Below are 255,135 nucleotides of genomic sequence, written 5' to 3' on the forward strand. Positions count from 1 at the left end.
GAGAGAAGTCCTCCGGATGTGCCTAAAATATAACTTTTACTTCAAATATTAAAATATATTAATTCTAATAGGTGTATGATATTAATGTTGCCGATATTAAAATGATGAAAAAATATGTTAAATGCAAATAAAATAAAATAATAAATAAATCAAAAGATATTGGTAAATAAAACCAGTATAATTCTTTATTATTACTGTTTTCTCCCTTAGACTAGGGAAGGAGGATAACGGCCATCTACTAGAGACCCTCCCTGGTTTGTAGGGCAATCCCCGATGTGTCCAGAAGCCGGGTCACCACCCGAGGATGCCAAAGGTTCATCTAGTGACTATGAGGTTCTGTTAGGAATCCCCAGTTCGCTAGAGTTCCCACTACAGCCAATTATGGGAGTGTGCTGGAATAGCACCATAGACTCATGCATATATAATAATATTTTGGGCCAACCTCCAGATGTTAAGATAATGAAAATAAATGTATAAATAAATAAATCATAATTTTAAAGTATAAAAATAATGAGAAATAAATGAAATAGAAAAAGAATAATGAAATCAAAAGAACTTATAGTTAATACATTTGGGTTTATTGAATATCCACTCTGGGTCTCTTCTCTCACTATTGACCATGTCGCCATCTGTATGTACTTCAATATATTTATAAAAACATAAGAATATTACATAAAAATTATATGAGCAGTCGCACAGGTGTCTTCCACTTTGAGGTTCTGGAAACTAAAGAAATGATAAGAAAAGAAAAAGAAAAAAAGGGAAAAATTAGTACAAATCAATGGTAATAATATTAAACAATAATCATATCCATATTCATAATAATGCAGATCTAAATTGTGTCAAGGAAGTCCCAGCTGAGGTTGTATAATTTTATCAACAGATGTAATAGTTGAAAATTGTCAAGAGTATAGGAGGTATGCTCACCATTCTTATTATATTATATTGAAGTCAACATTGAGACCAATAGGACGAAGTGTGTTTAACTGATGAATCCACCAGAATTCCCTCTGTTTTAACCTTGCCAGCCTATCGCCACCCCTGTTGGGCTTGGGAACAAATTCTAGTGCCATAAATTTTAAATCTTTATCAGTGTGCCCTACTTCTGTGTAGTGCTTTGAAACAGGAAGATCCATCCTGTGCTTACGGATGCTGTATCTATGATTGTTGATGCGCACCTTGAGACTGCACGTGGTTTGACCCACGTAAAGCAGTCCACATGGGCACACCAACACATAGACCACCCAACCGGAATCGCACGTCAGGAACTGTCTCAACCGGTATTTTTTCTGTGTTGTGGGATGAGTAAACTCATTGCCCTTCAACATTGAGGGGCAGTTGATACACGTGAGGCAAGGAAAGGAACCTTTTCTTTGGGACCCTAGGAAAGTTTGATGACTAATTTTCTGTGAAGGAACCTCTGTTTTTACTAGTTTGTCTCTTAAGTTATATGATCGTCTATACGACATCAGAGGGTTCATTCGTCGTATAGACGATCATATAACTTAAGAGACAAACTAGTAAAAACAGAGGTTCCTTCACAGAAAATTAGTCATCAAACTTTCCTAGGGTCCCAAAGAAAAGGTTCCTTTCCTTGCCTCACGTGTATCAACTGCCCCTCAATGTTGAAGGGCAATGAGTTTACTCATCCCACAACACAGAAAAAATACCGGTTGAGACAGTTCCTGACGTGCGATTCCGGTTGGGTGGTCTATGTGTTGGTGTGCCCATGTGGACTGCTTTACGTGGGTCAAACCACGTGCAGTCTCAAGGTGCGCATCAACAATCATAGATACAGCATCCGTAAGCACAGGATGGATCTTCCTGTTTCAAAGCACTACACAGAAGTAGGGCACACTGATAAAGATTTAAAATTTATGGCACTAGAATTTGTTCCCAAGCCCAACAGGGGTGGCGATAGGCTGGCAAGGTTAAAACAGAGGGAATTCTGGTGGATTCATCAGTTAAACACACTTCGTCCTATTGGTCTCAATGTTGACTTCAATATAATATAATAAGAATGGTGAGCATACCTCCTATACTCTTGACAATTTTCAACTATTACATCTGTTGATAAAATTATACAACCTCAGCTGGGACTTCCTTGACACAATTTAGATCTGCATTATTATGAATATGGATATGATTATTGTTTAATATTATTACCATTGATTTGTACTAATTTTTCCCTTTTTTTCTTTTTCTTTTCTTATCATTTCTTTAGTTTCCAGAACCTCAAAGTGGAAGACACCTGTGCGACTGCTCATATAATTTTTATGTAATATTCTTATGTTTTTATAAATATATTGAAGTACATACAGATGGCGACATGGTCAATAGTGAGAGAAGAGACCCAGAGTGGATATTCAATAAACCCAAATGTATTAACTATAAGTTCTTTTGATTTCATTATTCTTTTTCTATTTCATTTATTTCTCATTATTTTTATACTTTAAAATTATGATTTATTTATTTATACATTTATTTTCATTATCTTAACATCTGGAGGTTGGCCCAAAATATTATTATATATGCATGAGTCTATGGTGCTATTCCAGCACACTCCCATAATTGGCTGTAGTGGGAACTCTAGCGAACTGGGGATTCCTAACAGAACCTCATAGTCACTAGATGAACCTTTGGCATCCTCGGGTGGTGACCCGGCTTCTGGACACATCCGGGATTGCCCTACAAACCAGGGAGGGTCTCTAGTAGATGGCCGTTATCCTCCTTCCCTAGTCTAAGGGAGAAAACAGTAATAATAAAGAATTATACTGGTTTTATTTACCAATATCTTTTGATTTATTTATTATTTTATTTTATTTGCATTTAACATATTTTTTCATCATTTTTATCATTTTTTACTTTTTTTCTCATTTTATATATTTTTTATTTTTTATTTATTTTTCTATTTTTTATTTTTTATTTTTTTATTTTTTTATTTTTATTTCTTTATTTTTTATTTATTATTTATCTATACTTTATTTCTATTTTTGTTTATCTACATTTCATTTCATTCTCTTCATCTATGCAAAATTTCATTACTCTACACTTTGGGATTTATTGTGCACCATTCTTTGGTTGCTGTTCACACACTAGTCCATTCTCCATCTGATCTATACGCTCACCACGGACGTAAGTCCAAGCGTCTGTGGGCTCCATGACTACAGCATCACGTGATCGCTGTTAGTCATGTGACATGTTTTTCTGACCGGAACTTAGCTGCTCGCAATAGGAGACGCCGAAAACGGCGTCCCATGCTGCGGGCGCCATGCTGCTATGTTCAGGAGCATCTCACAGGTATCTCCACTTACTATCATAGTATATATTATTTAATATTGTCTTCAGCTGCAGTTATCAATAGATAATTATATGTATTATGATATTTTCAAGCATGTTTTTAATTTATTGCACATTTTTATGTAATGCACTGTACACGATATGAATGTACACTTTTGATACTGTTTATACTATCTGTAATGCAATGCATTTTTTGCACTTATGCACTTTATTTTGTTAATTGTTTATATTGATCATGATGTTGATTGTACACATATGTTTGGGTATATATACCCCATACTTGAGTTGTGTCACTAAGCTTGAAAATGGTCCTATGGTAGGACAGAAACGTTGCTGCTATGTGAGCCAATAAATCACCACTTTTTTTCACGTCATTAAGGAGTGCTGCGCTTTTTCTACGTTTATACTACATGGACTTTGATCGGGTCTGGGGCGCTGGCACCCGCTGCTATATTGGATAAGTAGTGCTGCAGATTTTCTTCATTGATATATATATATATATATATATATATATATATATATATATATATATATATAAAGTTTTTTCCTGGAATACCCCTTTAAGGCTTGCATGCCCATTTTCTGCGTGTCTTTAGGGCATACATTGTGCCTAAATATGGTAACTAATACTAAATTGTTCCTGTGGTGGTATCTGTAGGGGAGATGGCAGCAGATGTCGCCCCTGATAGGAACAATTGATCAGGTGCGAGATTTGTAGCTGATCATCTCATCACTGGAGCAACTATTTTTGGAGAAAATACACATCTCATCCAGCATAGTTAAAGGGGTTCTCCAGCCCTAATACATATTATCCCCTATCCAAAGGATAGGGGATAAGATGACTGATCATGGGGGTCCTGCCACTGGGGACCCCTGCAATCTGCTCTCCGCAGCACTGGAGGCTCCGAGTGTGAAGCGTGACAACCACGGGGCCGGAGTATCGTGATGCAATGACTCCGCCCCCGCGTGATGTCACGTCCCCTCAATGCACGTCTATGGGAGGGGGCGTGACGGCCATCACGCCCCCTCCCATAGACTTGCATTGAGGGGGCGGGGCGTGATGTCACACGGGGGCAGAGTCGTGTTGGCACACCACTCCAGCCCCGAGGACGTCACGCTTCTCACTCGGAGCCTCCAGCACTGCGGAGATAGGGGATAAGATGTATTGGGGCCAGAGTACCCCTTTAAAGGAGTAGTCTTGTGCAAAAAAAACATTTCCCCTATTTGCAGCATAGGGGATAAGTTTTAGATCGCGGGAGGTCTGAGCGCTGGGGCCCCCCATTATCTCCTGTATTGAGCCCTGACTCTCCCCTGGAGAGGCACGTCATGCCCCCCACCACGCCCCCTCCGCATTTCTCTATGGTAGAGCCAAAGATAGCGGAATATATGCTGACTATATAGCCGATATATTTGGAGGGGGTATGGGGACCCCCTGCTTCAGACGGGGATTGTGATGCACCACTTCAGGAGAGAGCCGGGGCTCCATACAGGAGATTGCGGAGGAAGGGGGGAGTGGTCAGCTCTCGAACCCCCCCCCCACGATCTAAAATGGGATTGGGTATACGTTTTTTTGCAGGAGACTACTCCTTTAAAAGGGATTACACAGTTAAGAAAACCCCCAATCTGTGGATAAGAAATATTTACTGAGGGTACATTCACACGTGCAGGATCTGCTGCATATTTTTGCTGCATATTTAGTGCAGCTGATTGTGCTACCCATTAAAGGGGTACTCCGGTTGAAAACTATTTTTTTCATCTCAACAGGCTTCAGAAAGTTCTACAGATTTGTAAATTACTTCTATAAAAAAAAAAAATCTTAATCCTTCCAGTACTTATCAGCTGCTGTATGCTCCAGAGGAAGTTGTGTAGTTCTTTCCAGTCTGACCACAGTGCTCTCTGCTGACACCTCTGTCCATGTCAGGAACTGTCCAGAGTAGGAGCAAATCCCCATAGCAAACCTCTCCTGCTCCGGATAGTTCCGGACACGGACAGACGTGGCAGCAGAGAGCACTGTGGTCAGACAGAAAAGATCTACACAACTTCCTTTAGAGCATACAGCAGCTAAGTACTGGAAGGATTAAGATTTTAATATAGAAGTAATTTACAAATCTGTAAAACTTTCTGGCACCAGTTGAGTTAAAAGAAAAAAAATTCCACCGAAATACCCCTTTAACCCCTTAAGGACTCAGCCCATTTGGACCTTAAGGACTCTTAAGGATTTTTACGCTTTAGTTTTTTCCTCCTCCCCTTCAAAAAAAATCATAACTCTTTTATATTTTCATCCACAGACTAGTATGAGGGCTTGTTTTTTGCGCGACCAGTTGTCCGTTGTAATGCCATCATTCACTTTACCATAAAATGTATGGCGCAACCAAAAAAATACTATTTGTGTGGGGAAATGAAAAAGAAAACCGCAATTTAGCAAATTTTGGAAGGTTTCGTTTTCACGCCGTTCAATTTACGGTAAAAATGACATGTGTTTTTTTATTCTGTGGGTCAATACGATTAAAATGATACCCATGATTATATACTTTTCTATTACTGTTGTGCTTAAAAAAATCGCAAACTTTTTAACCAAATTAGTACGTTTAAAATCCCCCTATTTTGAAGACCTATAACTTTTTCCTTTATCCGTATAAGCGGCGGTATGAGGGCTCATTTTTTTGCGCCGTGATCTTTACTTTTTATTAATACCATATTTGCTTATACAAAACTTTTATTTAATTTTTTTTGGAATAAAATGTTATAAAAAAGCAGCTATTTTGGACTTTTTTTTTTTACGTTCACACTGTTCACCGTACGGGATCATTTACATTTTATTTTAATAGTACGGATATTTACGCACGCGGCGATACCAAATATGTATATAAAATAATTTTTTTACACTTTTTGGGGGTAAAATAGGAAAAATGGGACAATTTAAGTTTTTATTGGGGGAGGGGGTTTTTCACATTTTTTAAAACTTTTTTTAAAACTTTTTTTTACTTTTATTTTTACACTCTTATAGTCCCCATAGGGGACTATTTATAGCAACCATTCGATTGCTAATCCTGTTCAGTGCTATGTACAGGACACAGCACTGATCAGCGTTATCGGTCATCTTCTGCTCTGGTCTGTGGGAAGGCAGGTCAGAGCAGAAGACTCCCGGAAGGCAGATCAGAGCAGAAGACTCCCGGAAGGCAGCGGAGCCAGGTGAGGGGACCTCCGTCTGCCGTGCAGGACGATCGGATTGCCACGGCAGCGCTGCGGGTGATCTGATCATCCTGTTAAGTGATCACGATGCTGCAGATGCCGTGATCTGTATTGATCATGGCATCTGAGGGGTTAATGGCGGACATCTGCGGGATCGCAGGTGTCCGCCATTACCGGCGGGTCCCTGGCTGCGACCCACAGCCAGGACCTGCTGCGCATGATGCCGGCAGCGCTCCGATGCCCGCGGTTATGCTCAGGACGTAAATGTACGTCCTGGTGCGTTAAGTACCACATCATCAGGACGTACATTTACGTCCTGCGTCGTTAAGGGGTTAAAGGGGTATTCCAGGAAAAAACTTTTTTATATATATATATATCAACTGGCTCCAGAAAGTTAAAAAGATTTGTAAATTATTTCTATTAAAAAATCTTAATCCTTTCAGTACCTATGAGCTTCTGAAGTTAAGGTTGTTCTTTTCTGTCTAAGTGCTCTCTGATGACAGGTGTCTCGGGAACCACCCAGTTTAGAAGCAAATCCCCATAGCAAACCTCTTCTAAACTGGGCGGTTCCCGAGACACGTGTCATCAGAGAGCACTTAGACAGAAAAGAACAACCTTAACTTCAGAAGCTCATAAGTACTGAAAGGATTAAGATTTTTTAATAGAAGTCATTTACAAATCTAAATGTAAATCAAAAATGTATACTAACAACCTGTTAGTTTTTGATATTATGCTGAGAAGCAATCAGATCATTATACAAGATTGTAGATGTGCACCATGTCTGTTTTCTACCCGAATTCACACTGTGTTTTCTATCCCCTCCTTTTTTTTTGTTTGAACATGTTGTCTGCACTCTTCCCCACCCCCTCAGCCCAACCCTATATAAGCAGTAGTTAGCTACACATGGGCCATTTCTTTCCTAGCAGCCTCCCAGTCTGACTGGGAGAGCAGGGTAAGTGTGCTGTTACACCTTGTTCACACTGGTGTGGTGCTGTGCGGCGTCTGTTGCTGCTGTGGCGCCGTGTCTGCGGGGGGGTGCGGCCCATAGACTGGTTTGAGTGGCATTGGGGCCGCTCTGCCGGTGGGTCGTTCCCCCCTGTGGGCATTGGTGTTGCGGCGGTGGTGGTCGCCGCTCGGTGCTGCGCCATTTTATGCTAGGGACATTAGGGACCCACTCTAAATAGGTGGCCTTGACGTGGCGAGTGGGCTTGTACTTTTTGATCAAAAATGTATACTAACAACCTGTTAGTTTTTGATATTATGCTGAGAAGCAATCAGATCATTATACAAGATTGTAGATGTGCGACCATGTCTGTCTTCTACCTGAATTCACATTTACAAATCTGTTTAACTTTCTGGAGCCAGTTGATATATATATAAAAAAAAAGTTTTTCCTGGAATACCCCTTTAAGGACCAGTCATTACATTTCCCTCTTCTTCACATTCCTTAACTCCCCTATAAAAACATCGCCGCCCGACCTTTTCTAATTTGCTGATCACAGCAAGTGTTTTAATCTCTGCTAAACTGCTTTAGGGGATGTGCATTAAATTCCTAAAAAGAGCTCACCACAATGAAATGTTATGTACAACCAGATTTATACAATGTCTTTTAACCATTTCCCTGATTCAAATGCTGAAAATTCACCCTAAATTTTTCTAAAGAATAAAAATAAAATAAAATGCATTGTGCAGTTAAAGGGGTACTCCACTGGAAAACATTTATTTATTAATTTTATTTTTTAAATCAACTGGTGCCAGAAAGTTAAACAGATTTGTAAATTACTTCTATTTAAAAATCTTAACCCTTCCAGTACTTATCAGCTGCTGAATGCTCCAGAGGAAATTCTTTTTCTTTTTGAATTTCCCTTCTGTCTGACCACAGTGCTCTCTGCTGACTCCTCTGTCCATTTTAGGAACTGTCCAGAGCAGGAGAAGTTTGCTATGGGGATTTTCTCCTACTCTGGACAGTTCCTAAAATGGACAGAGGTGTCAGCAGAGAGCGTTGTGGTCAGACAGAATGGAAATTCTAAGAAATTAACTTCCTGTGGAACATACAGCAGCTAATAAGTGCTGGAAGGATTAAGATGTTTTAATAGAAGTCATTTACAAATCTGTTTAACTTTCTGGCACCAGTTGATTTAAAAGAAAAATGTTTTACAGTGGAGTTGCTGTTTAACTCCTTAACGACGCAGGACGTATATTTACATCCTGCGCCGCTTCCCGCGTTATGAAGCGGGATCGCGCCGCGATCCCGCATCATATCGCGTTGGTCCTGGCGCTCATCAATGGCCGGGACCCGCGGCTAATACCACACATCGCCGATCGCGGCGATGTGCGGTATTAACCCTTTAGAAGCGGCGGTCAAAGCTAACCGTCGCTTCTAAAGTGAAAGTGAAAGTGACCCGGATGCTCAGTCGGGCTGTTCGGGACCGCCGCGGTGAAATCGCGGCGTCCCGAACAGCTGACAGGACACCGGGAGGGCCCTTACCTGCCTCCTCGGTGTCCGATCGGCGAATGACTGCTCCGTGCCTGAGATCCAGGCAGGAGCAGTCAAGGGCCGATAACACTGATCACAGGCATGTTAATACCCCCTGCCCCTAAACTAATGTCTTCTCTCCCCCACCCGCACTTTTCTCTCAGCTCACAATAAATCTTCTCTCCCCTGACCGCCCCATCCCCTCTTCCTGCCGTCTCACTATTCTCTGCACCTGCCTGCCAGACAGTTAAATTATACTTTACCATGTCATTGGTCTGGTGACAGGAAGTTTCAAACCCATAGGTAATCTCCACAGCCTGAGGGTAACACGATCAGAAAATGTACCCTAAGTCCAGGGGTCAAGTCCTAGGAAAAAAGTGTGGGAACTCACCCAAGATTTCCACTCAAGGGCAGGTCCTGCAGGACTTCTGCTAATGGGAATGGTGTTCCTGCTGTGGAAAAAGTGCAGGAACTATCTATGGGACTTAAGCCCTGCCTAAGTCTCATAGATTTATTGGACGAATAAATCTAGCTTAAAATGAAGCAAATTTGCTTATAATTTTGATGAAAAAAATGTCCTATCATTTTGGATGCACATCTTCTATGTAAATATATGTGTCGTCATGGTTACAGACTACCAACCAACCCTGCGTAGTCTGAACCCTACAATCATGTTTCACTTCCTTCCCTCTATTTCTGGTCTGCTGTCTGTAGGTTATCAAGGAAAGGGTGTAAGTCTAGGTCCTAGGAAGTATTTTAGTCTGTATTCGGTTCAGACCACACAAGGTTTGTTTGTAGTCTGTAACCATGGAGACACATAGAAGCGCATGGAAGCTCGGCATACAACGCATTAGGACATTTTAATCGAGACCATTTACAAAATGACATTTACATTTTTTACATTTTGCAAAATTGGATACGAAGATGAACTCCTCAGATCACCAAACTTATTATCAGAGTTTACAGATCATTGGACATTATAAGTTAAAGGGGTACTCTGGTGAAAACCTTTTTTCTTTTAAATCAACTGGTGGCAGAAAGTTAAACATATTTGTAAATTACTTCTATTAAAAAATCTTAATCCTTCCAGTACTTATTAGCTGCTGACTGCTACAGAGGAAATTCCTTTCTTTTTGGAACACTGATGACATCACGAGCACAGTGCTCTCTGCTGACATCTCTGTCCATTCTAGCAACCATGCATATCAGATTTATGTTAAGGGCAGCATGGTGGCTCAGTGGTAAGCAATGCTGCCTTGCAGTGCTGGGGACTTGGGTTCAAATCCCACTAAGGACAACAATAAATAAAGTGTTATTATTATTATTATTATTATAATAACGTCAGCAGAGAGAACTGTGCTCGTAATGTCATCAGAGAGCATTCCAAAAAGAAAATAATTTCCTCTGTAGTATTCAGCAGCTAATAAGTACAGGAAGTATTAAGATTTTTTAATAGAAGTAATTTACTAATATGTTTAACTTTCTGCCACCAGTTGATTTAAAAGAAAAAAGGTTTTCACCGGAGTACCCCTTCAACCCAGCATGACACAGGGAGATTGGTTATTAGAGTCTCCAATTGTTTAACCCCTTAAGGACCAAGGACGTACCGGTACGTCCTTGGTCCTGCTCTTCTGATATAACGCGGGGTTACACAGTAACCCCGCGTCATATCATGGCGGGCCCGGCGTCATAGTGAAGCCGGGACCCGCCTCTAATAGCGCGCAGCGCCGATCGCGGCGCCGCGCGCTATTAACCCTTTAGCCGCGCGCTCAAAGCTGAGCCGCGCGGCTAAAAGTGAAAGTGAAAGTTGCCGGCTAGCTCAGTCGGGCTGTTCGGGATAGCCGCGGCTAATCGCGGCATCCCGAACAGCTGACAGGACAGCGGGAGGGCCCCTTCCTGCCTCCTCGCTGTCCGATCGCCGAATGACTGCTCAGTGCCTGAGATCCAGGCATGAGCAGTCATCCGGCAGAATCGTTGATCACTGGTTTCTTATGAGAAACCAGTGATCAGCATAGAAGATCAGTGTGTGCAGTGTTATAGGTCCCTATGGGATAACAATGATCAGTGTGTGCAGTGTTATAGGGCCCTATGGAATAACAATGATCAGTGTGTGCAGTGTTATAGGTCCCTATGGGACCTATAACACTGCAAAAAAAAAGTGAAAAAAAAAAGTGAATAAACATCATTTAACTCCTCCCCTATTAAAAGTTTGAATCACCCCCCTTTTCCAATAAAAAAAAAAACACAGTGTAAATAAAAATAAAAATAAACATATATGGTATCACCGCGTGCGGAAATGTCCGAATTATAAAAATATATAATTAATTAAACCGCTCGGTCAATGGCGTGCGCGCAAAAAAATTCCAAAGTCCAAAATAGTGCATTTTTGGTCACTTTTTATATCATTTAAAAATGAATAAAAAGTGATCAATAAGTCCTATCAATGCAAAAATGGTACCGTTAAAAACTTCAGATCACGGCGCAAAAAATGAGCCCTCATACCGCCCCATACACGGAAAAATAAAAAAGATATAGGGGTCAGAAGATGACAATTTTAAACGTATTAATTTTCCTGCATGTAGTTATGATTTTTTCCAGAAGTCCGACAAAATCAAACCTATATAAGTAGGGAATCATTTTAATCATATGGACCTACAGAATACATATCAGGTGTCATTTTTACCGAAAAATGTACCACGTAGAAACGGAAGCCCCCAAAAGTTACAAAACAGCGTTTTTTTTTCAATTTTGTCGCACAATGATTTTTTTTCCCGCTTCACCATAGATTTTTGGGCAAAATGACTAATGTCATTGGTGGCGCAAAAAATAAGCCATCATATGGATTTTTAGGTGTAAATTTGAAAGAGTTATGATTTTTTAAAGGCAAGGAGCAAAAAACGAAAATGCAAAAACGGAAAAACCTCCGGTCCTTAAGGGGTTAAAGGGGTACTCCAGCGTTCTGAACAAAATGGCCAGAGGCCATGATTGTGACATCACGACCACACCATAGTGACGTCATGCCACTCCCCCTCCATTCATGTCTATGGGAGGGGGCGTGTCGACCGACACGCCCCCTCCCATAGACATGAATGGAGGGGGTGTGGAATGATGTCACGAAGGGGGACTGTCTGTGACTTCAGGACCACTGCCGCAGGCATTTGTTTAGCATACCGGGTACTGCGGTAGATCACGGGGGGCCCCCAGCAGCGGGACCCTTGCGATCAGACATCTTATCCCCTATCTTTTCGATAGGGGATAAGATGTCTGGCAGCGAAGTACCCCTTTCATCCCTTCTTCCATCAGTGTTTTTTTTTTTGGCAAGTTTGTATCTCTCCACCTTCTAAGAGCCATATACAGAATCATATAAAGGCTTGTGTTTTGCGGGACCAATTGCACTTTTCAAAAGGAACGCTTCCATTTACCATAAAATATACTCTAAAAACAGATATATATATATATATATATATATATATATATATATATAATATAATATAATATAATATGTGGTGACTAGATGGTGCAGGTAATAGTGTAGGGTATTTTGTTAATAACCCTATGTTGTCGTAACGCCAGGATGCGGTTTCCTTAGGGTAATGGTCCTACCGCCAACCGTCCCAGAAACGGTAGGGAGAAATAGTTCAATGTCCACAGCAGATATTGATGAAAACCGGAATAAACTTTACTGCATATTTTATGCAACTGCAGGAAACAGAACAGACTTTGTATAGAGGACCGTAGTTCAGGTTCCTCACAGGTTTGCATGGGACTTCTTAGATATCAATGAGCTTTGATTTCTAGCCACTGTGCTACTGGTTTGAAGATAATTGAGTTGCAGCAGTCACACAGGATTTTAGTAGTTTTGAGCTGGATAACTCGCGGTTTAGTGGCTGCGGAAGATAAGGCTTCAGGCCTAGCTTGAATTGATGATTTGCTATGGGAGTAGAGCTGCTTGATAGTCCTGAACTAAGAGAGAGAATTCAGTGGCAGCAGCCCCTTATATATCAAGGGGGCGGGACAAAGCTCATTGGATAGCCAAACCTGTCAGTCCTGACCTCTGGAACTCTGGGTATATCACATGACCCAAAGGTCCTTAAACCATAGCATAACATTAAATCCTATATACACACTAGAACACCAATTTTATACATAAATAGTAAACTTTATTGAGAACATCATTTAATAAAAACAGTTAAAAGGGACGGTATAGCCAGACAAAAAGGAGTTGGTAAGGCAGGTAGTATATTGTTGGTTAGTATAACATAGCATAACATAAATCAAAGGCACATGACCTCTAAGGTATCCTAGATTAGTTATATATATATATATATATATATATATATATATATATATACATTAAATATTACAATATTAAGAGGCGACTAGGGGTTAGCCCTTCAGGAGAGACCATTAGCATGGAGGGACTCTGGCTGAGGGGACTCCAGACAAAAGGGACAGGACATGTCCTGCACCGGGACACCACATATATTCTTGAAATGCCATATTCTGACCCCTATAACTTTTTTTTTTGTTTATGGAGTTGTACGATGGCTCATTTCCTTGTTGAGTGATTTGAAGGATTTTTTTTTGTACCATTTTTGGGTTGTTGTGACTTTTCCTGGAAGTGATGTGACCAAAAATTTGTAATTCACGCATTGTTTTATAAGGTCAGAAGGATTTTTACTTGGCTATTCCAAAATGTTAACTTTATTCTTCTTTTACCATTCTTGGGTGGAATGACTTTGGTACTTAGGGTCATTAACCTGCTGCATGACCCATATTCTTTCAAGACGTCCTGACATTTTCTTTCAGAATTTGCTAGTATAATTCAGAATTCAAATTTTTTATCATTTTAATTTTTTTTATTATTTTTATTTATTTATTTTTTATCTTTCTCTATATATTTTTTCTTTTATTTTCATTTTTTCTTTTATTTTGGAATTTATTTATTTATTGAATTAATAATTTTTTTGTATATATTTTTTTCTCTCCTAGGTTCTTTTTCTACTTTTTGATAAAGGGAGGGGAAACTTTAAGACATAGTTGTAAGTTGAGTATGCCAGAAAAGGGGAAGTATAACAATTTTGTAGTGTTTAATGGGTGATACAAGGTCAGACAGGGCACTAAACCTAAATTTGGGGATTGTAAGGGGGGGGGGGGGGTTGGGGGATTTATATGTGTGATGTGAGATGTTTATATGTAAATTTTTTCATATTGAGCTTAAATAAAAATTTAAATAAATCAGAATTCATAGTTTTATCATTGATAGAAATTTCAGATCCAGCAAAACAGGCCCAATCCATGTTTCACAGTTGCTATAAGATATTATCTTCATTTTGCTTTCATCTGTCCCTAAAACATTGTTCCTATCGCCCCTCTGATTTGTCCACATGACCTTTAAAAAACTGCAGATGGGCAACAATGTTCTTTTAGAGGAGCAGTGGCTTTCTCCTCAAATCCTGCCATGCACACCATTGTGGTTTAGATTCCTTCTGATGGTGGGCTCATGAACATTAACTAATGCTAGAAAGGTCTTTAGTTGCATAGTAGTTATCTTTAGTTTCTTTGTGACCTCTTGGACTATTTAACATCTTGCTATTGGCTTAATATTTCTTGGCCGACTACTCATGGTGATGGTAACAATGGTCTTGAATATCCTCTGTTTGTAAATAATCTGTCTGTGGGATGGTGGAGTCCACACTCATAATGGGGTATTCCGGCCAAAGACATCTTATCCCCTATCCAAGGGATAGGGGATAAGATGTCTGATGGGGGTCCAGCCGCTGGGACCCCCCGCGATCTCCGTGCAGCGCCCGCATTCTATGCCGGGCTGCTGCTCCAGTCTCGGAAACCTCTGTGTTTCCTGGACTGGAGCCGTGACGTCACGCTAAGCCCCCTAAATTCATGTCTATGGGAGGACATCCCATAGACATGAATGGAGGGGGCGTGGTCGTGACTTCACGTCTTGAGTCCCGGAAAAACAGAAGTTTCCAAGACTGGAGCAGCAGCCTGGCATAGAATGCGGGTGCTGCACGGAGATCGCGGGGATCCTTTGGCTAGGGGATAAGATGCCACTTACAAATATGTGATATTTTTAATTTTCTGCAATAATCCATATATATCCAAATATACTAAAAAGAGAGGTTTCAGTATAAGACTAGGAATGTGTTTTATCAATGTAATTCTTTATTTCTTTTTCTTGAATAGGTGTCTCAAGTGTCCATCTCCTTAAAGCCCTTCTTTTCCCAGCCGCCGCGGTCAGCCCTTCATCCTAGTGAAACTTGCTCAGGGGGCCACTCGAGTGCGTGTCCTTCTCTAGGACCATCACCTGAACCTCAGGGGCAAGGCTTGTTTACATGATTGCCAGGTCCTATCTGGAATGGACTGGTGCCAAGTGAAATCTGAATACCCAATGTGAGAACGATGACAGAAACCTTGCGTTCGGAGCACAACACCTATTGTGAAACCTTGTTATCATATCCCATCATTTCCGGAGTCTTTACAAATTTTCCAAAATTGTCCATTGCTGTTTTTTTTTTTTTTTTTCTAGGGACAATGTGACGCCCACCGTGAGTGACAACCTTTTTGAGAGGGTTGACACTCTTCTAAAACACTCTCTTCTCTGTGATCCTCCCTCAGGGGACTCGTCAATTTCAGTATTAGTTTTTTGGTTTGCACCTGGGTCGACCATCTGTTATCTTCAATGACATCACACTGTCAGTAGGGGGCGATAATACCTAAATTCATCTACAGATAATATAAATTCCATTAAAGAAGAACTAGGCAGCACTCACCGGTACAGTGTAAAAACAATGGGCCATATTCAAAACTCTTCGCATCAAAAATTTAGCATTTTGCTCCAAAATTTTGGAGCAAAAAAGTTTACATCAGACATTCAAAGTGTCTTACATGAGAATTATCCAAGGTTTATACCAGTCACACCAGTTTTCCAAAAGTGGGCACGGCTATGTAAATTTCATGTATTACATGATATTTTCAAAGGGGTGAGAGTTCATTTTACATAAAAAATATTCACACCAGCTTTTTGCTAGTGTAAAAATCACAGAAATGGTTGAAGTTTTTTTGTTTTTGAATTTTTTTCTTTAGTTTTTTTTTGTTGGGAAAAAAGTGTTATTTAATCATTTATTGAAAAATAAATAATTATTATTAGAAAATGTTATTTAACCCCTTGGGGACTCAGGGTTTTATCCATTTTTGCACTTTCGTTTTGCACTCCCTTCGTTCACACGGCCGTCTAGACCCATCCCTTTCTTCTCCCGTCAAAAATAAAAACGGACTTAAAAAAAAAAAAAAATCCGATAACAGATGCAAACGGATGTTATCCGCTTGTATCCTTTAGGATCCGTTATTGTTCAGTTAATAAACCAAAAAAAAAAAAAATTTTTTTTTTGTCCTCAGCATGCTCAGAAGTAAAAACAGATCAAAAAGCGGATTGAAAAAAATGGATGCAAACAGATGACATTAAAGCCTCATCCGTTTTCCATAGACTTCAGTGTTAAATTTACTATATCCGTTTTTTCTTCCGTTTTTTATTTTATTTTTTTTTTACGGGAGAAAAAATACTGCATGCACCGTCTTTCCTCCCGTAAAAAACGGAAATTAGCACAGACGGGTGCAAACGGATGTGAAAGGATTGTAAAAAAAATCCCATTGACATCAATGGGATTATTTTACAACTGTTTGTAATCCATTTACAAGCAGCAACAACGGAACCTAAACGGGAAAAAAAAAACGGGGTCAGACGGCCGTGTGAACGCACCCTTAGTTGCACACGTGACTTTTTGTGCGCCCGGAGTAGGCACAAAAGGCTCTAAATACCTTGATAAATGTTCCCCTATGTGGATATAAAACATACTAAGGACACTACTTAGAGATTGAAGAAGAACAGGCTAGGGCTGGGCGGTATGACCAAATCTGCGTATCACGGTATTTTTGTAACTTTCGGCGGTTCCACGGTATGTAACGGTATTTCCTCCCCCCCCCCAAATTAATTATCAGCCCAGCGCTGCGCTATTCTGCCCCCCCCGAACAAAAATTTATTATCAGCCCAACGCTGCCCCCATCGGGGTAAATACTCACATGTCCCCCGTTGCCCTCCTCGTGCTGTTTGTTGCCGCAGCCGGCGCAGACACAAGTTAAACAAAATAAACTCATGCATGTTCCGACGTCGGCCTTACGCTAGGGACGGGAACGTCGGACAGCCGTCAGCCTATCACCGGTCACAGCGATGTTCCGCCTCGGCCGCTGATAGGCTGAGCCCACTGTCATGTACGAAGCTCTGGGCGGCTTCTTACATGACAGTGGGCTCAGCCTATCAGCGACCGAGGCGGAACATCGCTGCGGCCGGTGATAGGCTGGCGGCTCTCCGACGTTCCATTCACTAGGAAGCAGATGAGGCCGGTACCGGACCAACGGGAGGTGAGTTAAAGTTTATTTTGTTTATTTTTTGCAGCCCGGTCATAGGGATACCGCACAGTATAGAGCAGTGGTCTTGAACCTGCCGAACTCCAGATGTTGCAAAACTACAACTCCCAGCATGCACGGACAGCCAACGGCTGTCCAGGCATGCTGAGAGTTGTAGTTTTGTAACATCTGGAGGTCGGCAGGTTGAAGACCACTGGTATAGAGTGTCAGCGCCGGCGGCCGCAACAAACATGAGGATGAGGAGGGCAGCGCATGCGGGTGACATATCAGTATTTACCCCGATGGGGACAGCGCTGGGCTGATAATTAATTGGGGGGCAGAACAGCGCTCGCGGGTGACTTGTGATTAGTTCCCCGATGTGGGGACAGCGCAGCGCTGGGCTCATTCATTCATTCCCGAGGGGGAGGGGCCCAACCGGTATTGCGGTATGGGTTAAAATTCCTATCGTGCAGCACAAAAATGTCGGTATTCGGTAAGAACCGGTATACCGCCCAGCCCTAGAACAGGCTGCAAAACAGGTAGACAGAGCATTCATGAGCCGGCACAAATCCGTGCCATAAATAAGGGCATCTGGTGCTCTGTGCCCAAACTTCTGTAGAGCTTTCCTAGGAATTTCCTATTTTCAGATACCACTAACGCTACATGTTTATGGGACGCATCAAAAAGGGATTAGGAAACAGCATTTTTTTTTTAAACTAGAAACAGCACCACCCCTGTCTATAGGCTGTTTCAGGTATTGCAACTGGGCCCCTTTCAATAGAAGCTGCAATACTAGACTCAGCCTTGCAGAGAATGGAGGCGCTATTTCCGAAAGAGCTCCACATAGTTCATCTGTCACATTGTTTACAGCCATCCACCTCAGACTGGGATATGAGAACAAGGTTAATCATTTTTGGGGTACACAAAGATGGAAGCCGTTCATTGTGAATGCTCTGATGGTAACACACAATGTTGGAGGGGGGGGGGGATGCGAAATTGTGAGGGGTCGGGGGGGGAATTCAGGACCAGGATTGTGAACTTGAACACACAACAAATGATAACCTCTGTTTGTATATGTTTATTAATAAAGAATTCATTGTTTCTGAATATGTCGGCCTCATCTAAGATCTTCACTGCATAGTTCAGGGATATACCCACCCAAAATCTTACAAAGACAATGAGCCCCAAATTATATTTAGTATTTAGGTTATTCAGAATTAGAAAAAACATATCTTCTTTTATTTCCAAAGACAGCGCCACCCTTGTCCTCAGGTTGTGTGGTATTACAACTCAGCTCCTTTTACTTAAAGGGGCTATCCAGCCAAATACTTCTTATCCCCTATCCAAAGGATAGGGGATAAGATGTCTGATCACGGGGGGGGTCTATTTCCGGGACTGGAGATGTGACATAACGCCACCTCATTATGTCAGGTCACGCCCCCTCCCATAGACATGAATGGAGGGGGTGTGGCGTTACAGCCTGTCGCCAGTCCCGGAAACAAAGACGAAGCCCCGAATAAATTGCGGGTGCTGTTCTTTGGCCGGATAACCCCTTTAAATGGAACTCATCTGCAATACCAAATAGATTTTCGCACAAATTTCACGTGAAAAAAAAAACGTAAATTCCACTGCTGAGTTTTTACGCGAGGATTCTTCTCCTATTCCTCAGTGTGAACGCATGGAGGACAATGGAAAAAATTGAGAATGAAAAAAAAAACGGGGCTAAATAGTTCTAGGGCCTTCAGCAGCACAGAGCATTTCAGTAGAGGAGTGTGTTGACCTTGTAGGAGGCAGTGACCTGTTTCCTTAAAGGGGTACTCCGCCCCTAGACATCGTATTCCCTATCCAAAGCATAGGGGATAAGATGTCTGATGGCGGATCTCTGTGCAGCACCCGTCATTCGTTTAAAATGCTGTGTGTGCGGGCAGCGGGTTCGTGATGTCACTGCCACGCCCCTTGGGATGCTACACCACACCCCCTCAATGAAAGTCTATGGGAGGGGGCATGGTATGATGTCACTTGGGGGTGTGGCCGTGATGTCACGACCCCGCCGCCTGCTCAAAGTGTTCAAAACAAAATGTTCCGAACGGTGGGGCAGCGGAGTACTCTTTTAAAGAGTACCGTTCATCAAAAAAACTTTTGATATATTATAGATTAATGTATGCAGAATCACTTTCCAATAGCATGTTATTAAAAAATATGCTTCTTTCTATTTAATTTTCCACTTTGAAAAAATGACCACTAGGGGTCTCCCTATCAGTCTTTTTTTTTTATAGATTTCAGACTCATGCTGGAGTCCTAAATCTCAGACTGCAGCCGGGACACAGACAAACTCCTGGCAGGGAGCAGTGCTGAGTTTGTCTGTGTCCCGGCTGCAGTTTGAGATTTAGGACTCCAGCATGAGTCTGAAATCTATAAAAAAAGGACTGGTAGGGAGACCCCTAGTGGTCATTTTTTCAAAATGGAAAATTAAATAGAAAGAAGCATATTTTTTAATAACATGCTATTGGAAAGTTATTCTGCATACATTAATCCATAATATATCAAACGTTTTTTTTTTTTTAATGAAAGGTACCGTACCCTTTAAATATGTGGGAGGTCGTAGTGAGGACGGGGCTGCAAGTGACAGAAGAGGGGGGTCACGATGTGAGGAAAGGAATAGAGGCAAGTGAGAGGCCCAGACTGAGAATTACATAGTGAAGGGAGTAGGGTACCAAGCAGCACAGAGTATTTCAGGAGAAGTGTGCTGATCATATAGAGGAGACGGGGATCAATTCACTCAAATGATAATATTAGTGATTATGGGGCTGTATGTATGTTGGGTAGTGATATAATTGTGATCTTGTGGGATCAGTGTTATACCCACACAGTGATATTGCCGCTGTGGTAACCCTAGTGACTCTCTGCTGCCCCCCCCCCCCCCCCCCCCTCAGCTTACTGGTAGTGATGTAGTCAAATCCCATTTAAAGGGGTACTCCCCTGGAAAACTTTTTATTTTTATTTTATTAAATCAACTGGTGCCAGAAAGTTAAACAGATTTGTAAATTCGACAGAAATAGCAGACACGAGATCCAGCTCACCGTGCAGTTGTTTCCTTGCCTGGACTGTGCTATGGCAGGCACACAAAGCAGAACAGCAATAAAAAGAAATGTCCAGCGAAGGAATATTGCGCCAAAAAAAGGGTTCTTCTTTATTGAATTAAAAGCCAGCATACAGGAACACAAATGGACAATGTGACGCGTTTCAGGTGTCGTAGTGCACCCTTAGTCGTACATATTAAAAGTGAATTTATCACACATATATATATATATATATCTGTAGGGAGGCGTGGGATCAGCCCGCATCCAGGTTATCCGGATGAAGTTCGATCCGACGTCTTAACCCTTCACAAGTAAAAGCCTTTATATTGCTGTGTGGTCAATAGTAACCAGAAAAGATAGTTATATATATAATCCTCAAAGAAAACAAAAGAGAAAAGAAGCATACACAGCAAAATGAATATCGATGTGTGTAATGGCTGAATGAATTAACAAATACCCCCTAGAGGGTCTACGGGCACTTATATATTAAACAACATATAAACAACAACCTTGTGGATATATGTCCCCTCAGGGAAACCCTGAATAGAGACCCTCTACGGTCTAAAACTTAGCTTTTAATAATTCCAAATTAAGATTAAAGGTGCTCAAAAATTTCCACTAGGTGGCAATATGTGCTTAAAATTACAGTCCCTATTAATAATGTTTTTTAGTGCATTCTCTGCAGGATGATCTTGATCACGGAGCTCAGTTTGCAGCGCTCTGCTCTGACACCGTCTACAGACATAGTGTCACTGCGCACCGTGATCCATCCATTTTATAACAATGGGACTGAGCCAAAATCTCCTCCTCTGGCTCAACGTTTCGCTAGTTGGACCTAGCTTTTTCAAGAGTATGAGGTACTATACATAGCACTGCACAGTATTAGCAATCAACTGATTGCAATGAATAGTCCCTTATGGGGACATAAAAAGTCTAAAAAAAAAGTAAGAAAATGTAAAATAAAAAAGTAAAAAAATGAGAAAAATCCCCTCCCCCAATAAAAAAGTAAAACGTCCGTTTTTCCCATTTTACCCCCGAAAAAGCGTAAAAAAATAATTAATACACATATTTGGTATCGCCGCATGCGTAAAAGTGTCTGAACTATTAAAATATATTGTTAATCTTCCCATACGGTGAACGGCGTAAATGTAAAAAAAAATTTAAAAAAAGTCCAAAATTGCTGCTTTTTTGTCACATTTTATTCCCAAAAAAATTAATAAAAAATTAATAAAAAGTAAAACCTAAGCAAAAGTGATACTGATAAAAACTAAAGATCATGGCGCAAAAAATTAGCCTCATATCGCCCCATATACGGAAAAATGAGAAAGTTATAGGCAGTCAAAATAGGGCAATTTCAAACATACTAATTTTGTTAAAATGGTTTGAGATTTTTTTTAAGCGGTACAATTATAGAAAAGCATATAACATGGGTCTCATTTTAATCGTATTGACCCACAGAATAAAGAAAACATGTCATTTTTACCGGAAAGTGTACAGCGTGAAAACAAAACCTTCCAAAATTTGCTAAATTGCGGTTTTCTTTTCAATTTTCCCACATAAATAATATTTGTTTGGTTGCGCCGTACATTTTATGGTAAAATAAGTGATGTCATTACAAAGTACAATTGGTGACGCAAAAAACAAGCCCTCATATGGGTCTGTGGATGGAAATATAAGAGAGTTATGATTTTTAGAAGGCGAGGAGGAAAAAACGAAAATGCAAAAATAAAATTGGTCTGGTCCTTAAGGGGTTAATGACTTTGTAGAGGCTGTATGTAAATATCATCATTTTGGGGGGTGCACACATTACATTAGATGCATTCTACATTTTCAGTCTCATTGAATAAAGATTGAAAATTGTTTCCCTGGAAGTGCATGGGGTTTCATTTAGTCCCAGACCGCAGTAACATTCCATGAAACCTTAAGACAGTGTTCACATGTTGCAGTAGTGCGCCACAAGGGCAACAAAAATGCATGATTAGTGCCTCAGTGGCACAGATACAATTTTGGAAGCTCAAATTGGCTCCTATGGCCCGCACGGACCCATCGTTGTAAGTAGAGATGAGCGAACTTACAGTAAATTCGATTCGTCACGAACTTCTCGGCTCGGCAGTTGATGACTTTTCCTGCGTAAATTAGTTCAGCTTTCCGGTGCTCCGGTGGGCTGGAAAAGGTGGATACAGTCCTAGGAGACTCTTTCCTAGGAATGTATCCACCTTTTATAGCCCACCGGAGCACCTGAAGGCTGAACTAATTTACGCAGGAAAAGTCATCAACTGCCGAGCCGAGAAGTTCGTGACGAATCGAATTTACTGTGAGTTCGCTCATCTCTAGTTGTAAGCTAGTGGATACGTCCAGGTCATTTCCGAGGGCCTCAGACTTTGGACTCAGACTGTAAACCAGTGTTTCCCAAGCTGGAAGCCTCCAGCTGTTGCTGTTGCCATTCGGCTGTCTGGGCATGCTGGGAGTTGTATTTTAGCAACAGCTGGAGGCACCTTGTTTGGAAAACACTGTTTACCAACCAGACTATGGGCAGAGCTACACAATTGTACAAAAAGCTTCTAAAAGCAAAAGCCGCAATGAAATGTCTCTAAACACCAACAAAACCGCCACATAAAAAGGGTAAAACCAAGGATAAGTTAAAGGGGTATTCCAGGCAAAAACTTTATTTATATATATATATATCAACTGGCTCCGGAAAGTTAAACAGATTTGTAAATTACTTCAATTAAAAAATCTTAATCCTTCCAATAGTTATTAGCTTCTGAAGTTTTCTGTCTAACTGCTCAATGATGATGTCACGTCCCGGGAGCTGTGCATGATGGGAGAATATCCCCATAGGAACTGCACAGCTCCCGGGACGTGAGTCATCAGAGAGCAGTTAGACAGAAAACAGCAACTCAACTTCAGAAGCTAATAACTATTGGAAGGATTAAGATTTTTTAATAGAAGTCATTTACAAATCTGTTTAACTTTCCGGAGCCAGTTGATATATATAAAAAAGTTTTGGCCTGGAATACCCCTTTAAACAGATTTGTAAATTACTGCTATATAAAAAATCCTTTCAGTACTTATCAGCTGCTGTGTGCTCCACAGGAAGTTGTGTAATTCTTTTCTGTCTGACCACAGAGCTCTCTGCTGCCACCTCTGTCCATGTCAGGAACTGTCCGGAGCAGGATGGGGGAGCTTTATCAAAACCTGTGCAGAAAAGGAGTGGTGCAGTTGCCCATAGCAACCAATCAGATCGCTTTTTTCAATTTTCACAGGCCTCTTTAAAAATAAAAGAAGTGAGCTGAATTGTTGCTATTGGAAACTGCACCACTCCTTTTCTGCACAGGTTTTGATAAATCTTCCCCATTGTGGGTGGGGGGGAGAGATTTATCCTGGGTTTTACCCTTTTTAAGTTGGGGGGTTTTGTTGGTGTTTAGAGACATTTCATTGCGACTTTTGCTTTTAGAAGCTTTTTGTACAATTGTGTAGCTCTGCCCATAGTCTGGTTGGTAAACAGTGTTTTCCAACCCAGGTGCCTCCAGCTGTTGCTAAAATACAAACTCCCAGGTTTACACACAAGTTTACTATGGGGATTTGGACAGTTCCTGATGTGGACAGAGGTGTCAGCAGAGAGCACTGTGGTCAGACTGGAAAGAACTACACAACCTCTGGAGCATAAAGCAGCTGATAAGTACTGGAAGGATTAAGATTTTTTAATAGAAGTCATTTGCAAATCTGTTTAACTTTCTGGATCCAGTTGATTTGAAAAAAATTTTCCCTCCAGAATACCCCTTTAGGGTGCATTACCACGTGGCGTATTTTGCTGCGTATTTTCTGCGTATTTGGTGCTGCGTATTTTCCTACTCATTGACTTCAACAGGGAAAATAAAATACGCAGCAGCAAATACGCAGCAAATACGCCGTGTGGGAACGTAACCTAAGGGTGCATTCCCACAGGGCGTATACGCAGCGTATTTGACGCTGCGCAAAATTTATGGCAGCAGCGGGAAATACGCTGCGTATTCCTCGCTCTCTATACACACAGGGCTTTCCGGCGGCAGCCCTATGCGTGTAGTGAGTTTTGGAGGTGGGGCCGTGTGCTGGCGTGTCTGTGACGCGCGGCTCCGCCTCCAAAAGGCTGGGTTCACACCACGTTTTTCAAATACGGTAACCGTATACGATTTTCCGCAAAAAAAGTATACGACCGTATCCGAAACCGTATGCATAGAGAATGCATTGTAAACCGTATTCCAAATGTTGTGTACGGTTGCATCCGTTTTGCCTCGGATACGGTTTTGCCGATTTTTCAACCGTAGGCAAAAACGCTGTCGACCGCGTTTTTGCCTCCGGTTGGAAAACCGTATGCGAACCGTATGTGGTTCTTTTAACATTGTTGTGTATGAGAACCGTACACAGAATTTCAGAATACGGTTGCACACGGTTTTTCTAATCCGTTTTTGGAGTTGACACATGCGCAGATTGGAATTTCAATAGAACAACAGTAACTTTATTAAATTGCTGGAAAACTAATTCCAACAAAATAGCAAAACCGTTGGCAAAAACTGATGCGAACGGATAGAACCGTACGGGGAAAAACCGTATATGTTTTAATTTGGAGTCATACGGTTGTATACGGTATTTGCCATACGTTTTTTAGCGGAAAACCGTATACGGTAACCGTATTCGAAAAACGTGGTGTAAACCCAGCCTAAGATTAAGATCATCCTTTATTTATAGACTAGTGTTTTCCCAAACCCAGGTGCCTCCAGCAGTTGCAAAACTACAATTCCCAGCATGCCCCGACAGCCGAAGGCTGTCGGGGCATGCTGGGAATTGTAGTTTTGCAACAGCTGGAGGCACAATGGTTGAGAAAAAAAAAAAAACAACTGCAGGTTTTGGAACTTTAAAAATAGTGGGGACTTTATCATTTGCGTCTTTGGTATGGCCAATATTTACGCGCAACAAATTTATCAAGAATCCACGCAAAATTTTTTTTTTCTCATAGATTTCATTGCCAGTTCATCGTTGATGTGAAAAATTGCAAACCGATGAGGAGGGAAAAGAAACAAAAACGAAAAAACATTTTTTTTTTTTTTTTTTTAAAACAACACAAAATTTGAGGATTTTTTCCAAAAATTGCAAAATTGCGCCTGGATATCATACTGCATTCTGATATACTAATATGAATGCGCTGCCCTAAGTGGTAATTCCCATCTTGCAGTTATATGACGGATGTGGCAAAAAAGGAACGCAACGTTTTCTTTTTCTGTTTTTGGTGATTTTTACCAAAACCTGCATTTAAGGGGTTAATGGAAAGAGGGGGGGGATATTCAGCTGTATTTCGGCTCAGGATCAGAGATGAGGTCAATGGATCAAGTCCTCTCCATTCATCCTAATCAGCAGAATAATGGAGGATATGAAGCTCAGCTGGGCGGACAGAGCCCAGAGGACCAGACGCACGGGTGGCGGCGACACGGTAAACATGGACGCCTATTTTCTGCTTCTCAAAGAGTTAAAGTTAAAGTGTAGGACGAGCAATCGCTATGTGCGCTGTGGACTGGCGGAGTTTTTGGGGACCGTCATATTAATTGTAAGTAAAGATGTGTTCTGATGTATAGGGGGGGGGAATTTAGTATGGGGTGGTGTAGGTGAATGATTTTTTTTTTTTTTTTTTTTTTTTACAACCCAGGTGCCTCCAGCTGTTGCAAAACTACAACTCCCAGCATGCCCGGACAGCCGAAGGCTGTCCGGGCATGCTGGGAGTTGTAGTTTAGCAACAGCTGGAGGCACACTGGTTGGGAAACACTGTTTACCAACCAGACTATGGCAGAGCTACACAATCGTACAAAAAGCTTCTATTAGAGATGAGCGAACTTACAGTAAATTCGATTCGTCACGAACTTCTCAGCTCGGCGGTTGCTGACTTTTCCTGCATAAATTAGTTCAGCTTTCCAATGCTCCGGTGGGCTGGAAAAGATGGATACAGTCCTAGGAGACTCTTTCCTAGGACTGTATCCACCTTTTCCAGCCCACCGGAGCACCGGAAAGCTGAACTAATTTATGCAGGAAAAGTCAACAACCGCTGAGAAGTTCGTGACGAATCGAATTTACTGTAAGTTCGCTCATCTCTAGCTTCTATAGCAAAAGTCGCAATGAAATGTCCCTAAACTCCAACAAAACCCCCACGAAAAAAAAGGGTAAAACCCATGATAAACCTGTGCAGAGGAAAAGTTGACCAGTTGCCCATAGCAACCAATCAGATTGCTGCTTTCATTTTCATAAAGGCCTCTGAAAAATGAAAGCAGTGATCTGATTGGTTGCTATGGGCAACTAGCTAACTTTTTTACCCTGTTTTTGTGGTGGTGTTTTGTCACGGTTGATGTTCAGAGACCTTTTATTGCGACTTTTTTGCTTTTAGATGCTTATTCTACAATTGCGTAGCTATGCCAATTCATCATGTTCGATTTGACGCACAATTTGCTGCAAATCTAACCAGACCTGGTGGGGGGGGGGGGGGGTTGTTTTTATTTTATTTTAGTTTTAAAATTATTATTTATTTTATTTTTTTTGGAAAAAAAAAAAATAAAAAAAAAAACTCCACAAATGCCGCACTGGGATTTCTTCTGGTGGGAAAAAAGCGGTGGCCAGGTGTTAGCTGAAAAATAGGGATCTATGAAGTGCCAAGTCCACTTGGGACTTTTATTCCTTTTTGTTTTTTTTTCCATTTATATTTGGTATTTTTCTGGGGTTTTGGGCTCAGTGGCAGTATTTCCAAAATCGTTGCATGTTTTGGACTTTTTTTATTTATTTTTTCTTCGATAGTCTATGGGAGTAAAAAAAAAGACGGTTTGTTTAGCACTAGTGAGTTTTTTTGTTTTTGTGTTTATTAGTGTTTTTCTTAGGGTGCTTTCACACCACGTTTTGTACTTACGGTTCCCCAATACGGCTGAGAGGAAGGGGGGGGGCGGGGCTCAACCGTGTTTTTGCCTACGGTCGGGAAACCGCATACGGCCAAAAACGCAGCCAACCGGAGGCTGCGGTTCACTCCGGTCGGCTCATAGACATGCATTAAATACGGTTCCCGAATACGGCTGAGTGCGGGCGCCGCGATTAAGCCCCGCCCCCCTCCTCCCAGCCGTATTGGGGAACCGTAAGTACAAAACGTGGTGTATTTTTTTCCCCCCCTATTTCTTCAATAGAAATTCGTAAAAGGGGTACTCTGCAGCTAGAGATGTTATCTCCTCTCCAAAGGATAGCAGATAACATGACTGATCGTGGGGGTCCGGCCTTTGGGGACCCGCTCGATCTCTGCTGTGGCAGCCCAGTTATCCAATGCACAGAACGAAATGAATGGTGAACTGGCTGTCAACGACCAAAAACATAAATAAAAAAAATTACCCCCATATACATTATGATATATGTAAATAGAAATATAACAAGTACAATTAGCCCAACTTACAGCCTGTCCATGGCATCCGACTCCACGAGGATTGTACCGGAGCGTATGAATGATGTCATCCTCTACCTCATGCCGTACGCAATAACCTATCATTTTTCTTTTTCTTTCCCCTCTCAGCTATTTGGCTGTGGGTCTGTGGCACAGATGGAGTTAAGCGGTTTTGCCAAAGCCCAGTTTCTAAGCGTTAATATGGCATTTGGCTTTGCGGTCACTGCTGGCGCCTATGTCTGTGCTGGAGTCTCAGGTGAGGGAGAGAATGTGTTTTATACCTTATATATAGAATGGGGCATGAGTCACTGTATACATACATACATTACATTACTTATCCTGTACTGATCCTGATTATATCCTGTATTATACTCCAGAGCTGTACTCACTACTCTGCTGGAGAGGTCACTATGTACATACATTACATTACTTATCCTGTACTGATCCTGAGTTATATCCTGTATTATACTCCAGAGCTGTACTCACTATTCTGCTGGTGAGATCACTGTGTACATACATTACATTACTTATCCTGTACTGATCCTGAGTTATATCCTGTATTATACTCCAGAGCTGCACTCACTATTCTGCTGGTGAGGTCACTGTGTACATTCATTACTTATCCTGTACTGATCCTGAGTTACATCCTGTAACTCTTTTTTTATTATAAAAATACAAAACATAAAACAAAAACAAGCTTAACCAGCTATAACAAACATAACAAAAATAAAATTACAAAAACAAACTCTGCCTAACCGGCCAGCCCAAATTTACAAAAAATACACTTTTTCCCCATACCAAAATAACTCACACCAAACACGCATACCAAAAAAAAAAAAAAATGTAGCACAACTTGGCTATAACTCAAAAATTATCCTTACTCAGGGGAGAAAGAAAGAAAAAAAGAAGAAAATTGCTCAGCAAAACTCGCTACAAAATAAAACTCTGCCTCCCAGCCAGAGATCCACAGGTGAAAGAAGGGCAAAGAAAAGCAGTGCGGAGATGCGGCCGGAGAGAGGGCCCAAAGAGCCCAGCCGCACGGCCCGCGAAGCACGCCCAGCGCGGCAAGGAGCCGAGGATGGCCAGAGAGGATCTGCGCACGGCCCAGAATCTGGCGAGCGCTGGACCCAAAAAAGAGCAAGCCAGAACCGAAGAGAAGGATAACACTGCCGAAAAACAAGACCGTGAAGCCGGAGGGGAGCAGAGACACCGGAGGGGAGCGGCCCCCTCAAGGAGAAAAAGATAAAAAATAAAATATAATTAATGAATACACAAACATGTACATACACATATGACACCACTTTACTACTGGCCCGACTGCCACTATACACTATACAATATAAATACAAAACACAATATATACAAAAATCACAGAAAATATACAAAAATATAATAAATACACTACAGAAAACAACAGAAACCACCTACACTAAAACTGTCCCCTCACCCACACCACCCCTCCTGTACATGGGTCAGAGTCCATACCGTCCATACAGTTCTCAAAGTCCAGTCCTTAACTGACCCATGTCATGTCCCCAAAACACCACAAAAACACAACCCACAAATACACCCTCCCCACCTAACACTCCTCCCAACCAACTTATATACAAACTTATACAATCTTAACCACAGCCCCCTTTAGGCCCAAGTTTGGTTGCCTGTAAGCCCTTCATACCATGTCAACTGAAAACAAAACAAAAAGCTAATGTGCACATGCATCAGCCCACCACCAGGGAGAAGGATGGCAGACCTGATACATAAATCATTTTATACTCTTTCCCTAACTCCCCCTACAATTATCCCTAATTCTATCCCTACAATAAATCTGACCCTGCCCTCACCCTATCTCTACCCCTATACCACTGCCCATAACCAAAATAAAAGGTACTCTGCCCAAAAGGTTTAGTACCTAGGGCACATGAAATGAGAAACCTCTCCACAGGAGAGAAGCCCTACTGGTACCAAGACTGCCATACTCCAAAGACCTGATCTTCCCGAGGTCACCAGTGATGTTCCTACAGACCTCCACCTCGGAGAGGATTTTCTATTGGGTCGACACTAAGCACCGTGCGTTCCACGTGTAGTACCTAACCACTAAACTGACTAAGAATAAAGTGCCCCGATCTCGGCCACCCAGGTTCCTGAATGCCCCATAATCCCACTCCGGATAGGTAAGGCCGGCAAGTTGACTCCAGCCGATGGAAGCGCCCACCCTGTTATAGACCCCTATGTTAAAGGGACAATGAAGCAGGAAGTGGTCCATGCTTTCCAGTGTGTCCCCGCACTCTTCTCTGGGACATCCCCGGTCATCAGAGCTCCTGCACTTCAGATTGTCCCTTACACATAGCTTCCCCTGAAAGCAGCACCAGGCCAAGTCCCAAAACTTCTGGGGGATCCTTTTCATGTTTAAAAGATACAACCCCACTCTCAGATCCCGACCTGGGCAGTCCCTGAGCGTCAGAGGCTTCTGGAAGTGGGTCAACAGAACTGGTTTGTCAAGGAGACGCCTTGACTGTGTCCTGATCTCCCAGACCCCACCGACGTATCGCCTTCAGAGTTGGGGTGGCGTAAGCCGGAAGATATCCATGGGGTGTACGGAGGTCCTTCACTTGCCCTCCTGTCTCCCATTCCTGGAAGAAAGGCCGAAACCATTCCCTGCAGGAGAGTACCCACGGAGAAGCCCTCTCTTTCCAGAGGTTTTGCAATGTTGGCTTTCAAGAAGGTGTTCGTTAAGAACATCACAGGGTTTACCATAGATAAACCCCCTAGTCTCCTCGTGTGGTACGTAACCTCCCTCTTGACTAGGTTCATCCTGTTCCCCCATAACAGTTGGAAAAACAGGCTGTAGACCCTAGTGTAGTAAGCCTCTGGCAAGATACATACACTGCCCAGATAGATAAACAAGGGGAGCAGGTACGATTTGATCAGGTGTACCCTTTCCCTGAGGGTCATAGACCAACCCTTCCACTGGTTCACCCTCTGAGTGGCATCCTGGAGCTTACCATCCCAGTTTTTGGTGGGATAATCATCCTGGCCGAATGTGATGCCCAGAATTTTTGCTGACTCTTGGAGCCCTGGATGGGTGTCGGGGAGATCAAATGTGAGATCTCCCCCTCCCAGCCAGAGACTTTCACACTTATCCCGATTGATCTTGGACCCGGATGCCTCAGAGTAGCGGGCCACCTCTGACATCACCGTGAGGAGACGAAAATAGTGACATCATCAGCGTACGCCACCACTCTCTGGGCGACACCCGGCTCCGCCAGAGTCATCCCGACTCCCGCCATCGGCCCACAATCTACCCTCCGGACGAAGGGATCGATTGCGAACACTTATAACAGCGGGCTCAAAGGACAACCCTGACGGACTCCGGATCCCACCACAAAAGAGCGGCCAGACCACCCGTTCACCAGCGGGGAACTCTCTGCCCCTGCATATAAGGTGACAAGCCAATTCACAAAAGTACTCGGTAAGCCATATCTCAGGAGGACGGACCAGAGGTACTCGTGGTTCACCCAATCAAATGCTTTGGCCTGATCCAAGGACAGCATGTACCCCTTCCAGAGACCCGCACTACTCTGCTCCACTGCCTCCCTGACACTGAGGACAGCACTTAAGGTGCTTCGGCCTGGAACAGAGCAGTGGTGGGCCCCCGAAAGGAGCCGGGGTGCAAAACTTCACCAACCGATTAAACAGTATCTTGGCCAGAAGCTTCCTGTCCGTATTGAGAAGAGCTATGGGCCTCCAATTCTCAATCCGGCTAGGATCTTTACCCTTTGACAGAAGAATCAGGGCTGACCTCCTCATTGACTTCAGCAGAGTGCCCGAGGAGAGACACTCATTGAATACCTCAGTCAAGAGGGGAGCTAAAGACTCCTTAAAGGTCCTGTACCACTCGGATGTTAAGCCATCCGGACCTGGCGACTTCTTGGGGGCGAGCCCCTCGATCGCCAGTCTCACTTCCTCTTCCCTGATTTCTTCTGCCAAAACATCAAGAGAGGTGTCTACCCCTGGCTCAGGAATAGTTTCAGCCAGGAAAGCCGACATCCCGTCTCGATCTAGATCCTTCCTTCCCAAGAGGTGAGAGTAGAAGGATCTGACGACCTCCAGGATACCCGATCTGGACCGATTCAGAGATCCCATACCATCAATCAGTCCTGAGACCACTTTACTACTCACTGACATCTTACAGTTCCTGTAAGGGTCGGGTGAGCGGTACCTCCCGTAATCCCTCTCAAAAACCAAAGATGCGTGTCTATCGTACTGACACCTCATCAGCAAGGACTTCACTCTGGAGATATCCTCCCGGCTACCTCCAGTCGAGACAAGGAGCTCGAGTTTCCTCCTCAGACCCTGATACAGGCGGTACCTATTCAGGGACCTGAGGCTCGAGAGCTGGCGGAAGAAGCCCGCAACCCACCACTCTGACTAAATACTACAAAGGTCCAGTAAAGGTACCTGACTCGAAGAAAATCCTCAAAGGACTGTCTTATCTCCGCTTCCTCCAGGAGGGACGAATTCAGCTTCCTATAACAGTTACCCATCCGGGGGGTCTCTGAAACATTCAAGGAAAACAAAATCATATATTGATCGGAGAATTCCACCTCAACCATGGACACTGCGGAAGAGACGGCTTCCTCCTTTAAATAAAACCTGTCTATCCTAGACCTGCAGCTACCTCGATGATAGGTGAAACCCCAGTTGGCCTGAGGGGCTCCTGATGTGGGCGTCCTCTAGGCGAGCTTCCCTAACTATATTATTGAGGGCCACGCTATCGTAAGCCAGCGGACCATTGGAACCTCTCCTATCTTGGGACCTCGTGACATTATTGAAGTCCCCTCCATGGGTGAGTGCCGCCATCATGGGTGATTGAGTTAGACGGCCTCACCTTTATTTTTTCTTCCCCTTCTTCTTCGTGCCCTCATCCCCAAAAGAAGAAGAAGAAAGGGCAGGACCGCTTTTAACTCTTTCTTTTTTTTTTTTTTGGTCTCGCTCTGGTCCATATGGTCCCCGTCTCCGTCCGACCCCGGTCTAGCCCTGCCCTCTGAGGAAGGTGCCTCAAAAGGACAGGGCCCCCCCCCCCCCCCCAGAGGCTCTTTCCCCCTAGGCACCTCCTCCTCACCTTCTCCCTCCAAGGAGGGGGAGGAGATGTTATCAAGGACTAGGTACCGGTTTGATAGGTCAACCAGAGGGGGGGCAGTCAGGCTTCCGTTTTGGACCCGGCCCGCAGTACGAGGGAGAGAGGGCTTGGACCTCTTCTTTCGCCCTTTCCTTTTGCCCTTGTCTGTCTTTTTGGCCTTCTCTTTTTTTTTTTTTTCAACTGTATATTTTTATTGAAAGAACATCATTGAAAATACATACAACAGCACAAGCAGGGAAAGTGAACCCCGCCACTCAGGTAAACAACAGACATGGAACGCATAAAGTGTACAAAATCCAAGACTGAGTCAAACAGGGGGAGCATTGGAAAAAATCCCAACTCCAGTTACCATATGTAACGCTTACGTAAAGAGAAAGAGGGGGTAGGAGGGGGGGGGGGTGGACAGGAGAAACCAACAAACACTGAACCGACAGACCACAATCAGGAAGGGAAAGACAAGACAGAGAGAAAGCAGGGAAGGACAAGGAAAGGGAGTACTGACAAGAAATCCCAAAGGAGGGTCACAAACTAAGGGGGTTGCCTATCCGTGAATCTATCCCAGGGGTCCCACACTGACAGGCTGGGACAGTGTTGCTCAAAGAGGCTGTGAGGGATTCAAGGGACCTAACTTCCCGTATCCTAGCCATTAAATCTTCATCAGATGGAGGGAGAGTCGGCTTCCAATACTTTGCTATAAGGGTTTTAACAGCTAAAACAATATGTAAAAACAACCTAAACGGTTTCTTAGAGAGAGATCGGACAGAGAGTTGCAGTAGGAAGACCAGCGGATCCAGCGGGACCATTACCCCCAGCACCTCCCGAGCTAGACGCTGAACCCTGCCCCAATATGGATGGATGAGCGGACAAGACCAGAAAATATGGTATGTGTCGCCCAGACCAACCCCACATCTCCAGCACTGAGGAGGAATATCAGGATTCAGCCTATTCAGCAGGGCTGGAGTATGATACCACCGCATTAGCATTTTGTACTGCGTTTCCTTGTAAGCAGTACAAATTGAAGCCCTAGCAGCCCGACTCCAGATCACCCTCCACTGAGGAATGGTGATGACAGTCTGAAGAGCCGTCTCCCAATAGGTCATATATTTGTGAGAAGGGGGGACACCATCAGGAGGGGAGATCAAGAAAGAGTAGATACTAGAAAGGAGTCCCCTCGTCTGGGGCCCGCCCCTGCACAGCCTCTCAAAGCAGGTAGGTAAGGACACAGACAAAGAGCCCCTAGCGGAGGACAGATAATGACGAAGCTGTACATAGCGGGTCAATTCAGAGGAGGGGAGAGTCCAACGGGAAACCAGCTGGTCAAAGGGTAGGAGGGAACAGGCTACAGGGTCAACCACATCCGCCCAGCAGAAAAGGTTACGGGAGCCCCATTCCCTGACCATCAGGGAAGTCAATCCGGGGGGGAAATCCGGGTGATAAAGGAATGACCGTAGAGGGGGAAAAAGAGGAAAGAAGCCCGAAGCGTCGAGAACAATAAGTCCACACGTAACGAGTGAAGGACATGGGGCCTAGCAGGGGGCCTGCCGGAGTCGGGAGAGGGAAAGTCCACAGGAGAGAGTTCGGGTGGGTCGGCGCTAGCCACAACTTCTCCACCTCCATCCACTTGCTATAAGCATGGTAGGTGGACCAGGATGCCAGGTGTCGCAGATGAGCCGCCCAGTAATATTTGGTCACATCTGGAACCCCAAGACCCCCCTGATACCGGCTCGCCATCATAACCGACATAGACAATCTGTGCCGTTTAGCGTCCCAAATGAACCGAAAAATGGCCGTTTGAAAAGAGCGCAACACCGCTAGCGGGACCCGTACAGGTAGTGACTCAAAGTAGTAGAGTAGTTTAGGGAGGACAGTCATCTTAACCGCCGCAATACGTCCAAAAAACGATATATATTGGGAACGCCATTTCTCCATCATAGCACGCAGCTCACGGAACAGAGGGGGAAAATTAGCAGAGTAGAGGGAGGCATAAGTAGGAGTAAGATAGACCCCTAAGTATTTGATAGCAGACTGAGACCAACGGAAAGAATAGTTCGATCTAAGGAGAGAGACCATAGGAGACGATAGATTGAGAGGCATAGCCTCTGATTTGGAGAGATTGACCTTATAACCGGAAACCCGTCCATAATCATGTAAGAGTTTGTACAGAGAGGGCAAAGAGAGAAGAGGGTTAATGAAAGTAAGTAAGACATCATCAGCGAAAAGGCAGATCTTAAATTCCCTACCGTGAAGAGCCACCCCAGAGATATCCGGGTCCCCCCGGATCAAGGCCGCAAGCGGTTCGATACATAAAGCAAAAATCAGGGGGTACAACGGACATCCCTGCCTAGTTCCATTGTAGAGAGGGAAAGGAGTAGAGGAGGCAGAGGGAAGTTTGAGAGAGGCAGTGGGAGAGGAATACAAGCCCCGCAGTGCAGAGAGGAAGTTCCCAGAGATCCCAAATTTCTGAAGCGTAGCAAACATAAACGGCCAACCTAGTCTATCAAAAGCCTTCTCCGCATATAAACTCAATAGCAAGGCCTGTCCGGACCCCCGATTGACCACATCTATCAGATCCAGGACCCTCCTAGTGTTATCACCCCCCTGGCGTCCGGGGATAAACCCCACCTGATCTTTATGAATAAGGGTGGGCAAAAAACTACACAGGCGAGTCGCCAGAACCTTAGAAAACAGCTTAAGATCAGAGTTCAGGAGGGCTATGGGCCTGTAGCTGGAGCAACCATGGGGGTCCTTTCCCGGTTTCGGGATCAATGTGATGAGAGAATGTAGGAAGGTCCGCGGAATGCCCTCCCCATGAAGAAAGGAGTTGAACAGAGGAACCAGTTTAGGCAAAAGAATAGTAGAGAAAGTTTTATAATACAGATAGGTAAAGCCATCGGGACCCGGAGAGCGCCCCGCTGGGAGGGACTTAAGGATCTCCGCAAGCTCCTCCTGTGTGATAGGGGCATTCAGAACCTCTCGATCACCGTCCGAGAGAGCCGGAAGGCTACACCTGGAGAGAAAAGAGTCAAGGGCCACATTGCGATCCCCGGGGTCCGAGGGCAGTTGAGAAGGAAGAGAATACAGTTTAGAGTAATAGTCCTGAAAGAGTCGTGAGATAGAGACAGGGTGGTAATGAAGAGTCCCCGCTGAATCCTTCAATGCAGAGGGTGTCTGCGAAACCGCCCGGTCCCGAAGGCGCCTAGCCAGCATAGTATGGGCTTTATTACCTTTTTCATAAAAGCGCTGTTTGGCATAAAGCAATTGCCGCTCCACTTTATGGAGGGCCAGTTCACCCAGCTGAGACCGTGCAGCTACCAAGCGCCTCAGGACCGGGAGGGAAGGAGCAACTTGAAGTCGAGCCTCCAGGTCGGAGATCAGAGCCCTGAGTTCCCGGGAACGAGCCAAACAATCACGTTTCTGTCTGGAGCCCAAAGCAATGCAATGTCCTCTAATAACGGCCTTATGGGCTTCCCACAAGACGGCTTGGGAAGAGACAGAACCCTCATTAGTAGTAAAATAATCAGTAATGCATTGGTGGATCGACTCACGGGAAGGAAGGGACTTCAGTAGGGAATCATTAAGACGCCAGTGACATCTGCGGACAGAAGAGGAAAACGGAGAAAAGTGAACCAGAATAGGGCTATGGTCAGACCAGGAAATAGGCTCTAGTGAGGCAGAGGTGAGCATACGGACCATGGGAAGATTCCCCAAAAAATAGTCGATACGAGTATGGAGTTTATGGGGGTGAGAGTAAAAAGAAAAGGAGCGGTCAGAGGGGTGGTCAATGCGCCATAGGTCAAAAAGTGCAGCTGAGCGAATCAATCAACGAAAAAGTGTGGAGAGGCGTACCTGCGAAGCAGGTGGTGGGGACCCAGCGAGCGAGTGACGGTCAACCCTTGGGGAAAAAACTAAATTAAAATCCCCACCCAACAACCAGGCCGAGGGAGCACATTTATGAAGACGAGTGAAGACCCGCTTAAGGAAGGGTAATTGGGAGGAATTCGGGGCATAGACATTACAGAGGAGCAGCTGTTTATCCCCCAGGGTCCCTTGTACAATAAGAAACCTGCCCAAGGGGTCGGCATATGAGGAGGTGACCTGTAAGGGACATGTTCTAGATATTAATATAGCCACTCCAGCAACCCTTCTATCAGCGGAGGCAAGAAAAGCTTGAGGGTACAGGTGATGAAGGAATTGAAAAGTGCCCGTCTTATCGAAGTGTGTCTCCTGAAGGTATACAATATCAGCTTTAAGGGCTACCAGCTCCCTCTGCAGCAAACGCCGCTTTGTGGGGGTATTGAGACCCTTGACATTCAAAGAGACTCACTTAGCCATAAGAGTAGATAGAAGGAAAAAATCAAGTGCTGTGTACAGTACTCACTCAGCCTATCAAGGGCGCTCAGGAAGGTCCCCCGAAAAACAGCAGTCCGCAGCGGTAAGCTAGACTTCCTAGGAGGGAAAGAGGAAAAAAAAGAAGCCAGACTACCAGGATAAGGAAATAAAGGAGAGAACACAGAGAGACAAAGGGAAAAACCAGACGGAAACACCAGGGAAAGGGGACACAACAAAGAGAACCAAGAAATAACCACTGGAACATTAGCCAGTGTGGAGGCCAAAATGGGGAAACAAAAGAGCAATAAACAGCACCATCTCACCGTTTGCCATAGCCTCAAGGGGGGGGGGAGGTGGAAGAACGCAACGAGAGCGATACCGCTCAGATAGACCAGCATCCCGCCTAGGGGCCAGGCAAATGAGAGAGAGTCCACCCTCAGCACAATCCCGAGGGGTAGATCATGGAAACATCAGGAACCTAAAATGCAAAAGTTAGTCACATATCAGCATAAAAACAGAGTATCAAATAGAAGATCCGACTCCACAGCAACACCCGGACCATAGGCATCAGCAAGCGGGAGGTAGTCCAATCAAGGAGGATCCGGACCAGCCTTCTGCAAGCCAGAGGTTGAGGCAATGCGATCAGACCGGTGATGCTTCCCCCGCACAGGCTGCCACACCGGAGGCAGAGATGGGGGAGGAGGGATCAGTCCCCAATCCGTGAGAGGAGGGACCAGGAGGTCTAAGGTTGAGCAAAAGTCCTGCAAGTCCAGAAACGTACGTAGAACAGCAGAGCGTCCATCCCGCCTGGCCTGCAGAGCAAATTGAAAAGACCATCTGTAAGGGATCTGTGCAGCACGTAGGGAGGACAGGAGGGGTTGTAGCATCCTTCTCTTGCGGAGGGTGATCCAGGAAAGATCTTGAAAGAGCTGTATAGGGGCTCCATCAAGTTGAAATTCCGGAGGGAGCGCGACTTAGCCATTATGCGTTCCTTCAATTGGAAATCCGCCAGACAACAGATGACATCTCGTGGTGGGCCATTGGCGGGGCGGGGGCGCAGGGCCCGGTGAGCCCGATCCAATTTGATCTTGTGGGATGGCGGCTCACCCAGTATCATGTTAAAGATGGCCTCTAGAGTGATGTGCAGATCTTCGGCCTGCGGAGCTTCCGGAAGGCCACGGACCCGTATATTGTTACGCCTTCCCCTATTGTCCAAGTCCTCCACATGCGAATGTAGATCGTTAAGAAAATCAGTCTGGGCAGACAGGGTACCCTGGAGTTTAGAGATGTAGGATCTGGTAGAATCGTGGGCCCCCTCAATATCATCCACTCTATTGGAGACATGCTGGAGATCTTTACGCATATCAGCGATTTCCGCTCTGCAGGCATCCCTAACCTCAGCAACAAGAGCCCGGAAGTCCTCCTTAGACGGCAAATGAGAGAGCAGCTGGCTGAAATCCATGGAGAGAGGGGCAGAGGCAGGGACCCCCGAGCAATCTAGATCAAAATCAGGGCCATCTTCCCAGGTCGGTTGACCAGATTTACCAGACTGGCCCCTAGGGGACCCTGAGGCTGAGGAGGGGCCCGGCTGGGATAACATCCCAGGGGAACCCCCAGTGCGTCCTGGGGCAGTCATAGTCCTTTGAGACTTTGGAGGAGTCTCAGCAAGGGCCACAGCAAGGGCAGGGGGCCAATCACACCCCTCAGAGGTAAGGGCCGGGTGGGCAGCAGGCACAGTAGGGGAGATTACAGGGGACCCACAAACCTCCAACAGGGGACCATCAGGAGCAGGAGGGACCCCTAAATCCACGGGTTCCAGGGCAGCAGGAGGGAGGTCCAGCACAGGGACTAGCCCAGGGCCAAAGTCCAGTTCCCCCAGAGCACAGTCCGGCACCCCTCCCCCTCCAGATACAGCACAGGCAGCAGCAGAGGCAGCAGTGGGACCAGGAATGGGGGACTGCAGCAGTTGGGCCTGCAGACCCTTAATCCCAAGGCCAGCGGTGGACGGGGCCGGGGAGGGACAGGAGGGATTCACAAGGCTCACCCCAGGGTCCGTGAAGGCAGCAGGAGGATCACTTTGACTGTCCGAGCCGGTCGCCGGGTCGCGGGATCCAGCAGCGGCTCCCACTGAGCGGGACCGCAGTTGGCGGGGAGGCCGGAGTTGACGAGGAGTGCTGGCGAAGATAGCGCCTAATCCCTCCCGACAAAGTTTGGCAGGCAAGTCCGGGGGCCGGGGTCTGTCTGCGGCATCTGGTTCCCCTGGGCATCAGAAAGAGGGTGGATGTAGGCTAATGTAGCGAATAGTACGGCCACGAGGCGCGGAGATCAGAGACTAAGCGGCCATCTTCGGTCGCGGCAAGCCACGCCCCCTCTTTTTGGCCTTCTCTACACTCTCCTCATCCACACTTTCATAGTGGGAGGAATCGGAAGAGTCGGCCATATTGCCTTCTTCTTCGCCCAGTCTCCTGATCTCCTCATCCAGCACGTCCTCCTCCAGGGCTTCAGTAATTTCAGGGCCAGCTTCAGGAGCAGGGGCCGGAGCTACCCCCGTCACTTGGGCACTCTCCAGCTCCCTACTCCTCCTCCGATTCTCTTCCCGCCTTAGTTTGGCGGGGCCCTTCCTCCTCACTAGCCCTGGTGCGCCCCCATCCCTGCTCGTACCCTCTCCAGCTGAGGCAACTTCACAGCTCTCCCCAGCCGGAGCGGCCACCGCACGGGCGAAGGCACTAGGACAACGGCTAAAAGGGTGCCCGAGGACACCACACAGATGGCAGCGGATCTGCCTACAGGATGTGGCCAGATGACCCACCCCACCACACAAAGCACAGACCTGTACAGTACAGGCTGCGCTAAAATTGGTGGGGCTACCGCACCTGTGACAGACCTTAGGCTGCCCCTGGTAGAAGACCTGGATCCTGTCACTTCCAAGGAAGGCGGCTGACTGAATGTGGGCAACCGTACTCCCTGAACGCCTGAGTTTGACGGAAAACGTCCAGGCCCCGGACCAGATCCCGTGCTCGTCAAAGTTTTTCTTGGGCATGTCCGTCACATCCCCATACCGACCGAGCCAGGTCATGATGTCGTAACAAGAAAGTGACTCGTTACGGGTCAAAACGGTCACCTTCTTGACTGAGTTCTGACGGGAAATTTACCTTTATGGCAAAATCCCGCCAGACGGGCTCGTTCTTCGCCACCTCGTAGTTTGACCAGAAGAGTTCGAGACCCTCTGGCCGAACGAAACTGACGTCAATCTCGGACGTACCGTAGGGGTGGATCAGGGCAAAGATGTCACTCGCCCTGAATTCCATCTGGAGGAGCTCAACCACTTTAGCGCGAGGTGGGCACGCATCCTCACCCCTCCAAATCAGACGGACCACATTCCTGCGGTTATTGTCCTGCCCGGTTGTCGGGAGGGACCAGACCACCTCCCCATTCTGCTCTTGGAAAGCCCCCAAACCGTGCCTCTCTATCCAGAAAGACAGGTCGACCTCACCCCTTCCCTCTACCTGGATTGACCTGTCTCCCCTACGCAGAGCCTCCAGGAGGCGCTGTTGCAAGTAACCCCCGGGGCCGGACTGAGACGGGGACCCCCTGGACCCCCGGCAGCGACATTAGCATAGCTCCTAGGAGCAGTCACTGCCGGGGGGCAGCCGGGCCAGACCCAGAACCACCATTCACACCACCACTCACATCATCCTTTTTTCCATCTATACCACTACTCCCACCAACATTCACTCCACTGACACTCCTCATCCACAACACTACTACACTCAGCATTCTCACTCATACCCTGCCTAACTGATTCTGGGCTGGCTGGGAATTATAGTACTGCTGGCTTTACTAAAATCTTTTTTCCCGGCTTGGCTGCTGATGCTGCTGACAATGGCTCCTCCTCCTGACTGGGCAATTATGCCTCCTGAGTCTGGGGCTGCCCCCCCCCCCCTCACAGGGTAGTGCCCCGCAGTGCCCGCAGAACAAACTGTACTCGGGGGACCGCCCCCCCCGAGCACACGGACTCGACGCTCTCTGGAGCCCGGACACATCCCCCCCCCCCTCACAGGGGAGTGCCCCGCGGCGCCAGTAGTGCCCACAGTACTCGGGGAACCCCCCCCCCCGAGCACACGGCAGCGTAACTTGCCTCTGACACTTGGACACGCCCCCTGCCACCCTGGGGCGGTCCTGCAGTGCCAGAGCTGCCCGGCGTGAGCCCATCCTGCCCTTCCCTACCAACAGGATGGGTGGGCTTCACAACTATTGCGCCCTTAGCTTTTCCTGACGTCATACTGTACTCCCCATGCTGGCCCGGCTCCACCACAGGAACGGGGTCTGGCAGTTTGGGGGAGCCCGCAGCCTGAACCAGCTTTGCAGTTGGCCCAGACTGCTGGAAAGGGACAAATACATATTGCACCGTCTCCTTGGTCTTTTGCTTCTTGGCCTTCTGCTTTACCACCACATCCTCACAATCATAGTCGCCAAAGGTGAAATTCTGGAGGTGGGCTGGTTACTCTTGCATCATAATCGCCCTCAATAGACGCCCAGCCTCACCCTCCATGTCATCCTCCTCGCTCTCACTTGGTGGTAGTGCCACCTGTCCACCTCAATGTAGCTGTCCTGGGTCTGGGTGTCACAGGGAGTAGCTACAACTTCCGCACATTGTGCACTTTCCTCCATCACATCTTCACCACCATCCTCACTATCTTCGCCGCCGCTACTCTCCCCATCATCCACCTCCACCTTACCTGGGGATTTCATGGCGGCAAACCGATCGCTGTTGATCAGCTTCTCCTTAAAGAGACCGCTCCCCTCCAGTATCTCCGCTCTCCTCGCCTCCAGCTTCACAATCTCGCCTTTCAGCGCTGTTATCCTTTTCTTTAGTTCTGGCTTGCTCTTTCTGGATCCGGCGCTCATCAGACTCTGGGCCGCACGCAGATCCTCTCTGACCATCCTCAGCTCCCCGCCGCACTGCTCATACTCCACAAACCTTGCGGCCATGCGGGAGCAGTACGTGGAGCTGGACTCGCCGGGCCCACTCTTCGACCACATCTCCACACTGTTTCTCCGTGCCCCTTTTCCACCAGTGGATCTCTGGCTGGCACCCGTGCCAGATCTTCTCCCGGCTGGAACAATGGCTGTCGAAGTTTTCACTCCACTCCCCGCCAGCCTAGAACGGAAAGTGGAGCCATGAGGCTCCATTGCAGGAGGCTCTTCCCCAGGAATCTGCCACCTTCCAGGGAAAGAAGGTGGAAAAAATCAGCCTCTCTCCACTTGAAGTCTGGAGTCTCAGGAGCTCAGCAACAGACACACCTAGTGACCACACCCTCCAGAGCTGTACTCACTATTCTGCTGGTGGGGTCACTGTGTACCTACATTACATTACTTATCCTGTACTGATCCTGAGTTATATCCTGTATTATACTCCAGAGCTGTACTCACTATTCTGCTGGTGAGGTCACTGTGTACATACATTACATTACTTATCCTGTACTGATCCTGAGTTATATCCTGTATTAAACCCCAGAGCTATACTCACTATTCTGCTGGTGAGGTCACTGTGTACCTACATTACATTACTTATCCTGTACTGATCCTGAGTTATATCCTGTATTAAACCCCAGAGCTGTACTCACTATTCTGCTGGTGAGGTCACTGTGTACCTACATTACATTACTTATCCTGTACTGATCCTGAGTTATATCCTGTATTATACTCCAGAGCTGTACTCACTATTCTGCTGCATAATTAGTAGTGCTTCTTGATATTTGCTTTGTACTAGACCTATGATTGTTGCTTATTATCTATAATATTTAGGTATTTTTTTATGTTATAGGTGCCCACCTGAACCCAGCTGTGTCCCTCTCCATGTTCCTCCTCCAGAAGATGACGGGGAGGCTGATGCTTGTCTACTGTTTGGCACAATTCCTTGGCTCTTTTATTGGCGCTGTGCTGGTGTTTGCGCTGTATTTTGGTATGTAATCTTGCTGGGAGGAGGGAGTATCGGCAGTAGGACACTGTATCCAGAGGGTCACTTAAAGGAAAACTTTCTCTTCGGTCAACGCCCCCCCCGCACTAACCAGCGGTACTGGCTGGTAGTTTCATGCTGACCGTACCCGGGTCCGCCGCGCCGTTCGGCAGTAATCTTCTATTTTCCCTATATGCTAATGAAGTGCTAATTGGCACTCTGACGTCAGTGCCGCTGGCCGCAGCGCTGCCCAGCTCATCAATATTCCTTTCCTCTCTCTTCATTACAGAAAAGGGAGAGGTGGGCGGCACTGCGGCCAGCGGCACTGACGTCAGAGTGCCAATTAGCACCTCTTTGGCATATAGCGAAAATAGAAGATTACGGCCGAACGGCACGGTGGATCAGGGCACGGTAAGCATCAAACTGATCAGCGCCCCCGCACTACCAGCCAGTATTGCTAGTTAGTGCGGGGGGAGAAAGCTGACAGTTTTCTTTTAAAGGGGTATTCCAGTGGAAAACTTTTTTTTATTTTATTTTTTATTTATTTTTTTTCTCCTTACTGAGGCCAGAAAGTTAAACAGACTTGTAAATTATTTCTATATATATAATATATATTCTTATTCCTTCCAGTACTTATCAGCTGCTGTATACTACAGAGGAAATTTTCTTTTTTGGATTTCTTTTCTGTCATGACCACAGTGCTATCTGACACCTCTGTTCATGTCAGAAACTGTCCAGAGCAGGAGAAAATCCCTATAGCAAACATATGCTGCTATGGACAGTGATGTCAGCAGAGAGCACTCTGCTCGTGACAGAAAATAACTTTCTCTGTAGTATTCAGCAGCTAAGTAGTACTGGAAGGATTAAGATTTTTTAATAGAAGTAATTTACAAATCTGTTTAACTTTCTGGCACCAGTTGATTAAAAAATAAAAATAAAAAATAAAAATTTCACAGGAGTGCCCACATTTTTTTTTTTTTTTTTTTTTTTTTACAACCCCTTTAGGGTTTCTACCAGGGAAACATGAAGCCCCCAAACAGAAATGGAGCACAGCTCAACTAAAATTTACCCCATGTCCCATAATGCTTTGCTAAGACCTTCTTTCCTGTTTATCTTCTATGTGTATTCCAGACGCCCTTCATGTGTACAGTGGGGGCAACTGGACGGTATATGGACCACAGGCCACCGCTGGGATATTTGCCTCCTATCCCTCAGAACATCTGAGTGCGATTAATGGATTCACAGATCAGGTAACGGAAGATCATGCCGGGACATACGTTTTGTATGTAGACAATTCAGATCTGGGTCAGCTGACTCCGTGACCTACGGGATGACATCTATCAGATCCATCCTAGCAGCTCGCAGACCCCTCCCAGCTCTATCTGTATACTGCTGCTATATCTATGGAATCTAGTAGTTATACATAATCAGGATATATAGTAGTTAATATATACATGATTGGGGTGCCGCAGCGTAGATCACGGGGGTCCCCAGGGGCAGGACCCCCACGATCTATGCTGCAGCACACCAGTCATGATTTATTATACACCTCCCCGAGAGGCTTTGTTTGTGAGAAAAAAAAATTGTGCCAAAATTGCTACATGTGCAAACAGTCTGAAGACAATAGGGTAAATACTTTTGTCACGTCTCCGTATTTCTCTATAAAAGTGCACTTTAAATAAGTAACGTCTTAGGCTCCTGGAGTCTCACCAGGGAATTAAGTTGGTCTAATTAGGTGAATTACAGTGATGGGACTTCATCCTCCTCTCTCTGCAAAACCAGAGGATTCATACACTGCTCAAAAAATAAAGGGAACACTAAGATAACTCATCCTAGATCTGAATGAATGAACTAATCGTGTGAAATAATTTCGTCTTTACATAGTTGAACAACAAAATCACACAAAAATATCAATGGAAATCAAATGTATCAACCCATGGAGGTCTGGATATGGAGTCACACTCAAAATCACAGGGGAAAACCACAGTACAGGCTGATCCAACTTTATGTAATGTCCTTAATACAAGTCACAATGAGGCTCAGTAGTGTGTGTGGCCTCCACGTGCCCGTATGACCTCCCTACAACGCCTGGGCATGATCCTGATGAGGTGGGGGATGGTCTCCTGAGGGATGTCCTCCGAGACCTGGACTAATGCATACGCCAACTCCTGGACAGTCTGAGGTGGATGGAGCGAGACATGATGTCCCAGATGTGCTCAATCGGATTCAGGTCTGGGGAACGGGCGGCCAGTCCATAGCATCAATGTCTTCTTCCTGCAGGAACTGCTGACACACTCCAGCCACATGAGGTCTAGCATTGTATTGTATTAGGAGGAACCCAGGGCCAACCGCACCAGCATATGGTCTCACAAGGGGTCTGAGGATCTCATCTCGGTACCTAATGGCAGTCAGGCTTCCTCTGGCAAGCATATGGAGGGCTGTGCAGCCCCCCAAAGAAATGCCACCGCATCGGTCATGCTGGAGGATGTTGCAGGCAGCAGAACGTTGTCCACGTCGTCTCCAGACTGTCATGTGCTCAGTGTGAACCTGCTTTCATCTGTGACGAGCACAGGGCGCCAGTGGCGAATTTGCCAATCTTAGTGTTCTCTGACAAATGCCGAATGTCCTGCAAGGTGTTGGGCTATAAGCACAACCCCCACCTGTGGACGTCGGGCCCTCATACCACCCTCATGGAGTCTGTTTCTGACCGTTTGAGTGGACACATGCACATTTGTGGCCTGCTAGAGGTCATTTTGCAGGGCTCTGGCAGTGCTTCTTGCACAAAAGCTCTCATTGATGTGCCATCCTGGATGAGCTGCACTACCTGAGCCACTTGTGTGGGTTGTAGACTCAGTCTCATGCTACCACTAGAGTGAAAGCACTGCCAGCATTCAAAAGTGACCAAAATATCAGCCAGGAAGCATAGGAACTGAGAAGTGGTCTGTGGTCACCACCTGCAGAACCACTCCTTTATTGGGGGTGTCTTGCTAATTGCCTATAATTTCCACCTGTTGTCTGTTCCATTTGCACAACAGCATGTAAAATTGATTGTCAATCAGTGTTGCTTCCTGAGTGGACGGTTTGATGTCACAGAAGTGTCATTGACTTGGAGTTACATTGTGTTTGTTTTAAGTGTTTTTATTTTTATTTTTTTTTTTTTTGAGCAGTGTAGAAATGTAGGTAGCCTTAGGAAATCAATCTCTGTTACGAAACAGAAATCCTTATTGATGAAAACCCACTCCTGCAACATCAGCTAGAACAGGTAAGCATGAGGCATACACAAGAACCTCTACATTATTCTCTAACCTCTGCTGCACAATATAAGAAATTTTTTTTTGTGATGACTGCAAGATTGGGGGGGGGGGCTGTAATTTTCATCATGGGTTATACCTCAACTATGAGAGACATAGGGGGAGATTTAGCAAAACCGGTCTAGAGGAAAAGTTGCCCATAGCAACCAATCAGATCGCTTCTTTAATTTTTAACAAGGCCTCTGCAAAATGAAAGAAGCAATCTGATTGGTTGCTATGGGTAACTGGGCAACATTTCTCTGGACAGGTTTTTATAAATCTTCCCCCATAATGAGAAAAAAAAATCCATAACATTTGTCTGATTTTTAAAGAATTTATTTGCAAATTATGGTGGAAGATTTAACCCCTTAAGGACTGAGCCCTTTTTCGCAATTCTGACCACCGTCGATTTACGAATTAATAACGCGAAAACGCTTTTACCAAATATTCTGATATTGTTTTTTTCGTGACATATTCTACTTTATGTTGGTGGCAAATTTTCGGCGTTACTTGCATCCTTTTTTTGGTGGAAAATCCCAAAATTTCAGGAAAATTTTGAAAGTGTTGCATTTTTCTAACTTTGAAGCTCTCTCCATGTAAGGAAAATGGATATTCCAACTAAATTTTATTTTTCTTCACAAATACAATATGTCTTCTATATGTTGGCATCATATGGACATACTTTTGCTTTTTGAAAAAATTAGAGGGCTTCAAAGTAGAGGAGCAATTTTCAAAAATGTCATGAAAATTGCTAAATCTGAAGGGACAGATGTTACAGAACTACAACTCCCAGCATGCCTGGGCAGTCTAGGCATGCTGAGAGTTGTAGTTTGGCAACATCTGGAGGGCTACCGTTTGGGCACCACTGTAACAGTGGTCTCCAGCCTTTGGCTGTCTGGGAATGCTGGGAGTTGGTGTATGGCCTTCCTAGTGGTTGCCACAGTAAAGATCACTTTACTGTGTGGGGTGGGGGAATTGAAAGTGAAAGTAGTTTCCCTACTTCCCCCTCGACATCCAGTGGTGGGCAGAATGGGGGGGGGGGGGTTGCCATGGTACTGTCCTGCTCTGCCATTGGTCAGAATCAGTTCTGACCATGGGCAGGGGATAGGAGGAGATCGCAGCACTGTGACCTCACTCCTAGCCCTCAGGATGATCGGGGCTGTCCCTGACAGCTCCGATCATCGCTATTTTCCGGGTGATCGGGTCACCAGAGACCCGATCAGCCCGGCATAGCAGAAAATTGCATGTCTGAATTGACATGTGATTTTTTGCGATCGTCGACATGGGGGTGTCTCAGGACCCCCGCCCCCCCCCCTGGGTGATGTGTTGGGATGCCTGCTGAATGATTTCAGCATGCATTTCGGTCCGGTCCCCAACCCGGGATTCCGGAATTCCCACGGGCGTATGCATACGCCCCAAGAGTATCCTTAAGGACTCGGGAAGCAGGGCGTATGCATATGCCTGGCGTCCTGAGCAGGTTAAGTATTTCGTCAATAACAAAAGTTCATCTCAAGACTTAGTCATTGCCAACAAAGGGTATATAACAGAGGTCAAATGTTTTCTAAAAATCTTCACAAGGTTTTCACACACTGTCGCTGGTATTTTGGCCCATTCCTCCATGCAGATCTCCTCTAGAGTAGTGATGTTTTGGGGCTGTTGCTGGGCAACATGGACATTCAACTCCCTCCAAAGGTTTTCTATGGGGTTGAGATCTGGAGACTGGCTAGGCCCCTCCAGGACCTTGAAATGCTTCTTACAAAGCCACTTCTTTGTTGCCCGGGCGGTGTGCTTGGGATCATTGTCATGCTGAAAGACCCAGCCACGTTTCATCTTCAATGCCCTTGCTGATGGAAGGAGGTTTTCATTCAAAATCTCACGAAACATGGCCCCATTCATTCTTTCCTTTTACATGGATCAGTCGTCCTGGTCCCTCTGCTGAAAAAACAGCCCAAAAGGGTGATGTTTCCACCCCCATGCTTCACAGTAGGTATGGTGTTCTTTGGATGCATAACAGCATTCTTTCTCCTCCAAACATGACAAATTGAGTTTTTACCAAAAAGTTCTACTTTGGTTTCATCTGACCATATGACATTCTCACAATACTCTTCTGGATCATCCAAATGCTCTCTAGCAAACTTCAGACGGACCTGGACATGTACTGGCTTAAGCAGGGGGACACGTCTGGCACTGCATGATTTGAGTCCCTGGCAACCTAGTGTGTTACTGTTGGTAGCCTTTGTTATTTTGGTCCCAGCTCTCTGCAGGTCATTCACTAGGTGTACCCCCCGTGTGGTTCTGGAATTATTGCTCACCATTAGAGATGAGCGAACTTACAGTAAATTCGATTCGTCACGAACTTCTCAGCTCGGCAGTTGATGACTTTTCCTGCATAAATTAGTTCAGCTTTCCGGTGCTCCGCTGGGCTGGAAAAGGTGGATACATTCCTAGGAAAGAGTCTCCTAGGACTGTATCCATCTTTTCCAGCCCACGGGAGCACCTGAAAGCTGAACTAATTTATGCAGGATAAGTCCTCAACTGCCGAATCGAATTTACTGTAAGTTCGCTCATCTCTAAATGTGATTATAAAATATATATATATTTATTATATAATTGTGTTTTTTTTTGTTTTTTTTTAAATATTTATTTCACACACCGTCATATACACAGTGGGGAAAAAGTATTTAGTTAGACAGCAATTGTGCAAGTTCTCCCACTTAGATGAGAGAGGCCTGTAATACCTCATCTATGGAAAAAATAAATAAAATATATATATACACACACACAGTGTGTGTGTGTGTATGTATGTATGTATGTGTGTATATATGTATATATATATATATATGTATATATATATATGTATATATATATAATATAATATATAATATATAATATATAATATATAATATATAATATATAATAATATAATATATAATAATATAATATATAATAATATAATATATAATAATATAATATATAATAATATAATAATATATTATAATATATAATATATTATAATATATAATATATTATAATATATAATATATTATAATATATAATATATTATAATATATAATATATAATATATTATAATATATAATATATTATAATATATAATATATTATAATATATTATAATATAATATATAAATTTTAATTTGTCCCAACCAGGGTGCCTCCAGCTGTTGCAAAAAAAAACTCTCGGAGTGCTTGTTGGCATCCATTGGTTGTCCGGCCATGCTGGGAGTTGTAGTTTTGCCTTAGGGACAGCAGGATAGATGCCAAGGCAATAGCACATACCCATTAATCTTTATTTTGCTGCTCTCTGCACCCATGACTCCCATATGTTGTTCCTCAGGTGATTGCCACCGCTGCCCTGATGATCTGCATTCTGGCCATCATCGATGAGGACAACAACGCAGCCCCCCGGGGTCTTCAGCCATTTATCATTGGACTAGTAGTTCTACTAGTTGGCCTTTCTATGGGATTTAACTGTGGATACCCCATTAATCCAGCCCGGGACCTGGCACCTCGAATCTTCACAGCGTTAGCCGGCTGGGGCCTAGAAGTCTTCAGGTAATGTCTAGTCCCCACGGTTCTATATCTTCATGTCTACATTGGGTGCACTTACTGCTACTGAGAATATCTACAGTGCGTTCGGAAAGTTTTCAGACCCTCTCACATTTTGTTCTGTTGCTCCTTTTGTTTCCCATTCTCCTGCCCCCAATCCCCCATAATGACCAAGGGATTACCGAAGGCTACTAACCTCTACTGATCTATTCAGAAGGAAAAACAATAATCTCACAGTGACATAAGTATTCATACCCTTTACTCAACTTAGGTGAAGCCTCTCTTGGCAGCCATAACAGCCTCGGGTCTTCTTGAAGATGAGGTGACAAGGTTTACACACCTGGATTTGGGGATTGTCTGCTCTGTCAGGATGGATGGGGTCTGTTGGTTGAAGCCATTTTCGAGTCTCTACAGAGATGTGTGAGGCAGATAGTTCAATATTGGTTTGATCAGACCAGAGAGTCTTGTTTCTCACAATCTGAGACTCCAGGTGGATTTTACGTGTCTCCAAGGCTATCTTTACATGTCAGAATTTCCCGATGAAGATGCGGAACTCCAGCCAAATGATGCGGACGAGGAATTCTGCATCTTTCTGCATATAATCCTACAAAACAACATCCGCAAAATCCAGTAATTGCTACCCGATTTAAGTGTACATCCTACAAAGAAAATGGTAGACTTCAATATTGTACAATATAGACATAATCTTTATTGAGAACACATACAATATATAAAATACACAGAACACCACAGGATGACAAACTCACAGGTAAATGGTGGAGTATACTGGGCGGGGAAAACAATAGAGCAAGGGGGACCACAGGGACTTAGTGCAAAAAATATCCATGCAAGTCAAAGTGCAAAGTGCAAGATCACAGTATTATACAGCCTGGATAAAGTGCTAAAGTAGCTGCCATACAGAAGTAGTGCATTCATTTCAAGCTGTTATACGGATGTCTAATTGCACATGCCCTTATTCCCCCTTACAAGGCTCTCAATGTAGCCTGAACAGTAATAAAAAGACCAGAAGCCATGTATACAGAGTGCAAGTCCCACCAGTTCCACAGATTACCTGTGAGCATACAGAACGCTCCCCTCCCCTATCTTTCTGCATATGTGCGGAATTCATGCGTAAATTCTGTGTGAATTCTCCCTACACAGAAAATGGTGCTTTTGTTTTGTTTCGTGTGGAATCCGCATCAATTCCGCATTTGGGTGGAGGAAGAGAAAAAAAAAAGCCCCATTGACTTCCATGGCATTCCGCATGAATTTAGGGCAGGACCTTTTTTTTTTTATGCGGAAAGCAGAATTTCCGCAGTGGAAAGACTGATGTGGAAACTCTACTGTGTGAATGGGACAGCGGAATCCCATTGTAGTGTATTGGCTCCAAATTTATGCAGAAATTAGATGCGGAATTTCCATTGTGTGCACATAGCCTAAGGGTATGTTCAGACGAGGGGATCCACATAGTATTTTACGCTACAGATCCGCCACGGAAGGACCCCTACAGTGTGTCTCAGATGTGCCTGCTCGGAGCGGCAAATGGCAATACGTATTAGCCATCATGCCCCCTCCCATAGACATGAATGGAGGGGGCGTGATGTAATGTCACGAACATGGAAGCTCCAAGCTTCCATGTTCCAGCCGCTGGCGGCCCGGAGATTGTGGGAGTCCCCAGCGGCAGGACCCCATGATCTACACTGGCACCCCAGTCATTAGATGGGGGGGGGGGGGTCCCAGATGCTGATCTCCGGTGTACAGCGCAAACTCATGCCCCCTGTCAGGCCCAAGGCCTGATTATTAAAATCCTATATGTGTATTATAAATTATATCTGTGTATGAACTAAGACATGGGTGAGGGGTCATTCAGACTGTGTTTTGTGTATTGCATTTTATTGGAGGTCTGGCTGTCTTGGGATCTCCTTTTGAAGTCGTGCACTCTGGTCCCATCATATAATCAAACAGAGAAGGGGCCAGGAAGAGAGAAGACCCCCTGGTTGGACCAGAGGGGAGGGGGGAATGGAGTCTCCCTCCCAAGAAAGTAGATATGTTATTTTAAAACAATGCTAGACTCAAAGCTGGGCCACAAGCTGACAAGACCATCCTAAGAACAGCTGAAACTCAATCTCTTGGAACTGCTATACCATCATGCTGTAAGAACTTCATCTTTTGTTTTCTGAACTTGACTTGCAAAACTCTTTTATATATTTTTGTAACTGTATGTCATTTGTTCCTGCATGTATATGTATGTGTGTGTATATGTATATATATAAATCACGGTGATACCTTTTATCAGATTATTTAATTTATCAGCTCTGGTCTTTGATCTCTAAATATATGAGCTCACCTTTCTGAAGGCAGCTCTGGTGGAAACACGTTTATTTAAGGGTTAATTTGGTGACTTGCTGGGACTAGTAGTGGATACCCAGAGGTCTGGCGGCTTTAACCCTTGCACCATCACACTCTCTAGCGTCTTAGCTGGACCGATAGGGTGTGATCGTGACAACTGGTGGCAGCGGTGGGATATATTTAGAGATTTTTAGTGCTTGCTGGATTTTACCTGTAAGGAAATCTTAGCACTAAAAAAGAAATTGCATACATATTCTTGTGTGTAAATTCCAAAGACAGAGCTGGTTTAAAAGACATGCAAAAAGAGTGCAAGACAGTTCTGTCCTCCCCATCTCCTGTTTTACCTCCTCTGTCTGATCTTGGAAATATGGAGGCATATTGGAAGCAGTCCAAGCCTGCACTGGAGCTAATGTGCCAAGAAAAGGACATCCCTACTGCAGGAAAGAACAAGGAACAACTTATTGCTGATCTTGTGGAGTATGATGCCGGTGCAGAAGAGCTGAGTGACATGAGACAAAGTCCTACAGCTGGAACTGCCATCCAAGGACTGATATCTCCTGGGGAATACAACATTACTCCCCATCAGGACAGTACTCCACATGAGGCCTTGGACTCTTATATGCGGACTGCCTTACAACACCTTGGGAATGTGGATGCCAATATGAAACTCCAACTGCTTCTCCAGTACCAAACTTCTGAGAGAGAGGCACAGATATGAGCCGCAGAAAGAGAGGCCCAGGCACAAGCCGCAGAAAGAGGCACGAGCCACAGAGAGAGGCGGCAGAAAGAGAGGCCCAGCGAAGGCATGAACTGGAGGTTCTGAGGCTGAGAGGGGATGCTTTATCCACACGGAGTGATGTGCAGGATCAAGGAGACCACAAACCCTGCTTGGAACATTTCCCCATGTTGGAGAAAGATGGTGATCTGGATGTGTTCCTGAGGGGATTTGAAAAGGTTTGCCGGCATTTCCATCTACCTAAGGAACAGTGGGGACGATATCTAACCCCACAGTTGCAAGGGAAAGCTCTGGATGTGTTTGCTTCGCTTCCCTCTGAGAGTGACCAGGACTATGAGGCAATAAAATCTGCCCCGCTAAAAAGTTTTAATCGGACTCCAGAGGCTTATCGGAAAAGATTTAGGACTTTTCAACAAAGCGCCACAGAAAGCTGCACTGAACATGCAGGTCAGCTAAGGACTGCATTCAGGCAATGGACTGGGGGCCTAAAAGTCACTACCTATGAGGCCCTGGAGGACTTGATGGTCCTGGATCAGTTTCTCCAAACACGGAGCTTTGAAGCCAGAGAGTGGATTTTGGACCGCAAGCCCAAGGAAGCCATGGAAGCAGCAGAACTAGGAGATGACTTTGCCAACAACCGGGCGCCAGCAGCAAAGCGTGGATCTGCACAAGCCGGAGCAAGTACCTGGAGGGGAGCCCCACAACCACAAAGCACCACCAGGTCAGCCGGGAAATTCTTGCCATCATTCCCAAAAGCAACAGGAGCCACATTGGGTCAGGGGGACACCCGCAACAGATGCAACAATATTGGGCACCTGAGTGCCAGTTGTCCCACCAGTAGCTGGAGGACACACAGCTGTTCTTCTGGTGTCTGGAGCGGTGGAGAAAAGAGCGGATAACCTGCAGAGTGTAACTGTGGGTGAACGGGTGACAGTGGGTTTGCGAGATTCTGGAGCCTCCTTTACCTTGGTGCAGCCTGAAGTGGTGGATACAGAGGACATCATCCTTGGAAGAACCATGGCTTTAAAAGGAATTGGAGGTGTGCAGCCTGCTGTGCCCATGGCCCGTGTACCTGGATTGGGGTACAGGCAAAGGTTTGCGGGAGGTGGGAGTCTCCTGAGGACATCCCTGTTAATGTTCTGCTGGGGAATGATTTGGGTCGGATGCTCTGTCATTATGCTCCAGAGGACACTACCTGCACACCGGATGGGCTAGGAGAGAGCCCTGTTCATTCTGAGGTACTGTGCGAGACTTTGGGAGACATTGTTTAATGTGGTAACTGGGAGGGGGTGCAGGGGATTGATTGTTTACCTGTGACTGGACCAGTAATGTTTTCCAAAAGTGGAATGGGGTGTATTGTAAAATGTGGTGACAATGCATTGCCAATGCCAAAACCTAGTGGAGATGGGCTAGGGGGAGGGGTTGGTGTGCCCCTGGTGACATTTAAGGATGAGGGACCAGCAGTGAGTGATATGTCCCAATCCTGTGAGCCTAAGGAGAAGGAGGGAAGGAGTGATAGCCCTGTGTATGATGCCTGTATTATGTTTGGAACTGAGGGGAAGGTAAACCCCAGGGAGGCATACCAATGGTGGCAGTGGTAACACATCAGCAGCGTGCCAGGGCTGCAGCTTTAAAAGGAAGGGAGGATGGTGATGCAAGGGGCAAGCTGTGTGACTTGCAAGCCCCAGCAGAGGAAGGTGGAGATGCTAGTTCACCTGGGGGAAATGTGCTCCCTGATACCACGAGATGGGGCGAGGGAAATGAGCATTTCCGGGAAGCTCTGCGCAGTGACCCTTCCCTTGAAGGGTTGAGACAACGTGCTGAACATACAGGTGTTGACACAGATGGGCATCGGGTATATTGGGAAAATATCTTGTACTGGGAGTCCCTTTCCAAAGGCATGCTAGGGGCCCAGGAGAGAGAGGCAGCTAGTGGTTCCTAGGCAGTACAGGAAAGAGCTGCTGAGGTTAGCCCATGAGACCCCCCCCCCTGGCAGGACATTTGGGAGTGGCCAAGACAAAGTCCAGGTTGGCACACAATTTCTATTGGCCAGGTATGGGTACTGCTGTTGCAAATTACTGTAGATCCCGTCATGTCTGCCAAAGAGTGGGTAAGTCTGAGGATGTAACTCGTGTTCCCCTAGTGCCCGTACCAGTCATATCTGTACCTTTTGAATGAGTGGCAGTGGATATTGTGGGGCCTCTGGCTATACCCAGCAGCGCAGGGAAACAATGTATTCTTACTGTGGTGGATTATGCAACTAGGTACCCTGAGGCTGTTGCCTTATCCTCTGTCCGAGCAGATAAGGTGGCAGATGCTCTGATCAGTATATTCTGCAGGGTGGGGTTCCCCAAAGAAATGCTCACTGATCAGGGCACCCAGTTCATGTCCAATCTCATGCAAAGTCTCTGTAAAAAGGTGAATGTACAGCACTTGGTAGCAAGCCCATACCACCCCCAAACAAATGGTCTTTGTGAGAGGTTCAATGGGACCTTGAAACAAATGCTAAAAACCTTTTGTAGAATCTGAGGGCAGAGACTGGGAAAAGTATTTACCCCATCTGTTATTTGCTTACAGGGAGGTACCCCAAGAGTCTACAGGTTTCTCGCCCTTTGAATTATTGTATGGTCGCAAAGTGCAGGGACCCCTAGATTTAGTAAGAGGGGAATGGGAAGGGGGGCTACATGCCCCTGTGACTTCTGTGGTGGAGTATGTTCTGAGATTCAGGGACAGGATGCAGACATTGACTGGGCTGGTACATGACAACCTCACAGCAGCACAGTCCAGGCGGAAGTACTGGTATGATCGCAATGCAAGGGACCGGGTCTATGAAGTGGGACAGAAGGTAATGGTCCTAAACCCCATCAGGCAGAATAAGTTGCAGGCCGCCTGGGAGGGTACCTTCCCCATTCTGCAGCGCCTAGAACCCACCACATATGTAGTTGCTCTTGATGAGAAAGGTCAGAAGCAGAGAGTGTACCACATTAATATGCTAAAGGCATACTATGACCCTGAGGAGGTGGTACTCGGTGTATGCAGTACACAAGAGGAAGGGCTGGGTAGTGATCCCCTACTGGACCTAGTGGAGGAAGCTAAGAGCCAGGGATCCCTTCAGGATGTGGAGATCAATCCACAGCTCTCAGAGGAAAGAAAGGCAGCTAAGTCTGGTACTAGGCTGCTTCAGTGCCACCTTTACTGGGAAGCCAGGGCGATCTACTCTAGCCACCCATCATGTTGATACGGGGGACCAGCCACCGCTAAGACAGGTAGCCTACCGGGTATCCCCAGAGGTAAAACCCATATACACAAGGAGATTGAGGACATCTTGAAGTTAGGGGTAATTAAGAAGTCAAAAAGCCCTTGGGCCTCCCCAGTAATTCTGGTGCCTAAAAAAGACAAATCTACTAGGTTCTGTGTGGATTACAGAAGGTTAAATGCTGTCACTACCTTTGATGCATACCCTATGCCCAGAATAGATGAATTACTTGATCAGCTAGCAGGTTCCCAATATGTGACTATCATGGATTTAAGCAGAGGGTACTGGCAGATCCCTATGACCCCAGAGGCCCAGGAGCGGTCAGCCTTTATCACTCCCTTTTGGGTTGTTTGAGTGCTGTGTCATGCCTTTTGGGATGAAAAATGCCCCAGCCACTTTCCAACGACTGGTTGATCAGCTGCTAGAGGGCCACAGAGAATACGCCGTGGCATACTTAGATGATATTGCCATATTCAGTAACACCTGGGAGGAGCACCTGAGTCACCTGGGCAAGGTGGTGTAGCAAACAGCTGAGGTAGGGCTTACCATAAAACCAGAAAAGTGTCAAGTTGGCATGACAGAAGTGCAGTATCTGGGGCATAGGGTAGGAGGAGGGTCCCTATGCCCTGAGCCCAGTAAGGTGGAGTCTATTATGGCCTGGCCAATTCCTAAGACCAAAAAGCAGGTCATGTCCTTTTTGGGGACCGCAGGGTATTATCGTAGATTTGTCCCAGATTATAGTAAGATAGCAAAACCTCTCACAGACTTGACAAAAAAAGGTGTCCAAGCAAATTACCTGGACTGAGGATTGTGATAAGTCCTTCATTGCCCTCAAGACTGCACTGTCCAACTCTCCGGTCCTCCAGGCCCCAGATTTCAGTAGGAGGTTTGTGGTACAAACAGATGCTTCCAATTTTGGGCTGGGGGCTGTTCTTAGCCAAGTAAACTCCAATGGAGAAGAACACCCCATTCTCTACCTGAGTAGGAAGCTATTGCCTAGGGAAGTGGCCTATGCGGTCATAGAGAAGGAATGTCTAGCTGTGGTCTGGGCTTTGCAAAAATTACAGCCATACCTGTATGGCAGGGATTTTACTGTCATAACTGATCACAACCCTCTACATTGGTTGGACAGAGTGTCCGGTAACAATGGCAAACTGCTTCGCTGGAGTCTCATCCTCCAACAATATAATTTCACTGTCCAACACAGGAAAGGAAGCCTGCATCAAAATGCAGATGGATTATCTCGTCAGGGGGAAATAGACTGTTAATGGAGACAGATCTATCAGCCTGGAAAGGCAAGATCTCTCTGTCCCCATCTTAAGGGGGAGGTGTCAGGCCCAAGGCCTGATTATTAAAATCCTATATGTGTATTATAAATTATATCTGTGTATGAACTAAGACATGGGTGAGGGGTCATTCAGACTGTGTTTTGTGTATTGCATTTTATTAGAGGTCTGGCTGTCTTGGGATCTCCTTTTGAAGTCGTGCACTCTGGTCCCATCATATAATCAAACAGAGAAGGGGCCAGGAAGAGAGAAGACCCCCTGGTTGGACCAGAGGGGAGGGGGGAATGGAGTCTCCCTCCCAAGAAAACAGATGTTATTTTAAAACAATGCTAGACTCAAAGTTGGTTGTTAAAAGCCCTGCAGAGTGTGAAGCCGGCCTAAGGGCGCGTTCCTAAAGTTACAAGTTCCCTGGGGTCGATCTGATATCTTTGAATGATTTGTCTTCCAGGGCTGGTGACCATTGGTGGTGGGTGCCGGTCCTGGGCCCCATGATTGGAGCAGTTATTGGGACTATCCTTTATGAGCTGCTCATTGGGATCCATCATCCGTCTGCCCAGCAGAAGGAAGAACATGAAGATGATGAAGAGCATCACCCCCCTGAGTATGAGTTGGTTCACTCAACAGCATAGGCTGTAGGAGATCAGCAGGGTTCTTGTTTTACTACAGAGGGAGCTGTCGTGTTGTCTTCGCTACCCTCTATTTTGTACTAGAGGTGTGTGGTGTTGCTGTTGTTTCTCCTGTATATAAACTGAAACTTAGAATTTTTATACATAGAATTTTTACTGTGAAATCCTGTTCAAGTTGACAAAAAATGTCAATTGAGTTAAAAACATTTTTGCCTTCAGGAAATGAATTAGATTTTTGTACAGTGTATTTTGTTGTTTTTCATTAAAGGTAACATAAAACCTGTAGAGATGTGCATTTTAATTTAGAAAACATAATCCACAATTCGATCCAGTTTTGTGGAAGTGCCTATTTAAAGAGGTATTCCGCTGCCCCAGCGATCAGAACATTTTTCCGAACGCTTGGAGCGGGGGTTGTGATGTCACGGCCATGCCCTCTCATTGCAAGTCTAGGAGGTGGGGGGGGGGCGCATGGCGGCCGCCATGCCCCCTCCCATAGACTTGCATTGAGGGGGTGTGGCACTGGCCCTAACCCTCTAATCGAATGCCGGGGGTGCTGCATACAAATCGTGGGGCTCCCATCTGCGGGATCTACACGATCAGACATCTTATCCCCTATCCTTTGGATAAGGGATAAGATGTCTAGGGGTGGAGTACCCCTTTAATGCTGGCACAGAACATAAGCCTGAGGGTGCACACAGGACCTGCTTTGAACCCCATTCAATGCAATGAGCCAACTAGAGTCAGCCAGTGCCTCCTATCAGGTCATTTTTGGTCTGTATCCGTTTTTTTCAGCCCAGTCAAATATGGATCTTGTGGGGATACTTATGTCCAAATCGTGGTGTGCACAAACTGCAAGACACATGCTTCAGTTTGGTGGTCATAAGGGCACTTAAAGGGGTACTCCGACTTGGGGGGGGGAATTAAATGCTGCACAGGCATATAGCATTAATACTTCTATTACCGATTCTGTCGTTCCACCCTGCCTACTCCCCTCCTGCCAGTTCCTTGCCCAACATTGCTCTACATGGCCGGTCCGTAGAACCTGTAGTGTTCATTCCCTGTCTGCTCTTCTGCCTGTGGCATTGATCAGCACAAGGCAGCATGCTGTAACCAAATCTTATTCAGCCACTCCTCCTGTGACAGAATGATTTGTAGTCTTTGTAAAGGAGGAGGAGCTGGGCAGCTGCTTAGACAACGCCACACTAGCAATGAAAGGACTACACAACTTCCTGTCCAGTGTGAATGAAGCAAAAACATGCTAAATCTAGGACAATTTGTGATGACACTATGGGGGAGACTTATCAATACCTGTGCAGAGTAAAAGTTGCCCATAGCAACCAATCAGATTGCTTTCTTTTTGCAAAGGTCTTGTTAAAAATAAAAGCAATCTGGATGCCATCGGCAACACTTCCTCTGTACAGGTTTTGATAAATCTTCCCCTATGTTGGTAATTTTATATCTTGGGGGAATAGTTCTTCTTTTTTAAAGAACAATACCATCAGATATCAGTTTGCACCTGCCAGGTATGGAACAACCCCCATACTTTCTGAAAGGCCATTTTGAATGTTTTTAAGTGGTTGAGGGGAAAAAAAGGGAAAACTTTTCAAAATCTGCAGATTAACTTTTCTGATTGCTCTACATGAAATACACATGTAGAGCCGTCTAAGGAGGGTTTTAGATTGCATTTTGGTAATGCAAAATAAGGTTCGCTTAGTGGAAATGCATGATAAACTAAGGCTATTTTGGAGTTTAGTCACAGACCCTCATTTACAATTTGAGTTCAGGGAAATGCATTTTCTTAGAGTACTTGCTATCAAAGACAAAACTTTGTTAATTTGTTTTCCCTTTAGTCTCCTCAGCAGCACAATATGGGGTGCTACCGCCCCTGTGAGCTAATAGGATAGGGGATTTTTTAATTAAATCAAAAATACCTATAGGTGCCCCCCCCCCCCCCTTTTGCCTATATAACTGTCTGCTACACAACAGGTCAGTGAGTAAATTTTCAAGTAACAAAAAAAAGGTAAATATAAGGGAGGGAAGCTTGTGCTGTTGAGGAGACTAAGAACAAATAAACAAATACAATTTTGTCTTCCCTGTTGTCCCTCAGCAGCACAATATGGGGATTTAGTAGAGTGCAGAATTCAGAATATTTCTAGCGAAAACAGTTTCACTAGATAGAAATGTGTCAACTCTTTAGTGCTTTAGAAAGGTCAATGGTATATTCCAAGTTGCAGAATGGCAAATATGTTCCAAAGGGACAGAATTACGTTCAGCCCCAAAGGTTGAAGTAGACCTTGTGGAATGTGCTCTAGTGAACTCTGGTGCAGTCAAACCCTTAGAAGTGTAACAAAGATTAATACACTCACAAATCCACCGGGAAATAGGTTTTAATGCTTTAGAACCCTTCTTTGGACCATGATGTAAAATAAGGTTTTGAGACTTTTGATCTCTGATTTAGTTCTATCCAAATAGATTCTTAAATATTCTACCAAATCTAGGGAAGCAAAATCCTTCTGAGAAGATCCAGAAAACTGTGGAAGAGAAATTACGTGATTTAATGTTTGCAATGGAAGCAACTTTAGGCATAAAAGATGGAAGGAATATTAGAAGGTCTTTCCCAGGTAAGAAGGTGGTATAAGGTTCAACTGAAGCCAAAGCCGGTAGTTCACTAACCCTCTTGGCAGTAGTAACAGCCAACAATAAAACCAGTTTAGGAGTGAGGAATCTAAGTTCCACTTCCTCTAAGGGTTGAGCATAAAGTTGTTGCAGGACTAACGCCAAATCCCATGAGGCAACAGGTTTCACAGATCTTGGACGAATTCTGGTGATGGCTTTAAAGGGGTTTTCCGGTGCTTATACATCTTATCTCCTATCCAAAGAATAGGGGATAAGATGCCTGATCGCGGGAGTCCCGGAGTCCCCGTGATCATGCACACCGCACCCCGTTTGTAATCAGTGCCTGGAGCGTGTTCGCTCCAGGACTGATTACCGGCGACCACAGGGCGGACCGCAGGTGTGACGTCACGCTCCGCCCCTCAATGCAAGCCGACAGGAGGGGGGGTGATAGCTATCACGCTCCCTCCCGTAGGCTTGCATTGAGGGGCGGAGCGTGACGTCACACCTGCGGTCGATCATAATCAGACCCGGAGTGAACATACTCCGGGTCTGATTACAAACGGGGTGCCACGTGCATGATCACGGGCGTCCCCAGCTGCGGGACTCCCGCGATCAGGCATCTTATCCCCTATCCTTTGGGTACTCCCCTTTTAATAAAGGATTTGACTACCGACTCTTGAGTGAGGTGTCTGAAGGAACGCTGATAAGCCTAACTGTACCTTGATAGAGTTGGGTGAAAGGCCTTTGTCAAATCCCTCCTGTAGGAATTCCAGAATTTATGAAACAGAAAGGAGAGGAGGGGGTCAATATTCTTGACCCCACTCTTCTTCCTAATTCTGGCATAAGTCCTGTTAGTCACCTCACTCCTAGAGTGAGATGGCGTTGGAAGTATGTCGTCGAAAACCCTCTAGCTTTCAAAAAGGACCTATCAACCTCCATGCTGTCAGATTGAATGTTCTGAGGTTGTGGTAGAGCTGAATGCCCCGAGACACCAATGTATGCCAGCTTGAATCTCAAAGGAATTGTCATAGCATCTATCCCAGAAGGATTGTCTGCCAGATAAAGGGAGCAGACACTTTCTAACTTGCCATTGGCTCTTGTAGCCATCAGGTCTATTTCTGGAAGACCCCAGAGATCCACAAGCTGAAGGAATATCTCCTGGTCCAGCATCCATTCTCCAGGAACTGTAAGATCTCTGCTCAGGCGATCCGCAATGACATTGTGAACTAGAATTCACAGAAGTAGATAAATAATATTATAATGTACCAGTCAAATTGTAAATCACAGAAAACATTAAAACTTTACTTTTAATAAATCACTCTAAAATATATAGACCATCAAAAACCACATATAACAATTCTGGTGTTGTACCCAAATATCGTACATCCAACCAGAAAGGACAATTTCGGTTATACCTTGGTCATACAGACCACTTTTCGCTGCACTGCAACTATGATAAGTTGACCTATTGCAGACTTACAAACAGAAAAAGCAACAACACAGTCCCCGGGTCCGGCAGCAGTATTAAGGTAAATACAGATCGTAGGATCAATGTAAACAAATTGTCCTAAAATAAAGGATGGGTATAAGGGTGGGGTAGGTACGGGTGGGACCTGGGGGTAGCATGGGCTAGATGTAGAGTGCCCCTATGGCTATCCTGACCCTAGGTGATCACCCTGCTCTAGGCCTCAACCTAGGCGGAGTGTACGCCCTGATAAGGGCGGCCCCGCTCCGGAACCTGCCCTGATGAACCCTAGAGACCCTATTTAGGAGACAATTGGGAAAGTGGCTCACTGTCTCACTGGGGTGCCCTATCTGACTTGGTGGACAGGGAGGTTACCCTAACTTATGGTAGAAGATGTTATATAGCAAGTAGTGTCCCACTGAGTTGTTCATGTAAATTTCCCAATGTGTATGACTCAAATTGTAGAGCACTGGACTATGTACCAGTATTTGTGTCTGTCAAGATAACACAGGTTTAAATGGTAGTATTCTGATGCACTGTGACACAGACAGTTGAGGCTAAGATATAACAAAGATATCTAATCGCTGTGAAAACAGACACACAAATATCTACCTGTCATAGCCATGGCAGGTAAAAAATGGCAACACTGCTCCAAAATCACTGTTCTCAACATAGAGCTAGAATGCTTAGTTACTTTAAACAACCACAGCAGACATTTATGGCAACCTCTGGTTGTCATAGGCGACCAAAATGATATACAAATCAACATGGATTTCTATTAGATGACTTTTGAAACCCCATAAATCCAAATGTAAAGTCATACACAACACAGATTAACCGCTGTAAATATGCACAAGAGAAGGACCAGTGGGATACTTATCAAGGCTGCTAGAGGACCGGAGGACTGCAGTCCCTACGCGTTTCACCCCCTCAGTTCTTCAGGGGACAGATAGAGGGGCGATATGGAGTAAATGGACAATCCCATGATGGCGGATGGAGAGCAGTAAGGTGAAAAACCGCTGGTGGCCATGTTGTCCTGTGCCTCCCTGGGATTTAAGTAGTGATGCCAGATCCTCCCCTAACCATACTAAGTCCAATCAAACTGCTGTCTGAAAAAGTTGGACTCACCTGATAGGTCCGTATCAGCAAATGTATTGTACTCCGGAAGCGGCGTCAGACGCCGAAGTCCCGCTGCTATGGAGCACGAGATGCCGGAAGTAAACAGACAGCACGTGTATGTGCGCATCAGATGACCGGGACGAGATGCCGGAAGTAAACAGACAGCACGTGTATGTGCGCATCAGATGACCGGGATCCTTGCGTCATGTGATGCATGACGTGGGACACAACTCCCATAGTGGGCAGGTATATTGAATGCGGTCTGATGAGACAGGTAAAGATAGAAGTGCGCGTGCTCCATACACGGTTCTAATGTCAATTATAAATATGGACCTGTTGTTGATAGAACTAAAGATGCAACAATGTAGGTCCTCATTGGTGGTTCATAGTCGTATGAGTAACCACCTTAAATGAATAAATGGACAAAAATGGGGATAAGGGGGATATAGAGGTGCTGGCTCGCAGAGTAGACACAGTTTCACTTTATCAAAAATAGGACTCCCTCCCTACTACTTCTCAAATAGTCCAGCCTATATTCATAGGCAGACCATAGATAGGTCCATTGGTTCCGATTTGCACCAACCGACATTCTACAATAAAAAGGTTATACGAACATTTATACATAATGTAGGATGGACCAAAGTTATGTCCATCATCTATGTAAAAAAAAAAAATGGCACCATTTTGTGCCAATGGGCATGGAATTTATGGAAACTCGTGATCCAATGGTACTTAGGCATTATCTGTGACAATGCCTATTAGGGCTCACCTATGCCATAGAATCTAGGATTAAGATAGACTGTTTACAGAACTGACCTATTAAATATAAGACGTGAAGGATAGAATCTCATTTAAACCCGATGGGGCAGTGGATCTAAATTTATAGATCCAAAAAATTTCTTTCTGGAGTAGGCGACGATCCAAATCCCCTCCTCTTGGAGAGGGACGCACTATTTCCAGAGCTGAAAAGGAACAGGTTTTTGGATTCCCACCATGTACTTCATGAACATGTCGTGCAATTGGGGTGTCCCGTTGATGGGAGATATCGTTAATATGTTCGCAAACTCTGCGACGAAACTCCCTTGTGGTTTTCCCAATGTAGTCCTTCGGGCATCCACATTGGCATAGGTAAACTACCCCCTTTGTACGACAGTTCACGAAATCCCTCAAAAAGAATTCTTCACCGGTGACTGAGCTGATGTTACTTTTAGTTTTTCTCATGAATTCACACGCTTTACAGCCACTACATCTAAAATTTCCCAGTATACGGCGATTCAGCCATGTTCCCTGGGGAGTAGGCCTAGTGTAGTGGCTGTGCATGAGGCGGTCCCCAAGGCTACGTCCCCTTCTGTATGTTAACAAGGGGCGGTCAAACACCACCCTGTCTAGTAGCGGGTCCGCTTGTAAGATTGACCAATGTTTATTAAGTATATTCAAGATAGATGACCTTCCTACATCAAATGTCCCTATGATTCGGGTCGCCCCAATTTTTGGTTTGGGTGGATTTGGTGTTAATAATTCCATTCGTTCCCTATCCTGGGCATGTTGGAAAGCTTTTCTCAGGACATCCATCGGGTATCCCCGTTGGAGGAAGCGATCTCTCAATTTATTGGCCTCCCTATAGAAGTCCTGATCAGAGGAACAATTGCGTTTCACCCTTAAATACTGGCCTTTTGGAATGCCCTTCTTTAAGGCCGGAGGATGAAAGCTGGACCAGTGTAGTAAGCTATTGGTTGCTGTGGGCTTGCGGAATAAACTGGTAGAGAGACCTCCCTCAGGGTTTTTGAAGACCCGAATATCCAAGAATGACAGAGTGTGTTCATTCATTTCATGAGTGAAGCTATGACCAAGGTATAACCAAAATTGTCCTTTCTGGTTGGATGTACGATATTTGGGTACAACACCAGAATTGTTATATGTGGTTTTTGATGGTCTATATATTTTAGAGTGATTTATTAAAAGTAAAGTTTTAATGTTTTCTGTGATTGACATTGTGAACTATCTTTATGTGGGCAGCAGATAACAACTTGAGTATTCTGGACTCTGCCCAACGGAAGATCTTCTTGAAGTTGTGTAACAGATCTTGTTCCTCCCTGTTTGTTTATATGATAAACTGCTGCCATGTTGTCTGTTCTCACCTTGACAGCTTCTCCCATGAGGAGAGGGGAGAAATTAAGGAGCGCATAGATTGCTCTCAGTTCCTTGATATTGAAAGAAAGTAGTAGTTCTTTTGGACTCCATTTCCCAGCCGCTTTCCTCCCTAGAAGATGAGCACCCCATCTGGACCATGAGGTGTCTGTTATTAAGACTAACCTACGCGGTTCTAGAAGGGACATCCTGTCCCCGGGTACCGCACACCACTTCAGGGACCTGCGAAATGAGGGAGAGAGTCCAGGGAGGAAATCTTCCTGTCCCAGGATTGCAGGACTTCTGCTTGTAGGGGTCTCTCATGCCACAGTGTCCATGGGACTGCTTCTGCTGAGGATGATAGGAGAGCTAAAAATCTCATGAGTGTCCTCAGGGATACCCTGTGAGGGGTCAGAAGGAATTGATATCCCTTGGCTATCCTTTTCTTTTCTTGCAGGAGATAGATAAATTCTCACATTGTGAGAATCTAGGCAGAACCCCAGAAAAGTTCTTGCCTTGTCAGGAATTAAATGGGACTTTTCCATATTTACCACCCATCCGAGCTTCTGAAGTAAGTCTGGAGTCAGACTGGTGTGGAGATGGAGTTCTTTCCGGGATCTGGCTAGAATTAGCCAATCGTCTAGGTATGGTATAATTCTGATCCCTTGTACTCCGAGTACCACCATAATGGATGACACTACTTATGTGAAAACAAACGGGGCAGTCATGATCCCTAAAGGAAGGACTCGAAATCGGAGATGATGAAGAACTCCTTTGATCTAGACTGCAATGCGGAGGAACTTTCTGTGGTACTGGAAAATAGGTATGTGACAATATGCGTCCTTGAGATCTAAGGACACCATATAGTCGTCTTTCAGAAGGATTGACTTCACAGATTTTATTTGTTTCCATCCGGAATTTTTTCTTTAAAATAAATGTTTAGGTATCTGAGGTCTATTATTAGTCTCCACTTCCCTCCCGGCCTGAGAACAAGAAACACAGGAAAATATACTCCGTTGCCTCTCTTGTGCAGAGGAACTGTTTCTACTGCAGCAATGGTGATGAGATCCAGAATTGACTGCTCCAATAAGTCCTGTTTTGGGGGCTTGAGGATGGAAGATATAAGGAACCTTTCTGGAAGATGGGAAACAAAATTGATTGCATAACCTCTTTTTACAATGTCTAGGACCCACTTGTTTATGAGACTTTGACAAGCTGGGAGAAAAGACTGGAGACTACCGCCAACAGGCATGCTGTCCGAGTCAGAAGTCTGGCTTCTTGGCACCTCTGGCTCTAGAGGATCATCTTCTAGCAGATCCTGACCCTCTACCTCATCCAGAGTTTCTGTTTTGTCTGGATCTCTGTGGAGAACGGTCACGCCTCTGTTGATTATAGCGGCTTCGAAAGCATCTATTGAATAAGGGAAGACTCTTCCCTTTCTTGTCGGAGAGATCCTCCATAATTGTATCCAGTTCATCTCCAAATAATTTCCCCAGTATATATTCTAAGTTGCATAAAGTGTACTTAGAAGAGTTTTCACCAGGCCAAGGTTTAAGCCATAGAGCCCTTCTAGCAGCAGAAGAGAAGGACATGTTACGGGTGGACATTTTAACCTGCTGGCAATTGGCATCATAATGTAGTCCATACCTAGATTTATATATTTGAAGGACTTCAAGATATCCTCCCTACTGACACCAGAGTGTCAGGCAGGCTTTCATGGAGTTAATAACCTCAAAAGAGGCACATCCTACAGTACTCTGACTAGCGGTTGTAGTATAGGACCGCTTCAGGGCAACCTCAGTACGGCGGTTCACAGGATTCTTTAAGTTAGATCAGTCATCTGAAGGTACAATAGTCCTTTTAGACAAATTTGCAAAGGCAAAGTCCACTTTAGGATGGTTAATCCAATCCTTAGACTTGGATGGGTCCAGGGGAAAAAGAGTTTTAAAACGCCTGCTCAAGACTGGAGCTTTTTCTGGATTTATCCATTCCGACTTCATAAGCTCCAGGAACGTATCATCCACCGAGAAAACCCTAGGTCCTCTCGAGGTGGAAGGAGCTTCCCCCTGTTTATCTCCCTGTAAACTCTGTCTGCACAGCTCTAATAAACTTAGGAAATTTATCCACAGGAAAATTAATCTTTCCCTGAATCTCTTCCTCCTCAGAAGAGGATGATTTAGTTTCATCCACTACACTAAATTCCTCATCAGAGTGGATTATAGTGGCTTCACTCCATCTAGATTTTTTTCTAGCGGGAGGGGCAACAGCTGGGGAATCCTTTTAGTTCTTTAATGGATCCAAAAACGAATTCCTTAACCCATACAAACATATCCTGCATGGATGGCTCCTGATTAGGCGGAAGTCTGGGACAACATGAGGGGCAAATAGAGTATTCATATCCATCTGGGAGAGGAGTTTTACAAGATGTACACTCAACGTGTCTGAGACTTTCTACGAGACTCTCTGCGTCTTCCAGAGTTGCCAGACTCCATAGATGACATCTAAAAAAAATCAATAGCAAGTGTAAGAAAATAAGGAGGAAGAGCAGGAACTCTAGAAAAAAAAAAACGTACACTACTGGATAGCAAGACAGTGTAAAAAACACAAGAAATACTGGAATGCAGCTAAGCTCAGAGAGACTGAGTAGAGCAAGAGGAGGGTTTAAATAAGGCACACTGGCGCCAAAAAAAAGTGAGAAAGCTAACTAAACAAAAGATTTTTAGAATAATAGATTATTAACTAAATTAAACATTATGTATGTCGAGAAAACGCAGGGAACCTCCTTTTGGTTCCCTGCAGCTGCCCCCAGAAATCTTTTCTCGGCCATCCGAGAACTTCCGGTGAGGTCACCGGAAGTGACACACGCGACGCAAATGCTAGGGATTGCGGCCCAACGGGCTTCACCAAAATGGCGCTGTACAAAGGAGCTGCCTGCAGACCGGAACAGGACAACCAGGTAACCTAAAAGAAAAAATGAGAGAAGGATTAAGGGGACAGCCTGACGTGCACGCTCACATCAGGACCGAAAATAAAAACTCACCATCCTGTTGTTTAGCGGGTGGTTATCTAGGCAAGGGGGAGGCGTATCATACCTTTCTTCTTGCTCACATAGTGCAATCTGCCAGCAGGAGAAAGTGGGCGTTTCCCAGCAGGCACGACATCACTGAAGCCTGCTGGGGGACCACTTCCGCCCTCACATCTTTGCAGTGCTGTGAAGAATAGGAGACCTCAGGCTCTGTGCAGCTGTCAATCAAGCTCAGTGCAGTGAAACACTTGCTGAGTTTGGTCTCCTGCCAGGCCTGGAGGAGACCAGACTCACTGTATTAATTGCAGCAGGTACAAGAACAGAGCCACCTGGTGGCCTATCTTTCTATTACATTTTAAACATTTATATTGATAATTTTTCAAAGCAGGTGAATGGGAAAGTGTCTGGTAATTACACAAGAAACACTATATTAAAAGTTTTATTTGGTGGCAGGTACTCTTTAACATTGTGCACTAAAATTTCCTTTTTTCTTCCTAGGAACGTTTCCAATAATTTACCTGAAATATAGACGTGGCCTTATTTTATTTTTTAAACAATCCAAGTCATTTACAACATTTCCCTCTCTGTGATCTTTCACTTATATAAGAAGTCAAATAAATTAAATCCTCTTCTGTTGGTCATTTGGGAGCACTTTGGTGCATGTTTAATGCGCTGACATCTGCCAATCACATTCAAGAATATGAGGGGAAATTTAAAATAAAATCATGATTTATTGGTAAATGAGAGGGGCCAGGATGACCCATTTAAAGTCTTGTGTATTTAGTGCAGTTGTATTACCACCACAAACAATACAAATTTGCATCAAATTTTCAAAAGTGGTGCCTGGAGCCATGAAAATCTGGCGCACGCTGCCACGCGCCCTCCTAAAGACTTGCATTGAGGGGGCGTGGTCAGAGTACCTCTTTAATGCTCTGCCATATGCCTATGATGTTATTGGTGCTATGCGTACACAGCCTACCGAGAAACCAGTATAGTCAGAGCACTAATCTGAAGCGAGGGAGGAGGGTAAGGCCGCGTTCACACGACGGAAATTCTGCCTATCTGCATGAATTCCGCATCCGCATTGATTTTAGGCCTAATTCAGCTTTTTTTTTTTTTAAACATTTGCTCCGTTCACAGACATCTTATCCCCTATCCAAAGGATAGGGAATAAGATGTCTGATCGCGGGGTCCCAGTCTTCCGTGCTGCACCCGGCATACTAAACAGTGTGTTTACAATGCAGGGTTTGGGCGGTGGGAAATGTAAGATCAAGCCACGCCCCCTCATGATGTCACCACCCCCCACCCCCCATTCATGTCTATGGGAGGGGGACATGAATAGAGACATCACATCTCCGGCCGCCCAAACCCAGTGTACTAAACATACCCCCTCGATCAGACATCTTATCCCCGTGGGCGGAGTACCCCTTTAATGGATCATGAATTTACAATTGACCCAAAAAAGTTTTTTTTTATTTTTATTTTTTATAATTAATGTGAAAAATTAAGAATGTACAAGCTTTTGTGATTAAAAAAGAAAATACACAAATAAAACAAAACTATTTAATTGACGATAGAATACATTTTACGTTAAAAGAGTGGCGAAAATTCTTTGAGTTCACAGAGTAGCTAAGTCCATGTTTAGTGGCATCAGGTAAATTATATTTATATAATTGAATTTATTTATTTATTTTTAATTGGGTTATAAATCTCGCAGTATAATAGTTTTATCACAATCTTTTTACTGAGATCCAGTTTCGGTTGCCCAACAACGTTAACTACCAGCAGAAACTATAGCAATACTTGAACGTGACCTTATGCAGTGTTTCCCAACCAGGGTGCCTCCAGCTGTTGCAAAACTACAACTCCCAGCATGCCCTGTCCGGGCATGCTGGGAGTTGCAGTTTTGCAACAGCTGGAGGCATTCTGGTTGAAAAACACTGCCTTATACAGTACTGACAGATGTTACCCTGCAGTTACAGGTTACATCTGGGTTACTGATCACTCCTCATCTGATTCCTGGAAGATTTCCTGTAACTTGTGCGATGAAACATCGGAGCAGGTGAATCCCTGAGAAATGTAAAGAGCTGCAAAAGAAGAGGCTACAGGTTAAAGGGGTACTCCGGAGGGAAAATAAACAACAACGTTTTCAAATCAACTGGTGCCAGAAAGTTATACAGATCTGTAAATTACTTCTATGTAAAAAATCTTAATCAGCTGCTGTATGCTCCAGAGGAAGTTGTGTAGTTCTTTCCAGTCTGACCACAGTGCTCTCTCCTTCCACCTCTGTCCAGAGCAGGTTAGATTTGCTATGGGGATTTGCTTCTATCACGGACAGTTCCTGACATGGACAGAGGTGTCAGCAGAGAGCACTGTGGTCAGACTAGAAAGAACTACACAACTTGCTCTGGAGCATACAGCAGCTGATAAGTACTGGAAGGATTAAGATTTTAAATAGAAGTAATTTACAAATCTGTATAACATTCTGGCATATCCAAGTTGTCCACCATTACTTTACCTGACTACGAAGGGCTGGGGGAAGCAGCCCAGTGTCTGAGACTTGATGAAGTCCTGAATCTGCACAAACTGAGTGAGCAAGACAGCGGGCCGGGATCTGTCCATCTTTGTCATTACTATCTGCAGAAACCAAATGTGTACTATTAAAAAAGGTATAGTCCAGGTTAAACAAAGAAAACATCACTTTGTTAAACCCCTTCCTTCCTCTCAACCCATCCTCCCCATCGGCCACGAGGAAAAAAAAAAAAAAAACACAAACATAATATACCGTATTTTTCGCCCTATAGGACGCACCGGCGTATAAGACGCACCCAATTTATAGGTGCAAAATCTCAAAAAATAAAGATTTTGAACCCAATAGTGGTCTTCAACCTGCGGACCTCCAGATGTTGCAAAACTACAACTCCCAGCGTGCCCGGACAGCCGTTGGCTGTCCGGGCATGCTGGGTGTTGTAGTTTTGCAACATCTGGAGGTCCGCAGATTGAAGACCACTGCACAGGAGGTAATACTCACGTGTCCCCGCCGCTCCGGACCCGTCACCGCTGCCCTGGATGTCGCTCCATCGCTGTCCCCGTCGCTCCGGAACGTCTCTGCTGCCGGCCGGGTATCCTCGCTCTCCGTCGCCGCCATCACGTCGTTACGCACGCCGACGCACGCACGCGACAACGTGATGACGAGGAAGGAGAGCGCCGGCCATACAGGGGATCCCTGAACGGAGAAGATAGCGAGGAGGCAGGTAAGGTCCCTCCCGGTGTCTCGTAAGCACTAACCCGGCTATTCTGTCGGGCTGTTCGGGACCGCCGCGGTGAAATCGACTGAACAGCCGGGTTAGTGTCACTTTCCCTTCAGACGCGGCAGTCAGCTTTGATCGCCGCATCTGAAGGGTTAATACAGGGCATCACCGCGATCGGTGATGTCCTGTATTAGCCGCGGGTCCCGGCCGTTGATGACCGCAGGGACCGCCGCGATAGGGGTGTATTCGCCGTATAAGACGCACCGACTTTTCCCCCCCAGTTTTGGGGAAGAAAAAGTGCGTCTTATACGGCGAAAAATACAGTACTACCCAATATTCTACTTTAACGCCTTAACAACGCAAGATGTATATTTACGTCCTGCGCCAGCTCAGGCGGTATAACGCGGTGACCCCGCGTCATATCGGGTCGGTCCCGGCAGCCATCAACGGCCAGGACCCTCGGCTAATACAGGATATCACCGATCGCAGTAATGCCCTGTATTAACCCTTCAGACTCGGCGATCAAAGTTGACAGCCGCGTCTGAAGTGGAACTGAAAGTTTACAGGACACCGGGAGGATCCCTACCTGCCTCCTCGGTGTCTGATCAGCGAATGACTTCTCCGTGCCTGAGATCCAGGCAGGAGCAGTCAAGCGCCGATAACACTGATCAATGGCATGTTAATACATGCCAGTGATCAGTGTAAAAGATCAGTGTATGTAATGTTATAGGCTCCTATGGGAGCTATAACATTGCAAAAAAAAAAGTGAGAAAAAGTGTTAAGATCATTTAACCCCTTCCTTAATAAAAGTTTGAATCACCCCCCTTTTCCCATAAAAAAAGTGTAAATCTAAATAATGTGGTATCACCGCGTGCGTAAATGTACAAACTAAGAAATATATCATTAATTAAACCGCACGGTCAATGGCGTACACGCAAAAAAATTCCAAAGTCCAAAATAGCGTATTTTTGGTCACTTTTTATACCATAAAAAAAATAAATGAATAAAAAGTGATCAAAAAAAGTCCGATCAAAACAAAAATGGTACCCATAAAGACTTCAGATAACGGCGCAAAAAATGAGCCCTCATACCGCCTCGTAAACGCGAAAAAATAAAGTTATAGGGGTCAGAAGATGACAATTTTAAACGTATACATTTTCCTGCATGTAGTTATGATTTTTTACAGAAGTCCGACAAAATCAAACCTATATAAGTACGGGATCATTTTAACCGTATGGACCTACAGAATAATGATAAGGTGTAATTTTAACCAACAAATGCACTGCGTAGAAACAGAAGCCCCCAAAATTTACAAAATGACGTTTTCTCTTCAATTTTGTCGCACAATGAATTTTTTTCCGTTTTGCCGTTGATTTTTGGGTACAATGACTGATGTCACTGCAAAGTAGAATTGGTGACACAAAAAATAAGCATCATATGGATTTTTAGGTGGAAAATTTAAAGGGTTAAGATTTTTAAAAGGTAAGGAGGAAAAAACGAAAGTGCAAAAACTCAAAAACCGCTGAGTCCTTAAGGGGCTAATTCCCTCTTTCCCATTCTTTCTGCACTTTCTCCATCCCCTTTTTACCATTATACCAAATTAATTCATAGGCTTTAATTTTTTCCACCAGCTTTTGCCAACTTTGTATCTTCGGGGGGAATGGTGAGAAACTCTTAATATTATAATCCTACCAAGACACAGCAGTTTCATTATGACATTTCTGTACCCTATTCCCAGTATTTCTTTGCTGTTAATGGACAATCTATTCCATACAGTCTTTGAATATACTCTAATCCAATACTCCTTCACTTCCTGACATCCCCATAACAAATGTATTATCCCAGCTTCTTCATAATCACAACTTTGGGCATTTTGAGTCAAGTTTATATCCCATTTTATACAGCGCTAACAGTGAAAAATGCAATCTATGTGCTATCTTATAGGGGTACTCCGCTGCTCAGCATTTGGAACAAACTGTTCAGAAAGCTGGAGCCGGGAGCTCGTGACGTCATAACCCCGCCCCCCGTGCCGTCACGCACCGCCCCCTCAATGCAAGTCTATGGGAGGGGGCGTGACGGCTGTCACGCCCCCTCCCATAGTATTGCATTGAGGGGGCGGGGCATGACGTCATGAGGGGGGGTGGGGCTATGACATCACAAACTCCTGGCGTCAGCTCCAGCGTTGTTCCAAACCCTGAGCATCGGAGTACCCCTTTAAATAAAGAAATCTTGTGGTTATAACTAATTACTACTTTATTCATATCAATCCACATCTCTTTCCATTCCACTTCAGAAATATCTCCTAATTCCCTTATCCATTTTTTCCCTATTTTTCGGTGACTTTTGTGCACGAGTGCTCTTAATCAGTTTTTTTTTATAAATTTTTCCTATAGTGAGTTTTTCTATATTTAAATTACTTATATACTCAATTATTTCATGTGTGACCATTTCCCATCTAGGATTATTAGGATCTTTCCCAAATTTATTACCCAACTTATATTGTGACTGTAATTCTTCCCAAGTAATTAGTGTCTTATTATTTACTATCTGTTCTACTCTATTTATCCCTTTACTCCTGAAATTTACAAAGTCCTTACACTTCTAAAATTCTAAAAAAATACACTGCTAAAAAAAAAAATAAAGGGAACACTGAAACAACACAATGTAACTCCAAGTCAATGACACTTCTGGGAAATCACACTGTCCACTCAGGAAGAACACTGATTGACAATCAATTTCACATGGAACAGACAACAGGTGGAAATTATAGGCAATTAGCAAGACACCCCCAATAAAGGAGTGGTTCTGCAGGTGGTGACCACAGACCACTTCTCAGTTCCTATGCTTCTTGGCTGATGTTTTGGTCACTTTTGAATGCTGGCGGTGCTTTCGCTCTAGTGGTAGCATGAGACGGAGTCTATAACCCACACAAGTGGCTCAGGTAGTGCAGCTCATCCAGGATGGCACATCAATGCGAGCTGTGGAAAGAAGGTCTGCTGTGTCTGTCAACGTAGTGTCCAGAGCATGGAGGCGCTACCAGGAGACAGGCCAGTACATCAGGAGATGTGAAGGAGGCCGTAGGAGGGCAACAACCCAGCAGCAGGACCGCTACCTTCGCCTATGTGCAAGGAGGAGCAGGAGGAGCACTGCCAGAGCCCTGCAAAATGACCTCCAGAAGGCCACAGACGTGCATGTGTCCACTCAAACGGTGACAAACAGACTCCATGAGGGTGGTATGAGTGCCCGACGTCCACAGGTGGGGGTGGTGCTTACAGCCCAACACTGTGCAAGATGTTTGGCATTTGCCAGTGAACACCAAGATTGGCAAATTCACCACTGGCGCCCTGTGCTCTTCACAGATGAAAGCAGGTTCACACAGAGCACATGTGACAGACGTGAGAGAGTCTGGAGACGCCGTGGAGAACGTTCTGCTGCCTGCAACATGCTCCAGAATGACCAATTTGGCAGTGGGTCAGTAATGGTGTGGGGGGGCATTTCTTTGGGGGGCTGCACAGCCCTCCATGTGCTTGCCAGACATAGCCTGACTGCCATTAGGTACCGAGATGAGATCCTCAGACCCCTTGTGAGACCATATGCTGGTGCGGTTGGCCCTGGGTTCCTCCTAATACAAGACAATGCTAGACCTCATGTGGCTGGAGTGTGTCAGCAGTTCCTGCAGGAGGAAGGCATTGATGCTATGGACTGGCCGCCCATTCCCCAGACCTGAATCCGATTGAGCACATCTGGGACGTCTCGCTCCATCCACCACAGACTGTCCAGGAGTTGGCGGATGCTTTAGTCCAGGTCTGGGAGGACATCCCTCAGGAGACCATCCTCCACCTCATCAGGAGCATGCCCAGGCGTTGTAGGGAGGTCATACGGGCACGTGGAGGCCACACACACTACTGAGCCTCATTGGGACTTGTTTTAAGGACATTACATAAAGTTGGATCAGCCTGTAGTGGGGTTTTCCACTGTGATTTTGAGTGTGACTCCATATCCAGACCTCCATGGGTTCATACATTTGATTTCCATTGATAATTTTTGTGTGATTTTGTTGTCAGCGAATTCAACTATGTAAAGAGGAAAGTATTTCATACGATTAGTTCATTCATTCAGATCTAGGATGTGTTATCTTAGTGTTCCCTTTATTTTTTTGAGCAGTGTATTTATTACCCCAAAAGAGTTGTGAAGCAAAAGCTACCCTTTACCTGTAGAATTTTCCTCATAAATCCCCAGTTTTTATCCAACATTTTCTAAAAAGGGAGGCTACCCCCCCTCCCCCAATCTCCTTTTTTCCCTGCTTCAAGTGTGTCAAGTAGAGATGAACGAACTTACAGTAAATTCGATTAGTCAAGAACTTCTCGGCTCGGCAGTTGATGACTTTTCCAGCATAAATTAGTTCAGCTTTCAGGTGCTCCCCTGGGCTGGAAAAGGTGGATACATTCCTAGGAGACTCTTTCCTAGGAATGTATCCACCTTTTCCAGCCCACCGGAGCAGCTGAAAGCTGAACTCATTTACGCAGGATAAGTCATCAACTGCCGAGCCGAGAAGTTTGTGACTAATCGAATTTACTGTAAGTTCGCTCATCTCTAGTATCCATCTTTTCCAGCCCACCGGAACTCCTGAAAGCTGAACTAATTTATGCAGGATAAGTCATCAACTGCCGAGCCGAGAAGTTCGTGACGAATCGAATTTACTGTAAGTTCGCTCATCTCTAGTCACAAACTTCTCGGCTCGGCGTTTGCTGACTTTATCCTGCATAAATTAGTTCAGCTTTCAGGTGCTCCGGTGGGCTGGAAAAGGTGGATACAGTACTAGGAAAGAGCACCTGAAAGCTGAACAAATTTATGCAGGCTAAAGTAAGCAAACGCTGAGCAGAGAAGTTCGTGACGAATCGAATTTACTGTAAGTTCGCTCATCTCTAGTGTCAAGGACAGAAATCTGATCTCCCTCTCTTCCAAACTTCTCCCATAATGTTTTAATTATCCCTTCTCTCTGTCCTATTAACATTAATATTGAAGCTAGATAATAAATTCAGGATTTAGGGATTCCCAATCCTCCTTCTGCTATTGGTGCATTTAGGTATCTCAGTTTAATTTTCACATGTGCCCTCCCCCATTTCAAATCATTAATCTTTCTTTCCATTTCTTTGAAGTATTTATCTGGGATCCAAATCGGTGCCGTTCTTAGATAATGTAGGATCAATGGCAGTAATACTCCCTTCACTAATGTAATCCTATCCCCCATTGTCAATGGTCATTTTAACCACACCTTTCTCTTACCTTTAACCTTTTGAATACTCGGTTTAATATTTTAAAGTAGAATACTCTGCTACATTTGCTGATATCTTTATTCCAAGATAGTCTATATCCCTTACCACCTTTAAACCCCCCCATACTGTTCACCTCTGTTCCAATCGGGAGAATAGCTGATTTTTCTCAGTTTATGTTAAATCCGGAATGCCTTCCCAATTCTTTAAAGGGGTACTCCGCTGCTTAGCGTTTGGAACAAAATGTTCCGAATGCTTAGAGCAGGCGCCGGGAGCTTGTGATGTCCTAGCCCCGCCCCTCATTATGTCCCGCCCTGCCCCCTCAATGCAAGTCTACGGGAGGGGGCGTGATGACTGTCACGCCCCCTCCCATAGACTTGCATTGAGGGGGCGGGAGATGACATCATGAGGGGTGGGGCTATGATGTCCCAAGCTCACAGTGTCGGCTCTTAGCATTCAGAACATTCTGTTCCAAACGCTGAGCAGCGGAGTACCCCTTTAATGATACCAATAGCCCCATTTATTTTACATACCAGATCTTTTATAAAAAGTAGTACATCGTCTGCATACATCAGTGATTTCTCTTGTGTTCCATTAAAGGGGTACTCCGGTGGGGAAAAAAAATATATATATATATATTTTTTTTTTAATCAACTGGTGCCAGAAAATTAAACAGATTTGTAAATTACTTCTATTAAAAAATCTTAATCCTTCCAGTACTTATTAGCTGCTGAATACTACAGAGGAAAATCTTTTCTTTTTGGAACACAGAGCTCTCTGCTGACATCATGACCACAGTGCTCTCTGCTGACACCTCTGTCCATTTTAGGAACTGTCCAGAGTAGGAGAAAATCCCCATCGCAAACCTATGCTGCTCTGGACAGTTCCTAAAAATGGACAGAAATGTCAGCAGGGAGCTCTGTGTTCCAAAAAGAAAAGATTTTCCTCTGTAATATTCAGAAGCTAATAAGTACAGGAAGGGTTAAGATTTTTTTTTTTTAATAAAAGTAATTTATTAATCTGTTTAACTTTCTGGCACCAGTTGATTAAAAACAAAACAAAAAAAATGGAGTACCCCTTTAATACCAAGACCCTGAAATCCTTCATCAGACTTTATCTTAATCGACAAAGGTTCCAAAAACAGGGCGAGCAGTATGGGGGAAAGCGGGCAGCCTTGCCTGGTGCCTCTGTTTATATTAATCCTGGCCGTTGGTTTGGAGTACATATTTCCAGTCCATGAGATAAGGGAAGGTCCTATATCCATACCCACTCTGGATTATTATTTGGCATAAGCTTTGACTGGTAACGGACGGAAACTTACTACATAAGGGATTCCGGACTCTTCGCACATCTCCACCGCAATTAAATCTGCTTTCTGAATGCCGATTGACCCGTCCACTAGCAAAAACGTCCTTTTCAGGCTGGAAGATACAAAAGTAACAAATGTACTGCGTCTCTGCATCTAGATCCGCAGACGCCACTGAAGGGCCCGTCGTCTACGGTCGCGCACAACGTACTTGCGTCTCTCCTGGACGTAGCCTTCCACCATTTCCATAAAGTCCTCGGGGGCTTTATAGCCGTAGCCCGGCATGTCTACCAAGGTGAAGGCCTTGCCAACTTTGAAAAAGTTCATTTTTTTGGTGTGGCCCTTTAAAAAAAAAAAAAAAATTGAGGAATGATACTAAAAAAGAATTAAATAAATAAAACATTTAAATATGTAATTTTAAAGAACATCAGACACTGACAGTCGTCAGGTCAATCTAATTTCTACAGACAAATCTGATATCTGAATCGGCACTGTACTGGTTCTCAAATGTCCCTGATACCCATCACAATACCTGCAGGCCATAAAAAAAAAAAAAAAGGGACCTGCCACGCAAAGAAACTACGTAATTTTATTGTGCTGCAGGTCCTGCACCACTCCGGAAAAAGGAGCAAAGGAAAAGGTCCTGCACCACTAAAAAAGCGGAGGGGAGGTGAATGGGATTTTTATTTTATTTTGGCTGGGACTTATTGGGGGGAAACCACTTAATGGGGACATCTACCTAAAAGGGAAGGATTCCCTACCTACTAGTGCTTCTACCTTATAGGGGGAATTCCCTAACTACTAGGGGCTTCTACCTAACAGGAGGGTATTTACTACAGACTGGGGGCTTTTAGCTAATAGGAAGGGACTCCCTACCTACTGGGCACTTCTGCCCGATAGGTAGAAGTGCCCAGTATGTAATCCCCCTACCAGGCTGAAGTGCCCAGTAGGTAAGGAGTCCCTTCCTATTAGCTAAAAGCCCCCAGTTGGTAGTAAACACCCTCCTGTTAGGTTGAAGCCCCTAGTAGTTAGGGAATCCCCCCTATCAGGCAGAAGCTCCTAGTAGGTAGGGAGTCCCTTCCTATTAGATATAAGACCCAGTAGGTAGTAAATACCCTCTGGTTAGGTTAAAGCCCCCAGTAGGTAGGGAATCCCCCCACTCATCAGGTAGAAGCACCCAGTAGGTAGAGAATCCACCCTATCAGGTAGAAGCACTAGTAGGTAAGAAATTCCTCTCCTATTAGGTAGAAGTGCCCAGTATGTAATCCCCCCCTAATAGGTGGGAATCCCTACCTTATGGGTGCTTCTACCTAATAGGAGAGGAATTCCCTACCTACTAGTGCTTCTACCTCATAGGGTGGATTCTCTACCTACCGGGCACTTCTACCTGATGGGGGTGGGGGGGGGGATTCCCTACCTACTGGGGGCTTTAACATAACCGGAGGGTATTTACTACCTACTGGGTCTTTTATAGGAAGGGACTCCCTACCTACTAGGAGCTTCTGCCTGACGGGGAAGATTCCCTACCTACTGGGTGCTTCTACCTGATGGGGGGGGGGGGGGAATTCCCTACCTACTGGGTGCTTCTACCTGATGGGGGGGGGGGATTCCCTACCTACTGGGTGCTTCTACCTGATGGGGGGGGGGATTCCCTACCTACTGGGTGCTTCTACCTGATGGGCGGGGGGGGGGGGATTCCCTACCTACTGGGTGCTTCTACCTGATAGGAGGATTCCCTACCTACTGGGGGCTTCTACCTAATAGGAGAGGGATTACATAACTACTGGGGCATATCTTAATTAGGAGTGTCAGTAAGGGTCTAAGGCTTTACAAAGTCTTGAGCCCCCTTTGCTGTCACATGGCATAAAGTAATTGTAACTGGAATTACAACATATTTCCTATATAACCCAATGGCCTGTCTGTGTAATGCATGGATATACTGGGTCCTCCAGAGCACAAACTGCACTTTGTAGCAGCTCTCCTCTTCGGATTATAGATTAACCTCCTCTACTTATTAACATCTCTTTAACAGAGCATGAAGATGGTTTTTCTTAACCAACAGGTCCATGACTGTTGATAAATATGGTGGGTTCTGGCAACGAAGATCATGTACACAACCCAAGGATTGGACACCATCACAGAGCAGATAGGAAGAGAGTAACAAGATGGCCGCTTATCCAGTCCGTACCATAATGGATGCACAGACTTACTGGAGTTTTGGAGATTCTCACTTCAATTCCTGGAACCAAAGCAAACAGGGCCTTGATGAGAGATGATTTCCCCACATTACTCCTCCCTATGAAGCAGACCTGTAGAGACACAACATGTGATCAATGTTAAAGGGTAGCTCCCACCATCCTTTTTTTTTTTATGTCCCTGCCTATTGCCCATCTATCCCTAACCCCTTCCCTGCCTTATTTTAATTTTTTAAACTATGGTGGAAATGCCTTTTTGTCTACCTGGTAGTGTGCTCACTTACCAGGCAGACTTCCCCAGCAGGCGCGATATCACTGATGCCTGCTGGGGCCGACACTTCCACCCTTAGTTCATCTACACAGGGTGCCTCCAGCTGTTTCACCACTACAACTCCCAGCTTGCCCTGACAACTATTGGCTGTCAGGGCATGCTGGGAGTTGTAGTGGGGAAACAACTGGAGGCATACTGTACATGTGAAAACAATAACTTTGCTATTGGCCGCGGCGCTACCACCCCCCCCCCCCCACCCGAAATACATTACATGGCCGCGGTGCTACCCCCCCCCCCCCCCTCTCCTCAAAGCAATACATTTCATTCCCCTACCCACACACGAAACACGTACCGATGGCCAGTCCGTCCTGAGGCAGTAGCGGGAGGCGGGGCCGGCATGTGAGGCCTGGGAGCCAATGCGCTCTCTCCCGCCTGTCTGATTGACAGGCAGGGAGCGAGCGCAGCCTGAATGAATTCGGACCGATTGCCCTGCCGGTATTGGTCTGAATTCAGGCGTGACGTCACGCCAGACTGCAGCCGGCCACTAGGAGGGAGACCCCTAGTGGCCATTTTTCAACATTAAAATAAAGTGTTTTATTTAAAAAAAAATGTATTAAAGTATATTAGAAATATGTTGTAGTACATCAGTACTACAACATATAAAAAAAAAAAAGTTCATGACAGTGCCCATTTAACCCCTTTGCAGCAATTTTTCTTTTTTTTTCCCTCCTCGCCTTTTAAGTTTCTCAATTCCGCTGTTCACCGTGTGGGATCATAAACATTATATTTGAATAGTTTGGACATTTCCATGTGCGGCAATAACAAATATGTTTGTTTGGTTTATTTTACAAGTTTTGCTTTTTAAAATGGGAAAAGATGGGTGATTTTATTTTTTATTCGGGGAGGGGCTTTTATATATTATTTAAAAAAAAATAATTATATATATATATGCCGTGATCGGCATTGATCACGCCATCTAAATCAATGGCAGACATCAGCGTGATCACAGCTGGTACTCACCCGCTATGAAGTGAATGCAGCTAGTATTCACCCGCTATGAAGTGAGCACAGCTCCTGTGCTCGCTTCATAGTTAGTAAACACGCCACAACGTAAATGTACGCCGCTGTGCTATGAGGTCAAGACCACAGCATGGTATATTTACGTTGCAGTTCCTTTAGGGGTTAAGAGCATTGATTGCTTTTTGAGGCAGCATACAATCAAAAGGAGAAGAGGAGGAGATTAAAGGGGTTATCCAGGAAAAAACTTTTTTTTTTTTTATATCAACTGGCTGCAGAAAGTTAAACAGATTTATAAATTAGGGTAGAAAACAGACATGGCGCACATCTACAATCTTGTATAATGATCTGATTGCTTCTCAGCATAATATCAAAAACTAACAGGTTGTTAGTATACATTTTTTGTTTGAACATGTGCTGCACTCTTCCCCACCCCCTCAGCCCAAACCTATATAAGTAGTAATTAGCTTCATAAGGGCCATTTCATTCCTAGTAGCCTCCCAGTCTGACTGGGAGAGCAGGGTAAGTGAGCCATTACACCTTGTTCACACTGGTGTGGTGCTGTGGTGTCCGTTGCTGTCGTGGTGCTGTGTCTGCAGGCGGGTGCGGCCCATGGACTGGTTTGAGAGGCATTGGGGCCGCTCTGCCAGTGGGTCGCTCCCCCCACCCGTGGACGCTGGTGTTGCGGCGGTGGTGGTCGCCGCCCGGTGCTGCGCCATTTTATGCTGGGGACGTTAGGGACCCACTCTAAATAGGTGGCCTTGACGTGGCGAGTGGGCTTGTACTTTTTGATCAAAAACGTATACTAACAACCTGTTAGTTTTTGATATTATGCTGAGAAGCAATCAGATCATTATACAAGATTGTAGATGTGCGACCATGTCTGTCTTCTACCTGAATTCACACTGAGATTTGTAAATTACTTCTATTAAAAAAATCTTAATCCTTTCAATAATTATCAGCTGCTGAAGTTGAGTTGTTGTTTTCTGTCTGACAACAGTGCTCTCTGCTGACATCTTTGCTTGTCTCAGGAACTGAACAGAGTAGAAGATTTGCTATGGGGATTTGCTTCTAAACTGGGTGTTTCCCGAGACAGGTCTCATCAGAGAGCAGTTAGACAGAAAAGAACAACTCAACTTTAGCAGCTCATAAGTACTGAAAGGATTAAGATTTTTTTATAGCAGTAATTTACAAATCAGTTTAACTTTCTGGAGCCAGTTGATTATGTGTATATATATTATATATATATAAAGTTTTTTCCTGGATAACCCCTTTAAAGGGGTACTCCGCTGCTTGTTCCGAATGCTGGAGCAGGGAGCTTGTTCTGTCATAGCCCCGCCCCCTTACGACAGCACGCTCGCCCCCTCAATGTAAGTCTATCGCCACGCCCCCTCCCATAGACTTGCATTGAGGGGGCGGGGCTATGATGTCACAAGCTCCCAGCGCCGACTCCAGCATTTGGAACAGTTTGTTCCAAACGCTGAGCAGCGGAGTAGCCCTTTAAGGGTATGTTCAATCGGTGGATTTTTTGTAGAAATTTCTTCGGGAAAATTTCCATGCTGATATTCCACAATAGTGGGCAAAGTGGGCACCGGCAGAACATGTTGGCGTTATGACCGATCGGAAATTCTCTTTCTCCATAGACTGCAATTCATTTACAGGCGGATTCCGTAGCGAGACTTGACATGTCAATTCTTTCTTTGGGGGGGGGGGGGGCCTGAATCAGAATGTCCCCCACTGATGTTTCCACCGCAAAAATTCCAAAGTGTGCACGGTGCAGCAGAATCCCGATGAGAATAATTGGGCTCTCTTGCAATGGAATTTGTGAGCCGAGTTTTTCCGCCAGCAAAAGTGACTAACCTCTGGTTGCTGCAGCTCCGGTGCATGATCCAACCTGACGGCCGATGTGAAGTAATCGATCACGTGTTTTCCGGCCGGCCTAAACAACCTTTCGGCCTCAGCTATTTCCTCTAAGGTGGGATCGAAGAGTCTAAAGTTGGTCTTGTCAACGTCGGAGCTCAGCAGCTTCTCCATGTCCTTCACAGGGAAGACAATGCTGCCACGTCTTTTCTCCTGCAGCTTCATCACTTCCTGGATAGAAGCTAAACTTGCAGCGTTCCGGTGCAGCCGCCATACTGGAAAACGAGTGTGAAGTAGAGAGGTGATGCCAAATATGGTCTTCATTTCATCAGGAAACAGTCTGAAATAAAGGAAAAAACAGTGTCAGGGTAAGGTCTGAGGGTGGACAATAAAATGGCTAAAAATCCCTTTTCTCTGACCTTAGGGTACGATCACACTAGGGCTGCAAGACTGACCTGTAAAGCAATCACAACACAATATTGTCCATGTGCGATTAGTGCGACCGCACCTGTGCAGGTGGCGAATTGCTTTGATTGTCTTCTTATACATTAAAGGGGTACTCCGGTGTAAAACTTTTTTTTTTTTTTTATCAACTGGTGCCAGAAAGTTAAACAGATTTGTAAATTACTTCTATTAAAAAATCTTAATCCTTCCAATAGTTATTAGCTTCTGAAGTTTTCTGTCTAACTGCTCAATGATGATGTCACGTCCCGGGAGCTGTGCATGATGGGAGAATATCCCCATAGGAGCTGGACAGCTCCCGGGACGTGACTCATCAGAGAGCAGTTAGACAGAAATCAACAACTCAACTTCAGAAGCTAATAACTATTGGAAGGATTAAGATTTTTTTATAGAAGTAATTTACAAATCTGTTTAACTTTACGGAGCCAGTTGATATATATAAAAAAAGTTTTGGCCTGGAATACCCCTTTAATCCTTCCAGTACTTATTAGCTGCTGAAAACTACAGAGGAAATTCATTTCTTTTTGGAACACAGAGCTCTCTGCTGACATCATGACCACAGTGCTCTCTGCTGACATCTCTGTCCATTTTAAGAACTGTCCAGAGTAGGAGAAAATCCTTATAGCAAACCTATGCTGCGCTGTACAGTTCCTAAAATGGACAGAGATGTCAGCAGAGAGCACTGTGTTCGTGATGTCAGCAGAGAGCTCTGTGTTCCAAAAAGAATAGAATTTCCTCTGTAGTATTCAGCAGCTAATAAGTACTGGAATGATTAAGATTTATTTATTTTTAATAGAAGTAATTTACAAATCTGTTTAACTTTCTGGCACCAGTTGATTTAAAAAAATAAAAATAAAAGTTTTCCACCAGAGTACCCCTTTAATTTTGGTGGCCCACATCTAACTCCTGTGTATGGCCGCCTTTTTCTACCTCCCACCAGACCCCTGTGTGTGCGTCATATGGTGCTGGGGCACCAGGGAAAAAAAAAAAAGCCTGATGCTTACCTAGCCCCGGTCCGCCGTTCATATCTACTAGACCTAGGGAATCACGGATCCTCGCTAGAGTGTGCTGGATCTTCTAGCGCCAACACAGCTAGGGAGTTATAGACGACTTGCATTTACCTTTAGGGGCTCTTCTTTTATAACTACTAGACCCTAGACCTGTGGTCCCCAAACTGTGGACCTCAAGCTGTTGCAAAAAACTACAACTCTCAGTGTGCTCCAACCCATCATGACAACGGTAGGCCCTTGTCCTAAGAGTGAATGGAACATCATGATGTATGATACGTATAAGATTTCTGACGTTAGCCGAGTGCTGCACTTGTCTTTCTTTGGAAGTACCATAGAGAGAGTGATGAAGGTGACAGCGGAGATTATAGACAGCTGCTCCATTTTCTCGGAGGGACAAGGGACACCTATTTTTGTAGTTTAGTTGAATAGCCATTGATCATATACTTAAAGGGGTACTCCGCCGCTCAACGTTTGGGACAAACTGTTTCGAACGCTGGAGCCGGCAGCTCGTCGTGATGTCATAGCCCCACCCACTCAATGCAAGTCTATGGGAGGGGGCGTGACAGCAGTCACACCCCCTCCCATAGACTTGTATTGATGGGGGGGGGGGGCAGGTCTGACCACTGGGATCCCCATTGTCCACCGAATGCATAGGGTGTAGTGCACACGAGTGGACAGCGTTCCATTCATTCTCTATAAGGCTTCTGGACATTGCCAAGCACAGTGCTCCATTCATTCGGGGGAACAATTTCCTCCATTTTCAGAATCGGTGGATTTATACCAATACCAATAAATCTTTTATCTACTACGATATTGCTCCGAGACTTAATCATCTGTCTGGAAATGGCATCTCTTCTTGTACGCCGCATTTGGATTCTTTACACCGCTCTGGTCGCCGGCTATCGACACTTTCAGGTGAGTATTGTTTCAGAAGCACCGTCCAACCATCTGGTAGTGGTCTCCAAACGGTGGACATCCACCTGCAGTAAAACTACAGCTCCCAGCATGCCCGGACAGTCAACGGCTGGAGACCACTGATCTAATTCCAGTCATTCTGTAAAACAGCGGGCGCCGACGGAACATGCTGGCACTATGACCGCTCAGAAATGCGCAGTCTCCATAGACAACAATGCATTTCTCAGTGTAGAAAGGGCTGAGATGTCATTTCTTTTCGGAGAGGCTGAAATTTGTTTTGTTTCCACTGATAACAAGGAGAGGGGTACAACTACTGCAAAGGGAAACAACCAGTTGCCTATAGCAACCAATCACGTTACTGCTTTCATTTCCCGAAGCTTGAAAATGATTGGTTGATACTGAAAATGAAAGCTGCACTTTGATTGGTTTGTATGTCATGTGATTTAGACCATGCTAAGAGTGCACCATGTGGTTCATCCAGTGGCTAACGACTAACTACGTCTCCAGGGTAACAATCATGTGACCTATTTGTACCGTCGTGCTCTCCATCATACATCCCCGTACACGTGACTTACTTACACAGTACTACAGCTTTACTTGCCTTCCCCGAACCGCGTCCTGAGATACTGCATTTCAGGTCACATTGCCAATTTGCCATTGCCTCTGAGTGCTAATAAAGTTATTCCAAACGGCACTGAGACTTCCGCTACACGCTGTTGCGTTCAGAGCCTCGATGTGGAGGAGGTTTTTAACCAATCAATAGGCGCTTGACAATTAACCTCATCTCATTGGCTGTTCTGTGGTGACGTTAACTTACTACTAGCCAATAGCTTCACAGAGAGGTAAACACTAGAGCGCGCACAGATCTTTTACTAGATGTCTCCGTCTCCGGCGCCATGTGTGAAGCGTTAACTTTTGATCATTTGTAACGGCAATTGGTCTCCGTAAACATGGCTGCGTGCCTCGCATAATGGGGACAGTGTTGTATTAAATTGAGGCGCGCAGTTTGCCTTGTGACAGTGGAGCTGGTGATGTGGACGACGATAACATGCGACGGCTGACTGTGTGGAAGGAATGAAGTGACAGCCCGGGCTGTATGTGAGCGGAATAGACTGAAACAGCTGTCAGGGATTCCAGGAAGTGATACGGTGTAATCTATTACTGCACAGGTTGGCTGAGACTTGTAGTGCTGACTGACACTATGCTGAGACTTGTAGTGCTGACAGGGAATGCTGAGACTTGTACTGACAGGGAATGCGGAGACTTGTAGTACTGACAGGGAAGGCTGAGACTTGTACTGACAGGGAATGCTGAGACTTGTAGTACTGACGGAATGCTGAGACTTGTAGTGCTGACAGGGAATGCTGAGACTTGTACTGACAGGGAAGGCTGAGACTTGTAGTACTGACAGGGAATGCTGAGACTTGCAGTATTGATAGGGAATGCTGAGACTTGTAGTGCTGACTGACAGAATGCTGAGACTTGCAGTGTTGACAGGGAATGCTGAGACTTGCAGTGTTGACAGGGAATGCTGAGACTTGCAGTGTTGACAGGGAATGCTGAGACTTGCAGTGTTGACAGGGAATGCTGAGACTTGCAGTGTTGACAGGGAATGCTGAGACTTGCAGTGTTGACAGGGAATGCTGAGACTTGCAGTGTTGACAGGGAATGCTGAGACTTGCAGTGTTGACAGGGAATGCTGAGACTTGCAGTGTTGACAGGGAATGCTGAGACTTGCAGTGTTGACAGGGAATGCTGAGACTTGCAGTATTGACAGGGAATGCTGAGACTTGTAGTACTGACAGGGAATGCTGAGACTTGTAGTACTGACAGGGAATGCTGAGACTTGTAGTACTGACAGGGAATGCTGAGACTTGCAGTATTGACAGGGAATGCTGAGACTTGTAGTGCTGACTGACAGGGATTGCTGAGACCTGTAGTGCTGACCGACAGAATGCTGAGACTTGTAGTACTGACTGACAGAATGCTGAGACTTGCAGTATTGACAGGGAATGCTTAGACTTGTAGTGCTGACTGACAGGGAATGCTGAGACTTGTAGTACTGACAGGGAATGCTGAGACTTGTAGTACTGACAGGGAATGCTGAGACTTGTAGTACTGACAGGGAATGCTGAGACTTGTAGTACTGACAGGGAATGCTGAGACTTGTAGTACTGACAGGGAATGCTGAGACTTGCAGTATTGACAGGGAATGCTGAGACTTGTAGTGCTGACTGACAGGGATTGCTGAGACCTGTAGTGCTGACCGACAGAATGCTGAGACTTGTAGTACTGACTGACAGAATGCTGAGACTTGCAGTATTGACAGGGAATGCTTAGACTTGTAGTGCTGACTGACAGGGAATGCTGAGACTTGTAGTACTGACTGACAATGCTAAGACTTGCGGTACTAATAGGGAATGCTGAGACATGTAGTGCTTACTGGCAGAATGCTGAGACTTGTAGTACTGACTGATAGGGATTGCTGAGAATTGTAGTACTGACTGACAGGGATTGCTGAGAATTGTAGTACTGACTGACAGGGAATGCTGAGACTTGTAGTACTGACAGAGAATGCTGAGACTTGTAGTACTGACAGGGAATGCTGAGACTTGTAGTATTGACAGGGAATGCTGAGACTTGTAGTACTGACTGACAGGGAATGCTGAGACTTATAGTACTGACAGAGAATGCTGAGACTTGTAGTACTGACAGGGAATGCTGAGACTTGTAGTATTGACAGGGAATGCTGAGACTTGTAGTACTGACTGACAGGGATTGCTGAGACTTGTAGTAGTGACTGACAGGGAATGCTGAGACTTGTACTGAGAGGGAATGCTGAGACTTGTAGTACTGACAGGGAATGCTGAGACTTGTACTGACAGGGAATGCTGAGACTTGTACTGACAGGGAATGCTGAGACTTGTAGTATGGACTTATGCAAATGCTGATACCTGTAGTACTGGAAAAAATGCTAAAATTAGCAGGGTGCAGATTGGTAAGAAAGGATGAGCCCAGTAAGGCTTCTATCACCACCGTCATGTTCCTGCATTTTGACATCTGTTTTTCTGCTGAAAAAGGTCCTGAAAAAATAGACAAAATATCTGAACATAACGGATGATAACGAATGACCAATGTCTGTTATTTTAACGAGCATCCTGTCCAAATAATGGAAATGTTCCGTCCGTTATAGTCCGTTATTTTATTTCCATGTTCTGAACATGCGCAGTACAAATGACGGATCATAACGGACGTTAAAATAACGGGCGCTAACGGATGTCAATTGTGAACATCCGTCACCCATAGACTTCAATGTTACAATTCTAATGGCCGTTATTCCACCGTTATTTTCGACGGGACAAAAATTACTGCATGCACCAAAAATAAGGGACGTTAGGACATAACTGGTGCTGTAGAATGGTCAAACAATTCCATTGACATGAATGGGATATTTTGACGGCCGTATTAGGGACTTTCAGATGGGAGATCATGACGGGAGTTTTTGCGGGGTGACAACGGTCGTGTGGAAGGGGCCTAATACAGTGGTCCCTTAAAGGGGTACTCCGGTGGAAACTAGAGATGAGCGAACTTACAGTAAATTCGATTCATCACGAACTTCTCGGCTCGGCAGTTGATGACTTATCCTGCATAAATTAGTTCAGCTTTCCGGTGCTCCGGTGGACTGGAAAAGGTGGATACAGTCCTAGGAGACTCTTTCCTAGGAATGTATCCACCTTTTCCAGCCCACCGGAGCACTGGAAAGCTGAACTAATTTATGCAGGAAAAGTCATCAACTGCCGAGCCGAGAAGTTCGTGACGAATCAAATTTGCTGTAAGTTCGCTCATCTCTAGTGGAAATCTTTTTTTTTTTATTTATTATTTATTTATTTATTTTTTAAATCAACTGGTGCCAGAAAGTTAAACAGATTTTAAATTACTTCTATTAAAAAAAATCTTAATCCTTCCAGTACTTATTAGCTGCTGAATACTACAGAGGAAATTATTTTCTTTTTGGAACACAGAGCTCTCTGCTGAATCATGAGCACAGTGCTCTCTGCTGACATCTCTGTCCATTTTAGGAACTGTCCAGAGCAGCATAGGTTTGCTATGGGGATTTTCTCCTTCTCTGGACAGTTCTTAAAATGGACAGAGATGTCAGCAGAGAGCACTGTGCTTGTGATGTCAGCAGAGAGCTCCGTGTTCCAAAAAGAAAATAATTTCCTCTGTAGTGTTCAGCAGCTAATAAGTACTGGAAGGATTAAGATTTTTTAAATAGAAGTAATTTTCAAATCTGTTTAACTTTCTGGCACTAGTTGATTTAAAAAAATAAATTAAAAAAAGTTTTCCACCGGAGTACCCCTTTAAGTTACAATATGAATCGGTTCCAGGACAACCATTGTATGTTGAAACCATTGTATGCTGAGACCAGAACTCTATGGAAACCTGGTAATTGGTTCTGAAGCCCCAAAATGTCATCCAAAAATAGGAAAAAGTGAGGATAAAAGAGAAATAAGTAGATAACTAATATAGACAAAGCAAATCCTTATATATAAAAGTAATAAAGATCTGCTGGGAGCTGTAATCACTGTCTATGTCAGTGTTTCCCAACCGGGGTGCCTCCAGCTGTTGCAAAACTACAACTCCCAGCATGCCCGGACAGCCAACGGCTGTCCGGGCATGCTGGGAGTTGTAGTTTTGTAACAGCTGGAGGCACCCTGGTTGGGAAACAGTGGTTTATGTAGAGGACAGGAGCTTCTTCAGGGTCCTATACAGTACACACAGTGTCCCAAATGGAGCCGCCCTTACTTGGTGTCCAAAGGAGCAGCTAAGGTTAGGTTCACACCAGGTTTTGCAATACAGTTCCTGTATCAGGTTTTTGATTAAAAAAACAAAACAGATTCCTCAAAACCGGACTAAACTGTATGAAAACGTGTGTACAAATTTTTATCCGTATACGGGTTGAAAAATGATGTCCGGTTGCATCCGTTTTTTAAGAAAAAAAAATTGTATACGTTTTTAACTTTTCACTCCATTATGAATAAAGTTTCACTTGTTTGATTGAAATTCCAAGAAAAAAAAAAACTGTTCAAAGTCAAAAACCGTATGGTGAAAACCGGATGGAACGGTACGCACATACAGTTCTGTACAGTTCCCATTGACTCCCATGTTAAAAAAATAAATAAATAAAATAAAAACTTATACGGTTTTTCACCCGGACCAAAAACCGTGGTAGGCTGTGGTTTTCTGTCCGGGGGGGAAAAAAAAAAAAAGGAAAAAACGTATGGTTTGAAAAACTTAGACAACCGAATACATTATGGTGCACACTATTTTGAATGGGAAGTCTACGGGCGCGGTTTTCTGTATGGTTGCATAAGTTTTTTTTTTTTTTTTTTTTTTTTTTTTATGAAACCGTATAGCAGAATTGTGGTGTGAACCCACCCTAACCCTGGCACAGGTAAGGAGTAGTACAGAACTTGTAGTTCCTCCCTGTACTGTAGGGGGCGATACCAGACAGCAGTCAGTGCATACACTTCAGTAATACAGGTAAAGAGTACAGAACTTGTGTATCCTCCCTGTACTGTAGGGGGCGATACCAGACAGCAGTCAGTGCATACACTTCAGTAATATAGGTAAAGAGTACAGAACATGTAATACCTCCCTGTACTGTAGGGGGCGATACCAGACACCAGTCAGAGCATACACTTCAGTAATACAGGTAAAGAGTACAGAACATGTAATACCTCCCTGTACTGTAGGGGGCGCTACCAGACAGCAGTCAGTGCATGTACTTCAGTAATACAGGTAAAGAGTACAGAACATGTAATACCTCCCTGTACTGTAGGGGGCACTACCAGACACCAGTCAGTGCATACACTTCAGTAATACAGGTAAAGAGTAGTACAGAACATGTAATACCTCCCTGTACTGTAGGGGGCACTACCAGACACCAGTCAGTGCATACACTTCAGTAATACAGGTAAAGAGTAGTACAGAACCTATAAAACCTCCCTGTACTGTAGAGGGCGACACCAGACATCAGTAAGTGCATACACTTCAGTAATACAGGTGATTTACCAGTAAAATGCCCATTCTGATTGGTCAGTTCCTCCAGTTGTGACATGTCTTACAGATCTGGACTGTCTGTACATTGTATGTTGAGTCCGGTTTCAAGTTACAATGTTCCAGAAAAAAACATTGTATGTTGAAACTATTGTAAGTTGAGGGATCACTGTACATATGAGAGACCACACTGAGACTTGTAGTGTAAACAGGAATACTGAGCCTTGTAGTTCCCCAGTCTATAGACATTCAGCGGAGCAGTAACCATTTGTGTGCTGTAGTACTTTACTGTAGTTGTTCTCTTCTCCTGTACGTTCAGTGTCTCCTATTAATTCCTACAGTAATACTGAAGTAGATGACCGGCCATGTAAAGGAGGAGCCCGAGCTGACCTGATCCCAGGTGATTCCCCCCCCTGCCCAGCGGATCTATCGCCATATTGTGAGGGGTTACATGATCAGCCACCATGAGCTTCCTCATAGACTCCATCTTCATGGTCATCTCTCAGGTGAGGGGCAGGTACTGACCACCTGTTAAAGGGGTACTCCACCCCAGACATCTTAAAGGAGTACTCCAGTGGAAAAGTTTTTTTTTTTTTTTAATCAACTGGTGCCGGAAAGTTAAACAGATTTGTAAATTATTTCTATTAAAAAATCTTTACCCTTTCAGTACTTTCTAGCTGCTGTATGCACCTCTGTCCGTGTCAGGAACTGTCCAGAGCAGCATAGGTTTGCAATGAGGATTTTCTCCTGCTTAGGACAGTTCCTGACACAGACAGAGGTGTCAGCAGAGAGCACTGTTGAGAAGACAAAAAAGAAATTCAAAAAGAAAAGAATTTCCTCTGTAGCATACAGCTGCTTAAAAGGACTGGAAGGGTTAAAGATTTTTTTACAGAAAGTAATTTACAAACTGTTTAACTTTCTGGCACCCGTTCATTTAAAAAAAAAAAAGTTTTCCACCGGAGTACCCCTTTAAAGGAGTAGACCAGTGGTGAACAACTTATCCCCTATCCTAAGGATAGGGGATAAGTTTGAGATCGCGGGGGGTCCGACCGCTGGGGCCCCCTGCGATCTCCTGTACGGGGCCGCGACAGCCCGCGGGAAGGGGGCGTGTCGACCTCAGCACGAAGCGGCGGCCGACACGCCCCCTCAATACAACTCTATGGCAGAGCCGAAGCGCTGCCTTCGGCAATCTCCGGCTCTGCCATAGAGATGTATTGAGGGGGCGTGTCGGCCGCCGCTTCGTGCGGGGGTCGACACCCGCTATCTGGGCGGAGAGCCTGGCCCCCGTACAGAGAGATCTCAAGGGGCCCCATCGGTCGGACCCCCCGCGATCTCAAACTTATCCCCTATCCTTAGGATAGGGGATAAGTTTTTCACCACTGGACTACTTCTTTAAGCGGGGATTGTCCGCAGAGGAAAACTTCTTAAAGGGGTACTCCACCAGAAAACATCTTATCCCCTATCCAAACCATAGGGGTTAAGATGTCTAATCGCGGGGTTCCCGATGCTGTGATTGCGGGGATTCCGTAAGCTAAAAGGGCAGGGAGGAGGGTCCCATTACCTGCCTCCTGCTGCCGCTATATCAGTGGATTACCGATCACAATATCTACCTATGGAGACTTAAAAAGTCAAAAAAAATAAAAATAAATTAAATAATAATAATTATAAGTGTCTATAACTATATAGAACACCGTCCTCTAATAAAAAATGTTATTACCCTTATTTTCCCATTTAACAAAAAAAAGAAAAAAATAATACATATTTGGTATCACGGCGTGCGTAAATATCAAAACTATTAAAATATAATGTTTAGGATCCTGCATGGTAAATGGCGTAAACGTAAAAAAATCTCAAACACCAAAAATACTGATTTTTAATCACATCATGAAAAAAATGGTACCAACAACAACTACAGATCACGGCACAAAAATGAGCCTCATACATCCCTGTATACGGAAAAATAAAAAAGTTATAGGGGTCAGAAAAGGAAAATTTTTTTGCATATGAATTTTGTAAAAAAAAAGTTTTTTTTTTTGTTTTTTTTTATAGTACAGTAATAGAAAACCTATATAAATCGGGTATTGCTTTAATCACATTGAAGAATAGAGATACTGTATCATTTTTACCATAAAGTGCACTTGGTAACCCCCCCACCCCAAATTGTAGGTTTTCTTATAAATTTCTACCTGCAAATATAATTTTTGGTCACTTAAAAAGAACAAGCCTCCTATGGGTCTATAGGTGAAAAAAAATTAGAGTTATGGGGGGAATTTGTCAAGCTGTGCTAACGTACAGGACTTACATACACTGTTTTCCATGGTGTAAGTGTTTCTTATGTGTGACACATTTATTATACTATCACAGAGGGTTGATAAATTTGTCTCACATAAGCAAAAACCAAGAAATGACATCAGAACACCACTTTGTAACACCACCTCTTCTCTTCTGTGACTTTTCTGCTGTAAAGCCACATTTGTGACAAATGTGCAATATATATGCATTTATTTTATTTTAACCACTTTTTTCTCATTTTTTGTATGTTTCCCCCCCCCCCCTCGTTTTAGTTCCTTGTATTCAGTACTACTTCGGACTAAGGTGACCAGCATTTTTTTTTTGTTTAATATTAATGAAATGGTTAACGAGGGCTTGTGGAGGAGTGTTTTTGGAATACATTTTTTTTTTTGTTTTCTTATCAGGCTTAGTAGTGGAAGCTGTCTTATAGACGAAATCCAGTACTAAGCCGGGCTTAGCGTTAGCCACAAAAACAGCTAGCACTAACCTCCAATTATAACCCTGGTACCCACCACCACAGGGGTGCCGGGAAGAGCCGGTACCAAAGGGCCCGGAGCATAAAAACGGCGCTCCTGGGCCTAGGCGATAACAGGCTGGCATTATTTAGGCTGGATATATATAGGAAAAAAAGTGAGACAGGAAATAGCGCAACTATGTGCGGTTAATCCTCAAGAGTGTGGGGTAAATGGTGTGCTGTAGTGGGGTACGCTCACCTTATTGTGTTGTACTCCGGGTACGACACCATTAAGCGCATACAGCCAGACTGGTATGTGGCTTACTGGAGCTGGGGTGCTGCCGACATCAATCCCGTCCTTCGGGGCAGTATAGAGGATCAGACATACGAATGCTGTGATCACAGCAGAAAAAGATGTCCTTGCGGCGCTCCTCCCATGGAATAAATTAATAGTAACCGTAGGCATGGAAGATGCTCTTCATACGTCCACAGAAAACATTATTTAGGCTGGGGAGGGCCAGTAACAATGGTCCTCGCCCATCCTGGTAACATCAGGCTGTTGCTGCTTGGTTGGTATCAAGCTGAGTATGAAAATATGGGGAACCACACACCTTTTTTGCATAAATAATTAAATAATAATAAAAAATTTATACCAACCAAGCAGCAACAGCCTGACATAACCAGGGTGGGCTAGGACCATGGTTACTGGCCCTCCCCAGCCAAAATAACGCCAGCCTGTTACCGCCTAGGCCCAGGAGCGCTGTTTTTGACGCTCCGGGCCTGTTGGTACCGGCTCTTCCCGATGCACCTGTGGTGGTGGGTACCGGGGTAATAATTGGGGGGTTAGCGCTAGCTGTTTTTGTGGCTAATGCTAAGCCCGGCTTAGTAATGGAATCCATCTATTAGACACCTTCCACTAATAAGCCTGTTAAGAAAAATAAATAAATAAAAAACACGTTTATTTAAAAAAAAAACACTCCCCCACAAGCTTTAGTTAACCATTTTATTAATATTAAACAAAAAAAACGCTGGTCATTGACGTAATCCACCAATTGCGAAGAAGTTCTCCGCATACACGGATCTGAAATTAGAAGAAAAAAACACAAAAAATATGTTAATACGTTTATGGTGCCTCCAGCAGTTGTTAAACTACAATCCCCATCCCATGACGGGAGTTGTAATTTAGCAACAGCGAGCCTCCATTTTAGCAACAGCTGGGGGCACCCTGTTCCTAAACTACAACTCCCATCATGGGAGTTGTAGTTTAGCAACAGCCAGGGAACCATGGATATAATACTACAGCACAGTCATTTCATATTCCCCTCCTGGAGCTGTGATTGGCCGAGGGGTCTCGGCCAACCACAGCTTCAGGAGGGAAATATGAAACTGCAGTGCCGTAGTATTATATTCCTGTGAACCGGCCGGGGAGTGGAGCGCTTGTCACCTGCCCGTACCACACAACTACAACTCCTAGCATGTCCTGACTGTATGCTCCCCTGAAACTACGCCACTGTCGTTTTATATATCCCTCCTGAGACCCCTCGGCCAATCACAGCTCCAGGCGGGGAATATGAAACTACAATGCCGTAGTATTATATTTATGGTTACTGGCCCCGCTGCCCCCCCACATACACCCACCGTTCGCAGTATGCCACCACCATGCTCCCCCCCCCCCAATATACCACCCGCTGCCCAGCCACATTTAACTTCCGCCAGCTAGCTAATGAAAGACTACAACTCCCAGCATGCCCTCACTGTATGGGCATGCTGGGAATTGTAGTCTTACAACAGCGGGTGGGGGGTGGTATATGTGGGTTGCCAGTGATAGATGCGGGTGATGGATGCGGGCGTGCAGCGGGTGTGAGGTGCGGGCGGGACTTTTACGGGAATTTTTCTAACCCAAATTTTTTTGGTGTAGATTTGCAACTTTATAGGTCGCTTGCAACTTTTTTTAACAAAAGTTGCAGTTAGTTAATCCCTGTCTACAGCAAAGTAAAAGACAGATCTCGTGTAAAACAGCTGAGTTGTGTGAAATTGTGCAGCTGGCGTACCACTAAAAGTCGCACAAAAGTTGCACAAATATACACCAAAAATCATGAAATTCCTTGAAAAAATTCCCCCTGTGGATTTTAAAAGTAGAGGAGGAAAACCCAAAAACGCAAAAATGAAAATTGGCCTGGTCCTTAACCTCTTAAGGACCAAGGACGTATGAGTCTGTCCTTGGTCCCGCTCCCGTGATATAACACGGGGTCCCGCGGTGACCCCACATCATATCACGGCGGTCCCGGCATCATAGTGAAGCCGGGACCCGCCTCTAATAGCGCGCGGAACTGACCGCGGTGCCGCGCGCTATTAACCCTTTAGCCGCGCACTCAAAGCTGAGCCACACGGCTAAAAGTGAAAGTAAAAAGTGCTGGTTAGCTCAGGGAGCTGTTCGGGATCGCCGCGGTCTCTTACCTTCCTTCCTGCAGTCCGATCGCCGATTGAATGCTTCAAGCCTGAGATCCAGCCTTGAGCAATCAATCGCCGAAACCACTGATCAATGCATCTCTATGGAGATGCATTGAACACTGTTAAAGATCAGTAAATGCAATGTTATAGCCCCCTATGGGGGCTATAATATTGCAAAAGAAAAGTGTAAAAAAATCATTAACCCTTTCAATTATAACTTCCCCTAATAAAAGTTTGAATCACCCGGCATTTCCAATACCGTAAAAAAAAAAAAACAGTGTAAATAAAAACAAAAATAAACATATGTGGTATCACCGCATGCGGAAATGTCCGATTTAAAAAAAATATACCGCTAATTAAACCGCACGGTCAATGGCGTACGCGCAAAAAAATTCCAAAGTCCAAAATAGCGTATTTTTGGTCACTTTTTATATCATGAAAAGATGAATAAAAAGCGATCAAAAAAGTCCTATCAATTCAATGCAAAAATGGTACCGACAAAAACTTCAGATCACGGCGCAAAAAATGAGCCCTCATAGCGCCCTGAACACGGAAAAATGAATAAGTTATATTGGTCAGAAGATGACAATTTTAAACGTATACATTTTCCTGCATGTAGTTATGATTATTTTCTGAAGCAATACAAAATCAAACCTATATAAGTAGGGAATCATTTTTACCGTATGGACCTGCAGAATAAAGATAAGGTGTCATTTTTACCGAAAAATGCACTGCGTAGAAACGGAAGCCCCCAAAAGTTACAAAACGGCGTTTTTTTTTTTCAATTTTGTCGCACAATGATTTTTTTTTCCGTTTCACCGTCGATTTTTGGGCAAAATGACTGACGTCATTACAAAGTAGAATTGGTGGCGCAGAAAATAAGCCATCATATGGATTTTTAGGTGCAAAATTGAAAGAGTTATGATTTTTAAAGGCAAGGAGCAAAAAACGAAAATGCAAAAACGGAAAAACCCCCGATCCTTAAGGGGTTAAGGGGTTAAAGGGGGGCTCCGCCCCTAGACATCGTAACCCCTAACCAAAGGATAGGGGATAAGATGTCTGATCGCGGGGGTCACCACGATCTCTCTTGCAGCACCCACGTTCACCAGCTGCACGGAGCAAAGAACACTCCGTGGCTGATGATGGGCAATACAGGGGCCGGAGTATCATGACATTGTGGCCCCGCCCCCTTCTGACATCATGCCCCACCCCCTTAATGCAAGCCTTTGGGAGGGGGTGTGGCGGTCCCTTTGGCAGCGGCATCTAAAGGGACCTTTAACCAGTCCCTGGTGGTCTAGTGGGGCAAATCATATACTCGCAGCACAATCGATCTGTATCTGATTGAGCCTGGAGCATTGATCTGTATGAGGAATCTAATGATTCATCCTAAAAGTCTCCTAAGGGACTAATAAAGTGTAAAAGAAACATTTTTTAATAAAAGTTCAAAAACACACATTAAAGGGGTAGTCCAGTGGTGAAAAACTTATCCCCTATCCTAAGGATAGGGGATAAGTTTGAGATCGCAGGGGGGTCCGACCGCTGGGGCCCCCTGTGATCTCTCTGTACGGGGGCCAGGCTCTCCGGCCAGATAGCGGGTGTCGACCCCCGCACGAAGCGGCGGCTGACACGCCCCCTCAATACATCTCTATAGCAGAGCCGGAGACTGCCGAAGGCAGCGCTTCGGCTCTGCCGTAGAGTTGTATTGAGGGGGCGTGTCGGCCGCCGCTTCGTGCGGAGGTCGACACGCCATCTTCCCGCGGGCTGTCGGGGCCCCGTACAGGAGATCGCAGGGACCCCCCCCCCCCTAACAGGAGATCGCAGGGACTAGGTCACCACTGGACTACTCCTTTAACCCCTTCCATATTAAAAATTCACATCACTTCCTCCTCCTCCCAATTTTCATACAAAAAACATTTAAACATAATAAAAATAAACATATTTGGTATTTTGCGCGTGCGTAATTGTCCCAACTATTAAAATATAACATTATATATCCCATATGGTCAATAGTGTTAACATAAAAAAATACCAATCCTGAAAATATTAAGTAAAAAGCGATCAAAAAGTCTGATCATAACCAAAATTGTACCGATTTTAAACAGCAGATTACAGCGCAAAAATTGCCCTCGTACAGCCTGGTATACAGAAAAATAAAAATGTTATCGGGGTGAAAAAAATGTAATAAAAAAAAAAAAAGTTTTAAATTAGTTAAACATGACAGAAATTAAACACATTTGGTATTGCTGTAATCAGGGCGACCTAAAATATCAAAATACCATGTATGCTACCTGTCCATTTTAGGAACTGTCCAGAGTAGGAGAAAATCCCCATAGCAAACATATGTTGCTCTGGACAGTTCCTAAAATGGACAGAGATGTCAGCAGAGAGCACTGTGCTCGTGATGTCAGCAGAGAGCTCTGTGTTCCAAAAAGAAAAACCTTTCCTCTGTAGTATTCAGCAGCTAATAAGTCCTGGAAGGATTAAGATTTTTTTTAATAGAAGTTATTTACAAATCTGTTTAACTTTCTGGCACCAGTTGATTTAAAAATAAATAAATAAAAAAAAAAGTTTTCCACCGGGGGACTCCGGGCCCCAAGACATCACGGGGCTCCAGCCGCTGGGGACTCCGCAATCTAGCATGCAGCACCCACCTGTAAGTACTGCCGGAAGCGCTGGAGGTTTCTCAGTCTTTTGCCTCCCGACCACGGGGACGGAATATCGCGACGTCACGACTCCGCCTCCATGTGACACCACGCCCCGCCCCCTCAATGCAAGTCTATGGAAGGGGGCGTGACGCTGTCACGCCCCCTTCCATAGACTTGCATTGAGGGAGCGGGACGTGACGTCATGAGGGGGCGGGGCTATGACTTATTATTTTTTTTATTGGGTTTCCACACCCCTGATAATACAAAAAAAAGGGGGAAAAAAATCACACACATCCCTATGCCAGCCGGTCAGTGTTTTTGTGCAAAAAATAATTTTAGCTCAAGTGATAAATTCAGCGCTACATCTCCTAACCACGCCCCCTGGAAGAGCACAAAAATGTAAAATCCCAAAGCAAAAAACATTAAAAAAAATATCCCAAAGTGAGATGATTTCAGTGCAAGTCAATATGCTAAAGAAAAAATAATAAATCTAAAAATAAATCTATTATAAATAATAATAATAAAAAATAAAAAAAAGATAAATTTGTATGTCTCTTCTCAGCTGCTGTTCTTTGGCTTTGGATGGCTGTTCTTCATGCGTCAGCTCTTTAAAGATTATGAGGTAAGTGCTCTGAAACATTGTAACGAAGGGAGTTATGTGCATTTCGCTGCTTTTAGTGACCTAATGAAAGCACTGCAGTTTTTTTTTTTTTTTTTGCCCATATCCTGTACTTTCACCATCACTATTCCTACAGCAGTATCTGTTTTATTCTAGCACAGCTGCATCCATGTAGTTTACTACTGTAAATGGGTGATGTGATCACCAGTCTAACTCACAGAAAATCACAGTGTTTAAAGGGCTACTCCGCCGGAAAACATCTTATCCCCTATCCAAATGATAGGGGATAAGATGTCTAATTGCGGGGGGTCCCGCCGCTGGGACCCCTGCGATCTCCGTCACAGCACCCCAGTCATCCGGTGCATGGAGCGAACTCCGCTCTGTGCCGGATTACTGATGATCAAAGCCGCCATGCCCCCTCCCATAAAAATTAATGGAGGGGGCGTGACGTGACTTCACGAACCCGGAAGCTTCAAGCGTCCATGTTCTGGACTCCTCCGCTGCTGGCCGGGAGATCACTGGGTCCCTACTGGCGGGACCCCCATGATCAGACATCTTATCCCTTTTCCTTTGGATAGGGGATAAGATGTTTTCCGGTTGAGTACCTGTTTAAAGGGGTATTTTTTATTTATTTATATATATATATATATATATATATATATATATATATCAACTGGCTCCAGAAAAAAATCTTAATCCTTCCAATAATTATCAGCTGCTGAAGTTGAGTTGTTCTTTTCAGTCTGTCAGCTCTCTGCTGACATCTCTGCTTGTCTCGGGAACTGCACAGAGTAGAAGAGGTTTGCTATGGGGATTTGCTTCTACTCTGGACAGTTCCCGAGACAGGTGTCATCAGAGAGGACTTAGACAGAAAAGAACAACTCAACTTCAGCAGCTCATAAGCACTGAAAGGATTAAGATTTTTAATAGAAGTAATTTACAAAATCTGTTTTAACTTTCTGGAGCCAGTTGATATAAATAAAAAAATTTTTTCCTGGATAACCCCTTAAATGTCTTAGAGAAGGTGATCAATCCTGGGTCAGCTGACTTCCTGTGAACTACAGGATGACATCATCACCTATCAGATAGCTCCCAGACCCCTCCCAGCTCTGTCTGTATACTGCTGCATCTTTATGGTATAAGGATTTATAGTAGTTATATACCTCTCCTCCAGCTCTATCTGTATACTGCTGCTATCTCTGTGGTATCAGGATATATAATAGTTATAGGTCAAATCACTTTTTTACTTTAAATAAGAAAATGCATCATACTGTATGTATTGTGAACTGACACCAACCCGCTTATGAGTCTCAGTAGTTTAGGCTTCGGGTTGCTGGAGTCCAGGCAGGTAATTAGGTTGCTCTTATTTGGTGAACAGCATTGATGAGACTCCACCCCCACTCTTTTTGCAAAGCCAGAGGATTCATGTGAAATACAGGCAGCAGTAGGAAATCATTTCTGTTATGAATTAGGAATTTGTATGGCTGAAAACCCCTTGCCTGCCACATGAGCTAAAACTGGTAAGCACAGGGCATAAACAAGAATCTATACATTATTCTGTAATAATAGCTACACTTTACAATACAAGCCAAAATAAAATAAATTCCTGGAGTGCTCCTTTAAAGGGGTACCATGGTGAATTTTTTTTTTGTTTTTTTTTTTAAATCAACTGGTACCAGAAAGTTATACAGATTTGTAAATTACTTCTATTTAAAAATCTTAATCCTTCCAGTACTTATCAGCTGCTGTACACTATAGAGAAAATTCTTTTATTTTTGATTTTCTTTTCCGTCTGACCACAGTGCTCTCTGCTGACACCTCTGTCCGTGTCAGGAACTGTCCAGAGCAGGAGAGGTTTGCTATGGGGATTTGCTCCTACTCTGGACAGTTCCTGAGACAGACAGAGGTGTCAGCAGAGAGCACTGTGGTCAGATTGGAAAGAACTACACAACTTCCCATGGAGCATACAGCAGCTGATAAATACTGGAAGGATTAAGATTTTTTTAATAGAAGTAATTTACAAATCTGTTTAACTTTCTGGCACCATTTGATTAAAAAAAACATTTTAAAATGTTTTTTTCACCGGAGTACCCCTTTAATAAACTTTTAATAAAGTTGTGGATCTGACCCGTCACTTAGTTGTTTTTACCTCCCAAAGATATACGGTAACTAGATTACTGGTGAGTTAAAGGGGCACTCCGGTGGAATTTATTTATATATTTATTTTAAATCAACTGGTGCCAGAAAGTTAAACAAATTTGTAAATCACTTCTATTAAAAAATCTTAATCCTTCCACTACTTATTAGCTGCTGAATACTACAGAGGAAATGATTTTCTTTTTGGAACACAGTGCTCTCTGCTGACATCTCTGTCCATTTTAGGAACTATCCAGAGTAGGAGAAAATCCCCATAGAAAACATATGCTGCTCTGGACAGTTCCTAAAATGGACCGAGATGTCAGCAGAGAGCACTGTGCTCGTGATGTCAGCAGAGAGCTCTGTGTTCCAAAAAGAAAAGAATTTCCTCTGTAGTATTCAGCAACTAATAAGTACTTGAAGGATTAAGATTTTTTAATAGAAGTAATTTACAAATCTGTTTAACTTTCTGGCACCAGTTGATTTAAAAAGAAGAGAAAAAAAAAAGTTTTTCACCCGAGTACCCCTTTAATTAGTGACTTTAACGGAGGAATATAAAATCTTGCCTTGTTCCTGACATGTTACAGTCTGTGTCTATATAACGGTGATCACATGGGTCTCATCATGTGACCTAACACCAGGATTTTGTTCTCCTCAGGTGCGGCAGTATGTCGTCCAGGTCGTCTTCTCGGTGACCTTCGCCTTCTCCTGTACCATGTTTGAACTCATCATTTTTGAGATCCTGGGCCTACTCAATAGCAGGTGACTATATATACAGCAGTGGTCTCAAACCAGGGTGCCTCCAGATGTTTCAAAACTACAACTCCCAGCATGCCCGGACAGCCAACGGCTGTCCGGGCATGCTGGGAGTTGTAGTTTTGCAACATCAAGTATATCTGTAATATACTTTTTTTATTTGACTTCTCGCCATATGTTATTTTTTTTAAACTGTGTAAGGCTGCATTCACATCCCGTTTTTGCAATACGGTTCCCGTCTCCGGTTTCAGTGAAGAAAAACGTATGGAACCGTATTGCAAACCGTATGTATAGACATTTCATAGAAAACCGTATGCCAACCGTAGCATCAGGTTGTGTACGTTTTGCATCATTCACGGTTTTATCAGTTTTTTTTCCCCGTACACAAAACCGTAGTCTACTACGGTTTTATGTCCGGGTGAAAAACTGGACACAACCTGTGTACGTTTAAAAAAAAAAAAAAAAAATGGTGGTCGAAATGGTGGTCTGTGCGTACCGTTCCATCCGGTTTGCACAATACGGTTTTGCAGTTTGTACATGCGCAGTGCATGCTGAAAGTTCTTCCCACAAATAGAACAAGAAGAACTTTATTTAATTAAAGGGGTACTCCGCCCCTAGACATCTTATCCCCTATCCAAAGGATAGGGGATAAGATGTCAGATCGCCACGGTGCCGCTGCTGGGGACCACAGGGATCGGCGCTACGGCACTGCACTATCATTACAGCACAGAGCGAGTTCGCTCTGCACGTAATGACGGGCAATACAGAGGCCGGAGCATCGTTACGTCACGGCTCCTCCCCTTGTGATGTCACGGCCCACCCCCGTCAATACAAGTCTATGGGAGGGGGCGCGGCGGTCGTCACGCCCCCTGCCATAGACTTGCTTTAAGGGGACGGCCCGTGATGTCATGAGGGGCGGAGCCATGACATCACGCTGCTCCGTCCCCTGTATCGCCCGTCATTACGCACAGAGCGAACTCGCTCTGTGCAGTAATGATAGCGGGGTGCCGCAGCGGCGATCCCCGGGGTCCCCAGCAGCGGGACTGCGGTGATGTGACATCTTATCCCCTATCCTTTGGATAGGGGATAAGATGTCTAGGGGCGGAGTACCCCTTTAAGGACAAACATAAAACTGCATCTGTTTTTTTTCTTCAAAAAACGTCTTAAACTGTATGCAACCGGACATCCGTTTTCAAACCGTACAGAGGTCTATACAGTTGTACACAGTTGTATACGGTTCGGTCCGGTTTTGAGATATACGTTTTGTTTTTTTACAAAAAACCTGATACGGGAACCATATTGCAAAAACGAGATGTGAACCCAGCCCAAGGCTGGATTCACACCACGTTTTTGCAATACAGTTCCCATATACGTTTTCAATTTGAAAACCGTACGGAACCGTATTGAAAACCGTACGGAACCGTATTGAAAACCGTACGGAACCGTATTGAAAACCGTACGGAACCGTATTGAAAACCGTACGGAACCGTATTGAAAACCGTACGGAACCGTATTGAAAACAGTACGGAACCGTATTGAAAACAGTACGGAACCGTATTGAAAACAGTACGGAACCGTATTGAAAACAGTACGGAACCGTATTGAAAACCGTACGGAACCGTATTGAAAACCGTACGGAACCGTATTGAAAACCGTACGGAACCGTATTGAAAACCGTACGGAACCGTATTGAAAACCGTACGGAACCGTATTGAAAACCGTACGGAACCGTATTGAAAACCGTACGGAACCGTATTGAAAACCGTACGGAACCGTATTGAAAACCGTACGGAACCGTATTGAAAACCGTACGGAACCGTATTGAAAACCGTACGGAACCGTATTGAAAACCGTACGGAACCGTATTGAAAACCGTACGGAACCGTATTGAAAACCGTACGGAACCGTATTGAAAACCGTACGGAACCGTATTGAAAACAGTACGGAACCGTATTGAAAACAGTACGGAACCGTATTGAAAACAGTACGGAACCGTATTGAAAACCGTACGGAACCGTATTGAAAACCGTACGGAACCGTATTGAAAACCGTACGGAACCGTATTGAAAACCGTACGGAACCGTATTGAAAACCGTACGGAACCGTATTGAAAACCGTACGGAACCGTATTGAAAACCGTATGCATTGACTCTCCATTGTAAACCGTATGCCGAAACGCTTTTGGATACGGGTCTATTATTTTATTTTGTCGGTAACAGGTGTGAACCTCGTGAAATCCCCGGAGCAAGCTCTACTAAAAGCTCCAATCCCGAATGTCTCAAAGGGAATACGCAAACTTATTTCCTTCTATTATCTTTCTAGCCGCTAAGATAGCCATACGACTAATTGGGAATCAAGTTCTATTCAATTTCAGCTGATACGCCCCAAGTTAAATTGGATAATGCCTAATGACAAATTGACGAGCCTTTTAAATGATTCCCAACAGTCGTTTGAGGCTACCTGGCAACCTTGGGTGGACTATCTGGCTAATCCTTCTGTCTCTGTTCTTTTCTCCTCTTACCTTCCTTTCTTTTTCTCCTCCCCTGTTTCGTTCCTTGTGCTGTTTCCCCTTGTGTGTCTGACTTTGTATTGTTTAAAACCCGGTGTCACCGGGCTAATTTGTCTGATCATATACTGGTTGATTCAGGTAGCTTTGGCTCCTTCCAAAGGCTTATCTTGTGTCTCTTGTTCAAGCGGAGGAACCTTCATAGGAATCCCTTAAAGGGGTACTCCGCTCCTAGACATCTTATCCCCTATCCAAAGGATAGGGGATAAGATATCAGATCGCCGGGGTCCTGCTGCTGGGGACCCCGGGGATCGCTGCTGCGGCACCCCCCCTATCATTACTGCGCAGAGCGAGTTCGCTCTGCAGGTAATGACGGGCAGTACAGGGGCCGGAGCATCATTACCTCACGGCTCCGCCCCTCTTGACGTCACGGCCCGCCCCTTTCAATACAAGTCTATGGGAGGGGGCACGGCGGTCGTCACGCCCCCTGCCATAGACTTGCATTAAGGGGACGGGCCGTGATGTCATGAGGGGCGGAGCCATAACGTCACGCTGCTCCGGCCCCTGTATCGCCCGTCATTACGCTCAGAGCGAACTCGCTCTGTGCAGTAATGATGGCGGGGTGCCGCAGCGGGGATCCCGGGGTCCCCAGCAGCAGGACCCCGGCGATCTGACATCTTATCCCCTATCCTTTAGATAGGGGATAAGATGCCAGGGGCGGAGTACCCCTTTAATGGGAAGCCACAACTGATTTGTGACTTTGGGATCCGAACCTATCGGACTTATGCCTAATATATTGCTAATTACTTGTTGCAGTTTATAATTCTTTACAGTTGGCATAATGTGTACTGCTGACGTTATACGTTTTGTATGCTTATTCATTTTTGATCACCTTAATAATATTAAAAACATTAAAACAGAAAACCGTATGCCAAAAGATGCATCCGGTTGTGTCCGTTTTGCATCCTGTACAGTTTTGTAAGTTTTTTTTTCCCGTACCCAAAACCACGGTTTTTGTTCCGGGTGAAAAACTGTATTGAAATGTATACGTTTTTTTTTAACATGGGAGTCAATGGAAACCGTACAGAACTGTATGTGCGGACGGTCCCATCCGGTTTTCACCATACGGTTTTTGACTTTGCACAGTTTCTTTCTTGGAATTTCAATCAAACAAGTGAAACTTTATTCATAATGGAGTGAAATGTTAAAAATGTATAAGTTTTTTTTCTTAAAAAGGGTTGCAAAAAAAGAACGCCCTGTGCCTGGTCCCAGTAAATAATGCGGGGTCACGCCGTGTGCCGCGTATTATTAACCCTTTCGATGCAGCGTTCAAAGTTGATCACCGCATCTAAAGTGAAAGTGAAAGCTTCCCGGCAGCTCAGTAGAGCTGATCGCGACCATCGCGGTGAAATCGCAATGTCCCGATCAGCTAGAACGCGAGCGGAGGGTCTGTTACCTGCCTCCGTCGCGTCCGATCTGCGATTGATTGCTCCAAACTTGATAACCAGGCTTGAGCAATCGACCGCCAATAACACTGATCTTTGCCATGTCAATGCACGGCAATGATCAGTGTATGAGATCGGTGTGTGCAGTGTAATAGCCACTATTGGGAGCTATAACTGCAGGAAATAAAGTGTGAAATAAAGTTAATAAAGATCATTTAACCCCTTCCCTAATAAAAGTAAGGATCACCCCCCTTTTCCCATTTAAAAAAAAAACTGTGTAAATAAACATATATGGTATCGCCGCGTGCGGAAATGTCCGAACTATAAAAATGTCATTAAACCACATGGTCAATGGCGTATGCGCAAAAAATTCAAAAATAGCGTATTTTTGGTCACTTTTTATATCATGAAAAAATGAATAAAAAGCAATCAAAAAGTCTGATCAATATAAAAATGGTACCGATAAAAATCACGGCGCAAAAAATAAGCCCTAATACCGCCCCATACGTGGAAAAATAAAAAAGTTATAGGGGTCAGAAGATGACAATTTTAAACGTATACGTTTTCCTGCATGTAGTTATGATTTTTTACAGAAGTGCGACAAAATCATATCTATATAAGTAGGGGATCATTTTAATCGTATGGACCTACAGAATGATAAGGTGTCATTTTTACCGAAATATGCACTGTGTAGAAACGGAAGCCCCCAAAAGTTACAAAATGGCATTTTTTTTCTTCAATTTTATCACACAATGAATTCTTTTCTGTTTCGCCGTGGATATTTTGGTAAAATGACCGATTTCACTGCAAAGTAGAATTGGTGACGCAAAAAAAAAAAAGCCATAATATGGAATTTTAGGTGCAAAATTGAAAGTGTTATGATTTTTAGAAGTGAGGAGGAAAAAATTAAAATGCAAAAACGGAAAAACCCTACGTCCTTAAGGGGTTAAATCGTATACGGATTAAAATTTGTATACAGATTTTGATACAGTTCAGTCCGGTTTTGAGGAATCCGTTTTCATCACAAACCTGATAGGGGAAGTGTGGTGTGAACCCGGCCTAATATAGAGGTAATAATAGTCTTTCCTGTCTTCCAGCTCTCGGTATTTCCACTGGAAGCTAAACCTTTGCGTCATCCTGCTGGTCCTCGTCTTCGTGGTTCCGTTTTACATTGGATACTTCGTGGTGAGCAACATTCGACTGTGTGAGTACGAAGCGAGCAGGGCCCTTGCGTGTTGTCTAGCTGTGGCGGTAGTCACAACCTGTGGCTTGCAGCATTACACAACCTCCAACATACAGTTTTACTCTTGCAGTATTACTTCATATCCGCGTCGCAGGTTCCAGAAAACGGAGCCAGACGCTCTGTCGTACAAGGCACACGACAGATCCCGACAGATCCCATGGACTTTAAGAGGGGATTTGAATGGACAAGTATACTGCATGCAGCAGTTATACACTTCCCTTTCAGCTCTATCTGTATACTGCTGCTGCTGTCTCTATGGGATCAGTATATAAAGTAGTTACACATCCCCTCCCAGCTATATCTGTATACTGCTGCTGTCTCTATGGGATCATAGTGTTTGTGTGTGTGTGTGTATATATATATATATATATATATATATATATATATATATATATATATATATAGTAGATCTACACCTCCACGCTAGCTCTATCTTTGTACTGCTGCTATATCTATGGCATCAGGAAGGATATATAATAGTTATACACCTACCCTCCAGCTCTGTCTGTATACTGCTGCTGCTGTCTCTATGGGATCAGTATATATATATATATATATATATATAGTTCTACACTGCCACGCTATCTCTATCTGTATACTGCTGCTGCAGTCTCTATGGGAACAGTATGTATATGTGTGTATATATATTGTAGTTCTACACCGCCACGCTCTCTCTATCTGTATTCTATTGCTGCTATCTCTATGGGATCAGGATATATAGTAGTTATACATCTACCCTCCAGCTCTATCTGTATACTGCTGCTATCTCTATGGGGTCAGGATATATAGTAGTTATACACCTCCCCTCCAGTTATATCTGTATACTGCTGCTATCGCTATGGGATCTGTGTATATATATATATATATATATATATATATATATATAGTAGTTATACACCTCCCTGCAGCTTATCTGTATACTGCTGCTGCTATATCTGAGATCTGGATATATAATAGTTATACACCTCCCCTCCAGCTCTATCTGTATACTGCTGCTGTTATCTCTATAAGATCATGAAATATAATAGTTATACACATTCCCTAAGGCTGTGTTCACACTGCACATATTTTGATTTATTTTTCCTTCTCTTCTTGCTGTGGTTTTGTGGAAATCACTGTAAAAAAAAAAAATTTGTGGAAAATCCTGTAAAAACGTGTGAAAAAATGCAGTAAAAGTTCAATGTGTGACCACAGCCTAAAGGCTTCAAATCTTCAAACACCTCAGTTGTGATTATTGGTAAAATCACATTCTCCTTAAAGGGGTAGTCCAGTGGTGAAAAACTTATCCCCTATCCTAAGGATAGGGGATAAGTTTGAGATCGCGGGGGTCCGACCGCTGGGGCCCCCTGCGATCTCTCTGTACGGGGCCCCGGCTCTCCGCCGAGATAGCGGGTGTCGACCCCCGCACGAGGCGGCGGCCGACACGCCCCCTCAATACATCTCTATGGCAGAGCCGGAGATTGCCGAAGGCAGCGCTTCAGCTCTGCCATAGAGTTGTATTGAGGGGGCGTGTCGGCCGCCGCCTCGTGCGGAGGTCGACACGCCCCCTTCCAGCGGGCTGTCGGGGCTCCGTACAGGAGATCGCGGGGGGCCCCAGGGGTCGGACCCCCCGCGATCTGCAACTTATCCCCTATCCTTAGGATAGGGGATAAGTTGCTCACCACTGAATCCCCACTGGACTACTCCTTTAAGGTAATATTTGTCTATAAAACTCCCTTCGGTTAGGTGTATGCATCAAAACTACGCACAGTGCGAACTGATCCTAACTCACTTATCAGTCTAATCAGTTCACGCGGGTGACCTCCAGCACCAGCAGCCTCATTAGATGACCAGGTGCAGTGATCAGACTCCACACTCTTTCTCTGCAAAGTCAGAGGATTCATTGGAAATGTAGGCGGCGTTAGGAAATCATTTTTAGTATAGAATGAAATTGCAATCAATGTTGCTGCCAAAGCCGTGCTTGCCACATTAACTAAAACGGGTAAGCACAAGAACCTCTACCTTTATTATGTAATAAGAGCCTATGTTGCACAATATAAGTGAATATATGTATATATTAATGTGCTTCTTTAATAATGTTTCTTCTCTCTGCCCAGTGCACCGGCAGAGGCTGCTGTTCGCCTGTGTGGTGTGGCTTACCTTTATGTATTTCTTTTGGAAGCTGGGAGATCCCTTTCCTATACTGAGCCCAAAACATGGTGAGTCCAGTGATCTGAGAGACACAGGAGAGAGAAACCCACCAATAAATCTAATAAAAAGAAGTATCTTTACTGTACACTTATCCTTTTTTTTATCTTGTAAAATTCCTTTCTGTTTTAATGGGGATTTTCTAAGGGATATTAAAGGGGTACTCCGCTGCACAGCGTTTGGAACGAACTGTTCCAAACGCTGGAGCCGGTGCAGGAAGCTCGTGATGTCATAGCCATGCCCCCTCGTGATGTCACACCCCGCCCCCCTCAATGCAAGTCTATGGGAGGGGGCGTGGCGTCCGTCACGCCCCCTCCCATAGACTTGCATTGAGGGGGCGGGGCGTGACGACATGAAGGGGCGGGGCTATGACGTCACAAGCTCCCGGCTCCAGCGTTCGGTACAGTTTGTGCCAAACGCTGGGCAGCGGAGTACCCCTTTTAAGTGCAAATTACATATAAAAAGCTGTAATATGCTCCTCTGGCTTCTCTCTGTCTTTTCATGAACAAAAATCTCTCTTCTTGCAGGAATACTTTCCATCGAGCAGCTGATCAGTCGGGTGGGAGTCATCGGGGTGACCCTAATGGCTTTGCTATCTGGATTTGGTGCCGTGAATTGTCCGTACACATACATGTCCTACTTCTTAAGGTTAGTAGTAGAGATGAGCGAACTTACAGTAAATTCGATTCGTCACGAACTTCTCGGCTCAGCAGTTGATGACTTATCCAGCATAAATTAGTTCAGCTTTCCGGTGCTCCAATGGGCTGGAAAAGGTGGATACATTCCTAGGAAAGAGTCTCCTAGGACTGTATCCACCTTTTCCAGCTCACCGGAGCACCTGAAAGCTGAACTAATTTACGCAGGATAAGTCATCAACTGCCGAGCCGAGAAGTTCGTGACGAATCGAATTTACTGTAAGTTCGCTCATCTCTAGTTAGTAGACGTTCTACTGTAGTGACTTCTGCTTTGTATATAAACATTTATATTAGCATATGTATATTTTATTTATATTATATTCATATGAATTAATTATTATTTTGTATTAATATTAATGATCATACAAATTAATAATACATTATTAATACAAAATAGAAATAAGAATACAAAATGAAAATATTAATAATAATAAAATAATATTCATAATAATACAAAATGATATTAATAATAATACAAAATGATATTCATAATAATAATAATATTAATAATGATTTCTTGTGCTTTCCAGGAATGTGACAGAAACTGATATCCAAGCACTGGAGAGGAGATTACTACAGACTATGGATATGATAGTCAGTAAGAAAAAGAGGTAATGCTGAGAAAATTCCATTAGAGGGCGACAACATCCTGTCTTATCCCACTATGCTTAGTCGGAGGTGTAAACGCTATAATCAGCCGGCTAAATATTCTCTGCATTAATGCAATATTTTGTGTACAGGGATCGAATTATCAACATTATTAATTACTACCAATGGTAGCATCAATAATAATTATTTGTTTAAAATGTAAAGTTTAGAATTTCATAAATATCTCTATGATAGAGCATGTTGCATATCTATCTATCTCATATCTGTCTATATCATATCTATCTCTCATATCTATCTATCTATCTCATATCTATCTCATATCTATCTCTCATATCTATCTATCTATCTCATATCTATCTCTCATATCTATCTATCTATCTCATATCTATCTATCTCATATCTGTCTATATCATATCTATCTCTCATATCTATCTATCTATCTATCTCATATCTATCTATCTCATATCTGTCTATATCATATCTATCTATCTATCTATCTATCTCATATCTATCTATCTCATATCTGTCTATATCATATCTATCTCATATCTATCTATCTATCTCATATCTATCTCTCATATCTATCTATCTATCTCATATCTATCTCATATCTGTCTATATCATATCTCTCTCTCACATCTATCTATCTCATATTTATCTCTCATATCTATCTATCTCATATCATATCTATCTATCTCATATCTTTCTCATATTTATCTATCATATCTATATATCTATCTATCTCATATCTATCTCATATCTATCTCATATCTATCTCATATCTATCTCATATCTATCTATCTCATATCTATCTATCTCATATCTATCTATCTATCTCATATCCATCTATCTATCTATCTATCTATCTATCTCATATCCATCTATCTATCTCATATCTATCTATCTATCTATCTCATATCTATCTATCTATCTATCTCATATCCATCTATCTATCTCATATCTATCTATCTCATATCTATCTATCTATCTATCTCATATCTATCTATCTATCTCATATCCATCTATCTATCTCATATCTATCTATCTCATATCTATCTCATATCTATCTATCTCATATCTATCTATCTCATATCTATCTATCTCATATCTATCTCATATCTATCTATCTCATATCTATCTATCTCATATCTATCTATCTCATATCTATCTATCTATCTCATATCCATCTATCTATCTATCTATCTCATATCTATCTATCTATCTCATATCTATCTATCTCATATCTATCTATCTATTATCTCATATCTATCTATCTCATATCTATCTATCTCATATCTATCTATCTCATATCTATCTATCTATCTCATATCTATCTATCTATCTATCTCATATCTATCTATCTATCTATCTCATATCTATCCATCTCATATCTATCTCATATCCATCTATCTATCTCATATCTACCTGTCTTATATGTATCTGTTTAGCTACTTATATACATGTAAACTCAATGTGTGTGTATATATGTGTATATATATATGTTCCAGCATAACTTCCTAATGGCTGGAGATTTTTCAATACAACTTGGTGCACACGTTACTTATCAGCCAACTTAAAGTATAGTAGAGTTAAATTAACCCTAACTCACCCCTATTGACAAGGGTAGGGGGTTTTCTCTGCAGATCCATGCCAGTCTATGGGACTTCCAGTACATCTCCTGTTAGCTTTACTCTTGGGCTGCTGAGATTGTCCGGGATTATCTGTGTTTATTATACGTGACCTCTCATATCTGTTCTTTCATGGTAGTAGTTCCAAGGATCATCGGGGGAGGGGACAATTTAAGAAAAGTTATAAATTGATGTGGCGTCCGCCCAATAATATCATCATTATTGTTTTATTTTAGCGCCACTTATCACCCCGAATCCCGTAAACTGTGGATAAATCATTCCTTAATCTGCGTCTGACATCATTAATAGTAATAGCCGTCATATAGGTGTCAGTAACCGTGTACGCGCTGCTTGTGAACGGCTTCTTATACATAGCGCCCAGAACAAGGAGTTAGGATCGCCGCCATATTAACAGCGTCCTCTGGAGACGCATCCCACTAATTACCACTCTTTAGTGCTTTATTATGGGGGTATAGGGCGACATTATCAAGGCTTGGCCATTATTAATGTCCTAGTTCTTGTTTCTCACACAATGACCTGTTAATAATTACGGATTTTCTCATATTCGTATCTGTTATTAGGAAGACTGGGTGAAATCCAATATGGCTGCCAGCCCTGTGCCTTGTTATGCAGTGATATCATGGCGTTTTTGATCTATTAGATTAACGCTTTGATGACCCCCAATCCTTACATCAATATTTTCCAAACTGTGCGCCTCCAGCTGTTGCAAAACTACAACTCCCAGCACGCCCAGACAGCCTTCGGCCGTCATGTAAGCACGGCCTTTAAAGGTGTACTACCCTGGAAAACTTTTTTTTTTTTTTTAATCAACTGGTTCCAGAAAGTTAAACAGATTTGTAAATTACTTCTATTAAAAAAAAAATCTTAATCCTTCCAGCTGCTGTATGCCCCACAGGAAGTTCTTTTCTTTTTGAATTTCCTTTCTGTCTGACCACAGTGCTCTCTGCTGACACCTCTGTCCATTTTAGGAACTGTCCAGAGCAGGAGAGGTTTGCTATGGGGATTTGCTCCTCCTCTGGACAGTTCCTGACATGGACAGAAGTGTCAGCAGAGAGCACCGTGGTCAGACAGAAAGGAAATTCAAAAAAGAAAAGAACTTCCTGTGGAGCATACAGCAGCTGATAAATACAGGAAGGATTAAGATTTTTAAATAGAAGTAATTTACAAATCTGTTTAACTTTTTGGCACCAGTTGATTTAAATAAAAAAAAAAATAAAAAAAATAAAGTTATCCACCGGAGTACCCCTTTAACTGGGCTATATTGTGTACAGAAATAAACCTGTAAACGCTGCAATCCCCTTTTTCTCATAATTTTAGTCGGTCTGAGAGCAGCATCCGTTTTTATCCTACATTAGCGTGTACTTTTTTTTTTTCATTTACAGGTGTATTAAACGTATACGTTAACTGAAATTAAAACGCAGTGTGAATGCGGCGTAAGGCGGCTGTTTATTTTATTTATTAATTTTTTTCGGTTTAGTTTACAATGTCAAACCTACAGTCCTATATGAGGGAGGCGGCAGGATTATGTAGAGTAGAATACGTCCTCTCCTATAACTATGGATGATATTGGGGGAGATTTATCAAAACCTGTGCAGAGGAGAAGTTGCCCAGTTGCCCATAGCAACCAATCAGATCGCTGCTTTCGTTTTTAACAAGGCCTCTGCAAAGTGAAAGCAGCGATCTGATTGGTTGCTATGGGCAACTCAGCAACTTTTCCTCTGCACAGATTTTGATAAATCTCCCCCATTATTCTTACCTGCAGGATAGCCATGGTCCGGAGGAATATGTTCCAGCGAGGAGAAGTGCACAACAGACCGACCGGATTCTGGGGGATGATCAAGAGCGTGACGTCATCGGCTCCTGGCAGCGAAAGTATCTTTTATGATCGCTGAGAAACTTGAAAGGGAAAGTCTACTCTGGAATATCCTCACAGATAAGGCTCCTTTCACCCTATAAAATACATTTGTTTTAAAGATCCATTTAATGTTCCGTTATGAAAAGTGCTGAAAAACGTATCCCCTATCCTAAAGATAGGGGATACGTTTCAGATTGTGGGGGTCCGACTGCCGGAGCCCCCCCCCGCGATCTCCTGTATGGGGCCCCGGCTCGCTGGCCAGATAGCGGGTGTCGACCACCGCACGAAGCGACGGCCGACATGCCCCCTCAATACTGCGCCATGGCAGAGCTGGAGATGGCCGAAGGCAGCGCTTCGGCTCTGCCATAGAGTTGTATTGAGGGGGCGTGTCAGCCGTCGCTTCGTGCGGTGGTCAACACGCCCCCTTCCCACGGGCTGCCTGGGCCCCGTACAGGAGATCGCGGGGGACCCCCAGCAATCTGAAATATACTCCTAATCCTTATGGTATGGGGAAAAGTTTTTCAGCACTGGATATCTCCTTTAAAGGGGTACTCCGGTGGAAAACCTTATTTTTTATAATTTTTTTTTTTTTTTTTTATCAACTGGTGCCAGAAAGTTAAACAGATTTGTAAATTACTTCTATTAAAAAATCTTTATCCTTCTAGTACTTATTAGCTGCTGTATGCAACAAAGTTCTTTTTTTTTTTGGATTTCTTTTTTTTTTTGGATTTCTTTTTTTTATCTTTCCACTGTGCTCTCTGCTGACACCTCGGTCCGTATCAGGATCTGTCCAGAACAGGAGCAAATCTTCATAGCAAACCTATGCTGCTCTGGACAGTTCCTGATACGGACAGAGGTGTCAGCAGAGAGCACTGTGGACAGATTTAAAAAAAAAAGAAATGCAAAAAGTAAGGAACTTTCTCTGTAATATACAGCCGCTAATAAGTACTGGAAGGATAAAGATTTTTTAATAGAAGTAATTTACAAATCTGTTTAAATTTCTGGCACCAGTTCATTTAAAATAAAAAAAAATGTTTTTCACCGGAGTACCCCTTTAAAATTGTCCGTTTAGAAAATCCCATTATAGTCTATGGGATTTTTACATTACCTGTTTTAACCCGTCATAGCCCGTTATTAAAGGGGTACTCCGGTGAAAACCTTTTTTCTTTTGAATCAACTGGTGGCAGAAAGTTAAACATATTTGTAAATTACTTCTATTAAAAAATCTTAATCCTTCCAGTACTTATTAGCTGCTGAATGTTATTGAGGAAATTCTTTTCTTTTTGGAACACTGATGACATCACAAGCACAGTGCTCACTGATGACATCTCTGTCCATTTTAGCAACCGTGCATAGCAGATATATGCTAAGGGCAGCATGGTGGCTCAGTGGTTAGCTCTGCTGCCTTGCAGTTCTGGGACTTGGGTTCAAATCCCTCTAAGGACAACAATAAATAAAGCATTATTATTATAATAATGTCAGCAGAGAGAACTGTGCTCGTGATGTCATCAGAGAGCATTCCAAAAAGAAAAGAATTTCCTCTGTAGCAGCTAATAAGTACAGGAAGGATTAAGATTTTTTTAATAAGTAATTTACAAATATGTTTAACTTTCTGCCACCAGTTGATTTAAAAGAAAAAAAGTTTTCACTGGTGTACCCCTTTAATAACGGACGTTTATTTTGTGACGGGAGAAAGAACGGAAGAAATAGTGCATGTACTAATTCTCCCATTACTATCGCCTGTCACAAAATAACGTCCGTTATTAATAACGGGCTATGAAGGGTTAAAACGGGTAATGTAAAAATCCCATAGACTATAATGGGATCTTGTAACGGCCGATTTTAAAGGTTTTCATAACGGAACATTAAACGGATCTTTAAAAACGGATGAATGTATAGTGTAAAAGGGGCTATATATATATATATATATATATATATATATATATATATATATATATATATATAATATAATATAGTTTCTGGAGAGCGCGGAGCCCTGTACTTGCCTATAGTCAGCAGTCCATTAGAGAATGCAGCAGCAGTGACCACCACTGCATTCTCGGGACCCCGATTATTTAAGATCGCAAAGGGACCTATTGGTGGTTGGACCCCCGCAATCACACACTTATCCTCTATCCCAGTGTTTCCCAACCAGGGTGCCTCCAGCTGTTGCAAAACTACAACTCCCAGCATGCCCGGACAGCCTTTGGCTGTCCGGCCATGCTGGGAGTTGTAGTTTTGCAACAGCTGGAGACACCCTGATTGGGAAACACCGCTCTATCCTGTAAATATAGGGGAATTTTTAATCAACTGGTGCCAGAAAGTTAAACGGATTTGTAAATTACTACTATTAAAAAACCTTAATCCTTCCTGTACTTATCGGCTGCCGTATGCTCCACAGGAAGCTCTTTTCTTTTTGAACTTCCTTTCTGTCTGACCACAGTGCTCTCTGCTGACACCTCTGTCCATGCCAGGAATTGTCCGGAACAGGGGAGGTTTCTTATGGGGATTTGCTCCTACTCTGGACAGTTCCTAAAGTGGACAGAGGTGTCAGCAGAGAGCCCTATGGTCGGACAGAAAGGAAATCCCAAAAGAAAAGAACTTCCTCTGTAGTATGCTGCCGCTAATAAGTACTGGAAGGATTAAGATTTTTTTTTTTTAATAGAAGTAATTTACAAATCTGTTTAACTTTCGGGCACCAGTTGATTAAAAAAAAATAAAAAAAAGTTTGCCTCCGGAGTACCCCTTTGAAGAAGCAAGAAGAAACATTTATTTCTTATATAGGCTATTAATAGAGGATAATAGGTGCATACCTGTTTTAGCTTATGTGGCAGGCATGGGTTTGCAGCTATACTAATTCCAATTTTGTCACTGAAATGATTTCCTAATGCTGTCTACTTTCCCATTTTATCTTTTGATTTTGCAGACAGAGAGGGGGTGGAGTCTCATCACTGCAATTCACCAACCTTATCACCTGCTAGACTTCAGCATTATTTGCATTATTCACATCATTAGCAGTATTGATACATTTTCCTATTCAGAGTGCGTTTTTTTTTTTGTTGTTGTTTTTTTTCTTTTTTTCTGAGAAATATTACCATGTTGAGACCTATAATCACAATTAATGTTTTTTATGACCATTTGAAGTCTTAAACAGATTTGTAAATTACTTCTATGGAAAAAAAATTGTTTAATCCTACCAGTACTTATCAGCTGCTGAAGTTGAGTTGTTCTTTTCTGTCTGACCACAGTGCACTCTGCTGACACCTCTGTCTGTCTCAGGAACTGTCCAGAGCAGGAGAGGTTTTCTATGGGGATTTGCTTCTACTCTGGATAGTTCCTGAGACAGACAGAAGTGTCAGCAGAGAGCACTGTGGTCAGACAGAAAGGAACAACTCAACTTCAGCAGCTGATAAGTACTGGAAGGATTAAGATATATTTTTTTAATAGAAGTAATTTACAAATCTGTTTTAACTTTCTGGAGCCAGTTGTTATGAAAAAAAAAATGTTATTTTTTTTACTGGAATACCCCTTTTAAGCAATATGATTTTCTGTGAATCAGACTGGTGATCACATGACCCAGTGACAGTAATAAAACGTATGGATGCAGGCATGCTAGAATAAAGCATAAGGCATATTTAAGCAATAGATGTTTGATATCGCAGCAGAAGAAATACGAATGACCTGTTTATGTATGGAGTGATTATGTTTTTCGCTATGAGAAATGGGTGACGGGGGAGATCGCCTATTTGGCTATGTCTTTGCTTCCTTCACTCCTATCAGACCTGTCTCTTATCCAGCAGGAGGTGGATGCCCTGGAAGAATTGAGTCGCCAGCTGTTTCTAGAGACCGTGGACCTTCATGCTACTAAGGTAAGATCCTGTCTACAGAGATTAAAGGGGTACTCCACTGGCAGCATTCTGAACATTCAGTTCTGAACTCTGTGCGCACTCCTCAATGCATGTCTATGGGAGGGGGCGTGGCGTTGAGGGGCCTGGAGTGACATCACAAGGGGGCGTGGCTGACCACCACAGGGCGTGCAGAGTTCGAAACTAAACGCTGACCAGTGGAGTACCACTTTAAAGGAGTACTCTAGTATATGAAAACATATCCCCTTTCCTAAGGTTTCCGACCACTGGGGCCCCCTGCAGTCTCCCGTACACGGCCCTTGGCGAAATAGCCCGCTTCGACCAGCAAATGACCCTGCGGCCGACACGCCCCCTCTTATAGACTTGCATTGAGGGGGCATGGCATGATGTCACAAGGGGCGTGGCCGTGATGTCACGACCCCCTCCGCCCACTCCTAGCGTTCGGAACAAAATGTTCCGAACGCTGGGGCATCGGAGTACCCCTTTAACGGGGTACTCTGCTGCTCAGTGTTTGGAACAAACTGTTCTGAATGCTGGAGCTGGCGCTTGTGACATCATAGCCCCGCCCCCTCATTCCAAGTCTATGCCGTCACGCCCCCTCCCATAGACTTGCATTGAGGGGGTTAGGCATGACACCATTAAGGGGTGTGGCTATGACATCACAAGCTCCCGGCTCCAGCGTTCAGAACAGTTTGTTCCAAACGCTGGGGCAGCGGAGTAACCCGTTAAAGGGGTTCTCTGGCGCTAAGACATCTTATCCCCTATCCAAAGGATAGGCGATAAGATTCCTGATCGTGGGGGTCCCGCTGCTGGGGACCCCCGTGAGCTTCCACGCCGCACCCCATTAGAATCAGTCCTCGGAGCGTGTTCGCTCCGGGTCTTATTACTGGCGATCACGGGGACGGAGCATAGTGACGTCACGGCTCCGCCCCGTGTGACATCACGCTCCGCCCCCTCAGTGCAAGCCTATGGGAGGGGGCGAAACAGCTGTCACGCCCCTCCAATAGAGGGGCCGTGACATCATTATGCTCCGTCCTCGTGGTCGAGATGGACTCAGCCTGTGGACCTCCAGCGGTTCCGGAAGCCGCTAAAGGTGGGTGCTGCATGGTAGATCCCGGGGGTCCCCAGCAGCGGGACCCCGGCGATATAACATCTTATCCCCTATCCTTTGGATAGAGGATAAGATGTCTAGGGGCGGAGTACTCCTTTAAGGGTTATATAAACCGTGCTTGATGTTTATCATGGGTTCATCTGTCTGTATCTTGTATTGGAGAAGACATTGTCATGTAGTGTTTGTATCTTTTTGTGTTGTATCTTTTTGTGTTGTATCTTTTTGTGTTGATCCTGTATGTCCGTCTGTTCTCTCCTCTTCAGGAACGTATCGAATACTCAAAAACCTTCCAGGGAAAATACTTCAACTTCTTGGGCTACTTTTTCTCCATATACTGTGTGTGGAAAATCTTTATGGTAAGATACGCTGTATTTTAGGGAAGTCAATGTTACCTATGAGGCCCCTTTCACACTACAGGTACCATCCTGCTTTTTTACTGCCGTTACTTTACAATAACGGATGAAAAAAAACGGATGCAATAACTGATAATAACGGATGAAAACTGATGACCATTATCCGTTAGTTTTAATGGTTTTTCTTCTTAAAAATCCTGATGTTGTTCATCCTTTATCACCCGTTATTACCATTTTTTAATCTGATTTTTAACCCTTTTTTGTAAAACTGTACTGAGCATGCTCAGTACAAAAAAAGGATGTTAAAAAAACCTGACAAAAACTGATGAGATAATGAATGTTTTTTTTGAACATCCGTTTCCCATAGACTTAAATTTAAGGCCACTTTCACACTATAAAAATTCATCCGTAATGAACGTCCGTCATAAAAATGGGATTTTTACATTATCCGTTTTAACCCGTCATAGCCCGTTATTAATAACGGCCGTTATTTTGTGATGGGCGATAGTAACAGGAGAAATAGTACATGCACTATTTCTTCCGTTCATTCGCCCGTCACAAAATAACGGGCTATAACGGGTTAAAACGGTTAATGTAAAAATCCCATAGACTATAATGGGATTTTTCGAACGGCAGTTCATGGCCGATTTTCAAGATTTTTATGACGGATGTTCATTACGGATGAATTTTTTAAGTGTGAAAGGGGCCTAAAATTTAAATTTTTTTTTTTTTATGCATGCACCATCTTTTTTGCCGGCAAAAATAATTGGCATTAGTAAAAAAACGGACATGCCTGATGCAAAAAGGATGTTTAAAAAATCCCATTGACATGAATGGGATTTTTTGACGGCCGTTTTCAGGACTTTTTGCCTGTAGTAATAATGGAGTTTTTTTTTTTTACAGGATGATACCTGTAGTGTGAAAGGGGTCTGACTTGTGTCAACGTCTCAGGAGAATTAGGGAAATTAAAGCGTAGCTGTCATTATAAAAACTTATGACATGTCCTAGCGTTTATTCTAGTGATTGGTCGGGGTCTAAACACTCAGACCCCGACCAATCAGTAGAAAAGAACACTTCTCTCCCCTTGCTCTTTGTGTCTATGTGAGTGAGACGGTTCCATAGATTGACATTGTGAGATCGTCCTGATCATGTGACCCAGCTGTCACGCCCCCTCCCATAGACTTGCACTGAGGGGGCGGGGCTATGATGTCATGAGCTCCCGCCTCCAGAGTTCGGAACAGTTTGTTCCAAAGGCTGAGTAGCGGAGTACCCCTTTAAAGCATAGCTGTCATTATAAAAACTTTTGACATGTCCTAGCATTTATTCTAGTGATTGGTCGGGGTCTGAACACTCAGACCCCGACCAATCAGTAGAAAAGAACACTTCTCTCCCCTTGCTCTTTGTGTCTATGTAAGTGAGACGGTTCCATAGATTGACATTGTGAGGCCGTCCTGATCACATGACCCAGATCCAGGAGAGAACACGCTAAGCGCTAATTTTTACGGATCAGTTGCGGGCTGAACACTCAAACCCCGAACGATGAAAACGTATGGTATGTCCCCCGTGCCCTGATTTTATGTTGCTAACACAGTGTTTCCCAACCAGGGTGCCTCCTGCTGTTTCAAAACTACAACTCCAGGCATGCTGGGAGTTGTAGTTTTGATTTTGAAACAGCTGGAGGCACATTAGTTAGGAAACCTTGGCAAAGGGCGTAAATGTGTATAGGGTACAGGAGATTTATTTCCATATGTTCTGTCTGACAACAGTGCTCTCTGCTGACATCTCTGCTTGTCTCGGGAACTGCACAGAGTAGAAGAGGTTTGCTATGGGGATTTGCTTCTAAACTGGGCGGTTCCCGAGACAGGTGTCATCAGAGAATTAATACAAGTAATTTACAAATCTGTTTAACTTTCTGGAGCCAGTTGATATATATAAAAAAGTTTTTTTTTTCCTGGAATACCCCTTTTAATATTTCTACAATAAGGGTACATTCACACTGAGCGCATATGCAGCGTGGCCTCCGAACCTTATTGCCGACTCAGCGGTGCGGCGGTGAAAAACCCTGTGTGTCTGCTCCTAGCGCATACACAGCATATTTCCCTACTGGCCATTGTGACCCAACCATTACTGTACCCAGATGAATGATGCCTTGGTCACATGGTGCTTCCTTCCAATTGTTGCAGGAGAAGTCCCTAGTCCAGTGCTTCCCAACCGGGGTGCCTCCATCTGTTGCGAAACTACAACTCCCAGCAGGCCCGGACAGCCGCTGGCTGTCCGGGCATGCTGGGAGTTGTAGTTTCGCAACAGCTGGAGGCACCCTGGTTGGGAAACACTGCCCTAATCTAACCTTCCTCTCCCACACACGCTTGTATGCTTAGTGCTAAGAGGTCCAATCTCATAGACCAGCCAGATCTGGTGGTGGTTATTTCTTTTAGGGCACGTTCCCACGTATTTTGCTGCGTATTTGCTGCTGCGCATACGCAGCAGCAAAATACGGCATGTTATAACGTGCCCTTAAAGGGGTACTCCGGTGGAGAACTTTTTATTTTTATTTTTTAAATCAACTGGTGCCAGAAAGTTAAACAGATTTGTAAATGACTTCTATTAAAAAAAAAAAATCTTTACCCTTCCAGTACTTTTTAGCAGCTGTATGCTACAGAGGAAATTCTTTTCTTTTTGAATTTCTTTTTTTTTTGTCTTATCCACACTGCTCTCTGCTGACACCTCTGTCCGTGTCAGGAACTGTCCAGGTTTGCTATGGGGATTTTCTCCTGCTCTGGACAGTTCCTTATACGGGCATCAGGTGTCAGCAGAGAGCACTGTGGACAAGACAGAAAAATAGAAATTCAAAAAGAAAAGAATTTCCTCTGTAGCATACAGCTGCTAAAAAGTACTGGGAGGGTAAAGATTTTTTAATAGAAGTAATTTCCATATCTGTTTTACTTTCTGGCACCAGTTGATTTAAAAAAAAAAAATATATAGATTTTCCACCCCTTTAATCCCCCCCCCCCTCCCTTCTTATTTCTTTCCAGGCCACAATCAACATCGTCTTTGATCGAGTCGGTAAGACGGACCCAGTCACTAGAGGGATTGAGATCACTGTGAATTACCTGGGCATACAATTCGATGTAAGGAGGACATGCTGACTATATAAAGGCTCTGACAGATGGGGATGTATAAATATAGTGGAGTGATATTGGTGTCGGGATATTGCTGATTCATACGATTATACATATACGTTTCTAATACATGTCTGTATACTGCTGCTGCTATCTTTATGGGATCAGGATATATAATAGTTATACCCCTCCCCTCCAGCTCTATCCAGGCCCGTCGCAAGAGGACAGGCAAACCAAGTAATTGCTTGGGGCCCCAGCTGGCCGGGGGCCCCGAAGCAGAGCCGGTGTTTGCCTGTCCTCCAGTTTGGCAGGCAGCTCGGCCTGCCGGGCCTGCAGTGCGAGAGCCTGCCTGGAGCGGGAGCCAGAGACTGAAGTCGCTGCCTCCGGCTCCTTTTTGTGCCCCGCCCCGGCTCACCTTCGGTCCGGACTTCGTATGTTCGCACGTCACGCTGAGTCCCAGGGCATCCTAACGCCGGCCCTAGAGCGTGACATGACGTGTCACGTGACTGTGCGCGGCGTGCAGCGTTAGTTACATCTCAGCGACTCTGACAGTGAGTACCCCTAACTACTTGCCTACTGGGTCTGGGGGGAGGGGTTTAATCTGGGGTACTACCTGCCTACTGGGGGGGAGGGGGTTAATCTGGGGTACTACCTGCCTACTGGGGGGTGGGAGGGGGTTAATCTGGGGTACTACCTGCCTACTGGGGGGGGGGAGGGGGTTAATCTGGGGTACTACCTGCCTACTGGGGGGTGGGAGGGGGTTAATCTGGGGTACTACCTGCCTACTGGGGGGGGGGAGGGGGTTAATCTAGGGGTACTACATTGTATCCAATATATAATAAACTTTTGCAAAAAACACCACTGTACCACACAATATGTATGGTACAGTGGTGTTTTTTGCAAATTTTCATTTGTTGAAAATGTTCAAATCACAAAAAAATTTACAAATAAATAAATAAAAACAGCCAACATGCCGTCAAAATTAAACCCATGATTATTGGTCAAATCACTTTTTTTCTCATGACAATATTTCTCCCAAAACTGCACCTAATGTGAACTGATGTCAGAACTTTTTCTCTCTGAAGGTGAAGTTCTGGTCCCAGCACATTTCCTTCATCCTAGTGGGGATCATCATCGTCACCTCCATCAGGGGACTACTCATCACCCTCACTAAGGTAATTTATATTTCTTATGGACAGAAGTACCTGCATACAAGACACCGGTATATCTGCAGCCCACCGAGACATTGGCAACGGACATGTGTATTAAAGGGGTACTCCGTTGCTCAGCGTTTGGAACAAACTATTCATAACGCTGGAGCCAATGCCAGGAGCTTGTGACGACATAGCCCCGCCCCCTCATGATGTCCCGCCCTGCCCCCTCAATGCAAGTCTATGGGAGGGGGCGTGACGACAGTCACGCCCCCTCCCATAGACTTGCATTGAGGGGGCGGGGCATGATATCATGAGGGGGCGGGGCTATGACGCCTTGAGCTCCCGACTCCAGCGTTCGGAACAGGGGTACTTCGGTGGAAAACTTTTTTTTTTTTTTTTTTTATCAACTGGTGCCAGAAAGTTAAACAGACTTGTAAATGACTTCTATTAAAAAATCTTAATCCTTCCAGTTCTTATTAGCTGCTGAATACTACAGTGGAAATTATTTTCTTTTTGGAACACAGAGCTCTCTGCTGACATCACGAGCACAGTGCTCTCTGCTGACACCTCTGTCCATTTTAGGAACTGTCCAGAGCAGTATATGTTTGCTATGGGGATTTTCTCCTACTCTGGACAGTTCTTAAAATGGACAGAGATGTCAGCAGAGAGCACTGTGCTCGTGATGTCAGCAGAGAGCTCTCTGTTCCAAAAAAGCTAAGAATTTCTTCTGTAGTATTCAGCGGCTAATAAGTACTGGAAGGATTAAGATTTTTCAATAGAAGTAATTTACAAATCTGTTTAACTTTCTGGCACCAGTTGACTTAAAAAATAAGAATAAGGTAGAATAGACTGTGCACTCTGCAGCGAGATGCCTCACTTCCTGCCCGAACGTACGTTTTCGCCCTTTGCTTCATCAGGGGGCGTTAAACGGGTACTTCGTTGAAAAACTATTTTTTTTTTAAATCAACTGGTGCCAGAACGTTACTCAGATTTGTAAATTACTTCTATTTAAAAATCTTAACCCTTACAGTACTTATCAGCTGCTGTATGCTACAGAGGAAGTTCTTTTCTTTTTGGATTTCTTTTCTGTCTGACCACAGTGCTCTCTGCTGACACCTCTGTCCGTGTCAGGAACTGTCCAGAGCAGGATGGGGATTTGCTCCTGCTCTTGACAGTTCCTGAGACAGACAGAGGTGTCAGCAGAGAGCACTGTGGTCAGACAGAAAAGAACTTCCTCTGTAGTATACAGCAGCTGATAAGTACTGGAAGGATTAAGATTTTTAAATAGGATTAATTTACAAACCTGTTTAACTTTCTGACACCAGTTGAATAAAAAAAAAAATAAAAAAAAAAAAAAGTTTCTCACCGGAGTACCCCTTTAATATTTTAATATTGTGTGTATTTTTATGTATGTTTAATAAAGATGGTTTGACTTTTTGAAGTATCATTATTTCTTGTGACCTGATTTTTGGTGAGTAGTATTGGGTGGCCCCTTGTATACATATTGTACGTAGCCGCGGAATTGTTTGGTGATCACTTGAAGGGCTATGTTCCTTTTCAGGTTCTGTCGTATTTAGTTTTAGGGTTCTGAAATAAAAGGTTAGACTAGTGGTCCCCAACTGTGGCCCTCCAGATGTCGCAAAACTTCAACACCAGGGCTGGGCTGTTGCAAGGATTTTTGCCACCCTAGGCAAAAGCTAATTTTGATGCCCTCTTGACTCCGCCCATTGGCCCGCCCTTTGACACGCCCCATGCTGGCTGAACAAATGGTTTGGATGCTGATTGTAACTTTCTTGTGACAGGCACTGCGGCACCCCCCCAACAAGAAGGCGCTCTAGGCGGCTGCCTATTTTGCCTATAGGCAGAGCCGGCCCTGACTTCGGGCATGCTGGGAGTTGAAGTTTTGCAACATCTAGAGGGCCACAGTTTGAGACCACTGGTTTAGTGTCCTTAGGAGCGGTATACAGCTATGTACACATTGCTGCGTCAATAGTTATCAGCTATTCATATATGTATATATGTATGTATGGATATATATATATATATATATATATATATATATATATATATATATATAAACTATTATTTTTATTTATAGATATATATATATATATTTTTTTTATATATTTTATATATATATATATATATATATATATATATATATATATATATATATATATATATATATATATAATCTCTTCGAGTGCAGAGGATCAACAATCTATAATGATTAAATGGATCTCTGGTTCCTTCGAGATTAGGAAATCGTTCCAAATCATTTGTACTGCTGAATTATTAGAGGATTGTGAACAGCGAGGGCCCTTTAAAATGTTGTAATAGACGGTAACATTCTGCTGGTGATGCCGCTTATCTCAGGAAATCTGTATAGCTGGACTGTGGGGACACAATCTGTTCTTTCCATGGCGTCAGACATTATCGCTCATAGATTAATACAGGAGTCTGTGGGACTGAGTTATCTGTGGGACTGACGCCTGTTTAATGTCCAGAAAGGCCTCATTCTACTCCCACGTAGATTTCTGTATATTTTAGAATTGTATTACATGAGATATTGTGATGACTTATGTGACATATTTTCCTTTGCAGTTCTTTTACGCCATCTCCAGCAGCAAATCTTCTAACGTGATTGTTCTTCTCTTAGCGCAGATTATGGTGAGTAAACTGAGAGACTATAATATATAATATAATAGAGGTTCTGTATTTTCCCACTTATAAGCGAAAAAGAAATAAAAAAGAGGCAGCAAATTATGATCACTTTTAATGCCCACAGGGCAGGACTGCCCACCTCAAGTGCCCACGGGGTGGGGCTGCCCACCTCAAGTGCCCACGGGGTGGGGCTGCCCACCTCAAGTGCCCACGGGGTGGGGCTGCCCACCTCAAGTGCCCACGGGGTGGGGCTGCCCACCTCAAGTGCCCACGGGGTGGGGCTGCCCACCTCAAGTGCCCACGGGGTGGGGCTGCCCACCTCAAGTGCCCACGGGGTGGGGCCGATCACCTCAAGTGCCCACGGGGTGGGGCCGATCACCTCAAGTGCCCACGGGGTGGGGCCGATCACCTCAAGTGCCCACGGGGTGGGGCCGATCACCTCAAGTGCCCACGGGGTGGGGCCGATCACCTCAAGTGCCCACGGGGTGGGGCCGATCACCTCAAGTGCCCACGGGGTGGGGCCGATCACCTCAAGTGCCCACGGGGTGGGGCCGATCACCTCAAGTGCCCACGGGGTGGGGCCGATCACCTCAAGTGCCCACGGGGTGGGGCCGATCACATCAAGGGCCAACAGGCAAACAGAAGTTCACAAATCTAGTAATGTATTTAAAGGTTCCTTTAACCCATCCAGTGGGTTTCTTTTAATACAATGTAAAAAATTAAGTGCTATAATCACATCCATAATGGCCCAAACTATATCATTATCAAGCTATTTAATCTACATGATGGATGATGTAAAAAAAAACAAACAACTAAACAGTAAAACAACATTGCCATCTCTTGTTCTTCTTGGCTACTACAAAAACAAAATAAAAAAAGTCATATGTACCCCAAAATGGCACCGATTAAAGAAGATCTGCAGCCATAGACACTTATCCCCTATACGCAGGATAGGGGATAATTGATCAGTGGGAGTCCAATTGCTGGGACCCCCGGTGATCTCCTGTACCCGCCCCCTCCATGTATCTCTATGGGAGAGGTGGAAATGCAGCGTTCGTGCTCAATGAGGGCGACGACACAGAGCCGGGTCCCCGTACAGATCGCGGGGGATTCGGATAGGAGATTAGTGTCTACGGCTGCACTACTCCTTTAGTATGTCAACTTAGCCTACAGGGGAAAAAAAACTATTTCCTCATTAATGGAGCTGGATAAAAAGTTTTATAGTTTCCAGAATATGGAGACCCAGAAAGTCCATATCTTGAAGGGATATCACTTATAATTGTGCATTAACCTTTTAAGGATCAAACGTTTTTCAGTTTTTGCACTTTCGTTTTTCCTCCTTACATTTTAAAAATCCTAACCCTTTGATATTGTTGCACTTCTGGAAAAACTCATAACTACATGCAGGAAAATTTATACGTTTAAAATTGTCCTCTTCTGACCCCTATAACTTTTTTATTTTTCCATGAATGGGCCGGTATGAGGATTCATTTTTTGCGCCATGATCTGAAGTTTTTATCGGTACCATTTTTGTTTTGATCTGACTTTTTGATCGCCTTTTATTCATTTTTTTTATGGTATAAAAAGTGACCAAAATACGCAATTTTGGACTTTGGAATTTTCTTTGCAAGAACGCCATTCACCGTGCGGTTTAATTAACAATATATTTTTTATAGTTCAAACATTTACGCACACGGCGATACCACATATGTGTGTTTTTATTTTTATTTACACTTTTTTTATTTTTTTAAATGGGGAAAAGGGGGGGGGGGTGATTCAGATTTTTATTAGAGAAGGGGTTAAATCACATTTATTAACTTTTAGTTTTACTGTTTTTTTATGCAGTGTTATAGCCTCCTCTAGGGGCTATAACGTTTTATACACTGATTGCAGACACTGGTCAATGCCTTGCCATTGGAATGCATTGATCAGTGTTTTCTGCGCTTGATTGCTCAAGCCTGGATTTCAGGCTTGGAGCAATCAAACGCCCATTGGACAGCCGGGAAGAAGGTAAGGAACCTCCTGCTGTTCTCTCAGCTCTTCGGGACGCCGCAATTTCACCCGAACAGCTCCGCTGAGCTAGCCTGTATGGATTTCTCTCATTTTAGATGCTGCGATCAACTTTGATCGCGGCGTCTAAAGGGTTAATACTGGGCATCAGCTCAATCGGCGATGTCAGGTATTAGACGGGGGTCCCGGTTGCTGATACGAAGATACGAAGCGCGCTCAGCTTCTGAGCGCGTTTCACAGATCGGGGGGAGGCGGCCACGGATAAATATATGTCCGTGGTCGTTAAGGGGTTAAAACACATTGCAGTCATGCTTTTGGCCTCATAGTACAGTGGGGAGGTTGCTTTGTACCCCTCTACTGCCGCTCTGTTATACTCCGCGCTCCAGACCTGTCCTGTACTTTGTCTTTTTTCTGTTAATGATTGACAAGCGGTGGAGCGTTCAGTTACCTATAAGGTGCGTTCTCTAATGGACAGATTACCCATGTGCTGGTTTATATTCCATCATGTTTACAGGATAAGTTATTGACAGTATGAACTGTATCTTTATGACGTGCAATTGTAAGGGGCCAGGACTTCAGACCTGCGAGGATTAGCAGTGCTTGGTCATGTGATTGCAGTCGCCAATACAGCGCCATTTGTGCCTATGTGGTCGTTTGCGGTACTGCATCTCAATTGCTGTTTTATTGGGTACCCCTGCCCCTAGACATCTTGTTCCTTATCCAATGGATAGGGGATAAGATGTCTGATCATGGGGGTCCCACTGCTGGGGAGGCGGCATCCGTAACACCGAAGCTTGACGTCATGCCACGACCCCTCCATTCATGTCTATGGGAGGGGGCGTGATGGCTACGTAGTAGCCATCACGCCCCCTCCCATAGACATGAATGGAGGGGTCATGGCGGCTTTCATCCGACACGGAGCGGAGTTCACTCGGTGCACTGGGGTGCCGCAGTAGAGATCCCACCACTGGGGACCCCCGCGATTAGAAATCTTATCCACTATCCTTTTGGATGTTTTCCAGCGGAGTACCCCTTTAAGTGCACAGGACTAAGCTGCCGTACCAGATACAGCCACATAAATGAGAGCGGCGCCATTTCACCTCTCCATCCCCCAAAAAGGAAAAAAACACGATCGCACTTTGCAGTACATGGTGCTAAGATGGTTTTTGAAATATATACAGGGGGTCCGGGGTTGAGGTGAAGACCACTCTGGAGATAGACCGGAAAAGATTTGGCCCAGTCTCTGCCTGCAGTTCTCAGTAGCCTAATCTTAATAAACTAAGAGGGAACGAGCTGATCGGCTCAAGTGCCCACAGGGCGGGGCCGATCACCTCAAGTTTCCCAGAGGGCAGGGCCAATCGCCTCAAGTGCCCAGAGGGCAGGGCCAGTCGCCTCAAGTGCCCACAGGGCAGGGCCAGTCACCTCAAGTGCCCAGAGGGCAGGAACAATCACCTCAAGTGCCCAGAGGGCAGGGCCAATCACCTCAAGTGCCCAGAGGGCAGGAACAATCACCTCAAGTGCCCAGAGGGCAGGAACAATCACCTCAAGTGCCCACAGCCAAACAGAAGTTCACAAATCTAGTGGTATGTATTTGAAGGTTCCTTTAACCCATCCAGTGGGTTTCTTTTAATAAAATGTTTAAAAAAAATAAGTCCTCAGCAGCCTAATCTTAATACACTAAGGAGGGTACGAGATCTGCACAGTTGCTGCGTTTACCTCTTATGTAACATTGCTAATGTGAAACACTGAAACAGAACTGCAGCTGTGTGAACAGGCAAATGGTCATAGCATTTTTTCCAGCTCTCCATTTTAATTACGGGGGACATTGAAAAATGTCCTGTACTTTTTATTTATTTATTTATTTTTTTACTCTTTCCAAACAAATTACATCACTTTTCTACATAGGCACTTTCTTTTATGATTCATGTCACATGACGCGCACATGACGCCAAGTACTACTCCTCCCGCCCTCATCGTTTCCAATGAAAGTCAGAAACTTTTTAGACCTCCCCCGTATGCAAATGGTTAGGAGCAGTGATGCCCTGGCACAGAGACATTTGTACTTGTGCCAGTGTCCAAGACGTGTTCCACCCCGTTTTCCATTACCTAGTCAGTCCGCAACGCCTGGTGCCCGCCCCCCTCCCAGCACTGATGGGAGGGCACAAAGAGGCGGAGGCTACCATGATAGGTCCTGGCTGCTGAAGGTTCAGACTTGGGCACAGAAGCGGGCATAGTGTGAGGGCAGAGTTGGAAATGGGCCTCTGCAGTGACAGATGGGAATATGGGAGGAGAGCAGTGGGAATTAAAGGGGTACTCTGGTGGAATCCCCTGTATAAATTTCAAGCACCATCTTAGCACCATGTTAACTGCAAAGTGTGATTGTGTTTTCTTCCTTGGGGAATAGAGAGAGGTGAAATGGCGCCACTATCATTTATGTGGCTGTGTCTGGTACAGCAGCTTAGTCCTGTTCACTCTGCCAGAAAACATCCAAAGGATAGTGGATAAGCAGCGGGAAATAAAGGGGTACTCTGGTAGAAAACAATATTTTATAAAAGTCAACTGGGGCGTGATGTTCTGAGGGGGCGGGGCTATGACATCACCAACTCCCGGCGCCGGCTCCAGCGTTCGGAACAGTTTGCGGAGTACCCCTTTAAGGATGTTTACCCAACCCCATGTTTATCCTTCCAGGGAATGTACTTTGTCTCGTCAGTGCTCCTGATTCGGATGAGCATGCCCCTGGAGTACCGCACCATCATCACCGAGGTCCTAGGAGAACTGCAGTTCAACTTCTACCACCGCTGGTTTGACGTCATCTTTTTGGTCAGCGCCCTGTCCAGCATCCTCTTCCTGTACCTGGCACACAAGCAGGCCCCAGAGAAACACATGGCTTTATAATAAAGGGAGAAACCCGCCGGGAGACACGGTGGCATCTCCTGGTCGGATTTGTGTATTTGGTGGTAAATCATGGCGGTATGACCTGTGGTATCGCTGGTGGGTATCTCAGTCTGTATCTCAGCCTGGTCTGGAAGATACATGTATTGCACATGATCTGTGTGGGTCGAGTCACCTGACTGAACTTTGGCAGACTTGAGACAAATGTCGAGGCGCTCCCACACCACAACCTGAATTCTTGGTATTGTTTAAAGAAGAAAATATTTTAAATCAACTGGTGCCAGAAAGTTCTACAGATTTGTGTTTAACTTCTATATAAAATTTTTAATCCTTCCAGTACTTATCAGCTGCTTTATACTACAGAGGAAGTTGTATAGTTCTTTCCAGTCTGACCACAGTGCTCTCTGCTGACATCTCTGTCCATGTCAGGAACTGTCCAGAATAGGAGCAAATCCCCATAGAAAACCTCTCCTGCTCTGGACAGTTCCTGACACGGACAGAGGTGTCAGCAGAGAGCACTGTGGTCAGACAGAAAACAACAACTCAACTTCCTCTGGAGCATACAGCAGCTGATAAGTACCGGAAGGATTAAGATTTTTATATAGAAGTAATTTATAAATCTGTATAACTTTCTTGCACCAGTTGATTTAAAAACATTGTTTTTTTTCCCCCCACAGGAGTACCCCTTTAAGGCTTTTCCCAGGAGGCCCTTCTAAATTATAGCCACTAAAGGGCAAGAAATTACTGAAAATAATCACTATATATAATCACTGCATCCTGAAAGAAAATACATATTATTTAAATTTGCCTTTTTTTTTTTTTTTGCCTACTCTAGCTCTGGTATCTCTAACACTAACACAAGCAGAGCAGCAGGGGGAAAAAAGTGGACCCTCTAGATACTGGATGTAATACTGCATCGCAAGACTGATTAGATCAGTTTTTTTTACCAACCAGGGTGCCTCCAGCTGTTGCAAAACTACAACTCCCAGCATTCTTCCTTGGGGTGGCATGGTTGGGGTTGTAGTTTTGCAACAGCTGGATGCTCCCTCGTATGGAAACATTGGATTAGATATTCAGAACTGTGTTGGTGGCCATATTTGTTATTACCCAGCTTTCCCAGAACCGGATAAAAATTATATGCAGCTGAGCAAACTTGTTAGTGTCCGGGGCATCATCCTTCAGATGCAAAGGCAAAATGTATGATTTTTTGGTTACCTCCTGGGTTACTTGAAGATAATATGACTTTTTTTTTGTTTTTGTCCTCTGCGATTAAATTTTTTTTGTTTTTACAAAAATGTCTCCTCATTCTAAAAATCAATAGTTTTACGAGAGGTCATTGTAGATGTGGGCTCTGCTACATCCGCGGCACATTTTCCTTTATACGCTATAGTAAGAGAGTAATAAACCATTTACGGATGTGTCTTATGTCCATTAGGCCGGGTTCACTCCACGTTTTTGCAGTACAGTTCCCGTATCAGGTTTTTTATTTTAAAAAACAGATTCCTCAAAACCGGACTAAACTGTATCAAAACGTGTGTACAGATTTTTATCCCTATACGGTTTGAAAATTGATGTCTGGCTGCATCTGTTTTTTAAGAAAAAAAACTGTATACGTCTTTAACTTTTCACTCCGTTATGAATAAAGTTTCACTTGTTTGATTGAAATTCCAAGAAAAAAAAAACTGTCCAAAGTCAAAAACCGTATGGTGCAAACTGGATGGAACCGTACGCACATACAGTTCTGTACAGTTCCCATTGACTCCCATGTTTAAAAAAAAAAAAACGTATACGGTTTAATACAGGCGTGCCCCTGGACAGGTAAATATGTAAGCCGGAGATGGGGAGGGGATCAGGTGGCGGCTTCTGCGGGGCCAGAGTTTACCAGGGTATACACACACTTACACGCACCCTCATTTTAACAAGGATATTTGGGTACAAGAACTTTTTACCCAAATTTTCTTGGAAAAACAAGGGTGCGTGTTATGGGTCGGTGCGTGGAATACCCCGATAAATACGGTGTGTGTGTATGTGTGTGTATATGTGTGTGTGTGTATATATATATATATATATATATATATATATATATATATATATATAATTTTTTTTTTTTTAAATATATATTTATTTATATATAAATATATCTAATAAAGTTCCTCATTCCTGGACAATGTATGCTTGATAGCCAGGGGCATATCATATATCATAAAAAGTATATCATTTTTCAATATCATATAATAACAAACATTACATAAGACAAGCCAAATGCTTAAAGGGGTACTCCACTGGAAAACATTTTTATTATTTTTTTTTTAAATCAACTGGTGCCAGAAAGTTAAACAGATTTGTAAATTATTTATATTTTAAAAATCTTAACCCATCCAGTACTTCTTAGCAGCTGTATACGACAGAGGAAGTTCCTTTCTTTTTGAATTTCTTTTTGGTCTGACCACAGTGCTCTCTGATGACACCTCTGTCCATTTTGGGAACTGTCCATTGCAGTAGGAGCAAATCCCAATAGCAAACCTCTCCTGCGCTGGACAGTTGCTAAAATGGACAGAGAGCACTGTGGTCAGACAGAAAGGAAAATTCAAAAAGAAAAGAACTTCCTGTGGAGCATACAGCAGCTGATAAGTACTGGAAGGATCAAAATTTTTTTTTTTTTTTAATAGATGTAATTTACAAATCTGTTTAATTTTCTGGCACCAGTTGATTAAAAAAAAATGTTTTCCAGGGGAGTACCCCTTTAAGCTCACCAGTTGTCATAGAACATCACGTCTATATGTATAGAACATCACATGACACGCTATATCCTATGTCAGTATAATGCTATTTTAGAATGGTCACGTAGCTTCGTCAAGACTTCAGAGAAGTACCATATTTGTAAAGTTGGTATTGACCAATCAGAAGGAAAGAATATGGCTGTGACATAATGCATACACCCACGAGATAAATGAATATTCAGGAGTATATAAAAAGAACCATATATGTATATAGGGACACTTGGTAAAAGAACACACCCTAGTTAATAAAGACAACACCCACAATTGTAATAAACACACCCATAGTTATGGTATATAAATAAGTTCAAGACTTCAAAGCTAAGGAAGGAGGCGGGGCCAAGCCAAACCAGCCTGAAGAAGGACACATGAAGACGTCTGGATGGTGAACTATGGGAGAAGGAGGCGGCCATCTTGGACAAGGAAACAAGATGAATCCATCATTTTATCCGAACTGACTAGGCCTAAGAGGGTGAGATGTAATTAGCCTTTAATATTTGCCTCTGTTATCCACAAGGATCTCCTACATTGGCCCTCATTTACTAAGAAAATCGGGTTGTAAGTCTATCTTGCTTTCTAACCCGACTGCTTTTTTCCCCTGATATTTATTATTATGTCGCATCCTGTTTGTCGCACGTGGGTTTTGTTGGTTTTGGTTTCCAACTCCTGAGTTGTTGGGGAAAAAATCCACAACAATTCAACAAATTCGGGTTGGAAACCTTAATAAATACGTGGGAAAGCTCAGAAATGTCGGGTAACGCCCCTTTTTCGGGTTTGGGAGAATCCACATCGGGTCCGTCGGGAAAAAATGTTGCATCGTGTCGCAGACTGGCGCAGGATGTCTGCGACATGGCGCAGACAAAGATGCGACAAAAAAACCCGACAAAAGAGGTCGGGTTTAGAATAGTAAATGAGGGCCATAGTGTTTATTTAGTCTAATATTGTTAATTGTACTTAGAGAGAATATACAGTTATGGCCGTAAATGTTGGTACCCCTGAAATGTTTCTAGAAAATGAAGTATTTCTCACAGGAAAGGATTGCAGTAACACATGTTTTGCTATACACACGTTTATTCCCTTTGTGTGTATTGGAACTAAATCAAAAAAGGGAGGAAAAAAAGCAAATAGGACATAATGTCCCCAAACTCCAAAAATGGGCTGGAAAAAATTATTGGCACCCTTATCTTAATATTTGGTTGCACACCCTTTGGAAGAAAAAAAAACTGAAATCAGTGGCTTCCTATAACCATCAATAAGCTTCTTACACCTCTCAGCCGTAATGTTGGACCACTCTTCCTTTACAAACTGCTCCAGGTCTCTCTTATTGGAAGGCGCCTTTTCCCAACAGTAATTATAAGATCTCTCCACAGGTGATCAATGGGATTTAGATCTGGACTCATTGCTGACACTTCAGAACTCTCCAGCACTTTGTTACCATCCATTTCTAGGGGCTTTATGACGTATGTTTGGGGTCAATGTCCTGCTGGAAGATCCAAGATCTCGGACGCAAACCCAGCTTTCTGACACTGGGCTGTACAGTGCGACCTAAAATCCATTGGTAATCCTCAGATTTCATGATGTCTTGTACACATTCAAGACCCCCAGTGCCAGAGGCAGCAAAACAACCCCAAAACATCATTGACCTCCACCATATTTCACTGTAGGTACTGTGTTCTTTTCTTTGTAGGCCTCATTCCGTTTTCAGTAAACAGTAGAATGATGTGCTTTACCAAAAAGCTCTATCTTGGTCTCATCTGTCCACAAGACATTTTCCCAGAAGGATTTTGGTTACTCAAGTTCATTTTGGCAAAATGTAGTCTTGCTTTTATATGTCTCTGTGTCAGCAGTAGGGTTCTCCTGGGTCTCCTCCATAGTGGGGTCCTCCTGGGTCTCCTCCATAGTGGGGTCCTCCTGGGTCTCCTCCATAGTGGGGTCCTCCTGGGTCTCCTCCATAGTGTTTCATTTCATTTAAATGTTGATGGATAGTTCGCGCTGACACTGATGCTCCCTGAGCCTGCAGGACAGCTTGAATATCTTTTGGAACTTGTTTGGGGCTGCTTATCCACCATTCGGACTATCCTGCGTTGACACCTTTCTTCAATGTTTCTCTTACGTCCACGCCCAGGGAGATTAGCTACAGTTCCATGAGTTGCAAACTTCTTGATAATGTTGCGCACTGTGGACAAAGGCAAATCTAGATCTCTGGAGATGGACTTGTAACCTTGATATTTTTGATATTTTTCCACAATTTTGGTTCTCGAGTCCTCAGACTGTTCTCTTCTCCTCTTTCTGTTGTCCATACTTAGTGTGGCACTCACAGACACACAATGCAAAGACTAAGGGAACTTCTCTCCTTTTTATCTGCTTTCAGGTGTGATTTTTTATATTGGCCACACCTGTTACTTACCCCAGATGAGTTTAAAGGAGCATCACATGTTTGAAACAACCTTATTTTGAAAGGGTGCCAATGATTTTGTCCAGTCCATTTTTGGAGTTTGTTGACATTCTGTCCTATTTGCTTTTTTTTCCTCCCTTTTTTGGTTTAGTTCCAATACACACAAAGGGAATAAACATGTGTATAGCAAAACATGTTACTGCAATCCTTTTTCGTGAGAAATACTTAAATTTCTTGAAAAATTGCCGGGGTGCCAACTTTTACCGCCATGACTGTAACTATGTATGTAAACTGGCATTTTCATTCAATAAAAAAAAATCCACTTTTTATATAAAAAGCCTGGATGAAAATTCTCCACCATAGATAAGGAGTGTTTTCTTAAGTTGACATTTCTAACACCATTAGGGGGTCCCACTGCCATGAAGAGAGGGGGGGGGGGGGGGGGGACTTGATGTGTACAATGATTTAGTAGGTGGTACATGTCACGGTAACCCCCACGTGATGTCAGGAGCCGGTCACCACTAGTATCTACCCGCAATATCCGTGCCTGCCCCCTATCCATCACCGGGTATTCATCTGCTATATCACCCGGTCTTCTAAGGAGGGCTACAATTCCTATGAGATTGCATTGGCCAACATCTCTGTTAGGTTCCGGGTCCTCTATTAGGCAACTTTACTCCATCATGGTTCAAATCTTGTCATATGGTTTGTACATCCATTGGATTTTTTTTTGAAGATTCCTATTGGTGGGGTAGTCACCTATACAGTAGCCCCAGTACCATCTTCAACCTTGCCCTTGGCTTCCATTATATAAGGTTGTCATCACTGTGATCTATTCATCAACCTAGATATATATGCGTAAACCATTGTATCTTAAAGGGGTACTCCGGTGAAAACGTTTTTTTTCTTTTAAATCAACTGGTGCCAGAAAGTTAAACATATTTGTAAATGACTTCTATTAAAAAAAAATCTTAATCCTTCCAGTACTTATTAGCTGCTGAATGCTACAGAGGAAATTCCTTTCTTTTTGGAGCACTGATGACATCACGAGCACAGTGCTCTCTGCTGACATCTCTGTCCATTTTAGCAACCGGGCATAGCAGATGTATGCTAAGAGCAGCATGGTGGCTCAGTGGTTAGCACTGCTGCCTTGCAGTGCTGGGGCCTTGGGATCAAATCCCACTAAGGACAACAATAAATAAAGAGTTGTTATTATTATTATTATGACTTCAGCAAAGAGACCTGTGCTCGTGATGTCATCAGAGAGAATTCCAAAAAGAAAAGAATTTCCTCTGTAGTATTCAGCAGCTAATAAGTACAGGAAGGACTAAGATTTTTTTAATAGAAGTAATTTACAAATCTGTTTAACTTTCTGCCACCAGTTGATTTAAAAGAAAAAAGGTTTTTACCGCAGTACCCCTTTAAAGCATTGGAGCCTTGACTGGGTGGTACTACATATTGCCAATATTATATTATATATTTCTTATACTCATCTGTATATGATTATTAGACTCCCCCACCATACTTATACAGTGGTCCCCTCAAGTTACAATATTAATTGGTTCAAGGAAGACCATTTGTATGTTGAAACCATCGTATGTTGAGACTATAATTCTATGGAAACCTGGTAATTGGTTCTGAAGCCACCAAAATGTCATCCAAAAATAAGAAAAAGTGAGGACTAAACAATAACTAATAGAGATAAAGCAAATCCTTACGTATAAAAGTAAGAAAGAGCTGCTGGGAGCTGTAATCACTGTCTATTTCAGTGTTTCCCAACCAGGGTGCCTCCAGCTGTTGCAAAACTACAACTCCCAGCATGCCCGGACAGCCTTCGGCTGTCCGGGCATGCTGGGAGTTGTAGTTTTGCAACAGCTGGAGGCACCCTGGTTGGGAAACACTGGTCTATGTAGAGGAAAGAAGCTTCTTCAGGGTCCTGTACATAACACGCAATGTCCTAAGAAAAAGTGAAATGGAGCCGCCCTCACCTGATGTCCAAAGGAGCAGCTAACTCTGGAACAGGTAAAGAGTACAGAACATGTAATACCTCCTGTACTGTAGGGGGTGCTACCAGACACCAGTCAGTGCACACGCTTCAGTAATATAGGTAAAGAGTACAGAACATGTAATACCTCCCTGTACTGTAGGGGGCGCTACTAGACACCAGTCAGTGCACACGCTTCAGTAATATAGGTAAAGAGTAGTACAGAACATGTAATACCTCCCTGTACTGTAGGGGGTGCTACCAGACACCAGTCAGTGCACACACTTCAGTAATACAGGTAAAGAGTACAGAACATGTAATACCTCCCTGTACTGTAGGGGGCGCCACCAGACACCAGTCAGTGCACACGCTTCAGTAATATAGGTAAAGAGTACAGAACATGTAATACCTCCCTGTACTGTAGGGGGTGCCACCAGACACCAGTCAGTGCATGTACTTCAATAATTCAGGTAAAGAGTACAGAACATGTAATACCTCCCTGTAGTGTAGGGGGCGCTAAAAGACACCAGTCAGTGCATACACTTCAGTAATACAGGTAAAGAGTACAGAACATGTAATACCTCCCTGTACTGTAGGGGGCACCACCAGATACCAGTCAGTGCATGTACTTCAGTAATTCAGGTAAAGAGTACAGAACATGTAATACCTTCCTGTACTGTAGGGGGCACTACCAGACACCAGTCAGTGCATACGCTTCAGTAATACAGGTAAAGAGTACAGAACATGTAATACCTCCCTGTACTGTAGGGGGAGCTACCAGACACCAGTCAGTGCATGCACTTTAGGAATACAGGGGTTTTACCAGTGAATGCCCATTCTGATTGGTCGGTTCTTCCAGCCCTTGACACGTTTCGCAGATTCCATAGCATTGTATGTTGAGTCTGGTTTCACGTTACAATGGTCCAGAAAAAACCATTGTATGTTGAAACTATTGTATGTTGAGGCCATTGTAAGTTGAGGGATCACTGTACTTCTAAGACTATTGGAGACTGACCTGACACTGTGACCGTTAACAACTATATTATTTTTTTTTCTATGATTTTTTTCTATCTTTTCTTCAGCACATTGTAAAATATTATCTGTTTCTTGTTCATAATTTCTCCTTCAACCCTGATGAACCCATTTATATGAGATGGGAGAAACGTGTCGGATTAAGAAGAATGAGAAATTTGCACATGTTATTACCACTTTGATGTCCATTTGACTGTGGTTTACTTATAGCCTTCCCCTATCCACACTTATATTAGTTAGGGTACGTTTATCTAGGATAGGTAGGGACATTTAATTTTTTAGGGCACTCACCTGTACCCTTTTTCCCTTCCTACAACAAGTCAACCGGCTGATATCAAGTTCTCATCTTACAAGAATTATCGGGTTCAGAGAAGTGCTGAGGATATGTATGTCTATGTACAATTCACTTGATAATTTATTGTATATTTCATTGTTGATGTTGTTTTCCTTTTTTTTTTTTACAAAAATCAAGTAAAAGTTATGTTTTAAAATATCTATGTCTAATTGGTTGAGTTTCTAAATAAACATTTGTTAAGTTCTCTCCAAGGGCTAATCCATCAATTTCACTTAGAGGAGTGAGTAACTATCTGATTTTCCCCTGTGGTCAAACACGTGATGTCAGGACACAAGGTCTCCCACAGAACATTGCCCATCACGTTGTTCCCATAATGCATCCTGGGGTTATCTCTTCCTCTGGTAAGTAACCCATACGCACCTGACTGTCCACATGATGGAGAACGTCATCCATCAGACCAGGTCACCATCTTTCATAGCTCCACACTCCAGCAGTTCTGATGTCTATTGCAGACACTTTTGGCGTGGACAGGGGTCAGCATTTGAACGGTCTGCAGGGCTCCATACACAGCAAGCTTTGGCCGGTCTGCAGGGTTCCGTACACAGCAAGCTTTGGCCGGTCTGCAGGGCTCCATACACAGCAAGCTTTGGCCGGTCTGCAGGGCTCCGTACACAGCAAGCTTTGGCCGGTCTGCAGGGCTCCATACATAGCAAGCTTTGGCCGGTCTGCATGGCTCCATACACAGCAAGCTTTGGCCGGTCTGCAATGCTCCATACACAGCAAGCTTTGGCCGGTCTGCAATGCTCCATACACAGCAAGCTTTGGCCGGTCTGCAATGCTCCATACATAGCAAGCTTTGGCCGGTCTGCAATGCTCCATACACAGCAAGCTTTGGCCGGTCTGCAGGGCTCCATACACAGCAAGCTTTGGCCGGTCTGCAGGGCTCCATACACAGCAAGCTTTGGCCGGTCTGCAGGGCTCCATACACAGCAAGCTTTGGCCGGTCTGCAGGGCTCCATACACAGCAAGCTTTGGCCGGTCTGCAGGGCTCCATACACAGCAAGCTTTGGCCGGTCTGCAGGGCTCCGTACACAGCAAGCTTTGGCCGGTCTGCAATGCTCCATACACAGCAAGCTTTGGCCGGTCTGCAGGGCTCCGTACACCACAAGCTTTGGCCGGTCTGCAATGCTCCATACACAGCAAGCTTTGGCCGGTCTGCAATGCTCCATACACAGTAAGCTTTGGCCGGTCTGCAGGGCACCATACACAGCAAGCTTTGGCCGGTCTGCAGGGCTCCATACACAGCAAGCTTTGGCCGTTCTGCAGGGCTCCGTACACAGCAAGCTTTGGCCGGTCTGCAGGGCTCCCTACACAGCAAGCTTTGGCCGGTCTGCAGGGCTCCATACACAGCAAGCTTTGGCCGGTCCGCAGGGCTCCGTACACAGCAAGCCTTGGCCGGTCTGCAGGGCTCCATACACAGCAAGCTTTGGCCGGTGTGCGGCCTATAATAGGAGTAATATCACACAGGGGTGTCATCTGACCCCTATAATAGGCAGCAGGATTTTTTTTTAGCACCTTGCTCTACAGCAGCTTTTCTGTGGGATCGGAGCAGCCGGGATATCATTCCCCACATACGTCAGTATCATCATTATCTAGCACTTCAATAGGCCAGAGCATTGCAGGTTCTTAATATTTTACTGTAGTTTAATAAATTAAAGGGGTACTCTAGCCCTGGGACATCTTATCCCCTATCCAAAGGATAGGGGATAAGATGTCTCACCATTGGGGTCCCGCCGCTGGGGACCCCCGCATTCTTGTATTCGCCACCCAGCTGTTTAAGCTGCACGCAGCGGTGGCAGCTCACAAACAGCCGGGTGGCGACCACGGGGCCGGAGTATCGTGACGTCAAAACTCTGCCCCCGTGTGACGTCACCCCCCCCGCTATGCAAGTCTATGGGAGGGGGCGTGACGGCTGTTGACAGGTCCTTTTTTAGTCCACTTTTCCCTCATTTTCCAAACCTCCGTTAAAATAAAGCTCACCCATTCCATCTCCTGCATCCAAACCCTATTTTGGAAGGAAAGGAAATTATTGGTGACCCCAATGTTCTCTCTGTATCGTAGACTGAGCAAAGTGAGACACAGGACGTGCTGGATGGAGTTCAACTTCATCTTCCATCTTTCTACCCTATTTTCCAAAAATCTTTTAAAGAACACAAATGGGCAGACGAGTCACCCATATACTTTTTATTTTTATTAACAACTTATCCCGAGGACAAAAGTTTAATCTTGTTTTGGCCGCCCATAGCTAAGGCCTAATAGTCGTCACGAGGTAAGACCAGCTCATGCATGACCAACTCAAGTGATCTCTTACTTTCCGAGCCTCCAAGATGCAAAACAAGTTGTAAAAGTTAAATATTTGACTGCGACGAAGCTCCACAGGGTTTAATCATTACAAACCGACCATAAATAATCAACCCGAGACCAAGGAATTATAATGAAACCGACGATCCCTCAGGTTCTCCCCCAGGTTAGGACCTCGGATCTTGTATTAGGGGGACGATGGCTTTAGTCTCGGAGGATCAATTACTGAGCTGGGACCCAAGAACAGACAATTTTCTTCAACGTGTTTCATGTTTGGCCAGGATGAGACCTCTTCTTGGGGTCTACAGGACGGTGTCATCCTCGTCTTTAGGAGGCTTCTCCTCTGGAGTTTTAGTTTCCTGCAAAGCAAAAACAGTATAGTAAGAATGCATTCATTTACTGTAAAAGGGGTATTCCAGGAAAAAATTATATGTTTATATATCAATCGGCTCCAGAAAGTTAAACAGATTTGTAAATGACTTCTATTAAAAAATATTTATCCTTCTAATAATTATCAGCTGCTGAAGTTGAGTTGTTCTTTTCTGTTTGTCAACAGTGCTCTCTGCTGACATCTCTGCTCGTCTCGGGAACTGCACAGAGTAGAAGAGGGTTGCTATCGGGATTTGCTTCTACTCTGGACAGTTCCCGAGACACGTGTCATCAGAGAGCACTTAGACAGAAAAGAACAACTCAACTGCAGCAGCTCATTAGCACTGAAAGGATTCAGATTTTTTTTTTTATAAAAGTAATTTACAAATTTGTTTAACTTTCTGGAGCCAGTGGATATATAGAATATATATATATATATATATATATATATATATATATATATATATATATATATTTTTTTTTTTTTTTTTAAATCAACTGGTGCCAGAAAGTTAAACAGATTTGTAAATTACTTTTATAAAAAAAATATTAATCCTTTCAGTGCTAATGAGCTGCTGAAGTTGAGTTGTTCTTTTCTGTCTAAGTCCTCTCTGATGACACGTGTCTCGGGAACTGTCCAGAGTAGAAGCAAATCCCCATAGCAAACCTCTTCTACTCTGTGCAGTTTCCGAGACAAGCAGAGATGTCAGCAGAGAGCACTGTTGCCAAACAGAAAAGAACTCAACTTCAGCAGCTGATAATTATTAGAAGGATAAATATTTTTTAATAGAAGTCATTTACAAATCTGTTTAACTTTCTGGAGCCAGTTGATATATAAACATATTTTTTTTCTTAATCATTCCAGTACTTATTAGCTGCTGAATATTACAGAAGAAATGCTTTTCTTTTTGGATTACTCTTCTGTCACGACCACAGTGCTCTCTGCTGACCTCTGCAGTCCATTTTAGGAACTGTCCAGAGCAGAAGAAAATCCCCTTAGCAAACATATGCTGCTCTGGACAGTTCCTAAAATGGACAGCAGAGGTCAGCAGAGAGCACTGTGGTCGTGACAGAAGAGAAATCAAAAAAGAAAAGCATTTCCTCTGTAATATTCAGCAGCTAATAAGTACTGGAAGGATTAATTTTTTTTTTTTATAGAAGTAATTTACAAATCTATCTAAATGGAGTAAGGAGTAAGGATCAATAGATCGGAAACGCGTCAGCTCTGTTTGGGACCCCCATCTTTTGGTGTGATAGTTTACATTTTGATACGTCCGTTGTTTGTCTGCCACCGTGAAGGTTTTTTAAGGAAGATACCTGAATAAAGATTTATAAATTTTTTACTTCTACTTGCTGGCTTTTCTACAGTTTTTTCTAATTTACAAATCTGTTTAACTCTCTGGCACCAGTTGATTTAAAAAAAGTTTTCTAAGGGAGTACCCCTTTAAATGTAAGACATGAATCGGAAAACACCTTTAGTATCGGCCTCTGTGCACTTTGTACATTCACCTTTGAATTCAGTTTTTCAGTTAATATCTACATATATAGAGTACCTTCTCCGTATCCCTTTCTTATCTTGGTCTTAGTTGTCTTCATATCCAGTCATTTCCAAAGGATAGGGGGTAAGATGTCTGATCGCGGGGGTCCCGCGCAATCGCACCCCAGACATCCCATGCATGGAGCAAACTCTGCTCCGTGCCGGATGACTTGCAATGCAGGACGGAGGCTTGTGATGTCACGCCCTCTCAATGCAAGTCTATGGGAGGGGGCGGGACGGTAGTCACGTCCCCTCCCATAGACTTCCATTGAGGGGGCGTGGCCATGACATAACAAGCAGGGCACTCTTGTGAGGTCACAAGCCTCCGGCGCTGCACCTGGCACTTTAAACCAATGCCAGGTAAGAGCAGTCACACTATGGAGTCTATACTGTGAGAGCAGTCACACTATGGAGCCTCTACTGTAAGAACAGTCACACTATGGAGTCTATACTGTAAGAATCGTCACACTATGGAGTCTATACTGTAAGAGCAGTCACACCATGGAGTCTATACTGTAAGAGCAGTCACACTATGGAGTCTCTACTGTAAGAATCGTCACACTATGGAGTCTATACTGTAAGAGCAGTCACACTTTGGAGTCTCTACTGTAAGAATCGTCACACTGTGGAGCCTCTACTGTAAGAGCAGTCACACTATGGAGTCTATACTGTAAGAGCAGTCACACTATGGAGTTTTTACTGTAAGAGCAGTCACACTATGGAGTCTCTACTGTAAGAGCAGTCACACTATGGAGTCTATACTGTAAGAGCAGTCACACTATGGAGTCTCTACTGTAAGAGCAGTCACACTATGGAGTCTCTACTGTAAGAGCAGTCACACTATGGAGTCTCTACTGTAAGAGCAGTCACACTATGGAGATAGCTACTGTAAGAGCAGTCACACTATGGAGTCTCTACTGTAAGAGCAGTCACACTATGGAGTCTCTACTGTAAGAGCAGTCACACTATGGAGTCTCTACTGTAAGAGCAGTCACACTATGGAGTCTCTACTGTAAGAGCAGTCACACTATGGAGTCTCTACTGTTAGAGCAGTCACACTATGGAGTCTCCATTGTAAGAGCAGTCACACTATGGAGTCTCTACTCTAATAGCAGTCACACTATGAAGTATCTACTGTAAGAGCAGTCACACTATGGAGAGATCTACTGTAAGAGCAGTCACACTATGGAGTCTATACTGTAAGAGCAGTCACACTATGGAGTTTTTACTGTAAGAGCAGTCACACTATGGAGTCTCTACTGTAAGAGCAGTCACACTATGGAGTCTATACTGTAAGAGCAGTCACACTATGGAGTCTCTACTGTAAGAGCAGTCACACTATGGAGTCTCTACTGTAAGAGCAGTCACACTATGGAGTCTCTACTGTAAGAGCAGTCACACTATGGAGATAGCTACTGTAAGAGCAGTCACACTATGGAGTCTCTACTGTAAGAGCAGTCACACTATGGAGTCTCTACTGTAAGAGCAGTCGCACTATGGAGTCTCTACTGTAAGAGCAGTCACACTATGGAGTCTCTACTGTAAGAGCAGTCACACTATGGAGTCTCTACTGTTAGAGCAGTCACACTATGGAGTCTCCATTGTAAGAGCAGTCACACTATGGAGTCTCTACTCTAATAGCAGTCACACTATGAAGTATCTACTGTAAGAGCAGTCACACTATGGAGAGATCTACTGTAAGAGCAGTCACACTATGGAGTCTATACTGTAAGAGCAGTCACACTATGGAGTCTCTACTGTAAGAGCAGTCACACTATGGAGTCTCTACTCTAATAGCAGTCACATTATGGAGTCTCTACTGTAAGAGCAGTCACACTATGGAGTATATACTGTAAGAGCAGTCACACTGGAGATATCCACTGTACGAGCAGTCACACTATGGAGTCTATACTGTAAGAGCGGTCACACTATGGAGTCTCTACTGTAAGAGCAGTCACACTATGGAGTCTCTACTGTAAGAGCAGTCACACTATGGAGTCTATACTGAAAGAGCAGTCACACTATGAAGTCTATACTGTAAGAGCAGTCACACTATGGAGTCTCTACTCTGTAAGAGCAGTCACACTATGGAGTCTCTACTGTAAGAGCAGTCACACTATGGAGTCTCTACTGTAAGAGCAGTCGCACTATGGAGTCTCTACTGTAAGAGCAGTCACACTATGGAGTCTCTACTCTAATAGCAGTCACACTATGAAGTATCTACTGTAAGAGCAGTCACACTATGGAGAGATCTACTGTAAGAGCAGTCACACTATGGAGTCTATACTGTAAGAGCAGTCACACTATGGAGTCTCTACTGTAAGAGCAGTCACACTATGGAGTCTCTACTCTAATAGCAGTCACATTATGGAGTCTCTACTGTAAGAGCAGTCACACTATGGAGTATATACTGTAAGAGCAGTCACACTGGAGATATCCACTGTACGAGCAGTCACACTATGGAGTCTATACTGTAAGAGCGGTCACACTATGGAGTCTCTACTGTAAGAGCAGTCACACTATGGAGTCTCTACTGTAAGAGCAGTCACACTATGGAGTCTATACTGAAAGAGCAGTCACACTATGAAGTCTATACTGTAAGAGCAGTCACACTATGGAGTCTCTACTCTGTAAGAGCAGTCACACTATGGAGTCTCTACTGTAAGAGCAGTCACACTATGGAGTCTATACTGTAAGAGCAGTCACACTATGGAGTCTCTACTCTAATAGCAGTCACATTATGGAGTCTCTACTGTAAGAGCAGTCACACTAAGGAGTATATACTGTAAGAGCAGTCACACTGGAGATATCTACTGTACGAGCAGTCACACTATGGAGTCTATACTGTAAGAGCAGTCACACTATGGAGTCTCTACTGTAAGAGCAGTCACACTATGGAGTCTTTACTGTAAGAGCAGTCACACTATGGAGTCTATACTGAAAGAGCAGTCACACTATGAAGTCTATACTGTAAGAGCAGTCACACTATGGAGTCTATACTGTAAGAGCAGTCACACTATGGAGTCTATACTGTAAGAGCAGTCACACTATGGAGTCTCTACTGTAAGAGCAGTCACACTATTGAGTCTCTACTGTAAGAGCAGTCACACTATGGAGCCTCTACTGTAAGAGCAGTCACGCTATGGAGTCTCTACTCTGTAAGAGCAGTCACACTATGGAGTCTCTACTCTAATAGCAGTCACACTATGGAGTCTCTACTGTAAGAGCAGTCACACTATGGAGTCTCTACTGTAAGAGCAGTCACACTATGGAGTCTATACTGTAAGAGCAGTCACACTATGGAGTCTCTACTGTAAGAGCAGTCACACTATGGAGTCTCTACTGTAAGAGTAGTCACACTATGGAGCCTCTACTGTAAGAGCAGTCACACTATGGAGTCTATACTGTAAGAGCAGTCACACTATGGATTCTCTACTGTAAGAGCAGTCACACTATGGAGTCTCTACTGTAAGAGCAGTCACACTATGGAGTCTCTACTGTAAGAGCAGTCACACTATGGAGTCTCTACTGTAAGAGCAGTCACACTATGGAGTCTCCACTGTAAGAGCAGTCACACTATGGAGTCTCTACTGTAAGAGCGGTCACACTATGGAGCCTCTACTGTAAGAGCAGTCACACTATGGAGTCTATACTGTAAGAGCAGTCACACTATGGAGTCTATACTGTAAGAGCAGTCATACTATGGAGTCTCTACTGTAAGAGCAGTCACACTCTCTGTAATAACAGTGGAATTATGGCATTCTTTGCCTGACAAAGTTGTTGAGATGAATCCTCTAAAAGTTCGAAAGGGATCTGGATGCCTTTCTCAAATGTAATAATATAATTTGTAATAAATACAATAAATTATTAGAGATAAGGCGGCATTCACACCACGTTTTGTACAGACCGGTGCCGGAGCCGGCGGGGGGAGGGGCAAACCGGGAGCGCTCCCGTACCCCAGCCGGAACAGCCAGGGACCCCATTTACTTTATTGATCCGACCGGAGTCAAACGGTGACTGCGGTCGGCTCAGTTTTGACCCGTATGCGGTTTTTGACTGGACCTAAAACCGTTGTATACTACGGTTTTAGGTCCAGTCCAAAACCGCAGACGGGTCAAAACTGAGCCGACGGGAGTCACTGTTTGACTCTGGTCAGATCAATAAAGTAAATGGGGTCACGGGCTGTTCCGGCTGGGGTACGGGAGTGCCCGGTTTGCCCCTCCCCCCGCCGGACCCGGCACCCGTCTGTACAAAATGTGGTGTGAATGCCGCCTTAGTCATAGGCCACAGATTTATTCTGATTTGTAGTTGTAGTAATTCTTACTGTTCTCACCATCTCTACAGGTGCTGGAGCTTCTTGCGCTTTGCTTGGTGGAGTTTTCTGATTATCCTGTGAATTATTTATTATTAGTATAATTATAAATTCTGCAGTAAATGTGGTAAAGACATAATCCAGGAGTACGTCAGTAGAATGACCTTATGACACAGTATCATACTTGGTTTTATAAGGGACCGATCCTGTGACACTGATCTGATCAGCTGTGATGAAGAGGTAAGTATTAGACTGGATGAATCCTTGGGTGTCACATCTTGATTTTTCTAAATTACTTAAAACAGATGTTTTCCATGATCTACTTATTTCTAGAACTCTAATGACGGGGTCCACTATGTCTAGAAGAAAGAAAGTTCTACACCGACATAGAAGGAAGTTCTTTACTGTAAGAGCAGTCACACTATGGAGTCTCTACTGTAAGAGCAGTAACACTATGGAGCCTCTACTGTAAGAGCAGTCACACTATGGAGTCTCTACTGTAAGAGCAGTAACACTATGGAGCCTCTACTGTAAGAGCAGTCACACTATGGAGTCTCTACTGTAAGAGCAGTCACACTATGGAGTCTCTACTGTAAGAGCAGTCACACTATGGAGTCTATCCTGTAAGAGCAGTCACACTATGGAGTCTCTACTGTAAGAGCAGTCACACTATGGAGTCTATACTGTAAGAACAATGACACTATGGAGTCTCTACTGTAAGAGCAGTCACACTATGGAGTCTATACTGTAAGAGCAGTCACACTATGGAGTCTTTACAGTAAGAGCAGTCACACTATGGAGTCTATACTGTAAGAGCAGTCATACTATGGAGTCTCTACTGTAAGAGCGGTCACACTATGGAGTCTATACTGTAAGAACAGTATCACTATGGAGTCTATACTGTAAGAGCAGTCACACTATGGAGTCTATACTGTAAGATCAGTCACACTATGGAGTCTATACTGTAAGAACAGTCACACTATGGAGTCTATACTGTAAGAGCAGTCACACTATGAAGTCTCTACTGTAAGAGCAGTCACACTATGGAGTCTCTACTGTAAGAGCAGTCACACTATGGAGTCTCTACTGTAAGAGCAGTCACACTATGGAGTCTATCCTGTAAGAGCAGTCACACTATGAAGTCTCTACTGTAAGAGCAGTCACACTATGGAGTCTATACTGTAAGAGCAGTCACACTATGGAGTCTCTACTGTAAGAGTAGTCACACTATGGAGTCTATACTGTAAGAACAGTCACACTATGGAGTCTCTACTGTAAGAGCAGTCACACTATGGGGTCTATACTGTAAGAACAATCACACTATGGAGTCTCTACTGTAAGAGCAGTCACACTATGGAGTCTATACTGTAAGAGCAGTCACACTATGGAGTCTCTACTGTAAGAGCAGTCACACTATGGAGTCTATACTGTAAGAGCAGTCATACTATGGAGTCTCTACTGTAAGAGCGGTCACACTATGAAGTCTCTAATGTAAGAGCAGTCACACTATGGAGTCTCTACTGTAAGAGCAGTCACACTATGGAGTCTATCCTGTAAGAGCAGTCACACTATGAAGTCTCTACTGTAAGAGCAGTCACACTATGGAGTCTACACTGTATGAGCAGTCACACTATGAAGTCTCTACTGTAAGAGCAGTCACACTATGAAGTCTCTACTGTAAGAGCAGTCACACTATGGAGTCTCTACTGTAAGAGCAGTCACACTATGGAGTCTCTACTGTAAGAGCAGTCACACTATGGAGTCTATCCTGTAAGAGCAGTCACACTATGAAGTCTCTACTGTAAGAGCAGTCACACTATGGAGTCTATACTGTAAGAGCAGTCACACTATGGAGTCTCTACTGTAAGAGTAGTCACACTATGGAGTCTATACTGTAAGAACAGTCACACTATGGAGTCTCTACTGTAAGAGCAGTCACACTATGGGGTCTATACTGTAAGAACAATCACACTATGGAGTCTCTACTGTAAGAGCAGTCACACTAAGGAGTCTATACTGTAAGAGCAGTCACACTATGGAGTCTTTACAGTAAGAGCAGTCACACTATGGAGTCTATACTGTAAGAGCAGTCATACTATGGAGTCTCTACTGTAAGAGCGGTCACACTATGGAGTCTATACTGTAAGAACAGTATCACTGTGGAGTCTATACTGTAAGAGCAGTCACACTATGGAATATTGACTTTTCTAAATTACTTAAAACAGAGATGTTTTCCATAATCTATTTATTTCCGGGACTGTAACTCTAATGACGGGGATCCTCTACAGTATGTCTAGAAGAAAGTAAGTTCTGTCACACTATGGAGTCTTTACTGTAAGAGCAGTCACTCTATGTCTTTACTGTAAGAGCAGTCACTCTATGGAGTCTCTACTGTAAGAGCAGTCACTGTATGGAGTATTTACTGTAAGAGCAGTCACACTATGGAGTCTCTACTATAAGAGAAGTCACACTATGGAGTCTCTACTATAAGAGAAGTCACTCTATGGAGTCTCTACTGTAAGAGCAGTCACACTATGGGGCCTTTACTATAAGAGCAGTCACACCATGGAGTCTCTTCTGTAAGAGCAGTCACACTATGAAGTCTCAACTGTAAGAGCAGTCACACTATGGTGTCTATACTGTAAGAGCAGTCACACTATGGAGTCTATACTGTACGAGCAGTCACATTATGGAGTCTATACTGTAAGAGCAGTCACACTATGGAGTCTATACTGTAAGAGCAGTCACACTATGGAGTCGATACTGTAAGAGCAGTCTCACTATGGAGTCTCTACTGTAAGAGCAGTCTCACTATGCAGTCTCTTCTATTATAACTTTGGGACTATGGAATTTTCTGCCTGAAGTTGATGAGATTAAAGAAGGTATATAATGGATAAAAACATATCCTCTATCTAAAAGATAAGGGATTCGTTTTAGACTGCGGGAGGTCTGACCACTAGGACCCCCGCGATCTCCTGCACGGGACCGAGATCACAGGGGGTCTCAGCGATCAGACCCCTAATGATCCAAAGGAAAAATTCTTACTGTTCTCACCGTTTCTTCTGGTTCTGGAGCTGCTCGCGCTTTGCTTGGTGGAGTTTTCTGGATATCCTGTAAATTATAATCCAGTAAATATAACCCTTATTAACCCCTTGAGGACACATCATTTTCATTTTTGCATTTTATTTTTTTCCTCCTCGCTTTTTAAGACGCATAACTCTCTTTTATCGTTATAAAACCTTTCATTTAACCATAAAATTTTAGGCCCCACCAAAAAATTTTTTGTGGGGAGAAATTGATAAGAAAACGGCAATTTTTCAACTTTTGGGGGGGTTTGGATGATAGGTTCTCTTTATTCTGTAGGTCAATGAGATTAAAGCGTTACCCAATTTATGTAGGTTTTCTATTATTATACTCAGTTTTTATTCACAAAATCAGTATACTTAAAGGGGCACTCTGCTGCTCAGCATTTGGACAAACAACAGAAAACGTGGTCTCAAATGGCTGGAGGTGCTCAACCCCAAATGCGGTTGTGCATTTATACTGGAGGAGCAGATCCTGCCCTTGTAGTCCGTTGTTAGGGGCGATCCCCAGCATGAAATGCATACAATGGAGGATGCCTGCAGCGGACTACAAGTGCCACAATAGAATCCTACACCAGATTGACGGTGTGGATGTGAAACAATTAGAACAATACAATACAGGAATATGGGTGCATTACTGTGGTAGATGTACACAATGACATTGGCTAATCCCTCAACACTATCTGGTGTAGGATTCTATTGTGGCACTTGTAGTCCGCTGCAGGCATCCTCCATTGTATGCATTTTTATGCTGGGAATCTCCACTAGCAACGGACTACAAGGGCAGGATCTGCTCCCCCAGTATAAATGCACAACTGCATTTGGGGTTGAGCACCTCCAGCCATTGGAGACCACATTTTCTGTTGTTTGTTTAAATTTTATACTTGGAGGTGTGTAAACTCCATAATTAATGCGCCTTGAATATCTTCAAGGCAGCATTAAGGTAGCACCTGAGAGGCCAGGCACCCATAATAGCCAACTCAGGTGGGGCTTGCAGCTTGTCTCCCCCTCCCATTGTATGTGTGCTCAGTCACGCTGGAGGGTACCTGGGATGAGGCCGTAATGCTGCCGTAATTGCCCACTGGCCCCTGGTTTTGCTTATCACGCACAGGTAGGATTAGCGTAGGTCCCGCGCCATTTTGAGAAACCTTGGCGTTGGTGTGCAGGCTCTGGTACGTCCTTCATATAAGGATACACTGGCGAATGTCTTAATTTTAACATCAGTGTTGAGGGATAGCCAATGTATTGTTTACATCTACAACAGTAGTGCACCCATATTCCTGTATTGTATTATGCTCAGCATTAGGAACAAACTGTCACACCCCCTCCCATAGACATGCTACGGAGTCTTTACTATAAGAACAGTCACACTATGGAGTCTGTACTGTAAGAGCAGTTACACTATGGAGTATCTGATGTAAGAGCAGTCACACTATGGAGTATCTGATGTAACAGCAGTCACACTATGGAGTCTATACTGTAAGAACAGTCACACTATGGAGTATCTGATGTAACAGCAGTCACACTATGGAGTCTATACTGTAAGAGCAGTCACACTATGGAGTCTCTACTGTAAGAGCAGTCACACTATGGAGTCTATACTGTAAGAGCAGTCACACTATGGAGTCTCTACTGTAAGAGCAGTCACACTATGGAGTCTATACTGTAAGAGCAGTCACACTATGGAGTCTATACTGTAAGAGCAGTCACACTATGGAGTCTCTACTGTAAGAGCAGTCACACTATGGAGTCTCTACTGTAATAGCAGTCACACTATGGAGTCTCTACTATAAGAGCAGTCACACTATGGAGTCTATACTGTAAGAGCAGTCACACTATGGAGTCTCTACTGTAAGAACAGTCACACTATGGAGCCTCTACTGTAAGAACAGTCACACTATGGAGCCTCTACTGTAAGAGCAGTCACACTATGGAGTCTCTACTGTAAGAGCAGTCACACTATGAAGTCTATACTGTAAGAACAGTCACACTTTGGAGTCTCTACTTTAAGAGCAGTCACACTATGGAGTCTATACTGTAAGAGCAGTCACACTATGGAGTCTCTACTGTAAGAGCGGTAACACTATGGAGTCTATACTGTAAGAGCAGTCACACTATGGAGTCTCTACTATAAGAGCAGTCACACTATGGAGTCTGTACTATAAGAACAGTCACACTATGGAGTCTGTACTGTAAGAGCAGTCACACTATGGAGTCTATACTGTAAGAACAGTCACACTATGGAGTCTCTACTATAAGAGCAGTCACACTATGGAGTCTTTACTATAAGAGTGGTCACACTATGGAGTCTCTACTGTAAGAGCAGTCACACTATGGAGTCTCTACTATATGAGCAGTCACTCTATGGAGCCTCTACTGTAAGAGCAGTCACACTATGGAGTCTCTACTGTAAGGGCAGTCACACTATGGAGTCTATACTGTAAGAACAGTCACACTATGGAGTCTCTACTATAAGAGCAGTCACACTATGGAGTCTTTTCTATAAGAGCAGTCACACTATGGAGTCTATACTGTAAGAGCAGTCACACTATGGAGTCTCTACTGTAAGAACAGTCACACTATGGAGCCTCTACTGTAAGAACAGTCACACTATGGAGCCTCTACTGTAAGAGCAGTCACACTATGGAGTCTCTACTGTAAGAGCAGTCACACTATGAAGTCTATACTGTAAGAACAGTCACACTTTGGAGTCTCTACTTTAAGAGCAGTCACACTATGTAGTCTATACTGTAAGAGCAGTCACACTATGGAGTCTATACTGTAAGAGCAGTCACACTATGGAGTCTCTACTGTAAGAGCAGTCACACTATGGAGTATCTGCTCTAAGAGCAATCACACTATGGAGTATCTGCTGTAAGAGCAGTCACACTATGGAGTATCTGCTGTAAGAGCAGTCACACTATGGAGTCTCCACTGTAAGAGCAGTTAAACCTTGGAGTCTCTACTGTAAGAGCAGTATATGGAGAGTATTCTATAATAACTTTTGGATTATGGAATTCTCTGCCTGATTACATTGTTGCGATTAAAAAGATAAATAATGGAGAAAAACGTATCCCCTATCTAAAGGATAGGGGATAAGTTTTAGGTTCCGGGGGTCTAACCACTGGGAACCGAGTGATCTTCTGCACAGGACCCCGGCTCCCCCCGGGAATTTGGCATGTCGACCCCTGCACTGAGCGGCGGCCGACACCCCCCCCCCCCCCCCTTCATGTATATCTACAGGACAGCCATTCGCCTATTTCTGGATCTCCCATAGAGATAAATGGAGGGGGGGATTGTCGGCTGCCGCTTGGTGTGGGAGGTCAACGCGCTCCGTTTTCTGGGAAAGCTGTGCAGGAGATCATGGAGGGTCCCAGCGGTTGGACCCCCCACGATCCAATAAAAAAAAAAGTTTTTTCTCCATGAGCTATCTCCTTTAATCCTCTGAAAGCCTTTGTCAAAGGAAACAACATAAATTAATAAAGAACATGAATAATAATATAATAAGTAATAATTACAGTAAATTACTAGAGATAAGTCATTGGCCACAGATTTATTCTGATTTGTAGTTGTAGAAATTCTTTCTGTTCTCACCTTTTCTTCTGGTTCTGGAGCTGCTCGTGCTTTGCTTGGTGGAGTTTTCTGGATATCCTGTAAATTATAATCCAGTAAATATAACCCTTATTAACCCCTTGAGGACACAGTTAATTTTCTTTTTTGCATTTTAGTTCTTTTCCTCTTCGTCTTTTAAGAGGCACAATTCTCTTTTATTTTTCCACCTACAGACCAGTATGAGGCTTGTTTTTTGTGTGACCAATTATACTTTTTAATGACACCCTTTATTTAACCTTAATATGTACGGCGCTACTGAAAAATTATTATTGGTGGGGGGAAATTGATGAAAAAACTGTAATTTTACAACTTTGGGGAGGGGGGGGGTCTTTTACACAGTGCACTTTATGGTAAAAATTAATAATTATCTTTATTCTGTAGGTCAATTAAATTAAAACGTTACTTAATTTATATAGATTTTCTATTACTGTACTGTATTTTTTCCCCACAAAATCAGTATACTTAAAACTGTTATTTTCTGACCCCAATAACACTTAAATTTTTTACAAATTTTTTATTATTTTTGATGTGTTTTTCTGTAGTTTTTATCAGTACCATTTTTGTTTTGATGGGACTTTTTGATCAATTGTTATTCATTTTTTTTCAGATATATGATGTGACCAAAAATCAGTATTTTTGGTGTTTGATGTTTTTTTTATGTTTACGTTGTTCACTGTGCACAATCATAAACATTATATTGTAATAATTCGGACAATAACACAAGCGTCAATACCAAATATGTTCATTATTTTTATTTTTTTATTAAATTTTTTTTGGGGGAGTAGAATTGTCAGGATCCGGACTAGCGGCTGGTGAGGACACAGGAGGTGGATCCTCTGTGCCAGAGAGGCGATGACGCGGGTCGTACTGGGGAATCGGTTCTAAGCAGTTACTGGTGTTCCCCAGTAGCGACTCAACCTCTCTGGCAGCTGAGACTGGCGCGGTACACAAGGACTAGACAGAGGCGAGGTCAGATGTAGCAGAAGGTCAAGGCAGGCAGTGAGGTTCGTAGTCAGGGGCAACAGCAGAAGGTCTGGGTACACAGGCTAGGGAACACACTATAACGCTTTCTCAGGGCACAAGGCAACAAGGTCCGGCAGGGACAGGAAGGGGAAGTGGGTTTATATAGTGTAGGGAGGTGATTGAACTGATTGGACCAGGCACCAATTAGCGGTGCGCTGGCCCTTTAAATCTTAGAAAGCCGTCCCACGCACGCCCTAGGGAGCGGGGCCGCGTGCGCCGGGACGAGACAGACACCGGAGGGGGAGGGTGAGTAGAACGGGGCGCGATCCGCGAGCGGGCCTGACCCGCCACGTGGATCATGTCCCCACGGGCACGAACACAGCAGCGCTCACGGTCAGAGACAGAGACCGGAGCGCTGCTGTTAGCAGAATGCTGCGAGCGCTCCGGGGAAGCCGCGGGACCCGGAGTGCTAGGCGTTACAGTACCCCCCCCCCCCTTAGGTCTCCCCCTCTTTTTGGAGCCCAAGAACCTATGGATGAGTTCCTTGTCGATGATATTGTCCTCGGCTCCCAAGACCTCTCTTCGGGGCCACAATTCTCCCAGTCAACAAGAATTTTTTTTTTACCTCTGACAACCTTGGAGGCGAGGATTTCTTTTACCGAGAAGACGTCAGAGGAGCCAGAGACAGGAGCAGGAACGGTGACCTTGGGGGAAAAGCGGTTAAGAATGAGAGGTTTGAGAAGGGATACTTGAAAGGAGTTAGGAATGCAAAGAGAAGGAGGAAGATGGAGCTTGTAGGAGACAGAGTTGATTTGACTTTTGACTCTAAATGGCCCGATGTAACGTTGACCCAGCTTGTAGCTAGGGACACGAAACCGAATATATTTGGCAGAGAGCCACACTTGGTCACCAGGGGCAAAGACAGGAGGAGTGCTGCTCTTCTTATCAGCATGTTTCTTCATTCGAGAAGAGGCCAGTGAGAGCGGCTTTTGAGTCTCTTTCCAAATCGAAGAAAAGTCCCGGGTCAATTCATCTACGGCGGGAACTCCAGATAAAGTGGGAATGGGGAGGGGGGGGAAGCGGGTGATGGCCGTACACCACAAAGAATGGAGACTTGGCGGATGACTCAGAGTTTTTGAAATTGTACGAGAATTCAGCCCAGGGTAACAGGTCGACCCAATCGTCTTGGCGGGAGGAGACAAAATGTCGCAGGTAGTCACCAAGGATCTGGTTCACTCTCTCCACTTGTCCATTGGACTGTGGGTGGTAGGCGGAGGAAAAATTCTATTTAATCTTCAATTGGGTGCAGAGTGCTCTCCAGAATTTTGAGATGAATTGAACGCCTCTATCAGAGACGATATGTGTAGGCAGTCTGTGGAGACGAAAAATGTGCAAAAAGAATTGCTTTGCCAACTGTGGCGCAGAAGGGAGACCAGGAAGCGGGACAAAATGAGCCATTTTGGAGAATCGATCAACGACCACCCAAATGACAGTGTTGCCATGGGATACAGGAAGGTCAGTGACGAAGTCCATCGCCATGTGTGACCAAGGCTGTTCGGGCACTGGCAGAGGAAGGAGAAGACCCGCAGGCCTCTGGCGAGGAGTCTTGTCACGTGCACAGACAGTACAGGACCGTACGAACTCATTCAAATCTTTTTCAAAGGCAGGCCACCAGTAGTGTCTGGCAATCAACTGAATGGATTTTTTTATTCCAGCGTGACCCGCCAAGTGGGAGGAATGACCCCATTTGAGAGTCCGGAGGCGAAGACGCGGAGGGACATAAGTTTTTCCTGGAGGACTGGAACCAAAGAAGCAGGAGCAGCAGAGATCAGACACTCAGGGGGAATGATGTGTTGGGGAGAGGTTTCAGCTTCCGTGGCATTGGTGGAACGTGATAGGGCATCCACCCTGACATTCTTGTCTGCAGGACGATAATGGATCTGGAAATTGAAGCGGGCAAAAAACAACGACCACCTGGCCTGGCGAGGATTTAAGCGCTGGGCAGACTGTAGGTAGGAAAGATTTTTGTGGTCAGTGTAGATGGTGATAGGGTTAAGGGATCCTTCCAGGAAATGTCTCCACTCCACTAGTGCCAACTTAATGGCCAGCAATTCACGGTCACCAATAGTGTAGTTCCTTTCAGGAGGAGAAAAAGTTTTAGAGAAAAAACCGCAAGTAACGTTTTTTCCTTTAGCGGTTTTTTGAAGAAGAACCGCCCCGGCTCCTACCGAAGAGGCGTCTACCCCAAGGAAGAATGGTTTCAGAGGATCGGGCCTAGTCAAGACTGGTGCGGAGGCGAAGGTGGCCTTAAGGCGAGTAAAAGCTTCTTCCGCTTGGGGAGACCAGGATCTCGGATTCGCATCTTTCTTTGTCAGTGCAACAATAGGAGCCACGATAATGGAGAAGTGGGGGATGAACTGACGGTAGTAATTAGCGAATCCGAGGAAGCGCTGGATAGAGAGAAGTCCCGAGGGGCGTGGCTAATCCAAGACCGCGGAGAGCTTGTCGGGGTCCATTTGAAGACCTTGTCCTGAGACCAGGTATCCCAGGAAAGGAAGACAGCTACGTTCAAAGAGGCATTTTTCAATTTTGGCAGAGAGATGGTTAACACGGAGGCGCTGGAGCACTTGACAAACATGGAGGCGGTGTTCCTCTAGGTTGGAGGAGAAGATTAGTATGTCATCAAGATAGACCACTGCGCAGGTATTCAGTAAGTCCCGAAAGATTTAGTTGACAAAATCTTGAAAAACTGCAGGGGCATTGCAAAGTCCAAATGGCATGACGAGATATTCGAAGTGGCCATCTCTGGTGTTAAAGGCAGTATTCCACTCATCACCTTTACGAATTTTAATGAGGTTATAGGCGCCCCTGAGGTCAAGCTTTGTAAACACTTTTGCTCCGCGCAGTCTGTCGAAGAGCTCAGAGATGAGAGGCAGAGGGTAACGTTTTTTTACTGTCGTTTTATTGAGGCCACGATAGTCTATGCAGGGGCGTAGTGAGCCATCCTTCTTAGCCACGAAGAAGAACCCCACTCCGGCAGGCGAAGAAGACTTCCTAATGAAACCTCTCTCAAGATTTTCCTGGATGTATTCAGACACGGCCTTGGTTTCTGGAGCGGAGAGAGGATAAATTCTGCCATAGGGTGGTGTGGTACCAGGGAGCAAGTCAATAGGACAGTCGTAGGGTCTATGTGGTGGCAAGACCTCCGCTTGTTTTTTACTAAAGACGTCAGCAAAGTCCTGCTAGGCCTTTCCAGATAACAAACTGACCACGAAAGCCACCGTTCTGTGGGGAACTGGTCCGACATCAATTCCAGGTGTAGGGAACATTGGCACAGGAATCCCCGGCACAGAGTCTCCATCAAATTTCTCTGGAAGAGACAAGCGGACTCTAGGGGTAGTTGCAGCAACTCGGAGTGGAGGAGAAGCTGGAGCTGGCGGAGAAGATGGTTGACGCTGGGCAGGCAGAAGCTGCTGGAGCATGGCGGTCAACTGCGTCAGCTGTTGTCCTTGTTGGGCGATCTGCTGGGACTGCTGGGCAACAACGGTAGTCAGATCAGCAACACTCGGCATCTCAGCCGGATCCATGGCCGGATCTACTGTCAGGATCCGGACTAACGGCTGGTGATCACACAGGAGGTGGATCCTCTGTGCCAGAGAGGCGATGACGTGGGTCGTACTGCGGAATCGGTTCTAAGCAGTTACTGGTGTTCACCAGAGCCCGCCGCAAAGCGGGATGGACTTGCTGCGGTGGTAACTGCCAGGTCGTATTCCCCAGTAGCGACTCGACCTCTCTGGCAGCTGAGACTGGCGCGGTACACAAGGACTAGACAGAGGCGATGTCAGACGTAGCAGAAGATCAGGGCAGGCAGCGAGGTTCGTAGTCAGGGGCAACAGCAGAAGGTCTGGGAACACATGCTAGGGAACACACTATAACGCTTTCTCAGGGCACAAGGCAACAAGATCCGGCAGGGACAGGAAGGGGAAATGGGTTTATATAGTGTAGGGAGGTGATTGAACTGATTGGACCAGGCACCAATTAGAGGTGCACTGGCCCTTTAAATCTTAGAAAGCCGGAACGCGCGTGCCCTAGGGAGCGGGGCCGCGCGCCGGGACGAGACAGACACCGGAGGAGGAGGCTGAGTAGAACGGGGCGCGATCCGCGAGCGGGCCTGACCCGCCACGCGGATAAAGTCCCCGCCGCACGAACACAGCAGCACTCGCGGTCAGAGACAGAGACAAAAACCCCCTTCCTTAAAGGGGTACTCCGCTGCTCAGCGTTTAGAACAAACTGTTCCGAACGCTGGAGCCTTCGCCGGGAGCTTGTGATGTCATAGCCCCACACACTCAATGCAAGTCTATCGGAGGGGGCGTGCCAAGTCTATGTGCAGTGTGATCTGCGTGCCACTTATGCAACCAAGCTAAGCCAGGCTGAAACAGTGACTTGGTTATCGTCGGCAGGAGGCAGGTATGGAGACCCGCCATTTTAGCTCATTGGACATGGGACTAGTTGTTGCGGGGGTCCGATGAGCCAACTGAGGATGTGTTATCTGATACATTATATGCCGTGATCACCATTGATCACAGCATCTAAAGGAATAATCACGGACAGCAGCGGGATTACCACTGCCTGTCAGTAGCGGTGAGTGTCCGGCTACTGACAGTAGCTGACACTCTCTGCTATGAAGCGAGCACAGCTCCTGCGCTTGCTTCAAAGTCACTTAACGCTCCAGGGCCTACGTTTACACCCTGCGTCTGTTACGCCGAGCGCTCCGGGTCCCTGCTCCTCCCCGGAGCGCTCGCAACGTTTCTCTCTCTGCAGCGCCCCGGTCAGACTCGCTGACCGGGAGCGCTGCACTAACATTGCCGGCGGGGATGCGATTCGCATAGCGGGACGCGCCCGCTCGCGAATCGCATCCCAAGTCACTCACCTGTCCCGGTCCCTGGCTGTCACGTCCTGGCGCGCTCGGCTCCGCTCCTTAGGGCGCGCGCACGCCAGCTCTCTAAGATTTAAAGGGCCAGTGCACCAATGATTGGTGCCTGGCCCAATCGGTCCAATTAGCTTCCACCTGCTCCCTGTCCATATAACCTCACTTCCCCTTCCCTTCCTTGCCGGATCTTGTTGCCTTTGTGCCTGTAGAAAGCGTCTATTGTGTTTGCCATTACTGTGTTCCTGACCTCTTGCTATCACCATTGACTACGAACCTTGCCGCCTGCCCCGACCTTCTGCTACGTCTGACCTTGTCTCTGCCTAGTCCTTCTGTCCCACGCCTTCTCAGCAGTCAGCGAGGTTGAGCCGTTGCCGGTGGATACGACCTGGTTGCTACCGCCGCAGCAAGACCATCCTGCTTTGGGGCGGGCTCTGGTGAAAACCAGTAGCAACCTAGAACCGGTCCACCGACACGGTCCACGCCAATCCCTCGCTGACACAGAGGATCCACATCCAGCTAGCCGAATCATAACAGCGTCCTTAACAGGTTAAGGGAAAAAATTTGGAATAGACGTTATCCTGGAGAATGTCAGCGATAATTACCTTATAACACTGTACCTGCCGAGGGTTATGAGGGGTCAATCTTGTCAAACTAATCTGATCAGCTTTGTTGAAGAGATAAGGTCTAGACTGGACCAGATCAATCCTTGGACACCATATTGGACTGTAAGAGCAGTTACACTATGGAGTCTCTACTGTAGAAGCAGTCACATTATGGAGTCTCTACTGAAGTGCAGTCCTACTATGGAGCCTCTACTGTAAGAGCAGTCACACTATGGAGTCTCTACTGTAAGAGCAGTCACACTATGGAGTCTCTACTGTAAGAGCAGTCATACTAAGGAGTCTCTACTGTAAGAGCAGTCACACTATGAAGTCTCTACTGTAAGAGCAGTCACACTATGGAGTCTATACTGCAAGAGCAGTCACACTATGGAGCCTCTACTGTAAGAGCAGTCACACTAAGGAGTCTCTACTGTAAGAGCAGTCACACTATGGAGTCTCTACTGTAAGAGCAGTCACACTATGGAGTCTCTACTGTAAGAGCAGTCACACTATGGAGTCTATACTGTAAGAGCAGTCCCACTATGGAGCATATATTGTAATAACAGTAGATTATGGAATTATCTGCCTAATGAAGTTGTTGAGATTATCCCACTGAAAGTTCAAACAGATTTTTATGCCTTTCACAAATAAAATAATATAACGTTATATTTACAGTAAATTACTAGAGATAAGACATTGATCCACAGATTAATTCTGATTTTGTGAGTTGGAAAGAAGTTCTTAATGGTTTCACTCACCATGGTTACTGGTTCTGGTGCTGGTTTCGCTTTGCTCGGTGGAGTTTTCTGGTTGGCGATCAGAGAAGACGGGCCATTTGTTTCGGGTAGCGGGTCAGCCATTGATGATGTAATTGGGATTTTTTTTGCCTTAAAGTAGTCATAAGCCTCCTGTGAAGCCACCAGTAATGTAACCTTAGCTCCTGCTTCTTTGATTTTCATGATCACATCTTCGTAAGCGTTCTTCTCCACGTTGACACCATTGACTTCCAGTAAGATGTCATCTTCTTTTATTCCAGCCACATCCGCAGGGCCACCCTTACTAACCTGTAAATAAGGAAAAGATAGGTTCATAAAACCCTAACCCTATTACTTCATTGGATAAAGCTAAATACTAATCTCAACATTTACCTGTTGAAAGGGGGTGGAGCTACAACACCAAACCCTAATGGCCAAGAGTAGCAGACGTGCTTTCCTGATATTCAATACTGAGTATATATGTATAGCGATGAGTTTAGAAAGTGTTGCCCATCTGGGCACTGCCTTACACACCCTCTTGGTAACATAAAATAATGGAGCTTTCCTAAACTGGGTGACAGACTTTCCCAAGCTACAATTTGCCAAACTTTTAAAGGGGTACTCCAGCTCTAAGACATAGTATCCTCTATCCAAAGGGTAGACATCACGACTCGGCCCCCGTGTGACTGCTGTCATGCCCCCTCTCATAGACTTGCATAGCGGGGCGGGGCATGATGTCACGCAGAGGTGTGACGTCACGATACTCCGGCCCCGTGGTCATCACGTGGCAGATTCTGAGCTGGCAGCGCGGCATGCAGCTCCCCAAGGTGGGTGCTGAATGCAAGATTGCGGGGGTCCCCAGCGGAGGGACCCCTGCGGTCAGACATCTTATGCCCTCTCCTTTGGATAGGGGATAAGATGTCTTAGGGCCGGAGTACCCCTTTAAGAATCTAGATTGAGAAGGGCACTGACAAACACTGAATGGCCACCAAAGAAGGAAAAGTTCCCATTGGCCCAATAATTCCCAATATGTGTACTCCGAAGCTCACAATCACCTTAGCTTTATGTGGCCATCCACTGTAATGGTCTACGACCTCAAAAGTCTGTCCATTGCCGAAGCACCATCTGCAGTTGACTTACCTGTTTAATATACTGTCCTGGGACGTCTTTGATAGCATTCAGGTTAAAGCCAAAACCTGAACCGCCCTTTTCCAGTCTGCATAGCCTAGGCTTGTGTTTTGGGTCAGGGGGAGAAGCAATAACTGTAGGTTGAACTGGCACCGGTGCAGGGGAGGGCTTGGCCGCTGGTGTTTCTACTGGTTTTGGAGTTTCTGTTTTGACTGGTTTTGGAGTCTTTGATGTTTTCAGATATAGAAATGGAGAGATGCCGGCCTGAAAGCAAACATTAAAGACATTATACCCTTCTTATGGGCACTAGCTGTGGATTACAGGTTTTTTTCACCTTATAGTCCCAATAAAACCAAAAATTCTAGACCTCCTGGTAGCGCATCCACCTTCTCCACATTGGGCACTCACTTTGGCATATATTTCATCTGTCACTTTGTTTGATATCAGTAGAGTGGTCTTATTTCCGCCCTTCCGGATGGCTTCCACCACTTGTTCATGATCAAAGCTCTCCACAGATTCTCCATTCACGGCCACAATGCGATCATACTCCTTGAGATCGGCTTTGTGCGCTGGGCTTTTTTGTTCAATCTCCACGACGAAGTGACCTGCGAAGAATACGGATTTGTTTTATTTTGAGAAGTAAAAAAATTCAAGTTAGGCCTGACCACTCAACTTTTTTAGACAGACAAAAATATCAAAATCCTTGGTGGTCTCCAGTGTTGGGGTTAATTTGACATTTTTCTGGTGGTCTAAGCCAGATGCTACTTTTAACTACTACATCCTCGGGAAGTCCTGTAGGTAATAGGGGACCTGGTAAATTTCTAATTTAGTGCTTAAAAACCATCCTTCGTGTATAATGGACTGATACGGGACTTTTATGGTGCCCAACACAGCGTTGTACAGGGTAAGAGCTATAAAGGGTGCAGAGTTAGGAGTTGTACCTAGGCTCTGGTGTGTGAGGGGACCCATAGTAGGTGGGTGGGTAGGGGGTGGGTGGATGTGTGTGTGGGTGCAGGGGGATTCGCTGCTGTAGCTTTTGCACAGGGGCCCTGAAGCTTCACCTTTTGCGGGCCATTAATGTACCGTATATACTCGAGTATAAGCCGAGTTTTTCAGCACGATTTTGGATGATGACGAAGGCCTGGCAGTGGTCTTCAACCAGCCGATGGCTGTCCGGGCATGCTGGGAGTTGTAGTTTTGCACCATCTGGAGGTCCGCAGGTTGAAGACCACTGACTGAAGGGATTGACAGGCGGTGATGATGACGGGGGGGGGAGGGATGATGACGGGGGGGGGATGATGACGGGGGTGTTAATGATGGGGGTGTGGATGATGACAGGGGGGAGGATGACGGGGGTCTGGATGATGACAGGGGGGGATGATGTAATTCCAACCCTAGGCTTATAGTCGAGTCAATAACTTTTCCTGGGTTTTTGGGGTAAAATTAGGGGCCTCGGCTTATATTCGGGACGACTTATACTCGAGTATATACGATATGTACTCATGAGATCATACAGAAATCTCTGTATAAGTACAGAACAAATGATACAAGTAATAAATGCCGTACTGCAGAAACTCCTTTCCCGTATGTAAAGAGATTGTTGCACCTTTTTATAGTACCTGCAGTTAACCCCTGTATTCCCCTTATGTCACGTTCACAGAGTCCCAGGAAGCTAAGATATGAGGTGCTGTAAGGCACAGTGCACAGCTGAGATCTCTCTTTCACTTACCAAGATAAACTAAAAAAAAATCAATTTTGACCCCTGAACCCTTCAGAGTCCATCCGTATGTAGTTTATATACAGTCACTGAGCCAAAGTACAGAAGGGTTAAACCAAGATAGTTTATTTACAGTGTTTTCACTAATAGATTTTATTAAATTTGATACATTTTTCCTATAAACTAAAGTGAACAATTCCTCCTGAAGGTTTATTTCGGATGATACGGTAACCGTTTGGTGCACCCTCTAATTTCTACACCTATAGCATACAAATACCCATCTTATTCGGCTCAGAGATTTTCATGACTGAAAATAAACCATGAATAAATATACGGGAAGGACCAATGTGGGGGGGGGGGGGGGGGGGGGCGGCTGCAGCCCTATTGTTCCGGTAAGATTTGGATTTCCTGTATAAAGGTTCTGCTAAACATATTTTTTAGAAATTAGTAGCAAAGACTGGGATGTGGGATGTAATGTACTGTAAGATTAGAAAAAATATATATATCCAGACCGAAAGAAGCATCATTTGATGCAAAACTAGCTGGTCGTCTAGTGACCTCCCCGCCGCTCCGCACCATCTCCTTCTCCCCTGAGCACAGCCCTGATGTTGATTGACCGCATGTTCTTCTCCTCTGATGGAAGATAAGACGGCAATAAAGACAAGCTTGAAGGTGGTGAGTTGCATCGTTTTTCTTACCTCATTAGTAATAAAAAAATATATATATATATACTTACATACCCCTGGTCCCCCAACTGGTCTCACTGCAGCTCAGGTTCAGTTCATTTAGAGCAGGACCTGCCCACTTATCCAAGCACTGGCTGAGATGTGACCGCGCTGCGGCAGGTTGATTGGCTGAGTAGGCAGGTCCTGCTCTAAGTGTTTGTCTTGGAATCATCGGAGGACTTGAAGCAGAGGAACCGAAGGGGACCAAGGGTAGGTGAGTATAGGTTATCTTTTAAACCCTTAAAGAGGTTTTCCAAGACCCGAGTTTAAGAACAATCCTAATGTGGTGTAATATTTGCCCCGCGTGCCTGAATGTTTTCCCTTCATTGTCTTGTGCTGTTCCCATGACATGCAGCATCTGCATTTTGTCAATATGCCACACTTCCTTCCTTAGTCCTGTTTCATTCCTCTCCTCCCGCCATGTGTAACACTGGGATCTTTTCTATTGCCCTGGATCCATCCCGTACTCCCTGATCCCAGCCTTAAATCTGCCCTGCCTATCCTACAGGATGTTGCTCCCTCCACCTTACTGACGCATCAGGTAACGTTTCACCATTTTTAGAAGGTTGGAGCCTTCTATGCAGGGCACAAGTCCAGCAGGAACGCAGGGGAATAGAGTTCCTGCACTTTTTCCACAGAAGGAACACCGTTCCCATTAGCAGGAGTTCTGCAGGACCAGCCCTTGAGTGGAAATCTTGGGTGAGTTCCAACACTTTTTTTTTCTCCAGGACTTGACCCCTGCTTCTATGCATTAATAAGATGTGAGAGGATGTACTTACATTTTTGTCAAGTGGTACCTGATGCACCTGCACCCAGATCAGAAAGCAGAGGGAAGAAAAATAGTGTCTATGCCCAGTGGCCAAAGGAGAGAGTGGGCCTTATAGCAAAGGTCGAAACGAGCCATCTATTATGGCATCTGATTTGGCCCCCCCAGGACAGAAAGGTCTGGTGTTTATTTCCCTTTACTTTCATGACCCATTGGTGAATTGCCCCATGCATTAATGGAGTACCCCAGCGAAAATTAACTTATCCCCTATTCCCAGAATAGGGGACAAGTAGCTGATCGCAGTGTAGCCGACCACTGAGACCCTCCGCGATCTCCAAGATGGGATGCCGACTCTCTCAGTGAGGAGCGGGTGTTGTCTACCGGTAGACGGCACGTGCTCCATTCATTTCTATGGGATCACTGATTACGCCCGAGAGCTGTATTCTGTCTTTTTGGTGCTCCCATAGAAATAAATGGAACATGTGCCGGCTGCAGCATGCGCTCCTCACTGAGCACCGGGTCCCATCCCGGAGATCGCAGGAAATCCCAGACGCTCTGCGATCAACTGCTTATGTGGATAGGGGATAAGGGATAAGGGGATAAGTACATTTTTGCTGGAGATCTCCTTTAAAGGGTTACTCCTCTACCCAGCATCCGGAACATTGATTTACAAATGCCGTGTGCTGGCTTTTGTGTTCATGCCCGCCCCCTCATGATGTCACGGCCTGCCCCCTCAATAAAAGTCTATGGGAAGGGGATACGATGGCCGTCCCGCCCCCTCAATACAAGTCTATGGGAGGGGGCGTGATGGCCGTCGTGCCCCTTTCCCATAGACTTTCATGGGGGGGGGGCAGGCCGTGACGTCACGAGGGGGCGGGAAGCCAGCACACAGCGTTCGGAACTCAATGTTCCGGATGCTGGGTAGCAGAGTAACCCTTTAATGAAAAGAGGAGTTCTGCAAAGTTTTTTATCAATAAAAAAAGGAATGGGACCAACCAAGATGGCCCCTGTCTCTCCAATGGGCCGATAGCAGCTGTAATGGTCTGCCACTATGGTACGTACGCCCTTGTCTACAGCAATCTTTTACAATGCACAATGCCAAACCTCACCCTTTCCAGCCTTATATATATATATATATATATATATATATATATATATATATATCACGGCCCTTGCTTTGTTTCCCGTTACCTTTCCGATTTTTCTCCTGTCTGAGATAAAAGCCGTAGCCGTCTGCTCCTTTGTCGAGCTCCACAATCCTCGGGGGAGTGGGCAGCAGATGCAGGGTCGCCTCCTCCGCGGAGATTTTTTTCTTCTGTTGAAGGAAATAGTCATCGGTTTCCTTATCCGCTACCAGGAACACGACGGAATCTCCAGACTCCTTTATCTGCAGGAAACCAGTAGAACATTTGTATTAATAGAGTGTTTGGGTGGGTTCATCTTCATCTTGGCTGACACCTAAGTAATATGTAGAAGAGAGTCGGAAACAAAATCTTCACCCAGCTTCTGAACTATCATTTATAGTCCTGGACTCCTGTAGTGGTAGGGAAGCCATTGGGCCTCTCGTGTGTGGTGTCCCAGTATCATCATTCCATCTACTTTCCACAAGAAGTAATGTTTTGCATACTGCAGTGTTTCTCAACCAGTGTGGCAAAACTACAACTCCTAGCATTGCCCGGACAGCCTTTGGCTGTCCGGGCATGCTGGGAGTTGTAGTTTTGCTACAGCTGGAAGCACACGGACTGGTAAACATTGCACCATATTAATTGCATACGCTGAGGTCTAACAGCATGTAAAGGGTTTTTATTACTACATTTACTGTACCCAGATGACTGATGCCTTGGTCACACGATGCTCCTAACCAATTGTTGCAGCTCTGCACTCGCTGGGTATTCCAGTCTGTCAGAAAAGTCTGCATATTTCCTAGGCCCTGCTATTGCTAGGTATACAAGACATACACCTTGGCCACTTGTGCTCTACCTAGGTAAAATTCTGTCCACAATGAAGTCACTGTTCCTGATCCTGTCCATGGTGTGAGGATAAAGTGTGTACATTCTTCATCGTCAAGTGGCAGTATTTCATTTTTGTCAGAAAGAAGAAGGCTGAACAAGGAACTCTCTGTTATACACTAATCTTTTTTTTTTTACCTCCAGTCGGAGTTACTGCCGCCTGGCTACAGTCACATGAGAAGTTTTCCTGCCACATCCTTCTGGGTTTCATGTTGCTGTTCCTGGGGGGTCTGACTGCTAGGACCCACGAAATCTCCAGAATGGGATACTGTCTCTAAGTGAGGAGCATGTGCAGTAGACGGCACCCGCTCCATTAATTTCTATGGAAGCACCAGAGATGCCCAAATGCTGTACTCGGGGGTCCTGTTCCAGAGATCGCTAGGGTGTCCCAACCGCCAGACCCCCACGATCAGCTACTTATCCCCTATCCTGTGGTTAGGATAAGATGTCTAGGAGCGGAGTACCCCTTTAACAATAGATAGTAGTTTGGTCACATTAAACATCCGGTTAGGCTACACCACCCAGCTATGTAACATATCATTTAATTGACTACAACTCCCAGCTGACTTTCACCACCATTACTCCTGTATGCACTACGCATGCACCAGGTCCATCGTGCCACCAACTCCAACTCTGCACCTCCCTTTAGAGATGCCCCTTTATGGGGCTACATTCTTCACACATAGAGCTCCAAATCCCACTCTTCACTGTCGCTCCTAGCACCACCCAAAAGCGACCACCGCCCAATAGCTACACCTCTAGATGTGATCTTACCTGCGTGACAAGTTCATTGTAGGAGCCATTCTCTATGTTCTTTCCATTTACTTCAATTATGCGGTCACCTTGCTTGACTCCGGCTTTGGCAGCCACACCATCTGCGGCCAGGCTCTCCAGGTAAAATCCTTCAGAGCCTAAAAAAAAACGAGAAACCTGATCTTAAAGGGGTACTCTGGTGGAAAACTTTTTCTTTTATTTTAAATGAACTGGTGCCAAAAAGTTACAAACAGATTTGTAAATTATTTCTATTAAAAAATCTTTATCCTTCCAGCACTTTTTAGCAGCTGTATGCTACAGAGGAAATTCTGTACTTTTTGAATTTCTTTTTTGTCTTGTCCACAGTGCTCTCTGCTGACACCTCTGTCCGTGTCAGGAACTGTCCAGAGCAGCATAGGTTTGCAATGGGGATTTTCTCCTGCTCTGGATAGTTCCTGATACGAGCATCAGGTGTCGGCAGAGAGCACTGTGGACAAGAAAAAAAAGAAATTCAAAAAAATAAAGATTTTCCTCTGTAGCAAACAGCTGCTAAAAAGTACTGAAAGGATTAAGATTTTTTCTAGAAGTAATTTACAAATTTGTTTAACTTTCTGGCACCAGTTCATTTTAAAAAAAAAGTTTTCCACCGGAGTACCCCTTTAATCACTGGGTATTGCAAAAATATATTTTGTATTTCAATTTCTCACTATTTTCAAGTAGTTTCTGTAGGAACATTCAGTAGGAACCTTCTCATCTTGTGTCGATCGTGCCCATCTGACTTACAATTATGACCCAATGTAACAAACCGTGTGATTGTGGTCTCAGAACATAACTTTTCAGGAACTTAAAGGGGTACTCCACTGGAAAACATTTTTTTTTAAATCAACTGGTGCAGAAAGTTAAACAGATTTGTAAATTACTTCTATTAAAAATGTTCATCCTTCCAGTACCTATCAGCGGCTGTATGATCCACAGGAAGTTCTTTTCTTTTTGAATTTCCTTTCTGTCTGACCACAGTGCTCTCTGCTGACACCTCTGTCCATGTCAGGAACTGTCCAGAGCAGGAGAGGTTTGCTATGGGGATTTGCTCCTGCTCTGGATAGTTCCTAAAATGGACATAGGTGTCAGCAGAGAGCACTGTGGTCAGACAGAAAGGAAATTCAAAAAGAAAAGAACTTCCTGTGGAACCTACAGCAGCTGGAAGGATTAAAGGGGTATTCCGGTGGAGAACATTTTTTTTTTTTTATCAACTGGTGCCTACTTATATAGGTTGGATATTGTCGCACTTCTGGAAAAAAATCATAACTTCATGCAGGAAAATTAATGCGTTTAAAATTGTCATTTCTGACCCCTATAACTTTTTTATTTTTCCGTGTATGGGGCGGTATGAGGGCTCATTTTTTGCGCCGTGATCTGAAGTTTTTAACGGTACCATTTTTGCATTGATAGGACTTATTGATCGGATTTGGACTTTGTAATTTTTTTGCGTGCACGCCATTGACCGTGCGGTTTAATTAACGATATATTTTTATAATTCGGACATTTCCGCACGTGGCGATACCACATATGTTTATTTTTATTTACACTGTGTTTTTTTTTTATGTGAAAAGGGGGGGGTGATTCAAACTTTTAATAGGGAAGGGGTTAAATGATATTTATTCACTTTTTTTTTTCCACTTTTTCTTTGCAGTGTTATAGCTCCCATAGGGACCTATAACACTACACACACTTATCTCTTATACTGATCATTGTTATCCCATAGGGACCTATAACACTGCACACACTTATCTCTTATACTGATCATTGTTATCCCATAGGGACCTATAACACTGCACACACTGATCTTTATCATTGATCACTGGTTTCTCATAAGAAACCAGTGATCGATGATTCTGCCGCTTGAGTACTCATGTCTGGATCTCAGGCACTGAGCAGTCATTCGGCGATCGGACAGCGAGGAGGCAAGTAGGGGCCCTCCCGCTGTCCTGTAAGCTGTCGGGATGCCGCGATTTCGCCGCGGCTATCCCGAACAGCCCACTGAGCTAACCGGCATGCTTTCAGTTTCACTTTAGACGCGGCGTTCAACTTTGAACGCCGCGTCTAAAGGGTTAATAGCGCGCAGCACAGCGATCAATGCCGCGCGCTATTAGCCACGGGTCCCGGCCGTTGTTAGAGGCCGGGCCCGACCCGCTATAGATCGGGAGTGGACACATGACGTTCCAGTACGTCATGTGTCCTTAAGGGGTTAAAGGGGTATTCCAGGAGAAAAAAAAAAAAATATATATATATATATTTATATATATATATATATATATATATATATATACTGGCTACAGAAAATTACACAGATTTGTAAATGACTTCTATTAAAATATCTTAATCCTTCCAATAATTATCAGCTGCTGAAGTTGAGTTGTTCTTTTCTGTCTGGCAACAGTGCTCTCTGCTGACACCTCTGCTTGTCTCGGGAACTGCACAGAGGAGAAGAGGTTTGCTATGGGGATTTGCTTCTACTCTGGACAGTTCCCGAGACAGGTGTCATGAGAGAGCACTTAGACGGAAAAAACAACTCAACTTCAGCAGCTCATAAGTACTGAAAGGATTAAGATTTTTCCTGGACAACCCCTTTAAAGGGGGTACTCCATCGAAAAACATCTTATCCCCTAGCTTACGTGTTCTTGACGTCACTCCACACCCTCTCCATTCATGTCTATGGGAGGAGGCGTGACGGCTACAACGTAGCCGTCACGCCTCCTCCCATAGACATGAATGGAGGGGGCATGGTGGCTGTAGTCACCAGTCATCCAGCACGGAGTTGAGTTCGCTCCGTGCATGAATGACTAGGGCACCCCCCCCCTCCCGATCAGACATCTTACCCCCTATCCTAGTAAGAGGTTTTTCGGCAGAGTACCCCTTTAACCCCACTCACTTTATTAGAGCCGAGCTGCCGTGTCCTGTGGACAGGCGTGACAGAGTTTTGGGAAGAAAGCAGCCATGTTTTTCTAATCCTCTACCATTCAAAGGTCCTCAACCCAGTCCTCAAGACCCACCAACAGTCCAGGATTTTAACTTTTTCCCTGAGGACTGGTTTGGGGACCACTGAGTCTACAACCCCATTGACATATGACGGCCATTTTGTGACTTCTTACTTTTTTGTGTCTTTAAGGAGAATCCAAATGAACTTTTGCCTTTAGCCAAGTAGCAGATTCTCGGCTTTGGAGACTCCTTTTCTTCTGAAGGTGCTTTACTCTCGGGCAGGTCCTTTGTATTCTTCTTGGAATTTAAATAAGAAACTTCATCCAGAACCGTCAGCGCCACAGATTTCCCACTGGCCTGAATCATCTCCACCACCTGTAAATGGTCAAAATCCACATTCATGAAGTCACCGGACTCACCACCATGGGGGAGATTTATCAAAACCTGTACAAAGGAAAAGTTGCCCAGTTGCCCATAGCAACCAATCAGATGGCTTCTTTCATTTCGCAGAGGCCTTGTTAAAAATGAAAGAAGCCATCTGATTGGTTGCTATAGGCAACTGGTCAACTTTATCCCTCCATATTGTTACTACAGTGATTACTGCCGGCGTTCAGCTTCTTCTCTAGTCACATCCAAAGCTTCATACTGATTCCCGCTGTTTTCCCTATACCTTTTACCAGAGGACGATGCATTACAGGAACTAAGAGAGAGAAGAGACTCCTCCCAGGGCTTTTATGGGGGAGACTCTGGTGAGGTCCCATTGGTCACTCTTAAGTCACCTGGTCACTGATACCACCTGGGTAACAATCACATGACAACTGATGGTCACATGTTAACCTTTCTTAAAGATACAACATTCTTATATACATAACATAGGGGATAATATACAATTACAGTAGAACAGATACAGGGGGGGGGGGGGGGGTTAGGGGACACTGCAGGGAGGCTGCCTGACAGGGCAGCAAGGGTAACAGCTGCCGTACTGGGCCACCACACCTCGACATATCAAAAATATATTTTTTTATGACAGTACCTAGCACTTGTGCTCTAAATGTGGAAAGTAAATTGCAGTTGAATTGTCTCCTAAAACATTTTTTGGAACTCCCCCTATGATAGCACCCTGTAGGTCAATAGTAATAGGTTGGCCTGACCTGGGATAAAGGCCCCAATGATCATCTGCTGAGCCCGGGGATTTTGGTGAGACTGGCCAATTGTCTACTATATAAGGGGGCCACCTGACTCTCCTCTGACAAAGAAAGAGAAGAATTTTGGAGTTTACCTGCCCAACCTTTTTTGTTCTCGGAGAGATATGCCACCACCAGAGGAGTCTGTCAGGGGCTTACCCCTCCTCTTCCTGTTTATAACACATTGAGGCTATTGTTACACGACAGAATTTCCGAACATCCAATTCCGCGTCCGCACTCATTTGGGTGGTTACTGGCTTGTGCAGATTTTGTGGGGAATCAGATGGGTTGAACCCTTGCAGTCCTGCTTGCCCAGTTCACTTCCCAACTTATGGACACATCAGCCACTAACCCAAAAGCCAGTCTTTACCCTACATCTCCATAGATACCAGGCTGTCAGCCATAGCTACACCAATGGAAATAAGCTCATCCATAATATCCCATATGGAACAAGTCAAGAAAACTCTTCATTACCTTCACGTGTTCTGTGTCATCCACAAATACCCCATTGACTTTCATGACTCGGTCTCCATCTTTTAAGCCAGCTTTATCTGCGATGCTTCCTTTCTCCACCGACCGGACCAGGTGACCGGGTTCATCCTGCTCGATGCGTAAGAAAAATCCATAACCTTTTCCTTCCTCTTTGGTTAGACTGCACTCACGGGTCTTGGTGTTCAGGGCCATGTCTGTGGTAGAAGAGACATTTATTGTACAAATGACATATTAGGGGCAAAATAAAGGAAAATACCGTATACTGTAAGTCTTGGAGTCATCCTCTTCCACACTTTATAATTGGGTTTTAAAGGGGTATTCCAGGAAAAAACTTTTTTTCATATATCAACTGGCTCCAGAAAGTTAAACAGATTTGTAAATTACTTCTATTAAAAAATCTTAATCCTTTCAGTACTTATGAGCTTCTGAAGTTAAGGTTGTTCTTCTCTGTCTAAGTGTTCACTGATGACACGTGTCTCGGGAAACGCCCAGTTTAGAAGAAGTTTGCTATGGGGATTTGCTTCTAAACTGGGAGTTTCCCGAGACACGTGTCATCAGAGAGAACTTAGACAGAAAAGAACAACCTTAACTTCAGAAGCTCATAAGTACTGAAAGGATTAAGATTTTTTAATAGAAGTAATTTACAAATCTGTTTAACTTTCTGGAGCCAGTTGATATATTAAAAAAAAGTTTTTTTCCTGGATAACCCCTTTTTAAGTAACCAATATGGCTGCCATTAGGACTCTGAGAACCATCATATACTACCAATTCAATAAAACCAATATGGCAGCCATTTCAACTTTCAGATGGGTTGAACTTCCTTTCCAAACTTTCAAGGGAACTATCTTATTACTGATATAATGTTAATATTTGTCTTCTCCACTACCCAAAATGTATATTTTTTAAGTAGTTTTTTTTTAGTTTATTTGAATAAATATATTTCTATTTTCTGACTTCATTTTTTTACATTTCATTTTGTGTACCTTATAGTGAAGGTAGCCATCTTGCCTGAACAGTTTTTAACAACATTTAGAGATTTGCCTTACAGCGGCACCAATGGACAAAAGAAACAAAAAACTGTCCCATTGACATGGATGGGAAAGGTGTCTGGCTTGCTCTGTGACCTTTAAAGAGATCCCACAGGGAGGGGGAGGCTGAGCTCTGAGCTTCATCTATAGTGAGGATCCTGTCTAATCTTTATATTGGTGTTACCTTTTTACTGTAATCCTATAGGTGATGATAAGAAGGAGACTACTGGGAAGTGATCTGTACAGAAATGGAAGTCTTAGCTTAGTTTCAAGCCTAGTGGCCAAAATGGGAACTGCAAGATTTCAAGCATATTTGTCATTTCAGAAGACTTTTCAGCATGAGCTGTCCTGTGTGTGCACATGAGGAGCAGCACTATCTCTGGCCATTATATAACTTTATGGTATTCTTCAGGAGATTTTTTGCTCTGCAGCCTTCATCTCTAAATTTCAGTACTCCCAGAGTTGTTGGGTGGAGCTCCCTCTTCCCTCCTCCATAGACTTGTACTGCTTGTCTGGAGCTCCCTCTTCCCTCCTCCACAGACTTGTATTGCTTGTCTGGAGCTCTCTTTCCCCCCCTCCATAGACTTATATTGCTTGTCTGGAGCTCCCTTCACCCCCCTTAATAGACTTGTATTGTTTGTCTGAAGCTTCTGCCTCCCTCTTCCATAGACTTGTATTGCTTGTCTGGAGCTCCCTTTTCCCCATCCATAGACTTGTATTGCTTGTCTGGAGCTCCCTCCTCCATAGACTTGTATTGCTTGTCTGGAGCTCCCTCCTCCCCATCGATAGACTTGTATTGCTTGTCTGGAGTTCCCTCCTCCCCCCTCCATAGACTTGTATTGCTTGTCTGAAGTTCCCTCCTCCCCTCTCCATAGACTTGTATTGCTTGTCTGGAGTTCCCTCCTCCCCCCTCCATAGACTTGTATTGCTTGTCTGGAGCTCCCTTTTCCCCATTCATAGACTTGTATTGCTTGTCTGGAGCTCCCTCCTCCATAGACTTGTATTGCTTGTCTGGAGCTCCCTCCTCCCCATCGATAGACTTGTATTGCTTGTCTGGAGTTCCCTCCTCCCCCCTCCATAGACTTGTATTGCTTGTCTGGAGTTCCCTCCTCCCCTCTCCATAGACTTGTATTGCTTGTCTGGAGTTCCCTCCTCCCCCCTCCATAGACTTGTATTGCTTGTCTGGAGCTCCATTCTCTCCCCTCCATAGACTTGTATTGCTGGTCTGGAGATCCCTCCTCTACCCTCCATAGACTTGTATTGCTGGTCTGGAGATCCCTCCTCCCCTCTCCATAGACTTCTATTGCTTGTCTGGAGCTCCATTCTCTCCCCTCCATAGACTTGTATTGCTTGTCTGGAGCTCCATTCTCTCCCCTCCATAGACTTGTATTGCTTGTCTGGAGCTCCATTCTCTCCCCTCCATAGACTTGTATCGCTTGTCTGGAGCTCCATTCTCTCCCCTCCATAGACTTGTATCGCTTGTCTGGAGCTCCATTCTCTCCCCACCATAGACTTGTATTGCTTGTCTGGAGCTCCCTCCTCTCCCCATCCATAGACTTGTATTGCTTGTCTGGAGCTCCCTCCTCTCCCCATCCATAGACTTGTATTGCTTGTCTGGAGCTCCCTCCTCTCCCCTCCATAGACTTGTATATCTTGTCTGGAGCTCCCTCCTCTCCCCTCCATAGACTTGTATCGCTTTTCTGGAGCTCCCTCCTTCCCCTCCATAGACTTGTATTGCTTGTCTGGAGCTCTCTCCACCACCTCCATAGACTTGAATTGTTCGTTTCGAGCTCCATTCTTCCCCCTCCATAGACTTGCATCGCTTGTCCATAGATCTGAGTTATTTTCCAAAAATAGTGCCACCCCTATCCTCAGGTCATGTGTGGTACTGCAGCTCAGTTCCATTAAAGTTAGTAGAGATAAGCTGCAATACCACACGCAATCTGAAGATAGGGGTGGCGCTGTTTTTGGAAGAAATCAGCTGTGTTTTTCTGATCCTGGATAATCCCTTCTATATGGAGGAGGATTTGTTATGATTTTATGCAAATTGCACCCAAACCCCCCCCCCCCCAAAAAAAAAAAAAAACGTGACCTGCCCATATCTTGTAAACAAACCCTTAGTACAGTGTTTTCCAAGCTGTGTGTCTCCGCCTCTTGTGAAACTACTACTCCCAGCATGCCCGGACAGCTTTCAGCTGTCCGGGCATGCTGGGAGTTGTAGTTTCACAACAGCCAAAAACACACTGTTTGCAAAACACTGCTTTAGTGAAATGTAATCCCTTATAAGTACATAAGAGTATAAGTATATAAGAGTAGGACCCCTCCATGAATGTGACATAGTGGTAAAATTCAAGTCACAATGGCCCAAATAGAGGGGTGCCTAAAAAATTCCAAAAAAAAAATAAAAAAAAGCCCATAAGAAATAAAAACAGTCTACAGCAAAAGATTCCATAGCCGGCTCCATGTAACATGCAGATCACCGGGGTTTCTCCTTCACGCTGCTCTGTGCAGATTGTTCTTTGACATAAAGTGGCACATAAATAACGGCAGGTAGTAACCATTAAGATCTACGTATATATTGTGTATATAAAGCGCCAGCCTTACCTGTCAGATGGGGATGGGGAGGTCGGCTCGCTGTCCTCGCACTGAGGATGAAGTCTTACCTTCGCATGGCACACATCGGCTGGACTTTGGTTGGGCAAAGGTTAAATTAAAAGATGATCTATTTAACTCCGCATTAGTGGATAACCGGGGGACTTTATCTCCTGTCAGTTTTGTCATGGGGACTATTACGGTCAGCGTTGTGTTGTGAAGTACCGTACAGCAGCAATAGCATCCTGGGGTACAGGATAATAACACTTGGGGTACAGGATGGTAACACTCGGGGTACAGGATAATAACACTTGGGGTACAGGATGATAACACTTGGGGTACAGGATGATAACACTTGGGGTACAGGATGATAACACTTGGGGTACAGGATGATAACACTTGGGGTACAGGATAATAACACTTGGGGTACAGGATGATAACACTTGGGGTACAGGATGATAACACTTGGGGTACAGGATAATAACACTTGGGGTACAGGATGATAACACTTGGGGTACAGGATGATAACACTTGGGGTACAGGATAATAACACTTGGGGTACAGGATGATAACACTTGGAGTACAGGGTGATGACACTTGGGGTACAGGATAATAACACTTGGGGTACAGGATGATAACACTTGGGGTACAGGATGATAACACTTGGGGTACAGGATGATAACACTTGGGGTACAGGATAATAACACTTGGGGTACAGGATGATAACACTTGGAGTACAGGGTGATGACACTTGGGGTACAGGATAATAACACTTGGGGTACAGGATGATAACACTTGGGGTACTGGATAATAATACTTGGGGTACAGGATAATAACAGTTGGAGTACAGGATAATAACACTTGGGGTACAGGATAATGACACTTGGGGTACAGGATAATAACACTTGGGGTACAGGATGATGACACTTGGGGTACAGGATGATAACACTTGGGATACAGGATGATGACACTTGGGGTACAGGATGACAACACTTGGGGTACAGGATAATAACACTCAGGGTACAGGATAAAGACACTTGGGGTACAGGATAATGACACTTGGGGTACAGGATAATGACACTTGGGGTACAGGATAATGACATTTGGGGTACAGGATAATAACACTTGGGGTACAGGATGATAACACTCGGGGTACAGGATGATAACACTTGGGGTACAGGATAATAACACTTGGGGTAAAGGATGATAACACTTGGGGTACAGAATGATAACACTTGGGGTACAGGATGATGGCACTTGGGGTACAGAATGATAACACTTGGGGTACAGGATGATGACACTTGGAGTACAGGATGATAACACTTGGGGTACAGGATGATGGCACTTGGGGTACAGGATAATGACACTTGGGGTACAGGATGATGACACTTGGGGTACAGGATGATGACACTTGGGGTACAGGATAATAACACTTGGGGTACAGGATGATAACACTTGGGGTACAGGATAATAACACTTGGGGTACAGGATGATGAGACTTGGGGTACAGGATAATAACACTTGGGGTAAAGGATGATAACACTTGGGGTACAGGATGATAACACTTGGGGTACAGGATGATGGCACTTGGGGTACAGAATGATAACACTTGGGGTACAGGATGATGACACTTGGGGTACAGGATGATAACACTTGGGGTACATGATGATAACACATGGGCTCCAGGATGATGACACTTGGGGTACAGGATGATAACACTTGGGGTACAGGATGATGACACTTGGGGTACAGGATGATGACACTTGGTGTACAGGATGATAACACTTGGGGTACAGGATGATAACACTTGGGGTACAGGATAATAATACTTGGGGTACAGGATAAAGACACTTGGGGTACAGGATGATAACACTTGGGGTACAGGATGATAACACTTGGGGTACAGGATAATAACACTTGGGGTACAGGATGATGAGACTTGGGGTACAGCATAATAACACTTGGGGTACAGGATAATAACACTTGGGGTACAGGATGATAACACTTGGGGTACAGGATAATAACACTTGGGGTACAGAATGATGACACTTGGGGTACAGGATGATGACACTTGGGGTACAGAATGATGACACTTGGGGTACAGGATGATAACACTTGGGGTACATGATGATAACACATGGGCTCCAGGATGATAACACTTGGGGTACTGGATAATGACACTTGGGGTACAGGATGATGACACTTGGGGTACAGGATGATAACACTTGGGGATGATGACACTTGGGGTACAGGATGATGACACTTGGTGTACAGGATGATAACACTTGGGGTACAGGATGATAACACTTGGGGCACAGGATAATAATACTTGGGGTACAGGATAAAGACACTTGGGGTACAGGATGATAACACTTGGGGTACAGGATAATAACACTCGGGGTACAGGATGATAACACTTGGGGTACAGGATGATGACACTTGGGGTACAGAATGATAACACTTGGGGTACAGAATGATTACACTTGGGGTACAGGATGATAACACTTGGGGTACAGGATGATAACACTTGGGGTACAAGATGATAACACTTGGGGTACAGGATGATAACACTTGGGGTACAGGATGATAACACTTGGGGTACAGGATAATAACACTTGGGGTACAGGATGATGAGACTTGGGGTACAGCATAATAACACTTGGGGTACAGGATAATAACACTTGGGGTACAGGATGATAACACTTGGGGTACAGGATAATAACACTTGGGGTACAGAATGATGACACTTGGGGTACAGGATGATGACACTTGGGGTACAGAATGATGACACTTGGGGTACAGGATGATAACACTTGGGGTACAGGATGATAACACATGGGCTCCAGGATGATAACACATGGGGTACTGGATAATGACACTTGGGGTACAGGATGATGACACTTGGGGTACAGGATGATAACACTTGGGGATGATGACACTTGGGGTACAGGATGATGACACTTGGTGTACAGGATGATAACACTTGGGGTACAGGATGATAACACTTGGGGTACAGGATGATAACACTTGGGGCACAGGATAATAATACTTGGGGTACAGGATAAAGACACTTGGGGTACAGGATGATAACACTTGGGGTACAGGATAATAACACTCGGGGTACAGGATGATAACACTTGGGGTACAGGATGATGACACTTGGGGTACAGAATGATAACACTTGGGGTACAGAATGATTACACTTGGGGTACAGGATGATAACACTTGGGGTACAGGATGATAACACTTGGGGTACAAGATGATAACACTTGGGGTACAGGATGATAACACTTGGGGTACAGGATGATAACACTTGGGGTACAGGATGATAACACTTGGGGTACAGAATGATTACACTTGTGGTACAGGATAATAACACTTGGGGTACAGGATGATAACACTTGGGGTACAGGATGATAACACTTGGGGTACAGGATAATAACACTTGGGGTACAGGATGATAACACTTGTGGTACAGGATAATAACACTTGGGGTACAGGATGATGACACTTGGGGTACAGGATAATAACACTTGGGGTACAGGATGATAACACTTGGGGTACAGGATAATAACACTTGGGGTACAGGATGATGAGACTTGGGGTACAGGATAATAACACTTGGGGTAAAGGATGATAACACTTGGGGTACAGGATGATAACACTTGGGGTACAGGATGATGACACTTGGGGTACAGGATGATAACACTTGGGGTACATGATGATAACACATGGGCTCCAGGATGATGACACTTGGGGTACAGGATGATAACACTTGGGGTACAGGATGATAACACTTGGTGTACAGGATGATAACACTTGGGGTACAGGATGATGACACTTGGGGTACAGGATGATGACACTTGGTGTACAGGATGATGACACTTGGGGTACAGGATGATAACACTTGGGGTACAGGATAATAATACTTGGGGTACAGGATAAAGACACTTGGGGTACAGGATGATAACACTTGGGGTGCAGGATGATAACACTTGGGGTACATGATAATAACACTTGGGGTACAGGATGATGAGACTTGGGGTACAGCATAATAACACTTGGGGTACAGGATAATAACACTTGGGGTACAGGATGATAACACTTGGGGTACAGGATAATAACACTTGGGGTACAGAATGATGACACTTGGGGTACAGGATGATAACACTTGGGGTACATGATGATAACACATGGGCTCCAGGATGATAACACTTGGGGTACTGGATAATGACACTTGGGGTACAGGATGATAACACTTGGGGTACATGATGATAACACATGGGCTCCAGGATGATAACACTTGGGGTACTGGATAATGACACTTGGGGTACAGGATGATGACACTTGGGGTACAGGATGATAACACTTGGGGATGATGACACTTGGGGTACAGGATGATGACACTTGGGGTACAGGATGATAACACTTGGGGTACAGGATGATAACACTTGGGGTACAGGATAATAACACTTGGGGTACAGGATGATAACACTTGGGGTACAGGATGATGACACTTGGGGTACAGGATTGTAACACTTGGGGTACAGGATGATAACACTTGGGGTACAGGATAATAACACGGGGTACAGGATGATAACACTTGGGGTACTGGATAATGACACTTGGGGTACAGGATGATGACACTTGGGGATGATGACACTTGGGGTACAGGATGATGACACTTGGTGTACAGGATGATAACACTTGGGGTACAGGATGATAACACTTGGGTAACAGGATAATAATACTTGGGGTACAGGATAAAGACACTTGGTGTACAGGATGATAACACTTGGGGTACAGGATAATAACACTCGGGGTACAGGATGATAACACTTGGGGTACATGATGATGACACTTGGGGTACAGGATGATAACACTTGGGGTACAGAATGATTACACTTGGGGTACAGGATAATAACACTTGGGGTACAGGATGATAACACTTGGGGTACAAGATGATAACACTTGGGGTACAGGATGATAACACTTGGGGTACAGGATGATAACACTTGGGGTACAGGATGATAACACTTGGGGTACAGAATGATTACACTTGTGGTACAGGATAATAACACTTGGGGTACAGGATGATAACACTTGGGGTACAGGATGATAACACTTGGGGTACAGGATAATAACACTTGGGGTACAGGATGATGAGACTTGGGGTACAGCATAATAACACTTGGGGTACAGGATAATAACACTTGGGGTACAGGATAATAACACTTGGGGTACAGAATGATGACACTTGGGGTACAGGATGATGACACTTGGGGTACAGAATGATGACACTTGGGGTACAGGATGATAACACTTGGGGTACATGATGATAACACATGGGCTCCAGGATGATAACACTTGGGGTACTGGATAATGACACTTGGGGTACAGGATGATGACACTTGGGGTACAGGATGATAACACTTGGGGATGATGACACTTGGGGTACAGGATGATGACACTTGGGGTACAGGATGATAACACTTGGGGTACAGGATGATAACACTTGGGGTACAGGATAATAACACTTGGGGTACAGGATGATAACACTTGGGGTACAGGATGATGACACTTGGGGTACAGGATTGTAACACTTGGGGTACAGGATGATAACACTTGGGGTACAGGATAATAACACTTGGGGTACAGGATGATAACACTTGGGGTACAGGATGATAACACTTGGGGTACAGGATGATAACACTTGGGGTACAGGATAATAACAATTGGGGTACAGGATGATGAGACTTGGGGTACAGCATAATAACACTTGGGGTACAGGATAATAACACTTGGGGTACAGGATAATAACACTTGGGGTACAGAATGATGACACTTGGGGTACAGGATGATGACACTTGGGGTACAGAATGATGACACTTGGGGTACAGGATGATAACACTTGGGGTACATGATGATAACACATGGGCTCCAGGATGATAACACTTGGGGTACTGGATAATGACACTTGGGGTACAGGATGATGACACTTGGGGTACAGGATGATAACACTTGGGGATGATGACACTTGGGGTACAGGATGATGACACTTGGGGTACAGGATGATAACACTTGGGGTACAGGATGATAACACTTGGGGTACAGGATAATAACACTTGGGGTACAGGATGATAACACTTGGGGTACAGGATGATGACACTTGGGGTACAGGATTGTAACACTTGGGGTACAGGATGATAACACTTGGGGTACAGGATAATAACACGGGGTACAGGATGATAACACTTGGGGTACTGGATAATGACACTTGGGGTACAGGATGATGACACTTGGGGATGATGACACTTGGGGTACAGGATGATGACACTTGGTGTACAGGATGATAACACTTGGGGTACAGGATGATAACACTTGGGTAACAGGATAATAATACTTGGGGTACAGGATAAAGACACTTGGTGTACAGGATGATAACACTTGGGGTACAGGATAATAACACTCGGGGTACAGGATGATAACACTTGGGGTACATGATGATGACACTTGGGGTACAGGATGATAACACTTGGGGTACAGAATGATTACACTTGGGGTACAGGATAATAACACTTGGGGTACAGGATGATAACACTTGGGGTACAAGATGATAACACTTGGGGTACAGGATGATGACACTTGGGGTACAGAATGATGACACTTGGGGTACAGGATGATGACACTTGGGGTACAGAATGATGACACTTGGGGTACAGGATGATAACACTTGGGGTACATGATGATAACACATGGGCTCCAGGATGATAACACTTGGGGTACTGGATAATGACACTTGGGGTACAGGATGATGACACTTGGGGTACAGGATGATAACACTTGGGGATGATGACACTTGGGGTACAGGATGATGACACTTGGGGTACAGGATGATAACACTTGGGGTACAGGATGATAACACTTGGGGTACAGGATAATAACACTTGGGGTACAGGATGATAACACTTGGGGTACAGGATGATGACACTTGGGGTACAGGATTGTAACACTTGGGGTACAGGATGATAACACTTGGGGTACAGGATAATAACACGGGGTACAGGATGATAACACTTGGGGTACTGGATAATGACACTTGGGGTACAGGATGATGACACTTGGGGATGATGACACTTGGGGTACAGGATGATGACACTTGGTGTACAGGATGATAACACTTGGGGTACAGGATGATAACACTTGGGTAACAGGATAATAATACTTGGGGTACAGGATAAAGACACTTGGTGTACAGGATGATAACACTTGGGGTACAGGATAATAACACTCGGGGTACAGGATGATAACACTTGGGGTACATGATGATGACACTTGGGGTACAGGATGATAACACTTGGGGTACAGAATGATTACACTTGGGGTACAGGATAATAACACTTGGGGTACAGGATGATAACACTTGGGGTACAAGATGATAACACTTGGGGTACAGGATGATAACACTTGGGGTACAGGATGATAACACTTGGGGTACAGAATGATTACACTTGTGGTACAGGATAATAACACTTGGGGTACAGGATGATAACACTTGGGGTACAGGATGATAACACTTGGGGTACAGGATAATAACACTTGGGGTACAGGATGATGAGACTTGGGGTACAGCATAATAACACTTGGGGTACAGGATAATAACACTTGGGGTACAGGATAATAACACTTGGGGTACAGAATGATGACACTTGGGGTACAGGATGATGACACTTGGGGTACAGAATGATGACACTTGGGGTACAGGATGATAACACTTGGGGTACATGATGATAACACATGGGCTCCAGGATGATAACACTTGGGGTACTGGATAATGACACTTGGGGTACAGGATGATGACACTTGGGGTACAGGATGATAACACTTGGGGATGATGACACTTGGGGTACAGGATGATGACACTTGGGGTACAGGATGATAACACTTGGGGTACAGGATGATAACACTTGGGGTACAGGATAATAACACTTGGGGTACAGGATGATAACACTTGGGGTACAGGATGATGACACTTGGGGTACAGGATTGTAACACTTGGGGTACAGGATGATAACACTTGGGGTACAGGATAATAACACTTGGGGTACAGGATGATAACACTTGGGGTACAGGATGATAACACTTGGGGTACAGGATGATAACACTTGGGGTACAGGATAATAACACTTGGGGTACAGGATGATGAGACTTGGGGTACAGCATAATAACACTTGGGGTACAGGATAATAACACTTGGGGTACAGGATAATAACACTTGGGGTACAGAATGATGACACTTGGGGTACAGGATGATGACACTTGGGGTACAGAATGATGACACTTGGGGTACAGGATGATAACACTTGGGGTACATGATGATAACACATGGGCTCCAGGATGATAACACTTGGGGTACTGGATAATGACACTTGGGGTACAGGATGATGACACTTGGGGTACAGGATGATAACACTTGGGGATGATGACACTTGGGGTACAGGATGATGACACTTGGGGTACAGGATGATAACACTTGGGGTACAGGATGATAACACTTGGGGTACAGGATAATAACACTTGGGGTACAGGATGATAACACTTGGGGTACAGGATGATGACACTTGGGGTACAGGATTGTAACACTTGGGGTACAGGATGATAACACTTGGGGTACAGGATGATAACACTTGGGTGACAGGATGATAACACTTGGGGTACAGGATGATAACACTTGGGGTACAGGATGATAACACTTGGGGTACAGGACTGACTATATTACATCATGTGATCTGTCCCCCAATTCACAGTCTTGCCCTTCCTTTTTGTGGAATCCTCTGCTCCCCGGTATCTTTGCTCTGTACATACTGTAGCTATTATACATACATCCTATAGATTTTTCCGTACATTAGAATAGAATTGAGAGGCATAGCTGATCGTGCTGATCTTTATTGTCCCTTTTATTGCCCCTTAAGTTATTATTTCCTAATTATTCCTCCCGCTCAGGGTCACAAGGATTAATCCGTCATCTGCTCTTTTATGGCCGAAGCTAACACAGGGCACTTATGTAACCGTGAGAGCGGCTGATACGGCAAAAAAAAAAAAAAAAAATCATCCATCGCAACCTGCAGCGATCTCCGAAATCTAGTCACCTCAGCTATACCAGCAGGGAGCGGAGATATGAGGGGACAATGGGGTCCTCAGTGGTGGTGGACATTGAATTTTGGGGTCCTCATAGGAAAAGACCAAACTAATATTTACGGTGCTGGGTTTGGCGTAGTAGGATCACCAACAAAGCTTCTCAAGGTCCACTTAGGACAAGCTGTAAGGCAGTGTTTCCCAACCAGGGTGCCTCCAGCTGTTGCAAAATTACAACTCCCAGCATGCCCGGACAGCCTTTGGCTGTCCGGGCATGATGGGAGTTGTAGTTTTGCAACAGCTGGAGGCACCCTGGTTGGGAAACACTGCTGTAAGGTATGGAGGACAGTATTATCTAGTACTTGTTCTACCCTCTCCACGACCCTTTGGCCTATTTTCCACCATAATGGAGATTTATCAAAACCTTTCCAGAGGAAAAGTGGCTGAGTTGCCCATAGCAACCAATCAGATCGCTGCTTTCATTTTGCAGAGGCCTTGTCAAAAATGAAAGCAGTGATCTGATTGGTTGCTATGGGCAACTCAGCAACTTTTCCTCTGGACAGGTTTTGATAAATCTCCCCCAATGTTTTCTTAGGCCGGGTTCACACCATGTTTTTGCAATACAGTTCCCATATCAGGTTTTTGATGAAAAGCTGATTCCTCAAAACCGGACTAAACGTGTGTACAAATTTTAACCCGTATACGGTTAAAAACCGTATATGGTTTAAAAAATGATGTCCGGTTGCCTCCTTTTAAGAAAAAAATATATACGCTTTTAACTTTTCACTCCATTACTAATAAAGTTTCACTTGTTTGATTGAAATTCCAAGAAAAAAGAACTGTGCAAAGTGAAAAACCGTATGGTGAAAACCGGATGGAACCGTACGCACATACAGTTCTGTACGGTTCCAATTGATTCTTATGGTTAAAAAAAAACATATACAGTTTAAGGGTGGGTTCACATACGGGAGAGCATACGGCAGGGGGGAGCTAAAACCTCGCGCTCCCGTATGCCTTCGTATGCGCTCCCGTATGTCATTCATTTCAATGAGCCGGCCGGAGTGAATTGTTCGGTCCTGTCGGCTCATTTTTGCGCTGTATGCGCTTTTTCCCCGGACCTAAAACTGTGGTCAACCACGGTTTGAGGTCCAGTTGTAAAAGCGCATGCAGCGCAAAAATGAGCCGACCGAACATTTCACTCTGGCCGGCTCATTGAAATGAATGACATATGGGAGCGCATACGTTTTTGCCTGCGGTCGTGAAACCGCATACGGCCGAAAACGAAGCCGACCGGAGGCTGCGGTTCACTCTGGTCGGCTCATAGACTTGCATTAAATACGGTTCCCGAATACGGCTGAGTGCGGGCGCCGCGATTAAGCCCCGCCCCCTCCTCCCAACCGTATACGGGAGCCGTATTTAAGAAAACGTTGTGTGAACCCAGCCTTATACAGTTTTTCACCTGGATCAAAAACCGTGGTAGGCTATGGCTTTGGGTACAGGAAAAAAAACTGACAGAACCATACAGGATGCAAAACGGACACAACCTGATGCATCATTTGTTATACGGTTTTCAATGGAGAGTCAATGCATACGGTTTTCAATACGGTTTCACATTGAAAATGAATACGGGAAATGTATTGCAAAAACGTGGTGTGAATGCAGCCTTTAGGCTGGGTTCACATCACGTTTTTTGCCATACTGTTTTCAATCCATTTTTCTAAAGAAAACCGTATGGCAAAAAAACGGATGGAACAGTATGGGAAAAAGTAAACCGTATGCGTTTTTAAACTGTATACTGTTTTTAAAAGTGCATACAGTTCCGTCAGTTTTTATTTTTTTTTAAAAACATACGTTTTTGATAGTTTTGTCCATTTTTAATGGGAGGGGTGTTGGGTGGGGACTTTAGGATGCAAATGCGCATGTGCAAAGTAAAAACCGTATACGGTTTCCAGTATGGAACTGTATACATGTGCGTTTCCCATTGACGTTAATGTTAAAAAAAAGTATGCGGTTGCAGTACGGTTTTTAAACCGGAGACAAAAACGTGGTCAACCACAATTTTGACTCCGATTTAAAAACCGTACTGCAACCGCATACGTTTTTTTTTAACATGGACGTCAATGGGAAACGCACATATATACAGTTCCATATGGGAAACCGTATACGGTTTTTACTTTGCACATGCGCATTTGTATCCCAACACCCCTCCCATTAAAAATGGACAAAATTATCAAAACATTTTTTTTATAAAAACTGACGGAACTGTATGCACTTTAAAAAACAGTATACAGTTTAAAAACGCATACGGTGATGTGAACCCAGCCTTAGAAGGCATCAAAGTAGATGGGGTCAAGCAGGACTTGGCCCTTTCTCTCCAAGGACCCCATGGCAGCAGCACGGTACATCTCTATGCTACATGTGTTCTGGTGATTTTAGTTCAATCGCTACCGATATAGGGGCTCTGTATTGGGTAAGAAAAAAGACCTGTGTAGGACTTCACTTTCCAGAGGAATTGTATTGGTAGAAACAAGGGGTTGGGGAATCGGCCCAAAGAAAAGAGATAGACATGTGTAGAAACCCCAGGCTACCGGGGTTGAAGGGGCACTTGCTTTGTTCAGCAAATTAGAAAAGGTCGGGCGGCGATGTTTTTATAGGGGAGTTAAGGAATGTGAAGAAGAGAGAAATGTAATGACTGGTCCTTAAAAGTGAAGGAATTACTGGATTATAATGTAAAGGTACGTTCACACGTAAATGATCCACTGCATATTTTAGCAGCGGATTTTCTACCCTCTGAAGTTAAAGGGGTAACTTCAGTGGAAATTTTTATTTTTTAAATCAACTGGTGCCAGAAAGTTTTACAGATTTGTAAATTACTTCTATGTTAAAATCTTAATCCTTCCAGTACTTATCAGCTGCTGTATGCTCCAGAGAAAGTTTTGTAGTTCTTTCCAGTCTGACCACAGTGCTCTCTGCTGACACCTCTGTCCGTGTTAGGAACTGTCCAGAGTAGGAGCAAATCCCTCCTGCTCTGGACAGTTCCTGATACGGACAGAAGTGTCAGCAGAGAGCACTGTGGTCAGATAGAAAGGAAATTTAAAAAAGAAAAGAACATCCTCTGGAGCATATAGCAGCTGATAAGTACAGGAAGGATTAAGATTTTTAAATAGAAGTAATTTACAAATCTGTGGAAAAAAAAAAAATATATATATATGTATATGTATATATATATATATATATATATATATATATATATATATATATATATAATATATGTTTTCCAGTGGAGCACCCTTTAAAGGACTTTTCTGCCACTCCCTGAAACAGTCCACACTTGTCCATGTGTGGTGCCTACAAGGAGAATAGGTGGAGTAGTTCAAGTCAGCTGAGGGTAGTAGTAGTCCCTCTGGGCAAATGTAAAATAGTGTCACATGCAGCCAGCAGGGTGGATTCAATGACCAGGTGACATTTTTTGTTCTCCCATTATGTCCGGGCTGACGCAATTAAATAAATAAGCATTGATGTACTCCCCCTGCTCCCCCGGTGCCGCTGGTAATGCTGAACAGTTCTCCTTTGAGGTCTTCTCCCTGCTTTCGGAGCCCATCATGTCACACTGCCATACAGTTGTCACGATTCGGCTGGCAGGAGGTGGATCCTCTGTGCCAGAGAGGGATTGGCGTGGACCGTGTCGGTGGACCGGTTCTAAGTTGCTACTGGTATTCACCAGAGCCCGCCGCAAAGCGGGATGGTCTTGCAGCGGCGGTAGCAACCAGGTCGTATCCACCGGCAACGGCTCAACCTCTCTGACTGCTGGGATAAGCGCGGTACAAGGGAGTAGACAAGAGCAAGGTCGGACGTAGCAGAAGGTCAGGGCAGGCAGCAAGGATCGTAGTCAGGGGCAACGGCAGGAGGTCTGGAACACAGGCTAGGAACACACAAGGAAACGCTTTCACCGGCACAATGGCAACAAGATCCGGCGAGGGAGTGCAGGGGAAGTAAGGTATAAGTAGGGAGTGCAGAGGTGAGGATACTGATTAGGCCTGCTGCGCCAATCAGTGGCGCAGTGGTCCTTTAAATCGCAGAGACCCGGCGCGCGTGCCCTAAGGAGCGGGGCCTCGCGCGCCGGGACAACACAGACGGGGAACGGGTCAGGTACGGGAGCCGGGATGCGCATCGCGAGCGGGCGCGTCCCGCGTCGCGAATCGCATCCCGGCTGGGAGTAATATCGCAGCGCGCCCGGTCAGCAGGTCTGACCGGGGCGCTGCGAATGAGAGGACGCTGCGAGCGCTCCGGGGAGGAGCGGGGACCCGGAGCGCTCGGCGTAACAGTACCCCCCCCCCCCTTGGGTCTCCCCCTCTTCTTGGAGCCTGAGAACCTGAGGATAAGACTTTTGTCTAGGTTGTTGTCCTCAGGTTCCCAAGATCTCTCCTCTGGGCCACAATTCTCCCAATCAACCAAGAAGAATTTTTTACCTCTGACTGTCTTGGACGCTAGAATCTCCTTCACCGAGAAGACGTCAGACGAACCGGAAACAGGAGTGGGGGAAACAACTTTGGGAGAGAAGCGGTTAAGGATGAGTGGTTTAAGGAGAGAGACATGGAAGGCATTGGGAATATGGAGAGAAGGAGGAAGAAGGAGTTTGTAAGAGACAGGGTTGATCTGGCACTTGATTTTGAAAGGACCAAGATAGCGTGGTCCCAGTTTATAACTGGGGACACGAAAGCGGACATACTTAGCGGAGAGCCATACCTTGTCTCCGGGAGCAAAAATGGGGGGAGTTCTTCTTTTTTCATCAGAAAATTTTTTCATCCGGGATGAAGCCTGTAAAAGAGAATTTTGGGTTTCTTTCCATATGGTGGAAAGATCTCGAGTCACTTCATCAACAGCGGGCAAACCAGAGGGCATGGGAGTGGGGAGGGGAGGAAGAGGGTGACGGCCGTACACCACGAAAAATGGGGATTTAGCAGAAGATTCGGAGACTCTGAAGTTGTATGAGAATTCGGCGCATGGTAGAAGATCTGCCCAGTCATCCTGGCGGGAGGAAACAAAATGTCGTAAATAGTCACCCAGGACCTGATTAATTCTTTCTACTTGCCCATTGGATTGGGGATGATAAGAAGAAGAGAAGTTTAATTTGATCTTGAGCTGCTTACAGAGGGCCCTCCTGAATTTAGACACAAATTGAACGCCTCTATCCGAGACGACATGCGTGGGCAACCCGTGAAGGCGAAAAATGTGTGTAAAAAATTGTTTTGCCAACTGAGGCGCTGAAGGAAGGCCAGGAAGAGGGATAAAATGTGCCATCTTGGAAAATCGATCAACGACCACCCAAACAACTGTGTTGCCACGGGATAAAGGCAAGTCAGTAATAAAGTCCATACCAATCTGTGACCAAGGCTGTTCAGGAACAGGCAGCGGATGAAGGAGACCAGCAGGCTTCTGGCGAGGAGTCTTATCCCAGGCACAGACAGTACAGGCCCGCACGAAATCAACAACATCAGCTTCCAGGGTAGGCCACCAATAAAATCGAGAGATGAGTTGAAAGGATTTTTTGATGCCCGCATGGCCTGCGAGGTGGGAGGAGTGTCCCCACTTGAGAATCCCGAGGCGCTGGCGTGGAGAAACGAAGGTCTTCCCTGGAGGAGTTTGTCTGATGGAAGCTGGAGAAGTGGAGATCAGACAGTCCGGAGGAATGATGTGTTGCGGAGAGGTTTCCACTTCAGAGGCATCCGATGAACGAGAGAGGGCGTCAGCCCTAATGTTCTTGTCAGCAGGGCGAAACTGGATTTCAAAGTTAAAACAAGCAAAGAACAACGACCACCTAGCCTGGCGAGGGTTCAGTCGTTGGGCAGACTGGAGATAAGAGAGATTCTTGTGATCAGTGTATATAATAACTGGATATTTGGATCCCTCCAGCAGGTGCCTCCGTTCCTCAAGCGCCAGTTTTATGGCCAGTAATTCTCGATCACCAATGGAGTCGTTTTTCTCCGCCGGAGAGAAGGTCCTAGAAAAAAACCCACAAGTAACAGCATGCCCGGAAGAATTTCTTTGCAGAAGAACTGCTCCAGCTCCCACTGAGGAGGCGTCTACCTTCAATAAGAAGGGTTTAGATGGGTCAGGTCTGGAGAGTACGGGAGCAGAAGAAAAGGCAGACTTGAGATGTTTAAATGCGTCTTCCGCTTGAGGAGACCAGGACTTAGGATTGGCATTTTTCTTGGTTAGAGCCACGATAGGAGCCACAATAGTGGAAAAGTGTGGAATAAATTGTCTGTAATAATTGGCGAATCCCAAAAAACGTTGGATAGCACGGAGACCGGAGGGACGTGGCCAATCTAATACGGCAGATAGTTTATCTGGGTCCATTTGTAGTCCCTGGCCAGAGACTAAGTATCCTAGGAAAGGAAGAGATTGACATTCAAACAGACATTTCTCCATTTTGGCATAAAGTTGATTGTCCAGAAGTCTCTGAAGAACCATGCGGACATGTTGGCGGTGTTCTTCCAAGTTGGCAGAAAAAATCAGAATATCGTCCAGGTAAACCACAACACAGGTATATAGAAGATCACGAAAAATTTCATTTACAAAGTCTTGGAAGACGGCAGGGGCGTTGCAAAGGCCAAAGGGCATGACCAGATACTCAAAGTGTCCATCTCTGGTGTTAAATGCAGTCTTCCATTCGTCCCCCTCCCTGATGCGGATGAGATTATAAGCACCTCTTAAGTCCAGCTTGGTAAAGATGTGGGCACCTTGTAGGCGGTCAAAGAGTTCCGAGATAAGAGGTAGGGGGTAGCGTTTTTTTACCGTGATTTTATTAAGTCCGCGGTAATCAATGCAAGGACGTAAGGAGCCATCTTTTTTGGAGACAAAAAAAAATCCAGCTCCGGCAGGAGAGGAGGACTTGCGGATAAACCCCTTTTTTAAGTTCTCCTGGATGTACTCTGACATGGCTTGGGTTTCTGGAGCAGACAGAGGATAGATTCTGCCCCGAGGTGGAGTAGTACCCGGGAGGAGGTCAATAGGACAGTCATAAGGCCTGTGAGGAGGCAAAGTCTCTGCTTGTTTCTTGCAAAAGACATCAGCATAGTCCATATAGGCCTTAGGAAGACCAGATACCGGGGGAACCACAGGGTCTCGACTGTGAGTACTGGGAGCCGGTTTAAGACAGTCCTTGTGGCAAGAAGTACCCCAGTTCTTGATTTCCCCTGTGGTCCAATCAAGGATTGGGGAATGGCGTTGAAGCCACGGTAATCCAAGAAGAATCTCTGAAGTGCAGTTAGAGAGGACCAAAAATTCAATTTTTTCGTGATGGGGTCCGATGCACATTAAGAGAGGTTCCGTGCGGTAACGCACGGTACAGTCCAATCTTTTATTGTTAACAGAGTTGATGTAGAGGGGTCTGGCGAGACTGGTCACCAGGATGTTGAACCTGTTGATGAGAGAGGCCGAAATAAAATTTCCTGCAGATCTGGAATCCAAGAAGGCCATAGCAGAGAAGGAGAAGGTAGAAGAAGATATCCGCACAGGCACAGTAAGACGTGGAGTGGCAGAGTTCATATCAAGAGCTGTCTCACCTTTGTGCGGAGTTAGCGTGCGTCTTCCCTGGCGAGGAGGACGGATAGGACAATCCTTCAAGAAGTGTTCGGTACCGGCACAGTACAGGCAAAGGTTCTCCATGCGGCGTCGTGTCCTCTCTTGAGGTGTCAAGCGAGACCGGTCAACTTGCATAGCCTCCACGGCGGGAGGCACAGGAACGGATTGCAGAGGACCAGAGGAGAGAGGAGTCGGGGAAAGAAACCGCCTCGTGCGAACAAAGTCCATATCCTGGCGGAGCTCCTGACGCCTTTCGGAAAAACGCATGTCAATGCAGGTGGCAAGATGAATAAGTTCATGCAGGTTGGCAGGGATTTCTCGTGCGGCCAGCACATCTTTAATGTTACTGGATAGGCCTTTTTTAAAGGTCGCGCAGAGGGCCTCGTTATTCCAGGATAATTCGGAGGCCAGAGTACGGAATTGGATGGCGTACTCGCCAACAGAAGAATTACCCTGGACCAGGTTCAGCAGGGCAGTCTCGGCAGAAGAGGCTCGGGCAGGTTCCTCAAAGACACTTCGAATCTCCGTGAAGAAGGAGTGTACAGAGGCAGTGACAGGATCATTGCGGTCCCAGAGCGGTGTGGCCCATGACAGAGCTTTCCCAGACAGAAGGCTGACTACGAAAGCCACCTTAGACCTTTCATCTCCAAATGCAGGGAACATTGCGAAAGAAAACCACGGCAAAACTTAGAGTCCCCATCAAATTTATCCGGCAAGGATAATCGGAGGCTGGAAGCGGCCACTCGCTGCGGAGGAGGTGCAGGAGCTGGCGGAGGAGATGATTGCTGAAGCTGTGGTAGTAGCTGCTGTAGCATCACGGTCAGTTGAGACAGCTGGTGGCCTTGTTGCGCTATCTGTTGCGACTGCTGGGCGACCACCGTGGTGAGGTCGGCGACAACTGGCAGCGGGACCTCAGTGGGATCCATGGCCGGATCTACTGTCACGACTCGGCTGGCAGGAGGTGGATCCTCTGTGCCAGAGAGGGATTGGCGTGGACCGTGCTGGTGGACCGGTTCTAAGTTGCTACTGGTATTCACCAGAGCCCGCCGCAAAGCGGGATGGTCTTGCAGTGGCGGTAGCAACCAGGTCGTATCCACCAGCAACGGCTCAACCTCTCTGACTGCTGAAGATAGGCGCGGTACAAGGGAGAAGACAAGAGCAAGGTCGGACGTAGTAGAAGGTCAGGGCAGGCAGCAAGGATCGTAGTCAGGGGCAACGGCAGGAGGTCTGGAACACAGGCTAGGAACACACAAGGAAACGCTTTCACTGGCACAATGGCAACAAGATCCGGCGAGGGAGTGCAAGGGAAGTAAGGTATAACTAGTGCACAGGTGAGGATACTGATTAGGCCTGCTGCGCCAATCAGTGGCGCAGTGGTCCTTTAAATCGCAGAGACCCGGCACGCGTGCGCCCTAAGGAGCGGGGCCGCGCGCGCCGGGACAACACAGACTGGGAACGGGTCAGGTACGGGAGCCGGGAACTGACTGGGAAGGGTGATGCGACCAATGATTAACTCATCCTGTACAAAGTAACCCACCATTGATGGTAGCAAAAGAGCAAATGTTAACCTTTACACTGCCATAAGACTTTACTGTCTGCTGAAATGGCAGTGTGTCAGTGTGGAAAGGAATTGCTGCTCAAGGAAATACCAGACACAGCCATATATGTGCCATCTATTCCTATGGTTCGGATGTATTCTACTGTATCCGACTTAATCCCATATGATGATGACTCATACTTTGGAGATAAAGTAGAATCCCGACCTTTTGAATAGTCATGTCATCCTTTCATATCAAGAGGATAATAAAGAGTCTGTACAATCACAACAGATGATAAATCTCACCTTATATATCGTAGTCATTATGGTGTGTGCCATGCCTAATAAAGATTACTGAGTACAACATACACAGCCTGACCTCTCATGATTAGTCATAAAGCTTCTGTATATTCCTGGGGGTCCGGTAGCCTTAGATGGTCCAATGAACAGTATAATCATTGGAGATCATAACTAGTGTTGAGCGGCATAGGCCATATTCGAATTCGCGAATATTCGCGAATATATAGACGAATATTCGTCATATATTCGCGAATATTCGCGTTTTATTTTCGCATATGCAAATATTCGCGTGCGTGAAAATTAACATATGCGAAAATTTGCATATACAAAACCCACACAAGCAAAAATCGCATATGCGAAAATTAGTATATGAAAATGTTCGCATATGCGAAAATGCGCACACCAGTCTCACACAGTAGTATTAGAGCCTTCTTTACACTACACAAGCTGGAAGCAGAGAGGGATGATCACTGTTATGTGTACTGTGAAAAAAAAAAAAAAGAATATTCGTAATTACGAATATATAGTGCTATATTCGCGAATATTCGCGAATTCGCGAATATGCGATATTCGCGAATAAAATTCGTTTTGCGAATATTCGCAAGCAACACTAATCATAACAAACCAACCTAATATAAAATCCCTGGTGGCCGTGTGTCTTGTGATCATGTAATGTCTGGTGGCCTAATAGTCAAATTATAATCTTTGGTGGTTCAATGAACTGTAAAGTCACTGGGGGATCATCTTAAAAGTTACAAAAACTATTGGACCAAAGGTTTACTTGAGCCATAATCCAATGACTTCAGATGTAAACAGACCCTTTCTGATGGAGTCTTCGCAAACAGTTCTTTTGGCTGTCTGTGAATGATGGGGATTGTAGTTTAGCATCATCTAGAGGCTCCCTGTTTGAAAACACACTGGTATGGGCGCTCTCCCCTGTACAAACCTATTTTTTTTAATTCTTGTTTCTGATCAGTGTATCCTGTGGACTACATGAGACACGTTCATGACCAGATTTTTTTTTCTTTAAATAAAATATTTAAAGAGGGCTTGTGGGGGAGTGTTTTTTTGTAATATTTTTTTTCATGTGTTGTGTTTTTTTAATTTACTTTTCAGGCTTAGTAGTGAAAGCTGTCGTATAGACTGTGTCCATTACTAAGCCAGGGCTTAGTATTAGCCATGAAAACAGCTAGCGCTAACCCTCAATTATAACTGTGGTATCCACCGCCACAGAGGTACCGGAAAGAGCAGACACCAATAGGCCCAGAGCATCAAAAAATGGTGCTCCTGGGCATAGGCTTTAACAGGCTGACGTTATTTAGACTAGGAAGGAGCAATAATAATGGTCCTCCCCCACCCTAGTCACGTTAGGCTGTTGCTGCTTGGTTGGTATCTGGCTGAACGTGAGAATACAATAAACCACACGCATTTTAAAAATAATTTATTTATTTAAAAAAAAACTATCTGGAGTTTCCAATAAGTTTATTCTCAGCCAAATACCAACCAAGCAGCAACAGCCTGATGTTAACAGGGTGGGCGAGGACCATTGTTACTGGCCCTCCCCAGCCTAAATAACAACAGCCTGTTACCACCTAGGACTATGAGTGTAATTTCTGACACTCTGAGCCTGTTGGTAATAGCTCCTCCTGATACCCCAGTGACGGCAGGTTCTGGGGTAATTATTGGGGGGTAGCACTATGTGTTTTTGGGGTGCTATTGCTAATCCCCGGTTTGGTAATGAAGTTCGTCTATAAGACCACTTGCAATACTAAGCCTGAAAAGTACATAAAATAAACACCTTCCCTCCTTAACCATTTTATTGAAAGAAAAAAAAAACGCTGGGCATCGACATAATCCACCGAATCCAATGTAGTCCAGAAAATAAACAAGGATCTGAAATGAGAAGAAAAGAAAAACACGAATAATGGGTTAGTACATTTAGGGCGCTCTCCCCTGGGGGAGAGAGCCTATAAACCATTATATTTTCAAACAGGGAGCCTCCAGTTGTTGCAAACTACAACTCATATCATTTCCAGACAGCCTTTGGCTGTCTGGGAATGATGGGAGTTGTAGCTTATCAACAACAAGCCTCTAGCAAGTTGTAGTTTAGCTGAGGCTCGCTGTTGCTAAATCACAACCCCCAACAGTCCCAGACATCATTTGACTGTCTGGCATTGATGGGGGTTGTAGTTTGGCAACAGCTGGAGGCTTTCTCAAAACAAAAAGACATGCTAAAAATGCATGTGAACAGAGCCATACTTACCATACTTCCAAGTTGTGAGCTTCTTCTTGTGTAGCTTCACCCCTAATGATGTCATCACTAGAGGTGGGGCTACACAAGAAAAGGCCCTGAGCAGCATTGAAGTGTTAAGTAGATCTCTCTTCACTGTTTATATTATACAGCCGTATAGATGACTGTATAATGTATACACCCATCCCACTTTAAATAGGCACTGTCAGATATAAAAACTTGTTGTACATCTTGGCAAAAAATCTTTTTTTCTAATATAATTCTTTAAAAAAAAAATAATCATATTTTATTAAAGAAAACTGCCTTTGAAAATCCCCCCACTAGGGGTCCCCATACCTCCTGGGACACTGATGAGTCCCACAGCAGCATGAGCATGTCAAAGGGTCATTGACACGAGATGGCTGATTGACAAGGCTGCAGGAGGAACATAGCCTGCAGCAACACTGCTGTAGCACTAAAACTACAAGCTCCAGCATTACAGGACTGCCTAAGCATGACACACATGAATGACAGAAACATATATAAAATGTATGCATAAAAAAAACACTGTACTTTTAGCACTAAACCTTTGCACTAATTTAGGAAGATGTAGGTTATACACTTGTCATATTGTCTTTGGTGGTAGAGTACAGGCAAACTCCATTAATCATTGTGTGTGTCTGTGTGTGTGTACAGCATAAAGCCAGAGAGGAAAGAGTTACAGAGCAGGGCTGCCAGGCTTCCCAGAGCAGTGAGTCAGCAGAGTGAAGGAGGGGGAGGAGTCATCACATTGCAGGCAAGAGAGGCACACGCCCCCTCCCTTTGGAACGATGGAAAAGACATTGAACAGCTGTAATAAGCTATTTTTAGTGAAACATCGGTGATAGAGACATAAAAATTATATGAACATGATCAGGATTAGGTACTAAGTAACATTGAGTGACAAAATAATTTTTTTTTGTGAGATCTGAAAGGTATGCTTTAACCCCCCCTCCCCAAGGAGTTAACTAGCACTGCTTATCATCGCTAATTAACTCTTGCTTGCTGGGATGAGCTGTACTCGCGACTGTCAGCTGCGAGAGCTAAACCTGTCAATGTTCGCACGTTTGGCAAGCCGTGAACCCCTGAAGTTCGGATTGAATCTGGATTTAGGAGGGCTTGACTTACACAACTCTTTATACTCTTTGGTGGTCCAATAAATGTTATAATCATTGGTGGCACAGTGAATTGGTTATGTTAGCCATTGGTTCATTTGCCTTTGCAATTCCTAACAGTCTTGTGACCTGAATGCTAAACCTCACTCCTGGTGGTGAGCGGAACATTTTCTAAATCCAGTAGTAGCTTGTGATCCAATGAACTTGAAAACCTCTGACGATTCAATGCTTTGTAATCCTAGATCATATGATCGCATGATATGCTATCCGTGGTAGTCTAGTGGCCTTTTTACTGTAACCTTTGGTGGACCAATCAACTTCTTCATCCCTAGTTTTGCAGTGGCTTAGTTATGTTACCTCTGGATATCTAATGACAAAACGATGACCTGATCTGTAATCCCTGGTGGTCTAGTGGCTTTAATGTGCTATCTATTGTGTTATATAATCTCTCATAACCTTTTTAATTCCTGTTCCGTTGGCTGGTTCTGTATCTTGGGAAATGCTTAGCCTCATCCCTGGTGGTCAATGGTACCTGGTGGTCTAATTAATTTCATAATGATTGACTCAATGGGGGAGATTTATCAAAACCTGTCCAGGGGAAAAGCTTCTGTGTTGCCCATAGCAACCAATCAGATCACTTCTTTCATTTTGCCGAGGCCATTTCAAAAATGAAAGAAGCGATCTGATTGGTTGCTATGGCAACTTAGCAACTTTTCCTCTGGACAGGTCTTGATAAATCTCCCCCAATGGCTTTTGTCATCCTAGAACATTCGGTGATCAGATCTATAATCCCTGGAAGTACAGTGGATTTTTCTATCGGTGGATCATTGTCAGGAGCTTTGCACTTGTTTCGACCTCATCTACATTTTTGCTTGAAATCGTGAATATTGTGATGCTCGTGGGCTGTATTATGCCTTATAGCGGTATTATAGTACATGGCAGCTTGTTACTCCAGGTTATGTTGTAGAAGAGACTATTAGACCTTGATCTACAGAAGATAAGCGGCTGTTTATATTTTCAATTACAATAAAACAGAACCTAATCTTCTTTTACAGGGACTTTGTTCCTGACTATATCCAAGACACCAGGAATTTAACCTTGAAAGCAGCACTACACAGCAGTATCCACTATGTGCACGATAACATGTGATGTGCAAAAGATTCTATGCAACCCTGCACATGATATGGCCTGCCAAAGAACCGCCAACTGCAGCCCCCATAGAGGAGGCAACCCAGACCCCCCTAACTTAGTGTATCCCAACCAGGACGCTTCCAGCTGTTGCAAAACTACAACTCCCAGCATGCCCAGGCAGCCTAAGAATGTTACCCTCATGGCATTCTCCCTCTTAGTATTGTGGATTGATTGTCATTGGGGAACTTTGGGCTATACATTCAGAACATTGTGACATTATGGGCGTCAGCTGGCACAGTTATGGAGGTACGGTGGCTGTAAGTCCTATGTTTGGGCACTATGGTTGGCATGTCTATAGTGCACTATGGTTGGCACTGTTATGGGGCACTATGGTTGGAATGTCTATAGTGCTCTATGGTTGGCATGTCTATAGTGCACTATGGATGGCATGTCTATAGTGCACTATGGTTGGAATGTCTATAGTGCACTATGGATGGCATGTCTATAGTGCACTATGGTTGGCATGTCTATAGTGTACTATGGTTGGCATGTCTATAGTGCACTATGGTTGGCATGTCTATAGTGCACTATGGTTGGAATGTCTATAGTGCTCTATGGTTGGCATGTCTATAGTGCACTATGGATGGCATGTCTATAGTGCACTATGGTTGGAATGTCTATAGTGCTCTATGGTTGGCATGTCTATAGTGCACTATGGTTGGCATGTCTATAGTGCACTATGGTTGGCATGTCTATAGTGCTCTATGGTTGGCATGTCTATAGTGCACTATGGTTGGAATGTCTATAGTGTACTATGGTTGGCATGTCTATAGTGTACTATGGTTGGCATGTCTATAGTGCACTATGGTTGGCATGTCTATAGTGTACTATGGTTGGCATGTCTATAGTGTACTATGGTTGGCATGTCTATAGTGCACTATGGTTGGCATGTCTATAGTGTACTATGGTTGGCATGTCTATAGTGCACTATGGTTGGCATGTCTATAGTGTACTATGGTTGGCATGTCTATAGTGTACTATGGTTGGCATGTCTATAGTGTACTATGGTTGGCACTGTTATAGTGCACTATGGTTGGCATGTCTATAGTGCACTATGGTTGACATGTCTATAGTGCACTATGGATGGCATGTCTATAGTGCACTATGGTTGGAATGTCTATAGTGCTCTATGGTTGGCATGTCTATAGTGCACTATGGTTGGCATGTCTATAGTGCACTATGGTTGGAATGTCTATAGTGCTCTATGGTTGGCATGTCTATAGTGTACTATGGTTGGCATGTCTATAGTGCACTATGGTTGGCATGTCTATAGTGCACTATGGTTGGAATGTCTATAGTGCACTATGGTTGGCATGTCTATAGTGCACTATGGTTGGCATGTCTATAGTGTACTATGGTTGGCATGTCTATAGTGTACTATGGTTGGCATGTCTATAGTGCACTATGGTTGGCATGTCTATAGTGTACTATGGTTGGCATGTCTATAGTGTACTATGGTTGGCATGTCTATAGTGTACTATGGTTGGCACTGTTATGGGGCACTATGGTTGGCATGTCTATAGTGCTCTATGGTTGGCATGTCTATAGTGCACTATGGATGGCATGTCTATAGTGCACTATGGTTGGAATGTCTATAGTGCTCTATGGTTGGCATGTCTATAGTGTACTATGGTTGGCATGTCTATAGTGCACTATGGTTGGCATGTCTATAGTGTACTATGGTTGGCATGTCTATAGTGCACTATGGTTGGCATGTCTATAGTGCACTATGGTTGGCATGTCTATAGTGCACCATGGTTGGCATGTCTATAGTGCACTATGGTTGGAATGTCTATAGTGCACTATGGTTGGAATGTCTATAGTGCACTATGGTTGGAATGTCTATAGTGCTCTATGGTTGGCATGTCTATAGTGCACTATGGTTGGCATGTCTATAGTGCACTATGGTTGGAATGTCTATAGTGCTCTATGGTTGGCATGTCTATAGTGCACTATGGATGGCATGTCTATAGTGCACTATGGTTGGAATGTCTATAGTGCTCTATGGTTGGCATGTCTATAGTGCACTATGGTTGGCATGTCTATAGTGTACTATGGTTGGCATGTCTATAGTGTACTATGGTTGGCATGTCTATAGTGCACTATGGTTGGCATGTCTATAGTGCACTATGGTTGGCATGTCTATAGTGCACTATGGTTGGCATGTCTATAGTGCACTATGGTTGGCATGTCTATAGTGTACTGTGGTTGGCATGTCTATAGTGCACTATGGTTGGCATGTCTATAGTGCACTATGGTTGGCATGTCTATAGTGCACTATGGTTGGCATGCCTATAGTGCTCTATGGTTGGCATGTCTATAGTGCACTATGGTTGGCATGTCTATAGTGCTCTATGGTTGGCATGTCTATAGTGCACTATGGTTGGCATGTCTATTGTGCACTATGGTTGGCATGTCTATAGTGCACTATGGTTGGCATGTCTATAGTGTACTATGGTTGGCATGTCTATAGTGTACTATGGTTGGCACTGCTATGGGGCACTGTGGTACTGTGGTTTCCTTTGTATGCAGCACTATGGTTAGCATTGATATAGTGCACTGTAATTTATACTCGTATTGGACACTGGCTGGAATTTTTATGAAGTATTAACGTTGGCACTGCCATAGTGCACTGAGATTGGCATTGTTATTGCTGTACCCTGTACCACAAACAGAAGCTCTGAGGAAAGCAGAAGCTCATTCTACACTTACAGAATCACAACAATGAAAACTGCTGGAACCTGATCATCTCCACAAGGTGCAGGACACACGATGGTGGACGCTGGTGTTGCAGCCATGTGGATAATGGGGGATATTTATCAATTTTGCCTGTTGACCGTTTCTTTTTACCCTTTTTTTTTTCACTTTGGTTTTCGTGGACATGCACCAAATGTATCATTTGGTGCAGGTTGTTAGTAATTTTGGCTCAAATGTTGAAATCAGCCGTTCACAGCGCCTTTTACACAGAACTTACTGCCATAGAAGACAGCGTATTGAAAAAAGACACTGCGCCAAATTATTGCGCCAAAGTTACGTGAAAAAAAACACATAAATCCTTTGATAAATACCCCCCTATATCTCTTGGGATCCTTTCTTTATTGCCTCCAACCTTTACTACCAGTCACATGAACCATACATTTTAGGGTTAATGATTGTCCTGTTTCCTATTTGGGATTTATTAATGGTCCCTCTTTGGTGGGAGCTAAAGGGAACCGACTATAAATAGGTGACCTTGTAATGAGCGAACCTAATGCCCCTTGTCCCTGGAGAGGTCGCCCCCTCCAATATAGTTAAATCAAGTGACTCACAATTGACGTATTTTCTGATCACCGTCATCCTCTTTCCTTTTATTCTCTATCCATAGGCAGGTATGGCTTCAGGTAGGTGGCCCCCTTTAATAGATAAATACATCCTTAGGTAGGTAAATATATCCTTAGGTAGGTATAGCAACCCTCCCCCACCCACAGTAGGTAAATATGCTGGTAGAAAGGTAGCCAGGTAGATAGATAGTTAGACAGGTAGGTAGGTAAGTAGTTAGCCAGGTGAGTAGCTATGTAAATAGGTAGGCAAGTAGGTAGCCAGATAGGTAGTTATCCAGCTAAGTGATTTCAGTGATTTACTGTATTCTCTGAGGAAATCCAGGAACAGTGTCCATGTAATTCATGGACATGTGGGATCCTCCAGAGAAAGAGAAGATGCATCTTCTCTTATAAGGACATTCCAGCAGGTCCAGCTCCAAGCGCTGGTCTCGGAAGCAGGCTGAAGAGACAAGTGGCAAGAGACCAGAAGAACCAAAACAGGGAGGACCTGGGGTAGGTGAGTACATATCTTTTTTCCTATTTCCTGCAAAGTCCTAGCAGCATATTAATTTTTATTTTTTTTTTAAAGAGTCGGAATACCCCTTTAACCCATTAGGGACTAGCCATACATGTTTTTATGGAGGTCATTCAGGGGCCTTAGGCTATGCCGCCACCTTTTTGTGGCATAGAATGAGTCTCTCGTGCAGGCCATTTCTGAGCAAATATGGAGGATGGGCTGTATACATCGAGTATAATGATGACAGACATAATACAGATATCGTCTTGTCTGTAACAGCCCTAACTATTCACATAATTAATGATCTATCACACTTGGTTAATGCTGTAACAAATGTTGAAAAAACTATACAAGAGTGGCAGTATTTTGCTTATCTGCTTCCCAGATAAGATAGCAATCAAAAAGTGGAATGTACCTAAAAGGATATCAATAAAAACTACAGTTTTTTTTCCCATATCCTGTCTTCAAATCCTGACCTCACATCCCAGCCTCATATCCCAACCTCATATCCCGTCCTCATATCCCGTCCATCCTGACCTCATATCCTGTCCTCATATCCTGACCTCATATCCTGACCTCATATCCTGTCCTCATATCCTGTCCTCATATCCCGTCCTCATATCCTGACCTCATATTCTGTCCGCATATCCCGTCCTCATATCCCATCCTCATATCCTGACCTCATATCCTGACCTCATATCCTGTCCTCATATCCCGTCCTCATATCCCGTCCTCATATTCTGTCCGCATATCCCGTCCTCATATCCCATCCTCATATCCTGACCTCATATCCTGTCCTCATATCCTGACCTCATATCCTGTCCTCATATCCTGACCTCATATACTGACCTCATATCCTGACCTCATATCCCGTCCTCATATCCTGACCTCATATCCCGTCCTCATATCCCGACCTCATATCCTGTCCTCATATCCTGTCCTCATATCCTGACCTCATATCCTGTCCTCATATCCCGTCCTCATATCCCGTCCTCATATCCTGACCTCATATCCTGTCCTCATATCCTGACCTCATATCCTGTCCTCATATCCCGTCCTCATATCCCGTCCTCATATCCCGTCCTCATATCCTGACCTCATATCCTGTCTGCATATCCCGTCCTCATATCCTGATCTCATATTCTGTCCGCATATCCTGTCCTCATATCCTGACCTCATATCCTGACCTCATATCCTGACCTCATATCCTGTCCTCATATCCTGTCCTAATATCCCGTCCTCATATCCTGACCTCATATCCTGTCCTCATATCCCAACCTCATATCCCGTCCTCATATCCTGACCTCATATCCTGTCCTCATATCCTGACCTCATATCCTGACCTCATATCCCGTCCTCATATCCTGTCCTCATATCCTGACCTCATATTCTGTCCTCATATCCTGACCTCATATCCTGTCCTCATATCCTGACCTCATATCCCGTCCTCATATCCTGACCTCATATCCTGTCCTCATATCCTGACCTCATATCTTGTCCTCATATCCTGACCTCATATCCTGTCCTCATATCCCATCCTCATATCCCGTCCTCATATCCTGACCTCATATCCCGTCCTCATATCCTGACCTCATATCCTGTCCTCATATCCTGACCTCATATCCTGTCCTCATATCCTGACCTCATATCCCATCCTCATATCCCATCCTCATATCCCGTCCTCATATCCTGATCTCATATCCAGTCTTCATATCCCGTCCTCATATTCAACCTCATATCCCATCCTCATATCCCATCCTCATATACCTTCCTCATATCCAAACCTCATTTCCTGTCCTCATATCCTGACTTCATATCCTGACCTCACATACCGACCTCATATCTCATCCTATTTAAACCTTATGTCCTGTCCTCATATCACGTCCTCAAATCTCATCCTCATTTCATGTCCTTATATCTCATCCTCCTATCTTGTCCTCCTATCTTGTCCTCATATCCTGTCCTGATATCCTGTCCTCATATCCCAATCCTCATATCCTGTCCTCATATCCATTCCTCTTATCCCTTCCTCATATCCTGTCGTTATATCTCGTCCACATATCCCGTCCTCATATGCCATCCTCATAACCTGTCCCTATATTCCGTCCTCATATCCAGTCCTCAATTCCAGTCCTCATATCATCATCCTCATAGCTTCTTTTGCCTTGAACTAGCTGCCTAAAAATCTAAGGGGTGTGGCTTGTGGGAGGGGAGTGGCTTGCAATCTGGACTCCCCCCTCCCCCCCCCCCCCCCCCACGAGATGCAGAGCAAAACTTGTTGAGTAAGATACAGGAAGTCCTATATACTTGCATGGGACTTTAGACAAAAGCCACGACCCTCACAAATGGGGGTAGGTAAGGGTTAATTTTACTATTCTGTATTTTTTGTTGACATACAGTTTCAGGGTCCTGGCAATACTTTTTTTTAGCCTAATGCGCATACATGTAAAGCAGGTGTTGGCGAGGGGTTAAACTTACTGGGAACTATATAAATCTGTGTGCAGTGAGTCTGCCCTCTAGAGGCAATTGCAGGTAAAACTTCATGGCAGCAGAGAAAGCAGTGGAGAGCTGGGCCCCCTTTCCTCACCATGGGGCCCATGAGTGGTATTAGGAGTATGGTGGTACGGCAGAGTTTCCCAACAAGGGGACCTCCAGCTGTTGCAAAACTGGTTGGGGAACACTGTGGTATAGACAGAAGAAATTTTATATAAAGAAAATAGAAAACAAAAGAAATGCACAAACAGAAAGCAAACTCCTCTATGCAGTAAAGAGAATTATTTATTTTCACCACCAGAGGTCACTGTATTATAATAACAACTCTGCTGCTTTAGGGAGGCTTAGATTTTAGTTAAAAAAGTACTCAAGTTTTTTTTTTTGCGTGCCCATGTCATTCACACTCACCATGACTAGTCCTACAGCGCCATCTGTTTCATTCCAGCATTGCTTGTCATAGAAAAACACAGTGTTTAATGGGTCAGAGAATGTGGTCAGTACTGGGTCAGCTGACTTCCTCTGACCCAGTGCTTAGATGACTACAGGATGACAATATCACAGAATATTCTGCTAGCTCCGAGACCCCCTCCTCCTATGGGATCAGGAAATATATATATATATGAGTTATACACCTCTCCTCCAGCTCTATCTGTATACTGCTGCTGTTATTTCTATGGGATCAGGATATATAGTAGTTATATACCTCCCCTTCAGCTCTATCTGTATACTGCTGCTGTTTTATCTATGGGATCAGGAAATATAGTGGTTATCCACCTCCCCTCCAGCTCTATCTGTATACTGCTGCTGCTATCTCTATGGGATCAGGATATATAGTAGTTATACACCTCCCCTTCAGCTCTATCTGTATACTGCTGCTGTTTTAGCTATGGGATCAGGAAATATAGTGGTTATACACCTCCCCTCCAGCTCTATCTGTATACTGCTGCTGCTATCTCTATGGGGCCAGTATATATAGTAGTTATACACATTCTTTTCTGCTCTATCTGTATACTGCTGCTATTTCAATGGGATCAGGATATATAGTAGTTATACACCTCTCCTCCAGCTCTATCCCCTAAGGTTGTGTGAATACTTTCCTTTTCTGACTCATTTGGTTCTCACATTTGCTGTGATTTTCCCAAAATCACCAAAAAATTTAAGGGGTTCTCCAGCATAAGGTTATTTTAGTATGTACCTGGCAGACAGTAATGGACATGCTTAGGAAGGATCTGCGCTTGTCTTGGGGACTAAATGGCTATGTTGTGAAATTACCATAACACTGTGGCTAGCTGTTTTTGAACTTGTATTTCCTGTTTGACTTTTCTTTTTTTTTTTTTTTTACTACAAATCCCATGATTCCATGTTCCTCCCTCCCACACATGAGCCACCCCACCCATTGAAACATAAATGAGCTGCATCCATTTAAATCAGTGTGGTTTTCAATCAGGGTGCCTACAGCTGTTGCAGATTGGCTGCCTGAAACAAACCTTTCGTACTTAACCCCATGTACCTCCCACTCTCCCAATAAAGACACTACACCATTGCATTCCTTTTTATGTGGGCTGGGTGGTGGTCACAGCTCTTTTATTCACATTTATAAACAGAATCGATAAATAACTATAAAACTGCATGGCAGTAACCATAACATTAAAGGGGTACTCCGGTGAAAACCTTTTTTCTTTTAAATCAACTGGTGGCAGAAAGTTAAAACATATTTGTAAATTACTTCTATTTAAAAAATCTTAATCCTTCCAGTACTTATTAACTGCTGAATGCTACAGAAGAAATTCCTTTCTTTTTGGAACACTGATGACATCACGAGCACAGTGCTCTCTGCTGACATCTCTGTTCATTTTAGCAACCATGCATAGCAGATGTATGCTAAGGGCAGCATGGTGGCTCAGTGGTTAGCACTGCTGCCCTGCAGTGCTGGGGACTTGGGTTCAAATCCCACTAAGGACAACAAAAAATAAAGTGTTATTATTATTATAATAATGTCAGCAGAGAGAACTGTGGTCATGATGTTATCAGAGAGCATTCCAAAAAGAAAAGAATTTCCTCTGTAGTATTCAGCAGCTAATAAGTACAGGAAGGATTAATATTTTTTAATAGAAGTAATTTACAAATATGTTTAACTTTCTGCCACCAGTTGATTTAAAAGAAAAAAGGTTTTCACCGGAGTACCCCTTTAACCATATCAGGAATCACTGCTTCAGCCAAAGCAGTATGCCCCGCCGTGTCCATAGTGGGCATGGATGCCAACGGCTCCTTGTAGACCCAAACTGATCTCTTCACGCCAGCTGTGACTTAAAATACCTAAGGATCAAAAAGGCACAAATGCAAATGGCAAAAGAAAAACAAGGGAGGGAGGGTGGGACCTGAAGATGCTGGTGAGACAAAGAGGGCAATATCCGGGGAGAGCTGACCAATAAAGCCTCTGGGCCTATCTCTCTAAGCCCTCCTCGCTACCTCCTAGAGTGGGAGGGGTGGTCTGCTGTCTTGGATGTTAACCCTTTCGTCCCTGCTGTCAGGGTTACCTACGCCTAAGCGGCCAGGTAACCTACAGATCCCTCTCCCACCAAGCGGTAGCTCCACCCAATGAAGCAGACAGGCTCCCTGTCATCAGCTGACTAGTGACGTCAGGTCTCGGCCGCATTGCAACCTGGGAAAAATCCGAGACAACAGTCATTTTGTTGCTGTTAAAAATAAATATTGGAGTGAAAATCACATAAGAATTGTGAGAAAACCGTCACACACAGGTACAGACACTATATTATGAACGACACTAACTTTACAGCCCCTGTAGCATAGTCATATAAAATAAAAAATCCTGGAATACCCCTTTAGGCTATTTTAGCATGCACACATTGCAGTAAAACACATTTTATTTTACTGTGATTTTGTAAAATTGCAGCAAAAACAAGGTCAAAACACGGTAAAAAATGCAATGTATGAATACAGCCTGAAGACTTAAAATCGTCGTAAAACACCTCAACTGTGATTATAGATCAAATCACTTTCGTCTCATGGCAATATTTCTCCTAAAATAAGCACTTTGAATATGAAAAAGCAGAAAAACTGCACATAATATGAACTGACCCCAACCCACTTATGAGTCTAATCAGTTTACCTGGGTGACCTCCAGCACCAACAGCATCTTTAGATGACCAGGTGAAGTGATGAGACTCCATCCCCTCTCTCTGTAAAACCATAGAATTCATGTGAAATATACGCAGCATTAGGAATCTACATTAGTGAGAAAACAGGAATTATTATGGCTAAAAAACCCATGCCTGCTACATTAGCTAAAACAGGTAAGCACAAGGTATACACAAGAACCTCTACATTATTCTCTAATAATATCCTATGCTGCACTTTATAATAAAAAAAAAAACCCTAGAGTGCTTCTTTAATGTTGGGTTACTGCCTATTAGATGCAAGGATCCAAGTCATTTGTCAACCAGTTCTCATGTAATGTTAAAGGGGGCACTCTGCTGCCCCTCGTGCCGTCACACTACGCCCTCTCAATGCAATTCTATGGGAGGGGGTGTGACGGCTGTCCCATATACTTGCATTGAGGGGGTGTGGCGTAACTTAACGAGGGGCGTGCCTGTGACATCATGATCCCTGCCACCCGCACCCAGCGGCCTGTGTACTGGCAGGGTATTTTTTCAGACCGGCATGGTCTTTATAAATACCACCACCCCTTCCTCTAGTGTTTTTTTTTTATGTATAATGGTCTATGGAAAGCGTCCATCAGTGCACACATTTTCCAAGTAGAATTTGTAAGGTGTTTTTTTGTGTTGTTTTTATGTGCCAGAATTTCCGACAAAATATCCAAAAAGCCCTACTAACTCTCCACTGTACCCTACAAAGGGGCGTGGCTATGAGGGGAAAGGGGCGTGTCTCCATACAAACCTACATTTTCGAAAGAAACCTACAAATTTACTAATGTTCCCACATAAAATCTGTGGGATTTGAGCTCTGGAAAAGCCGACAGCTCAGAGCAGGTGTAAAAAGAGCAAAACATATTGAAAATCGCTAAAAACAAGATACAATAGTAAATACCATGAAAAAATACCTGCCGGAAACAAAAACCCACAAAGAAAACTCCACTCTTGGTAAATGGGGCCCATTGGTGAGATTTATGAAAACCCGTCCATAGGAAAAGTTGCTCAGTTGCCCATAGCAACCAATCAGATGGCTTCTTTCATTTTTTTTGAAAAGGCCTCTGCAAAATGAAAATGAAAGAAGCGATCTGATTGGTTGCTATGGGCAACTCAGCAACTTTTCCTCTAGACGGGTTTTGATATATCTTCCCCATTGTGTGTGTGTTTATATATGTATATATATATATATATATATATATATATATATATATACAGTGGTGCAAAAAAAAATATTCAGTTAGCCACCAATTGTGCAAGTTCTCCCACTTAAAAATATGAGAGAGGCCTATAGTTTTCATCATAGGTATACCTCAACTATGAGAGGCATAATGAGAAAAAAAATCCACAAAATCACATACTGTTGCTGGTGTTTTGGCCAATTCCTCCATGCAGATCTCCTCTAGAGCAGTGATGTTTTGGGGCTGTCGCTGGGCAACACAGACTTTCAACTCCCTCCAAAGGTTTTCTATGGGGTTGAGATCTGAAGACTGGATAGTCAACTCTAGGACCTTGAAATGCTTTTTACGAAGCTTAGGCGGTGTGTGTTTGGGATCATTGTGATGCTGAAAGACCCAGCCACGTTTCATCTTCAATGCCCTTGCTGATGGAAGGAGGTTTTCCTTCAAAATCTCAAGATACATGGCCCCATTCATTCTTTCCTTTACATAGATCAGTTGTCCTGGTCCCTTGGCAGAAAAACAGCCCCAAAGCGTGATGTTTCCACCCCCATGCTTCACAGTAGGTATGGTGTTCTTTGGATGCAACTCAGCATTCTTTCTTCTCCCAACACGACAAGTTGAGTTTTTACCAAAAAGTTCTACTATGGTTTCATCTGACCATATGACATTCTCCCAATACTCTTCTGGATCATCCAAGTGCTCTCTAGCAAACTTCAGACGGGCCCGGACATGTACTGGCTTAAGCAGGGGGACACATCTGGCACTGCATGATTTGAGTCCATGGCGGTGTAGTGTGTTACTCATGGTAGCCTATGTTACTTTGGTCCCAGCTCTCTGCAGGTCATTCACTAGATCCCCACATGTGGTTCTGGGATTTTTGCTCACTGTTCTTGGGATCATTTTGACACCACAGGGGTGAGATCTTGTGTGGAGTGGAGTCCCAGAAGGAGGGAGCTTATCAGTGGTCTTGTATGTCTTCCATTTTCTAATAATTGCTCCCACAGTTGATTTCTTCACACCAAGCTGCTTGCCTATTGAAGATTCAGTCTTTCCAGCCTGGTGCAGGTCTACGATTTTGTTTCTGGTGTCCTTCGACAGCTCTTTGGTCTTGGCCAAAGTGGAGTTTGGAGTGAAACTGTTTGAGGTTGTGGATAGTGTTGCTCGCGAATATTCGCAATGCAAATTTTATTCGCAAATATCGCATATTCATAAATTCGCAAATATTCGTGAATATAGCACTATATATTCGCAATTACGAATATTCGTGTTTTTTTTTTTTTTTTACAGTACACATCACAGTGATCTCCCCTCTCTGCTTCCAGCTTCTGTGGTGTAAAGAAGGCTCTAATACTACTGTGTGAGATTGGTGTGCGAATTTTCGCATATGCGAAAATTTGCACATGCTAATTTTCGCATATGCGAAACGTTGCACATGCTAATTTTTGCTTATGGGAATTTTCACTTATGCAAATTTTTGTATATGCTAATTTTCACATATGTGAAAATAAAACACGAATATTACGAATATACGAATTTAGCAAATATATGACTAATATTCGTCCATATATTCGCGAAATATCGCAAATTCGAATATGGCCTATGCCGCTCAACACTAGAACTTGTGAACAGGTGTCTTTTATACTGACAACAAGTTCAAACAGGTGCCATTAATACAGGTAATGAGTGGAGGACAGAGGACACTCTTAGTCTAGGTTCAGACTACGGAATCTGAGATCTGAGTTCCGCCTGCGCCGACTGAATAAGTCGGTGCTAGGACCGCGCGGACACTGCAGTCTCCCATGGACTGCAATGTGTTCCGCGAGGAATTCCGCCTGAAGAAAGAGCACCGCCTTTCTTCAGGCGGTAATTTCTAAGCGGATTTACTAAGCAGATTTTCCGCTTCACAAATTCCGAAGTGTGAATTTGTGAACGGAAAACCATTCACTACACTAGATATTTTAGCAAGCGGAATTTCTGACGGAAATTTTACGACTGAATTTCTGTCGGAAATTCCGTAGTCTGAACCTAGCCTTAGGCTAAGTTTCTACTTGTTTTTATGTCCTGCGTTTCTTGGGTTGAAAAAAACGCATGAAAAAACGCCAGTGCGTTTTTTCTGCCGTTTTTTTCCTTTGTGTGGAAATTGCACCTTGGCAGCTTTTTTGGTACCCAACATTTGTTGGGTATCAAATAAAAAAAAGGGTGCAGTAGCGATGGAAAAAAATATGTATTTAACAAAATTTATATTTTTTGTAACTAAATTGTAATACTTTTTTAACAAAGTGTGTGTGTTTCACTTTTTTTCTCTATTTTTAAAATTTTTAAGGTAGTACTACAACTCCCAGCATGGAACAGACTGTTCCATGCTGGAAGTAGTAGCACCTGTACTAATAGACATATCGCCCCGGGTGTCAGTCGCGATTGTCCATATTATAGCAGAGATGTGGAGCGGCTCTATACAGTGCTCACATCTCTGCACTATACTCCGGCCAGTGATGTGAATAGAACATCACTCATTCATATTTTCCGCCCAGAGCTGTGATTGGCCGGATGGTTGCAGCCATTCACCGCTCTCTGAGGGAAATATGAATGAGTGAGTGGCCGGCTGGAGTATAGTGCAGAGCAGAGATGCGAGTGCAAGAGAAAGCCGCTCCATGTCTGCAATGGGCAGGACAATCACATCGGGTGTCAGTAGTGATACCTGCTGTGATCTGTTCTTACCTGCGGGTACTACTACTCCCAACATGGAGCACACTCTGCTCCATGCTGGGAGCTGAAGTACCTGCATTAATAGACAGATTGCAGCGAGTGTAATTTCTGACACCTGTTGCGATCTGTCTATTAATGCAGGTACCGTACTACAGCTCCCAGCATGGAGCAGAGTGGGCTCCATGTTGGGAGTAGTAGTACCTGCAGTTAAGGAAAGATCACAGTGGATGTCAATCCTGACACCTGCTGTGATCCTCCTGTATAATGTATAGATGCAGCGGCAGCTCTTCTATGGTCCCCTGCACGCCCATATATATATACACATATTCCTATTTCCCACAGAGAGCTGTGATTGGCTGGAACCATCTGGCCAATCTCAGCTCTCTGCGGGAAATATGAATATGTGTATATATACGTGAGTGCAGGGGACCATAGAAGAGCAGCCGGCCGCATCTATACATTATACAAGAGGATCACAACGAACCCCGGCGATCTGTCAATTAGTACAGGTACTACTACTCCCATCATGGGACAGTGTGTTCCATGCTGGGAGTTGTAGTACTCCCTAAAAAAATGTAAAAAATCAAGAAAAAAAGTTAAAAACATACACACACTACATTTTTTATTATTGTCGGCTACATTTTTAGGTCCCCACCCACATAGATTGATCCCTGTTTTAAAAATGAATGATAATGTTGTTTCGTACATTTCGTTAGACACAATTTTTTCCTTCACTATTGTATCTTTTAAAAAAAAAAAATTTTTATGGTACCCTACGAAATTTTATTAAAAAAGGTATCTCCATCACTTTTTTGGATCAGTAAAGTAAAAAAAATGAATAAAAAAAACCACCTGCAAAAACACCAAAGTTAAAACCAACTTATCGTTTTTCTTGGCGCTTTTTCACTTCCATAGACTTGAGAAAAAAAACGCCCTCTGACCTGGAATATCTTCTTTGGCGCCCATTTGCTGTCTATTTAATGTCCATTTTTATTTTTCCTATATACATCTGCAATCTGAATAAGGGATATGCTGATCCTGAAACGCGTCATTGCCTGCATGCTTTTTAAAATAGTTTTATTATTATATTTAAATAAACTATTTTAATGTAACCTACGTCTTCCCTGAACCATCTTTGGACCAAGCAGCGCCGGATGCAAGGGCCTTCTGTTTCTACTTCCTCATCCAAGCACCTCACGGGTTCCTGCACAGGTCACCGGTCTAGGCACCTTCGGCTGCAGCACGGACACCAACAAATACCCCTCAAAAGGGGAGACACGCTTAACCCTCAAGAGGGTCACCACATGAGAGCACACCCTGTTGGGGGATCCACTTGGGTTCACTTGATTTACGGTATCACACGAGGCGCTGTCCTCTTTTCTTTTATTCCCTCATTCTCTTTTTAGCCATATTTAAAACAGTAATGAAAAAGTCAGAAAAAAATGTGAAAAAACCTGCAGCAATTTCAATAACTTTTCTTCCTGGCCTTATTTTTATGGCTACATTTCTACAAATGTGACCAAAAATACACTGTGTGAACAGGGACCCAAACCTAGTATAGATCCCCCAAGGGGTCTTGCCTATAACATTGATCTAATTTGGATAGCACCCATTATGGCTTCTCTATGAGTAGAGTTTACTATTAACTATTTTAAACTAGATCAGTGTTTTCCGGTCATTGTGCCTCCAGCTGTTGCAAAACTGCAACTCCCAGCCTGCCTGGATAACCGTTTGCTCTCCGGGCAAACACCATTACTTACCTGACCAGTTACCCCCACCTCTCCGGCCCCAAGGTACCAGTGATCCCTGTTGGCCTTTGGGATTTCCAGAACGGTGGTGAAGGATCGGTGGGGGATTTGTCGGATGAGTAATGGTACCTTTGTTATTTTATTACGTTTACATCAAGTTGAACTCAGAGAAACGTCCATGGGGTTTTAAAGGGGTGTTTTGGGATTTTTCTTCAATTTGACTATGCTACAAGGGCTGTAAGGTTAGTTTAGTTCATAATATAGTGTCTGTACCTGTGTGTGATGGTGGTCTCGCAATTTTTATGTGATCTTTGCCCCGATGTTCATATTTAGCTGCATGCAAAATGAGTGTTGTCTCAGCTTTTCCTAGGTTGCAGTGTGGCCCGAGACATTACATCACTAGTTGTTGAAATGTAGCCTGTCTGTGCTTCAATGGGTGGACGACTGCTGGGTGAGGGGGAGATCATTCTCTACATGGCTGCAGGGCATTGTAGTTTCGAGCACAGCACACATGGAAGGGAGCTCAGCTGTGCTGCAATGGATGGGTTGACTGATGTGTGGGAGGGAGAAAAGTGACCTCACCGTACAAACAAGGGATCCTGGGACTTGTGGTTGGAGGGAGAGAACTTCAACAGGAAATATTGATTTCCCATAAAGAAAGCAGCATTATGGTGGACTCACAACATAGCCATTTAGCCCCAAGACAAGCACCGACCCTTCCTAAGCATGTCCATTGCTGCCTGGCAGGTAAGTACTAAAATCACCTTATGGTGGAGAACCCCTTTAAGGATCCGCTTATCAGCCGGTCAGGGTCATACATAGAGCAGGGAAATCTCTATTATAAAAACACTTCCCGATTCATGTCCCAACTCTCCATCGGTCTAGGACACATCTCTTTGCTTGTAAATCAGTATGGAGCCATGACCCTATAGCCATTTCTCTACTTTCTGTACACATCCCATCTCATACGGTGATAGAACAAGCCTCAAGTAGGTTCTACTATTCTTGTGGGCCCCATTGCACCGTTACAACTAGAACAACCAACCAACCATCTTCTTCCACTTTATATCCCATTGACTCCTGTTCTTACATGCAACCCACCAAAACTGAATCACCTCCCACCTCATCCTTATTTGACATTTGGCTTCATGTTCTGTCTATGCATTTGGTGATACCCCAGACACTCTATTTTTCAATAACCATCATCTAGCTATGTCCAGGACCTGTTACTGCCCAGAGGTTCAGCTGGGCAGCACGGTGGCTCAGTGGTTAGCACTGTTGCCTTGTAGCACTGGGGGTCTAGGGTCAAATCCCACTAAGGACATCAACTACGATGAGCTTGTATGTTCTCCTTTTGTTTGCTTGGGTTCCCTTCCATACTCCAAAACATACTGATTGGTGAATGTAGATTGTGATCCCCAGTAAGGACACGGACCTAGGTTGCAGTGTGGCCCGAGACATTACATCACTAGTTGTTGAAATGTAGCCTGTCTGTGCTTCAATGGGTGGACGACTGCTGGGTGAGGGGGAGATCATTCTCTACATGGCTGCAGGGCATTGTAGTTTCGAGCACAGCACACATGGAAGGGAGCTCAGCTGTGCTGCAATGGATGGGTTGACTGATGTGTGGGAGGGAGAAAAGTGACCTCACCGTACAAACAAGGGATCCTGGGACTTGTGGTTGGAGGGAGAGAACTTCAACAGGAAATATTGATTTCCCATAAAGAAAGCAGCATTATGGTGGACTCACAACATAGCCATTTAGCCCCAAGACAAGCACCGACCCTTCCTAAGCATGTCCATTGCTGCCTGGCAGGTAAGTACTAAAATCACCTTATGGTGGAGAACCCCTTTAAGGATCCGCTTATCAGCCGGTCAGGGTCATACATAGAGCAGGGAAATCTCTATTATAAAAACACTTCCCGATTCATGTCCCAACTCTCCATCGGTCTAGGACACATCTCTTTGCTTGTAAATCAGTATGGAGCCATGACCCTATAGCCATTTCTCTACTTTCTGTACACATCCCATCTCATACGGTGATAGAACAAGCCTCAAGTAGGTTCTACTATTCTTGTGGGCCCCATTGCACCGTTACAACTAGAACAACCAACCAACCATCTTCTTCCACTTTATATCCCATTGACTCCTGTTCTTACATGCAACCCACCAAAACTGAATCACCTCCCACCTCATCCTTATTTGACATTTGGCTTCATGTTCTGTCTATGCATTTGGTGATACCCCAGACACTCTATTTTTCAATAACCATCATCTAGCTATGTCCAGGACCTGTTACTGCCCAGAGGTTCAGCTGGGCAGCACGGTGGCTCAGTGGTTAGCACTGTTGCCTTGTAGCACTGGGGGTCTAGGGTCAAATCCCACTAAGGACATCAACTACGATGAGCTTGTATGTTCTCCTTTTGTTTGCTTGGGTTCCCTTCCATACTCCAAAACATACTGATTGGTGAATGTAGATTGTGATCCCCAGTAAGGACACGGACCAATTCAAGTGTACAGTGCTGCTGAGTCTGTGTGCGCTATATAAATAAACAATTATTTACGTGATGGCTTTTATCTGGACATGTGAGGGGGGACAAGGTGAAAACCACAGAATCGTCACACTAAATTAAGTGTCAAGGTGTAATCCATACAATATTGTCAATAAGTCAACCAAGCAATGCAACCACAGCCATGCCTATCTGAGCTCCCTTCCCTGACTGTTGTCGTATTTCATAGAACACCCCCTTGTAGGGTAACCAATTATGATTGAGAGGATTGTGGTTATGTACCACCGATGGGGGGGAGGGGGGGGGTTGTTGGTGGTAATAGAAGGTTCTAATATCAAGACAAGAGTCCACCATCATATCTACTGAAATGGGCTGTACTGTATCGGTACCCCAATCCTGTCATCAAACTTGGATAATTTGGTAATATGTCAACAAATTCACCATTGTTCTTGGAAAGACATTATAAACGTCCCTTGATAAGCATTCCCTAATTTACTTAAAGAGTACCTGTCATATCCCACAAAAGAAAGTGCTGTGTGTTACCCAGTACCTAATCCTGATCATCTACATATTGGCCCTGATTTACTATTGTAAACCCGACATGTTTTGTCGGGTTGCGCGCCAGATTCTGGCACATTGCGCCAGAAATTCTGTCTGCACCAGTATTGGAAAAAACCCAACTAACTCTCTATTTTACTGAGAAAACCTGAAAAAGAGGCGTAGCTGTTGGGGGAAAGTGGGCGTGGTCACAGAAAAGGGGGCGTGTTCCCAACATTTTCACAAAAACCCAACATATTTACTTTTACAACTGGTTTCCACACAAAATGTAGTTGATCTGAGCCAAGGAAAACCCTACAGATCAGAACATGTGTAAAATAGCTAAATGTAGGGAAAAGTGCAAAATGGAGAGAAACCTTAGTAAATACCGTGGGGAAAAAAATTGTGGGGAATTAAAACCCACAAAGAAAACTCCTCTCCACTCTTCAATAAATCAGGGCCATAGTTTTTGTGTCTAGCACCTATATTTCTCTCACAAATACCTAATATCTGTTACTCACTTGGTTTGTTATCCTCTTCGAGGGCATCCCTTATCACATAAGAAGTGATACAAGTAGATGGTATTGGGCAGCTACCAGTTCTCTCGCAACTCAAACAGCAAATTCTTATTGAGCTTCATACAAAACGTGATCACGCCTCTGTCACCAACACTTTTATTTTTGTGACTCATGTTTTATGTCACCTAGTAAAATATTTTGGTAATGTTTTTTTAATTTTATTTTTGTCTTATCACATCTGCCGTGTCTTTCCTGCAGATTATTGCTGTTGATTTGTTGTGGTTTTTCTCATGTGAAAATGTTGCCGTTTTAGGCAACTTGGCATTCATCCGGCCACCGCACTCTTACATGAATATGTGAGTAAAAGGTGACCAAATGTCACAGTGTGTCACCGAAAGAGAATTTCCAACAAGCGAAGTCAGAACCTGAGCTCTAGAATACAGACAGTTGTATGTCCTCCTACAAAGGTGTCACCAATAACTCTGGGCCTCAATGTAAAGTCTGAAACAGCGCCCCCTACCTACCATAAGTTATTTCTTTGCTCACTATAGCTATGTCCCTCTCTACCATGAGTCACTTAAAGGGGATAATACCTTAGTTTCCATTAAAGGGGTTCTCCGGTGCTTACACATCTTTTCCCCTTTCCAAAGGATAGGGGATAAGATGCCTGATCGCGGGAGTCCCGCCGCTGGGGACCACCGGAATCATGCACGCGGCACCCCGTTTGTAATCAGTCCCTGGAGCGTGTTCGCTCCGGGTCTGATTACAGGCGACCACCGGGCGGCGGCGTGTGACATCACGCCTCCGCCCCCGCGTGACGTCACGCTCCGCCCCTCAATGCAAGCCTACGGGAGGGAGCGTGACAGCTATCATGCCCCCTCCCGTAGACTTGCATTGAGGGGTGGAGGCGTGACATCACACGGGGGCGAAGACGTGACGTCACACGCCGCCGCCCAGTGGTCGCCTGTAATCAGACCCGGAGCGAACACGCTGCGGGGACTGATTACAAACGGGGTGCCGCGTGCATGATCACGGGCGTCCCCAGTGGCGAGACTCCCGCGAACAGGCATCTTATCCCCTATCCTTTGGATAGGGGAAAAGATGTGTAAGCACCGGAGAACCCCTTTAATGGTGAATCTGTCTTACTATTTATTGAATAAGATGGACTATGGTGGACCCATTGGAGCTCAGCTTCACCCCTGGACACTGGAAGAAAGCCATGATAGTTTGTCATAAGTTTTCACTCTTGGGCAAGATCCAGGAGACAAATTCTAAAATTATGACTTGATGGTACCGTGTGCCAATGGTTGTACATTAAAGTTATCCTGCTGTCCCTAACTCCTGTTGGAGGTCTGGTGGAGCGCTTGGATCTATGTCACACATTTGGTGGAGCTGTCCCTTTAAGGGGTTATCCAGGAATAGAAAAAACAGAGCTAATTTCTTTCAAAAACAGCTCCACGTCTGTCCCCAGGTTGGGTGTGGTATTACAACTTGGTTCCATTAATTTCACTGGAACTAAGCTGCAGAACCACACCCAACCTGGAGAAATTAGCTCTGTTTTTTCTATTCCTGGATAACCCCTTTAAAGAGGTACACCAGTGCTCCAGCACATTTTGTTCAGAACGCTCGGAGATGGAGGTAGTGATCATGACATTATGACCACGCCCCCTCCATTCATGTCTATGGAAGGGGGCGTGTCGTACACCTTCCATAGACATGAAGGGAGAGAGCGTAGTGTGACATCACGTGGGTATATAGCCGTTATGTCACAACCTATGCCGCAGGAACCCAGAATTTGTTTACAATGCTGGGAGATCGTGGGGGGGGGGCCCAGCAGAGGGACCCCCCGCGATCAGACATCTTATCCCCTATCCTTTGGATAGGGGATAAAATATCTAGCAGCTGAGTACCCCTTTAAAGAGGTCATCCAGGAATAGAAAAACTGAGTTAATTTCAAAAACAGCTCCACGTCTTTCCCCAGGTTGTGCGTGGTATTACAACTTGGCTCTATTAAAGGGCTACTCCAGTGGAAAACTTTATTTTATTTTTGTGAACTGGTGCCAGAAAGTTAAACAGATTTGTAAAGTATTTCTATAAAAAAAAAAATCTTTACCCTTCCTGTACTTTTTAGCAGCTGTATGCTAGAGGAAATTCTGTTCTTTTTGAATTTTTTTTTGTCTTGTCCACAGTGCTCTCTGCTGACACCTGATGTCCGTATCAGGAACTGTCCAGAACAGGAGAAAATCCCATAGCAAACCTATGCTGCCCTGGACAGTTCCTGACACGAATGGAGGTGTCAGCAGAGAGCACTGTTGACAAGATAAAAGAGAAATTCAAAAAGAACAGAATTTCCTCTGTAGCATACAGCTGCTAAAAGGTACTGGAAGGGTAAAGATTTTTTAATAGAAGTCATTTACAAATCTGTTAAACTTTCTGGCACCAGTTGACTTATAAAGACCTAAAAAAAATGTTTTCCACCGGAGTACCCCTTTAACTTCAGTGAAACTAAGGTGCAGAACCACACCCAACCTGGAAACAGGTGCAGAACCACACCCAACCGGGGAGCGGTTTTTCAAAGAAATTAGCCCTTTTTTTCTATTCCTGAATAACCCCTTTAAGTTAACCCATTTGGTCTAAAGTGATAGATATCATCCACAAGATTGCAGGCACCCGACTTACTAATGCATTTCTATATTCTTTATTTTTATTTTATACATACATTTCTGTGATAGCCTGGGAGAATAGGGTATGGGGAGTGTAGCTGTGCGGTGACTAAAGGGTGTCTGATTAACCCTTGCTATTCGTGACGCCAGGGTGAGGGCTCCTCTGTAAAGCTTGTCCTACCGCCACCCTTAGGAAGGTAGATAATAATGGAATGTCAACAACCGGAGAGTTTGCTGAAACAGTTGTAACTTTTACTGAAGATTTTATGCAAGCTTCATAACCGGAACAGTTGCTATACATGCAAGCTTTCTTTGGAGATTGACAAAGGTTGGGACTTTAGCAATTTAGAGTCTTTAGGATAATATGCACTGTTCGACTGGATTTAGGGGAATTAGCTGCGGTCCAGTAGTTACGCTAGCTTTAGCGGAGGTAGATTAGAACTCACGGTTTAAGTTCCGCTGAGGCCGGTAGGTTTTCAGGCCTAGCGTGTCTTTGCAAGTTGCGCAGATCCATCCTGCTAGTCCGGCATCCATGAGAGCAGCAATCCAAGAGAGCGATAATTGGCTACAGCTCCCTTATATGGGCAGGGGCTGGACTAGAGCTAATTGGTCCAATACTTGTGTCAATCACCTTCACAGAGGATTATGGGTAACATGTGACCCAAGGACCTCCAAAGGTCCTCCAACATACCATAGAGGATATCAACATGGTCACATGACCGAAGGTCCTGCGACACTAAACAAGGTAAGTACTATACATTATATTAAATATACATTATTACCAAATATGTACATCTACTAACAGTACAGAATTAGAGTAGAGAAGAGGCGACTAGGGGCTGTCCCACCTGGGGGACCCTACCTGAGCGTAGTTATTCTGACTTTGGGGACCACCACACTAGGTACGGTATGCAATATGGTACCGGGACACCACATTTCCCTTTAATATCCTTTTTCTGTATGTATGTTTTTGGTATGATATTACTTATACCTTTTTTTTTTTATCTTTGATAACGGTCATGTACCTTTTTTAATCTATGACCCTTTTTTCTTTCCTGTGCATTTTGATCACTTTTCCCTCTTTTTTTTTCCAGTGCCATCTTTTCTATCTTTTTTTCTATCTTTGCTTTTACTGCAGTAGATTTGATTTGATTATACATGTTTGCTCTCTTTTCTTTAGTTTATTGCTATTTGTGCTTTTCCTTTAGCAACCAAGAAACTTGTTTCCATGTGTATTCATTATGGAACCATTGTTATTGTTTTCGTGATTGTAAACCCACTCCCTTCCCCCCTTCTTTTTCTGTATTCCCTTTTCCCCCTCCTTCATTTTTTCATAAACTTTATAAAAACTTTTAGTGAGAAAAAATTAAAACCACTCCCTCTTTATAATTTTACAAAAAAAATGTAAATAAAAGAATAATAATAAATATATTTGGAGCCGGAGGCAGTGGTCGTGATATCACGGCCATGACCTTGTGACGTCACGCCACGTCTTCTCCATTCATGTCTATGGGAGGGGGCGTGTCTGCCGACACGCCCCCTCCCATAGACTTGAATGGAGGGGGCATGGCGGGACGTCATGAGGGTGATGTGGTCGTGACATCATGACTACTGCCACAAGAACCCAGCGTTTGTTTTGAATGCCGGGTGCTGGGGCCCTCGCGGTTGGACATCTTATCCCCATTTTATCTCCATTGGATAGGGGATAAAATGTCTAGCAGTAGAGTACCCCCTTAAGTAGTTGTGCTGAGCACTTATTGTTGCTATCCAGGCCACACAAAAGGGGTGACGGTCCCTGCAGGGATGATAATGCTGGCAATGACCAAATACCAGACGGAGGAGCCCCACCTGATGTGTAGTCACTGGTAGCATTATTCCTTCTGTAGGTGCAGGGGGGGGGGGGGGGGTGTTGGGCGGGTATAAAACTCAATGGGGGAGATTTATCAAAACCTGTGCAGAGGAAAAGTTGCTCAGTTGCCCATAGCAACCAATCAGATTTCTTATTTCATTTTTTAACAAGGCCCCTGCAAAACGAAAGCAGTGATCTGATTGGTTGCTATGGGCAACTGGGCAACTTTTCCTCTGCACAGGTTTTGATAAATCTCCCCCAATGTGTGTGTGTGTATGTTCCATGAAACTTGGTCACGTGTTACTTATATGTCAACAACAAACATAGGATAGTTCATTTAATCCCTTTAAGGACGGAGTGTTTTTCCGTTTTTGCACTTTCGTTTTTTCCTCTTTACCTTTAAAAAAATATAACACTTTCAATTTTGCACCTACAGACCCATATGAGGGCTGGTTTTGTGTGCCACCAATTGTACTTTGCAATGACATCAGTCATTTTACAAAAAAAAAAACTATGGTGAAACAAAAAAAAAAAAAAAACATATTTGTGGGACAAAATAAAAAAAAAAAAAAAAAAAAACCATTTTGTAATTTTGGGGGCGTCCGTTTCTAGGCAGTAAATTTTTCATAAAAAATTACACATTATCTTTATTCTGTAGGTTCATACGATTATAATGATACCCTACTTATATAGGTTTGATTTTGTTTTACTTTTGTAAAAAATCATAACTACATGCAGGAAAATTAATATGTTTAAAAGTAAGCATGGAAATATGGTTGTATGCCCTTTCTATCCCCCCATCCCCGGTTGCATAATTACCTGTTGCCGGGGTCGGGTCCACCCTGCTTCAGGCCTCCGGTGTGCGTCCTCTGCGTCGTTGCTATGCACTGCATGGCGCGGCGCTCTGACGTCATGCGCCGCGCCGTGCAGCGCATAGCAACGACGCAGGGGACGCACACCGGAGGCCTGAAGCAGGGTGGACCCGACCCCGGCAACAGATAATTATACAACCGGGGATGGGGGAGGCAATGGGGCAGCGGCGCCGACAATGGGTGCCGCTGCCCCTTCTCTCCCCCTGGCTGTCGGCGCCGCTGCCCCATTGCCGGCGCCACTTCTCTCCCCCTGGCTATCGGCGCTGGCAATGGGGCGCCGCCACCTATGTTGTCTCATATTGGCCGAGTCCCGGACGCTACTGCGCATGTGCGGGATTTCTCACTACACCCGGAAGCGGTCTTCAGCGCTGCTTCATTCGTCCGGAGCAGCGCTGCTCCGGACGAATGAAGCAGCGCTGAAGACCGCTTCCGGGTGTAGTGAGAAATCCCGCACATGCGCAGTAGCGTCCGGGACTCGGCCAATATGAGACAACATAGTAAGGCAATATGTGAATATTCATTAGCCAGGCAGGGCGGCAATTACAACACAGTGGCAGTTGAAGGCAGTAACCCCGCCTTTGCCAGTTAAGTGCTAATTTTAATACACAGGAAAAGACCTGTAACGGGCAAACGGTGCAGCGGATCCGGGCAAGGTAGGACTCAAATTGTTCAGCGTCTCCCGCACTATCCACAGGTACCTGTGGATAGCGCGGGACAAAACATGTGACAGTTTTCCTTTAAGCCATGCATGTGTTATGGAAAGGTTAATATTAGATAAGGTGGTTAGTACACAGGATAACAAACGTAAGATAGGGGAACATTGGATAACGAAAGTCACAGAAATAAGAGGGGTGTAGGGACGGGGAATATGAGGGATGATAGGGTTGTTCCCCCCCCCCCCCTTTTTTTTTATTTATTATTATTTATTTTCTTTCCGTCTTTGCATCTTGGCGGAGTATAGAATTACAATAGGGGAGTGAATGAACGAGAGAGTGAGAGGTGTGAGGAGAGGACGTTATAAGAGTAGGTGTGAATGTAGGTATGCAGTTTGGCTTGGTAAACCATTTGAGCCTTTCTTCTCTCTGTGACCTGGCTAGCTTGATTTTTACTCCCCCCCCCCCCCCCACCTCCCTATGTTGTCCTGAGTGGGGTGGGTGTTGAAATGTAATTTTTGTAAATGTACTGTAAGGAAAATACTAATAAAAAATAAAATAAAAAAAAATATGTTTAAAAATGTCCTCTTCTGACCCCTATAAGTTTTTTATTTTTCTGCATGTATGAGGGCTTTTTTTTTGCGTCGTGATCTGAAGTTTTTATCGGTACCATTTTTGTTTTGATCAAACTTTTTGATCACCTTTTATAAAAAATTTTAATGGTATAAAAAGTGACCAAAAATACGCTATTTTGGAATGTTTTCACATGTACACCATTGACAGTGAGGTTTAATGAACTATATATTTTTATAGATCAGACATTTACACACACGGCGATACCCCATATGCTTCTATTTATTTTTATTTACATAATTTTTTTTATGGGAAAAGGGGGGTGATTCAAACTTTTATTAGGGAAGGGTTTAAATCACATTTATTAACAATTTTTTTTTTACAATTTTTTTTTTTTTGCAATGTTATAGCCCCCATAGGGGACTATAAGATGCAGTACATTGATTACAGACACTGATCAATGCCATAGCATAGCCTTGATCAGTGTTTTTGGTGCACTATTGCTCCAGCCTGGAACTCAGGTTTGGAGCAATCAATCACCTCAGACGCCGAGGAGGAAGGTAGGGTTAAATTAACTATCCTATATTTTTTGTGGACATATAAGTAACATGTGACCAAGTATTCTCGAAATATCTCCAGTTTTTTGGAAGTTATGCAGCAACATATATTTCTCATAGACTTGTGTGGGACTTTTAACAAAAGCCCAGTGGGTAAGTGTTAACCTCTTAAGGACGAAGGGCGTACCTGTACGCCCTGCACCCGCTCCCGTGATATGACCCTGTGTCATATCGGGTCGGTCCTGGCACCTAGTAACAGACGGAACCCGTGGCTAATACCGGACATCACCAATCGCGGTGATGTCCGGTATTAACCCCTTAGACGCGGCTATCAAAGCTGTTTGCCGTGTCTAAAATGTAGAAAAATACATCCCGGTAGCTCAGTCGGGCTGAGCAGGACCACCTTGTGTGTCCTAGCTGATCGGGACAAGGTGGTCCTGCTCAGCCCGACTGAGCTACCGGGATGTATTTTTCTACATTTTAGACACGGCAAACAGCTTTGATAGCCGAGTCTAAGGGGTTAATACCGGACATCACCGCGATTGGTGATGTCCGGTATTAGCCACGAGTTCCGTCTGTTACTAGGTGCCAGGACCGACCCGATATGACACAGGGTCATATCACGGGAGCGGGTGCAGGGCGTACAGGTACGCCCTTCGTCCTTAAGAGGTTAACACTTACCCACTGGGCTTTTGTTAAAAGTCCCACACAAGTCTATGAGAAATATATGTTGCTGCATAACTTCCAAAAAACTGGAGATATTTCGAGAATACTTGGTCACATGTTACTTATATGTCCACAAAAAATATAGGATAGTTAATTTAACCCTAACCTACCCTTATTGCGAGGGTCGGGGTTTTTGTTTCAAGTCCAATGCAAATCTAAATGGGAAATGTATGTTCAAGGATAACTTCCGTAGGGCTGAAGATATTTCCATAATACTTGGTCACATGTTACTTATATGTCAAATAAAAATATATAATAGTTAAATTGCCCCTAACCTACCCCCATATGTGAAGGATAGGGTTTTTGTTTCAAGTTCAATGCAAGTATATAGGACTTCCGGTACATTACGCCACAAGCTCCACTTTGCTTCTCCTGGTAAATGCGTCAGTCCAGCTGGCAAGCCACACCCACCCCGCATTCCATGCCCCATCTTGCAAAGACATGCCCACCATTTAAGCCACACCCCGTTTCATTTCCAGCTTACAATATCTTCACCACAATCAGCCCCACCTGAGGACAGGATATGAGGGTTAGAAATGAGGACTAAATATGAGGGATATGAGAACAGGATATGAGGTTGGGATGGGGTATGGGGATGGGATATAGGGATGGGCTATGAGGACGGGTTATAAGGGCGGGATATGAGGGCAGGATATGGGGACGAGATATGAGGGCAATATATGAGGATGGGATATAAGGTGGGGATATGAGGTTGGGATATGAAGACGGGATATGAGGTTGGGATATGGGGACGGGATATGAGGTCGGCATATGGGGACCAGATATGGGGACAGGATATAGGGACGGGATATGAGGACTGGATATGAGGTCGAGATATGAGTACAGGATATGAGGATGGGATATGAGGTTGGGATATGGGGACAGGATATGAGGTTGGCAAATGGGGACGGGATATAGGGATAGGATATGAGGACTGGATATGAGGACAGGATATGAGGTTGGGATATGAGGACAGGATATGAGGTTGGGATATGAGGACGGGATATGAGGTTGGGATATGAGGACGGGATATGAGGTTGGGATATGAGGACGGGATATGAGGTCGAAAAAAAGGGAAAATATGAGGAGGGGATTTGGGGTTGGGATGTGAGGAGGGGATATTGGATCATGATTTCGGGACGGAATATGAGGACAAAAGCTTCCTCCTTTGTTGCTTTTCCTCCCCCACAATGATAAGGTAGGAAAAAAACGGGCAGCACCGGGTACTCAGCTAGTAAACTTTAAAGCCTGTTTTTGTGTCTTCTGCTACTTTCTGTCCGCTCACATGAGGTGAAGAAATATGAAATGGTCATGATATCAAATACAGAAGGAAATAATGTCATTCCCTAATCTACAGATGGAAAGGAGAAGTAAAAACTTCACACACTGGCATTTCATTTCTTTTTTATATATACAGTGGGGAAATAAGTATTAAACATGTCACCATATTTCTCACTAAATATATTTGTGATACCCTGGGGGAGTAGGGCATATGGGAGTGTAGCAGTGCGGTTGCTAAGGGTGCTTGCTTAACCCTTTCTATTCGTGATGCCAGGGTGAGGGCTATTCTCTGTATGCTTGTCCTACCACCACCCTTCCCAAAAGCGATAGGGAGATGGGAAATAATTGATTGTCCACAACTGGAGATTTGCATAAACTTGTCAGAACTTTTACTGAAGATTTTAGGCAATAATGAACAGGAACAGTCCATATAACAAAGTCTATTAGAGCTTGACAAGTGGTTGGGACCTCGTGAGTCTATTGAGCTTAGAAAGATAATTGTTGCGGTGATCCACTGGATTTAGGGGTTTAGATTCGGTCCAGTGATCATGCTACCTTTAGCGGGGATTGAGATTTTAACTCACGGTTTAGTTTTGTGCTGAGGCCGGCAGACTTCTGGCCTAGCTTGTCTTTGAAAGTTGCACAGATCCGTTCTGCAGGTCCGGCATCCACGAGAGCAGCAACCCAAGAGAGCGATCATTGGCTACAGCTCCCTTATATGGGCAGGGGCTGGACTTAAGCTCACTGGTCCATACAACTGTCAATCTTCTGTACAGAGAGTTATGGGTAAACATGTGACCCAAGGACCTCCAAAGGGCCTCCAACATAATAGAGGAATTAACATGGTCACATGACCGAAGGTCCTGTGACGCTAACAAGGTAAGTATACTAATATACACCATATTAAGCATACACATTATTAAATATATACATAATAGCATTATGAGACCAGAGAAGGAGGAGGTGACTAGGGGCTGTCCCACCTGGGGGACCCTACCTGAACGTAGTAACTCTCACTTTGGGGACCACCATACAAGGTACGGTATGCAATATGCTACCGGGACACCACATATTTCCAAAGGTGTTATTGACGTGACATTTTTTAACAAAGAAACTAAAACAAATAAGATCAGGAATGAAGTTATGTGTATTAATGTGAAATGACACAGGGAAAATGTATTGAGCACACTTACTGATATTTATTTAAAGGGGTACTCTGGTGCTCCAGCATCCTGAACATTTTTTTCAGGATGTTGGGAGCCAGAGGCTGTGATCGTGACGTAATGGCCACGCCCCCTCCTGACGTCACACCCCCTCCATTCGTGTCTATGGGAGGGGGCGTGTTGGCCAACACGCCACCTCCCATAGACATGAATGGGGTGGGGGGTGTGGCAAGACATCACAAAGGGATGTGGTCGTGACATCATTACCACTGCTGCAGGAACCCAGAGTTTGTTTATATGCTGGGTGCTGCAGGATGTTGTGGGGGGCAGCAGCGGGACCCCCGCAATCGGCCATATTAACCACAATTCTTTGGATAGGGAATAAGATGTCTAGCAGCGGAGTAACCCTTTAACAATATGTACAGAAGCCTTTGTTGGTAATGACAGCTCCAAGACACCTCCTGTATAGAGAAACTAGACACATGCTTTGCTCTTGGGGAATTTTGGCCGATTCTACACAGTTTTTAAATCTTGAAGGTTCCGTGGGCCCCCTCTATGAATCATGATCTTTAGTTTTTGAGATATAAGTCATGTGACCGGCTGAGCCATTCTAGCAGCTTTATTTTCTTACTTTGAAACCATTAAAAAGAGTTTCCTTGGCAGCGTGATTGGAATCCTTGCCTTGCTGAAATCGTCCTGTAGATGGCAGCAGATTTTTGCCAGGAATATCACGGTAAATTTGCCTATTAGTCCTTCCTTCAATTATGTGACGTTTGCCAGTACTATTTGCTGAAAAGCTGCCCCCACCATGATGTTCTCACCTCCCAACTCTACTGTTGGTGTGGGCGGAGCTTCATGTCACGGTAACATTTTTACTTCTATAGATGAGGGGGCTCATGTATGTTACATAGAAATGCTAATTAAATATTACAAATATTTTTTGTGTCTCCTGCTACTACCTGTCCGCTCACAAAAGGTCAAGACATATGTTATGGTCTTGATATCAGATACAGAAGGAAATAATGACACTCCCTAATCTACAGTCGGAAAGGAGAAGTAGAAAGTTCACTTATTTCAAAACGTGAGAGAGGTACACCTTTATTTTTTATTAACTCTCATGCAACACCCCAATGCATATGGGTCACATATTGCCCCCCCCCCCGTAGCATTAAGCCTTTATATAGTACTAGGCCCCCATACTGCCCCATATATTAGCTAGGCCCTCATACTACCCCAATAATTCAGTAGGCCCCCCTACAGCAGTAGTTCCCCATATAGACCATATGTAGGCAGTACAGGGGCCACTGCCTAATGCTATATGGGGGCAGTATAGGGGCCTAGACTACTATAGCAGCCACTTTCTTGGTCCTTAGTGGAGCACTGAACCGGACAGGCTGTGTTCTCAGTGGCGGCATTCAGATTGGTTCTTCTCTTCCCCTTCGCTCCTCTGTTGACATCAGGGGGCATCTGCTCAATCTATCAATACACCTGCTATTTCTTCTCCTGTGTTCTAAACATTGAGACATTATCTAGGCATACCGTATATACTCGAGTATAAGCCGAGTTTTTCAGCACGATTTTTCGTGCTGAAAATGCCCCCCTCGGCTTATACTCGAGTGAACTCTCCGCCTGTCAATCCCTTTCAGTGGTCTTCAACCTGCGGACCTCCAGATGTTGCAATACTACAACTCCCAGCATGCCCGGACAGCCATCGGCAGTCCGGGCATGCTGGGAGTTGTAGTTCTGAAACATCTGTAGCTCCGCAGGTTGAAGACTACTGCGGCCTTCCTCATCATTCAGACCCCCCCCCCCCCCCTTTAGTTTTCTACTCACCTCCCCTCGGTGGGAAGGAAGGTTGAGCTGGTCTGGACCATCTATGCTGCAGGGACCGTCCGGTGGGGAAGGTTAGTCGTTCCTGGCTGTCCATCTTCACCATGAGTCCCTCTTCTCCACTCCGGGCCCGGCCCCGAACTAGTGACGTTGGCTTGACGACGACGCACAGGGACGTCCCTGCGCATGAACGTCCCTGTGCGTCGTCAAGGCAACGTCACTAGTCACTAGTCTGGGGCCGGCCCGGAGCGGAGAAGAGGGACTCATGGTGAAGATGGACAGCCCGGAACGACTAACCTTCCTCACCGGACGGTCCCTGCAGCATAGATGGTCCAGACCAGCTCACCCTTCCTTCCCACCAAGGGGAGGTGAGTAGAAAACTAAAGGGGGGGTCTGGATGATGACGAAGGCCAGGCAGTGGTCTTCAACCTGCGGACCTCCAGATGTTTCAAAACAACAACTCCCAGCATGCCCGGACAGCCGATGGCTGTTCGGGCATGCGGGGAGTTGTAGTTTTGCAACATCTGGAGGTCCGCAGGTTGAAGACCACTGATTGAAGGATTGACAGGCAGTGATGATGACGGGGGTCTGGATGATGACAGGGTGATGATGACTGGGGTCTGGATGATGACAGGCGGTGATGATGACGGGGGTCTGGATGATGACAGGGTGATGATGATGGGGTCTGGATGATGACAGGGAGGGATGATGTATTTCCCACCCTAGGCTTTTAGTCAAGTCAATAACTTTTCCTGGGTTTTTGGGGTGAAATTTGGGGCCTCGGCTCATATTCGGGTCGGCTTATACTCGAGCATATCCGGTAAGTCTTTTAGCCTGACTCCTGAGTAATGGATCTGATATCTTGATTGCTCAGATCTGGATGGTTGGGTGGAGATCCATTTGTTGGCTTTTAAAAGGATTCAGAGCCTGGCACTCTACAGACTATAAAGGACATTTGTACATTTTGCCTAGGTGTGTCCAAGTGTTGGTTCCTGTTTTTTTAATGATCTTGTATTGAGTTTTTTATTTCCCGATGATAGTATAAAGCCATAGATCTTTATTAAGCCAGTTTGGCAACTTTCAGAGTTTCAGATCATTTATGTTTTTCTGGGTTTTTGTGCTTTCTACTTGTTTCGTTCGTAGCAGATAGTCTAGGGCTGGTGCTGGGATATACCAGGGGCAGCTAGTTTAGTTTTCTTGGTCAGAGTTAGACCAGGGTAAGCTAGAGGGAAAGAAAGGGAAAGTTAGGTCCTTTCTGTATTGTTTTTGTTGTCTTTACTTTCATTTTTTTTTATTCATTTGAATCATTATTCATACCATAATCTCCACTTCCAAGAATCTTTGCGATTAAAGTCTCATTGAATACATTTATCAAGGTCCTCACAATGCCAGACATTGCTGTGCAAAAATGTGTGACTTTTATGGGGGTGTGAAGAACACCTGAAGAAGGCAGGAAGGGGGCTCGGCCTTGCATAGGGGCCTATTGCCTGGGGTGTGCCTCCCTCACATGCGATTTTAGGGCCCACTCACAGTAAAGGTTAACATGGGTAGAGGGGAATAGTAGAGGTTTAGGTTTTTGGTGACATTAGAGTTTAAGCTATTGCTTTTCATCTCTTCTTATTCTTGAACACAGACCCTCATATACTCACTACACAGGAAGAAAGTTACATACAGGACTGTGCAAAAGTTTTAGGCAGGTACCCTTAAAAAAAAATAGAAGTGTTAAAAAAAAAATAGATTTTTATCAATTAACAAAATGCAGAGTGAATATACAGAAAATAAATTTGCCTTTAGAAGGGGACCGGATTTTCTAAGTATACCGTATTTTTCGCCGTATAAGACGCACTTTTTCTTCCCCAAAACTGGGGGGGGGGGGGAAAGTTGGTGCGTTTTATACGGCGAATACACCCCCTATCGCGGCGGTCCCTGCGGCCATCAACGGCCGGGACCCGCGGCTAATACAGGACATCACCGATCGCGGTGATGCCCTGTATTAACCCTTCAGACGCGGCGATGAAAGCTGATCGCCGCGTCTGAAGGGAAAGTGACACTAACCCGGCTGTTCAGTCGATTTCACCGCTGTGGTCCCGAACAGCCCGACTGAATAGCCCGGTTAGTGCTTACAGGACAACGGGAGGGACCTTACCTGCCTCCTCTGTGTCTTCTCCGTTCAGGGATCCCCTGTAGGGCCGGCGCTCTCCTTCCTCGTCATCGCGTACGTGCGTCGGCGTGCGTAACGACGTGATGGCGGCGACGGAGAGCGAGGATACCCGGCCGGCAGCAGAGACGTTCCGGAGCAACGGGGACACGGCGACAGCGATGGAGCGACATTCAGGGCAGCGGTGACGGGTCCGGAGCGACGGGGACACGTGAGTATTACCTCCTATGCAGTGGTCTTCAATCTGCGGACCTCCAGATGTTGCAAAACTACAACTCCCAGCATGCCCGGACAGCCAACGGCTGTCCGGGCATGCTGGGAGTTATAGTTTTGCAACATCTGGAGGTCTGCAGGTTGAAGACCACTATTGGGTTCAAAATCTTTAATTGTTTAGATTTTGCACCAAAAAATAGGGTGCGTCTTATACGCCGGTGCGTCCTATAGGACGAAAAATATGGTACTTGCAGAATGTCAGAAATGTTGTGGAATTATACTCAGATGTATGATAAATCAATTGTATCAAATAGGTAAAAATCATCATCATTTTTACATGTAGGTTTAAACACATTTATTAACCCCTTAAGGACCACGGGTTTTTCCATTTTTGCACTTTCGTTTTTTCCTCCTCACCTTTTAAAAATCATAACGCTTTCAATTTTGCACCTAAGAACCCATAGGGTGGCTTATTTTTTGTGCCACCAATTCTACTTTGCAGGGACATTAGTCATTTTACCCAAAAGTCTACGGCGAAACGGAAAAGAAAATCATTGTGCGACGAAATTGAAGAAAAAACGCCATTTTGTAACTTTTGGGGGCTTCCGTTTCTACGCAGTAAATTTATCAGTAAAAATGATGCCTTCTCTTTATTCTGTAGGTCCATATGATTAAAATATAACTTATATAGGTTTGATTTTGTTGTACTGCTGGAAAAAACCATAACTACATGCAGGAAAATGTATACGTTTAAAATTGTCATCTTCTGACACCTATAACTTTTGTATGGGGCGCTGTGATCTGAAGTTTTTATCGGTACCATTTTTGTATTGATCGGACTTTTTGATCACTTTTTATAAATTTTTTCATTTTATAAAAAGTGACCAAAAATACGCTATTTCAGACTTTTGAATTTTTTTGTGCGTACGCCATTGACCGTGCGGTTTAATTAATTATATTTTTTTATAATTCGGACAAGGGGGGTGATTTGGACTTTTATTAGGGAAAGGGTTAAATCACATTTATTAACTTTTTTTTAAACTTTTTTTTTGCAATGTTATAGCTCCCATAGGGACCTATAACACTGCACACACTGATTGCCAGCACTGTTCACTGCAAAGCCATAGCTTTGCATTGATCAGTGTTATCGGCGGTCAATTGCTCAAGCCTGAATCTGAGGCTTGGAGCAATCAATCACCGATCGGACGCACCAGAGGAAGGTAAGTGACCCTCCGCTCGTGTCCTAGCTGATCGGAACACACCATTATCACTGTGGTGGTCCCGATCAGCCCCACTAAGCAGCCGGGAAGCTTTAACTTTTGTTTTAGACGCGGCGTTCAACTTTGAACGTCGTGTCTAAAGGGTTAATAGTGCGCGGCACCGCGATTGCTGCCTCGTGCTATTAGCCCCGGGTCTCAGCTTGAGTTACATGCCGGGACCAATCCGATATGACGCAGGGTCACCGTTAAGGGGTTAAGTGAAACAGAAACAGCTGTGTAGGAGGCTTTAAACTGGGCGAAGAACAGCCAAACTCTGCTGCAAAAGGAGAGGTTGTGGAAGATGGTGTCATTTCTCAGGCCAATGCAAGACTGAGCACAGCAACAAGACACAAGGTAGCAATACGGCATAAGCAAGGTCTCTCCCAGGCCAAGATTTCAATGCAGACTGCAGTTCCAAGATGTCCTGTTAAGATGCTGTCCAAGCTCTTTTAAATAAGCACAATGGGCAATGTTGGGGACTGCAGATGCCTCTTTCTCAATAAAGTCCTGTATTATGACCACATAATGATTTGTACAATAAAACAGTACAGTGACCCCCCCCCCCCGACCTACGATGGCCCCGACATACGATCATTTCAACATACGATGGCCTCTCAGAGGCAGCATCAACATACGATGCTTTTGTATGTCGGGGCCATCGCATAAACGGCTATCCGGCAGCGTAGACTGCTTCAGCTGCCCCCGGATAGCCGTTTACGGTGCCCCGTGTGCTCCGCTGACGATCACTTACCTGTCCTCGGGGCTCCGGCACGTCCTCTTCGGGATCCCCTGCATCGTCGGCGCTCTCCATCGTCGTCATCACGTCGCTGCGCACGCCGTCCCGGCATCCAATAGGAGCGGCGTGCATAGCGACGTGATGGCGGCGACTGAGAGCGAGGATGCCGGGGAAGCAGAGGCCTTGCCGGACACCACGGGGACGCGGTGACAGCAATGGACGGCGACATCCAGGGCAGCGGTGACGAGCGTTGACGGTCCGGAGCGGCGGGGACACGTGAGTATAACCTCCAATACCAGTGGTCTTCCACCTGCGGACCTCCAGATGTTGCAAAACTACAACTCCCAGCATGCCCGGACAGCCAACGGCTGTCCGGGCATGCTGGGTGTTGTAGTTTTGCAACATCTGGAGGTCCGCCGGTTGTAGACCACAGTCCTATACTTTACATTGCACGGATCCCTCAACATACGACGGTTTCAACAAACGATGGTCCATTTGGAACGGATTACCATCGTATGTTGAGGGACCCCTGCAATAGTAATTTTTCCCGTTTGGTCATTTTGGTCCAAAACATGGAATAAAAATGATAGCATATATCGCATAAATGGTGTCGATAAAAATGACAGCTCGTCCTGCAAAATTAAGCCCCCACACAATGCGGTCGGAAGAAAAATAAAAAATAAAATGGCAACACAAAAAAAAGGAAGGGGGGGGGGGGGAAGGATTTTGTTGTGAAAAGGAAAAAGAACATTAAAGAACTATATAAGGCTGGGTTCACACCACGTTTTTCAAACACGGCAACCGTATACGGTTTTCCGCAAAAAAACGTATACGACCGTATCCGAAACCGTATGCATAGAGAATGCATTGTAAACCGTATTCCAAATGTTGTGTACGGTTGCATCCGTTTTGCCTCGGATACGGTTTTGCCGATTTTTCAACCGTAGGCAAAAAACGCTGCCGACCACGTTTTTTGCCTCCGGTTGGAAAACCGTATGCGAACCGTATGCGGTTCTTTTAACATTGTTGTCTATGAGAACCGTACACAGAATTTCAGAATACGGTTGCACACGGTTTTTTGTAATCCGTTTTTGGAGTTGACACATGCGCAGATTGGAATTTCAATAGAACAACAGTAACTTTATTAAATTGCTGGAAAACTAATTCCAACAAAATAGCAAAACCGTTGGCAAAAACGGATGCGAACGGATAGAACCGTACGGGGAAAAAACGCATACGTTTTAATTTGGAGTCATACGGTTGTATACGGTTTTTGCCATACGTTTTTTAGCGGAAAACCGTATACGGTAACCGTATTTGAAAAACGTGGTGTGAACCCAGCCTAAATTGGGTAACAAGATAATTGTACTGACCTGCAGAAGAAACATAACATAATTTTTACCACATGGTGAACATCATAAAAATCATTTAAAAAAATACAAATAAATTGAAATTTTGCCATTTTTCACAATATTTCGGAATTTTTCGCAAAAAAAACACTGCATATATGAACAAAAATTTACCACTAATATAAAGCACTATATGTCACTAAAGAACAATCTCAGAATCACTTCCAAAGTTATATCCACTTAAAAAGACACAGGTCAGATTTGAAAAATGGGGTCCGGTCATTAAAGGGGTACTCCGGTGGAAAACATTTTTTTCTTTTTTAAAGAACTGGTGCCAGAAGTTAAACTGATTTGTAAATGACTTCTATTAAAAAATCTTTATCCTTTCAGTACTTTTTAGCAGCTGTTTGCTACAGAGGAATTTCTTTTTTGTCTTGTCCACAGTGCTCTCTGCTGACACCTGATGCCCGTATCAGGAACTGCCCAGAGCAGGAGAAAATCCCCATAGCAAACCTATGCTACTCTAGACAGTTCCTGACACGGACAGAGGTGTCAGCTGAGAGCGCTTCCTGTGGAACACAGTAGCCAGGAGCAGTTGTGTGTGAAGCAGCTTTGGGTGTGTCCCTTTTTGTGTTTCTCCAGAGTTCCAGAGGCAGAGCAGGTGATTCACCAACCTTTCCCAGGGGTGTGGCAGGCTCCTTGGGAGAGTTTTCCCTGCATGGAGCCCCTGGCCTCCACTCCCCGTTCTTCCAGGCTGGCGGGGGGTGGAGAGAAAACAGCGACAGCCATTTTTCCGGCCGGAGGAAGAAGATCTGGCAGAGTCTGCAGCAATGCAGGCTCGGCTCCTCCGGCAATGGGTGCCAGCCAGAGATCCAGTGGAAGGAAGGCGAGGAGGCAAAGTATTGAGTTGTGGGCTGAGAGAGGGCCCGAAGAATCCAGCGAGACCTACTGCTCCCGCATGACCGCACGGTTTGCGGAATACGACCGCTGCGGTAGGGAGCTTAGGTTGATGAGAGAGGACCTGCGTGGAGCCCAGAATCTGGCATGCTCTGGGTCCAAAAAGAATAAACTGGAACAGAAAAAGAGGATTGCAGCCCTGAAGAAAGACATTGCAAAGATGGAGGAGAGGAGAGCAGAGATCCTGGAGGGAAGCGGTCTCTTCAGGGAGAAGATGGAGAACCGGGATCGGTTTGCCGCCATGAAATCCCCAGGTAAGGTGGAGGTGGATGATGGGGAGAGTAGTGGCGGTGAAGAAAGAGAGGATGGTGGTGTTGGTGTAAAGGAGGAGGAGGTGGAGGAGAAGAAGTTGGAGGAAAGTGTACAGGTTGTGGAGGATGATGTATTGCCTGACCCTACTCCCTGTGACACCCAGACCACTAAGACTCAGGACAGCTACATAGAGCCGGCTCAGGTGGCACTACCGCTAAGCGATAGTGAGGATGATGATGTGGAGAGTGAGGCTGGGGGATTGCTGAGGGCTATAGTGATGCAGGAGTCCCCAGCCCACCTCCAGAATTTTACATTTGGTGATGACCAGTGTGATGACACATTAGTAAAAAGAAAGGCAAAAAAACAGAAGACCCAGGAAACTGTGCATTATGTGTTCCGTCCTTTCCAGCAGTCTGGGCCAGCTGCAAAGCTGGTTCAGGCTGCTGGGTCCTCTAAACTGCCAGACTCCGTTTCTGTGGTGGAACGGAGCCAGCATGGGGGATACAGCATGGCGTCAGTAAAAGCTGCAGACGCAATAGATGTGAAGCCCGCCCATCCTGCTGGTAGGGAGGGGCAGGATGGGCTCATGGTGGGCAGCGCGAGTTATGCCCCTGGGTGCTCGGGGGGCGGTTCCCCGAGTACTGTGGGCATTACCGGCACTGCAAGGCACTCCCCTGTGAGGGGGGGGAGTGTCCGGGCGCCGGGATTATCCACAGAGCCTGTGAAGTCGGGTGAAGCAGGTGCTGGCGCTGTGGGAGGAGCTGGGGTGCGCCCGGTGGGGCAGTCCCAGAATCAGGATGTGATAGCAGCCATGAAGGAGAAGCCATCAGCGTCGACCCCAGCAGCGGCTAAGCCAGCACAAAGGGCTTTACTAAAGCCAGCCATACTACAAGTCCCAGCCAGCCCAGAATTTGTTAGTCAGGACAAGAATGTAGGATGTGATATTGATGGGTGTAGTAGTGTTGTGGGTGAGAGGAGTGTATGTGGGAGTGTCAGTGGAGTGAATGTTGATGGGAGTGGTAATAGTATGCCTGGAAATAAAGAGGTTGAGAGTTGTGGTGTGAATGGTGTTGTAAGTGGTTCTGGCTCTGGGTCTGGTCCGGCTGCCCCCCCGGCAGTGACTGCTCCCAGGAGCTATGCTAATGTCGCTGCCGGGGGTTCAGGGGGGTCCCCGTCTCCGTCCGGCCCTGGGGGCCATTTGCAACAGCGCCTCCTGGAGGCTCTACGCAGGGGTGACAGGTCGATCCAGGTAGAGGGAAGGGGTGAGGTCGACCTGTCTTTCTGGATAGAGAGGCACGGTTTGGGGGCTTTCCGAGAGCGGAATGGGGAGGTGGTCTGGTCCCTCCCGACAACCGGGCAGGACAATAACCGTAGGAATGTGGTCCGTCTGATTTGGAGGGGCGAGGATGCGTGCCCACCTCGCGCTAAAGTGGTTGAGCTCCTCCTTCAGATGGAATTCAGGGCGAGTGACATCTTTGCCCTGATTCACCCCTACGGATCGTCTGAGTTTGACGTCAGTTTCGTTCGGCCGGAGGGGCTCGAACTCTTCTGGTCGAATTACGAAGTGGCAAAAAACGAGCCCGGCTGGCGGGATTTCGCCGTAAAGGCGATTTCCCGTCAGAATGCTGTCAAGAAGGTGACCGTTTTGACCCGTAACGAGTCACTTTCTTGTTATGACATCATGACCTGGCTCGGACGGTATGGGGATGTGACGGACATGCCCAAGAAAAACTTGGATGAGCACGGGATCTGGTCCGGGGCCTGGACGTTTTCCGTCAAACTCAAGCGTTCAGGGAGTACGGTTGCCCACATTCCGTCAGCCGCCTTCCTTGGACGTGATAGGATCCAGGTCTTCTACCAGGGGCAGCCTAAGGTCTGTCACAGGTGTGGCAGCCCCACCCACTTTAGTGCAGCCTGTACTGTACAGGTCTGCGCTTTGTGTGGTGGGGTGGGACATCTGGCCGCATCCTGTAGGCAGATCCGGTGCCACCTGTGTGGTGTCCTTGGGCACCCATTTAGCCGTTGTCCTAGCGCCTTCGCCCGTGCAGCGGCCGCTCCGGCTGAGGAGAGCTGTGAAGTTGCCTCGGCCGGGGAGGGTATGGGCAGGGATGGGGGTGCAACAGGGCTCGTGAGGAGGAAAAAGGGCCCCGCCAAACTAAGGCGGGAGGAAAATCGTAGAAGGAGTAGGGAGCTGGAGAGTGCCCAGGTGACGGGGGTAGCTCTGGCCTCTGCTCCTGAATGCGGCCCTGTAACCGCTGAAGCCCTGGAGGAGGATGTGCTGGATGGGGAGATCAGGAGGCTTCACAGAGAGGAAGGCAATATGGCCGACCCTTCCGATTCCTCCCACTATGAAAGTGTGGATGAGGAGAGTGGGGAGAGGCCTAAAAAGAAAGACAAGGGCAAAAGGAAAGGGAGAAAGAAGAGGTCAGAGCCCTCTGTTCCTTGTACTACGGGCCAGGTTCAAAACGGAAGCCTGACTGCCCCCCCTCTGGTTGACCTGTCAAACCGGTACCTCGTCCTCGATACCATCTCCTCCCCCTCCTTGGCTGGGGGGGGTGAGGGCGAGGTGCCTAGGGAGAAAGAGCCTCTGGGAGGAACTGGGCCCTGTCCTATTGAGGCACCTTCCTCAGAGGGCAGGGCTAGACCGGGGCCGGACGGAGACGGGGATAATATGGATCTATCTGAATCGAAAAAAAGATCCAAGAGTGGTCCTGCCCTCTCGTCTTCTTCGGGGGATGAGGGGGCAAAAAAGAAGGGAAAACAAAAGTAAAGGGTGTGGCCGTCTAATTTAATCACCCTGTATGGCGGCACTCACCCCATTAACGCTGGCATCTATTAATTGTGCCAGCATAAAGTCGGATACGGCTAGATTCGCAGCCTTTGATTTTCTTGGCCGCGTTGAAGCCGACATTTTCTTTTTACAGGAGACCAGGTTGTCAGATCTAGCCTCTCTGGTAAAAGCCAGAAGAGAGTGGAGGCGCGGTCCCTCCCACTGGTCTCTTGCGGCTGAGCCGTATAGTGGGGTGGCGGTCCTTTTTACCGCTCCTGTTGAATGCCGACGGGTTATTGAATTAGAAATGGGGAGGTGCCTGATCTTAGATGTCTTCATGAAGGGACAAGAGCTCCGGCTCATTAACATATACGCCCCGCAAAGTAAGCGGGGCCGTAAAGATCTCTTTATGAGGATTAAGCCCTTTCTTTTTACGAGTCGGCAGGTGATCTTTGGAGGGGACTTCAATAATGTCACGAGGTCCCAAGATAGGAGAGGCTCCAATAGTCCGCTGACTTGCGATAGTGTGGCGCTGATTAGCATAGCTAGAGAAGCTCGCCTAGAGGATGCCCACATCCGGAGCCCCTCGGGCCACGCGGGTTTCACCTATCATCAAGGTAGTCGCAGGTCTAGGATAGATAGGTTTTATTTAAAGGAGGAAGCCGTCTCTTCTGCAGTGTCCGTGGTTGAGGTGGAGTTCTCCGATCACTGTATGATTTTGTTTTCCCTGAATGTTTCAGAAACCCCCCGGATGGGAAAAGGTTATTGGAAGCTGAATTCGTCCCTCCTGGAGGAAGCGGAGATAAGACAGTCCTTTGAGGATTTTCTTCAGAGTCAGGTACCTTTACTGGGCCTATGTAGTAGTAAGTCAGAGTGGTGGGAGATATTCAAGAAGCGGGTTGCGGGGTTCTTCCGCCAGCTCTCGAGCCTCAGGTCCCTGAACAGGTATCGCCTGTATCAGGGTCTGAGGAGGAAACTCGAGCTTCTTGTCTCGACTGGAGGTAGCCAAGAGGATATCTCCAGAGTGAAGTCCTTGCTGATGAGGTGTCAGTACGATAGGCACGCATCTTTGGTTTTTGAGAGGGATTTCGGGAAGTACCGCTCGCCCGACCCTTACAGAAACTGTAAGATGTCAGTGAGTAGTAAAGTCATTTCAGGACTGATTGATAGTACAGGATCTCTGAATCGGTCCAGATCAGGGATCTTGGAGATCGTCAGATCCTTCTACTCTCACCTCTTGGGAAGGAAGGATCTGGATCGGGATGTGATGTCGGGTTTCCTGGCTGAAACCATTCCTGAGCCAGGGGTAGACCCCTCTCTTGGCGTTTTGGCAGAAGAGATCAGGGAAGAGGAAGTGAGACTGGCGATCGAGGGGCTTGCCCCCAAGAAGTCACCAGGTCCGGATGGCTTAACATCTGAGTGGTACAGGACCTTTAAGGAGTCTTTAGCTCCCCTCTTGACTGAGGTATTCAATGAGTGTCTCTCCTCGGGCACTCTGCCAAAGTCAATGAGGAGGTCAGCCCTGATTCTTCTCTCAAAGGGTAAAGATCCCAGCCGTATTGAGAATTGGAGACCCATAGCTCTTCTCAATACGGACAGGAAGCTTCTGGCCAAGATACTGTTTAATCGGCTGGTGAAGTTTGCACCCCGGCTCCTTTCGGAGGCCCAGCACTGCACTGTTCCAGGCCGAAGCACCTTAAGTGCTGTCCTTAGTGTCAGGGAGGCAGTGGAGCGGAGTAGTGCGGGTTTCTGGAAGGGGTACTTGCTGTCCTTGGATCAGGCCAAAGCATTTGATCGGGTGAACCACGAGTACCTCTGGTCCGTCCTCCTGAGATATGGCTTACCGAGTACTTTTGTTAATTGGCTTAAGATCTTGTATGCAGGGGCAGAGAGTTTCCCACTGGTGAACGGGTGGTCTGGCCACTCTTTTGGAGTGGGGTCTGGAGTCCGTCAGGGTTGTCCTTTGAGCCCGCTGTTATATGTGTTCGCGATCGATCCCTTCCTTAGGAGGGTGAGTTGCGGACCGTTGGTGGGAGTCGGGATGAGTTTGGCGGAGCCGGGGGCCATCCAGGGGGTAGTGGCGTACGCCGACGATGTCACTATTTTCGTCTCCTCGAGAGAGGGGGTTGATGTGGTGATGTCGGAGGTGGAACGCTACTCGGAGGCATCCGGGTCTAAGATCAACCGGGATAAGTGTGAGAGTCTCTGGCTGGGAGGGGGGGATCCCACGTTTGATCTCCCGGACACCCTTCCAGGGCCCCAAGAATCAGCAAAAGTCTTAGGCATCACATTTGGCCAGGATGATTATCCCACCAAAAACTGGGATGGTAAGCTCCAGGATGCCACTCAGAAGGTGGACCAGTGGAAGGGTTGGTCTTTGACCCTCAGGGAAAGGGTACACCTGATCAAATCGTACCTGCTCCCCTTGTTTATCTATCTGGGCAGCGTATGTATCTTGCCAGAGGCTTACTACACTAGGATCTACAGCCTGTTTTTTCAACTGTTATGGGGGAACAGGATGAACCTAGTCAAGAGGGAGGTTACGTACCGCACGAGGAGACTAGGGGGTTTATCTATGGTAAACCCTGTGGTGTTCATAACAAATACCTTTTTAAAAGCTAACATCTCAAACCTCTGGTCAGAGAGGGCTCCTCCGTGGGTACTCTCCTGCAGGGAATGGTTTCGGCCTTTCTTCCAGGAATGGGAGACAGGAGGGCAAGTGAAGGACCTCCGTACGCCCCATGGATATCTTCCGGCTTACGCTACCCCGACTCTGAAGGCGATACGTCGGTGGGGTCTGGGAGTGTGGGAGATCAGGACCCAGTCAAGGCAGTTCCTTGACAAACGGGTTCTGTTGACCCACTTCCAGAGGCCTCTGGCACTCAGGGACTGCCCAGGTCGGGATCTGAGGGTGGGGTTGTACCTTTTAAACATGAAAAGGATCCCCCAGAAGTTTTGGGACTTGGCCTGGCGCTGCTTTCAGGGGAAGCTATATGTAAGGGACAACCTGAAGTGCAGGAACTCTGATGACCGGGGATGTCCCCGAGAAGAGTGTGGGGACACGCTGGAAAGCATGGACCATTTCCTGCTTCATTGTCCCTTTAATATAAGGGTTTACAACCGGGTGGGCGCTTCCATCGGCTGGAGTCAACTTGCCGGCCTTACCTATCCAGAGTGGGCTTATGGGGCATTCAGGACACTGGGTGGCCGAGACCGGGGCACTTTATTCTTAGTTAGTTTAGTGGTTAGGTACTACACGTGGAATGCACGGTGTTTAGTGTCGACCCAGCAGAAAATCCTCTCCGAGGTGGAGGTCTGTAGGAATATCACCGGTGACCTCGGGAAGATCAGGTCTTTGGAGTATGGCAGTCTTGGTACCAGTAGGGCTTCTCTCCTGTGGAGAGGGTTTTCTTTTGATGTGCCCTAGGTACTAGATCTTTTGGGTAGAGTACCTTTATTTTGGATAGGGGAAGTGTGATAGGGATAGAGATAGGGTGAGAGTAGGGTTAGCTTTAATGGAGGGATAGAATTAGGGAGAATTGTAGGGGGAGTTAGGAAAAGAGTTAAAAATTATTTTGGTGTATCAAGTCTGCCATCCTTCTTTCTGGTGGTGGGCTAATGCATGTGCACGCTAGCTTTTTTGTTTTGTTTTAAGCTGATATGGCATGAAGGGCTTACAGGCGACCAAACTTGGGCCTAAAGTGGGTTGTGGTTCAGTGTCTGTTAGTTAGTATGTATAAGTTTGTGTATAAGTTGGTTGGGTGGAGTGCTAGGTGGGGAGGGTGTATTTGTGGGTGGTGGTGTGTTTTCGTGTTTTTGGGGGACCTGACATGGGTCAGTTAAGGACAGAACTTTGTAAACTGTAGAGGAACGGTATGGACTCTGACCCATGTGCAGGAGGGGTGGTGTGGGTGAGGGCACAGTTCGAGTGTAGGGATTTCCTGTTTTTTTTTTTTTTTTTTTTTTTTTTTTTTTTGTAGGTTTCTGTAAATAGGGTGCATATATTTATGTTTATATACTATAATTTATTAATTTCTATTAGTGATTTTGTATCTATTTGGTTTTGTATCTACATCGTTTTATATTGTCTCATATTATAGTTATGGCAGTCGGACCAGTTGTTGTGTTATGTGTTTTTGTTTATTTATTTAGATTTTTAATTTTTATATTTTTTTATTTATTTATTTTCCCCTTTTGTTTTGTTTCCCGAGTATGGATGGTTTTGAGTCACAGCCAGGTAGTGCTAATTTTATGTTTATGTTTAAGCCAAGTTGTGCTGTTTATTTTTATTTATTTATTTCTTTATTTTTATAATTATTATTTATTTATTTTTTTATTTTTTATTTTTTTTATTTTTTACCCCCCCCCGAGTATGGATGGTTTGAGTTACAGCCAGGTAGTGCTAATTTTATGTTTATGTTTAAGCCAAGTTGTGCTGTTTTTATGTTCATTTTTGGTATGTGTGTCAGTGTGTTTTTGTTTGTTTGTTTTCTTTTTGCTTTGTAAAGCTGGGCTGGCCGGTTAGGCAGGGTTTTGTTTTTGATTTATATTATAGCTGGTTAAGCTTGTTTTTTGTTGTATTGGATAAGTTTTGTATTTTTATAATAAAAAGAGTGTCAGCTGAGAGCACTGTGGACAAGACAAAAAAGAAATTCAAAAAGTAAAAAATTTCCTCTGGAGCATACAGCTGCTAAAAAGTACTAAAAGGATTAAGATTTTTTAATAGAAGTAATTTACAAATCTGGTTAACTTTCTGGCACCAGTTCATAAAAAAAAAAAAAAGTTTTCCACCGGAGTACCCCTTTAAGGTAAAAACAGGCGGCATCTTACGGGGTTAAGGAGCAGTTTCTGTATTATTTGATGCATGTTAATTAATCAATGTGTCTTATTGCTGGGCAGAACTCTGGTTCACTTAAAGGGGTACTCCACTGGAAAACAATTTATTTTCATATTAACTGGCTCCAGAAAGTTAAACTGATTTGTAAATTACTTCTATTAAAAAAATCTTAATCCTTCCAGTACTTATCAGCAGCTGTGTGCTCCAGAGGAAGTTGTGTAGTTCTTTCCAGTCTGACCACAGTGCTCTCTGCTGACACCTCTGTCCATGTCAGGAACTGTCCAGAGTAGGAGCAAACCTATCCCCATAGCAAACCTCTCCTGCTCTGGACAGTTCCTGACATGGACAGAGGTGTCAGCAGAGATCACCGTGGTCAGACTGTAAAGAATTGCACAACTTCCTGTGTAGTATACAGCAGCTAATAAGTACTGGAAGGATTAAGATTTTTTATATAGAAGTAATTTACAAATCTGTATAACTTTCTGGCACCAGTTGATAAAAAAAAATGTGTTCCCCTCGAGTGTCCTTGTGAGGGCAAAATTCTGGTTCTGCATCCTAAGCAAGAAAAAAACAAGATTATTTTTCTATTTGGTGGGAATTTCATTTCACTTTTAAAATGCAACAGAACCGTATTCTCCTGGCTAAGAAAACCAAAGTATTGTTCCAAAACAAACAACAAGTGGTGAGAAAATACATGAAAGGCAACAACAGTGAGTGGGAAGTAAAAAACATCATAAAAAGTTATTTTAGTCTCTTAGCTAACTGTGGACCGAACCAATTCACAGTCACGACCTACAATAATGGATCGATCCAATGAACTGTCCCCGCTGTCTCTTAGCTAACTGTGGACCGAACCAATGCACAGTCACTACCTACAATAATGGATCGATCCAATGAACTGTCCCCGCTGTCGCTTAGCTAACTGTGGACCGAACCAATTCACAGTCACTACCTACAATAATGGATCGATCCAATGAACTGTCCCCGCTGTCTCTTAGCTAACTGTGGACCGAACCAATTCACAGTCACTACCTACAATAATGGATCGATCCAATGAACTGTCCCCGCTGTCTCTTAGCTAACTGTGGACCGAACCAATTCACAGTCACTACCTACAATAATGGATCGATCCAATGAACTGTCCCCGCTGTCTCTTAGCTAACTGTGGACCGAACCAATGCACAGTCACTACCTACAATAATGGATCGATCCAATGAACTGTCCCCGCTGTCTCTTAGCTAACTGTGGACCGAACCAATTCACGGTCACTACCTACAATAATGGATCGATCCAATGAACTGTCCCCGCTGTCTCTTAGCTAACTGTGGACCGAACCAATTCACAGTCACTACCTACAATAATGGATCGATCCAATGAACTGTCCCCGCTGTCTCTTAGCTAACTGTGGACCGAACCAATTCACAGTCACTACCTACAATAATGGATCGATCCAATGAACTGTCCCCGCTGTCTCTTAACTAACTGTGGACCGAACCAATGCACAGTCACGACCTACAATAATGGATCGATCCAATGAACTGTCCCCGCTGTCTCTTAGCTAACTGTGGACCGAACCAATTCACAGTCACTACCTACAATAATGGATCGATCCAATGAACTGTCCCCGCTGTCTCTTAGCTAACTGTGGACCGAACCAATTCACAGTCACTACCTACAATAATGGATCGATCCAATGAACTGTCCCCGCTGTCTCTTAGCTAACTGTGGACCGAACCAATTCACAGTCACTACCTACAATAATGGATCGATCCAATGAACTGTCCCCGCTGTCTCTTAGCTAACTGTGGACCGAACCAATTCACAGTCACTACCTACAATAATGGATCGATCCAATGAACTGTACCCGCTGTCTCCTAGCTAACTGTGGACCGAACCAATGCACAGTCACGACCTACAATAATGGATCGATCCAATGAACTGTCCCCGCTGTCTCTTAGCTAACTGTGGACCGAACCAATTCACGGTCACTACCTACAATAATGGATCGATCCAATGAACTGTCCCCGCTGTCTCTTAGCTAACTGTGGACCGAACCAATTCACGGTCACTACCTACAATAATGGATCGATCCAATGAACTGTCCCCGCTGTCTCTTAGCTAACTGTGGACCGAACCAATTCACAGTCACTACCTACAATAATGGATCGATCCAATGAACTGTCCCCGCTGTCGCTTAGCTAACCGTGGACCGAACCAATTCACAGTCACTACCTACAATAATGGATCGATCCAATGAATTGTCCCCGCTGTCGCTTAGCTAACTGTGGACCGAACCAATTCACAGTCACTACCTACAATAATGGATCGATCCAATGAACTGTCCCCGCTGTCGCTTAGCTAACTGTGGACCGAACCAATTCACAGTCACTACCTACAATAATGGATCGATCCAATGAACTGTCCCCGCTGTCTCTTAGCTAACTGTGGACTGAACCAATTCACAGTCACTACCTACAATAATGGATCGATCCAATGAACTGTCCCCGCTGTCTCTTAGCTAACTGTGGACCGAACCAATGCACAGTCACGACCTACAATAATGGATCGATCCAATGAACTGTCCCCGCTGTCTCTTAGCTAACTGTGGACCGAACCAATGCACAGTCACTACCTACAATAATGGATCGATCCAATGAACTGTCCCCGCTGTCTCTTAGCTAACTGTGGACCGAACCAATTCACAGTCACTACCTACAATAATGGATCGATCCAATGAACTGTCCCCGCTGTCTCTTAGCTAACTGTGGACCGAACCAATTCACAGTCACTACCTACAATAATGGATCGATCCAATGAACTGTCCCCGCTGTCTCTTAGCTAACTGTGGACCGAACCAATTCACAGTCACTACATAACCAACACAGCAACACATAAGCTTATATCTAGAACATATGAAATCACCCCCTTCTACTCGACCAATTACAGCCAAATTTAATTGGGTTGTGTATCCTCCCTTATTCACGGTATCAAAGAACATATACACAGACAAAATCCAATGTTTCAGTATCTGGCTTTAATCAGTTAAAAAAAAAGTACCTCCCCCACTCCTTCAACCTCTGCAGCAATACTGGCAGCACTCATGCATCTATTTCCCAAGGACAACCTCTAGATATGACGCTGAGCATGTGCACTCAACTTCTTTGGTCGACCATGGCAAGGCCTGTTCTAAGTGGAACCTACCCTGTGAAGCTGCTGTATGATCTTGGCCACCCATCTTCTTATAGTCTAGGCCATCATAATGTAGGGCAACAATTCTTTATTTGAAATCCTCAGTGAGTTCCTGGCCAAGGGGTACCACTTTGAATTTCCAGTGACTAGTTATAGAGAGTGTGAGAGCGATAACATCAAATTCAAGACACCTGCTCCCAATTTACACCTTAGACCTTGTAAGACAAACACATAACATGACACGGGTAGGGAAAATGGCTACTTAGGCCCAATTTGGACATTTCCACTTAGGGGTGTCCTCACTTTTGTAGCCAAGTTTTAGACATTAAAGGGGTACTCTGCTGCTCAGCTTTTGGAACAAACTGCTCCAAACGCTGGAGCCGTCACTGGGAGCTCATGATGTCATAGCTCCGCCCCCCTCATGATGTCATGCCCCACCCCCTCAATGCAAGTCTATGGGAGGGGGCATTATGGCTGTCATGCCCCCTCCCATAGACCTGCATTGAGGGGGGCAGGCTATGACATCATGAGGGGGTGTGGATATAACGTTACGAGCTCCCTGCTCTAGCGTTCAGAACAGTTTCTTCCAAATGCTGAGCAGCGGAGTACCCCTTTAATGACTGTGTGTTGAGTTATACAGATTGTGCACTCTCTACATTGTAGCTGATGGTCATTTCTTCAGTGTTGTCACATTAAAAGATATAATGAAAAGAATTTACACACATGAGCGGTAGACTCACTTATGTAAGATAAGGTACAAACATTTTGTACATTTTATTGTATAGGTCTACATTTTACATCTTTTTCTTTTAGGTATATTTCTTATTTTTGATGTTATCCACCCCATATGTATGAATATATAGTCGTAAATGTTGGCACCCCTGAAATGTTTCTAGAAAATGAAGTATTTCTCACAGGAAAGGATTGCAGTAACACATGTTTCGCTATACACATGTTTATCCCCTTTGTGTGTATTGGAACTAAACCAAAAAAGGGAGGAAAAAAATGCAAATTGGACATAATGTCACCAAACTCCAAAAATGGGCTGGACTAAATTATTGGCACCCTCAACTTAATATTTGGTTGTACACCCTTTGTAAAAAATAACTGAAATCAGTGTCTTCATATAACCATCAATAAGCTTCTTACACCTCTCAGCCGGAATGTTGGACCACTCTTCCTTTACAAACTGCTCCAGGTCTCTCTTATTGGAAGGCGCCTTTTCCCAACAACAATTTTAAGATCTCTCCACATGTGATCAATGGGATTTAGATTTAGATCGCTTTTTTTCTGTTGGACATGAAGGAATAAATGTACAGTTTTTTCTAAATTTTTTTGAGTGCTGCGCCATTTTCTTCTATTGCATGGACTGTGATCTGGTCGGGGCACTGGCAGCGTGCATCTGTGGTATAGTAGTGCTGCATTGACTTTTAACAACTATATATATATATATATATATATATATATATATATATATAGTGGATAACATCAAAAATAAAAAATATAGCAATATACCTGGAGGGATCCGCCAAATAGAAAAGGATTTAGGAAAACTAGAAGAATGGTCAGAACTCTGGCAACTGAATTTAATGTGGATAAGTGCAAGATAATGCACCTGGGGCGTAAAAACCCTCAGGCAGAATATAGATTATTTGACACAGTCCTGACCTCAGTATCTGAGGAAAAGGATTTAGGAGAAATTATTTCAGAAGACTTAAAGGTAGGAAGACAATGTAATAGAGCAGCAGGAAACGCTAGCAGAATGCTTGGATGTATAGGGAGAGGTATAAGCAGTAGAAGAGAGAAGTGCTCATGGGTGTATAGGGAGAGGTATAAGCAGTAGAAAGAGAGAAGTGCTCATGGATGTATAGGGAGATGTATAAGCAGTAGAAAGAGAGAAGTGCTCTTAGATGTATAGGGAGAGGTATAAGCAGTAGAAAGAGAGAAGTGCTCATGGATGTATAGGGAGAGGTACAAGCAGTAGAAAGAGAGAAGTGCTCTTAGATGTATAGGGAGAGGTATAAGCAGTAGAAAGAGAGAAGTGCTCATGCCGCTGTACAGAACACTGGTGAGACCTCACTTGGTATATTGTGCGCAGTACTGGAGGCCGTATCTCCAGAAGGATATAGATTCTCTAGAGAGAGTTCAAAGAAGATACTAAACTAGTACATGGATTGCAGGATAAAACTTACCAGGAAAGGTTAAAGGACCTTAACATGTATAGAAGAAAGAAGAGACAGAGGGGATATGATAGAGACTTTTATATACATAAAGGGAATCAACACGGTAAAGGAGGAGAGGAGATTTATATAGAAGAAAAACTACCACAAGAGGACACAGTGTTATATAGAGGACATAGTTGTATATTAGAGGGGAAAGGTTTCTGCAGTAATATCAGGGAGTATTACTTTACTGAGAGAGTAGTGGATGCATGGAATAGCCTTCCTGCAGAAGTGGTCGCTGCAAATACAGTTTAAACATGGGATAGACACAAGGCTATCCTTCATATAAGATAGAGATAAGCATAAGGATATCCTTCATATACGATAGGGATAGGTATAAGGCTATCGTTCATATAAGATAGAGATAAGCATAAGGATATCCTTCATATACGATAGGGATAGGTATAAGGCTATCCTTCATATAAGATAGAAATAGGTATAAGGCTATCCTTCATATAATATAGGAATAGGTATAAGGCTATCCTTCATATAAGATAGGGATAGGCATAAGGCTATTCTTCATATAAGATAGGGATAGGTATAAAGCTATCCTTCATATGAGATAGGTATAGGTATAAGGCTATCGTTCATATAAGATAGGGATAGGCATAAGGCTATCCTTCATATAAGATAGGAATAGGTATAAGGCTATCCTTCATATAAGATAGGGATAGGCATAAGGCTATTCTTCATATAAGATAGGGATAGGTATAAAGCTATCCTTCATATGAGATAGGTATAGGTATAAGGCTATCCTTCATATAAGATAGGGATAGGCATAAGGCTATCCTTCATATAAGATAGGGATAGGTATAAGACTATCCTTCATATAAGATAGGGATAGGCATAAGGCTATCCTTCATATAAGATAGGGATAGGCATAAGGCTATTCTTCATATAAGATAGGGATAGGTATAAAGCTATCCTTCATATGAGATAGGGATAGGTATAAGGCTATCCTTCATATAAGATAGGGATATGTATAAGGCTATCCTTCATATAAGATAGGGAGTATAAGGCTATCCTTCATATAAGATAGGGATAGGCATAAGGCTATTCTTCATATAAGATAGGGATAGGTATAAAGCTATCCTTCATATGAGATAGGGATAGGTATAAGGCTATCCTTCATATAAGATAGGGATAGGCATAAGTCTATCCTTCATGTAAGATAGGGATATAAGGCTGTTCTTCATATAAGATAGAGATATGTATAAGGCTATCCTTTATATAAGATAGAGATAGGCATAAGGCTATCCTTCCTATAAGAGAGAGATAAGCATAAGGCTATCCTTCCTATAAGATAGAGATAAGCATAAGGCTATCCTTCATATAAGATAGGGATAGGTATAAGGCTATCCTTCATATAAGATAGGGATAGGTATAAGGCTATCCTTCATATAAGATAGGGATAGGCATAAGGCTATCCTTCATATAAGATAGGGATAGGCATAAGGCTATTCTTCATATAAGATAGGGATGGGTATAAAGCTATCCTTCATATGAGATAGGGATAGGTATAAGGCTATCCTTCATATAAGATAGGGATAGGTATAAGGCTATCCTTCATATAAGATGGGGATAGGTATAAGGCTATCCTTCATATAAGATAGGGATAGGCATAAGGCTATTCTTCATATAAGATAGGGATAGGTATAAAGCTATCCTTCATATAAGATAGGGATAGGCATAAGGCCATCCTTCATATAAGA

The 255,135-nt window shown here is 44.5% G+C and overlaps 4 protein-coding genes and 1 long non-coding RNA gene across 31 annotated transcripts; 2 read left to right on the plus strand and 3 right to left on the minus strand.

Annotated features, from left to right (window-relative positions):
- Positions 1 to 25,806: 25,806 nt before the first annotated feature.
- On the plus strand, positions 25,807 to 58,718 carry LOC130358104 (aquaporin-3-like). 3 transcript variants are annotated; one of them, XM_056560919.1, is made up of 6 exons: positions 25,807 to 25,936; positions 28,037 to 28,163; positions 43,204 to 43,341; positions 44,467 to 44,585; positions 49,980 to 50,197; positions 58,267 to 58,718. In XM_056560919.1, exons 1-6 carry the CDS (start codon positions 25,868 to 25,870, stop codon positions 58,445 to 58,447), a joined length of 852 nt encoding a protein of 283 aa, XP_056416894.1. In that variant the 5' UTR covers positions 25,807 to 25,867; the 3' UTR covers positions 58,448 to 58,718. The 3 variants fall into 3 exon arrangements, with proteins under 3 accessions (XP_056416894.1, XP_056416893.1, XP_056416895.1); XM_056560918.1 differs by having other exon boundaries at positions 25,933 to 26,050; XM_056560920.1 differs by lacking the exon at positions 25,807 to 25,936 and adding an exon at positions 27,197 to 27,321.
- An 11,559-nt stretch (positions 58,719 to 70,277) lies between these two features.
- On the minus strand, positions 70,278 to 87,149 carry GTPBP8 (GTP binding protein 8 (putative)). Of its 5 annotated transcripts, none has more exons than XM_056559773.1 (7): positions 86,932 to 87,149; positions 83,970 to 84,309; positions 80,837 to 80,935; positions 78,838 to 78,968; positions 78,642 to 78,741; positions 71,315 to 71,433; positions 70,278 to 70,883 (listed from the first exon to the last, which is right to left on the minus strand). In XM_056559773.1, the coding sequence occupies exons 1-7, from the start codon at positions 87,012 to 87,014 to the stop codon at positions 70,805 to 70,807; spliced, it is 951 nt and encodes a 316-aa protein (XP_056415748.1). In that variant the 5' UTR covers positions 87,015 to 87,149; the 3' UTR covers positions 70,278 to 70,804. The 5 variants fall into 5 exon arrangements, with proteins under 5 accessions (XP_056415748.1, XP_056415750.1, XP_056415749.1 ...); XM_056559775.1 differs by having other exon boundaries at positions 70,280 to 70,883; positions 86,958 to 87,103; XM_056559774.1 differs by having other exon boundaries at positions 70,280 to 70,883; positions 86,936 to 87,082.
- Positions 86,839 to 133,475, plus strand: LOC130357202 (Golgi pH regulator). Of its 7 annotated transcripts, XM_056559767.1 has the most exons (16): positions 87,247 to 87,525; positions 90,745 to 90,848; positions 92,758 to 92,922; positions 100,821 to 100,880; positions 103,672 to 103,775; positions 108,818 to 108,924; positions 111,060 to 111,161; positions 111,678 to 111,798; positions 112,376 to 112,456; positions 115,866 to 115,975; positions 119,739 to 119,827; positions 121,199 to 121,291; positions 124,321 to 124,416; positions 125,493 to 125,582; positions 128,166 to 128,231; positions 132,924 to 133,474. In XM_056559767.1, exons 3-16 carry the CDS (start codon positions 92,881 to 92,883, stop codon positions 133,128 to 133,130), a joined length of 1,368 nt encoding a protein of 455 aa, XP_056415742.1. In that variant the 5' UTR covers positions 87,247 to 87,525; positions 90,745 to 90,848; positions 92,758 to 92,880; the 3' UTR covers positions 133,131 to 133,474. The 7 variants fall into 7 exon arrangements, with proteins under 7 accessions (XP_056415744.1, XP_056415741.1, XP_056415746.1 ...); XM_056559769.1 differs by lacking the exons at positions 87,247 to 87,525; positions 90,745 to 90,848 and adding an exon at positions 86,839 to 86,864; XM_056559766.1 differs by lacking the exons at positions 87,247 to 87,525; positions 90,745 to 90,848 and adding an exon at positions 87,058 to 87,198.
- LOC130357205 (uncharacterized) lies at positions 111,103 to 115,842 on the minus strand. Its single transcript, XR_008889132.1, has 3 exons — positions 115,600 to 115,842; positions 114,064 to 114,204; positions 111,103 to 111,175 (listed from the first exon to the last, which is right to left on the minus strand). It is a non-coding gene; the product is annotated as an uncharacterized LOC130357205 (long non-coding RNA).
- Positions 133,476 to 143,814: 10,339 nt separating the features above from the next.
- LOC130357207 (Na(+)/H(+) exchange regulatory cofactor NHE-RF3-like) lies at positions 143,815 to 213,099 on the minus strand. Of its 15 annotated transcripts, none has more exons than XM_056559782.1 (13): positions 213,029 to 213,099; positions 212,078 to 212,147; positions 175,867 to 176,078; positions 174,382 to 174,583; positions 171,254 to 171,390; positions 169,662 to 169,857; positions 165,671 to 165,867; positions 165,275 to 165,526; positions 164,138 to 164,443; positions 156,867 to 156,923; positions 153,235 to 153,300; positions 150,211 to 150,267; positions 143,815 to 144,330 (listed from the first exon to the last, which is right to left on the minus strand). In XM_056559782.1, the coding sequence occupies exons 2-13, from the start codon at positions 212,136 to 212,138 to the stop codon at positions 144,274 to 144,276; spliced, it is 1,800 nt and encodes a 599-aa protein (XP_056415757.1). In that variant the 5' UTR covers positions 212,139 to 212,147; positions 213,029 to 213,099; the 3' UTR covers positions 143,815 to 144,273. The 15 variants fall into 15 exon arrangements, with proteins under 15 accessions (XP_056415757.1, XP_056415758.1, XP_056415766.1 ...); XM_056559783.1 differs by having other exon boundaries at positions 213,050 to 213,073; XM_056559791.1 differs by lacking the exons at positions 212,078 to 212,147; positions 213,029 to 213,099 and adding exons at positions 179,517 to 179,600; positions 189,011 to 189,029.
- Between the last annotated feature and the right edge of the window lie 42,036 nt (positions 213,100 to 255,135).

This window comes from Hyla sarda, chromosome 2 (genome assembly GCF_029499605.1).
Source record: "Hyla sarda isolate aHylSar1 chromosome 2, aHylSar1.hap1, whole genome shotgun sequence".
Classification (NCBI taxonomy): Eukaryota; Metazoa; Chordata; class Amphibia; order Anura; family Hylidae; genus Hyla; species Hyla sarda.

Bases quoted from the DNA above. Each gene is read 5' to 3' on its own strand.
- LOC130358104 (XM_056560918.1), top strand. From the start codon at position 25,943: ATGGACGCCTATTTTCTGCTTCTCAAAGAGTTAAAGTTAAAGTGTAGG. The intron at 43,342-44,466 runs GTATGTAATCTT...TGTGTATTCCAG, and splicing joins GGTGTTTGCGCTGTATTTTG to ACGCCCTTCATGTGTACAGT. The intron at 50,198-58,266 runs GTAATGTCTAGT...TTTGTCTTCCAG, and splicing joins TGGGGCCTAGAAGTCTTCAG to GGCTGGTGACCATTGGTGGT.
- GTPBP8 (XM_056559773.1), bottom strand. From the start codon at position 87,014: ATGGCAAATTGGCAATGTGACCTGAAATGCAGTATCTCAGGACGCGGT. The intron at 80,936-83,969 runs GTTAGTCACTTT...GTGTCTCTACAG, and splicing joins CGGAGCTGCAGCAACCAGAG to GTCTGCTTCATAGGGAGGAG. The intron at 71,434-78,641 runs GTAAGTTTCCGT...TGGTTTCTGCAG, and splicing joins AGTCCGGAATCCCTTATGTA to ATAGTAATGACAAAGATGGA.
- LOC130357202 (XM_056559769.1), top strand. From the start codon at position 92,881: ATGAGCTTCCTCATAGACTCCATCTTCATGGTCATCTCTCAG. The intron at 119,828-121,198 runs GTAAGATCCTGT...TCTCCTCTTCAG, and splicing joins TGGACCTTCATGCTACTAAG to GAACGTATCGAATACTCAAA. The intron at 125,583-128,165 runs GTAATTTATATT...TTTCCTTTGCAG, and splicing joins TACTCATCACCCTCACTAAG to TTCTTTTACGCCATCTCCAG.
- LOC130357207 (XM_056559780.1), bottom strand. From the start codon at position 212,186: ATGCTGCGTATATTTCACATGAATTCTATGGTTTTACAGAGAGAGGGG. The intron at 165,868-169,661 runs GTAACGGGAAAC...TATTCTTCGCAG, and splicing joins ACAGGAGAAAAATCGGAAAG to GTCACTTCGTCGTGGAGATT. The intron at 153,301-156,866 runs GTGAGAACAGAA...TATAATTTACAG, and splicing joins CTCCAGAACCAGAAGAAAAG to GATATCCAGAAAACTCCACC.